The following is a 242,516-nucleotide window of genomic DNA, read 5'->3' as shown; positions in this document are numbered from 1 at the left end:
AGGCAGATCACAAAAACTGACTGGGTTGTTTAATTTCAGTTTCTAGGTTGGAAGGACCACCACAGAGCAGGTATCATTTGGGTGGGGGATCATTCTCAGTGCTTCAGTGACACTGATATAGTGTGTCATAAGTTAGTGTGTGTGGTGTTGGTATGAGTGGGTCAGGCACAGCAGTGCTGCTTGAGTTTTTAAACAGTGTGCCCATTCACTGTCCACTGTCCACCTACCTTGTTGGACCACCTTGTAGATGTAAAGTCTGAGAGAGTAGCTCATCTGTTACTGCACCGTTTGTGTTGGTCATCTTCTAATCCTACATCAGTGGACACAGGACGCCACACACATAATACGGTTGGCTAGATATTTTTGGATGGTGGACTACTGTCAGTCCAGCAGTGACAGTGGATTTAAAAACTCCTGATCCACTTGTACCTGCAGAGAATGATCTGAACAATCATACCAGTCTACAATATCAGTTGAGAATGATCTACCAACCAAATAATACCTGCTCTATTGTGATCAGGTGGTGGTCCTGACCATTGAAGAACAGAGTGAAATCAGTATAAGAAAGTATGCAGAGGAACAGATGGACTGCAGTCTGTAATTATAGAACTACAAAGTGCTCCTGTATGGTCAGTGGAGCAGATAAAATGGACAGTGAGTGTAGATACAAGGCTGGTGATTATTCCATGTATATGTCCCTGCAAACTCTATATTTATCTCTTTTTGCTAGCTTTCTTTCTTATCTTGCTCTCTGTTCATACCTCCGTCTCTCACTCTTGTCACTTTTTATCTCCTTCTTGTTGTCCCCTGTCTCTCTTGTCTCCAACTTTTGCTCTCTGTTCTCTCTCTCGCTCTCAGTCTAAATGCCCTCTATTCCTCTCAGGGCCAGTGGGGTGTCCAGCTGGCCTGCTTTTGGCATTGACCAGACAGGAACAGCTGCTAAGAGAAGAGAGTGATGGAGCGATGGGGATAAAACTCTGGAAATGTTGAACTTGTTTGAGTGGAGTAAGACACAAGAGAAAAGAAAAAGAGAGTTTAAGGGAAGAGAGCACTTTGAAAGGCTTTTTACAATGACACTATCAAGTAAGCCTACAGATAAAACATGCCAGAAGTAACTCTGTGAAGCTGAGTGGATTTGGAAGGAAAATCCTTCAGGCTAAATTGGCATTACACCTACTCTACATTTGCAAAGAATTACAAAAGCAAGGGATGATAAAGACAGTGCATTTTGAAGAGCAGACTTAGGTGTCTCTTCTGTTTTACAGTAATGACCTAGATGTGTCATGTCTTTTATTGAGACCAGACCACAATGAAGACAACTCTGGAGAATTTCTTCTCCATTACTTTAGCTTAGAGTGAAGTGATATAGAGTCCGATTTGCAGGTTTTAGTTAACCTTACTAAAAAAAAAAAATAAAGACCACCAAATGCCACACTGGCTTATTCTCCATGGCACTTATGGTTTCTGTGTGGCTTTACTGAACCCCAAATCCTTGTGTATTCTATGTTGTATCAGAGCTTAGAAATTTTTATTTTATTAGAGTGATGCTGATCCAGCTGCTCAGCACACCACATATCTTCCTGGAAAAATCATTCATGCAAATCCACTAGCCATGCTATGGGCAGCCGCTCACACTGTGACTAAGGAGGCCTCAATGTTTTTGCCATTATCAGCTGCATGAAGATATTACTAAGCCAAATGCTTGACAGTTATTGGACAATTTATTTTTTATCAGGTATCTGAGCATTTACTGGCACTTGTGGGATGTTTTCCAGGGATGCACTCCGGTGGGACTGTTTCAAGTTCTGAATATATTTTGTATGTTAAAAGTTTTTAATAGGTAACCTGTTTTCTGAAGTAAAAAAATTTAAACCACATGCTTCTGTAGGCATATGGCATGCTCTCCAGTGTTTTTCATGCATCAAGTGCTTTATTAGAATTGTAAACTTTATTGTGTTTTTGACCTTTCATTTGAAATCATGTTTTTTATGCCTGCTGACATGAAAAATATGATTATGTAATCAACTTTCAAGAATGTTTTTAAGGTGGTAGAATCATTTCAGTTTTATTGTATTAAGGGGAAAATGTATTTACTTTTATAATAGTCTATAATGAATCATGCTTAATACAAATGGATGTCAGCTGACAAGAGGGTTCATTTCAAGCTGGTCTTAAATCAGTTATAATATAGTGAGGGAACTTAACAAACCTGTAATGAAACAACGTATTAGTTGCCGTTCTGAAAAAAATAATCTTTATTAAAAAAACTTTATACATTTCTGTTTATGTGTCTATTGTGGTTATACTGACCTACTATTTTTACTGGCAAGAGCACACTTACTGCTGAGATAGGTTTGCCTAAGGTTTTGCATTTTGACTTTGTGTACTGATGTTGAGAAATACTGTTTGTCTTTTTAGTACTGCATTTTACCCATGCTTAACTCGATCGTTTTAATGTATGTTTTCATTATGATTTATACTAAGAGCAAAATCGTATAGCAAAGGTCTCACAGCCGGGGTTGAGGTGTGAGTTGTGAGGTAGGCGTTTTGTAGATACGGCGCCATCTTGATTTCTTGTTGTTTACTTCTTGTCGGAGTAATTCCTGGTTTGGACACTTTCCTCGACCTATTTTCTGAGAGCTGCTGAGCCACTTTTAGGTCTGAAAAGGTCAGTCGTGCGTTTGTGTGAATGCTGAATGAGTTCGGGTCGAGGAAGCTAATCAGACGGACAAGAAAATCAGCAGGTGTGATTATATTTAGCGCTTGAGTCACAGATATTAGCGCTCGCGCGGTCAATGTCAAAGCCACACATCATTTACAATACGGAGTGAGTCATGCAGGTGTGCGCGCGATGATACACAGCTGCGGGCCTCTCTCTCTCTCTCTCTCTCTCTCTCTCTCTCTCTGCAGCATCTTACTGCTACATCAATGTCACATCCGGAGAAATGAGTCAGTCTCCTCAACAGGTGGTGGGAGAAGGGCTGCCGAAGAAGGCTCTAAAAGCACATACAAACCTCTGACTTTGATCCGCAAATAATCGCAAAGGGGAAAAAAAGAAAAGAAAATGGCGCGACAAAAAAGAGTGGGAACTGACTTCCGCCTCGCGGGCTCTAAAAGCGAAGCGAAAATAACAGCATGACAAATTTCCTAATGTCCCGAGTCTTGATCTGGACAGGCGAAAGTGATGTGTCAAAGGCCTCTGTGACCTGTGTGTGTAAGGCCGTTTGTTTAGACGTGTAGGTCTTTTTGACGTATTATTACGTCAAATTTAAACGCCTTAAGACGACAGAAATAGCATGTTTTAACACTAATTTATGAGCTGTACGTTACAGATATATATAATTAGTGTACAATTATCACTAAATTAGGATATTGTGGCGTCGGCCACTATGTGGATTTGGTGGGCTACCTACAACGTCACTACCCATAAACACCCGGGTTGTAAATAGTCGTGTTTTATTGTAATAATTGTTTAAGTGTTTCAATTTATGTAGTGGTTTGTGTGGGTCTTGTGCATCGTTGTTTTAGCTTTCACTCTGTGTTGTTGCATATGGTTAATTTGATTAAATATATTCGTGTTGTGGTAATGTTTTGGTGTTGTCAGCCACTCTGTTTGTGTAAGGGAAGTTTTTATTCAGGTGGAATACGTGTTATGTTATTCACTTAAAGAGTAATAAACAACCGTTCTGTGTGTTCCTCGTCCGCCACACCACAATATCTTTAATCATTTAAATATAACTACTGTGAATGACATCACATTTACCTTTGAGTTTTATGGAAGCTTTTAGGTAATTACTGTCTGATTAAATTAAAGATATCACAAATTAAATTATGACTCATTGTGAAATAGAGATTTATTCATTAGTGACATGCTAAATTATATTACTATTATTTTGACATATCTGAAATTAAAGGTTCACTAGTGCAGATTTAATTGTAGATATTTTAAATGTAATTAATGATTATGTAAACCTAAGTTACGGATATCCAGTACTGTAATTTAGTGAGCGTCAAAGGAAGAGTGAAAATGCACAGCGATTACTGTTTAACTGTGCTCTTTATAATGCCCTAACAAGACTATGAGGGCTTGCTACTACCATCCAGTGACATTGTAGGGGTTTATTGCATGCAATGTCTATAATTAAATCTGAAAATGTAATTTTGACATGTTATCAATTTAATCAACTTAGACATATTAATTATAATTATGCTTGGTGCCTCAAATAACAAACCCAGTGATGTATTATGAGATATCTTAAAATGCATTTGATAACCAGACCAAAAGCATTTACTAAAACGTACCCCCTACGTTAAGGGGTGGGTATGTTGAAACCAACCAATAGCAAGAATGTCCTAAAGGTCCAGGCACCTTAAGATGTTCAAAAATGAGATGTTAATAGTGTATATTTTTCACCTTAAAGGATCCCAAACTAATTATCTATACAGTTCATACAGCAATCACCCAAAATCTAGCCCTCCCAAAAAAGAGTGTAGGTGGTTACCCCCTTCAATGATCGGGTACAACCAAAACACAGGCATTATTTAGATATACTGAGACATATTAGCATATGTAGAACAGGTATAAGTGGCTCATTCTGCCCACTAACTGTCTACTGTATTAGACGCACCTGCCTTGTTGGTCCACAGTGTAGATGTAAAATCAGAGACAATAGTTCAACTTTCACTGCACAGTTTGTGTTAGTCATTCTCTAGTAATTCATCAGTGGTCACAGTTTTCATCCACCACATCAGTGTCAATGCAGTGCTGAGAATGATCCATCACCCAAATAATTCCTGCTCTGTCCTGATCATTGAAAAATGTGGTGAAATTGGGCTAATAAAGTATGCAGAGCAACAGGGGGATAACTCTTATTGTAGAACTACAGAATGCACTTCTATAGTAAGACACATTCACTGGTGCCATTTCAGTAAAATGGCACTGAGATTCCTGGTTCATGTCACTATTCTAAAGGAAATGGGAAGTTTCTCTGCACTGTACCATTGGTGGAATTTTGCTTTTCAGTGTATACCTCCAAACGTCAGTGAAGGAATTTTTAGCAGAGATTTTTAATAGAGGTGTGATTATAGACAAGCTCAAAAGTTCAATTTGCTGTAGAGCCGTAACCTTTTGCTGAAGTCTGAAATGTCATGCCATCTGCTTCTCTGTACAGTGCTTCTGCAGTCATATGTCCTTAGATGCTGTAATGCGGCTTCGATTTTAAAATAATGACCTATCCAACCTATTAAATGTCCATGACAATGTCTTTTTCCTTTCAAGACATGATGTCTGGCGCTATTGCCGGACCTTAATGAAGTGCCTTCTGGAGTCTTTTCCATTACCATCACATCACTATTACAGCAGGTACACTTGTACCTGACAGAATCCTTCCTTCCTGAGATGGAGGGCATTATTCCAAGAGCACTTACCAAGGCTGAGTATTATCTGACCCAGAGCAGGAAAATCATGAAAGATTACTGGGGTCAGCCTCTTGAATAAATTAGAGGCCTACCTTCCTGCCTGTATTAAGAGTTGGTAAGAAGTAGTGAAGATGCTCATAGATATTAACGGGACATTTTCGGGAAGTTGTATGAGTTGATTTGCATTTCGGAGGATATCCAGGGTCAATTTCCTGAACATCTCTCCACCACACAGCCTTGCGTAGCTCCTAGTAATGCTCCACTACATATTTCATTTAAAGTTTAACCATGTCAGAATGACTCAGGTTATGTAGAAGCTGTAAAGCTGACCTTTGCACAAACGTCTCAAGGAAATTACACATCTACTGCACTCTTAGTGTACCTGAAAATATGCATTTAAAGTTGACCGAGCAGCTTTGATAATTGCCGTGTGCTATGAACCACAAGTGCACAGTGTTGCACCATAACACATGATCCCATCCCATTATGTGGGTCAGCGGGTTAGGCACCATGAGCTACATGAAGAATATTCACTTCGCTTCAGGACTCTGGTTTCCTTTTTCTTTTTTTCTCTAATTTTCCCCCATTTCAAACTTTCTGGCCACATATTTCATTCTGGGAAGTCTGGCTGCTTGCTTTGAAAAGACACTTAAATCTTCTAATATTACATGGAAATATAAGAGGAATAATTTAGAAATTTACATTTTGGTTTAATGAAAGGTAAAAAAAATACTGAGACTGGATGCAGACCCCTGTAGTTGTTGATGTACTTCTAAGAATAAATTACGCAATGCAAAAGCAGTTCTTTGCACCTCTGCTGTGATAGAACATTAAGGAAATGGTTTTCTAAGTTGTTGCAATTCTGTGAAATGACATGCCAAAAATTGACAAACCTCAGGCCTGAGAAATTTTTCCTTAGCAGTTTTTGTGATCTAAGTTTTGCCTGAGCTTGAGCATTAATCTGCTGGGCAGATAAAGCTTCTGTTTCCAAAAGTTAGAAGGCCATTTGAACTGGGGGGAGTTAATGGAGTCTGCTTGGCTTCCTACGTCTGTTGCTGAAAGGATGACAAATGTGGGAGCGCCTCTTCCTTGATCATCTTGTGGGTTTCACTAGCAGCCTGTCAGTCCCTTTGCAGGCCTTAACCTTCTGTGCTCTGTGTGAATTGGATGGTGTTAGCCATTATGTGCCTAGTTAAATCTCAAATGAAAAGTCAGCAGAGTACTAATTAACGGCCTTCTACAACCAAACTCATTACAGCAGCTCAGCAGAGGCTTCGGGGTGAAGTGTCTCTCCATTAAAGCTATCTGGCATCTCCTCTCATCCTACTCTTCTTCTTTTATCAGGAGAGAGTAAACCAACTCTGACCAACATCATGATCACACCAAAAACCTTTACAAGACCCTTATTTGGTGAAGCGCAGTGTGGCCCTTACGCCTGGCCCTTGTACTAATCCCCATAACAATCTGCAATGACAGTGGTGCAATGGGAAAGGCATGTCTGGCTGCTTCATATTCCTTGGGTGCAATTAAACTGAGTTTATAATGCTGTGAGTGTTGGAAGGAATTTTGAGAATGATGCGCATATAATCCTCCCATTACACTATGGCTTCAGTCATTGTGTTTAAACACGGTTTGTGGTAACTATGGTTCACACAATAGTAGCTTTTAGCTTGAAGGGAAATAGTTGTAATTGCTTTTCATTTTCTAATCCATGTTAACCAGTGTCCACATTCTTCCTAGGGTTCCCCTAATTAAGGCAATGGCTAGTTTATGTTTGCTTTGAGACATATAAATCCAGCATTTGTTTTTCTGGGAACTGCTGCTATAGCAACAATAATTGGACAGCTCAACACACTTAGAGGAGAACTGATTTCCCAAATCTGGTATGTCAAAGTTTTATTTATTTAATTGAATGAAATTAAGTCTAAGCATGACTTCTTAAACTTTTTAAAAATAAGTAAAAGTGATCATTTATTTATTATTTATTTATATATGTATAGGAAACAGTCATATTTAACAGCAGTTGCTCCTGTTTGCTAATGTCAACAAATAAATGTTGATAATAGCACATTTTATTTGACTATATTTAAAACATAACATTTATTATTTCTGACTTGAATATTGCATATTGTGCAGGCTTCTCATTTACAAACCTCACCCAGTTCTAAAGTGAGACTGACGAGGCCCTACCCAGACATAATGCTTAAAAGTGGTAGTTAAAGGAAGAAAGCCCAGGAAATCATCCATCTACTATCATTGTTTATGTCTCCCACTTCCTGTGCTCAGCCATCTGAGGTTTTATGTATGGCATCTGGCTGTTTATGAGTTCCTCACTCCTTGCTGCTGTGAACAATCACTTTAATCTCACTTTGTCTCTGGCACTGAAGAATTGTCTTTGCATCGTGCCATTTTGGGCAGTCACAGGTTGACTTAGTTTCCTTGACAACCGGGGTTTGGGACTAAGAGTGGACAAAATAACAGCACCTGTTGGGAGAGAAGTGTTGGGGAAGAGGTGGATAAGATCTCGTCAGGTATTCAGCAAGAATGAGCAGGCATGATGGATCTTCTGGAGGAAGGCATTCAAAGCAACAAGGATGGAAAAACGTTTCATTGTTGAGAGAGAGAGAGAGAGCACCACTCAATCACAGATCCCCTTGCTGTGCATGGCTGAAGGTATTATCCTGATGTGAATAAGGCACCTATGGGTTCGGGCTTTGGCAATTTGTGCTGGCATTTGGTGGGGTGACATCATTTGCGCATGATTCATAGCCATGCCCAGCCACTGTTGATATCTAGCTCCTGCAGAAGTGTGCTGCTCTCACACAGTCGGAGCGTTTCATTGCTGCCTGAGCCCAGCGAAGCATCCTGGCCTCTGTGTGTATCAGCTCTGGCCTTTTCTCCGGCGACCCCTCTGGATCTGCAGATTGACTTCCGCCGAGTCTCCCCAGGAGCCAGCCAACGTGGGCCCACCAACGTCCACACACCAGCAGAGGTGGAGGAGTGGCAGCATCATTCCCTTATTCATCAGTGCTCTCTAAGGTAATCATGATCTTCCTGCTCTGAATGTCAGGAGGCTTTATAGTTCACAGCACAAAGGAAGTTGTTAATTAAACTATGCCTGTCATTGCCTCACAAGCCTAGGAGAGATTACGTAGAATTAGTTGAGATGCACTAATAAGACTGTTTGATATTACGTCTGCCTTTGAGATTCCCTCATCAAACATGGTCCAAACCGAAGGAATTCTATTTTTCAGATAATTTGTCAGCATAAAACCACATAAAGGCTGTGCAAGCCCTTTGCGGTCCTCAGTCATTTGTAGTGTATCCATATACATTGCATTGCTGGATTCAGTCACTGCCCCCTCCAGGGTGTATTCCCGCCTTGCGCCCAATGATTCCAGGTAGGCTCTGGACCCACCGCGACCCTGAACTGGATAAGCGGTTACAGATAATGAATGAATGAATGATTCAGTCACTAATATGAAAGTAATAATCTTAGCGTTTTTAGTGGTGTACCACAAGGTTCAATTCAGTGGTCTTTTATCTCTATAATGTTACTTATCTGCAATGTAATAAGGAAACATGAGGTGATTTTAATTGTTATGTTGAATCTAAAAAATTCACGAGATTTCTACTGAGAAATATCTGAAACATAACTGACTGGTTGGTATTTCCCCTCATTTGTTTTTATAATGGAGCCTACCAACTCCCCACACTGAAATAAATCCCAGTTAGTATTTGTGATCTGCTGAAGTCTGAAAACATGGATTAAACAGGTTGTTCTGATCTTGTGCTGTGGCAGGCACTTCAGAATTGTCCTACCTCCTCATCAGAGTTTCTCCAATCACAGCGCAGGACCCATGTTTCTGTAACAGCACAACGATGAGGTGAATAAAGAGAACTAAGCAAAAATGACAAAAAAATGTGTTTCTTCTTCTTGCACCTCACTCCTGGGCTCTTTGCTTTTGGAGTAAACAGAGGCTTATGCTCATGAAGAGGTGCTAAAACTGTTTGGGGCTGGTTAGACAGGGTAACAAAAGTTCTGTGTTCTTGGTTCTTGTAGTGAAATGTATTGTTTGTGCACATATTTAAAGAGACCTCTACTGTTTATTGGGAACATCCATGGAATCCAGAGAGCTCTCTCTAATAGTGAACAATGAGTGTAACACCTGTGTTGACCTATGATGTTGCAATTTAGGCTGAAGAAATTCTGAAGGTTTTGGAAACTGCACAGGTACTTTATCAGAGGGTTTTTTTTTTCAAATTACTATACAGGACCTCCTCTGGAGAAATTAATTCTGTTCAATAATTGCTTGAGTAGCTGTAAAATGTCAGCTTAAGGAGTACTCAGGCATATTATTATGCTTTGCAGATATACAGCATGCTGGTGCATAGACAGTGATCTTGCAGTGGAATGTGTGTACACAGATAGTAATGAAGATGGCAGTTCTGTGACTCATAGTGACAAGGAGCATATGGGAAAAGGCACCTTTACTTCTCAGTGCAGATGTAGCCAGGGGTCCTCTGAGGCCCACCGGCTGAGTGCTTCTTCTCTCTCTCTCTCTCTCTCTCTCTCTCTCTCTCTCTCTCTCTCTCTCACTCACTCACTCACTCACTCACTCACACACACACACACACACACATGCGCGCTATACTCTGAATATGAACTGAATGAAGCCAGAAGACCATAAAAATGCAGCAGACCCTTGTATCGTCATTTAAGAACAGATCTGGGAAGTATATTTCCATGCACTCAGATTGAATTTAAAGTTTTTATGTTAAAAGGGGCCCTGTGAAGGACTGGCGCCCCCTCCAGGGTGTATTGCTGCCTTGCGCCCAATGATTCCAGGTAGGCTCTGGACCCACCGCGACCCTGAACTGGATAAGGGTTACAGATAATGAATGAATGAATGAATGTTAAAAGAGGAATCATTCGTTTCTTCTATCAAAAATGCATTCAACAATTTTATGGAAGTCATTATTCACCAATGTGTATTGATTTTCTGTTAAGTGCCAATAATATGAGATGCCCATTAAAAAAATGCAGGCATTATTACACACCTCCAAATTTCAGTTCTAAGAAACTGGTTGTATTTTCTGCTTCTCACTATCCAAGTAAATCAAAACACAATCAGCTGATATTCTTCTCGACAGCTCCTTTTACATCCAGCATACACACTGTTAATCTTGTCTGCCAACGGTAAGTGATTTATGGAGTAAGGCTTGTAAATTGCTGTGTGATTTGTTAGCAAGATCTCTGCTTCATGTCAGGCTGTCATGTGTTTTCTCATTATTGAAGCTTGATGGGACACTAGATTCTCTTTTTCTTTTCACATTCATCAATGCCACTGTTGGAGCAGCAGTCAGTATTAAAAACTGCTTCCAAAGTCTGAGAGTCTGAGATCAATTTAAGAGTGCAAAAACATACTCTTACATCAAGAGTTGGCGTGGTCAAATTAAAATGATCAGTAGAAATGGTCCAAAAACATTTGCTACATGTCCAAAAGTCTCCAGACAGTCTTTATTATTGACGGCAGCCACTCTAAGACAGTCATTAGACAGCCTTGCTCAACAGTCATCCATGGCTGAAGTGCCCTTGAGCAAGGCACTAAACCCACAACTGCTCCCGAGGCAATGGGGATGGCTGCCCACCACTCTGGGTGTGTCCACAGCCCTTAGTTCACTAGTGTGTGTGTGTTCACTGCCACAGATGGGTTAAATGCGGAAGACACATTTCGTTGTATGTTGTACAAAAACAAGTAATTGCACATTAAACTATTATAATCTTCAAAAACCTTGACCGATAGAATGAGCTTCTCTGGAGCAGCCACACATGAGCAATGCCAAATGTCAGCTAAAGTGCTTTAAATCCTAAATTCTCCAGAGCGTTTGAAATCCATAGAGTATCTCTGGGATGAGTTGGAGTGGGGTTTGTGATCCAGAACCCATCGTCCAGCTTGAACTGTACTTGATCTCACTATTGATCTTGGGACTGAAAGCAATCAACTCCTCACAGCAATGATCCAGTATCTCATGTAGTGCTTTTCTAAATGAGTAACATCTGTTACTGCTGCAAAGGTGAGACCAACTCTTTATTTATTATTTCTTCTGAAGCTCATTTATTGATTGAACTGGTGAACATATAGTGTTCATAGAGGTTAATAAGTTACCATTTCAGAGAAAATAGGTTTTGACACTATGCAATTACAAATATCCTATTTATTTATTACAACAGAATTTTGCCTCAATGTCAGCAGGATAGTGGGAAAAGTGACATTATTAGAGGATTTTAATGGACTGGGATCTGTCATAGGGCTGAGCACATAATGTGACACAAACGTCTTTCATAAGCTGTGATTACTGATCAAACATCAACTTCTCATGCAATTTACATTGCAGTAATCTTACTTTTACTGTGTCCTGTGGACAACCCTATATTGACATTCAGCTCTGCTGACAGACTATAGATTTGACCTGACATCTTGTGTTTGATACTGATAGTTCAACAGGGGGCAGCAAGGACAAGAAGCCAAGGGCTATGACAGGAGAACCTCGAGCACTCTGTTTTCCACTCAACCCACCACTTCAGCGCAGTGCAGTCGCAACCATATTATTCCACTTCAGTGCTTTGTTGAAAGGCCTCCACTCTCCTAATTGGTTCCTTTTGTTTTCAGTAAGAGCTGTAACTGAGAGTATGCTGGGGTATCATTTAAATGCTAATTCTCATCTTAAATTCAGCAGGAATTCTTTTTATTACCATATATCAATGTATTTTAATTAACTACCAATACTACACCATGATCCATTCCCCAGAGACAATACAACCTCTGCCTAACCTCGCTAATGTCCAATATTAGTATTAGGCTAAAGTATTGATTTAAAGGAAAGCACATTTTGGACTAGCACCATTGCTATAATGCCCTGGAGTCCTGAGAGCCAGAAATAGAATGATATCTCATTGATCCAGTAGCCGAGCCCCTCAAGTGGAATGCATCCATCTGAGTTAAGAGGAGGACTGTCTGTAGCACAGCAAACAGCTCTTTGAAAAGAAGGTGAAATTGCAGATGGAAATGGTCCCAAGAGGAAATGTTCATATACTATCACCCACATCACGAAAAGCACAACCACTTGATGATATTTGTCCTTCTCGCATGTTGGGCTTTATATATTCTGGTTTTAAACTCTGGTTTGGCTCTTCAAAACTCAACTGTATGTACAACAACTTTTCATTAAATTGAGACTATAGTAATAAAACACTTATAATCTGCTTTGACTGAAAGCCTAGAATATCAACTCCTGAGATAATGTCAAAGTACAGAGTGCTTTTGTAATCATTGTTGATAACTGGAAAACAAAGTCAGGTATATACTTCTTCACAGATCCACGTAAACATCTCTGCATTAAAATAGAGAATGGAATTATTGGTAAATGTAGCATGAAGAGGCTTGCAGACAAATTGCTGTGCCCCATTCTAGAACCTCAACTATGTGTCATGTGGCTCGGTGGAGCGGACTGGCTGTCTGGTAGCCATGGTCAAGAAAATAAAAAACCTAGACTTGAACAACCAAGACTAGCACAAAAATAATAGGGAGAAGTGTTAGGATTGTTACCAGAAATAATAAGGTGTTATAAGGATGCAGGTGATCCTCAATTAAAGTTAAACCTTGTATCCATGTAATCCATCTGTATTTTTTCCATTATTCTCTGCTTCTGTTCATTCTGTAAAACAGAGTATGAGACTTTCTTTTTGTTTCTCATTTTTGTAAATTACGGTTTGGATGTCCAGGGCTGCAGTAGGACCAGAGTCACGACACAATGAAGCAGTTACAGAGAATGAATGAATGGTTTGGATGCTGCCCCTAGTGACACTTTCACATTATGTTAAATCAGGTTGGCCGACACCTATGCAGAAGTCTGTATATGATGATCGCGTCACAAAGCAGAGACATTTACGTGGATCTTACGTGCACCATTTTTCAGGATGAAATATTTTCCAGTAGTAATTCACTAGAAATTCTTAATTTATTGTGGACATGTAATACCACAGAGACACATTAATGATAGCATAATTCTCTGTCTTTTGAGGACATTCCTGGAAAAGAGTGAGATGGCCCTTCCCCTCATAAAAGAAGAATCTCTGAAGAGACATACGCTGGATGAATTCACTTGATGAATGTACATTTGTGAGGAGGGTCTGTTGTTGAGTGTTGACATCTGTCGACACTTGATGTGAGAGTCACACAGTTCTTTTCCAGGTTCGCCAGAGCGAGGACACAATTGGAGGCCTTTTTCTCTCTAGAGTCTTGACGAAATAACCAGCAGTGAGGAATGCTTAAAATATATGCATGGTGTTACGCAGTCATTGGACTGGGATTGATGAGGCCTACTTGAGAAGACCTAAAATAGCAGAGTAGCAGAATCCAATAAACCATTCCTGAGAAATACTGTAAGCATCTCCTCTAGCTTGGGCCATATGTTTATCCCCACCACAATGTCCTCCTCACTAGTGAAAGGCTTGTGTTATGAAAAACATCCTGTAAAAGAGGGCATGTAGAATCTGTGCATCGTCCTTTCACTGCAGCTGTGGATCATGTGCCGTGCTGGAGAATAGAGTGTAAAAAATGAATCACGCTGGACGATGCACTGAGCGGCTTGGCCTGAGCGTTCATGCTTAAGAATTCCCCACAGAGTCTGCCCAGGGGAGAACTGGACCTCTGGTGGTCCTGTGATCAGAACAACTGGCCGTGTGTAATCGTGGGGTCATATGCTTCAGAACAGCATGTTTCCGGGGGCAACCAGGAGTATAATCTGTGTCATGATTTGAGGCTGTGGGGGATTGGTACAGTGACCTTCTGCCCCCTATGGAGCTCTGATACCTTTCTAGGACACTCCCCGCTGTCATGGTAACAGTGCACGTCTTCCTCACAGCACCATTGCAACCCTTTCTGGACTTACCAAGCAGCAACAAACAACTTCCTGTCTACTGCACCCAATGTCCATGTTATAAATGATGTAGAAATATTAGTTTTGAATTATTTCCACCACTCATACTCATCTTTAAGTTATATGAAAGAGGTAAATTACTCCAGATTACACAGGTTCACTATACCCCTCTAGACCTTGATGACCTTGATTTATCTAGGAGCTGGAGAAGACCTAGAATGATGTTATTCTCACAAATCCAGTCCAGCCCTTATCACACCATGATTGGTTCCATGTTCACTTACTAAGTAATCTAGCATGCAAGGCCTTCAGTACAACTCCTAAAGTCCTAACCATTTAGTATGGCTTATTACTGTCTTAGGCATTGTGAATGATGTACCCTTGTAAAGTTTTACCACTTATTATAACTAGTGATAAACGATTATTATTTAGTGACCTCCAGGAATGCTTCTGACCTAAAAGTCTTGCAAATGTATATTACGTGGGAAAGTTTACCTGGGAATGTGTGGGTTAAACCAATCTATTTTTTAATTATTTATAAGAAAATGTTTGGAAATTTTCTTATGACAGCCAGCAATATCTTGCTTGTTTCTTTTTCCACTCTGGCCTACCTCTACACCCATAGCACAACAATCACACTGAGCCTCATTCATCATACCAGGCAGGTTCTCTCTGTACTAAACTTCTGTCATTTGCATCTCATTAACATGCTCTGTCTTTGTGCTTTCATTACTAATGTCTCTTCTCTAATTCCTTTCCAGTCTAAAACCTGTGCCTGCCCCTGAGGGCCAGATACACAAATGACAAATGACCCTCTGTAGCCAGCCTTCACTTTTCTGTGCCCTTATGACCTCTGTGTTGATCTAGTATGCTACACGCCTGCAACCTGTCCATGTCTGACACGGCTGACCGCTGACCTCACATATTCATTTATCCCTGAGTACTCCTCTCTCATTTGTTGCAGATAGTTTCAACGGCATATAAACCCTCAGTTCACTGCCACATCTGTTAAGTTTCCTCTATCATTGTTATCAGCAGTTTGCAGCATCTATCTACTCTGAGGCTCACTGGGTTTGGCCCACAAGAGTATATGCTTTTTTAAGACACAGGGTTTTTGGTTTGTTTTTATTCTCTTTCTGCCTTTGAGGAATTCACTTGAGGGCTAACCTGCTTTCTGACTATATCTATTGTAAAAATAAAATGGTGTGCAAATAAATCTGCCTTCAAGACCAGCATCATTTTTCCTGAGGACTTCTCAGGCTGTGAAACTGAACATTCCTTTTACAGATTCATGTCAGCATTACAAAGTGACCCGCCACCTCTTTGACCAAACTGTAGGTTTTGTTGATTCTTTGTGAATGCAGATTGCACAAGGGTACATAAAGGTCCCTGGAAAATGCACATTACTATTTAAAAAAACGATTGTTTATCAAATTTCTATCATCAGCCCGTGTTTGCTGGGCTTTGCTTAAATGGAAAATATAAACATCTCTGAGTCTGATAACTTCTAGAACAACTGTAGCCCTCATTAATCAATGCTTCATGCCCAAGTCTTATCAGACACAGTTAAAAATGACCAGGCCATATAGATATGTGAGGTATAGGGGGTTTTGGCTGATGGATAGCCTCCCTACATGGACATTCTTTTGTGGTATCAAGCACATCTGAGAAGCTAATTCACAGTCAAGGCACACACACAGATTTTTAGAGCTTCACAAACTTTCTTCCTCCATTCACTTGGAAATTCACATATTAATAAGAGATACGACTGGCACCTGCTGTCACAACAGTCTGTCAGCCAAAAAGACTTCATTATGAGGGAAATAGGCTTGTATTTCAATCATTCATTTCCTCATTGAGTATTCTGCAATGACTACAGCAGAATTAATGAACTGCTAGGGCTGAGTAATTAAACCTTTTTATATTATACCTTCAATTGAAAGAGTGCAATTTTAAAACCTAAACAACTGCAATTTGAATTATACATTAACAATGTTTTCTCAAGTTTCAGGAGTGCAGATTTTGCCCAGCAACCAGCTGCAATGGAAAGTTTGACCAATCAGAAGCGAGTAAACACTCTCGGGACATGATGTAGTAAGTTCATGCTAAAAAATGAATATGCTGGTGTTCCAGGAAAAAGCCCTAGAGAAAAGATCTGTCCCTCAAAGTTGTGTTCTACTGACCAGTCACATGTACACATTTACCCCTAAGTGGGCACAGGGAATGAAGTGGGAATGAATGTGCATTCACATTTTTTTTTTTTTGTTCCCTCTGTCGAAGATGTTGTTTTTTTCCCCTCACAAATATTTTGCCTTCTCTTGCACATGTATTGTGTTTTCTTGATGTACTACACTTGCACTTTTTGTGCTTGCTGTATTTCAAAAGCTATGTGGTAGGTAACTGAGCTATGGAGCAGATCCTTGAATTTTACTTTGATTACAGTTTGAAATATAAAGCTAATGCCTTTTTCATCGTATTCACATACACACCGGTTAAATATGCACCAGTGTACAGGGATACCATGCTTCTGATCAATTCATATCTGAAATTTTGCAGAGCTATGTCGAAGATATTTAAGGCTGGGTTGGCAGCATAGTGCCTCTAGGTAATATTTAACAAATGTAAGTGATTCATTTAAAAACACAAAAATTATTTTATAACCTCAAGAAAATCACGGATTTTCCATTGTATACATATGGAGAAATAACACTGAAGTTCATCTTAAACTCTAAATGCCCATTTCACCCTAAATAGCTTTCAGTTCCATTCCCGCCCTTTAGGGTCTTTTTAAGGTGGGACAGATCATTCTGCCAAGCTGGCACCATTTCACAATAAGAAAATGTATGTATTCTGTTAAATGATAAAGTCATCCATGGTTAATAATTAGAGCATAAAGAGCCTAAAAGCATTCTAGTTATAATAACAGGAAAAAAATAAATAAGGCAGGGTAGACCTGTTGCTTGTCACATTGTCAGCACACACTGTTAACCAGTAGGTCTTATTTGTTTTTTCTTTTTTTCCATTTATCAGCCTTCATATCCATCCAATATAATTAAGGAGTGTATTTATTTTTATAACTGCTTATTAACGGTATTTTAAGGTGTGTATGTGTATGACCTCATTAATAAGTGTTTTATGAGGCCAGTGTTATGACAACTGCCTTAGTAATGCTAGAACAGTTGCAAGGGAATGAAAAACATTTGCATAGGAGCATATGTGCCACCAAGCTCAGGGCTAATTTATTTTTTAAAGAGGGATGGAAATGGAAAGTACTAGCATATCTAATAACAGTAGCTACATAGATAGCACTATGATAATGCTAAAGTGCGAATAATTATTAGCTTTCTAGATTTAAAGCAAATGACAAAGATTGTGGGGAAGCTCTGTTCTCTGGTTTGTTTATATTCAGAAGCTCCACATCTTTTAAGGTGGAAAAACATGGTTGAGGGAAAAAACAACAGTTGTTTGTACGTGGCTGATGACTATCTTTCCTGTAGGTTTTTGTTCAGTGTTTAAAAAACAGACCACAGAAACAGTTTTGTATCACTTGTATAATTCAATAAGCAGCCTCCTGTCAGTTCCATCTACTGCAAAGCATAAGTCAAAATTACACACATATGGAGCATGAATATAGCATTATCCTCATCTTGGTTAATGCTTTTCAATGTTTGGAGGTCTCTTTCTTGTCTAAAATCCTCCAAAATTATGTTTAACTGACATAAGCAGAGAGAGAGAGAGAAAGCCTGGCATACTAAACGAAGATACTTTGTTTTTTTTTTTATCCATTTACAGACACTGGGCTTCGTAAACACATTAGACCGGTATTGAGCACACAAACAGACTAGAGAGAAGCAAATGGTGAGGAAACATCCTCAGAATTTCATAAAGTGATTTTGATTAAAATCATGAGTGTCATCTTTAACACGTAACAACTGAAGGAGTGTTCATGTCTGGCTACTAGAGAATTTTTATTATTTATTTATATTAAAAGGCACAAGTAGAGATGGTGTAAATCTAGCAGGATACAACTGCCATGATAGTAAGTTTAATTCTTCCAACAACTGCATAATTTCATCAGATTTTCTTACTATAAAAAGATACCTTACTAGATACCTATGTGTGGTAGACAACTGATATTACTTAATACCACCAGTAGAAGCTTGCAGCTTAATTAAAAGCAAATGATCTCAATCACAACATTGGGAAGTTAATTTACAGTGATATATCCCCAGATAATTCAACCATATGTCTTCCTACCTCTCACTTTTGACTCCTTCAGTCCATATGACCATGTCTCCATTAGTCGACCTGTATCATGGGGTTATGCACAGTCTGTGAGGATTATCAAACTGCTGTAGGACTTGCTCAGCTGACAGATGAGATTTGGTGAGGTGTCTTTGCTTTCCTTTCCTATCTCAAACCCTAATTCACCACAAGGATGTTGTGACACTTGCAAGAGCCTGGTTACATAACATGAAAGCTGTGCACGTTGCCTCAAAAAAGGCACAGGGGATTTTCCAACTCAAAAGAAGCTCTTTTTTGCTGACGGAACCAGGCACTTGCACTGCAAGCAGCCCTTTTTATTCCAGTTGCAGGTAATCTCCTAGCAGAGCTCACATAATCTCCTAATGGAGCTACTGAGCACTGATCCTCGGGACTCTGGTTCATCATGAGGCTGGTTCCCAGGGGACCACCGGAGAGTAGGGAGTTTCTTGCAGCCGAAAGCAGGCTCCTGTTAGACAGAGTGGAGCTGTCTGGGTCTCTGTGGAGCATGACGGGACTATACCCACTTCCTCTTCCATTCATCCTTTTCCTCCTCCCTCATTCCTTCCTCTTCCTGCTCAGCAAGGACAGCTGTCACTGTGGCCTGATCTGTCCAGCAGGAGGCGGTGATTCAAAAAGACGGTAAGGGGGCAGCCTGTGGGCTGATGCTAACCAGGCCTGATGGTGCTGGTTGAAGAGAGAAAGACCTCACACGCATCAGTGCTGGCTGATGAAGTTCCACAGGCTGATGGAATGCTACAGCTTGAAGAAACTTAACAGGCAGTGTCACATGGATGAATTAGATTTCCCTTAATATTAGTATGAATGAATTTGTTGGGCTCTCCAACCTAAGAAAACATTTTTTGGAACATTAAGAAAACTGAATATTTATGGAGTTCACAATCCAAAATAAATGTTAGGAGAACCTTTGTAGAACAATAATTCTAGCTAGGTGGTTTCTCTCTCTCTCTCTCTCTCTCTCTCTCTCTCTCTCTCTCTCTTTCTTTCTCTCTCTCCTAGCAGCCACTGTGGGAGACTCTTAGCACACCCACTCAACACACAGCACACTAAACCGCATGTGACTCATGCCATTAGTGGCCCAGCAATAATAATGCAATCAGAGCCTCACACTGGCCGCGCTAGCGCTTGACGCAGTAGGAAGGAGTCAAGAGTCGCCGGTGTGAATTTGCATAGAGACAAGTGTGTGTGCAAGTTGATTATCTGTTACTGAAAGCCACCGCAAGTTGTAAGATGTGACGTTCAGTCCAAAGCATAATGAGACAGACTGCTTTGCTTAGCTGAAGTCACATTGTGAGTTCTTACCACCCAATGTTGGATATAGCCACAGTCAGTTCTTTCTCTGTGATTGAAAGGTAACAGGAAGGAATGAGCTTTGATGAGAAGCACAAGGCTGAGTTCTGTGGGGAGTGTTTTCCTGATTATCTTAATGCTTCTATTGCATTCTGAGAAAGTGGCCACATTCCCCACTCCCTGACCAGCCCCTTTTTCCCCGCAGAGTACTGGACATTTCTGACGTTATAGAGAAGCAGATAGTTGTAAACAAAGATTGTGTTTACGCAAGTGCACAAGATTCTTTCTGTTGCCAAGTAGTTAGGAAAGGGTGCAAAGGGCTTCTGAGGGCGGCTAGCAATCCACCAGTTTATACGGTTAAGACAGAGCTGTGTAAATTACCATGAGATTCAAACTGCAGAACCTGATAACAGTGCAGGATAGATGGTAACAGTTTGTCTTTTATATCTATTAGTTAATACCATGGCCAAACTCGAGTATCAGGTATTTAAAAAAATTGGGAAAAAAGGTTCTTAAGACGAAGTCCTTTGAATTATGCTATGTAATTTATGTAGTATGTAGTTTTATCGTTCTCTACTTCTGAGTGGTACGAGTAAAACTCGGTTATCACAATCATCAGAAAAACATTTTCCAATGAAAAGTTGGGAACAGGTAAAAAGTACATGTATATTGGTTCCACCCTGTTTTTCAGTGGTCAGGACCACCACAGACAGATATTATGGTGATGGATCTTTTTTTACCACTGCATCGACACTGATGTGGTGGTGACGTGTTAGTGTGTGTTCTGCTGGTACAAGTAGACCAGACAACAGCTTGAAGATGCAAATTCAGAGACGGAGGCCTTGAGCTTTAAAACTCTACAGCACTACTGTGTCTGACCTACTTGTATCTGAACAGCACACTTTAACGAAACATCAACATGTCAGTGTCACTTCAACGCTGAGATTAGTCCAACACCACCATCACCAACAAACACCTGCTCTGTGGTGGTGCTGACAGTTAAAGACCAACGGGAAAAGAGGCTTCCAAAGTATAAATAGCAACAAACATACTGCTGTCTGTAAACATAGAACTGCTTGGTGAACATAAATGCTATGGCTATGCGGCGCTAATAAAATTGACACTTAGAGTAGACATGTGGACAATTGTGGTGTTCTTAACAAAACAGAAGTGCAAATGTTTAATGTATAAATTGGTTTCATGCGTATGAATGTCTGTTAGATATTTGTGGAACTGTGCCAACATTACAAACTGTTTGTGTTGTTAGTGCAAGCTGATAATTTACTGATATTTCACTTGCTGCGAGAACTAGGACTTGCACTGAGGCTGTATCTGTTGCAGCTGATGGAGTGAGGCAGGCCAAAAGCTACACTAAAAGAAGGGCCTCTCGATTAATTTCTTATCAATTTCCACTCAGAAAACAATATGGCTTATAGTATCTGATTCACTCAGCTAAATGGGCCATTAGCCATTCAACTACACATGCTAACCATGCTGGATGTATCCTGTGCTCTCTGGGCTTGTTTGTTGCTACACATATAAGGTTACAGCAAGATGTATATATTTAGTAACAGATGTAATATATTCGTAGAACCAGCATATCACTCTACTACTCATACCAGTGTATAAAATGTAGTAAACCATAATAACACAAGATTTCCAGTCATCACTCAGAGACCAGCCACAGAGCTGCATCATCACACTTTATAAAATATCCTTCCCAGGAATACATGGGAAACATATTCAGGTTTAATGACCTGTGAAGCATGACTGCAACATGTCCCAATGCACCATTTTACACCGTCCATCAGTGTTTCTCACCAACACTTAAGCAGTCCCATGTGACGACTGTGTGCAACCTTTCCCTCTCAGGTTTTTAGTGTTTCTCTCTCCATGTTTTACTTCTGATGGCTTTTTTTATTCAGCTCTTCACTTGGCCTTGCTCTGCTGTACTCAAAAAGCCTGGAATTGAAAAAAAAAGCTCCAAGGTTAGTTAAATATCAAGTGTAGTGCAAAAGAGCTTTGTGATCTACGGTTCAGTAAGACGCACAAACAAATAGCTGCTTTTGCAACAAATAAATAGAAGGTCAGATTTGGGGTGGTGGGGGTGAACTTGTGTACAGTGGTATTACTGGAAGTACATGACCCCATGCATGAACTTGTTTGCTTCCTGACTTCACCAGATTTGACTCATTAACTTTGAAAACGCAGTGGACCATCACCAAAGGCTCGGAACCCCCTCGTATATCCAGCTCTATAAGAAGTGACCAAGTTCTCAAAACCGAATTATATTTTTTAGCATCAAATACAGATTCACGTTACAGTTTAACAAGTTATAGATGTTGTGTAATTGTAGACTAAAGGAAGAGCCTAAATTACGAAATCGTTAAGACCTTATAATTTTCCCAGAATCTTAGGAATGTGACAGATATTTCAGGGCACAACACTGTTAAAGATGTCCAAAAGGTTTCTTATTGAATGATGCTACAGAGCAGCATTTGTTTAAATAAATCAAGTAGAAAATGCTCTTCTTATTATAAATGTATTTTAATTAGCTCAGCAATGTCAAACCAACTACTTGCATGCAACAAAGCTGTTGATATCTTTTTTTCTTTCTGGAAAAACATACATTGCACACATTATTTAACAAATTATTCTCTTTTTTTTGTTAATGTGCTTGGGTCCCAGGTTAGCATCCACATTGTGGATTATAAAATATTTCATGGGCAAAAACAGTTAAAGGTCTTGACCAAGGACCCTTATTGGTGTAGTGTAATCAAACCCCATGCTATAAAGAAGGAATGGGTGTTAACCTTTATGCTATTCCAACAACTTGTTTTTCCAATCATTTTTGTATACCAGGCAATCAATTAATACTCTGTATGCATATATTCTATTAATCCTGCAGATTATTTTATAATGGTTGTAAGAAGTGCCACACTCTGAGGGAACACCAGCTCATTTTGATCATTAGTATTGCAGCAATAGCTAAAAAATTAATCTGTTGAGGGAAACTGAGCAGTGGGCTGTGCAAGACTAGATTCCAAAATATTAGTCCGTCACCCTACACCCTGGTTTTAGCCCAGAGTGATTTTTACCTGTTCCCAAGTTTAAGAACGGTCTCAGTGGAATGTGATTTTCTGTTGATTGTGTAAATGACCACCTGTAATTTTTTCAAGGAATTAAAAAGTTCATTGCTAGAACTAACATGTATAAAGTGTAATTAAACAGCAAAATAAAATTATAATAAATGTCAAATGTGTTTTACTTTATACATATACTGAGAAATGATTGAAAAACCTTCCTAAGTATGAGTGTGAAGCCTAGTCTATTTTCTTAAAGAAACTTTATGGAATGTTTAGGAATTTTCCTCATTTTCTGTGGAAGTTTAAAATTCTAATTTAATCAGTTGGGACATTAATATTTTACACACCACTTCAATATTAATTAATGCAATTTACTCATGTAATTGAGTTATTAATGTTGCACACACCATATCAATACCAGGGCCAATGACTTCATGCCCAGTTATGGACTATTTAATGTGTTAATATTCACTGTGATAGCATAGCTGTTAAAGAGAGTGTGTTCCTGTCCTTCTCCAGCTTGCAGAGCACTGGTTCATCCATGACTGGGTTCAATCTTTAAAACTGGGTGGAGGTAAATGAGCCAAATGGCCCGCTTTTGAGGATGAGTGAACCAGAACACGCACAAACATGTAGGAAATGACAGTGCAGAATGCATGCAAAACTGGATGTGTTATTTACTCATGATTTACTCAGTGTCGTGAGTGCCTATATCATTTTATGGAAATAAACAACAGCAGCAGCTTATTTACATAAACGTCCTAGCTGCAGATTTCATTTTAAGTTCATTGCATCTGCTTTGCTTCTGCTGAGTGCACAAACCCTGACCAGCATTCAGCTCGACTTCAGCTGGCTTTGTGGACAGCCTACACAATGTGGTCAGATATTTCAGAGTCTACCCTTATCTTGCTCACTGACTAAAGGTCAAAATGCTGTGTGGGACATTATTAGGGCTCTCCACCTTTGTCTTGGACATTTGCCCTGGACAAATTAAAGAAGACACTACAGGGGTATCAGCTATTTCTTTTTAAAAACATTACATATCACAACAATACCTAACACACACACACACATATGTTACAATGAGACATGCAAATTAGATGTTATACAACAAAAATTAGAAAATTCACTAATTTCATTTATGCATCTCTGCATAACACTCCTCTCTCTGACATCTGATTGGGATGATGGCCAATAATATAACATTAAAACATGAGCTAAACTCTAACTAACAACTAAATACTAAAGAAACCGTAAGTATTTTCTCATACAACTCCTTAAATGTTTGTACACAACGTATACAGCACCAAAAAGGGTTTCACCGACACGTCTTAGAACACTTTTTGTTAAAAGTGCATATTGTAGTAAATATGACAACAAATGTATTTATATTCACAATAACGTATAGATAATTGCAAACAATGGATAATGGACAAACTACACACAGCAGAACAGCATTTGTGTATGAATAAATATATGGCCATTTTGTTAACAATGGCCTTTTGATTAGCCAAGTGTATTTTCTCCACAGCCCTGAACCATTTATTGCACTGTTGATTGACTGATTGGGTAATGCGTGGATTGCTTTAAATCTGAGTGAGCTTTGGAATCCCACCCTCCAAAGGGTGTGGGGACAGGTGCCCAGCAACACATCACCATGGCAACAGCTGTTCTTTCAAGATGTTTTTTTTTTTTTCCGACCCTCTCTCTATACAGACATATGCCATCAAAATAATGTTCTCTACAGGTAGGATGTCTCCCTCATCTCCTTCACAGACAAATACCCCTGCAATATTATCGAGAATCTCAAAGCACATGTTTGTATTGTATCCTTTAGAAGGGTTTGTAGTGCAATTGGTTTGTTCTACTGGTTCTTCCAGGGTGATCTTGTAGCTTAGCAAAGCCATAATACATTTATAGGCTACAATAGACCACAACAGTAATTTTTTTTAAGCTTTGGTGGGATTAGCATACTTAATGGACACAAAGAGCAATTCAGTTTATGATGCAATCACTGAAAACACACCTCCTGTTGTTCAATTTCACTGAATGCTGGAGTTATTACAGTTGCCTAAGCAAAAATGTTCTTATCATATGCGAGACATTGTTGACATGTGAAATACATTATACTATGGCTGAAATGACTATGGCTGAGACAGGTTAATTTACTTCACTGCCTCAAGCCTATAGTAATATAAAGGCAATTTCTAATCTCTCTGCAGAGGTAGCTCACTCTGTGCTAGTATTGATCCAGTCTAATAGACAGTTGATTAATTTCCTGGTTGGTTTGAGAATATGTACTATGAGCCCTTGTCTACTGTTCTGCCCAGACTCACTCATTTTATCAAGAAGAGTAACTTTTCTAAAAAAAAAAAAAAAAAGAGAAAATCTCTACTAAATAAGATTTTTTAGTTCATAATATATTGAGATATGCAGAGGACATTACAGAATCTTTTATAATGAAAGCAATAATTATGTATATAATTATGTATCATATTTCGCGACCCTCCCAAGGCTTTCTGGCACTGTGTGTGACCAGGGGAGATTCACGGATGGATAGAAATGGAGACTTCAAATAATGGGATAGTAGCATGATCTCTGAAACATGTTTACTGAGATTGCCCACTTCTTTCTAAAGGGCGTATTAAAAAGACTACTGTTGTAATTTTACAGAGTGAGACAGAAGTAATTAGCAATGAGATTACTCATTTACTCAAACCGGAAAGTAATCTGTTAAAGAATCCCATTAAAAACCGAACATAGTAATTAGCCAAATGTAATGGATTACTACAACACTGCTCCCCCAAGGCTGACCCTGTGGCCTTTTTCACAAACCAGAGCTGATTAGTGGGGAGTCCTATGAATTACCTTAAAGAAGTACCTTATAGCGTGATGAGATCTTCACCATTAGCCTTGTAGGGAAGTCACCTGTGGCCTCGACACTACTGTGTTTCTGTAGCCCTGGACTGCATCAGTGCACATTAATGTGATCACTGCAAACACCTTTCAGGGCACTTCTGTCTCAATGGGAATGTTCAAAGTGCAACTCTGCACTTTCAAAGAGGCCCAGTGATCCCTGAGCCCCTTGCTTGCCATGTTATGTATTTTGAAGTCAAGTTGGATTTCATGCAAATCAGTCATGTTGTGTATGCAACAGAATAGCGGAATTAAATGTTCACAGACTTGCTCGCTTTCAAACATACACCCACACATACTGACCACAGGGTCATCCAAAATAAGTCATCCTGTCTTCTCATACAGCAGAACACATTAGTGTTTCACTGCTCAATGTAGTCTGATAAAGTGGATATGTTATAGACGGAGCTATTGTAGCCTTATAGGGCAGTAAAGTCTGCAGAATACCAGAAGGCAAGAAGCCCCAAGGGCAGACAAATGCTGTCTACTGATTTCATTTGGCTGCTCTGGCATTGGCTTTTAAGTTTCACAGAGTTTGCAGGCTCCCCAAGGAAAACTTCAGCAGCAGTGTGTAGCAGAGGCCATATTTTAGTAGAGAAAGGGCAAATGCATCTGTGTAAGAAGCCTTCATCATGTATTCAGCATGAGCAGGTTGGGTTGGGGGAAAAAAAGAATCATGCGTGGTCACAGTGTATGGGAAATAACAATTGGAAATTAAAATGTATCACAAATCAAATGCACCATGTTGTATTTTGTCTAGCGAAGAAGACCTCTACCTGAATGAATTGGTTGAAATGTTTGTTTTATGTAACACTAAGACTTCAGAGTTTCATGCTGTGATGAGACTGTTTTGATGATTTGGGCTCATTTTAATTTGTCTGCTTTGTGCCGTGTGCTCCCTGCCATGTTGATTGGGCCTGTCTTTCTTCATTTATGCGATTTAAATTTAAATTCCATAACAGGATGAACATAATTTAATTAGTGCTTATGACATGATAACTGTTTTGCCCACTGCTTTTATATTTAACCTTTGCAAATACCACAGTCGAGTTTACAGAACAAACTGGAATTTTCCCAGGTCTGAAACTTTATTCCAAAAATCACTGGCTGTAATTTGTCGACTACACCACCTGTTATCCCAGCGTATAATTAAACTTCAGCTCTAATTGCCTTTTCCATGGCACTTACATGTCAACATGCTGCACGATTCCGTGCCAGGCGAATGAGGGTGGACAGTCCCTAACACAGTGCAATATGTAAACATATTTAAATTTAGATTTAAAGTCTATTTTGACAGGCAGCCAAAAACATATCTAATTACCTTATGCTTATTTTTAAAAACACTTAAGTATTACGATGTGAACCCTTCCCATAAGCCTGCCCCCGTTCAGACAGCTGAGGGTCCTATGCCGGCAGACATTACGTATATTAGCATGGGAAAAAGTTGAAAAGCAAACCGAAATGCATGATTTATAATAGAGGAAGAGCTTTGAGAGCAATCATGTGGTTTACCATAGATGCTAGGTTTATTTGACAGAGCTTGGCTCGCCAAGCCTCATGTGTATTTAGTTGTGGAGGGCGCTAAACACAATATTTGAAAGCCACTGAAACATGTTTGCTTAGCGCCTGGCATATTAACTGGTTCCCCCAATCTATTTAGCACTGCTGCTATTTCAGGCTGGGTAAAAGGTCTGAGACAGTAGTGGGCAACCCATGCCAAGCCCCTCCCCACTCTCAGAGCTGGGCTATATTGTTCTCTTGGCAATCAAATTATGTTCCCTTCCCTGTTGCACCGCAGGACACCATGTAAATTCATGAACATTCCTTTCAGACCCGCAGCTTGTCACAGCCCCCATTGTTTTCCATCTATTTCCCCCTTTTATTCAAAGACAAACAAAAGAGCTTAGAACTTGGATGTTAGTGTTCAAGCCTGGCCTTTCAGACTGGATGCTAATAGGGTGGTGTGCCAAGCCCCTCCTCGAACAGAGTAATGCAAATTGGGCCTAAGTAGGGCCAGCCACATTGGACTGGTAGAGTCTTTGAAGTGAGATCCTTGACATCTAGGCTTGTCTCATCTCTCAGAAGATTAGGCACAGAACTGTGTAAGGATTTGCCCAAAGCCTTTATTGGAAATGTCAAGGTGTGTTGGCATATCTGTAGGTGGCTAGAATAGGGATTTCCTTGCCATCCCTCAAAGTGTATAATTGTCTTCAGAGCCTAGTCAAATTGGTCGAGTGGCATAACACAGCTGTGTAGGTAGAACAACAGCAATGAGGCCCATAACACAGAAGATCATGGGTGTGCAGTCAACCTTATCTTATCTTTGCTGAACCTCTTATATTGCTACTGATATTACTGACATGGTTCATGCATATACGTAGAGATATAATAAGGTAAATATCATTGCTGTCCAAAAAAAAAAGAAAAAAAAAATTAAATGTATCTTCAGAATGGTAGCTTTAGAGTAGAAGGCAAAATACTCTTAACTTTGAATTTTATTAATGTAAAACAAGGTTATTAAAAGAGGTTTTGGAGCATTTCTCTTGGTCCAGTCATCCTGAATTACATATACATTGTAAAGAGCAGCTGAAAGGTTAAAACAATGTAGAATGTACAGACAAAAACGGAGACACAGAATTTTCTCATACTTTTTAAAATACTTGACAAATAAATAAACAAAAAATATTTGAACATAAATATTCTTTGAGCTGAACTAAATTGAAAACAAAAGTCAAAATAAATAAATAAATAAAATCAATACTTCTCACTAGTGTGGGCGTCATGGACCACAGTGCTAAAGTCAGACCAAAGCAAGCATTAAAATATAGCTAAAACATATATCAGGGATTTAAGGATAGCTAAAATCAAGCATGGCTTGTTTCATCTCTCCGAAGATTTGGCACAGAACAGTTTAAGGATTTACCCAAAGCCTCCACAGGAAATGTCAAGTTGTGGTGGCATATCTGTAGGTGGCTAGGATAGGGCTTTTCCTACCATTCCTCAGAGTGCATTGCCCACAGTGCTAAAGTTAGTGAGCAGCACAAGTGGATGACTCCTGTAGATCAAATAAAGGTATTTAAGGATAGCTAAAATAAAGTAAGGAAAAAAATCCTCAACTCTAGCCGTTTTCTGCCAATAGCATTTGAAGTCGTTGTGAGCAGCCAGGACCTGTAGGGTTACAAATAATTTAAGAAATAACTGACAGCTCTCATACCCTGACAGACCTCTAAACACCAGTTTGGCATCATCATTGTCAGTGTGCTGTAACTCTGGACTGTTTCCAAGATTGAGTGGTTCCAAACATGAACTCTAACTTCACATAACAGTCTTTTCAAGAGCTTTCCTTTGACAAACACTCTCCACTTCGCTCTTTTCACCACAATAAGGGAGCTGAACGTTTTGCGGATGACTGGCATGTACATAACCCTGCATCAGTGACATTTGCCTGAATGGACTATGAATAGCAATGCCTCCTGGGCCTGTAATACATTAGAGGTGCTTTTTGTTTCCTGCCTGGCAGCAGTAGAGGCTTGCAGCGTGTATGGAGGATATAGACCAAGTCAGGGAGGGGCTTACATTTACCACTAAACCTACACCTCCTACCTGGTCTAGAGGATACCTTCCAGCAAGGTCTTTTTCACCATTTATCCTCTTTCTCATCTAAACAAAACCATGGGGAAGTCTGATGGATGAGATGGTTTGTGAGCAATCCAAAGGTTAATAGCATACATTCTGCTGCGTAGGGTATAGTCTTACCTCAGTTTGGACTAGCCACTTTTCTCAAGACTTTTATGGCCAAAGGCCAGCATGTGGTCAATTGCATCTTCGCTCAGCTCCAACGCAAATGGCCAATAGTAGAGGCAGATGAAGGGTAGATTGAGAGAGGTGTGAAGAATGAATGTGTCCACTCCTGTGGAGTTAGAGTGTGTGGTCATCGTACTGTACTTTCTTTTGTTTTGCACAATCGTGTCCAGAAGAATACAACTGTGAGTTATGAAATGTCATTTGTCCACATCCACCTACACCACACAGATGGTATTTTAATGAGAGTCCAGTGAGAGCAATCTCAAAGGGTCTAAAACCGTGCTGCGAGCGTGCTGTGGGGAATCCATTTCAGGGAACTCACAGCCCTCTGAGCACCAACAACACACTAGTTAATCACATGCAAAATGTGGGATCAGGTTTTTTGCTCAGTTCTGGTCCATGTCTAGCCCCAGAAAGGATATCCTGCAATTCCAAGAAAATGATTGCCTCTAAGTATGAAAATATTTGTCCAACTGGTAGAAAGAAGAGACAAAGTAGGAGATGTAATAGAAGAAGCTTTGTAATGGTAGAGCGAGTGCATGATTAAACTTGAAAAGAGAGCTGAGAAAACCATCCAGGGAGATTGAATAAGGAGGCATTGTGCATTTGCAGCAATGGAAGGTTTTGCTTGAGCCATTACTAAGTATCATCCACATTCCTGTCAGGGTTAACTGGTGGCTGCTTCTTCCATCATGGTGTGTGTGCATTAGGGCCAAGTGTGGGTGAGCAGAATGGATTATGTGAATATCAGGGATAATACACCCTTGGGATTTACACGGGCAATCCAGTCCATCATGTAGAACGAATGCCAGTATCTGTTACCAGCTGAGACACCGTGCAGTTTGCAGACCCCTGAGTGACATACATGGACTCAGATCAATTATTCGATAGTGTTTACATTCCGCCCAGCCATGATTTAATTCCTTTCCCGCCATCTGCACTTGGCCAGTTCAAACAAACAGGCCCCCGTGTGTCCTTAGCCACCGTGCTCCCATTTTCCACATGGTTGCAGTTGGTCTGCATACAGGCAGTAGGAGTTTGGGTTGCCCTCTGTATCCCCCGCAGACTGAGGCCAGGATGTCTGATCTTTCTCGTCAGCCAGTTTACTCTCAGACAGGAAAGCTCCATTTGTCACTGCTGTACGGGAGCTACAGAGCCACTAGCCTATATCCGTGAGTCCCTCATTCACAGACACTTTCTCTAAAGCCCTCTCTGCCAAACTGTATAAAAAATGTGACAGATTTAAAAATTAGACCTCTTAGTTACATTACTGCAATATAGGCCTTGGTTTGCAGGAGCAGTGTGGTGTGGTTTGGAATGACCTTCTTGTGAACGTTTACATGCACACAATAATCTGATTCTCATAGAAAATCAGATTTCAACTATAATTTGTTCAACACATTTAAGAAGCACTTGGATAATCTGATAATCTGTGAAGTCTGGGTCTACATGAGTCTCTCAATAATCAGATTTCTTTCTATATACACAACGTGTGAGAACCTTAACCTCTCTTGTTGCTAAGCAACTTGACACTAAGCTAGCCAAAGAAGCAGGTGACGTAAAATTGAAATGTCTTGTGACAATTTTCTGTCACAATTTTAACAGGGTCCATTATCTTATAAAGATCTTCCAAATGAGGATTTGTAGCTATTTTAGCATGTACGTATACAGGGACATATTGTATGTATCTGCTTTTGTTTACACACATGGAGAACAGGTGAAACCACCAAATTCACAGTACACATGCTCTGAAAACATGGAATTGCTGAGCTTATATAATACATCTATTATTTATTAATCCTTTTTTTTCTAGCAACAGTTTTAGTCCCATCTAAAAAATTGGATTTTTTAATTTTATGCATGTGATGTCCATATTAATCCATATATACCTTGATTGCTGTAAATTAAGAACAAGCACTGGGTCACCGGATATTACATTTTGCCTCACCTGTATTTCTGGGGGAAATAGGGTGAATGGAGGTGGTGCAGTGGATCAGGTAACACAAACACATTTTAATTAGGATATGAGGTGTAAAGTCACTACAGTCTATGCTTGATCTCAAATAAATCTTGGAGAATATGAGAAATACTGCAAATTGATCAAAGATAAACAGCAAGTTATATGTGTACTCAAAAGTTAAAATTAATTCTAGTTCATTAGAGTAAAACATATTAAATACTAAAAACTTTATTTAGTGATGTCAGTAGCAGAGCATTCCTAGTGGTACTGTGGCTGAAAGTTGTTACCCATAAGGAGCATAAAATGTAAGATTCCTCTGTTTCACCCGTGTTTAGATATTCTACATGCATCACCATATGACTGTTCCAAGGTCATCTCATATTTGGCAAAGCAAGAGGTGGCTCTTTCTGATTTAATGATGTCAAGTGGGGCATAATTTAGGGGGCATATATTGTCCTCTAGCTCCATTTCAGGTCACATGGTGTCATTAGTTTAGGATCTCGGCCAAGTGCCTGTCATTCTGTTTCAGTTCATGGTTGTGTGTACCAATGCATTAAGGATCCCTTTAAAAGTACTCACTCAGGCCAACAGCAGATCTATTGTTATGGACAGGGCTCAAATTATTACCTTGTACTCATGGTGTACAGAGTCTTTCTGTAATTTGTGTCCCCCTACATATCCTCAATTGACATGCTGCTCTATAAGAGTCATGATTTCATGGACAGCTCTTAAAGCCTTACCACACTCTTTCTTTCCCAATCTCACCAAGCCCATTTTCTGCAACACTTAAGAGCATTTGTGTACTGATAAACAGTGCATTTTATGGTCCACTGCTGTACTTTAAACTTCTACACTTTGATATTGAACTACATGCTGCCTCTAATATAAGATGAAGGAGTAATGAAAGGTTATGACGCCAAAGCAGCGTTCCGTTCAGGGCTGAGACATTTTAGTAGACATTATCAAAAAACACCTCTTGATAAAAACCATCTACTTGAAGTTATTGCTTTTTTATCAGGTCGTCTTTGAATCATGGCAGCCTTTATTTTTTGGTCTGCCTCCACTTGAATGTGAATGTAATGCAACTTCCTGTAAATCTCTGGGCACTTGTTATATCAGCGTTGTTGTTTATCGGGCCCCAATGCTCATGAATGACACTCAGTTAACTCAGCAGAGCAAAACACATTGTGTCCCAGATCATATCGCTGATAACCATCTGTGTGGCTTAGCAAACCAAACCTCCTCTATTGTGACACATTTTGGCATGAAGATGTACTTAAATACTCTTAGTTATCTGTGCCTGAAGTCCATTCTGTTAGCTAAATCCACCCAGATAGCAGAAAGAGTTGTGCAAAATCAGTGCCACTTTTAGGCATTTACAGCTCAGTTATTGTACTGGCAAGTGTTGTGTGGGCTACACATTTGCCTAAAGTTGATTTGCCATGAATTTGGTCCACAACACAGCTGATATCTAGTCAATATAAGGGAACTGTTGCTGAGTTGAGGCAGCCAGACTCACCCAGTTAACGCTGTCATTCAAGGCCTAATGTGGACAATAATAGAACTGCAGAAGTATCATTATAGTATAACTTTCCATTTAGGTAAATACAACCAAACAAGTTCTCTATTGAATATCACTTCAGGAGCTAACCCAAAGGCTTAATTTGGTACAGTATCCACAAGGATAATCAGGAAGTGACAGGTTTTGATTTCCAATAGCCCATCTTGTTTCGATTTTCAGTAAATGAGACCGATTTTGTGAAAAAAATGCCACTTTTAATTTTCCAATTGCTTAGATACATTTTTAGCATGAGTGAAAGCCTGAACAATGGAGACTTCTATTTTAATCTATAAAAGCCAGAAACTGTTCATTTGCTGTAGCGCTAATACTTAGATACTTAGCATCACATAGTGGTGCTAACACAATTTAGCATTACTGTAGAAGCTTTTATATATATTACCTGAACTGAATGGTTATACCTGGTTATTGTTTGCTTTTGCAGGTAGGTGATATGCTTGTTGTTAGATAAATGTATCATCTTATAATCAACCATTTTCTAAATTATTTTAAAAGGCTATATATTTAATAATGCTTAATGATTATGGGCAAAACATGACATAGCAAAATGGGCTTTCCTTTTATTGAGATTAAAAAGAAAATATATTTACATAGTAGTATAAGCACATCCAAAATCTCTTTGGCTAATAATGTAATCACACTTGAAGAGCTCACAGTCCTCATAAACAGTAGGCATTTTTACAGTTCTTAGTCATTCTCACAAGGCTACGTATTTGATCTAATTGTGTTTTCAGCATTGTTGCCCACAATGTGTATCTGCCAATGAAATTACTATGGGAACACACGCTTTTTTTTTTTAACATTTTGCAGAGGCATCAACAACATAAAACTGTTATGACAAGCATTAATAATTACTGACAAAATGTGACCACTGTTGTTAGATTGTCTATCAACATAAAGAACTAAGACCTATTAACATGAATTATATGTAAAGTCACGAATAAGCTGTAATATCACTAATAAAAAGCCTACAAAATTACATGACCATCACACAAAATTGCAAACAGATTGTGAACATCTGCTCATCCCACATTTCTCCTTAAATTAATATTATTATTTGTAGGAAGTTTTCCTTGCTTTCTGCAGTAATTGCCTCTACTTTGCTGGGAAGACCTTATGTTAGACATTGGAACAGTGCTGTGAGGATCTGGTTGCATTTAGCCATGTGAACGTTAGTGAGGTCAGATACTGATGTTGGATAAATAGGTCTGAATCATGAAATCCTCCCCAGCTCAACATAAATGTATTAGATGGTGCTCAATCTCTCCAGGTAATGCTGTTCCCCTGCTACACAGCCTAATGCTGAGTATCTATTTAGGTCATACTTGGCACTGGGCATAATGATCTTAAGCTCATGAGCAGCTGCTCTAGAGAGTCCCATTTTCTTCAATTTCACTTTTATTTCATGTTTCTCCAACTGTGTCCATAACTAGTACACATTATTCATTAATTCATTATTTGTAACTGCTTATCCAGTTCAGGGTCGCGGTGGGTCCAGAGCCTACCTGGAATCACTGGGCACATGGCAGGAATACACCCTGGAGGGGGCACCAGTCCTTCACAGGGCAACAAACACACACGGACACTTTTTAGTCACCAATCCACCTACCAACGTGTGTTTTTGGGAGGAAACTAGAGCACCCGGAGGAAACCCACACAGACAGAGGGAGAATACACCACACTCCTCACAGACAGTCTCCTGGAGCGGGACTCGAACCCACAACTTCCAGGTCCCTGGAGCTGTGTGACTGTGACCTTACCTGCTGTATATCCTATATATAGGACACAGAGTGTATGCCAGGAAGGGTTTACTCATACTTTAGAAGTGCAATGCTGGCAGGAGTTTATCTGCAAGATATTAATGAATCTGCTGGATATCAAGCTACACTGCACGGGTCCAGTGAAACGACATCTCTAATAAGCTCAGATCAGTCTCTCACTTTCTACTGCATTGATTAGTGCTAAAATATTTATACAGATATTTAACACAGTGGCTTGTTTTCACAAATACTCTTTCTGGCAGCAGAGTGTGCGTGTGGAGTGCTGTGTAATGTTTCTTCTTGTTTTGTTATCACGTCTGTGTTTCTGTCACCTGTGGTAAGTGAATAGCTAACATTACCCATCGTCAGGCACACCCCAGGCTCACTGTCAATCATTCCACCTGCCTGATACAAATCAAATGCACTCAAGAGTTAGAAGTAGTTGGCACAGGAGTGTACTGCTTTCTCTTGGCAGTTGATTGCTTTCTATGAGAGCTAATTTGAACTGGGCATGTACCCACCACAGGATGTTGAGGACTGGTGTAAAGTTAACACCAGTGTGATGCTGCCCATGCTAAAAGTTAATTAACAATATTAACAGCAACGGTAATACTGTTATTTGTTTACAAGGTTTAAGAATAAAAATATCTTGATCCAGGGTCTTCTGAGTGATTTGCCATAAGCCACTGATGAAAACTGTAGTTACTGTCATTCTCATATTATGAGTTGGATGTCTTTATGACAGAAATGAATGGGCTTTTTGAAAATGGATGCCTTATGGGAAACCAAACTTTTTTTAAACCAGATATTTTTCTCCTTAATGCAAGACAAGGGAAGGCAAGTTTATTTCTAGAGCACCTTTCATATAAAAGCAATTCAAAGTGCTTTACAGAAGAAACAGTTAAATTAATATCATAGGTTCCTCAGAATTACAAGGTTGCTTAGAACATGAGAAACATTACTTCATCCATGCTAAAAGGAAGCTAACACTATTTCACCTGGGAATGACATTGCACAAATAGAAATCTATTAATAAAGTTAAGGCAGGTGTGGATTGTGTCGCATCACGATAACGGCATTCACAGAAATCACAATGAATGAATAAATATCTGATGAAAAATTTTAATTCAGTGGTGTTGAAGTGTGTGATGTGACAGATCTGATGCACGTGTGACTAAAGACAGGTTGCAGAAATTTTGGGTCAAAATTTCACAGCGTGACTGCTGCTGAAATGCATGTCTAAAAACAGCCAAAAGGCAGGGACTTTATACTGGAAATGCAAGAACAACGTAATAGACAAAACCAGCCTACTTACCTCAAACTCACCCTGAGGAATGGGCATTCCATGTTGCCCTCTTTTCCCCAGTCACGAACAGCTCCACACATTCACATTCTTTCAGAGGTCTTGTTTGCATGAACCTCCTTCCTGTTATATATTTATTTATTTATTTTTAAACCCTCAATACAAAAGGCACATGTACAGTAGCTGACACAAACAAAACATCATCATTTTCCCATATCATGGGTATATTGCCAGAAATTCTTTATTGTATTATCTGACTTCAGCTCACATGAAGTATCTGTATGCTACAGAATTTGACTGAGATTTCTGCATCTTGTGCAGTGGGACATGCAATAGTTCTGTCAACACACAATGTATATCAAGCTTTAATAACTGTTGTATAACAGCCACTCTAAATGTACCAGAAAGACTTAACGACTACACTTGACCATGTTTTTTTTATGGCCATTTTCTTTGCCAGTATTAAACTGTGAATTCAGTGCAGGGCAGTGTTTAATTGTTTGTTGCAACATTAGTATTCTTCATAATTCATAATGACCTTGAAGTTCAGAGAATCTAATGTAATTCAGGGAAAATAATGTCTACAGCATAAGGTATTGGGTTTTGAACCTCTATTGTTACAGGGTACGGCAGCTACCTATTTTCCAAAATCCTATTTTATTTCTCCTATTAAATCCTGTGTAATATGGGTATGATACAGATTGTTGACGGACAGTATAACTTCAGTGATTTATTTTGACTGGATTAGTCTGCCCTGTAGTCAGGTTATGAACAGGTATCTTCTTTTTCTACCTGTTTTCCTTGATTTTGTCTGGTAAGAAAGCTATGGACTCTGACAGAGCTGACTGCTGTGTGGATTCACAAAGCTGCCAGATCAGTAAAGAATGTTCAGTAAAGAATCTCTCTTTCACCTCGCCGTATCACCTCGCTGTATCATAGACAACAGAGTTAAGCTTTTTAATTGATAAATAGAATATTTATATTTATTTATATAAATAAAATGTCCAACACCATTTATTGGACACCATTTAGGAATTATCTCTTCCTAAAACTATGGTTTTCCAAGAAAAATCTAAAAAACTATAATAATATGCCATTGCAGTCCAATCAAAAACAATTATCTCCATTTTTGTCAATTTTTAGTTTACTGCATCATTTAAACACAGCAGCTGTCCTTCACACTGTGTGAGAATTACATGAGGAATAGTCTGATAGAAATGCTCCAAAATGGAATACATGGAATAAAATAATTTTACATTGACTTCCATTGAAATTTGCTATTTTGGAGATATATGTTTTTGATTGGACAGCGTTGGTAAGATGAGGCTCACCTAGGCTTTAGATTTACTGCTCTGTCAGTTTTAATGCCAGGTCCCATGCAATCTAAGGGTTTTTGTGGGGTTTAATGTAATACCACACAGTTATGTTTTCATCACCTTACCAACTAAAAAGGCTAGCCACATTTGCAAATATGGAACGCTGCCTGTGGCTGAGTGAAAAATACCAGTAAGTGCGGAGAATCGGCCAGTGGATGAGTGAAACATGCCAGTGGCTAAGATAAATCTGCCAGTAACTGAGTGATATGTGCCAGTAACTGAGTTAAATCTGCCAGTGGAATATCCATTTTCAAACTGGGCTTAGAGCAAAATATCAATCAAAATATAATAGGTTTTTTTTTAAAACACAATACCATCTAGAAAGTGTGGGAAAAGATTTTGTCTTTATTCTTTTGTATAGCATTCTTCTAGTTCATCTAAAATACACATTACCTTATGATGTAACCCAAACACTAACCCTAATTGATCTCACAGTGGTATGATTTAGATTCACCATCTCTATAAACACAGAGGACAGTTCTAGTTACCCATCCTAAAATATCTCTTTGGTGAGATTGATATGAGGGTTCTGAGGTAAATTCAGTCAATTGTTGTAATATAAATAGCAGGTTCTTTGTTTGATTTATAAATGTGGTTCATTTTGTCTGCTTTTCTATTTAGCAGCCCCTGACAGCGCCATTTCTTTAAGACCCATAGCACTGAGTTGTCTCCTCACAGTGGAAAGATAGACAGAAACTCCTGTGGATTTTTCCAGATCAGAAGCAAATGTGGGACTTGGTATTCTTTTCTGGATGAAATATTTATGAACTGTTTATCTGTCAGTTTTGGTGGTCTACACAGCCTTGTTTTTAATAAAACCTCTATTTTTCATTTTTTAACTTTAGCAGGTCAAGATAGATTTCCTCCTTAGAATCCCCCTTAGAATCCCCAGTGGGATATACTGGTCCTGTCCTTGGTGTGATCCTGCCTTGTGCCCAGTGATTCTGGGTAGGTTTCAAACCCATTGACGCCTTGATAAGGATGAAGCAGTTACAGAAAAAGAAAGAAAGAAAGAATTAATTAATGAATAAATTAGTAATCTCCTCAGAAATATCTCCTAAATCAACTTTTAGCCAGTAGACTATTAAGGAAATATGGCTAAGTTGGCAGAGGTTGAAGTAAGGAAAATCTGTACCAATTTAAAATGTATAAATGTTTATGAATGGTTATGAATTATGCTTTAAGCACATTAAAAGCCATTAAAATAATTTAATATAAAATTTTACTTTTAAAAATAACACAGACAGAAACAGTAACTGTGATCTTTTGTTTGCCAAATATACATATTTATATTTATTAATGAGATTAACCATTCAACAACCTAATCAGTTAACTACTGACAGAATGCATATGATGATAATGAGGTGCATCTTAACGTATAAAATGACTCAATTCACACTCTGAGGTCTTTTTTCTCTGAAGTTTTTTTCTCTCAAGGTTCTTTACCTTGACATTGTTGGTCACTGTTATCCTTTCTATCTCTGTGTTAAAAATGATTATTAATGACTTTTTAAATGATTACAACCTAATAATTAACCACATCTTTTTTTTAAATATTTGTAAACATTTATAAGTGTAGTCTTATTTTAATGTGGTACTAGACAATCAGCAATTATTTGATCATAATACTATTTTGTCATCATTTTACAAACTATTATAGTACCTAATAGCTCACTGAAAAAAGGCCTTAAATGAGCAATCTCCTAAAAATCATCTGAGTGACATCCTGTCTGCATGTGCATGTTTGAAGTTAAATATATATGTGATGTGTCTGTCTCTCCTGACTTATACTTTCTTTATACAGTAGGTATTTCCTGTTTCCATGGAGTTGCATAGTGTCTAAATAAAGAGCGTGTGGCGTTTATGTAAATCATTACATCTTTAACTTTAATTACAGCCAAACTCCCTCTGTTTGTCAACAGTGCGACAACTAGGATATTTCCGCTTCACTGGGTGTTTCATTTGTGTATGACTGTGTGAAAAGGTAGCCAATTGCCCCACATTCAAAGCCTTCTTGATATGTTTAATAATCCTACTTATTAGTTAGACCAGAGGAAAAAGTCAGCAGAGAGTCTGACCCCATATCAGCCACATGCTGTACATGCAGAAAAATCAATTTGGATCAAACGTCTGAACAAAACTGCTATGCGTGGGTGGGCTCAGAAGCGTGCGCATTTGTTTTGTGGACAGACACTTTTTTTTTTTTTTGTGCCTTCCTTTTGATGTTGATCAGCTTGCTCTAGGAGAGGCAGGATTCAGCTGGGCCTGGCATCAGTAGGGTGCAGCTTAAAGGCCAAAATGCCAGACTAAGGCATGGCTGTGAACTTCAGAAAAAAAATTATGATCAAAGCCCAGCATTCGCAGACACAGCAAATGTTCGTAAACACTCATGATATCACAGTCTTTGTGCCAGACATCTGTGTGCATCCCTGGAAATTGATTTTTTTTTTTTTTTTTGCTTGCTTGATTATCAAATTCGTAAATCAGCATCCTGTGAATCCATATAAAATATATATTTGTTATATACAAAATAGAACTAATGACAGTATTGTTATTTATCATCTACCAGTTGAGTGTGCATATTTATATATGGCAAAAAACTATGATGCCAATGACATGCTGTATGCATGTTTTTAGCTGGAAGTACCACTTTTACCATTCACAACTATTTTTACAGTGAATTTCCTTAATCCACAGTTCCACCTGCATTTCAGTGGGTCTCAGAGAAACAGACTTTGTGTAAAGTAAATTTGTATCTACAGACTACAGGGTATAACCTTTGGAAACACACTTAATTCCTCTGGGCCCACTAAACCTCCAAGGTTCAGTACTCCAAGTGTTGGCAGTCATGTTCTCTGAGATGTTTGCCAGGTGTGGGTAATAAAGCTGCTGGGCAGAAGGGCCAGCAAAGAGCGAAGCAACATCTTGGACCAGCAACCGCCCAGGTTGCTTTTCTTACTCTCTCCCCCTCCCAACTTATCCCGCTGTCCCTGGAAGATCACTAACTCTGCTCAAGCCTGATAAATCACAGGCCTCTCTGATTGTATTCAGCTGGGGATTTGAGCTCCCTGACCTCCTGGCTTCCAGACCAATCCTGGCTGAAGCAGCCCAATGTGCAGTGAAAACAGGGAGAGTGTAGGATCCAGTCAGTATCATTGACTCTAACTCAACACCTCAGAAGAAGATGTGGGTCAAGTAATGAATGGTATATGGGGGCTGCAGGCCTTCACAATATGGCAGTCATTACAAAGCCAATTAGGATGAATCTGCTGGAGGAAGGGTTCTGTCTATGATACACATTAACTGGAAGGCCACAGACACAGGTTCTGAACCTAAACTAATTAAGACTACCTCTCGGAGCAATATGATCCAGCCAGACAGAAAAGAATTGACCAGGCAAAAGCATTAAGTGAATGTCCAGCTGGCTGCTCTTTCAGGCTGCTTTTACCTGGTGGCTCAATGTATGACCACTTTGGTACTTTTCACTCACATTTTCAAAAGGCATCTAAAGGGCTCATTAATAGTATTAATTAAACATACTTCATGGCTCCCCAAAAATAGACGCATGCCTAATCATGAAAGATGCATGGCTAACATTTGCTGATGTTTCACTTGTGCACTGGGCCCTACACTGTTCAGAAAAAAATGGTAGTGTAGAGGTACTTATTTGTTCATATGTATCTTCAAAAGAGAAGGAAAAGAAACCTTCTTCATTTTAAGAATAAAAGGTAAAGGTAAAAAGATTTTTTTCTTAGTCATTTTGGAGCATTTCTCTTCATTCATTCATCATGATATTGTCACAGTATGGTTGTGTTCAAATGATATAGGTGGATAAGTTGTTAGGTGGATTGGCTGCTCAAAAAAATGTCCGTAGGTGTGAGTGTGTGTCGCCCTGTGAAGGACTGGTGCCCCCTCCAGGGTGTGTTCCTGCCTGCGCCCAGTGATTCTGGGTAGGCTCTGGACTCACCCCGACCCTGAACTGGAAAAGCAGTTACAGACAATGAATGGAGATACGTGTTACGAGATACGTATATATATATAATTTCACAAGTCACTGTAACTGAATTATGGATTTTATAAGTTACTTTAACTGAATTATGTTCCCTAATTAATGGTACTGAAGACATACCCTCGAGGGCATCACTCCAATGACAATTTTTTTTCTGAGAGTGGTCCTGTGCTCACAAAGGACTCAATGGCCTATTTAAGGAAAAAACGGTGGTCCATGCCTATTCCTCTACTGCCAAGGTGTAGAATGTCAAGGAAAGTGTCTTGAGGGTGATCGTTTTCAGCGGTGCTGTCATGTCAGTGGGTGGAGTGGAAGTGAGATTTCACAGGGACGGTGAAGGTGGCTGAGGTCTGGCTCTGCGGCTGCAGCAGCAGCAGACGAAGACGTGCTCCTGTGAACGTTCGGTAGGGTGAGAGAGTTCACCACGCACAAGGCACTCCATACTGTCACGCGAATGACAGGTAGCAAGAGAGAGGCTGAGACAATGTAACACTGGAGTAGAAGGCTTCTTCAACGGTGGCACCTAATCAAAAGCTCCACTACTATGAGCCACAGGGCAACCATCGGACAGCTGGAGGTAACTCCTGCAGCTGCTCTAGGCTGCTTTCTTTGTAGATTCTTTGCAGTTTCTTCATGGTCAGATGGTGATGGAAAACAACAGCTGCAGTCATGTCACGTTTTTGCAGTGGAAAATGACTCTGGACGGCTTGAATAGAGAGGACTCCCTGAAAGCAGTGTTGAGGTTCACCTCAGAGTCATCACTGTCAGCAGGGAGACAAGAGCAGCACAAGGAATGACATGGAGAAAAAAAGAACATTATGTCACTGGGTACAACCTTTAGAGCAATATTGCATCTTTGTCCTTAGGAAAGAAAATATTTATGTCAAAGCACTAGTGGTTCAGTGGCCTAAAAGGCCATTCAGGCAGTAATTGCTACTACTACATCAGCTCTAGAGCATACTTATAGCCCCTTAATCAAGAATTTGTTTCGCTCAAATAGATCTAAAGTCTGACGAAATTTGGAGCTACAGTGATTAGCCTTTGAATCAACTCTGATTGTTGTGCACTAAACTGCCATAAAGTTGGGCGTGGAAAAAGATTTCAGAAGTGATATCAGTTTGCATTACTGTTGCAGGACACATTTAAAGTGTTGCAGAAAGTCTTTCTGTTTCATTTTATGTAGATAGTGTATATCCTCAATAAAGACAGCATGAAAGAGCAAAACATAACTTTGTGGCATGCTCTATTACGGTGATTGATACTCAGTCCATTCACTTTTGAATGTAGACCAAGGCCCTGCAGAGACAGGAAATGAAACTCCATCTCCACTCAGACAGTTTGACCACTTCACTTCTTCCCTCTTTCTGCCTCATCCAGTCCAACCCAAAATGCTGCAAGAGTTCCAGGGACAAGATGAAATATTTATGTCTGAATTGAAAGTGTTTCGCCGACAAAGGTAACTGTTAGGATTTCCTGCGCGGAACATCGATCACTGTGTTAAGGGGTGAGATGGAAATATAACATATCACACATTACTTAAGAAGCAGCTTAAAGAGCCAGTGTTCATAAATCCAAAAATCTCTCAATGATGACTAATGTACTGGCATTGCATTAATAACAAGGTGGCCAGGTTAAGAAAAATATATGGTGATCTGTGGAAACAAAATAAAACAATTATTGAGTGATGGAGAATGCTGGAGTGAACAAGTCCATAGACTGCAGTAATAATATTTCATGCTGCATTAAAATGTAATAAATAAACACATAATGTGTATGAGCCATTGAAATTTTAGGAATGTGTAGTATGCTCCACTTTAATTACATTCTCTGTGCCTCTGCTGAGCTTCTTCCAAACTGACAATGTGTTAGGGTGCAGTTATCCAAGCAAATTAGAGAGCAATTTGCTTCATCAAGCTTGACCAAGATGGTAAGAACAAGATGTTTACAAAATCTCAGTGGTCCAGTATGTTAGAGCTGGGCTATGTGACAATCTTCATCCTTGTTAAAATTCATCAATTATATGTTTCCTTTTTGTTGTGAATATTGTTCGTACTTAAGGAACATAGACCAGCTGCATAATTAGAGCTGGTTTACTGGATTCTATGCAGCAGAATATGTGAAACAAAAATCATTTTTTGTTATGATTCCCAATCATCAATTTATAACAGCTCAGGAATCTTCATTTTTTCTGTATTTTTTTTTCCCTTAATGAGCAGCAATTGTTTTGTTATCCTGGTCTTATTCCTGTAGACTCAGTAAGGGATAACATTGTGAACTTTACTCTGAGCTGTGAAGGTGCTCTGATGGCTAACACACTAAAACAGCTGTACAAACATCCAATAAAGCATGAGATTTATTATCACAATGTCAGACTGCAAAGTGACTTTAAGAAAACAGATCTGCTTTATATATCAGAAAAAACAGTTGCAACATTTGTCACTATGTAGTATTTCACACAAATAGTGTTGTGTGTTAAATATTATGTTACTGAACATTGAAAAACAATGTGTGATATCACCCATCCCTAGATTATATTTACTTGGTATAATGAAAAATTATGAAGTATTCTGGATGCCTGAAAAGATCTCTACAATGCATTAACATTATATCAAAATGCCCTCAATAATATATCTCAGTCAGCATACCCATATGAAAACAAATTGTGTAGCCCAACTGGGTACTGGCATGTTTTGTCTAGGGGTTAAATGTTGGCCCAAAATATGGATGCCCTCCAAGGTCAGTGATGGGACCAGAATGGTTTAAACATACTGCCAATATGGGCATTACACCTTAAAACATAAAATCTCCTATAATGAGATTTAATGAGAGTTAATGGGCTGCCCACAATGATCTGATATAAGAATAACCAGTGTAACCACCTACCAAGAGCCCATGTCTTCTTGAAACTACTTATCCCAGTTTAACCCATGTAGGCCCCACTAAGATGTCCTGAGTGTGTGTTGGGTGTGTGTCACATACAGCCTGCTTGGATTCATTGTATTTAATAATATAAATTGACTGACAGTAACAATATTAAATAGCTAAATCTTAAATAGTTGCCACAGGCTAAGATGCCACGTACAAGTATTTATTTCATTAAAACTATTTCTCCAATGTGGTTAAAAACCGAAAATATATGAGGGTTTCACACAGAAAACAGAAAGTGTAAAAGTGAATGCGCATCCATAATTAATAGCAGGTCGCGTCTTGGATGTGGAGGAATGCGTGGCTCGGTGAAGTCAGCGGTTGAGCGGAGGTTGTGCGGCGGGGGGCGGGGCTTTATCTTCAGTTTGGCGGTTGCCGGTGTAAACGCCGCGCGCTGCGTCTGCTCCGCTGGTTGGTCTGGAGAGTCGCGCGCTGTTTGGGGTGGTTTTCGCTCTCGCGCTGCTGAAACGCAAGGAAACTCTTCCCATCTCAGGCGCCGACAGCCGTCCGTTTCTCGGTGAAAAAAGTTGCTTGATTCCGCGCTCGGTCACCTTCCCTTGTGAGGATGTGATTCCCAGATCGAGTGTTCGGAGCCGCGCCATGGTGTTGACCCAGAGACTCCTCGTGGAAACGGTGAGAGATGGGTTCCCTCATTTCTTTTACCTCCGCATTTATCTTATTTTATTTCATTAATTCACACAGAAATTGTGTTTCGGGGTTGAATTAAACCTGAGTTGTCCTGTTTGTACATGCTTTTGCCTTGTTTTGTTAATCCTCTCTGAAAGGTATTTACTTCATTCAAACATAAAGCTAATGTATTCCTTGTTAATAAAATACTTTATACGTCATTATAAAACAGTTCTCACCAAAAGTAAATACAACGGAGGACAGTACTCGTGTTGGTTCAATGTACTTCATTCATGTGGAAAGAAACATATACTTTAAAATGAATGCACAGCAGTTTTTACAGCGCGAATGTGTTGTCCATTTTGTGTTGTTAAAAGCTTCTGCTTTTTTAAACTAAGGAATGTGTCTTGCCATGTTATAGATTGAAAACAGCAGAATGATATATATTTTACGTCAAGCGTTTCAGACTGAAGTGTTGATTTGTTTTTGTAAATTGCTTTGAGAAGAAAATAGGCGAATCTACGTCATAGAGAGAGCTCCGTGTCTGAAGACCCTGAATGTCACTGCATGTCTTTTTACACTGTTTCTATTTTGATTTATCCTCAGGTGTATTTTTGTCTGGGTCATTCTAAATTAAACTGAATTACAACTTAAGAAGTGAGAGTAAAATACTCCACTCTGATTTAAACAAAGGTCAGGAGCCTTCTTGATTCAAATAAACCGCTCTAGAAAAGAAATGTCAAAGCCTGGTTTAGAAAGATCTGTTTTAAAACCTTATAATGATATCTACTGCTGTTTTAAAATGTGTGATTTTCAAAATGTACCTTTTACAAAGTGTGATAGAGTGCGAGTGGTGCTTCTTTTAATTTTGTGTCTATTGCCTGTTTAGTGTCAGAGTTTAGATAGATATATGACACATTTGCACAGTGTTATGTAATTTCCCAGAAAGTACAGTATATCTTTTAGGGCAGCTTAAGGTAATGATCCTTGTTCAAAGGTTCAAGATCCACATAAAGTGTCTCAAGATAAAGTTGCGCCCAAATGCATGAATGACTTCAGCGCAGTGGCTTTTGCTGAAGGCTAAATCAAGACGGAATAAACATGCCTGTGTTCAAATATGCTTGTTTTTCTCAATCTGTGACCTATAGCACAACCTAAATATTTGTTTGTTATTTTTGACATTGAGAAATTATACAGCATGCTGCTTTCAAATATCACACAGAGTGCTCAGAGTGGTATAGAGTTTCCAATGATTTTTCAATCACATTTTTTCAAAATGTCTGCTAAATTAATTTCTGTAATAGGAACATTTATTTTCAGATTTCAATGCATACAGCCACAGTTTGGGTCAAAATTATTGGGGAAGGTTGGGTTTTGGTGTGGTCTTTCATCTCTCAGCACTTGAATAAAAGGGCCTGGAACCCTCGCCTGTGTTGATGTAGCAGAGCTAACCACCAGAGAAGTTCATCACAGCCAAAGAGATAGGATTTGTGCTTATGTGTTAGTGCGTGTGGTGGTCAATAGCATCATGCCAGGCATGGAAAGGATGTGTTTTGATAGATAACACAGCATGCAGCATTAGCCAGTGGATCAATTCTCAGACTCTCACTTCACATTAGAGTTGTATGTGTCTGGCTAAAGCTAAAGGTGAAACCCGAGAGCCACCAGGATGCAAGCATGCAGTTCTGCTACAAGTATCAGTACTTTTTTTTTTATACATCCGCTTTGTATGAGCTATTTGCCGTTAACCACTTGTTGTCAAGTCTTGATTAAAAATATGATAAGAAACCCTTTGCTTGCATTGCTCAATGATGGTCACATGACCTGTCACATGTTGAGCTGTCCATCCAAATAAACAACAGATATTTACTTTGCTCACACACTTCCACACAATACAAATTCCACACCTCTAACGGTTGATAGCATTATATTAATATATATTTTATGCATTCCTGGCTGACATTTCTGCTTATTGCTGTTTAAACTGGAGTCCCTCTATTATGAAATGCTGAGCTTGTTTAAACAACACTCAAGTATTAGGATTAAAGGCTAAAGCGTTTTACTCACTGCAGTGAGATTAGTTTTATGGTCCCTTGTGTCTCTTGTCAATCGGCAGAATCAGTTTGTTAAGGAAAGCCCATCCTCCAGTCCACTTCCTTTTCCCAGCTGTGCTGAGGTCAACCACAGCATTAATTTTTTATACCATGCAGTTAATAGTCACCTCATCCTGTTGGGAATGTGAATTTGTATTATCCCCTCCTTGGTGCGAGCTAGAATGTTCTCCAAAGAGCTGCCTCTGGCCTCGGCGCATGTTATGACTTAAAGTTTTAAAGCGAGCTGACTTGAACACAATGGCTTCCAGTTTGCTGAGGGGAGATCTGGGCTCTCAACCTGCCTCTGCCTCGCTTTTCTAAATATGGGCACTGGACCCAGACATGAACAGCACCATGAATGCCATTTGTACCATTTCCCACCTCATTTGACCCAAGATATTACAATTTTCAGTGCAAATCTAGTTGTATTGTGATTGCGGCTATTAACTGGTATCATGCAGTGGACTGAGCTGGTGGATATTAGTTTAATTACAACAAGATGGGGATTAAGGTCAGGATAAGTACCCCATTAAATGGCAGTATTTTTAGGAAATATTTTTCCAGGAGCTTTCCAAGTGGGCATCAGTCTTTGTGACATATCACATTTCAGAGAGTATTAGGCTTATTACAGCACAGATTGTTCATTACATAACGGGATTCTGCCTCATAGACGTGGCATTGTTGAGTGTTTTGTGAAGCAAAATTAAATGTATTTCAATGTCATTTGGTCAGTATATTTGGAAACAGGTTTTTAATTGTAATGATACAGAAAATACATAATTGGATGCTCTGCAGTGCCACGTAGATACTGCAAAAAATTTGAAGTGCCTGAAAAGGTTTCTTTTGCTAACATGTTAATGTTTCTGTTTTGTTTATTGGAGAATTCACCATTATAAATATACATTAAAATGTCAGGCTGATGAAGGTATATTTTTGTTGCCTTTCCATATTGCATTCAGTGGTTTGTTTGTATTATATGACATAGTCTGATATTTTGTATTATTATACTTCAGTATAATACATATACATATGTGTACAAATTTATATATTAATTGTGCTTTTTGTTTTTTTAAGTACAACCCATTTAGTAGTTACTTCCAATGTTGTGGAAGGTGAGAATTTGCTAATTATATATATATATATATATATATATATATATATAAAATTCACCACACCAAATTTTTTTTTACCTTTTTGGAAAGTAGAAATATACCATGTATCGAATACCATGAGAATGGAAACCAGAAAGAAGTTAGGTTTATTTTGTGAGCTTATTAAATCATTTTAGATTTGACCAAAATGACACTTTTTACAGCATGCATACATTTCCAGTTTTAGGACCGGCCATGTTCGTTACCCTCTTGTTAGGAAAGCTAACACTGCCCTCCATGCCCTTGTTTTCAGTGCCCTTTAGGCTAGAATTGGTACACATACACAAACCCAAATCCCTAATGAAAATCATTCTCTGTAGTCTAATAAGGGTGTCACAATGGGATGTGCTGAAGGAGTGAATCTGGCATATCTCACTCAATTCCCCCTCATTAGTTTTGTTGTGGCCCAGCAGCATTACAGTGCATCAGGGAGAAGATCATAGCAGCTGGTGGACAGCAGCGCTGTGTCTGGAGTGGAGAAAGTACTGCTATTTTGTGCATGGTACTGTTCATTTAGTGTGGCCAAAATGAAACAAGGTGGTCTTTCAATGAAAAGACACATACATACTCTGAGCATTTTGCAGTGGTACACTCACAGATCAGAGCCTGAACAGTAGTGCACCATAAACGTTTATGCTTTATTTACTTTTTTTTTATTTGAGAATGCGCTTTATAGTTTTAATTTTATTATTAATTTCCTATATACAGTTTCTTGTGCATTTATAGCATAATGTGATTAAAATGGTGGATTTATTAAATTAAATTTATGACTATATATTCTGTAAAGGTTTGGTGTTTCTGTCCAAGAAATTGAAATCAATGAAACAAACATGAAACCAGCTTGTTGAGATTGTGATATTGATTTTTCTTGGGAGGTGTTCTTTAAATACAACAGGTTTAGGAGCTTTGAGCATGTTTTTGTGTTGCTTGGCAAAGCACTTCAGGAATATACTTAAACAGGCGTGCTTGAGTCACCCCCTTCCCAATTTAGCTTTGTTTATAGCCAAAAACATTAAAAAAGCATCCACGGGGGTCTGCATACCCGTCCTCTTCAACTGTGAGATGGCAGGAGCTTGCTGCAGTATTTCACACTGTCCATGACACAAGACTATGAGATAAAATAATAATAATAATAATAATAATATATAAAAGCAAGGAGCTGCTCCCAGTTTTCAATGGACAGAAACAAACCTAGGAATGGAGTGCTTTTGAGGGTCTGCATAAATGCAGGGGACCTTACTGTTGATTTATTCCCCTGTTGCCTGTAAAGGCAAGTTTGAAGAAATCTACAGTTAATAAGTGTGTTCTGGAATGGTTCTTATTTTACAAGACAGATCCGTTTGTCTAGTGCTGGCCAGTGGGAAGGTAGATCTGTCTCATATTTTGTGGACAAGGCAGAGGCTTGTGGAACATTCTGGCAGTTGTGGTTGCTCGCTGAAACATGGAGGTGGAATGATGACAGTGAAGGGGATATATGTGTTATACCCATCATATCTCCATTAATAAGCTTTGTTTATATTGCTTTTGCTTTGGTGGGTAAAATGATGTAAACCCTGGTGATAACAGATATTTTCTAGAAACATCTAGAATTTTCTGTTGGTCTGATTTTTCCCTGGATATCTTTAATATGCTTTACAGGTTTACATGCTTAGGAATGTTAGGAACATTTAGTGTAATATATATGCGAAATAATCTATAAAATATAAAGTTTTCATGGCAGAATATATACTATTTCCATTTCCTCATAGGTGAGAAAAAGTGGTTCAGATGACTTCTAATATTCATTCATCTGTTGCTGAGAAAAAAAAAATATTTACCACACTGTAAAGCAATGCATTGAAAGATTATGTCAATCTCTTCTACAGATTCTGGAAGGGCAGATGCCTTTAATTTGAATGTGATATGTTAATCTATGCCACTGGGTGTTTGAGATGAGGGTGCAGAAGCTGCCTGCTACTTGGTTGATAGATACACTACACTGGTTCTCTCTCTCTCTCTCTCTCTCTCTCTCTCTCTCTCTCTCTCTTTCTCTCCCCTCTCTCTCTCTCTCTGCCCTCTCCCCTTTCTCTCCCATTTGCCATGCCGCTGATGGACCACAGGTGCAATATAAAACAGTGCAACTAGAATCCCAGCTTTGTATGGGTGGAAGACACTGGTTCTAACAGTGACAAAGACAAAACTATCTCCAAAGTCCAGCCGTCCAAGTCGCCAAGGTCTCTTCTGCTTATTTGTGCTTACTACAACTTTGCTCACAGTCTGAATACCTTTGGAAGGCGAAATCCGAAGGCCCCTCATGTGACACTCAGTCTAAGACTGCATGAAACTCAGACAGCACACTGTGAACTATTTACTCTGAAGAAAAGAACGTGAGAATCTTCGTACTTTATCCTGGCCGGGTTGCACCAGCACTTTATTAGCCTTGTACGAGATGCTACGTTATCCTCATCACAGACTCCACAGCATGTTGACAAATAAACATTTAGCCCTAGCTAAACATCTTTGATTCCTTCCAGCCTCATTTTAAAAGAAATTCCACACAGAACTTTATAATTCCTGTTGCATGAAGTTGTTTTATTCTCATAATAAATATCAATCTGTTTTCCAGAGTAAACCTTCCAAACCTTCAGAGTTATTTTAAAAATAGTATATATTATATTATATATTTGCTAATCACTGCCCTTATTGCCAAACTTCTGAAGCTGCAATGAGGTCTGGATGTGTTCATAAATTTTATCCTGATACATTTGTTTCTTTTGGTTGATATGATATAATTCTGCTATCAATATAAACACACAATATAAAAGGATGCATAAACCTCTTGGCTTCATCAGTATTAATAGTTTTAAACTAAATATAAAATTGAGTGCAATGAACTGAGAGCAGCTCCCTGTCATGAACGTTAGTCATTTAATATTGCAATATGGTGCGGTTTGTTTTATGAACACAGTCTGAACAAAGGGGCATCTAAACAAACCAAACGCAGGACGTGAAGTCACAAGATGCAACACTGAGCGTGCCGTGAGAGAACAGAGTTGAAATAAACTCTGAGTTGAGGGAAAGCCAGGAATGAGAAATTTCTGGCTTTCCTTTATCCAATTTACCGCCTCTTGCTGTGTTTCCAGTTGGTAAAAATATCACCAGTTACTCTCAATCCTGATAAGTGCATTAAGCCCAGCGTGGTGCATTGTTCTGATGACTGGCTCGTAAAATATACTTCATGTGTGGCTTTTTCTGTATCCAGTGTACATTTGTTACAGCTGGGCACCATTTTGACAGCTAGTCTCCCTTAAACAATAGAAGCTGTATGAAAGATGATGACTTGATGCAGTGAATACTGAAAAATTGCTAGGTGTGACTTTTGTATCATGTTGTGCTCCAAAACTCTCCAAAATTTGTACTTAATGGTAGTTTTGACTGGAAATTGAAATTAATGGCAGTCCCTGATTTTGGCTCAATACAGTTACTATGTAATTATATATATATATATGATATTAATATTCTACAATAAATAATACTTTTGTTAAATTATTTTTGCCTACCTACACTGATCAGCCATAACATTAAAGCCACCTGCCCAGATCTTTCACAGATCCCCCCAGTGATGCCAAAACAACTCTTGACTTTTCATGTCATAGACTCCACAAAACCACTGAAGGTGTCCTGTGGTATCTGGCAACAAGATATTAGCAGCAACCTCTTTTAACACCTGCACGTTGTGAGGAGGGGCCTTTATAGATTGGGCTTGCTTTTCTGGCACATCCCAAAAATGGTCGATTAGATTCATGTCTGGGAATTGGAGGCCAATTTAAGACCTTGAACTTTTGCCCTGAAATCCTCAGATCGTTCACAAAATGTATTTTTAGTTGGCCACTGCCATAAGAGAGTACCACTGCCATGAAGGGATGTAATTGGTCTGCAAAATATCTTAGGTAAGTGGTACATGTCAAAGTTCAGTTCACATTAATGACCCAAGGTTAACAAGCAAAACATTGACCCAAGTATTACACTGCATCTGATGGCTTTCTTTCTTTCCATAGTGCTACCTAGGGCTGGATGTTATATCCAGAATTTATATATCCTGTAATGTACATTAATTTGTGACAAATGCTATAATATGAATATATATTCATTCATTATCTGTAACCCTTATCCAGTTCAGGGTCGCGGTGGGTCCAGAGCCTACCTGGAATCATTGGGATCAAGGCGGAAATACACCCTGGAGGGGGCACCAGTCCTTCACAGGGCAACAAACACACACACACACACACACACACATTCACTCACACACTCACACCTACAGACACTTTTGAGTCACCAATCCACCTACCAATGTGTGTTTTTGGACTGTGGGAGGAAACCGGAGCACCCGGAGGAAACTCCTCACAGACAGTCACCCGGAGCGGGAATCAAACCCACAACCTCCAGGTCCCTGGAGCTGTGTGACTGTGACACTGCGACACTACCTGCCAAATGTATCCATCCATCCATCCATTATCTGTAACCGCTTATCCAATTTAGGGTCGCGGGGGGTCCAGAGCCTACCTGGAATCATTGGACGTAAGGCAGGAATACACCCTGGAGGGGACGCCAGTCCTTCACAGGGCAACACAGACACACACACATTCCAACAAATGTATATAAATATATAATTTTAACACCTATATACTGTTCAGCCCTAGGGCAAACTGGTGCCATCCCCAGGTAAGCAACGCATAATTCCATAACTCCTTGCTGTCAACATGAAGAAAACATGATTCATCAGACCTGACCACTTCGTTGCATTGTTCCGTCTATGTCCAGCTCTAATACTCACAGCCCCACAGTAGCTGTTTTCTATAGTAGAATGGGGTCAGATTCGCCATTCTTACTGGTCTGTGGCTGCACAGCCCATACATATTAATGTAGTGTTCTCAAACCATTCTGTCATAGCCAACATTAACTTTGTAGAGTTCTGTGGGATTGAGCTACACGCGCTAGACTTCACTTTCCATACGCATCAATTAGCCTTGGACACCCATGACCCTGTTGCTGGAACATCAGTTGCCTGCCTTATGACCACTTTTTGGCACACATTAACAACAGCTCACAGGAAATGCCCCACAGATCCTTAAGACTGTCCATTTGTACTACTTCCAACACATCAACCTCAAGGCCTGAATATTTACTTGTTGTCTAATATACACCAGTGGTCGAATGACATTGAAACAAGAGAATTGGTATTATACACCTCATCTGTCAGTGGTTTTAATGTTGTGACTGATTGGTGTGGAGATTTGCTTCTGATTTTTTTAAACTCTATTATGCAGTTACTGCTCAACATTAGGCAGGATACTCTTCTGCCTAATGCTGTCCCTCATTTGCGCTACACTAAAAGTGTCTGGCTGATTTTAGAAGAGGGAGACAGAGAAATGGAAATCTCTTGTCCTCTTGCCCTCTTGTCTCTCAGAATTAAATAAACCAAGGTTAACTTGTTAAGCCCTGTGAACCAGGCCTTTGGTCCTTTATAAACAGTTTGTTTAAGGACAGACAGAAAGTACATAAGTATGCAAATAATGTTTTGGAAAAGTGTGAGTCAGTATAATTTCTGGATAAATATTTTGGATTTGGTTTCCACAGACTAAAGTGGTCATGTTTTATGGAAAATACCGCTGATTAATTTTTAATTAGTATTATGATAAATATTGTGTGCTTTGGAGAATGTAGCTATGTCAATATTGTTACCTCAGGTTATACAGTCAACAAATTAAAAAACAATCATATTCTTTAATCTTTAGTACACTTAGCAGAAATATAAAAACCTGTCTACAGGGAATTGTAAGCGGTTGCATTACACTCTTATTTGTGCTTCACACTTAAACATTCAAAACACACCTTGCTTGAGCTTTGGTATAGTTTATCCTGCTCACCATAAACCGTTATACTGTGCCGTCAATGATACATTCACATTTCTTTAGTATGTTGATTTTATTAATGTGCCACCTACTAAAGTGAGGTAAGGTCAACACTGTAAGCTCGCTCAACTATATTATATTACAGTAACTCTGATTTAAATATCAATTACCTGAAGAGAAAATAAAGTTCAGAAGTTTGAGTTTTGGTACAGTTGATTGACTCGATGGGTGCAAGGGCACTTTGCATTGACTTCTTTCAGATGAGTGAGCTAATAGGCTGTTGAGTTTAATGGGAAGAAACAAGGTAATATCTTTTGCTATTTCAGGATGCCTTTGCATGGGCTTCTAAGGGCAGGGACACAGTCCCTTTCATTTAAAATGCGTTGAAGAGCCATGCTTTCAAGATGACTCTTCGCCGTCAGAGATTAATAATTCATCAGCCCGAGCGGACCCAAGAGAACTCCCCGTTGTGTTGTTGATTTCTCTCGACGTTGTTATTATGTGCATATGATTGAAGCCCTGTGCGGTCAGGGAGTCCGTGTTTGATTAGCCTATTGGCTAAAGTGGAGTGAGTGAATATGCCCTGAGGACCACCGTGCAGGAGTAAACTCGCCTGAGCATGTGAGGCCTTGGAATCCACTCCAAGCTGTACATACAGAGAGGAACCCACACCGGCAGTGATGCGCTATAAAACTGTGGGGGTTGTTAAGGTCGTAAAAATATGCCATCCTCTATTGCGGTAGATATGGACACAGGAGACTGCATTGTTCTCAGGAAAGCAAGTTGTAAACTCTGGCGCATGTAAAGGCTATTTACAAGACATGTTACCTCACTAGAATTACAACCCATTGCGGTGTTAAGTCACCATTATTTTAGTTAATTTATCGAGACCACCTCAGTATGCATGTCTGATAGTGGTTTATGGGAGTCTGGGATTTTCACTCCATTATGGATTACTGGGAGAACAGACCAGCACAATCAACAATCACTGGCTGATGGGTGAAATTATCTAGACAGTGAAAACACAGAGCCCGAGGTGATACCCCGATTTGCATATCTGTCAGGATTTCTATACGGAACTGTTTTTATTATACAAGGCTGTGAGTTTCTGTTTGTATTGAGAGTTATTCTTGAGGTCTGACCCAAGAGTGTTTTTACGTTCCTGTTTTTACGCACATTTGCCAGAAAGCTATTTATGTTCCATTAGACATTTCACAGACTGCTGAAATTTATTTACATGCTGTTCATTTTTATTTATTACTTATATTTAATTTCAGAAAGAATTCTTATTACAGTAGCATTTTATGACACCATAAATGCTTCCATCAATCAAATGTATTCTCTCATTTATCCCCAAAGTACTGTTGAATTTATGTTGCACTCTTCAAACATATTGTGCTTAAACTCTTATTCAGACTCTTATTCAAACTCTTAAGTGTGCTTTTATTCCATTCTGGGATCTCAGTCTAAAAATCGGAACTTTTTTATTGGTCTTTTCAGGTACTCTATAAACATCATGAATCATCCAAGTCCAGCAGTAAAAGCCCAGTAGTATGACCGAGGCAGTATCTGCTTATTACCACACCGAGGGCTTCAAAATGAAAATCCTGTCAGTAGAGTAGGCTGATATTCTTCTTCAGAGTGAGTGGCAGCTGCTGGAGTTTATTTCGAGAGCATTAGGTTTCTACTTGATGCTACTCTGAGAAATGCACTCTGGCTTATTAAGTTGCTCCATTAATTACAGCTGCTGATAAATTTCCATAATATTTCCAGATATTATGTAACCACTTGAGGTAACAGATGCCTGTATAGGGAAGCAAAATGTTATGGCAATGATTAATCTATACAATACGTTTAGTGTCACTGTAGTACATAAACAGTATTTTAGTTTAATTTGTTTGGGCAGTGCTGTTCGTTGCTATGTGCTCCTTCTTTATATAGCAGGTATATATCCCATTCATCTATAAGAAAAATGTTTTGTTAATTACATATATTTATGACCAAGCAGCATGCCTTACAAGGCACAAGAACTGCTCCTAGCTATGTAATACCAGAATAAATATGGTTGCTTGGCTGAAAAGCATTTCATGGTGTGCATTATTAATAGGGTGGTAAATTAGTGTGGAGTGCTCAGCTGCCCTCATCTTCAGGCAAAGCAGAAAGCACCACTGACAAACGTAGGCCCTCTCTAAATACCACACAGTGAGCCATCAGACGCACACGTTCAGGCATTAGGTTCCTTGAGATCATCATTAAAGCCAACATTTGCATTTAAATGAAATATGAAGTCCACAGGGGTGCTGTGAGTTTCTTTGCGAAGTATGCTGCTTATTGAAGAGGCTCGTTTTAGATGAACAACTTCCGACTGCTTTGATTACTTTCTCCATTACTCTGCAAGGGCAACAGGCCCGTACCTGGCAAGGTAAGATGCTCAACATGCCTGAAGAGCCTCAGGTGTGTGCACTTTGACAGAAACCCACTCCAGACTGAGTAGCAGCCTCCATTGTTAACTCAATCCGCCAGTTAGAAACAACAGACTCAGCAGTCTCAGTTTTATTGAGAAGGAGCTGGTGCCTGAACTCATGGATCCCAACATGAGTTTACCATGAAGAGTAATGTATAACGATAACGATTCTCTTTTCCACTATAAGCTTCAGTTTCAGTTTATGAGATGTTTCTTTATCAACCAAGTTCTCTTTCCTCCTTTTTGTCTTATTTATAAAGAGAAACTGTCTTTTATTTAGTTCTAATGAATAAAACATCAAAACCTTTTTAGAAAGAATGTGAATCTCAAACTTGAAACTGAGATTTATATTGGTCAGCATCACACTGATCCTCATCCTCATCTTTAAACATAGGACATCGATCATAAACTGGAAATAATATGCAATGATACTCTTTTCCTGTATCAAATAACAGTGAGCAGGATCCTTTTCAGAAGGACACCAGAAATCCAGCATGTACCCTTTAAAGCAGGGAACAAGTTGGGGAGAAGTACTTACTGTAAAATATGATTACAGTTGTAGACCTGCTTATTTGGCTAAGGGGTCAAGACATTTCCTGGTTTAAGGATTGAACAATGCCAGTTAGTTATGTGTCATCTACACACCACATGGTTGTTAATTGCTTTTGATTGACCTTAGTCATTTACAAGCAATTCATCACTACCATTGCATTATTGTGGTGGGGCCGAATATGGGAGGGGCTTAGGAACTCAGCATGCTCAATGGCCATCTTTTTGTTAATTTACAAACTGTTTAAGGGGTTAATATTGTTAATTTGATTTTTGCTGTGTGTGTTTGGACATGTTAGCGAGATGTGTGGGTGTTGGGAACAATGCAGAAAGGTGTCTGCCTGCGTGTAGTGTCCCTGCATCTCACTACACAAGAGGACCTGAATTACTGCTCGTTTACTTGTGCCCATTTAAGGGTTCAATAAAGGTTGCTAAAAAGGCAGTAATGGCTCAGTCTGTTTACCCCACCTCAGATTATGTTACACTTCCCTGCAGAAAATACTAGACTGTGCAGGTCATACAAGCTGTTACAAAATGGCAAATTTTTGAGCAGAATTTTGCAAACATTTCAAATGTATATATTTTTAATAGAAAAAGGTTTAAACTTCCAGCCCCAGTTCTGTAAGTACATGACGACCTCCCTGCATAAACAGAGGGATTGGATTGTATAGCATACGCTGGTTTTGAGATCTGTAATACTTAGAGTCTTTAAAATGTTTGTGAGGACTTATTGAGTGATTTATTTATTGCTTGTTGTGATGCAAGGGCCGAAAGTCTCTCATGGGCCAGGCACATTAAGCAAGACTTCAGCTCTCATAAACATCAAGTTTATTATTTTCACTCTGAATTGTAAATGGGCTTTTGCAGTTCCTTAGAAACAAGCTGATCAAGAGTGTGGGCTGATTGGAGGAGGGCAAAACTGTAACTGTGTTCCATGATAGATGTGTTGATATGAATAGAAGTGGACAAGCTGCTTTGGGCGTGGTGTTTTGTCATTTCTTAGAGTATGCTTTCTCTTATAATGTTATTTCAAGCTTGAGGTATTCAGTGCTTTGCTGTGTCCTGCTGTCTCAGGACTTTTGTTACTGAAAGTGGCCTATCTGATGTTGAACAGGGATTGTCCGAGTGACATAATGTAGTTGTTGGTTTTGTATATGTGTTACTGTGTGTGTGTGCGTGTCACATTTAAGTGTGTCTGGAGGCCATCTGGAAGAAGTCCGACCTGTCTGGAGTATCTGGGCTCCCCGCTGGTGGGCTGCTGCAGAAATTCTCTCCCTTGAGTGGTTTGGGAATGATGAGAATTCTACTGGAGCAGACATGTAGCAAACTTCATGTTCTCTCTCTCTCTCTCTCTCTCTCTCTCTCTCTCTCTCTCTCTCTCTCTCTTCTTCTTCTTCTTCTTCTTCTTCAGGCAGTGGTCAGGCTTCTGAAATTAAGCTGTGCTATTGTGCCACTCTGGATTTATATGTTTCCATGCTGACCTAAACATTTATTGCAGTTGCAAATCTCTTTGGCTTTAAATCTAAATGAAAACATGGGGCATTTAATATGAGGATGAGCTACAGACTCCTCTCTGAATCAAGCAGTTGTCCTGCTATATATCTGGTCTGTGGCTTGGGTAAAACAGATTTGTACAGTTTTATAAAAGCAGCCAGGGACTTTGTTTGTTTGTTTCAGTTTGTTTCAGTTCATTGATTTCAATCCACAAAAGTGTAAAGAAGAAAATATGAAGATTCGGTTCAAAAAGCTAATTAATTCATTTTTATTGACAAAAGGCACCATAACCTGGGGTCAACCTTTGCTATTGTTCGAAGCCCATGGCATTATCATTCCTTAGTCCACAAAAAATACAAAGACTGTTGTCCAAGGGGCCACTTAGTTTGAAGGGATTTTAAAATGTATTGTAACAAATCACAAGACCAGTTTATTATACATACAACCTCAAATAAGCACTATCAATACTGAAACAAATACTTTCACTATGTTCCTGTCTGAGAGCCATGACCTGATTTTTTTGCACACAAAGCCAATTACATCAAATCTGATTTTGTCTGAATCCTTCAAACCTATCCACTGCAAGATTCGCCTAAGCTAAATAAATGTCTAATTTGAGCATGCCTTCATTGCCTGCTGGGATGGCAGATTTACTAAAATATGGGTTGATGATCAGCAATGATAAATTAAATTAAACAACAATAACAACAACAAAAATTAGAAGCTGCATGGTTGAAATTGTGGCTGGATAATTTTCAGAAATATGTAATATTCTATGACCAGTTTCCTACACACTAGAGTAACTGGGAGAAACCAATTCAAGAATCACAATATTCAGAAAGAAATATAGCTGCAGCTTTCAACATGAGTGCTGTTACAGCTCTATGATCTACAACAATCCAGTACAAACCAGATGCCAGATTGATCAAAGTTTTATGAAGAGAGTTAAATGTATTAAATTATAAAGATTTTAATATGGCTTTTTATAGCTTTTAAAGGTGACTGTCTTTTGGTACTTTAGCATAACTGTTGTAAGTACAACAGATATATATCAGTATATATTCAAAATTCTAGCAACACATTCTTCATTTTTGCCACAAATCACTGGCTTGGTGGCGTGAGTTGCCATTGCAAAAACTGATATCCTCCTACCCCTGTCATAATCAAACACCAATTAATCAAATGTAAACTGCAATTGTATTTTTTTATCTTAGAGACTGGCTTCATATTCTCTGACACTGTATAATTTAATTTTAATTTTAATGAGCGTTATTTGTTTAGGATGCGACCCAGGTTCTTTTGTTTTCTGAGATTTTGGTAATAGAATAGAGCTTTGTGGGCTGCTTTAATGATGGCCTTCAGCCTCTCACAAGTATTAGTCATTGCATTTAATTATTTTTTTCTTGCTTTAATATGACAGGCTCATTTGCAGAAGCTCTTTTTTCTATGTACACCCACTGTTCAGTGCCATGCTTTAGTTAATGTATCACATACATCATTCAACATGCATTTCTCTCTTTTAATCCACCCTTTGTGTACAGTCTTCTGTATGATGTCTCGAGGATTTATCAAGACAACAAATAATTAATTTTATCCTTAGTAAAAGGAACTATTGTCTGTGTTTTAGATCAATAATGTGTAGAAAGAGGAAGAAATACATACTCTGTGGTAATCACCCTGCCACGGTAACCTCAGGCTGTCCTTGCTTTAGCTTAACCCCTGTCTGTCCTTGTTTTACAGAGACGCTGTGCTTCTATGGGTACATGAATCTGAGTTCCACTGGCCAGATGCCTGTGATGGAGGAAGTTGATACCAATGAGAGGTTAGAGTACTATTATTAGTCTTCTTCTCAATCAGTATTTTACTGTGCAAATATCAGAGACCACTCTTCAATTATTGAATTTTCTGTCAGGGCACTGTTCTTTATTTTTTATAAAGAAATATAGGAGATATTCCTAAGGCAATACTGTACTTGCATAAAGTAGAATACAAGTAGAGCTGGACCCAAATTTTCAGCTATTCATAAATTCATTTTGTTGTTCAGGTATTTACTTTTTAGATTCAGATATTTCATTTTTGGTTCTTTTTTTTTATATATTTTTTTGTTGTTGCTCTGGGAATCCCACCCATATTCCGGCTGGTCATAATTAAAATCCTTGTACAAATTATTATCAAGAAAGACAATTATTATCAAGGCTGAAGCTCGTAAGCCCTTAATATGATATTCAGGGTAGCTCTAAAAATAAGTAATAAACAATCAGAAATTTCCAAAATTAGAAATTAAACCTTTCATCTTAAAAATTTCATCTTTGAGAAACAAGAAAAAAATTGAGCTTCATTCTTCATTCAGGATTTTAAAAATCTACAATTGTTCCTATAATTTTCTGGTCTCTAGATTTTATGTGATTCTATTACATGCTATATATCTGATCCCAAGGTCTCATAACAACTTGGAAATGCTCTTATTGTATGATTCATTTTACGTGTTAAAGTACATGGCCACTCCAGACCTTTACTCATGTTCCTTATCTTTGACAGAGCAGTGATATACTACTGTGTGCTTACCTCAGTGACTTGATAAATTGAAACATTTCCTGGATTAGGTGGAGATAATATGTCCGGGCTGTCTTTCTTCTGAAGTAAAGGAATGTGATGATGAGCGAGAGTGATTTGGGCACTGGCTCTGATGGCACCAAAACATGGTCACAGGATAAGTGGTGGCTTGACTGGTCAGCAAAGCAGAGGAAGCATGAACTTCCTCTCCTGGCATCGTTTTTCTCTGATGTATCTGCTTACCTCTCGTTCAAAATCTGTTTAAGGATCTTGTGACAATCCCAGTTCTCTGTTGCACCACACAATAAATGAAGATAAAAATAGCAGCAAACAGCCACAAAAGTGACCTTTAACACTTATTACACTTGAATCAACTTGAATCCTTTTCTGTGTTTTACACTGGTCTAATGTTGTCAGCATGACAGTCTATCAAAGCTCCAATGCTTTTGTTGTTTTGGTGGCGATGGCTAGCATTGGAGGCATATAAAGGCATATATTTCATTCTCTGAAAGGATGTTCATTCAGGTATTGTCAGTGAAAGCTCATTGTGGTGAAAGCCCATTGCGAGCTGTTCATTTCCTTATGAATCAGTATTATAGCGTATGTCTAACAAAGCTGTCAAAATCCCCATTGATATAATGTGGGCACCCTGAGCTCAACTCATGATAATCATCTCAGACAGCTCCAGCAGTCTTGGGATGTGCTTTTTTATTTCCACCAGACGTCCCCATTCATACCTCTGAGCATTACTTATGGCATCACCACATGAACCACATGTGGTACCACATGTTCTCCTGTCAGTGTTTCCTCTTCTCCCAGCTTTATCAAGAAGGACACACTGCTCTCTCTCTCTCTCTCTCTCTCTCTCTCTCTCTCTCTCTCTGGAGTACAGTACTCTCTCTGCTTGTGTGGTTGTAGTTCAGAATAGGATTGCAGGATAGGTTCTGCTGAAGGCGAACATCAACAGTGGTGAGACTTGGCCTGGACTGTACTTGTTGTACAGAGAGTTTTTCAAACGCTTTAATATTTGAATAAAAGCTGCACTCATAACACTTTAAATGAAGGGACAATGTTTTCACATCAAAACTTGTTTGATACGCCACAAGGGATTTTGTGTAGATGATAAAACTGCCCATACTTCAGAGAGGTCCTGATCTGAAGTTTACTGTTGAGCAGTCTGTGATTTAGCCCAGGTGGTAGAAATGTAGCCCAGTATGCTGAATGAGGTCTAAGAGATGCTGCTACGTGGAAAATCTGCTCATTGACATGATGAAAAACCAGGAAGAAGGTGTATGTGTGTGTGTGTGGGGGGGGAGGGTGATTGATCTCTCTTTCTCTTTCTGTCTGGTTCTGCTGGAATGTGTACAGAAGAGTTATTTTTGATTATTTAAGCCTTTCCAAGGCTTTCCAGCCAAGGCAGCCTGCACTGATTTTACCTTAACTGGATAGTGCTGCTGTAAGTTTATTATATTAGTTATAGAGTAATTAGGGATCATATATTTTACAGTTCTTTGCAGAACCATATATTTCAAAGGTCGCAACCAGATACATAGCCTTTAAAAGATTCTGAAAAAAAATTTATGTACAAATATAAAATAAGGAAGATTGTAAAAGATTGCATCAAATTAAATAATTACATAAAATAAACATTCCAACCCATTAATATTTCTCAGTTATACCGAAGGAACACCTGTGTATTTTTTAAGAAAACAAGTTTGGAGCTTTAATTCTCCTGTCTTGAAAACTTAAATACTGTTTGTTAGATGGGTGGCGCAGCAGGTAGTGTTGCAGTCACACAGCTCCAGGGACCTGGATGTTGTAGGTTCGAGTGCTGCTCTGGGTGACTGTCTGTGAGGAGTTTGGTGTGTTCTCCCCTTGTCTGTGTGGGTTTCCTCCCTCCCACAGTCCAATGCCCTGTGAAGGACTGGTGCCCCCTTCAGGGTGTGTTCCCACCTTGTGCCCAATAATCCCAGGTAGGCTCCGGACCCACCGCTAACCTGTAGTGGGTAAGCAGTTACTGACGATAAATGAATGTTTGTTAGATGGTGATAGTCATGGTGGTCTGGCAGGTCTGTGGATTTCTATGATTCAGATTTTCCTTGGATTTTTCACTGTGCTAGTAGACTGCATTATATATTTTTACTAATCAGAAATATTATTTTTCTACTACTCATTATATTATTTTATATTTTGAAAAATATCTCTCATCTAATCATAAATATCAGATGAAACCATTTTGACTACATGTTAAATAAATTAAGCATGCTGCTTATGTGTGACAAGAAATGCACAAATGAGTGTTTCAGGAGCTTTTGACTGTTACTGTAAGAGAGGGCAGCAGGACAGTTTGAAATGTTCATTATTTTCATGCAGATTGTGAACACGTTATTGCTAATTCCCTCAGAAAATACATCATTACAGTTAAAAATTCCTGTTTTTTCTAGGTTTCTTTTCATGCTGCTCTTTTTACATTCTGTAGTCCATACCTTGAACCTTGGTGTAATTAATGAGTGGCTGTTTCAGCTATGTGTGTGTGCATGTGTGTGTGTGTGTGTGTGTGTGTGCTGAGACAGCAATAAAGTCCTTTGGTACACCTGAGTGTGATCTGGATGATCTCCAGCTATGACTTTTTCCTGGCTGAGGGCAGATCTCTGGGGATTTCAAGGCCCTGTGGAGGCCAGACCTAAACTAGCTTTAAAAGATTACTCTTTGGAACTTCTCCATAACAGTAGATCCTCCTGTGTTTTTTACTGTGCTATTTCTTTCTCTGACAATGATGAAATGGGGCAGGTTATTAGAAATCAGGTAAGTTAATATCTAGTGTTTGTTCAGAGTGTTGAGATAAAGTGTTTTCTAGTGGTAAACACTTATTATGACTTCCTTATAGCTCCAATATGGGAGAGTCATTCCTAGGGTGGGATGGTATAATGGTAATACCGTATACTGTGGTATTTATTTTTCACAATGAATATAGTATTTATGACGTATGTATGGTGTGTCAAATTTCTGTTCTGTGTCTTTAAGTACAAGGCTAAAAGGCTCATTCATGTGTATTTAAGAGAGCCACAGAGAGGGGGTGCTTTGGGAACTCACTGACTGGTGATGTCACACTCCGAATATGGGTGGGGAAAAACAGAAGTTCAGTAGCTCACAACAGTTATGACTTTAGCACTGAATTTGGGTGAAAAGAGAGAGGAAAGGAGCTGAAAACAGACAAAATATTCAGAAGACGCTTCACTCAACTTTTATGCTTACAGGTACGAGGCTTTATCTTCTAGACATGTGAGTTTTGAGCCTCATTTCCCTGGAAAGCCCATATGCTGTGGTGTGCTGTTAGCTGGCCAGCTATGTTTCTGAATTTTGCTCTCTTAGAAATAAGTCTTTTTTATTTTCAACCTGTGTGTTGGTGTGCACTGTTGGGCTGTGCTGAGTTGAACTGCACACTGCTGAAAACCCTTCACTTGACCCACACTTACAGATATGAGGTTGCACCCCCACCCCCACCCCCATGGTAATACCCCTCTCCATGGTAATAATCATAATACAATATTCCGTGTTAATATTTTGAGAGGCAAGACAGTATGGAAAATACTGGATATTGCCCATCCCTAATCATAACATTTATCTATAGCTGATTAGTAGAAGAACATGGCTTGAGAATCAGTAGCTGAAGACAGATAGTCCCAACGCCTTGATGTTTCCAGGCAACAGAGGCCTATCTCATATCAGCCGCCCCTGCAGTGCTATCACCCTTAAATGATAAGAGGGAAAAAATTAGGAAGTTTGATGTTTTTTAAACATCAGATATTCACAGTGCCACAGAGAAAATTACTCCCACAGTAAGTGCAACTTCAAGGCTTACTTAATGCTACTAACAGGTGCCAGACTTGTTAAAGTGATTGTAGTAAGCTATGAAAAGTGATTGCTGTAAGCAACGTAAGTGCTATAGTAGAGATTTATTGTTACTAATGACTAATTTGTTCTCAGTGGTTTATCGTGTATAATGGGTATATGGCACTATAGATAGGAAAGTTGGATTATGCTTACTGCACTTAATATAAAGATTACATGATACAAATACTTAATGTTCACACACATTCATTCATCTTATGTGACCTCTTTATCTTGTTCAGGTTTGTTCAGAGCCTGCTCAGAGGCAGGAACACACCCCAGACAGGGCTTTTGTCCATCACAGGGCATCACACTTACTCAGTCACCCACACCATGGGCAATTTTACTCAGCGTATCCACGCATCAACAATTGTTTTTGGGCTGTGGCAGTAAATCTGAGCACCTGGAGGAAACCCCCATAGACACAGGGAGAACACAACAAACCATTCACAGACAGGGACCTGAGGTGGGGATTGAACCCAAATCCTGGGACCCTGTAGCTGTGGCACTACCTCACACACATGAACATACTTACTTCATTTGATTGACATCAACATGTCAGAATGACAAAAAGTGTGACATGTTTCATCATCAAGAGGATGTTTAATCTTAGACGGTATGGAAATAACAGCTGCAAATGCCCTTCAAAAAGTCAGAATTTTGAAGCGCTAAATGAGTCACATTTAGATCCTTGCCAATCATCCACAGAAGCTGCAATGATCTAGATTCACCCTAAAAGACCCCTTTGTCATCTGGGACAGAGGAGACGCATGTGCCTTCAGAGTATCCAGGCAACCCGATCCATCCCCAGGTGCAAGTTATTATCAGATTTCCCATTAATTATCATCAATCTGTGGAGCAGGATGAGGCAGATACGTGATTGATAATTGTCAGGAAATGGATTTATCAATCAGGGCCCACTGGATGAGCCTGAAAAAGTTCAATTCAATTGACCCACCATATTCTGTTTCAGGAAAGCTCTCAAATGTTCTTGAGCAAATGAAACTAGGAATTAAAGACCATCTCTGCGGTCGTGTGTGAACCAGTGTTTCTGAGCTTTGCAGAAAGTTTATTGAAAGAATTTAATTCAGGAAATACAGGAAATCAGCAAACATCTACAGTGCTGTGTGGAAGCCAGTAATTAAAATTTCTGACGCATCCATTTCAGCATTTTTATTATTGATCTAACTTGGTGTTTATAGTAGTTAATTGTATGTGTTTAAATCCCTGACCTCATCTAATTCATTTAATTAAACCTCTCTTAAATAAATGAATCGGTGCATAATGAAAATTCACAATTGAGCACAGCCGGATTTAGGTTTTTGCTTCATTCATTTTCTTTCACCATTTATCCACCTGGAGTCACTGGGCACAACGTAAAAACAGTCGATCACAGGGCACCACGTACATATTCAGTCACACATTCAGAAATATGGACACTTTTGAATAGACAGTCCACGTACAAACATGTGTTTGGACTGTTGGAGCACCCGGAGGAAACCCACACACACACGGGAAGAGCTATTATTATGTAAAGTTATGTTTACATGAGTTTTTCTTTCACACAAATATGGTCCCATGCTTCATTGAATATTATGTAACAAATTTCAGCATTTTATATAACAATAACTATAATACACCCACAGGACTACCACCAAGCAGTCATGTTTTGGGTGGTAGATCTTTCTCAGCACTGCACTGTTACTGAGGTGGTGGTGCTGTGTAAGTGTGCTTTGGGCTGGTACAAGTGGATCAGACACAGCAGGGCTGTTGTTTTTTTTTTTTTTTTACTATTGTGTCCACTCACAGTCTACTCTTCTATCATGTTGTCCCTTGTAGATGTAAATACAGAGACAGTAGCTCATCTTTTGTGTTACAGGTTGTGTTTGCAATCCTCTAGTCCTCCATCAGTTGGTGCTGGCTGCTGTTGGATGGATAGTCAGTATGTGAATGGTCAGATATCAGTCCAGCAGTGACACTGAGGGCTTTCAAAACTTCTGCAGAGCTTCTGTGTTTGATCCGCTCATACCGGCACAACACCACATCAGTGTCACTGCAGCACTGAGGATTACCCATGGCCCAAATCATACCTGCTCTGTAGTGGTCCTGACCATTTAAGATCAGGGTGAAATGGGGCAAACAAAGTGTGCCCCAAAGTGTGTAATTGTAGAATTACAAAGTGCTCCTGCATGGACAGTGGAGCTGAGAAAAAGGACAGTAAGTACAAAAGCAAGGAGGTGGTCGTATAGCATATCCTTATATCACTCCTAATTTTTACACCCCTGGTTAATATATGTTGATTTCTTTATACCTACAGTGTGTAGTATGAGAAGAAATACCTAAAATACCATAATATCTTCTTGCACTTCTAAGTTTCAAAGAGGAACTGGATCCAAAGCTCACTGACGTATATTTCCTAATGCACCATTTTAGTCCTGTCCACTGAGAGACGAAGATTACACAGGTTAACAAAGTGGAACATTATGGATAATTGGTTTGCCATTGTGATTTCCTTTTTGCAATAAGTTGAATTTCTTGTTGGGTTTGGATGGCTCATGCCAGATTGCCTAAAGGAAATTTCCACTAACCACAAAGACTTGGAATCTGTCTTTAAAAACCCTGCTGTCTGTGTGAGTAATTGCAGCAAAATATCAGGATGACTTGTTGGATGTAGTTTATGTTTTAAGAGAGAGAACTCACTGTCTGTGAAAGCTTCGTGAGACTGATCAACTTTAGCACTTTTGCTGTGTTTCATAGCATTGCTTTTTTTCAGTTGGGTATATCAGTAAGTCATTTTCCCACATTCTTTCCTGGAATGTCAGATTTCATAACTGAGAAAATTAGAATGCATTATGCATTTGAAGTTTCAATATGGAGTGAACAAAACCATGGGAGTGCATAATTTACTGAAATCTCCATATGACCGATTCATAAATGCAGTTGATTTAAATTACTGACACGTTTCGTAAACTTGTATTCTGATTTTTATGAAGGTACATTTCTGGCTGATTATGAATCATACAGTCTTTTCCACAGTTACCAACAAGAATTGCAAATGGACATGTGTATAATGGCAAATTGTGCATTGATTCTTTTTAAATGCATTCGGTGCCCTTTGCTCCCTAATCAACACATTTATGCTTTTTAAGCATGCAGCTGATCTAGAAAGTTGAGATGCAAATTTTAATAGAAATAATTAATGATAATAAAGGACCTCATTTCAGTCCAAGATTGTCAACAGCTCGACACTATGATGATTTCAGAGTAATTGAGGTCAAGTTTCCTCTCACCTTAAGTGGCTAACTATTGAATTATGGCAAGGAGGAGAGCAGCAAGGTGCCAAAGACTGTCTGGGGCAACTTGCCAGGTTACACAAACCACATCACCCGGCAATTCAGTGCTGCTCATGTGTCAAATAATAAGTTTACTCTCCAGTTTCTTCATTAACAACTTGAACATGGAATTCAATGTGAAATGTTCAGCCACTACACTGTTAATTTTCATTATGGAGTTGTAAAAAAAATTCATTTTATTTCATCAAATAATATTCATTTTTTATAGAATCTCAGTATCTAGGCATAGTAATAAGGATGAAAGTTTGAATAGCATTTCAGTGTAGGGTACATTTTCATCCATTGTATTTATTCATGCCACTGTAATTATTCATTTTGTAAATCATTACAACCTGAGCATGCAGTTTATTTGTTTTTTTATTTGTCACAAATAGACATTACCAACAAACTCTTTCAATGCTTTCAGGTTAATAAACATATTCATTAACACCTTGTAATAATTATGTTTAACTTTTAAGTTAAAGTCAGATTTTATCTGTGTCTGGAAGATAATTGGAGATGTGAGTGGACTGATGATAAACATGTCACTCACTGTGTCCCTAAACAGTCTGGGCTAGGTTCACCTTTCAGCCAGAGTTAGCAGTGGAACCTTTCATTCAGTTCTTTCCATGAAAAAAGATAAATAAGCAAAGCTGGAATACCATTCGCTGTCCCGTCCCAATTTACTTTCAACTTTCGCTGTGGCCCTAATTACATGACATCATGTTACAGGTAAACCACTTAACCCTAAATAAAGTCTCAAATCAAATGCATCTGGCAGACTGCACATGTGAGTCGCCTTTTAGCCATTAACAAAGCAGTCAAAGTCACAAAAAAATGTTTGTAAACCTTTTTACTATCACTGTATGATTTACTGTGTAGTTAAGTAGGCCACTCTGAACTTCAGCCACTGATTTGAAAAGTATGTTGTGTAAATGTAGCACAGAGAAAGAAGTTGGGGGCTGTTACGTCAGTATCATAAAGTATCAGGGCATTTATAGTGTAGGAACATTAATCATTTACTTGTTAATAAAAACAACCCACCATGTAGAAAATATAGTTGTTAGGTTAATAAATGTTATTTATATTATTTGTGTTATTATGTTATTTATTATTGATGCCTTTTTTGATAGTGTAGCTAAAATACATAATTCAGAATTTGCAACATGATTTATATTATTTATGTACTTATTTAACCAAATATTTTTTAGTGCAGCCTATTCCACTTTATCATTTTTAACAGAGCAGACTGTGTGCTGATTGATACTCCTGTGTAAACAGCTGAGATTAAGAATCCATAAGGTTTTTGTTTGTTTGTCCCAGCCTCAGATGGCTTTGGTGTAGTGGGGGAATATTTGGATCATATGCTGCGACCTGAGAGGAAAGAGTCTTAATCATTCTCTGGGACATTCCTACTGAGATGAACAAGTAATTCAATTTTCTTCCTCTGACAGCAGTTGTTTTCTTGGCATGATTATTATATAAATAGACAACACAGTTCACTCTAAACCATTGTGCTCACTGGTCCTTAGAATATAAGATCATATTTCAGTACAAAAACAACATTATTTTCATTAGATGCTATGTTGTCCTTGTTTCTGATTTGTATCAAATTAAGACTTTGTTTTAATCAAAAGTGTGTTTGCTTGTGTTCTCAGGAAGTTTTCCCTCCTTCCTCATATTTAGTTTGCTCATTATCTTTGACTAAAATGCTCTGTAAATTTTAAACATGCAGCTCAGTGCTTTCACAGTGAACCCGACATGACCGAAACAAAAGCTGCTAATTGATTAAAATGAGAAATGAGTGTACTTTCCAGCCCGCTGTCTGGAGCCAACAATGGAGTTGGTGTACTGCTGTCCGGAGGGCAGTTCACTTAGTGCTTAGATTGAGCTGCTCTGTGCTGATTGCACCCTCGGTTCAATTACACACTCGGGGTCAAAGGTTTTACAAGTCATCACACTGGCATGACCAGGTCTGCAGCGGCTGTCCTCGTGCACCAGTCACGTCTGTCTGCGAGATCTCCGCCTCAGCACTGTCACTGTCAAACCCTGGAGTGGAATGTGACAGAAAGGATTCCGTTTACTCAAACTTTTAATTGAACTTTCTAACTCAACCACATCGTCATGAGTGATTTTGAGCGAGTTAAGACAAGTGGTTCAGATTAAGATGAACTGTTGTATATTTTTACTAGACTGAAATGATTTTCATGACCTAAGTGCTGTACCGTGCTGATGAGAGAAAAACAGAGTTCTTCGCTGCCTTCAAAGTTTCTGTTTTGTTTGGTCAAGAATCTGCGTCTTCATTTTCTCTGATAGACTTATTCTTTCCTCTTCATGCCATGTACATTCAGTTCATGCTGATGATCATTGAAAACCAAGTGTTTTGGGCAAGGATTTTATTTAGTCAGATTTGATGTTTTATAATAACTCTGTAGTGGCAGAATTAACATACAAATCTTTGAATTTATACTTACGGCATGGTGCAGCTCTGGTCAAAAAATGCGTTTGTACTGTTGACGCCTGCCAGTGTACTGTGTAAATAAGCAATTAAATATATTAATGTATTCATTTTAGCAATAAACATTTAAATTATTTTTTTTCACATTATGTATCATCTAAATATTACTTACAAGTTTTCATAATTCATTGCATTTGCGTTTTTTTTTTCCGTATTTAATGTGTTCATGCTTTGCTTTTGTTATGGTCTTCCATTTAATTGTTTATATAAAAATACAGGGATACCTTCCATGCTTCTGAACACATTCAGTGTTCACCTTCAGTGGTCTAAGAATTATTATTTTTTTGTTTGTTTATTTTCTTTTCTCAGTAATTGTTTTTTTCAGCGACAGATCCTTTCAGTTCCAAAACTTTATCTTCTCACAGCGGAAAAATGGAGACAAAGACAATTTAGATCTAAAGCAAGTGTGGATATGATTGCCTCTCAAAGAGCTTTGTGAGATGACAGTTTGGTCATCTAAAGGTCTTGCATAGCCGAGACACATTTTTTATATATATCTTTTTTTTTTCTGGTTTTATAACTCATTTTCATTACTTATTTTTCATTACTTTGATTTATCTAACCTCCTCTGAATAAGTTCCTAAAACTAATAACTTGTATTTAATAGCTAATTTTATAGGAAATTATAAAGATAAAAAAGTGGTCTTTGACATTTGCACAGAGCTGTACAGTATCCTTCACTGAAACTCTTCTAAATGGAGTTTTAAAATGTAAATATTCCAAGAATTATAGTAAATAATTACAGTTGTCAAACACTCAAAATATGGGATGTGCTGCTTGTGTAGGAGGGATTTGTGCTACCTGTGTTGAGGTAAGATCCTTGAAGGAAATTAGCCTGCTTTTCTGGCCGCACTGTGTGTTCTCCTTGATTCTATTCTTGGCTGGTGCCCACACAGAGATGTTACCATGGGAATCCAAGAAGCAGATTTTTTTTCTAATCCTGACTTTTTACATTTAGCAAGTGCAAAAGTGATTATACTGTCCATGCTTACACAGAACATTTTTATTGCCCTAATTTGCAGACAAGCTAAGCATTTTACACCTAATTTATGTTGTGATAAAAGGACTGGTTTATTTGCTGTTCCATTTAATTTCTGCTGAACCATGAAATATCAGTCAGTTCATGACAACTGTCTTTCTAATCAGTCATTAGTCTGTGCCATGCAACTGATTGCTGTAGAATAAGTCCTTATCATCTCTCTGTTTCCACAGCAATGGCATGGCGAAGAGGGTTGCTCTCATCAGCTTCTTGTCACTGGTCATGCTCATGAGCGTCCTGGGAAACCTGCTGGTCATGGTGGCTGTCTGCAAGGACCGGCAGCTCAGGTCAGAGTCATGCCTATTCTTACAGTGCTTTTATCATCGCTGCCACATTCCAAACTCATAACCCTTTACTTGTTTTTCATTATTTGAAAGCACCATCTGCTCTTTACATTGTGGGAATATTTAATGACAGCTATATCACTGAAAATCATTCTGCTTTAAATGATCATTTGGAGACGCAACCTTAAATTATCACAGCTGTGATATGCTTCATCTCACAGAAAAAAGCACTACGATTAAGCTTTTAATTTATACAGAACTGAATTAGCAGTGGATTCGCTCCGTAAGAGACCATATAAAACTAAAAGAAACATTAATTTTTATGTTATGAAATACTAGGTACACATTAGGCCTCACAAAGAAGAGCCAGAAATTACATTGTGTTGTTTGATGTCCTCTTTTTAAAATAAATCAATCATTAAATCATACTCACTAAAGTATACTCATGTTGAAAAATGCAAACACTAGCAAAGTAATGTAGCTACTAAACATTTGACATGGCTGATGAATAGTTTTAATTGGAAGATCTCAATTACACACAATACTGTACCTTGTGGGCTGACCTGTCACCATCAGAAGAGATGTAGCTTCAATCTTACACTAGATCTGGGGCAGTTTACAGCTGTTGGTGTCCATCCTTCCTTTGTGAGGAGGCAAATCCATGCCACAATTCTGAATGAATGTGTAGCTCTCAAGGAACTGTAAACGAGAAAAGGAAATAGATACAAAAGATGAGGAGGTTTTATGTGAAGCACAAAATGTCTCTGAGTTTTGTGCAATACTTTATGTGCTTATACAATGAGGCATTGCATATATCATAAATGTTTTGTTAAATTTTATGACCAAACACTAGCCTCCACATTTTTATTTCTTTGTTCTTTCCTGTAGTAAAGTAGACGTGACTGTGTGTTTTAGGCACCAGTAAATGATTTCCTGATTGCTTCTGCAGTGGTTAAACTCCTGAGTGCAGCATTCCTTTATTTCATATCAGTGTTTGATTAGCAGCTGGTTAATTACTCCTCCAGAGGGCTACTCTGAAGTGAGTTCTTAGAGAAATATGCAGCAGCATTTTTCTTGCTGAAATGAAAGCAGCTGCTTGAATGGAGTCTCTCAGGATTAGACCCTTTGAGTACATTATCAACAAAAATACAGTAGTGTGTGTGTGGTGACATTGTTTTCTAGAGCAAAGGAGCTTTATATGAATATTGAGTCACTTTGCACCACCATCAACTCTCTCTCTCTCCCCGTCAGTCCTTTAGGGATAAGACCCTTAAGCCCTATCCAAATGATATATCATCATCTAATATAATGGCACATTATCCAAACTGTGCACATTCTTAAAGCTCTGTCAGGGGAGTATCAGCGTGTGAATGACTGGCTAGTCAGACCGTTGCTGCTCAAGGTCACCTCTGTGCATTCTCCTGGGATTTAATAAATGGGTCTACCCATGTGGTGCTGCTTCCCTCTTCCTTAATATGAAGAAAAAGCCTCAGTTTTTCACACAGAGTACAGATAAGGGAATTTTTTGCCCTCAGCTCTGTGCAGCAAATGACGGGCTCAGAAGTGGCTTTCAGAGAGTTGTTAACCTCGTGGTTCCCCATCTCTCAGGCTCGTCCATTCAGAAAGTGGAATTGCATGTCGTATCTGTTGAAAATGTATGTCACCGTGTGAAAAACCACACATCTTTCACAAACACATTCTACTCTCCTTTTCATGTGCTTCTTCATGATTTATGATGATGTGCCCTTTTTCTGTCCTGCCTTTAAGGGGTTTTCAATCACATTTCAGCATCCTGCTCATCACAACCAGTGCCATATTAAAGTCAACATTCACAAAACTTTGTCATGTCTGCCATGCATAATAGAAGTGCAGTGCTTTTAAATTACAGTAAGAGGTTTTATCTTTGAGGTGTGTTTAAAAATATAAAAAGCTGTTTTGTCTTAGGACAATAATGTAAATGTAAAATGCGAAGACATTTTTAGATGTCATTGGAATTCGTTAGATTCATTACATTTTAAATGATTAATTATTAATTTAATTGATAGTAATTTTATAGGAGAATGATAAATAATTCAGACCTATGATTTTAATTTTGTTATGTTATGTAGTATTCTGCAGCATGGCATTATATCCCTCAAACTTACTGGTTTCTTACTTTATGATTTTGTTAATCTGTGTTTCCCACTACAGTATCCAACATGAATTATGCAAAATATCATTATTTGAGTCCCTGGAGTGTCACCCAATCCTGCCTGCTAGCATAGCCACTGATCTATAGGCTAATAAATGCAACCAAGCAAGCATTAGCAGAACTCTTACCCCAGTTGTGGAAGAATGAGAACAGCAAATCTATCTTTATTCGTCTCAAAGGGGATTTTTTAAACCCTTTCAGTCCGTGAAAAACAGACACATTTTAGGATTTTTTGTTATTTTATATTTTACTTGTTTCTCTCCTAATCTGACATTTCAGTAGTTTTTGAACTGATTTTATTTTATTTCGATTTTCTATAATAATATAGGGACATTTACTAAAGTGATATGTTTGCAGTAGCATATCTGGCTTCTCGGCTGTAAAATTAGCCATTTGCTTCCATTCCAACAACACACCCAGCATTAAATATTTATGTGAGTTATGAGATTTTGTTGTAACAGAATGGATTTGTTAATGTTCAATTTTCAATTCAATCCTTAAGGCCCCACAGCTGCACTGCATTTCTGATCTGTTCCAGCAGTCCTGAGCCAGGTAAACAGCATTGTGCAGGCTTTGATTACTTTGGCTCAGCTCTGTTGGGAACTGGAACAGAACCAAAATATTGACTGGCTAGATGTCTACTTGGAAAACTTTCTCTGGTTCACATAAGGTCAGAATCATATTTAAAATAATCCATAAACATATCATATATTGACATGTGACCTGCCAAGCAGTGCATAATTGAGATGTTAAAAAATTCTGATCAAAATGCCTGATCAGAATTCATCTGTCTCTGGGTCGTACAGGCCATCTGGCAGCGTTACACTTTAATGATAAAGCTTTTTATAAGCACTGGTATATAATCTGATGGCATAATTATCTGTCACAGTGACATCAAATTCGCTGTAAGAAAAAGTTGCCAATGCCTAAGCCTTCTTTCTTCCACAGATATGTATTGTTAGCAGACAGCTGGAGAATGTTTTGATGCCATGTTTTTGCATACAAGTTGGAGTGATTTGAATCATTTTAGAGGTTCTCTATTGGCTATATATAGCACTGTTTTTTCAGTGCCTTTCCAAGCCCTTGCTGTAACCAGAGTTTTATTAGTCATTAATGGAGTTCCAGAGGGTCTGGTCTTTCTCAGGCACTGTGGAACAGGGTATAACATCCTATCAGGAGATTACCCCCCCCCCCCACACACACACACACACACACACACACATACACACACACGCACACACATGCCCTCTTTTCATAGCTTAATTCTGCAGCCTACATTTAATTTATTCATTCAAATATGTAGAGGTTTGAAGGAGGATATGAGTTTCCTCATATTAATGGGCACCTATTTCATTTATGTGGCCTCCTAATATTTCAGCTATTTTAACATAGCTATATTATTATTATTATTATTTTAATCTATATTCAAGTAAATGATTGATATAATTCAGTTTGTTATTTTTATATATTTGTACTCAGATTTAAATGTGGGAATTTTGTCTACTTTAATTTATGTTATAAATTAGTAATATTTATTATATGAACAATATTTAAATTAATCCATAGATTAGATTCATTTTTTTAATTATTTATAATCGATATAGTTTTGTTATTTATGGTTTCTACTAATTATTATTAGATTTGATGTTTATGAAATATACTTGCATGTTTAAGTGCTTATGTTTACAATTACAGTACAGTGCAATAATCAGAGACCACCCTTTATCACTAAATGGATTACTGGGTTTGTTGGAGGAAAAAAATCTTTGAAAAAATAGATTTTTTCAAAGTCTACCAAAATAACTGGAAGCTATAATTACACTAAAATTTGAAAATTACTATATTTAGATGTTAAGGTTGGTATTGAATTTTATACAGTACTGAATATTCATCACACCATGCATTTCAATGTGTAAATGCCCTAACATCAAATGCAAATGATAAATAACCTTGAACTTGAACTATTGCCTGTTATTGAGTTTTTCATTGACCTTTGCAGCCATAAGCATAAGATAAAATCATCACTAACCAATTATAGCTGTTTCTAAAAAAAAAAACTCAGAATAGCAGAAAAATAACATTTACTTTCTGTATCTTTAGGAAAATTAAGACCAATTACTTCATCGTATCACTGGCCTTTGCTGACCTGCTGGTGTCAGTGTTGGTGATGCCATTTGGGGCCATCGAGTTGATTCATCAGAACTGGATCTATGGTGAGACCTTCTGCCTGGTCCGTACCTCACTTGATGTGCTGCTGACCACTGCCTCCATCCTGCACCTCTGCTGCATATCTTTGGACAGGTGGGGAAACACACATACATATCAGGCAGAAACCAAGGAATGCTCAGCTGTGCAAAATTCAATTGCTGTTTTTTGTTTTCTTCCAACTTGTGCTCACAGCATACGACGAGATTTCAGTAATAAGCTGCCGTCTTGTCAGTCACGCGGCATTTAGCCTTAAAAGCGCCAACAAATCAGAGTTTAATTTTGCTTGTGAATTGAATGCGTACTGTGTGATGTTGCAGTTTCCATGGTAACTTTAGTGTTGCCTTGCGACATGTTCACTTGCTAAATTGTACCCAACACTGTGATTACGAAGCTAATTAGGTGCCACATGATACTTTTAGTATAATCAACAGGCGAGCAGTCATCGCAGCCCCAAACCTGTGCATGGTAAAGTCTGTAAGTAATTGGGTGGTGACACACTTTTATTCTCATTGTTTGGTACTCCAGTACACTGGCATTTGAAAAGAAAAAATGATGCAGAAAGCATCAATTCACAGAGCTGTATTGTGTTCATTATACAGGATTTCAGTGCCCTTTTTACCTTCCCCCACGTATCTTCACAGTCATAGTCCAACAAGGAAAATAGACACACAGATTAAGCTATGAATGAAGTAAATCTGCAGTTTCTGTAGGCAGAATCTATAATCCTAATCATAATCATAATCATAATCATATATCATAATCATATATCATAAATCCAGAGCACATCACACTCTGTGAATCTGTGAAAAAGTATGTGCAGTCATGTATGCAGCAAATAGAATTAGCACAGAGTTCTTACTAATTATAAGAGCATGAAATGGAAGGATATATGAATATTTTAGCTGCACAAATCCAAACAGATTTCTCAGAAATTGGTGGATGGCAATTTACCTTGCAGCAGGAAAATGACCCAGAGCATATTACTATTGATAGCAGCTATGGGGTGTTTCAGGGCCAGAAAGTGGAATGTTCTTGACAGGCAAAGTCAGTCACCTGACCTGAACCCCGCTGAGTGTGCATTTAATTTATTGAAGACAAGACTAAAGGCAAGCATCTCTTGAAATGAACATGAACTGAACATGACTGCTTTATAAGGCTGGCTGAGCATCCCTGTGGAAGAAAACCACACATAGTGTGGTACATACAGATTTAAAACAACAATAGCAAATGATTAATCAATGTTATGTTCATTTTTCTTGGTACTTACAGTCCTTAATTTTATGTTTCTGTTTAATATGTGTATAACGTGTTTTATATAGCTTTACAAACACAGGTATGAATACTCTGAAATTCAACATCCTAAATTGTATATATATTTTTTGTCATAAAGACCATTTGGCAGAATTTTTTTTTCTGTGGTGAGGTGGGGTGAAATGCGGTCCTGGTGATTTAGTTATGTCTGAATTTGTCATGTTGGTTAGTGCACTCATTTGAGAGTTCTGTGCCTTTAACCAGCTATAAATCTAAGTGTCCAAATAGCCCCAGGTTATAATAATCCAATGTGAAATGTTGTGGCTGTTAATATTCCATCATATCCTGAGATAATGGAATTTCCACTTTTTTCTTTCCGTAAGCATGGATGCATCCAAAAAGACTAAGAACAAGAATAATAAAAAATGATATGAATAAGTATTGATACTTTATTAAATACATTTGGGAAACTGAGTAAGTGCATTTAACCCATCTGTTGTAGCAAACACACACACCTAGTAGGGGCAGTGAGCAGCCCACACCTGAAGCAGTTGGGGTTAGACAGCACTGAGGTAATTGAGATGTGGATATCGAGGTAGAAGAAAGCACAACTCCTTCAGTCTCCCCTCCCTTATTTTCCCTGCTTGGGATTAAATCTTTAGGTGCTAGGAAGTAAATAATTTGCTTAGGTGATGCAAATAAGGCTAACAGGTCCTTTTACAAGTGTACATTTACAAACATTAAATCCTATAAAATGACTGAACATGTTTACTAGTATCTTTCCATCTAATAGCTAGTATTTTGGAGCCCCAAGTCCAACTATTTCTGACTACACTGTTTGACGAGACCCTGCTCTGTCTTGATGTTGAAGTACACACATCACATACAACATACACCCACCCACCCACACATGCACACATACAGCCCACACAGAGCTCTTGATCATGTTCAGCAGCAGAAACATTGTGCGGCCTGTTTTAGCTTCTCAAGTGTTAAATCAGAACATTCCTTGCTTAATGGTTGGGTCTTGAAAAAGAGTGTTCAACCTACATATAATTGATGTTGCATTTGCTAGCTGTTTCTACGGCCTAATGGTGTTTTTCTCATTTGGTCCAAGGAGATAGGCTTATGTACCAATGAGTAATTAAATTGATGAACATTTAATATTCAATGCTTTACATTCCATCAACATGGGCAAAGCAGGATGCTTTTAAAAAATTACTGTAATCACTGTAAAGACTTTTAAAAAATCAAAGTCAGCCGGATAGTGGCTGTCTTTGCCCAAATGCACACTGTTCTTTAATGTTTCCTTTGGCGGAAGAGTGTATCTTTGTGTGTGCAGGTCTGTTGAAACAATTTGTCTAAACTCACAAAGTGCGCATTCATCTGTCATCCATTACAGCCTTTGACATTTAATCTAGCAGCCTTTCTTCATTAGAAATAAACAGTCTGGCATGAATGATAAAGAGTGGGGGATTCACACAGTCCTCTGGAATGCAAGCCTCTTATATGACAGACACTTTGTAAAGTCTCTCCGCAGACCATAAACCTCAGGTTGTCCTACATTACAGCTTTACCAATTGAGTGGTGGACTGGTGTTTGAGACGGGGTGCAGGGAGCTTCCAAAGGAAATACATGAGAAGATATATGTAAGACTGTTTGCCTGACCTGCATCATTCCAAACCTGCAGTTACAGAGGTGGCCACGCTTTTAACGCTCGCTTGTAACTAGGGTCACAGGAAAAAGAAGGAGAGGTGGGCATTAATTTTGGACTGTCACAATGTGCCTGACCCTGTTTCTGATTCTCTCTAATTCTTTTTCTTTCTCTCTCATTTGCTCACTTTTTCTCTCTCTCCTTCTTTCTGTTTCTCTTCCTCCCTCTCTGATTTTCTTTTTGGAATGTGTGTGGGTGTGTGTGTGTGTGTGAGAGAGAAAGAGAGAGAGAGAGAGAGAGACATTTTTTAAGATTAGCCTACTGGTGGCTCATGAATGAAAATGACAGTACAGCAGATGGTCTTTTATAAACCTCCACTCTGAGTGTTTTGTGCTCTCCTCCTATGCCCTCAACAGCAGTCATTTTAGAAAGAAAAGCCACTGAAAGCTTCTGATGGCAAAACAAATTCAGAGACCTAAACTCTGTATATGTGACAGTTCCTCCCCTCTTTCCTTGTGTTCATCACTTTACCCCACTTTGTGCATTTTTACAACAACAGGGTCTTAAGTGTTCTGTGTCCTTGCACACTTTTTGCAATAGGAGTTATGTTTGCCTGCGTCAGGAGGAACGAGAGAAGTTCCTGGAAGCTCTGATGCTAGCAGCTGGTTATTAATACCATGAATCTTGAAGGAGGGGAGCAGACACTGTTTTGGCTATTTTACAAGTTAGATGCCAAAATGAGTCTGGACAATGAGGGATTTGAACATGCCACAGTATGTCTCCTGGCTGACTGTTCTTCGGGCAGTCATTTAGCACGCACTGCCATATTCACCATGTCATTTTGTGTTAGTGCGTATGAAACATGTGCCACCTCCTTAGAAGCAGCTTACTTTAATTCACCCATGGCCCTCAAGCCAATATATGCTTTCATGCCTCGCTTAAGTCTCACTCAGGGTAGGATGTGTTTCAGGGCACTACTGAATGGCTTCTTGGCTGTTTTTTCAGGAGACTAGGAATAAAATAAGTGAAGGCTCTTGTTGCTTACTTTTTCACAGTACTGTAAATTTCTTTTAATTAATGTATATGTGGGCGGCGCAATGGCGCAGCAGGTAGTGTCGTAGTCACACAGCTTTAGGGATCTGGAGGTTGTGGGCTCAAGTCCCGCTCCAGATGACTGTCTGTGCGGAGTTTGGTGTGATCTCCCCGTGTCCCCGTGTTCTTGCCTACCGCCCAGTGATTCAGGGTTAGCTGCGAGCCCATCGTGACCCTGAACTTTACAGACAATGAATGAATAATGTATGTGTGTATATTAGAATGCTCAGTGTGCTAAATGAAAAACCACAGTAGTGCTAATAAATTAATCTGAGCAAGAAAATGGTCTGAACACACTAAATGAAATACTGGTAAAAAAAAAACATGTATGCCTTTAATAGGCTTCAAAGTGTTGATGTAGTAGATGAGATTAAAAATCACTAAATGAAACAAAGGAATGTAGAGCCTTTGTATACCTTGCATTTGAGAGTAATCTTTATTTTTATGTTTAAATAAGCAGTGTTTGATGTGAATGAACACAGTATAAACACAACATGTCATGACTTTAAGATTCTCACCAAGGAAGAGCTGTGATCACTAAACACATTTATTTATTCTCAGAAGAGGCCCAAGGACTGGCAGAAACACACAGACTTGATAACAGACTATGTTTAGAAATGTCATTAACTTCTTATTCAGAGCTCTTTTACTGAAAGAGAAAATGGTCAGTTCTGCTCTTAAATGTAATGATTGAAGTTTAAACTGCAAAATATGAGGCTTGATAGTTTAATATAGACATGCTTTCATAGGCTCCTTTAAATCATTTGTCAGCATTTAACCTGTTCTTTTTTTTAAAAAGTGTTTATTTTTTTTTGTACAGTAAGAATTAAGACCATGGGCCACGAGGATCATGTTATTGTAAAAATTGACTTTGACTAATGCCACATGAAGTCCATTAGGTTAATGGTGAGCTTAATTAGGCCTATCTGGCAGTATAAGCCACTTATGGGCCCACTATTGATTTTCAGTGTCATTATTTGTACACTGCAGTACGTCCTGGATAAGCCTTGTTCTCTAGTGGAAAAGCACAGTGTTTTTCGAGAGGTCCTTTTTTTCTCAGGACTGATTGTAGTGTTTTTGTCCAAAGGAGTTTGGGGACTTGTCAGTAATTACAAGAGGCTATTGTGCTAAGGGAGGTTAAGTATGTTAAGCATGTCCTTGTGTGGATAGGTGAGAGACAAAGAGTTGGATTTTTTGTAGTTGTTGCAGTTGTTTTGTACAACTGGAAAATACTCTCAGTTCTTCTGCATAATGTATCTCTAAAGGATACAGCTCATATGACCTTTATATGGAATTATAGCATTCCTCCAGGCATGTATCTTACAGACCGTAAATGCCTACCTGAGACATTATGTTGTTTCCCCCAAGGACTTCCCTGCATGCATTCTATAGGGAGGGGACATTAAATTTATATCTATGCTGCCATCTCGGCTTTAGTCTGATGCATGAAGAAGTCAAGGAGAGTTTGCACTTTTGAATGCTGAGGCAGGTTGCTCCACACTTAAATGAAATGAAAACACTTAATGAATGAAAACTCACTCAAAATAGCTGCACTCACAACCAAGAAAACCTCCAATCAATGTCCAGCGCTGCTAGCACATATCAGTGAATCTGCTGCTTTACAGAAGCCTAAAGGCAAAGGGACAGGTGAACAGAAACACGTTCCTAAGAGCTTTATTTTTAGAAGAGCCTGAATGGAGCATGACATACATTATGCCTCTCTGCGCCTATATGCCCCCTTCAGCTGTATAGCTCACAGGCCGTCATTAAAGCTTCCAGTTTCCCTCCACAGCCCAGACGTCTGCTTTTCATTTCATTAAAGAAACATTTCTCCACAGTGAGCACTTGTCTAATGCCAGTCAGTGTTGGCCCTGGCTTTTTAATGCAGCCTCTCATGACGCCATTTCCTCTCACCCATTCACTCAGAATTTACAGGAATGTTTCTAGCTTTTTTTTTTTTTTTTTACTGTTTTGTTACTGATATACATTATTTTATGTGAAGCACTTTGTAGCTTTGTCTTAGAAAAGTGTTAATCAAATAGAAATGACTTACTTACAGCTTTCTGAATAATTCAATTAAACTGTAAACAAGGTCAGAAAGAATGGTTTTCAGTACCAAAAAATAAAATATATAATGTATATGTTCTTTTATATTTGATGATGACATTTATGCACAAGATGAAGAGCAGGTTATATTTTCAAATTCATTTATTCCTTTATTTCACCTCGCTATATATATATATATATATATATATATATATATATATATATATATATATATATGTATCAGCTTTACAGATTTAATCTTGCTGTCGCTCAGGTAATGATTGATATGTTCTGAAATCCATTTCTCTTTCCGAAGCTGGCCCTGGAAACCCAGAGCATTACCCGACCCCATCAATCACTAGCACTGTAATTATCATTTAAGTGCTGCTGCCCTGTCTGTTTTCTGTTGCGTTTGTATTTAGCGCTGTCTGATAGTGGTCTGCATGTGCCACTGTGACAGTAAAATAAGCCAGGAGAGCAGGTGGAGAGAGCTGGCCCTCCTGACAGCTCGGACGCCTGCCTTTGCTCTGGGAGCTCTGTCAGGCTCCAAATAACACAACACTACTACCCAGACTACTTTAGCACACGTAGAGTGACTAATGCGCGGGTCGTGTTTCTGAATGTAGCTTAGAGCCCCTGAACACAAACATAGCTGCGGGGTTTGTTTTTTGTTCTGTCAGTCCTCAGCTGTGCACATCAATTAGCTGAGTGGCTGGGCTTGGATCCTCATGGCCGTTTAATGGAAGACACTGCACCAGTTCTTTGGAATTTCTAAAATTGATTCACCTGGATGTTGCTTCTTGCAGAGGAACTTCAAGGCCTAGTGCACCTGGAGGTTTAGAGGCCCCAGTGATGAGGTGTGAATGGTCATGGTTTACAGTAGAGCTCAGACCTCTCTGCCAGTGCTAAATGTGCTGTAATGAATACATGCCAGGAATGTCACATTGAGTGGTGAACAGATAAACAGGAACCCAGCACAAGCAGGCCACAGTGCTGACAGAACTGGGTCAGAGAGAGTTAGAGGTGGAGAAATCCTCCACATTTTGTGCTGAAACAATTTGGAAAGCCTGATACCTCAAGACTCATTGGCCAACACTGCTGACACTTATATCCTCCTCTCTCAGGGTTAGCAGAGCTGACCAGCCGTACTTTCAATAGCCACAGGCTACTCAGGTTTCACCAGCCTCAGAGAGGGCCCAGAGCAACAGGCAGGGCAGTGGGTACCTGAGGGCAGTGGGTACCTGAGGGCAGTTTGGATCCAAAAAAAATAATGGATCTCAAAAAATATATTTATGTTTTCAGCAGATGATGACAACTTAGGATCAGTTTTACAATATCAATTTAAGTGGAAAAAACAACTCTTTAACAGATGTTGAAGTTTTGGATTTGTCTTTTCAGAAACTTGCATTTTGTAAACCTTAAACCGTTATCTGTTCTTAGGATGAGTGTTATTACTTCAAGTATGTTTCATAACTGGTGTATGACCTAAGCCATTTACCACTATCAGTAAAGTAACCCTGATAAGAGTGAAGAAGTCTTGCTGTTGTATTGCACTCTCTCTGGTGCGGATCCAGAGTTATTTTTACTGACGGGTCTGGTTGGTTCGGCCCCATTGCACCAAGACATCTGTGCTATTATATCAGCGGCGTTCCTCTACTCTCACACTGTCATATGCCTTTGTTCCACAAAATGGGAGCACCATTCATTCATCAACAACTTCCTACGCATCACCATGTAGAGTTGTTTTTCTTCACATTAATGTGGATTTATTTTCTGTTTCCGTTTTACAAAAGACAACACCAAAACTTGCTTAAAGCCTGTCATTATTCTTTTTTTCATCACAACTTTAATAGGCCTTCATGCCTATATTTCAAACATTCATCATGGCAGGCTTTACGTCACTTGCACAGTGCAGTTGTATGGATGAATTACGCACACTTGTGTTACTACGCTCTTGTTTCCATAGAAAGTTGACTTCCTTTTCAGTCCTTTGGGGTTGATACCATGGGTTATTTAAAGAGGGCCATTGAAAAATCTATTCTGGCAGATCAAAAAGGTTATAAAGCAGAGGGTCAAAGGTCTCAGTTTTATTGCTGAAAATGTTTTCATTTTTCAACAAAGAGAGCTTGCCACGTCCTTCTTTGATTTTAATCACATTATTTTCATTTGTATTTAGTATTTATGCAACATTTGCTGTGGTGTGAATTTATTTAATGAGTATGTCCATTTTCCTGGTAATTATACTCAGATCAGCCATAAGATTCGGTCCACCTAATTCTTTCTACACACACTGTCCATACAGGAGCATTTTGTAATTCTACAATTACAGACTGTAGTCTTTTTTTTTCATGTTATTTGCCCCATTCACTCTGTTCTTCAATGGTCAGGACCCCTACAAGACCACTGCAGTGTTGAATCCATTTGCATCTGCACAACACACACCAACACACCATCACCAACACCACAATATCAGTGTCACTCCAGCACTGTAAATGATCCACCAGCCAAATTATGCCTGTTTTGTGGTGGTCCTGTGGGGGTCTGGACCATTAAACAACAGGATGAAAGAGGCAAATAAAGTATGCAGAGCAACAGATGAACACCTACCTGAGACTGTAGGACTGCAAAGTCCCATATGGACATTGGAGCTGAGAGAATGGACATTGAGTGTAGAAACAAGGAGGTGGTCATAATATTTTGGCTAATTTGTGTAAATGTTATAAATGCTGATAGTGTATCAGCTTTAAATAATAATTACTTTAAATCATAAAATGCCTTTTCGTTTTTTATTGCAGGTACTATGCCATCTGTTGTCAGCCTCTGGTCTACAGGAATAAGATGACACCACTGAGAGTGGCTCTTATGATAGGAGGATGTTGGATTATCCCAACAGTTATATCCTTCTTACCAATAATGCAAGGCTGGAACAGTATTGGAATAAATCATTTGGTGAGTCATATCCGTCAGATGTCACAGATAGTCCTGTGTTAATGATGCTTTAAAATGCACAAGGCTGTGAATTTTTTAATGATAATTTTTCTTTCTCTCTCATCTTCACTGGAATCAGGACAAGTATGTAAACAAGCTTAGATTATTCAAAGGTCCTAGTAGAAGACTGTGAAAGTGATTCGCTGAACTAATTATCTTAGTAAAACATGTAAATCAGGTAATGTTTTGTTACATTAGAGATTATTTTCTAACCCTATATATGTTTCTCTTTGATTTTGTGCCCCATTTGGTATTCAGTTTAAACATTATATGTTTAAACACAATGCTCAGAATTGCTGTATACTTCATTTCCTCAGGTTGTATTTACGCAGACAGTAGCTATGAGCAAGAGGGGTATAAAAACCTCCCACTCAGTGCTATGATTGAGTACAAATGAAGTGTCATGATACGCAAGTGTAGCTTCGAATTTGTCACACAACAAAAAACATATACAAATGGACCTGAGTAAAGATTTATATACTGTAATTAAAGTCATCCAGAGACAGGAAATAGTGTTTGAATTGCATCCCGAGTGTTTGTTACCTTCAAGGATCAATGTGTACCCATTGATTCAGCTGAGAGGTGTTCCATACCAGAGAGGTTTCATAAACAGTTTGTGACATTGTTTTATTCTGAGTAAAGTAATAATGTCATATTATCTTTTTGTACATAATCATTTGTATTTCGTCGTTGATACAAATAAAAATTATGTGCATAAACTCCAGGCAAATGAATGGTGATTAGGCGATAGCGCTCCCTTGTTTGTAGTATCCACAGCATACTAAAACTGTGCTAATGGAGATCTGTTTCGAACAGCTATTTACCAACCTGTTTCATAGTAGAAATATCAGGAACTCTGCCAGACCTCAAAGGAACAATTAGTGGTTTATATCAAGTATCCATAAAGCCCAAGGTCGTATTCCAGCCTAGTTAATAAGAATTCTTTTTCTTTTGTTAATGAAAGAAAATACATATTGTGTGTATCTATCGATCAGTTCCTGTGATGGTGCAGACAGAGCCCCTGTTGGACAATGACTAATGCTTTTCTTTCTGACACTTCCGCCACCGGATCCTCAACACACCCCAATCGATGCCTCAAAGCCTATACATGTACAGTACTGTGCAAAAGCTAGAGACCAGTCTTCATTAAACACAAATTAGCCATTTTCTAGAATCAGGAACAGATAAGGAATATTTAACAGGAAATGACATGGAAGTATGGAGTCAAAAAAGGCTCAAAAAGATTTTGAATACACACCGCAAGTGCAAAAAGAGATTCACACAAGCAGCAGAGAAGGTGAATGTGTGGATTTTTTTCCACCACATTGAAAAACTCCCACTGTTACATTTGGAACCTCAAAAATATTTGCTCTTACACATTTTAGTCCATTTGTGAAGTACTGATTCACACATTCACAACATTTGATTTACAATTGAATATCTTTTCTACACATTTAAAAATGTTTTTCTATACATTACAAATATTTTTTTCCACATTTGTGAATTTAAATTATTATTAATGCTGATGTTTTAAATTTGAGCATTCCAAAACATTTGTGGATTTGAATTTTACATGCGTGTAGTTGGTTAAACATAGTCACAAATTCCATGAATTCTAAATCTTTTGACCCTTTTTTGATGCCGAATGGAAGCCTCAATGCCTGTTTTCAAAATGACCAGTATTTAAAATGTTTACCCCTGTTGCAGCTTCCTTTTTTATATGATACTTGCATTCAGGTTTTCAAAATGGAATCTATGTTTCCATGCCTCTAAGTTCTTAGTCGTAGAAGTTGCTTCTTATAGTAGGTAATCAAAACACTTTCAGTAGTGCTGAGGTCTGAGCCCTCTTTTAGCAACAGCTTCTTGATAGCTGTACTTCTGCAGACCAGTAGCATTGAGTTGTCTTCTGAGCTGTTGTTTAATTACTGGAGACAGTTTTGATGGACTACCAGGTCTTAATTGGATTAAATATTCTTGTAATATTAAGTCAGGTTTTGAAAAAAGCAGTTTGTGTATTCACTTTTGACTTCCTCCTCTTTTATGTAGGTGGATTAGGTTAACCTTTGTCATCTGAAAAATCTCTTTTGAAAGGGCATGTTTTTACTGGAAATGAAAAGTGGTCTGACATTACAAAATATAATAAACATATGACATATGAATGTTGCCTTCAAAATACTGAAGCTAATCACACAAAGCAGAGAGGAGCAATATTTATTTCTTCCATTTCTTGTACGTCTGGTTTTTCAAGTATTCTTTTATCAGTATGTCAAGAATGGAACAATTAAGAGCACTTCATGAAAGTTTTGAGACAACAAACCCATTGCTTTATGTCAAACATGCTGAGCTGCAGGTCTTTTCATAACAATTTAAAAGGTCAAGACTGTGGTTAAAGTGCCTTTCTGGAAGATGTTTTTAAAGAATGCTGTCTAGGTAAGAGCTCCTCACCTTCCTGCTTGACGAGATTTAAATGTGGTAAGTTTCCATGTTCATTCTTGACCACTGACAAATTGACAGTTACCTCAGGGCACACAGACTGGAATACAAATGAAGTGTCAGGAAAAGAAAATCTCAGCAAAAGACACTAAAAGAATGTGTGACATTGGGATGTATGGTTGCAGCGAAAATTGCTATTTTCCTGAATTGGAAGTCCCCTTCTTCACATGGTCACTGTCAGAGATGTTCCATGATATTACAGTAGAGCAGTTGTGTAGTTGAGAAATATTTTAAGATGGTTTGACCTGGCATTGTTGATGTTTTGTATTGTGATTGCATTGATATTTAAAAAACTTTAAAAGAGAAAACACATTACTTAAAGCAAATGTCAATGTCATATGTGTGAGCTGTAAACATTCCTCCCTCCCTCGGCAGATAGAAGCCCGGAAGTTCAGTGGAAACTCCACGGTGTGTGTATTCATGGTGAATAAGCCATACGCACTCACCTGCTCTGTGGTGGCCTTCTACATCCCACTGGGACTGATGGTCTTGGCCTACCAGCGCATTTATGTGACTGCACGCGAGCATGCACGCCAGATCAATGTCCTACAGCGAGCGGGGGGAGCAGGGAACGCTGCCTCAGACAGCGCGGACCACCAGCGCAACCACCGCATGCGCACTGAGACCAAGGCGGCCAAGACTCTGTGCATCATCATGGGCTGCTTTTGCCTTTGTTGGGCCCCTTTCTTCATCACAAACGTGGTGGATCCCTTCATAGACTACACAGTGCCCGAGCAGCTGTGGGCTGCTTGCCTGTGGCTGGGCTACATTAACTCCATGCTCAACCCCATCCTCTATGCCTTCCTCAACAAGTCTTTCCGGCGTGCCTTCCTCATCATTCTCTGCTGTGGACACAAGCGCTACAGACGGCCCTCCATCCTGGCCCCCGGAGCCCCCTGCACAGCCACAACAATCAATGGCTCGACACACGTACTAAAGTAGGTGAACCAATTTTGACCTTACCACTTCCTCTCTGCATCTATATATTTACTCAAGTGCCTTTTATAGTGTTGGGCCAAGGATTGTCCATTCCAGTGTTAGAAGGAATAGTACCCTTCCAGGCCTGAGTGAGGGGAATTTCCTTCCTCTGGCTACAATTAACTCAGGGTTTGAACTCTCAACTTTTGTGGTATTACTGATAACACAGAGGAAATTATGCGATAAATCGAATTAACCTCTCCATTGCTCTGTTCATTTGCAAGTGTAACAACAAAAAAGAGAACTACATCATTAAATTGTGACTATTCGCATTGCAAATACGATTTGAATTTGATAAGGCACTCCAGATTATTTATGTACTTTAAAACAGTCATGTTATGCAATGATTTAGAAAAATTCAGAACATTTGCTGTAAAGAAAACACCTTGCCTAGCAAACATAGTGTGCAAAAGTCTTAGGCACCAAGATTATTATTATCATTTTAAAAAATATATATTGTCAATAAGGGTTAAACCAATACATTCAGACAGAGAAAATCACTTACTTACTGTATTAATATTGTTTGTTTTCATTCTAATATTGGGGGAGTTGTTTGTTTTGCTTCCCAGATCTTCACAGGTGCTTAAAATTTTTTGCACAGTACTGTAAATAGGGCTTTTTGTCATTTATGTTGTCACAGTGTGTTTGCATATGACAGCAAAATTTTTTTCTTTGTACATTCATTTCACTGTCAGATGTCATGTTGTCTCTCCTCCTGATTGATTGCATTTGACCTTTCAGAGGTTCTGTTTGTTGACCTAACAGCGCTAGAACTGCTACTGACAAGTGCACCTGAGGGATGGGGATAGTTTAAACGAGGGCAGTTAACTAAACCTTTATTCACATACTGCCTCACGTTAAAAAACCTCAACACTGTCACGACTTGTCATAATTTTGCATTCCTTATTTGTTCTTCAGCTGCTGTGTATATTTCTTGCACTAGGAAACGTGGAGGGTAGTTAATATGGAGTTACTGTTTTATGCTGCACGTTGTTCTCGGCTGAGTGCAGACTATCCCGTCAGACTTTAGTAGAAAAGAGACGAAAAGAGAGCAGCTCTAAACAGCCTCTTCCACACACCTCTCTTTTCGACAAGCTCCCAGTCTATTACTGATACATTTTACATTCATTCTGTCCAGATTGCCTCCACCTGATCAAATATTGTAGCACTGAGCTGTTCTGTTTAGTAGCTGTTGTAAATCTGCTATGTCATGGAGTGCTATATACTGCTGCAGGCTGGAAGGTTTGTGGAGGGCTTAAGAGTTCCTTCTCTGTGCATATCTCCTTTACTCGAAGGTCAGAGTGATGCTCCCTCAGGCTTTGACCAAAGGGTAGCTTGCTATTTCAGATAGAGATTAAAGCTGGAGTTTAGCCAGCTGGAATATTTGAACTGAAATCTCCTCCCCCAAGAGAAATAACATTACACATAAATGGCTATTAATATATCATAGAAATATGGGTTCTGTAAATCGTGACTGTGAAGCTGCATGTCAATGAGTGATGATTTTATTAAAGAAATAATGCTATAAGGCTGTATTGTTGTTGTATGCCTAAAACTCAAGCAAAGGCATAAATCAACCCAATTCAAAGCCCAATGAGCAAATAATAAATCCCTTCTATTAATAATTGATGATGGATTTATTTTTTGAATAATTTATTGCAGCGGCCTGCCAGAGTTTGTTTTAATAACTATGCTTTTATGCATGGTTTGCTGGAGACATTTTGTGATATGTATGGTGGAAAGAGGAAGGAAGCTTTCACAGGGGGCAGATATAAATAATCTGATGTCATCACCTTGCCCTCGCATTCTCTCAGAGACAAGCCTTTCGCATGGCTATTTGTCATCCCAAATATAAAGCTCCAGTTTTGTATTTACTCGTTTGGTGCACTCTTAACCCTTCTTATCTGTTTCAGAAACCAAACCAACAGGAACAGTATTAATGATAGTACAAAGAGACGGACAGTTTGAAAACTGTAGAGACTCCTTGAAAGGGTCAGAAACAAACTTTCCTATCGACTTATTATATTCCTGAAATGAACCACAGAAGCTATAATTTTAACTTAAGCCCCTGGGCAAAATTTTTCATACAACATACTGTAATGATTGAGGGATATTAGTTACCCAACTGTGGCTTTTAAATTTCATCATATGTTGAGTAATGTCTTTGCCCAAAGACACTAACCATCTATTTGCCACATTAGCGCCATTGTGAAACCTAATCAAAACATCTGCTTTGTTTCCATGGAGACACTGCAGAACTACAATGAAAGATTCATTAAAATTCTGTGAGTATACAGACATTGTCCTTGGACAGTGTTTCAGCGTAGGCTAGTTAAGACTAATGAAGTCACAAAGCATTGATTTATCAGTTTAAGAAGTAGTTTTACATTCAGAGTTAAACCCAAACTTAACTGGAAAAACCTGGAAATCCTGGCCAGATGTGTGGGCTGTAGTTCTAGATGCTGATTATTATGTTTGATGTGGTATATTGACATGCTGTGACAGTGTCATTAGTGTCATGCTCAGCTTCCTCTGTGTGCTGTGACTGGTTGCGGCCACTCAAATCAAATAACACAAAACGTTAATGACACAGTACAGCTTGCAGTGTTACGTTACGGATCATGTTTGGTAATGACCTTAAACGGCTGCTGTTATGTGTTAGAAATGACACAACAGTGAGGTTTTACATATGAAAAAATCTTGTGTTCTTTTGAATACCACTCCCAGCATTCTCCAATTTTACCCAAACAAAACTGACAAATTTGTTTCTGGAAAAGTGGTTTAGACGTTTTTGAAGTAGCATGGTGTAATGGGCCTTAAAATAAATAGTGAACAATGGCGCAGGAATGCTTCTAGCCCCAGCCTCGAAGTGAACTGATCGAGTTGACATCCACCATAGATTAAAGGTCTTAGTGTCAGCCTGAAGCAGAATTTCATTTCTCACTGTTATTGGCAATATTGTCAGTCAGGACACTGGACAACGCCGCTTCACAGATGTATTCACTAATCATTTTTCTTTCTTTCAAAGTTCCTTTTGTCACAGCAATTGTTGTCTAAACAGACTCCAGTGAAAAAGTTGTCCAGACTGGACTGCCCAGCCGCCCGTGAGCACTTATTGTAACGTCCTGCCACACTTTGTTTTCCGCAGCACTTGGAAATGTGCCGCAGACATAAATCATGGGAAGGTTTCCAAACGGCAAAGCTGTCAACATGTTAATCTGGCCGATAAACAGAGCGGTGAAGTATGCAGGAACCTCAGAGCAGCTGCTTTCCAAAGCCTCCGCTCTGATACACTGTGCTGAGAGCTCAGGGACAGTCAAACAAGCTTAAAGAGTTCCAGCCCCATTAAAGCCAATGACACTGATCTAAACATGTGGCTGGCACCCTCCATCTTAATTATTTAACCTTTAGCTCTTGCTACACCACTGGCACAGTGTTCTGCTGGGACTGAAGTGCAAGCAAAATGCTGCATCTTGTGGGTCAATACTTCCACTGGGCTGTCGGGACTGGAGTGCATTGTAAAGGGCAGTGCCGCTCGTTTCATCTTCCACTGGATACAATTCTAATGTCCCTTAGATATAAATCCTGTAAGGGTAGTAACTTCTAGGGGAAAATTAGCATCTTACGGTACTATTATTAGATGCTAGCTTGACTTTCTTTGATTTAAGAACTGTTTGAGGGTAAAGAGTATAGCATGTGATTCAACATGTGGCCTGCGTTTGTAGTCATAACTACAAGGTTTGTTGGACATTTTTCACAGTTTATTGGTATTTGCTCAGAGGGAGACTACCTGTAAGCCAAATTTGGTCTGACACTGGAGCAAGTGCTTCTGTTTAGTTTACTGATCTGATTTCACAGGGAACGTTTCTTCATGGATGGATTTCACAGGAATTTTCTTGGTATTTTGTGTCTTTTGGCTTACGTGTTGTACTTCATCTGGGCCCACCAATGTAGAATATTTGGTTACAAATGGGCTGAATACAAATGGTCTACTGTTTTAACCAGTGCTCTGCTGTGGGCAAAACACTTACCATTTTTCAGTGGTCACTGCCTTTACTTACTAAATTGCATGATTCATTTGTGGTTTTTTTTGCCGTTATCATCTCTGCAACTAGGGTGTAATCTGAGGGACGAAAAGTTGCACAGCAGTGCACTGTTAATTTTCAGCCTTTTGTTTGGCTGAGTTAATGCGTTGCCACTGTAGTGTAAAATTAGCATTTGGTGTAAAGACAACCATCAGAGTTCATTCTCAATCTTATATTCCCTCTGCTTCTTTCCCCAATGGGTCTTTTATCAGCCCTCTATCTTAGGGTCATTAATAGCTTTTCTGTCAAAAGAAATAAAAATAAATAAAATCTGGGGCTAGGAAATGCCACCCTGATAACTTAATGATCAGTCCAGTATGGGTGCCCCTTCATGTCTGGGTTGTTTCACACTCTGTTACAGCAAACATCTGTTCATGAATGGTTTTTGTCATTTTCTCTGACATCTGCAATTAATCATACTCCTACTGTAATCTCCTTATCTCGATATATGAGATTTTTACTAAAGCCTGACTTTGTCACATATGAGCGTCAGTGAAAACGGTACAGTACAGTTCACTGACAGCTGATAAATATAGCCAGGCTTATGATTAAAACAAGAATCAAGTGAGGAGTAATATTCAATGAATTAGTATTGACATAATATGCCTTAGGAGCCTCTTTAAAGAGAAATGGTTAGCGTACTCCACAGTCTGTCTTTTTCACTACAATGAAAAGGCTTTCTGAAATATGCACACCCTGCGGGCGGATTTAGGAAAGAGTACAGTAATGGAGACGTTTTAATAACAGAAATGCGCAACCCCAAGGCCCTTGATTTAATCTCTGCACTCTATTTGATTTATTACCCTCTTAATTTTTTCCTAAGCATGACTAATAACATGCTCCCATGGGCGTATTATGAGGATTCTGTTTTAGCACCTCATATTCCCCTAGACTATGTCAGAGTCACATGGGTCAGGCCTAATGTATAGACAGCTCTCAGGAAAATATGTGTTTCTCTGCTAAAAGCTCAGGGAGCCAACTGAGGGCAGACAGAATGCTCAGCGTAATGCTTGTCACCCTGAAAACCGCTGCTTTTGTTGAGCTTTAGGCTCTGGCTACTTTGGCTTTTTGCTTCCCCAATTTATTATGTCTATTTAAGATTTATACATGAAGGCCCATATGATGTAAGCTGATAAACACATGAGGCATTTATGACTGAACATTAGTTGAGATAAAATGAGATGAGGGATGACACCATTTGTCACAATACCATACAGTACCATCTAAAATGTACCACATTTTTTAACTGCCCAAGCTAATACATTTAATAGTGAATAATCAAACAAAACAAAAACAAACACTTGTTTTTAACTTTTGAATTTGATCTTTCAAGCTATTTTGGTTATAAAACCAGATTGCATTATATTTTTTTCCACTATATATTTTCTAAGACAATATTATTTGGTAGCCATTGGCCTGAACGGGGCCATTTTGTCTTGTCTATTTTATATATATTTTAGAAAAAACCCTTAACCCATTTGAAATGTGAAATCCTTGGAGGTATAACACTTTGACACTGCACAGTAGTCTCTGAGGCTTCTTTGCTGCAGTTGATATATTCCATTGACATCCCTTGCTCATAAACATACGATAGGGCACAGCAGAGAGACTAGACCCACACATGTGAACTCTAGCCAGCGGATGACATTGCCGATTCCGCGGCCCCGGTGGAGGAGGCCATCTCCCTCACAGACATGTCCTGTTCTCACCCTAATGAGTGTGGAAAGGAAAAAGGCATTCCTTGAAGTTCAATTGTGCACTGTGAGAGGATGAAAGCCTGTGCTGTGATTGCAGAGAAGATTTACTCTGTGGAAATGTGAGCACAGGCGAGGTATGTGAAAAGGAGGTTGGCTACATAACACCCGGGTGGCACTCTTTAAACCAACAGGAGTTTTAAACATTAGCTGTACAGGGGCTGCTGTGATATATGAGCCTGGATGTTTGTCTATGTGTGTGTGTGTGTGTATGTGTGTGTGCACGAGGGCCTGTATGCGTAAGGGGTGATCCAGTCTGTTTCAATGTCTCACCCCACACACAGAGCCACAGTGATGACAGCTGGCCTTCCAGCAAGCCATCCGCTGAGCAACAGCAGTGTGTGTAACATTGTAAAGCCAACAGACTGTCTAATAGAGCGTGTCTCTTCCATCAGGGCCCTTCAAAATGCATCACCTCTTCATAGTGAAGAGCTTATAGACTTTGGCTCTGGAACACTGAAAACTTTGGCTTAACCAATATTTTTGAGACTGATACCCATTTAAACCTGAGTAAAGCATGTTACATCTCACAGTTGAAGGTTTTAAGCAGTGTTTATCTGATGTTGATAGTTTGAGTGTTCTAATGGGTTTTGCCTCTGGAAAGAAGAATGAACTGTGCTTAATTTTGAGTGTAAATATATGAATGAATTTTCTGCTTATTAATATTAAATGCAATCTTGTTAAGAGGCCAGAGACAGTTGTTTCAGTAGAACTAATAGTTTTACTGCTTGATATAATTGTCAGCTGATAGCATTATAGTCAAATATGATTAATAGTTCTTCTCATTATTTTTAAATTCTGATGAACATCAAGAACTTCAAAACTTAACAAATAAACACGCTATAGCATAGAGGATGGAGTTGCTAAAAGGTTTGTTATTTTAGGCTTAAGATGTTTTCTTTACATTTTGCATCGTAACACAAGATGAGCCCATAAATATTGCGGGCTTATCATCAATACTTTTTCCAGTACAATTGTTTCTATGTGAGATGTAAATTTTGACTGTTATTATCTATCTACTGACCATTGCCCTAGTCAAATCTTTGTATTCTCTCTCTCTCTCTTTTTAATACAGAAGTCCTTTAAATAGGAGAAATTCCGTTTTCTATTTGATTTTCATCATCTTCCCAAGATTATAGTTCAGCACATCGCCTTAATATCTTGGCGACACTGAGAAGATCAGCTTATCCTCAGGTCATTGTATTGGTTCAGTTTTGATGAAGTGCATGGGACTCTGTAAACTTGGCTTGGAATTTGATGATAAGCACATGTAATCCGTATCCGATGTAGTCTCATTGCTCCCCGTGTCACTCAGCGCCGGATGTTTGTCTGTTGTGGACTCGGTTTGAAACAATGGCGCACATGTGTCAGTCCTTAAGAGTGAATGGAGCAAAGCTGTGTGCCCTGATTGATTTGATCTTTGATAAACTTTCCCAAAATGAAACAAGGATTTGATGGCATGGATCAAAGGAAGCAACCAGCACAGATGGATAGAAAAAACATACATGAAAACAAATACTTATGCACCACAGTCCAGAGTCACTGCTTTCATCTGTTTAGTTATATACAAGCAGTGTCAACATGAAATTGTTTTCCATAATGGAATTTGATTTATTTCATGCCATTACTGAAAAAGAATGTAATGATTCAACAGCCCCCCACTGTTAAAATCTATAAAATGCCTGTGATGCTTTATGCATTCCTGACCAGATTTACAATTAAACATAGATCAAACAGGTTAATTATGATCAGGGTCTGTTGAAGGGAGACTTTCAAAGGTTTTTAAGAGCATGCAGCTTGATTAATCTGTCGAAAAGTACCGTGGGGCTACGTTAGCAGAATTTAAATGCTGCAATGTACATGTGCATGCGAAGACTGAGGTTGTGGGATGTCATGATGTTAAGCTCTACATTACAAAGAACTCTCTGGTCATGTGTTCCACACAGGGAACAGATGCCACAATATCCCAGACAAGCCTCACTATAAACAAACCGAACAAGTCAAAACATTTCAACATCTTGTATTGTATTCACAAAAGCTAATTTGATTCAGCTGTTAGCAGCTGGTACTGCTGCCTATCGGAGCAAATCTTTTCTTATAGAATTGAGATTTATAGAAGTACAAGGACATGCACTTGGCATTGGGCTCTTGCGCATGGCGTCATGGATCTTTCTGTTCTTTGAAAACAATAACCTCTGTGTGAAAAGAAAAAAAAGTGAGTCATGGCAGTTGTTCTTGTGTCATTTAGTATTCGCTGTATTTGTGCAGCACTTCGAAGCCATTTCAGCACCGTTATTAGCAATGACCTTTATGAGCAATTTGTGCTGTGAGTCTGTTATGAAAGCGACAAATGAGGGGCCCTAGTCAGGGTGTATTTTAAGTGACCGTATTCAAAGCCAGGAAAAAGATCTGTGTTTACTTATCAAATGAAAGGCAATTTGTCAGAATTCAAGCAATAAATTATCATATTGATTTAGTGTTATTAATAAAACACAACGCTGGATAAATGATATTTGTAAAGCTAAGCTGTCATGGATGGATTGTTATTATGAGTAATATAGTGTAGATGGAATTACATATTGTATATATTTGTTAGAAAAAATTAAATGTGTTACAGTTCACTGCCAGTGTTCCCAGTTAACACTGCTTATGCTTTGCTTGATTCAGTTATTCATTCATTCATTGGTTGGTTGATTTATTGATTGGTTTGTTGATTAAATATTTTATTAATTACCTGATATATAAATATCATATATATATATATATATATATATATATATATATATATATATATATATATATATATATATATATACTTTAATAACTTTACAACAAAATTCAACAATGTTTGTTATTACTTTTCAGTGCAGGTTAAATGAACAAACATGATAACACATTTTCATATTTTCTGTGACATGCATTTAGTAATAACATATTATAATTAACATAGTAATAACATTTACAATATTAATGGAAATTAAACAGGAATTTTTACATTTTTAACTAACAAACATTAATTGTTGGCTTAATGATTATTATAAAAATAAAATTCTACTTTGCATGTTTTTGACAATTGTCTCTTTAGCAGAGTGAATCCTGCACATTTATAATACAAAATTTAGATATAGGTGTAGCAACAGCATTCAAATGTATTGCGAGTACACTGGCTTATTTTATTTACTTTTTCACAAATGACAGTTGTGCATTTGGAGCAAATATGTGCTTATTCCATTTGTGATTGACTAACTGTTATTGAAAATTTAAACTCCTGACCGTACAGACACCCCCCTTCTTAGTTAAAATATCTGTGTCCTCAACTTATTAATAGATAAGAATAAAATCCTAAAGCATGGCCACTATGTGTAAGGTGTATGTAGAAGTGTGTTAGCTGGCCTTAACCTTCTTGTGGTCACTCATTAGTTTAATTCTGAAGGAGTGGCAGCTATGCAATCTGCAAAAATGCAAATGATTATCTTTTCTCCTTTTTCTGCCCACACACTGGCACAGGGTAACACATGTGAGTGCAGATTTAGCTTGGGGGGAGTTTATTAACCTGCTTTTGCTCTTTTTCTCTTTCATTTCCCTTTTCCTCTCCTCTCCTCTTGTCCCTTGCCTCTGTAACTCTCTGCTGCCCCCTGTTCTGCTCTGCTCCAGTGGCTGCTCCTCTGCCTCCAAACTCCTGCTCTGGTTCTGCAACACTAGACCTGTTCCTGTCTAGATCTGTGTGAGGAGCTCGCAAGTGAGTCTTTCACACACACACACATACACACACACACACACACACGCACGCGCACACACACACACACACACACACACACACACACACTTAAACTTTTATGTCCTGTCTGCAACCTCTACTTCCAGTTCTGTCCTCGTCACTGTCACTTTTGGGGTCAATGAGGTTTCTAATTATAATTTAATACTGCATTTATTATGTATGTCTATAAGTTTTTTACTTGTATGATATGTACACAGAGGTCTCACTTTCTGTTCTCAGAAAACCATTGGTTCATTTGGTGACTCATTGTGGTTAATTTTATGCTCTGATGATCTTTAAAGATATACAACTCCTTGCCCTTTCACAGTCTTTTGTTCTGTGCTACCTCAGTGAGTAACAACTTGACAGGCCAAGTGTGCTTGTAACCATAGATTATAGTCTCTGGGGCTATAAACCGGATTTCATTATCAGATACTTGATGTAGCATACACACAATCTTAAAAAGGCTCATGTTCATCACAGTAAATATGTAATTAAATTAATCAAAGCAGAGTCATCGTCCTAGATCATCAGTATGGGTTTCATGCATTATGCAGCTGCAGTTCCAGATGGCGTTCACTGTGCTATATAACCAGCTGTATGCCAAAAAATTATTTGGAAAACCAATGGTAAATTTGTGCATTTTTACTGAAAGTTAGCAAGATTACAAGAAATTATCTAAATTTTTTATGTATGTATTCATCATGACTATTTCCACATAAATAAATGGTACAAAAAAAGGTTAAAGTGCAACAAAACTGAAGATGCAAGATTTTTTTTTCCCAACAGTGAGTATCCATCTTTACTGTTTCACTTTTGAGCGGTACCAGTCATAATTAGCATATGGAGTTGCAAATGATGCTTACACTTGAAATACTATTCTTTTGAGAAATCTTCATGAAGTGAATGTGAATTTCCTTGAAGAAGTTTGCTCGAGGCACCTTTCTTTGAAACAGGCTGCTTGCTCAATCAGCATTAAGAAGATACACTAGGTGTATTCACCACTCCATATCTACTTTTCTCTTACCCCTCTCTGTCTCTTACTCTCTCTCTCTCTCTCTCACCCAACTCTTTTTCTGGTCTTCTGATTTGTCAGTGATAATTGGAGTTTTACTTAACTTTTCACTTCCTCTTTTTATTGTTATAGTGCTATATCAGATCATGTAGTTATTTGTGAAGTTGTATGTTTGAGCTGTTCCTTTGCCATAGTGTTGTGCACCTGTTTAAATTGTTATATAGATATGAACGTAAAGCATTATTTTATGTTATAGGAGTAACAAATCATTGTGAAATTCTAATGTTCTAATTACGGTGTATCCCGCCTTGCTCCCAGTGTTTCCGGATGGGTTCTGGTGGGCTCTGGACCCACTGTGACCCTGAACTAGATAAGCACTTACAGACAATGAAGTGTCTGTAAATTATACCAAATTATACCATTAAATCATAGTTAAAAGTGGTGTATGTCAGTGTTCTCAAAGCTGTACTTGAAAACTTTTATGAGGTGGAGAATTTGTTTTGGTTTGAATAAATTATACATTGGATGAAAAATTACATTTTAATAGCACAATGAAAGATCAGAAGGTGTGGATGTAAATTATTACACTGCCAATTGTAACTTTGTGATGTGATCTGATATCAGCTAAAAGCAGTATCGGTTATCCGTTTTGTAGGCTGGAGTCAGGTTGCCCTTTGAGCTTCTGGACTGTGTGTGAGTGGATTGCATTACTGTAACGTCAAGCTATCATTGATAACCTTTTGAAAATGATTATTCCATTACAGCTTTCAATAGCAGAAACACAGTTCTCACTAGATGAAATGGTTGAAAGTGGAGAAGCTATTGAGGAGCAGCCAATTAAGTGCTGGTTTGTGAGAAAATTACAGTCCAGCGTTCAAGTCTTAAAGATCTTGCTGCTGTGGCCAGAGAGATGTCTTTGTTTAGTGTACACACACACACACATATACACACCTACCCACTACTTTGGACCTCCCATCGTTGTGTACCACCATCTATAACACTCAAAACCCAGCCACTCATTGTATTGTGTGTACAGATGTATAAAATGCTTCTAAAAATGGAGCTGCTGTAGGACGAGAGTGCTTGTTCATTTAAGACAGTGCAATCACAGTCAATCAATCGTCACTTCTCAGTGGAAACAAAGAACGTGAATATACCCTGAGCCGCTCAGATCGCTGCCTGGTTTAAATTTAGCCATACAGATGTTGTGTTGGAGGCTGTGAGTGTTAGGGGGGGAACTGTCATTGTTGTGTTATCTGGGGACAGATGTATGTGTGTTTGTGTGTATGTCAGACAGGAGGAGAGCAAAGGGTCATGATCTTGGAACTGACAACATCACTGACTTTCACTGAGAGCCGCTTTATCGATTCCAATCAGCCCTTGACAAGGGATGCCTGGTCTATATCAAAGCCTAAAGCTGAAGTTAAGAAAAAATGACACTGCTGACCATTCTCTCTGAACTGCAGTGCTCCAGGATCTACCGGCATTTCTAGATACCCCTGTTTTGAAAACATGATAACACGCATGCCTAATAATACTACCACTATTATTATTACTATAATCCACACTAATAATAATAATAATGTTATTTACATAGGAATTTTTAAACATAATAATATAGCTCAAGGGCAGCACGGTGGCACAACAAGTAATGTCGCAGTCACACAGCTCCAGGGACCTGGAAGTTCTGGGTTTGAGTCCTGCTCCAGGTGACTGTCTGTGACACAGTCTCAAAAGCACACGTTGCTATGTGGATTGGTGACTCAAAATGTGTCCATAGGTGTGAGTGTGTGAGTGAATGTGTGTATTTGTAGGACTGGCGCCCCCTCCAGGGTGTGTTCCTGCATTGTGCCCAATTATTCCAGGTTGACACAAACCCATCATAACCTTGAAATAGATAAGTGATTACAGATAATAAATGAATGTACCTCAAGATGCTTCCCATCATATTTAATGAAGACACTAGCATAAATTACTATTTTAGTCCCGTCATTCTTTTTAAGTTTCATAAAGTGTCAATATGTACAGTACTGTGCAAAAGTTTTAGGCATCAGAGATTATGAGATTTTAAAAGTTATTTATCTGAGCAGTATTACAAATGTGTATTTGCTAAAAACAAACACACAAACAAACAAATAACAAATAAGACCTAACAATAGAGTAAAACCAAATAACATTATTCCAGTGAGTGTGATATGCTGTGTGTGAATGTGTTGGTTTAACTCTCCTTGTGGCAGTCTGTATTATTTGAGGTTATTATCCAATACCTAGTTTTAGCCGTTAATAAATAATGATTTTAAATAATGTGTGCTGCTGATTTAACAAATTCATGCAAATCAAGGAGAATCTGAACAAAACAAAAACTATGTTCAAATTCACTCACACCCACTACTTTATAGAAAGAAAAATTACCTTTATTTTTTTTTTGTTTTATATTATTATTTTTTGTATTTAATGTTATTATATATAACTTTATACAAGCACCACACTTAATTAGAAAACATTAGTTTAAATATATATAATTATCTTAGGTGCTTAAGACTTCTGCGCAGTAATGTATGTTACAAAAGCTTGATTTAATAATGATTTAATAATGACAACTTTAACATAAATGGTGCAGGGTTTCTGCAGTGTCACTGGATAAAGTAGTTCTGAGTCTGACTGATTGTTTACTCAACCCAGCTTTTCTCAGCATCCAGTATTTAAAGTGTCAGTTACAGGAATACCCATAATGTATAATTTGTATAATTTTACAGGCTCCTAACCATATTCTTATGACTTATGAATGTCTGCATAAATTGGTTATAATAACAAAAGTATGAAGACTTAATTATTAGGTTATTAAATATTAAGGTAAGGTTTAAATAGCCTTTTCTCCGGAGAGAGAATATGTTTGGTTTTGTTTTTCTGAATGTAAACATAGGTACTTTAAACTCTATGACAGTTCATCTTTTACTGGGTATCTTAAAATCAAAACAAAACATGGAGGAAACACATGCCCCATGTTCAATGCACTCTGTCCAATCAAGATAATGTATCTCAAAAATAGCAACTTTACAAAAGAAGGGAAAAAATATCTTACATTTCAATGGAAGTCAATGCAAAAATAATTTTAATCCAAGTAATTTTGGAGCATATCTATTGGTCCATTCATCATGACATGTTCACACGATGTGAAGGTGCTGTGTTCTGTTGATGTAGTAAACAAAGAATTTATCAAAATGGAGATATGTTTGTCATTGATATGTAGCATGCCTAATTCTAACTTTGCAGAGAAGTTCAAATACATTAAGAAAGTAAAGAAAGAGGAATTTTGTTTTAGGTGTTAGCTGACTTGCCTGTTAGTTCTTTTAATGCACACATGCTTCAGATGACATTGTAAATATAAAGCAAAAGGAGGCAAATTTTCAAGAAGTGTGCCCCAAATCATACATTTCTTATACTATACAGCACTAGGATGTTGGTGGATCTGAACCAATGATGAAAAATAATTTGAAGTGTAATCAGCAAAATGTTGTAATCAACAGTACTTTCACCTGAAAACCTGTTTTAATCTTGCTTTTCTCTTTCAACTCGAACTGTAGAAAAAGGGTGTCATATACATATGTTTTACAATTGTTTAGCTATTCCACCATTATTTAAAGTGGTGCTATATGAGATATTCCTCAGAACATGCTCAGTAGCTGCTTTGTAAGATAATTGTATTTGTCTTGTGCAAATATACACAGTCAAATGAACACAAAATGATCTTTCATCATTTAGTTTCTTTTCATACAGATTAAATCAGAATCCAAATTACATTTGTTCATTTCTCTACAAAATGCTGGGTTCAATCAGACTCAACAAAGAAATGGAGTGGGTGTACAAGTATATTTAGTGTGTAAGGAAATTTCTGCATGGCTCCTTTTATCCTGATGCTTCATTATCCTTGCTGTGGCACAAGGAGCTTTCATTATACTTTGATTTTATTTGAAGTGAATGAGAAAATACTACTGTTGCATTTATAATCTTTTTCTTCTTGACTGCTCCTCCATGTATGGAATGCCTAAGTGGCAGGAAAACCCAACAAAGGCCAGTAAAGGAGTCGAAATGTGTGGTGCAGATAGCAGCGCCATTTACAGAGCTATAAGCATCTTGGTTGTCATAGCTCTTTGAATGGTACTGCCATATGTACTGAACTACCACCAGCACGGCCCACTTTGATGAAGTTTGCAGCTTTATTTTTACATTGCATGTACATTTCTGAGTATACAGGGTAAGTATTGAGGCTACATGATATGGACGTAGAAGTGATGTGCAATAAAGTTGCAGAATATAACAATGATGATATAAGATGTGAAAGCAAATTAACAGAGTATGGATTTTTTTTAAAGCAGATCAGTAACTGTAACCACTCCTTGAAATGACAATATTATATTTTGTGAGACTGCAAGAATAAAATTAGCATTCTTTGCTCATATGTGTAGGCCTACAAAATAAAATAAAAAGTTTTTAAAAGTTTCCTGTGACAGTAGCCACAATTTCTGAACACATTTTATGCTTAACCTTTCTCTGGAATACCCATCATGTTAAATAGCACTGGTTACCAAACTTAAATGTAAGGCTGGGCAAAAACTTTCACATTTAATCTGAAGTGCAGTTTCAGTAATAGAGCACAGTGTGCATCAGTATACTTTTAACATGGAACTATAGTGTATTTTACATGGAAATATAGAGTGTAAGTCAGCAAGAGATCAATGCTGTCCCTGCTGTAAGGAGTTTTATTGCAGTGGGAAGGAAAGATCTCACACAATGCTCTAAAACTACTGAAGGGCTGAAAAACTTCTATCAGCAAATTAACTAAAATCTCTCTCTCTTTTTTTTTTTTGTTTTGGTCTAAACTAAATTGGGAAATTTGTAAAGTCTGATATGTGACAAACAACAAAACAACACAGACATTATTGACATTATACTGAAAAAGTTATTCACATAAAGTAAACAATGTGTAACTAAGTAAAATGGAGATTAATTAACTTCCTATTGTACTTGAATAGAGATAAAAGTATCACAATTTGACAATACTCAAATTCAAAATACAAATTCAATTTCCCAAACTGTTTGAGTAAATGTAGCTGGTTACATTTACGACATCTCCACTGATGAATACCAGTTTGACGTGAAGAGTTGATCATACATAGGGTTTGAGATTTTTTGTTCTCCATTCTCAAGTTTACTCTCAACCCCCTGTGCAAATAGATTAGTGGCTTAGAGCAATGGATCGATAGAAGAAATGTCGAGATGACTCGCAGCAAGCAGTCTAAAGTGCCCTGAAGTGTCTTAAGTTTAAAAAGAGAAATAAACCATATAAAAACACTTTAGCTTCAGCTGACTGCATTGAAATCTGACTTGCCAGGCCAAGTCAAATGTTCTTGAAATTTATTGCCATTTGTGTCAGCATTATTTCTTTTTTACCAGCCTGTAAAGTGAGACCTGGAAGCTAGGTCTATTATTAGCTACATCATGCTATGGAAGGGCAATCATTGCATAAAAAAATGGGCACTTTAAACAATCCTACCCAGGATGTCTAAGATGGATCTTTTTCCAACATTATGTTCAGTTCTCTGGGTGACTTTGACTCTAACTTTTAAGTGGTCTTATTTATTGATTGTTGATTTTAATAGGAGACTGCACTCCCTTGAGCCTAGACATTGCCTTTCATAAAAAGTGCCGTTTGCCCTTATTAACTCAGTAGTAGGGGTGCTAGCATTTGGCATCTTTGCACAAAGCAATGCTTTCAACATTTTACCCTTTCCTTGTGTGAACTAACAGAGCTTTAGAGCACAGATGTGGCATATCAGCTTTCAAACACAAAAGTGTTTATGTTGAGAGAAGTTTGTGGTCTTGCCGTGTTGTAATATGCCGCTGTGTGGTCAGTCGTTGGTATGTGCTCTTTCCACTCTCATACATGCAGTACGATGCAGCTGCAAGCACTGGACTGAGCAGGACTAAAAGGACGTGGATCCAGCCACAAACCCAAATGAAAACCAAACCCTCAGAAAAACTGATCAATATAGTATTAGAATGGCACTAAAACATTGAGTTTTGAAAGAATGATTTATTGTTTATAGCTCACTTCTTGGTTGTTCTTTGTTGTGCAGCATGATAATAGTTAATTACAATGTGTGTTTATCTCCTGTAATTAAACATGTGTGTATTGTCAGAGGATTTAGAAGATTTTCACACCAGTCTGTTCAGGCTATGCTGATGCTAATTTCTGCTTGTTTTCTCTCCATTGGCCTAATGGAATATAAACCGCATATTGATGGCAAGCTATATGTCACCTGATGTTTATAAGCTCAGCCAATATCACTGAAATTAATTTTAAAGGCAGACTTAAAACAAAAAAAAAACACTTCTGCCTCTCTAATTGGATGATTTTATAGTCACCCTTGATCTTGTTTTTCTATCTCTTCTAAAACAAAGACAACATAGATTGATTGTGTTAACTGTGTGAAGCAAAGCATGTGCAGAATACATTTTTCTGGAATAAATATATAGAAAATATGTTGAGTGTTGAAGGACTGACGCCCCCTGCAGGGCTTCTTCCTGCCTTGCGCAAAGTGATTTCAGGTAGGCTCCGGACCGACCGCGACCCTGGACTGGATAAGCGCTTACAGACAATGAATGAATAAATGAATGTGTGTTCAGTGTTTCAGATTACAGAAAGAAGCAAAATAAATGAACCAGATATGACTTCCTCCAAAAATAAAAATCTTTAACATAATTTATATTTTATAAGCTGAACTTGATTTCCTGCTTGTCAAGAGCTTTAAAGGGGACATATTATTCATTCATTGTCTGTAACTGCTTATCCAGTTCAAGTTCAGAGCCTACCCAGAATCACTTTGCCCAAGGCAGGAACACACCCTGGAGGGGGCACCAGTCCTTTACAAGGCAACACAAACTCACACCTATGGACAATTTGAGTCGGCAATCCACCTACCAACGTGTGGGAGGAAGCCGGAGCACCCGGAGGAAACCCACGCAGACAAAGAGAAAACACACTCCTCACAGACAGTAACCCGGAGCGGGACTCGAACACCCTGGAGCTGTGTGACAGCGACACTACCTGCTGCGCCACCACGCCGTCCTAGGGGACATATTATAATGTATATTATATAACATATTAGGGATTGGGTTTTACCAACCCACAAAGTGTGAAATTAAACAAACCAGTCAGTTTTTTTTGTACGGCGTGTCTAAGTAAGAAAACATGGGCTAAATCAAAATTATTATTTTGTGCTGCTTCTCATATAAAGTGCAGAGACTTAGAGTTGCACCGCGTCCTCATCTGAATCTCTCCGATCACAGTGCTGGACTCATATTGAGCTCAAAGTCAGAACAGACACAATGAGCACTGAGAAATACGATTATTGATTCAATATGGTGAAAATTAGGACAAGGAAGAAGGAGAAACCAAGAGAAAATGGTTAAAGAGCTTCTGTTCACTCCTGTTCACTCCTGGGCTCTCACGCTGAACTGAGCTGTGGCACATTCTCATTAAAAGGCACTGAAACCAGTCGTTGTGAACAGGGCTGTTTAGACAGGATAAGAATGGTGCTGGGTTGTTTGGTTCTTAAGGTATTTTAACCAAAGCATCTAACAGATGTTTCATTAAGACCCCAGGGAACTGTGTTAACTTGTGGAAAAGGTGTGTAATATGTCCATTTAAGTATTGTTTATCTGGTGTAAGAGTTTGGTGGTCTTCCAGGTTTTTCATGGTTGTTAGGGCTTTAGTAAATTTAATTTGCCTTTCCCTTTCTTATGTAAGTGGAATGAAGGATAGTACATTTTACAGAGCACTGTACATAAATATTAAAAGCTTTATGATAAGAAAGAACACAATATATGTAATTTCAATCATATGTTTGTCTGATTGCCACTGTGTTATTGACAGACCCAAGACACTTTAGTTTACAAAGAAGTAATTGAACCGATGATTAGCTGCATTAGGTCTAAATTTCAGTGTGGAATGCTTTAGATGTAAGTTCTTTGCAAATGTAATACGTTTTAAAGTACACCTAATGAGATTCAGCCTCACCTTTAAGGCACATAGCAGCAGATTCTGAGAGAGTTCAGAATCACTGCATATTCACTAAATGGAAAGTCAATGGCTGGTATTCAAGTGTGAGAGCTCCTGCTTTTACTCTGTAAAAATACCTCGGTATGTCATGAAAATGAGTCTGTAGCTCAGTGGTTCAAGAAAAACAGCAGGTCTAAGTACAGAAACACAGGAGCCCTGCTGGTTAAGTGTGTTTCTGCCTCTTTATGGAAGCAACCACATGCGTGAAAATATGGGAACTTGAACAAATAAAACAGACATTTATTTTATTCTGTGAATACAGGGATCTGTGCAATGCAATGTTTGTTTGAGGTGCAGAAATGAAGCAGTAGAAATAGTGTTGTACATCCATTAGCAGCTTTGTACTGTGTGAATGACAGAGACAATATGCTTCCATTATTTGTGGACCCATTTATCACAATTACTGCACAGTGTAATGTTGTCAGATTGTGTAAATGTTAAGAGTATAAAAACATCATGAAAGCAAGGCTGATTTTTTTTCATTTACATGTCCAAACATTATATAATTGTTGTAAAGTATATTAACAGTAATTCTGTTAAATCAGGAGCTGCGGATACATCACAAACTAATGCTCATATGCTGCCTTATGCATTATAAACATTGGCTGGGTCACATGAGGCAGTGTGCAGGTATTCTCAGGTAAACACCAGCTGCTTGACTGCACTCTGTGCTGCTCTGATGCCAAGAAGGCAAGAGGAGTGTGCATATTATCTTTTTCTTTTCCTAATTTTTTCCTCAAAGAGTGGCCTCTTTACATTCTCAGAGAAAATCTTTTAATGGAAATATTATTCACTCCTGTTTCCCTCTTACATCAAATGCCTAGATGTTTGGTGTTTGCTGCTTTAGATTTGCACTGTAGTCGCAAAGTTAATATGGATATCAAGTAATGAATATCCTTGTTACACAAATATCTGGGTGAGAGATTTCCATTACATTATCCTTATAGCTCCTGTGTAAAAATAAAGCAAACCTCAGCACCAAACATGTTTTGGCTAATCAGTTTCAATACTGAATTATAATGGTTCTTTGCAGTGATGCTACAAAGGATCAATTTCCGGTTCAAATTTATGTTCCAGAGGCTTTATTGCTTTCAAAAACTGAGATGTCCATATGTGAAGAAGTTTTTATTTTATTTTATTTTTTTCTAGGAACATCTTTAAAAGTGCTAAAGAACATTTGTTATTTAAGCCTTTATTAGATCTTCTCCCTTATATCATTTTCAAATGTTTATATATATATTTTTTCCCTGAAGCCAATGGACACAAAGGACCATTGGAGTTCATTGAACTAAATGTGGGGGGCATGGTAGGGCAACAGGGTTTGCCTTGGGGTTCTGGGCTCGATCCTGTGCCTTGGGCCACTGTCTGGGAGGAGTTTGGTTTGATTTGTTCAGGATGGAGGAGTTACAGAAGATGATGAATGAATTACACTGTTGATCTTGGAAGAAATGTATTTGCTATCAAATTTGCTAACACACAGCAAATTCTCCAGTGTTAAATGAACGCTATTAGTGTTAACTTAACACTGAGAGTGTCTAATTATTACACTAACAGTGTTAATTTAACACTAATAGTGTTGATTTAACACTGGCGAATTTGCTGTGTAATGATATAATGTCCAGTGATTCCAAGTAGGCTCCGTACCTTTGATCTTGAACAGGATGAAGAGGTTATGGATAATTAAGGAATTAATGAACTGATTGTGAATAACAATTTTAAGTTTCTTTGGTTCTTTGAGTAAAAATATGATGGAAGGTGAAACATTTAATATAGAATGTTTTGGATTTATTACAAATTTTTAAAAACATTTTGAAGAACCATTTGTATAATTTTGTTTTTATAAAAATGATAAATGGTTCTTCTATGACATTACACAGAAGAATCCCATTGTGACAGCTTTATTTAAAAAAATTTACCTACGTTTTCTTTCGAGTCTGGTGAGCTGTGTACATGTCTGCTTATCAGGAGACGTTTATCAGCTCTCTGCCATGTGTTGGGCTATTTTTGGCTTGTTGAGTGATAGAAGAAAACCCCCCTGCTGCTGCTGTCCATGTTTTAACCATGGGTCTGCATTTGGCCAGAAGGGAGGCATGTAAACATTTATTACAGATTTCAGTCAGGTTTATGTACTAGAGAAATGAATCACCCAAACAGACTTCTCTCTTTTCCTGTTCTCGATTTCTTTTTCTGATCACTCACACGTTGACATGCATGTCAGCATCGACAAGGACGCTCACTTTCAATAAAGTGTGCATCTCATAGGTAAACACAGTCACTCTGCTTTCCTCTCAGGGCCTCTCTGAACTTTTCCTCTTCCATTCTGATCTCATTCTCTTTTCGGTTCTGTCCTCATATCCCCTTCTTCCACTTGAAAATCTGCTCTTCATTTTGGATGGCAAAGCCATCCAAAGTCAGTTCATGAACGCTCCACTTATGCTGTCACTCAGCTCGTAAGCAATCAAACCTTTTATCTTTGAACACATGTGTGTGTCTGGAACCTCATCCGGTTCTGGGTAAGAGTTGTTTGAAGATATACACAGATGGCACCATGGAGTGAGCCAGCTGGGTTCACAGTGTTCTCGGACACTCAAGGCAGTTGAGCCCTGGTCTGATTATGTGGCTACCTGTTGAGGGATATGTTGTCGAAGATGTGTTGGTTGCTGTTGAGAAGATTCGCTCAGTGCTGAACAATAGGAAACACCTTATGTATCCTTACATTGGATTTCACACAGTACCTATGTGGGTTTGACTGCGTTCATAATAATAAACATTAGCTTTAAATATTCATATTGCATCCAATAATTGAGGAAGGTGCATGTATCTTTAATGTATTGATGTGGAGCAGCAAATACATTCTCACATAATTTAGATTTGTTTAAATATGTTTGCCCTTCTTCAACTAAGATAATTGATTCACTCGTTTATTTTTATATGCATCTGCATAATTTATGCATTAAAGCCTAAGGACATATCTTAACAGCTTTCTTAAATGGCTGTTTTTTTCTCGACCACTTTTGAAGATGTGCTCTAAAAATATTTTATATAACAGCTTGCTACACATACCTGTCCAAAAGGTCTGGCCTGGTTTCCATGCCGGCTGAACAAATGTTCTCACGCAACAGTACTTCACTAATAAAATGAATACAAAACACACTGGGCATTCAGGGATTCACTTGATGTGCCGATACGGTTGCTTTTTCAGCTTTATTTATTTGGTTCGATTGTAATTACCATGAAAATTGTACGGTGATACAGTAAGGTGCTTGTTTTAATGGTCAGCATCTTTTTCTCAACTATGGTTTTGTGTTGTTTGGTGATGCTGATGTTTGTCAGCATGATACAAATTAAAGTTGAGAATGTGAATAATGGTTAATTGTCCATAATGGAGCTTCTCAGAGCTGTGTTTGCAAGATAAATGCTTATTGTAAAATATTCCACCTTTCTATAAACATTTCCCATACTTTCCAAAGCTTTGATTAATATGATTAGGTGTTTCATTTAATGTGAATGATGCCCACAGTGCTGCTCTTAAGGAGAAATATTTTGCATTTGTCTTTCATCTGAGAAAAGGCCAGAAAGCGTTTTGTTGACCTGTTTGTTTCAGCCTCAGTGCTGATTTCTCTTCAGTAAACAAATGCCCAAGGACTTGATTTCATAAAGGGAACATGAGTGTGGGGGCAGCTGAATTTGGATGCACTATCTGTTCCACATTTTGGTCCCCTGCCCTTTTCAAAGTCAAGTTAGTCCCATGGTGATGTGTAGTGATTGTACTGCAAAATTAGCATTTTGCCCTTACTGTGAAGCCCTGTTTGAATGAGAGCTTCGGTGGTGTAAGTGAAGGAGAATATTATGCTTGAGATGCTGCTGAAATGAGACTGCTTTCACTGTCTCTGGCCCTCTCTCTTGTGCCCCTGTGTGAACTGGAACATGTCTAAGTAGATGAGCTTGTAATAGATTGCCTACCCTCTCCTCCCACTAAGTAAGCCTGAAATTGCAGATGGTATCATACTGTGGAGTAAGTTATCTTGGTTTGCCTTGTCTTGGCTAATCCCAGCCTTCTGCAGCAAGAGAGAATTTTCCCTCTGTTTCTCCAGCTTAGATTGCGTTTCTACTCTCTCTGAAATCAGAGGGCTGGTTGCAAACGGCATCACAAGGCAATCCTGTGGACAGATAAGAAAACCTTATAAATGAAGTTTAGTGTCTCCTTGCCTTTAACAGACCACACTGTGTTATTTTTTAACTTCTCATTGTGCTGTTTTATGTCCACAGTGCAACATCTGTAATGTATCTCACTTGGAGTAGTAACCTTACTTGAAATCATTGACTCTATAAAGCTTTGACATTTGTGGGTTTAGTTCAGTGGATTTATGCTTTTGTTTTTTTTTAAACCATCCATGTGTCAGGTGACAGACGAGTGTTGTTTTTGTTATCTAAGTCTGTAAAAGACACGGAGGAAACTGATCATCCTCCAGTTTTTTGCTTGTCCTAGTTTGGCCTTTTTCATGGTTTTTTAGATTTTATTCACAGCTGAACTTGCTTTTAGTGCTTCTTAAATCACTTGGCCAAAAAACAATGAAAATAAAGTGTATTATAAATGCACTCTGTTCTGTACACGTACTATACAACATTCGTATTTGTTTGCTATAAAATATATATTTGGCCATAAGCTGGTAAGATGCCACATTCAGTAAGTTAACATCATTGGCCAACAGAGTATTTGAGTTTTTATAGGTAGTATAGATAGTTTAATTTTTAATTAACGCAAGAGAAAAGGTGAGGCAGAGGTGGGAGCAAGTTTGTCCACTGCAGAAATGACATGAGTTTGGAGGGTATATAGGGCTTTGGGTGTGGTCCTTCTGCCAAAAGTTTTTTATTATGTACTCCAGTTATTATCTGCAAACACATGTCAGTTTAATTTCACTTGGAAAATCAACAAAATGTCATTGGACAGGGGATGTCCAGACTTTTCTCAGCCTAATCAGTTTAACCTGCCAGCTTGCACTGTAGATAAAAGGAGTGTTTGTGTGTGTTCAGACAATATAGGGCCGCAAATCAGACATCAGAACATACACAACTGAAATATAGGATATGGGTGGTTTATGTGGTTACCATACTGACAGTTTCACTTTCTTTATACTGAATCTTTATGTTTTGTATGAATAGCCATACACAATGTTCATCAACTGGCTGCTTATTTATGAAGACTTAAGCTACGCCATACTGAAATGACTGTGAAATTTGGGCTCAATTCACATGAACAGGGTAAATGTCTTGAAAGCTATTTCCACCTTTTCGTAGTAAGGGAAGCCCCCCAGAGAGAGGTTGATGTAGTCTGTGCTGTGTTGCACTACAGATGGCCTTCCATGGACAGTTGGAACAGTAACTGGTGGACTTGAAAAGAGTGACTGGACTTTAATGATGTCAGTGAGGAAAGAGTGAAAACAAACACACTATCTCTTTCTTTCTCTCTCTCTCTCTTTCTTCCTCTCTCTCTCTCTCTTTCTCTCTCTCTCTCTCTCTCTCTCTCTCTCTCTCTCTCTCTCTCTCTCTCTATCCCCTCTTTCTCTCACTCATTCTCGTGCCCTCTTTCTCCTTTGCATCTCACATGCTGACTTTACTCTGTGGGGTTCAGGGACACACAGCTAACACAATCCACAGAAGCAGAGACAGCACAAATGCTGACACTGTTTATGTGTCTGCCACAGAGGCCCCTAGATATTCAGCTTTAAAGACCGATGTTTTTAATTAAATTCAGTGCTGCACAGACTCTTTCTTAAGAACACTCATATGTTCACATGCTTGTTTGCTGACTGGGGCACCGAGGGATTCAGACAATTTATCAGCTAATGTTCAGAGTGAGTAGAAAGGCTAGTTAAAGCACCATTACTTTAAAATACATTTTAGACATTCACTACTGTGCAGACAACAGAGACACTAATTCTTGATCTCAGAAGATGTTCATTATAGGACAATCCATTTGCATCAGGAAGGGAAAGTTAACGAAAAAATAAGTGTAACAAATGTGAGTTTTAAACAGATTTTTTCAAAATCTTAATGAAGTGAATGAAAATTGAATGAGTAATGAGTGGTGTCTGACTTTTTCACAGTACTGTACAAACATAAATAAAAATTAAAATAGCATAAGAAAAATAAAGATACATATAAAGCCTAGGCTCAGAGTCGGAAAAATAATAATAATGCTGACTTGGAAATTCAACACGTTTACAGCAGTTCTTTATTGTACTGGAAAATCTGACATTTCAGTTGACATTCATTGTAAAAGACTTCAGAACGGCCTGGCGTTTTCCCAGTGTGCAGTTTTGTGCAGACGTGACTGTGTAGATCAGGACCTCTACAAACAGTACATTGTTGAATAAGAGAGCGGCAATGTGGCAACAATTCTGCTTTCTGCTTCACTGAAGAGCTGCAGCACGTTTCCTTTCTGAATCCCGGAACATTAGAGATTTTTGAGGGGGTGAAGGGTTTCAAGGTAAATTTCATGCCCAATTTCTCAACAGGAATTGCCTTCGGTTTGCTTGTTTATCAGAAGAGTTTGTAATGATTTTTTCGAGTGCTGCTTCTAGAAAGAGAGAGAAAGAGAGAAAGGGGGGTAAAAGGGCATTCCATAAACTTCATATTTTGGCTCAGAGGACACCTCAGCCTCAAGAAGTGCTCGGACTGGGCTGCACATAGGCCTTACTTTGGATAGAAGCCTTTTATTAATTCTTATCACAGACTTTATTTCCTGACTGTTCCAGCTCAAATGAAAGGGTTATCATCATGTCAGGGGTATTGAAATCTGCAAATGGCCTTCAGGTTGCTAGGAGAGACATTGATTCATTCCGTTTTTTAGTAATTAGCCCATTACTTGCTAAAGAATTTTCCTCTTCTGTCTGATTCAGGGTTAAAGGAATCATTGAAAGGTCAGATTTTTTGCATTAAAATAGCTTGAATATGCTGTAACAATGTCTTATACCTGAAGGAATTAATATTGTAGATTAAAAATGTAGGTTATTTTATATCAGCTCCTCCATCATTCCTCTTGCTCTATAACGATCAGCATATATTTTATATTTAGTGCTGTATAATAGGATGCATTATCTGTGAAGCATTAAGGAAACACATAATGGACACTGGCACGGCTTTTACAGATTTACATGTGTACACATCAGCTTCATCAGGTTATCAGTATTCATCCTTGATTCCTTGGAATGTACTTGCCATGTCATTGGCAGCATGCAAACCATCTGCAGTTTTATAAATATGCAACATCCTTGGATTCCCTGGTGAAAGTCATGTATGTTTTTTATGTTTAACCATAAAAATGACTATTGCCAACTAACTGAAAAATTATGAATAAGACATTAGAGATTTTTTGTGATTTTTGTTGAACTACTTGTTTTATTCAGAAACTGTTTTTCTTTTTCTTTTTCTTTGAGATCTTACTACAGCCATGTGAGTATTCTTAGATGAAATGAGTAAAGGGTTTAGAAATAATCCTGTAAATTCACATTTAAAAGATCTGGGTAAATATTGAGTTCTTCAAATACAGAGTGATTTGTTTATGATTACAGGCTACAGAATGTCCCTCAAGGGGAAGTCCTCTATTTTCACTATTTCTGCATAATTAAATGGTTCAGATGTAAACAAATGGATTAGTTGTATTCTGATGTGAAATATGCCATCATAGAGAAACGTACAGAGTTGGAACTGGTCTAAAACTTCTACTGCCACATCACAGAACATACATCTCAGAAATAAATGTATGTAGTATGAAACTATTGAACTTTAACTGTGAAAAAGGGCTTTGCAACTGAAGTTTACTTACTCTCTTTGTGACTTCGCTCTCTCTCTGATTCAGGATTGGTTCCCTACAGCCTCCCATTTCGTTTCCAAATCTCAACAACAACTGTCCAAGAATATGTTGAGTGCAGCTCAAAGCTAGAGGTGCTGCTGAAATGTACCATAGCACTACAACTGATGTACTTTTCTCCCCTTTTACTTCTTAGGTACTCAGTTCTTAACAATGGAAACCACATTGAACAGGAAAAACTGTCAGTGCAGAATGACACAGAGTCACAGGAATCCTGCTTCTAACCCCGGCTTCCACTTCCATTAGGACCAAGACTGGAAGGTGCCATCCCAGCACATGCTACCAGGCCTGAATGACGTCCTCACATAGGACAATCCAGGAACAAATTACTGGGAGGTGGACTAAGACATTTAATTCAAATTCAAAAAGTGAACAATGTTGCCAAAGGTATTTGATTTTTATTTTTTATCTTTTTTTGGATGTAATTATTTCTAATGTATAGGAGTGGTGGTACAGTGATCTGGTATGTTAAGGATATTCTTCGGCTCCCCTACAACTGCTTCTTGGGAATTATGTGGCTAAAACCAAAACATCTATATTTAAAATTTGTAACATTTGTGAGGAACTTTAAAAAAAATGGTTAGTTAAATGTACAACCAGCACAACAGTTCTGCTCCGAACAAGACACTCTGCTAAAATGTAGGGCATTGGTTTTAAACTGATATAAACATTAGTAACAGTTATTTGAACAGTACAACTCTAAGTGTGATTTAAAAACATACATTTTCTAAATCCCATCCACTTAATATTTAGCAATTATTTTATTGACTTATTTCAAAATTTTAAATCCACTCTAACAGGCATCTAGGTGTTTGTTTAGATATCACTGAAAATGTGCCTTTTGATAAATAGATTCCATAAAGGTGGATACTAAAATGAGAGGTAATTCTACCAGAAAAATTAAGTTGAATAAAACTGAAGCGTTCTCTTCAGTGTCCCTAATTTCTCTGGCTCAATTGGAGCTTTTGTTGTTAATATTGTAACTCCCAAAAAAGGTCTAAATGAACACTTAAAAACAGTGTTTTTTTTAGCATTTGTATTGCGACAGGTCATACAACCTTCATAATACCTTCATAGGCCAGCTCTGGTTAGAGCATTTCTCAAACAGTCTTGGAGCACAACAGTCCAGCTAAAAGCTGAAGACATACAGTATAGTGACTATATTAACTTGGTCCAGGCTCTGCTTTGTTTACTTCACCAGGCCGTTATTACAACAATCATTTCCATTCAATGCATCTTGCTAAGTTTAATTTATTACAGTAAACCCTGCAGTAAGCTCAAGTGCCATCACTTCAAGATGAGAACGGGAATGGCTTTTATGACCAATGCCACAAGACTGATTCCCACATATTATTGGCTATTGTAAGCATCTTTGAGTTCTTGAAAAGCACTATATAAAATATAATGTATTATTATTATTGTTGTTGTTTTTATTGCTGTCAGAATAAAACCTTAAATCTTTCATTTTTGACATAATTTGGAAATATAAGCTACCCTTTAGATTATAAAAAAATCATGATGAATTATACAAAATTAATTGTTATTAATAAAATTGCATTCAATAAAATATTTTTGTTAACTTGCTTTAATAGTTAATATTATTGATTAATTCTCCTGTAAAGTCAGTTAACATGCTTGGGAAACAAGGTTTTGTTCTTACAGCAATGATTTCCACCTTTTGAATTGGTACAGGACAAACCCACATACAATGGCTCCAAACTTTAGGATGATCTAAATAAATCAGTGTTCACATATTTGAGCAGAACTAAAATTCTATCAAAGGAATAATGAATTGCAGTCCTTCACCAGGAGTTAGTGATGTCACTGAATGCCTCATTAGATCTTATCTGTTCCTCTAGCACACCAGCTCAGCCAACACCTACCCCCCCATTTCTGCCCTAACCACAGCAGCATATGTACCAGAGGTGTTCTCACAATTCAACTGTGCCTCTCCATAAAGCAAACGAGGGATTCCTTTTCAAATGTATGGTTTCAGTTTATTTAAAGAATGTAAGAATGTAAATATCAAGAAGTCTGTAACAGTAAAGCGTGTTAAGCATCAGCTAATTACAGCAGAGGAAATATTTTCAAGTTATTGTAATTTTACAGGGAAGCATTGACACAGTGTTGTCAGAGCATTATATACAGTAGACTATAAATATCAAGCCAGTAGAAATTAGTGCTATCCTCATGCTTTTGTTTTCAGTTCTGAATGATGACCTCTTCTGCAATTAAAGCACTTATAGCACTTTTTATAATACATTGATTATTTCATAGATCAGTATTCTGGCTGCCAATATTTTATTAAAGACCAAATCTATGGTATGGGGATCTGAATTAAGAAAACTGGTAGAGAAAACACTTGTGACTGGTTTCCTTAATGTGATAAATGTTTGGAAACTTTAGTTGATGTGTTACATGTGCAGGTGTGATGATTTGACAAAGAAAAAAACACTAATGGAAAGAGGGAGTTTCATGGGTACAGCTAGATTCTGGGTTACTCCCTCTCAACTTCTACCAGAGAAGCTACTCTGGTGGACAAAACGGTGATTAATTTGTGATTTTAAAATGTATCAAATGGAGATCTTTATAGGCTAAAGGTCTGAGCTTAGCATTTACGTCTGTTCTGATTTCATTGTAAATAGGAATATTTTTTTATGCAAGAATCTGATGATGGTTTGTGTGATTCTTTATATGTGCTTCGGTCAGAGGCAATGCGTCATTCTTCCAGCATAGTTTCAATGGGTTGCACATTTTCATACACAGCAATGTCTTACAGAGCTGTTCGATGGGCTTCTCATGTAATGATGTTCATAAAAAACATGTACATGGCCGTGCCTTCACAACCAACTTGTACTTGTGCAGGTTTGTATATTTTTCAAAAGATACTGTCACAGCTGAACAAAATTCCATCCTTCTGTTTTTAGGTAAAGGGTGGTCACAGCAATTTGCACTTGGCTCATAAAACCAAGCAAGCATTTGCGAACTGACACTCCACAACATAAAATGTGAAATAATATCCAAAACATTGAAAAAGATTAAATTATTGCAGTTCAAGATATGTTTACTAGGGGCAACATCAACCTTGAAATTTCCCAGGCGAGTGCGCCAACTGTATATTCTGAAATGCTATTTGAGGAATATTAATTATCCACAGCCAATCTGGAGAGTTATTTTTGATACTCCCATTCCTCTCTGACACTTCAAGCTTTCAATTATGTAGCACCCTTTGACCACAAGTCACTGAGCACTCAGCAATTTTAGTAGCAGAGGCAATCAAGGTAGAAATCATCTGCATAATTTCACTATTGTCAGGCTGTCAGGCTGTTTAAGCTAGGATGGAGTTTATTGATGACTGAAGCTTGATGAGAATGCAGTTGACTGCCAGTACGCTGGAGGTTTGAGACTCTGTTGATGTAGATATTGAGTATATGCTACATCAACAGAGCCCAAACCGGGGATAAATACAGCTCTCGGTTTACTGGGATGCATAATAAATTAGAGGTGCTGTACCACACATCACTGGTGTTTACATAAAGCTATCTCTTAGAAAACAGTTATAATTATCATTTTGCCTTTATGTGCAAATTGCATAATAACATTTAAAAATTACACAGAGATTTGCATAATTAACTACATTTAAAGTCATTTTAAAGTTTACATTTCTGAGGCTTTATCCTATTTTTTCAGTGTTAAGCAATGTTTAAAATAATACTAAGCCGGAATCTTTTATTAAACAATAAAATATGCCCTACTCTACGTGCAAACATAGTGTGGGGTCAGACGAAAGTTTAGAATCTACATATTCAATTCTATGCTTAATGCAGTGAGCTACAGGTGACAAATAATTGACATTTAATTGCACTATGCTTTTGTCATCAGCAGTGATAAATGTGACTTCTAAGAGTTAGCAGTGAGAGGTGGATGCGTCTTTACAGTGTTGTGCTTCACAGTTCTTTCACTCTTATCTGACCAGCAGTGATGTATTGCCTCAAAAGATTATGACAAAACATTGTTCAGCATAAGCCTCCAATTTATCCATGCCTGGAGAGATCAATCTCTTTATCCCTCTGTTTCACACACACACACACACACACACACACACACACACATGCATAAAAACACAGTAACAGACAAACACCACTGTGTAACACCTCTGAACCCCGAAGGCATGAATGTGTTGTAAATCGCCCCATAAGTTGTAGAAGAACTTTTGTAAACTCAGTATTTATTTTGGTGGATTTAAAGATTGATATTTTCATGTAAGGCTTCTCTTTCAGGGAGCTATGTGTATTATTTTTTCTGTTGCTATGTGACAGCTCTAATAAATGATAATTAAAGATAATGGGATATAATGAACTTTTGTGTGCCATGTGTTTTGTCTTACGTCTTTAATGGCTGAGTCTCTGAAAAAAAACCATTCAAAATAGTGCACAGTTGGAATGAGGAATGATCAACTGGTACCTTCAAGGATGGAAGATAATACTTCTACAGTGCAGTTTCTTCATATACTCAGTTTTGACTCCAGGCTTTTATTTTCGTTTCCTATTTAAAATCATTTTTGAAAATGTCCAAATATGCCTCTTTCCCTGGAAACACACTTTACCACCATCATCAGGACAACAATGGGGGAATAGCTTTTCATCCCATACCTCAGTCATAGCAATTTTAGATTCTATTCCACGGTTCATGGAAGGATCTCTTACTTTTATGCGTTTTCCTTATTTTGTCATCTGTGTGTAGCTCTAAAGGCTTACAGACCTCGTAAGTACTATGAAGATATTTTCAATCAAGTGGACAAGGTTAGCCTTCAAGAATTCTTGCAACATTTATTTTTAATTTATCATTATTATTTTTTTATATTTTATTTTTTTATTTTTTTTTTAATTGGGGATGCATTCTTCAGACATGATTGCGAGTGCTAGCAGAGCAAACATATCCTCCATATGGTTCCACTTTGTGTTTGCAGACACTGATGGACATGAAGCACACAGCTTGTTTCCCATACATCAGACTAAATACGAGAGCATGATGAGGAGGGAAATTCTACTGGAATCAAAAATAGGATGCAGCTGAAAAAGCTGAATTTTTCACCTCTTTATTAAAAAAAAAAGTCACTTCAGCATCATTGTCATGGCCTTTCCCTCCATTCATCTTCGATATGATCTTTCCATTGCCACCTTTAGTTATTAGCTATTTTTCTTTCATCTCCCTACTTTTTAATGTGGTTTACATTGTCAAAATGTCAAAATGCTTAGACATGTCAAGAATGTAGCATCATATTGATAAAAACAGCAGAATGAGAGAGGAAGGGTGTAGCTCAGGTCTCAGAAGGTTATGTAGTTCACTATTTGCCTTTGGCAGTGCCATGGTGCATTTTCAGTGCTACTGAATCTGAATGACCATTGCCACAGTCCCTGATGTCTAGAGCTGATCAAAAGGACTCCTCTTTCCACCCTTTGGCTATTTCTTGGCTCTGTAAACTTCAAATATATCTGGCCACTTTAGCAAATACGCAACAGACAGTTTGAATTAATGAAAATATCTTTGATTAATGAACAAAACCGTGCAGATTATTGCCTTTATTTCTTTTAACTGCCATTTGCCATCTACACTATGCATACACAGATCAGCCATCCGCTTGTTTCTACATTCACTGTCCTTTCTCTCAACTCCACCGACCATACAGGAGCATGTTGTAGTTCTACAATTACACACTGGAGTCCATTTGTTGCCATTCCCCCTTTCACCCTGTTCTTCAACGGTAATGACCCCAACAGGACCGCCACAGAGCAGGTATGATTTGGGTTATGGATCATTCTCAGCGCTGCAGTGACACTGACATTGTGGTGTTGTTTTATTGTGAGTTGTGATGGCATGAGTGGATCAGACACAACAGTGCTATTGGAGTTGTTAAACACAATATAGTGTCACTGCTGAGCTAAAAATAGTCCAAAACCTGAAAATATCCAGCCAACAGTGTGCTGTGGGAGGTGTCCTGTGTCCACTGCTAAAAGACTAGAAGACTACCAACACAAACTGCAGCAACAGATGAGCTACTGTCCCTGACTTTACAATAAGGTAGGTGTATCTAACAGAGTGGATAGTGAGTGGATACAACAACACTGCTGTGTCTGATCGACTCGTACCAGAAGAACACACACTGACACAACACCACCACAAAATCAGTGTCACTTCCGTGCTGATCCACCACCATACTCCTACAAAGTGCTGCTGTGGTCAGTAGAGCTGAAAGAATGGACAGTGAATGTAGAAATGAGGATGTGTTATGATTGATGCTTGATTGGTGTATATTCATAGATCAGCCATAATATAACTACTGTCCATTCTCCCAGCTCCATTGACTATGAATGAGTATTTTGTAATTCTACAGTTACAGACTGTAGTCCATCTGCTGCTCTGCATATTTTTTGCTCCCTTTCACATTGTTCTTCAATGGCCAGGATCCCAACAAGACCACCCCAGAACAGGTATGATTTGGGTGGTGGATCATTCTTATTGCTATAGTGACAATGACTTGTTTGTTGTGCGTTAATATGTGTATCCTGCAAATAGTGGATCAGACACAGCTGTGCTGCTGGAGTTTTTAAACATTCTGTCCACTTCATTAGACACACCTAGTTTGTTGGTCCACCTTGTAGATGTAAAGTCAGAAACAGTAGCTCATCTGTTGCTTCACAGTGTGTGTTTGATTAAATAGAGTTCAAACTTATAAAGTTTTTTGGAGGTAAAATACACACAATTAGTTTAAGCAGTTTTTTTAAGCCAGATATATGCAGTTCCTATAGTGCTGTGAGCATCAACAGTGTCTCACTTGGCATTATCACTCCTGATTGATCATGTCTCAGGTTCTCAGTTCTTCACAGGTGCTGAGCTGTAGAGCTGCAGTCATCTGAAGGAGCTGAAGAATGTCTTTTCCCTGATTGCATTTTGGAGTGACTTGCTGAGTTAAGTGCTCGCTCATCAGCCCCTCGATGAAAGACTGGGTGTTTTTTTCGCCTTGAAAAGTCAGAAAGCTTAATTTCCCCAATTTGAAATGTCAAGTACCATAATGGGCTTTGTACTTAGTATGATCCCTCCTAATTATGACACTGAGCAGTTCCTCTTTTTGACCATAAGGGAATCCAATATTGCAATTATCAGCATCTTTTCTAGCAGAACATGCTGCTCATTAAGAAAGTACTCTTTGGAAAATTTAAAGAGCAGTGAAAAATGAATTTACTTCTTTTCCTTTTTTGCCTCTCGTTAGATTTTATGCACTTCCTAGAACTTGCTTAAAACGGACAGGCTCGTGTTTATCAGGCTAAACAATCTCCACAAGGGGGCACCATCAGTAGCAAAAGGACAGTCAGTCAAAGCTTTAATTGAGCCTCAAATTATATTCCAAACCTGAATACAGCACAAGCCACAGCAATGTGTTTGGACAAAATTCTGTCTGAACCCAGTCTGACCCAAATCACTTTAAGGTTTTGACCCATCTTTTCCCAAGCAGATTTTGTGATGTTTGTTTATTTTCTTTGTTTGTAAACAGCACCTCCAAGTTTTTTTTTTTCTGGAAAAGGGTCTGATTTAGCAAGGCAACCTTAATCAATACTTTATACAAATATTTCAATCTCTGCTTTGTACTCTTTTCAGTTATTGTAATGAAGTGATCTAGAGAGATGGAATCGTTTATATACATAACAGAAAGAACAGTTAAGTAAAGTAGAACAAATACGAACCTTAGCTGAACTCATTGATCTGTCATTCTTTCTCCTAAGAACAAGAGCTCAATAATAAGTAGCCATTTCTCTGTAGAACATACAGGGCAACCAGTCCCTCTGAGCCACATCTAAACAAATAGCCTGCAGCCTTTGTTGCAGTCATTTGATTAGCCATTCAATGATAAATTATTTCAAAGCTAAGTATTGTTAGAGAGCCTCTATTCTCTGTCTTATCAATCGCTTCTGCTGCCATGGCACCGAGGCAGTGGAATCTGCCCAGGAACCCATTATCTCCAACAGAGGTTTATAACTTTGACCTGAGCTGGAGAGAGAAGCCTGCGAGCAAATTTATGACTCACTGCTGGTATTTCCACACCATGCTTCCACTGTTTTAACGTCTCCTGTTTAATAAATCAAACATGTCACTAATCTAAATCTGTTTATTTTTCAACAGAACAGCCAACTGACCATTACTGTTTCATATTTCCCTAGGGACCAGATTAGTTTGTTTGTTTATTTATTTAATCATTTATTTATTTATACACTAGAAATCAAACAGAACAGTATGTCATATGTTGACATTAGGCGACTGCTTCTGATAAATGTGTTTATATGGTCTGTTCACTTAAAAAGGCAAACCACAACAAAGATATTCCAAAACAAACAACAAACAAAACAAATACCAAAAAAAAAAAAAAAAAAAGAACAATAAGCTGCACAGATCATTAAATTAATTTCAGGCAGAGTTTAAAAGCCATTAATATCCTGCATGCTACACTGAAAAATGTGTGGAGAGGAAAAATAAAGTAGCTATAAATGGTCTGTGAACAGTAGTAACGATTGTGTGGGAGACACTGCCCTTAAATCATTTAACAAGGAAACAGGTGTCACTGCCCTTATAAAGAGCAACAACTACCTGACTGCTAATGGCGCCCTCCTCTGGAGAATTTTACACTTGCTGAATATGAGTGAGTGAGTCTGTGAATCAGCGAGTGAGTCAGTGATTGAGTGTATGTATGCGTGAGTGTATTTCAAGCACAGTATGTAAGTTCACATAAAAGTTATTTTAAAAATATCTGCATATTGCTGATGAACAATACCAGAATTTTTGCTTAGAACATTGTGGGGTTTTCATAGCAACCACTGACAAAACAATATGAAATCAAACAAACAATAACTCAAATTATTAAATCGTCTGCTTTACAGTCAGTCTATGGTGTCTGGGATTTTTATATCCACTACAGTCCGTTACATATTGCTTTGCTTTTTGGAATATTTTTCCCTCTTTTAAGTGAAGAGACACGATATATGCACAAATGTCTTATGTTCAGATATCATGAAAACAACAACAACAACAACAAAAAAAGAATAACAAACAAACAAAAAACCAAAACGACTGTTTAAACTCTTGACTGAAAATCTTAGAGGAAAAACATATTTCTGTGTATGAAACACTCAAATTATTCTGATGATAAGGTCTTTCTCCATGATGAAGTTTGATTACGTGACCCTTTGCTTTTTTTTTTTATCTAAGTAAACATTATTTATTTGTCAATCCCCTGTGTTGTGTTCCTTGCCCTATGACTGAAGTGCTCGCCTGCCCTCTGCTGCTTAATACTGTCATTACACGTAAAACAGTGGAAAAGCAGACTTTCCATTTTTGATTTTCTTCACACCCAAATCACTCGAGACAACCTTCCCTCAAAACCCAGGAAGGTAGTCTGATATTCAGATTCCTCATTGTTTAATAACCCAAAATAGGGACGCTTTTTTTTTTTTTTTTTTTACCAATTTTTCCTATTTCAGTGCCCTTCACTTGCAGTTGACACACACTTTCCTTGTGTTTAGTGACATATCGCTGTGTTTTCTTCTGTTTTTAAAATGACCTTGTGTATGAGATAGAAAATATTATTATTAACACACACAAGACAACATCCAACAACTCATAATATAGAGGGGACAGGGCAATGTAAATATAGAGGTAAATATATGAGTCCCGCACATGATTATTAATAGCATCCGGAGACGGCTCTGGTAATATCTATAATTCAACAGTTTCAGGCGACAATAATAGGTAAATTAAACAGCTAAAAATGCACAAATCATATACATTATAATACAGAAAAGCAAACGAACAGTAAAATATATATATAAAAAGAGTAATGTAAAATAAAGAAAAGAATATCACCGGTGCGCTAGGTGTCAGTGTGCTCCTGTAGGACAGAATAATCCCGACTGGGCGGAAGTGTGTGTGCTGTTTCGCTGTGTCGTAGTGAGCCTAGTTGGGTATTCGCGCTGTGAGGAGATATATCAGCAGAAACAGGTCAGTACTGAGGAAATATACCCGCTACTGGTGTGGATTTTGTCCGGAATTACGAGTGAAAGCCTGGCTGTGTAGAGTGTGTGAGTGAACCCGAGCCGCGCTGTAACCCCTTCACAGCCAGCGACTGTTACAGACTCCGGCCGTTCGCCATTTTAGGAGCTGAAATCCTGCTCGTGTGTTATTATTATCAGAGATAATATTTAGTACTGTAGTCGTTTCTGTGTCATATGTTTAGCAAATCAGACTCCCTTAGAAGCAAATACAGCAAAATCTTGACCAGTGGGTTTGTGTTTTTATGTGCCCAAACTAAAGGATTTGAGAAGTTGCTTGATGAAAATTACAAGTCTGGCACTGAATAAAACCCTAAAATCAAATCTCTAATAAAATGGGCATATTCGGAAACTGTCCCCTAACCTCCTTTTTCACCACATACCAGTCTTCCACTTGCCTGCAGATCAAAGTTAAAAAGACCTAACTCTCATAATGAAAGGATTTGTTGCTAAATTTTGTGACATGAAATTGTGGTTGTCTGAATCCACCTGCTAGAGATTCTTTGGATCACTGCGATTTCAAAGAGGAAATTAAGTTTGACATCTTGATACAACTTCTAGCATAAAAATAACACCACTTGTACATGTTAAGAAGGTGTTCCAAAAAAAAAACTGTTTAACTGCTCTGCACATCCTTAAGAAGCTTTAAAACAACAGCCATTTCCAGTGCCCATCAACACCATTGTACTTGATGCTCTTTGACCTTCCTCTCTCATTCCTGTCTTCTTTCTGTTCATCTGTACAGTTTGTACCTTATGACTGGTGAAATAGATCCTTGATTGAATTACAGCTGTCCCTGCACTTTGGGCTTTGATCATTTCAAACTTGCCCATTACATTGAATACGCGTGAATCTACACAAAATGTAATCAGACTTGTTGTTAATCACTTTTATTGGTGTATCTCAGAAAAATTTTGCTTGTAAAAAAAAAAAAAAAAGTAATCTTTAAGTATCTACTCACATTTTGGAGTACTGTGTGACTTTGCCATACTTACAAAGTCAAAGACCATTAGGGCTGATCTTGATTTATTGAAAAATGTGCGTTCATAAGAAAAGACAATGGGTCAAATCTGATGCTAGTGCACACTTTGCATTTTTTTTTGTTTCTGTGTTTTTTTTTTTCTGTAATGACAGGAACACTCACACTTTACACTCCTATTATTAACTTTGTTTTACTTTTAGCTGAAGAGAAAATGTCTTGTCGAGTATCGATCTGATGAAGTAATTCCATGTGCTTTTTCACATGCTTACTACTGATTCTAAATCATCATCCAACTAAGGGCTATCCTGTGGTTTGAAGGCTATTTCTTTGAAATATAAGGACATCTCCTGGAATTATAAATGTAGTCTATTTGTTCTTTTTCTTCTGACATATTTCTGCCCAACTGAGATACCCATTGTTTATTGTCTCTGTTCTAGTTTTCTGTCTTTTTTAAAATATGAAAATCAAGAACCCGAAGTCTCCATGGTTTTCTGTCCTGACTACAATGTTTAATGCTTGCTTTCTTTCCTGGCCAATTTAAGGATGTACAAAGTTCTAAATCTTAACATCTCTCTTCTTAGCTGTATTACACATCCCTATAAGATAATTCAAGTTCTCTTTCCTGTTAATCTTAATACCACTGGGCATGTTACAGTTGGGCAGTTTATTATATTGTCAGTTTATGCTTCTTTTCATTGTCTAAATTTGTAAAGTTCACTGACTTGCTTTCCTGTGGCACTGCTGAACAATTGAAGGCATGCTAGAAATCATTGCTCCATTGTCTTTCTGCAGACTTGTTTCACACTACATAGAAGAGGCACACATTGTTTCATACTTCAGAGAAGAGGAACTGTCCTTTCTCCACATTGTCTTTAACACTTGGATGTTTAATCCACGGACTGTCCTTCTTGGGACTCTCTGATTGATTCTTTTCTTTTATATCTATCTAAACGGAAACGATTTTGAAGACATGTCCCAGAAGATCACATCTGATGGTGCTCAGAAAGGCTTTGCTGTTGGCCGTGGGCTCTTGGCCGCCGCCGAAACCTTAAATTATAGCATGAGTGATTCTCACTCTGATTCCTATGGCTCCTCCTCCCAACAACTTGGTGGAATAGTGGGCGGAGGGGATGGAAAAGACCACGAATCTCAGCTGCCCCGCCGAGTGGGAACCCACCTTAGCAATACCATGAAGTTGTTTGCTAGCCTTGGTCTCTCACCTACTGACCTAGATGTGCTGGCACAGGTCCCAGAGGAAAATATCAGTGTGGAGACACTGCCCCATCTTATTATGCAGCTTAAGAATCGTAAGGTGGAGGGTAGTCGGCATCTGACTGGAGACCTGCCTTCGCTCCCCTCAGACACCTCATACAGAGGAGGCCGTGATGACTGGGGAGACTTGCAGGCAGGGAGAGTGGACCGTTCCATGAGGCAGAGTCAGAGTCGTACTTCCCAGGGTGATTTTGGCTACAGTTCCATTCAAGATATCCCTTCTCGTGGGTATGATATGCTAGATTATGGCAGCAGCAGCAGCAGCAGAGACCGCCAGTATTCTGAGCTTTCCACAGACCGCTATAGTAGCCTTGGCATGGGCTCATCTTCAACATCAGATGATCTCTTTATGCAGCAAAGAATTGGAGCTCCTTCTCAGGGGAAAATCCAGGATTTCTTGGGAGTCATGCCACAAATGTTTCCTCATGTGTGCTCCCTTTGTGATTTTGATGTGCATTCTACCATGGTGAGTAGACCATAACACTACTTTCTTGAACACACACATTTATTTCCATGAACAGGCTTATGGCGAAGAAATCCTATGTTAAAAACAAATTTATTAAATAAAAATTGGTCATCAGTGCATGTCAATGTGTGTCCATTGAATGTAAGGATATTAACATATTAGCATGTAGGATTAATTATTAGTATTCTTCTTCGGCATGTATTCTTCTTTTTAAAGGAATTATTCAGTATCTAGATCTTAACAAATGTCCTCTTGGCTTAGATACTGATGGTAATGTTCTCTTTAGATTGTTCAGACCTTCAGATGTGAGATCTTTTTCTATTTTAAACAAGTAATTAATAGCTATCTGGTGTATCTTTACAGGAATGGAGTCAACACACATCTGGAATGCGGCATGCAGAAAACAGGAGGGTTCTCCTGCAATTGTATGTTCACTAGAAAGATTTTCCAGAATGTTCACCCTAAATGGCTTGTTAATGTGTAAATGTGTTTCGGTCACTCTTATGACCTGTACTTTTTACACAATTGCCTAAAATGTCTAGATACTCATGAAGTTATTATTTATCTATGCATTACTATTATTTTATATATATAATTTATTTATTTTTCTCTCTCCCCTCCTTCAAATATTATCCTAATGATTGTCTGCTTATTTTGTAGATATCCGGATTGGGATCCTCATATGCCCTCTGGGAGAATGTACGTAAATCACAACAGTCTTGATGAATTAGATTAGATGTAGGTAGAAAATGTACACTGATTCTTTTAAATAAAAATAATTATATAATTATTTTTGTTTGATTTTTCAGCTCTGGGTCCCTGGAGACACAGGTGCGATCAGAAGGATTGCTGGGGTCTGCTCCATCTGGTGGTATGAGACAGAGAGCAGGGATGAGTTCAAATTGGGGTAAGAATGGCTATGTTATCTCGTTTAAAGTGTCATTAGGTTCAAGGTTAGATTTTTATGTAATGAATACATGAACATGGTAGAGCTTAAGTACATAATTTGAGGGAATTACATGCTAACTGATTACTCTTTTTAAGGATCTGAATCTGGCATGGGAATGATGAGCAAAACGCAGCCATATTCCATGACGCCAAAGGTAAAATATCTTGAAAGCCTGTTATGCCACACTTTTTTTTCGTGAAAAAGCTACTATCTGGTTCCTTAAGGAGCATGTTCTGTGTTTTGTCTTTAAACTGTTAAGATGATGCTGTCAGTATGGTCATTAATAATTTGTAATTAGGGATCCACCAATTCAATATTAGGATTGAATATCTGTTCAATATTTACAAAATTAGCTGGACTGGTTATTGGATTAATAGGCCGATCCATAGGATCAGGCCATGTACAAAATAAGAGGGCTTTTAATTGTGATACATTCACAGGACTATCATCACTCTCTCTCTTGGCACCAGACAAATGGCTCTGAGCATTTTTACACATGTCCGTCTGTCGTTCACATGTTCGCTCTCTCTGACTCACTCTCAATGAACTTGACACTGAGATTATTGAGAAGTTTGAATTCCTGTTTTCATTTTGAATTTGAATGCTGTGCCATGGTCCTATACAATATTATTATTTTTTATTAATTAATTTTTTTGAAGTGAATAGCAATTCAGCACATATGTGTGTGTGTGTGTGTGTGTGTGTTAGATTTATATTTTGTTTTTCCCACATGGTGGGATAATTTTTGTATAGGTATCGGACTTGAACATTTGGATCGATGAATTTGCATGATTATTGTGTTGCATGTGTTGTGTTGTGTAACACTCTTTCAGATAAGAAGCAGGGTAGTTGTGATAAAATATGATCGGAAGCCGGTATTATCCAACTTGTTTGCTTTGGCCAGACCGTTTGGCACCGTCCTTGAACACCTTGTACTCAAAAACAAGGTAAAACTCAATGTTTGTTATCTTTCCATTAAAGGTGTTTACGGTTTACTTATCACAAATAATAGAGGCAAGCACTGTGTTTTTTGTTTTTTAGGCTTTTCTGGAGCTTCAGACTCACGAGGAGGCTTTGGCAATGTCTACTTATTACCATAAGAAGCCTGCCACTTTGCATGGAAAAGAAGTGCATGTTTATATCTCCAAGGAACTATTGGTGATTGAGGTAAGACCACAGAGAGCCCTTTTTTTAACAAATGAACTCTGGTTCTATAACCAGTTCCTTTCAGTATTCTTGGAACCTTGGCCCAAGATTGAGAACAGCAGAGAAAAGTAGCTTAAAAGAGAACATCCCTAGAAATCGTACATATGGAGCATTTTCTTGTTTTTATTTTCTTATTTCCAGTTTCCTTGTTTCATTTCAATTTTCCATTTCAAAATGAAAAGGTAAACGGACAGAATAACAAACTGGAAATCATCCAGCTCCACTGCTCAGTAATGCTTTGAGGATCTGTGCTCTTTCTGGAGCTATTTTAGTTACACATGCCCATAGTCATTTTCACAGTTTGTGCCAAAGAACCTAATATTCATTTGGTTCTAGCTGGGAATTAACATTTTTTGGTTTCAGAAACAATTTATGTTGGTGAAAATGCACCAAACATTTCCAAATTACCCCACCCAAAACAGCTAAGAGACAGAAAAGGAAAAAGTGTTAATTTAATTCATTTTAAACTGTTTATGAATGTCACTCATGAAATTTAGTGGTTTAAATTTTTAAGACCTTTAGACATAACAGCCATATTGGACCCAAAAGTTTCAAGTGGTATCTGTACTTTATGTTGAAACATTAGCACTCCTACACATTTACATAAAATGATAGTAAAAAAAATATTGTCTCTTGTAATGTTTTATTACAGAAAGGTGACAGAACAGAGAGAGACAGTAGGGCTGTGAAACCGGGAGTCAGCCCAGTGGTGTTTTTTTCCAATTTGCCAAGGGAGACGGAAAAGAAAATGGAGTTACTTACAATATCTCGCAGATTTGGCACTGTTGTAAAGCATCTTTTCCTGAATGATGAGGTAATTGGTCATTTTTTAGGATGTTATTTACATTTGTTGGAATAATATTATGTGCACATTAGTGATTGTTTCTTTGTGTTTAATGGAACTGGTAGTTTTCTTCTCTTCACAGGCATTTGTGCAAATGAGCAGTGCAGTGGATGCAGAGATGTTAGTGAAGTACTACACTGTTAATCAATTGACTGTTGGTCGTAGACCAATTCGTCTAAACATCTGCACCAAGTACAAGACCTTAACGTGAGTTAAACATGATCTACGGAATTTCTTATCTTTGTTTAATCTGGAAGAAATGTTATATGTATGTACATTTTGTTTTAGGGTTCCACCAGGCAAGGGAGATCAACCAAGACAGGACAGAGATGAATCCAGCAGGAGAAGAAGCAGCAGTGGTAGCAGAACAGGTTACAAAATCTCATCTAAGTCTCTGAAATCCTCAAGCTCCAAATCAAAAGAGTACTCCTCTGAAAAGACAGAAGAACCAAATCTTGAGCTGGAAGACAGTGACATCCTTGCAAAAGGATCTGATGATGAAGGAGAAGGTGTGGTAGAGGCTCATGATGAAGAGGAAGAGCCCTTTGATGAAGGACCAGGTGAAGAGGAAACCGACTTTATAGCTGGGGCAGCAAGTAAAGAGCAGCCAGATCCAAAAGTCCGCCTAGAGTGTGAGGATTCAGCAGTGGAGCCAGTAGAAGATGAATTGCATGATGCTGAGGGACATGCAATGCCTGAGGAGGGAGGCCAGGAATCGAAGCTTCAATCAGTGGAGCCCTCTGGACCTGAGACAGAGCAGGAGAACACCACAGAGGAACCCAGAGACACAGATGGTCAGGATGACATGGAACAAGCTGAGGGTGATAATGACAATGCTCCAGAAGACATGAGTGAACTTGTAAGAAAACTATGCAGTTTGTGAACTAAGCCTAATTTTAAACGGATTTATGGCACTTTTCCAAAGCATAGAACCTATACGACTCTACTTGACTCGGCACGGCTCTTTCCTTTTCCGCTGGCCAAAACTGTTCCGTTGAACTGGGTAGGTTTTCAGTCCCATATCCCCTGGGGTACCAACCGTGCCGAATAGGTACTGCATGGTGATGTGTAGACCCTGCAGAGCGCTGATTGGCCAGAGCCATGTCAATCACCATGAAATGCAGAGCTCATTCAAATCGAGCACAAACTCACTGCTTGTAAAATCTCTTAAATTACAGCAGCTTTCACATTTATCTTTTATCGGACTCACAACGGCAGCTTGTAACTTTACTTCGTGTTTTGAAGAGGTTTATATGCTCCTTGGGTCGGTGGCCGACAAACATTTCCAGTAAAAGCTGAACATACAACAAGTAAAAAAACAAAAGCAACACATGAGTACATGATGAGTAAACAGCATGTAACTCTTCAGCTGCCATTGTTGACGTTTTTGAAAAGCCAGCGAGTCAAGTTAGAGACGGGATTTTGCTACGTCACCGGGTTCATTTCGCGGGGGAGCCCCCCATTGGAAAAGCGACATGAGTGCCGACCCATGTAGAGTCGAGTCGATTAGAGCCGGACCCATGCTGTGGAAAAGTGACATTAGTGTCACTCTACCTGTTTTTATGTAGTAATGCACTAAAATAATAGTTTAATTTAAGAAAAACTGTATTGTCTATAAATTAAGATGCTGCTAGTCATTTGCACTGAAATTAGATATTTCTACTTGAAATTTTAATTTGTGTTTACAGGAAGAATTTGAAGAATCTGAATTTCCTGAAAACATGGATGAGTTTGTGACTCTGGATGAGCTAGCAGAGGATGAAGAGGCTGAAAGGCATGACTCAAAATCTAGAGATAAATCTTATTCAGGTTAATGTGTTTTTATTTATTTATTTTTTTAATCATCTGATGTAGTGCAATAACAAAAGATGGGTTGTATAGGTTAATTGCTATTTACAACAGGAATAAAACCTTTTGTCTATTGATTTGTTGATCAAATACATTTATGTAAGGACAGCAGGACTGTTTATCCCATATGCCTAAATTCTTTTTTATTTTTTTTTTTTATGTTTAGGTAGAACAAGGGAAAGTGGAGTAAGTAAATTTTCATCACACATATATTATGGGTTATTTGTTATCGTGTTGTGCAAATACCTTGGAAATCCAAACTTTATTAAGTTCACTTAACTATGCACCAGCCAGTTTATCAGTAACTGTAACAATACTTAGTTTTTTGTTCATTGAAGTTTGTCAACCAACCTCTTCCCTGTTTATCAACACAAAAATTCCACTATAATGCAATTGCTAACCACATATTGTTTGGGTGCCTAATACAGATTATGCATGGAAAAAACACTGAAGTGTGTCTGAAAAACTGGCCAGTAAATGTACAAAGCCTTTAGATACCCCAGCAATGCCTTGGCACCCAATACAACACACATTAATGGTGTACTCGCACTTGGCCTGGTTGACCCCCGCTCCACTCTACTGCTGGCTTGAGCTCACACTGTTTCATGTTCAGGGCCCAAGCTTGCTTACATCATCAGACTATTTTTATTTGGAATATATTTTGCAAAGCACAGTGGAGTTTATAATTGTATTTGTGGCAGTGACTCTGCATTCTTGCATTCCTTATAGATTCATCAGTTATGCAGTGTAGCCTTTTTGCTTTTAATCATACAGCATGTATAAAAATATTTCGACAGATGCAAATTTTACCAAATATCTGAGTAGACTTGCAGCAAACAGACCAGAGTGCTGCTTGTGTGTTTAGTCAAACAAACTGAACTTTCGGGAGCAAACGTGCACAGGTACGTTGCAGATTGCCTAGTGTGAGTACACCCTTACTAAATCGGACATCTCATTTAATTGTTTGTGGTTAGGGTATAATGTGGCCTGTAATCAGAGCAGTATGTGGTCTGTAGTCACAAGTTGTATATTTACCAAGTTTACGTGATAAAATGACCAGTCTGTGTAGGTACAAGGTATGTGCAACTAATAAACTAGTAAATCTATGTTGATTGTGATATATGTAAAGGGTTTGTCTTGACAGTACAATAATTGAATTCTATTTTTTTCTGGAAGGAAAATAAATATTTAATAAATTCATTTACAGGGCTTGAGAGTGGTCAATGTGGTTGGATTTAAGCGTGGCTATGGTTATCTTGATGAGATCATGTCTCTGGCCAAGCCCTTTGGTAAAGTGGTGCGAAGCCTGGTCCTCAACGTGAGGCCCGAGGTAGGTTCTTTTATCCAGCTGATAAAGTACTCTCTCTTTACTGATAAAAATCTGTAAATGTTTGTCCCATTTTTCAGAGGTCTAATGGTTTTTTTTTTTTTAAACCTCTCACACCCAGAATATTAACAGTTTCCTAATACAATGGTTTTTTGCTTTAAGGCCTTTTTGGAACTTTCCAATGAACAAGAAGCTAGAGCAATGGTTCGTTTCTACAATGGAAATGTCATTCCATCTGTATGTGGAAAAGCAGTGAAAATTTATCATTCACAGATCTACCCAACCATCCAGGTGGGAAGCAGTATTCTACTGCACTTTGAAATTATGCCTTGAATTAGTGAAAGATCTTAACTATATGTTTCTTTTCTACTTTTACAGAATGGGAAGGTTGTTTACATTGGACATGTTCCACCCTTTAAAACACCAGATTCATCCTTTCTGAAAATTGCAGAGCCATATGGGAAAATTAGACGCTACTTTATGAACAAGTCACGCAATGAGGTAAAGATCTCCTCTCAGGTGTCTTCTACATCCATCTTTCTGCCTCTGTAGATGGTAATAATATTGAAATCGTTTGTTTCCCCAGTGTTTCATTGAGTTTGAAAGGGGTGAGGATGCTGAGAAATTTGTTGAGATCTCCAGGGAAAACCCACCCAAGTTTCAAGGAAAACGTCTGGTTGTCTACATTAGCAGGAAATACAAACAGCTCAAACATGGGTTTGTTTTATAGTTTTATTTGTTTAACCAGTGACTTTGCAGTATTGCTTTAATGTCCTTGGTCCAGTTTTCTAAAATAGTGTTGGTGTCTTTGTACTGCTTCACTTTCCAAACTGACAGACACAGACCTCCAGCCCCAGAGACAGAAGACAAACGGCCATCCAAGCGGGAGCGCTCTGAGGAAGGAGAGGAGGCCCCTGAAAGCTCCCCTGTTAAAACTAGCATCAAAAAGGAAGATGAGCCCCCAACCAAAAAGGTCAAAGAGGAGACAACAAGTACAGAAATAGCTGACTCTGTACCAATGAAAGATGAAGAGGAAAAGCAAAAAGAGAAAGAATTCCAAGCTGTATCCAGTGAGACTGCACCTGAAGTCCAGAAAGAAAAAACACTGGAGGAAATCGCAGATACATCAGAAACTCAGAACATGGAAATCAAACCAGTCAGTTGCTTTTTCAGTTATTTTCTCCCCACTGCGCAGTGTAAATAGTTTGAGTGTCTGTTTTGATTTACATACATTCTTGTTACTTAAGTGTTAAAAAGAAATTGATCTGATGAGGGAATTAGCAGTTGCTTCTTTATTTTATTTATTTATTTTTTACAGATTTACATTCTTTTCTTGCAGTGTGATATGTAAACGGAGGTGTCTTTTATTTATGTAGCATCTAATTTATTATTCCCCATTGAGCAGACATCTGAAAATGAAGATTCTGCCGCTCCTCCTGCTGTGACTTGTGCCGCAGTGCCTCAGAAGAGTGAGGAGACTAATGAAGCCCCTGCCATTACTGCACAAACTGTGAAAAAGCCTGAAAGCACTACAGCTACTCTGGGGCCATATGAACCAAATGTCCCTGTGGGTAAGTCAGCATTTATATTACCAAGACAAAATCTGGTAAAATCATTTACTGTTATCCAAGATGTGTGTGTTTGTTTTACAATGTAGCTGTTGCAGATTTCTCAACATTTTAAGCTTTATGATTATTATTATTGCAGGTGTGGAGTTTGTAAAAATGGGATACTACTGCAGAGTGTGTTTCCTATTTTACTCCAATGAAGATACAGCTAAAAAGGTTCACTGCAGCAGCCAGGCACACTATGACAAACTTAAGGTACTTTCATACAACTTGCATTTTTTGGTAGTGGTTTTTTAGTTATCTTTTGCTCTTTTCTTCAGAAACTTGCTGTTTTGTTCATACATACATTTGCTTCACACAGAACTGATAGAGTGGGACATTACTGGTCTATATTAATCTTTGAAAGGTGATAGTAGAGCCTTTTTTATTTATTTATTTATTTATTTTTTTTATTCAAGAGCTACAGTGCCTTGCGAAAATATTCGGCCCCCTTTAACTTTTCAACCTTTTGCCACATTTCAGGCTTCAAACAAAGATATAAAATTTTAATATTTTGTGAAGAATCAACAACAAGTGGGACACAATCATGAAGTGGAATGAAATTTATTGGATGTATCAAACTTTTAACAAATAAAAAACTGAAAAGTTGGGCATGCAACATTATTCGGCCCCCTTACTTCCAGCGTAGCAAACTCAATCCAGAAGTTCAGTGAGGATCTCTGAATGATCTAATGTTGTCCTAAATGACTGATGATGATAAATAGAATCCACCTGTGTGTAATCAAGTCTCCGTATAAATGCACCTGCTCTGTGATAGTCTCAGGGTTTTATTCAAAGCGCAGAGAGCATCATAAAGACCAAGGAACACACCAGGCAGGTCTGAGATACTGTTGTGGAGAAGTTTAAAGCCGGATTTGGATACAAAAATATTTCCCAAGCTTTAAACTTCCCAAGGAGCGCTGTGCAAGCAATCATATTGAAATGGAAGGAGTATCAGACCAGTGCAAATCTACCAAGACCCAGCCGTCCCTCTAAACTTTCATCTCGAACAAGGAGAAGACTGATCAGAGATGCAGCCAAGAGGCCCAAGATCACTCTGGATGAACTGCAGAGATCTATAGCTGAGGTGGGAGAGTCTGTCCAAAGGACAACAATCAGTCGTACACTGCATAAATCTGGCCTTTATGGAAGAGTGGCAAGAAGAAAGCCATTTCTCAAAGATATCCATAAAAAGTCTCATTTAAAGTTTGCCACAGGCCACCTGGGAGACACACCAAACATGTGGAAGAAGGTGCTCTGGTCAGATGAAACCAAAATCGAACTGTTTGGCCACAATGCAAAACGATATGTTTGGTGTAAAAGCAACACACCTGATCACCCTGAACACACCAACCCCACTGTCAAACCTGGTGGTGGAAGCATCATGGTTTGGGCCTGCTTTTTGTCAGCAGGGACAGGAAAGATGGTCAAGATGGATAGGGCCAAATACAGGACCGTTCTGGAAGAAAACCTGCAAGTGACCTGAGACTGGGATGAAGATTTATCTTCCAAGACAATGATCCAAAACATAAAGCCAAATCTACAATGGAATGGTTCACAAACGTATCCAGGTGTTGGAATGGCCAAGTCAAAGTCCAGACCTGAATCCAATTGAGAATCTGTGGAAAGAGCTGAAGACTGCTGTTCACAAACGCTCTCCATCCAACCTCACTGAGCTCGAGCTGTTTTGCAAGGAAGAATGGGCAAGAATTTCAGTCTCTCAATGTGCCAAACAGATAAAGACATACCCCAAGCGACTTGCAGCTGCAATTGCAGCAAAAGGTGGCGCTACAAAGTATTAATGCAAGGGGGCCGAATAATATTGCATGCCCCACTTTTCAGTTTTTTATTTGTTAAAGTTTGACACATCCAATAAATTTCATTCCACTTCACGATTGTGTCCCACTTGTTGATTCCTCAAAAAAAATATTTGTTTGAAGCCTGAAATATGGCAAAAGGTTAAAAAGTTCAAAGGAGCTGAATACTTTCGCAAGGCACTGTAAGTGCTTTTACATTTTACTAATTTGTCTGTAGTGCTGTTTGAGCCCAGTATAAGCTGTTAACACCAAACCCATTTTAACTCATCCTTGTATTGACCAAAAACTCCTAGTTGCTTAGACACAGTTTGGTTGTAGAGGTAATGTCAGAGAAAATATTATTATAAATTCTGTCACCTGCAAATGTTTTACGATATTTTTGCTTGGCAAAATATCTGTTTAATTGTTTTCTAAGTATATTTTATATTTGGGTAAATCGCACAATTGAATAACATGCTAGCTTTTAGGACTTGTGGTGAAAGCAGCTGTGTACAGATGACGGTGAATAAAAACACTAAGTGATACTTTTAAATCTTCATAAGATTATAATCTGACATTTATTTTACATAATGAACATAACTGAATTTATGGAGTATATAATGCAGTATCATGTCAGTGCATGGGAGCATGCCTTTGAGTCATTGATGCAGGGAGCGAAGCCAAGATAATGTTTTTGCCTCATAACTTGTTTTATTATGCTGTCCCTGTAATCTAATGGAAACACTTTGATTTTCATTTTTCTAGAAACACTTGGAAAAGGATAATGCCAAAGCACAGAAACATGGAGGGAAGAACTGAGTTATGTGGAAGATTTGGTACTGTACAGTATTTGATCATGCATGAGCCATTGTCATATATTCAGTTTATTGAATATTGTTTTTGGAATTGACTATTAGGTTGATCCATTTATCATTTTGATTTTTAAAAAAACTTTGGTTTTAAGTGTTGTGTTTAAAAAAAAAAAGTCTACAGTTTCATTGGCTTAATATGGATCCTAAACCGCTTTGTCCTATTTGCTGTTAGTTTCTATTTTTTGTTAGACGTTTGTTGCTACATTTAAAGCATTCCTATGTGATTGATAAAGTTATACAGCTGAAACTGACAATAAAGCATTGTTTTTACAACAATCTTTCGTTTTCATTTATATAATACTTAATATTACTCAATAAGTAATATATTGTTGTTACAGGAAATATTCTTCAGAAACCCTGCTCCTACATTCATTGCATTACACTAGGTTTGTGAAACTGAAAATATATGTTAGTGTTACCCACTGGCCTATTTTTTTGGAGGTCAAATTTCTGTACATCCCTTAAATTAACTACTACTAGGCACATATTCTTTTGACATGCTCTGGAACTAAGAAGCACTTCTTTTTCATCCCACAACCACATATACTGTCATCTTATTTAGCAGGACTGAAGCCAGGCTGAAAAGCTGTGACACTGCATTAAGAAGCCTCTTTTCTCGATGGCAGAGAGGACAACTCCGCTTATGGCTCTGTCAGTGTTTAATTTCTAAAGGCTAGTATCTTTCCTAAAGTCAGATATTTGCTGTCAAATTGACTCTGTTTCAATGAACTTGCATTCCAAAATCATCTCTCCTTGACAATGCAGGTGTGGTCAAACAACACAATTGGCACTTTTCACTTTATGGACTTGAGATAAACTTTAAACTTTATTCCACAATTTTTTTTTTTAACTTTACCTGGTACCTAGTCCCAACCACACATTCCCTGCCCACAAGTTGGCAGAGAGTCTGAAACTTTCAATGTGTTAAGTTGGCCTCACTGTCAGGATTCTGCCAGGTGCCTTCTCATTTGCAGTCTCCCACGCATCATGCCAAATTAGCCGATGTGTGATTGGTCTTTTGCATGTCAAATACCCCTTCCTGCAATAGTAGGTGGTTCTTGGCCATGATAAGTGGTGAAGGGTACCAGACACTCTGGCAATGTGAGACTATCCAGTACCGGTAACTTTTTAGTACCTGCTTGCTTCTGGTACCAAGCAAGCTGACTCTGGCATTATTAAACCGTGATGTGTAATATCAATAGACATGTCGCAATAAAATCTGCCAAAAACCAACCATATTTTGTGTATGTGTATATTATTGCTTGATTTCTGAGCTTTATCCAGCTCACAATGGCAGTTCATAAAATTACTTAAAGAGGTACAAATGTTTCTTGAAATGGTATTTGGCAAACAAGTATTTACTGGATGGCACATAAGAAAAAAAACTGACGTCTGAACTGATGCAAGGTGATGAGTAAATATTTGTTACTGCTACTGGAGAGGTTTCAAAGTTCCAGTTCTGTACCATGCAGTGGAAAAGTGCCATTTGTTTTCCATTTACAGAGCCAGGGCTGAGAAACGTTAGACCTCTTCCCAGCACACAAGTAGACACAGCTGTATTGAGAGGAAACATTTGCTGAATTTTACAAGACATTTACTGGACTGAAATCTTAACACAGCTCCTATGTGTAGACAATATAGAAAACGCTCATGAAAATATACACACAAATCTTTAATTTAAAACACTGTTTTAGAACAAAGTGTGAAAAAACATACACGTGAATAGTTAAAAAGAAAATTAACCCCGGGTCACCACTACAGATGATTCCCACCACAGAAAAGCTCACCCATTAAGTACGCATGCGCATCGTACGCCACCCCAGGAGAGCCACACACAGCGAGCCACAGGAACAGAGCTTCAGCGCAGTTACCCGCTCATAGCGTCACGACGGGTCGCGGAAGGAGTCCGTTTCCCGTTTCCTTGCCTAACAGTTAACTCGTACAGCTTCATTTCAACAGAAAGGTATGATCCCTCTTTTTCTGCATTAAAATCGTTGAAATTGTATCGTTGATTTAATAACTGAGACATACGATCGTTTGTAAAACTATTCTCTACATCTGTTTTAAAAGGGGCGACACAAAAACGGGACTTATCAGCGCTGCTTTTTCTGTTTTCTATAGCTGCATGTAATGTTTATGTCGACAGGGTATACTGATAACTACTGTGGTAGCACATTAACATGTGCTACATTGTCCGAGATTAAATATGTTTATGAAGCTTTGGTTCTTTCTAAAGGAAATGGGGCTGAATTTGGGATCCTGTTCAGGCCCTGTTTACCAGCTTCTCGATTAAACTTTGCGTTCCACCTTAAATGGTGCCTCAGATAAACTGTGAGGGATGGAAACCTGTAAGGGTTTAATCTCTTACTGGCAGCAGAACGTACCTGTCAGTGGCAGCCCCCAGTCAGTCAGTTGCAGCTGCAAGTCGACAGGTGTCTGCAGACACCGGGATCTGTCTGTCAAATGCATTCTTCTCACGTAGTTTTCAATACATTTTATAACCCAGTCAATTATGGTGTAACTTTAAATGTGTAGTAACTTGATAAAATGGTTGGCTGCCCACTGCTCTAGTTTTGTGTTTACTGTCCCAGTGTGTGTTAATAATTACTTGTTTTCATTACCATGGAAGAATAAACTGCAGTGAATCTATTTATAAAACTCTATTTTCTTCTTGTTCACTGCAATCACTATACTATCAAATTATCTTACCACATTTAAACCACGAAAATGTCCCAATCACAAGCAAAATTCATTTCTGCCTGATATTGGTGGAACCCCTCCAGCTGTTTAAAGATTAGGATAGTGGCCTTGTAGTAGGAGCAAATAACTGAGAGCTGAATAACTAAGAAACTAACTTAGTTGCAACTGATTCCATAACATATTGCGTCTGGTGAGATGACATTAAGCACGAAAGAGACATTTCTCAGTTCACTCTTGTCAAGTTTTAAAATTGCAAATGCCTTCTTGATAATAGCAGTAATCTATAAGATATATTTGGAAAAAAAAAAGTACATTAGATTGTTCTCCCCCAAAAACAGAAAAACACTATCAACACCTGCAGACAGACTTTTGGAGTTGTTCGAGATATAGAGATGAGGCACGTCTCTACCATTTGAATGTAAGAAATCGAGCCTAAACACTGGTGGATTTGAATAGCTGAAGATGTTGGCATTCTAATCCTGGGTTACAACTTTCCATCCCTATTCCCATATAGTCTCTGCATAATGGCCAAGGACTGGGACAGAATGGACTTGCAAATAGGAATAGCAACCCTAGGTCCATAGGCATCGTTTGGGGTGACAAAAATCCCTCTTTTGTCATCTATGCACATGACTGGCTGGCCCTCCTTAACATGTTGCTGAGCTTCATGATGCTTCAAATTCGACCTGTTACTGAATGTCCTGCCATTAGCACAGAAGGAAGGAATTGTGAATTAACTATAAAGACATATAAAGTGACAATATATTTTAGCTGAATGAGACAAATGTGTGTACATTTCATGTGCTCTCATTGAATAAAAGGAAAGAACAAAGACACTTCTGCAATACAATGACATTTACAAAAAAGAAAAATACATAAATATACTTACTATATTGCACTATACTGCTATTATACTCAAAATATACTGCATACTTTAGGTGCCTTGTGTCAAGATGGTCACGAGATGCTTTAAATGCATTCTTACAAATGGGCAGATAAGGTCACCTCTCAATGAATAAAGTTCCTCCTCTCCTGCAAACTCAAAAGCAACACCTGCACAGTCACCTATTAAACACAGTCGTGTGCTTGGCAAACAACATATAGATGTAGAATATAGAATAAATCATCAATTTCACTTTTCTGGGTAACAAACTAAAATCATGCCATATTGCTACAAGAGTTTTAATAACTCATTACTGGTCAGTTCATAGAGCTACATCACATAAATGTATGCCTCCTAAAAATGAAAGGTTTTTAACACTACCATAAGTGTAAAATCTCATGCCCAATGCAACTTTATTGGTTAGTCTGAAACCTTTAGACAATGCATGCTTAGAATTTAAAAAATAAAAAAGTAATGGCTTACAGTTTAGCATATTCTTACTTGCCATGCTGATGAGAGAAAAAAGGAGTATTCTGCGACTCACAACTGGATGCTGTCACTGGCAGCTCCATCCTAATACCACTAACAATTGCCGGCAGCCACTGACAGCTCTTTCCTGCTGCCAATTAGGGATTGAACCCCTTCTCATGGAAAATTGATTAAACTACTGAGACACAGCCTGTGTTTATTTAAGGTGGAATGTGTGGGTGTGATGATCTCACTTCACACGGTCCATAAAGCAACCGAATTGTGTAGTGCCACTACAAAAATAAATTGTAAACTGAAATGTTTTGTTGTTTGTGTATATTGCTATAAAGCTCTTTCTTTTTTAGTTAGCTGTCTGTGAACTATCCAGACAAACCGTTTCATAGTTAAAGAAGAACTCTAGCTTAAAACCAGCATTCATTAAGTTATTTGATTATTGTGCAGCACAAGGCACACTACGATACCTATCATGGATTGAATAAGTGCATGTAGTCTTATATAGAAATGTAGCTGCTCAAATTAAGATTCTAGCAACATAGGCAAAAGTAATATTACTTGTTATTGGCTCCTGTAGTCTTATTGTTTTACAAAAGTTTGTCCTGAAGGTGTTTTTCAATTAAGCCAGTAAATCTTATTCTAGTGATTACTGTGCCAGCGTAGGTGAGTATGAGTTTCCACAAGTGATTTTTTAATTAGACTGGAGATCCCCTTTGACATTACAGACTTTTAAAGCACTTTGTCCCCCTTACTGGGCTGTAGTCAAGAACATAATTCTGGTCGCTGTTACATTGAGCACGTTTTCCTTTTGTGTGTCAATGTGAATTTCATGTCTCAAATGTAACACGACTTTCTGTTGTCAGAAATTCTTTAATCTTTCCTTAAACAACAGATGAGGACATCTGGGTTTGTTTTCCAAACGCAATTTGCATCTTCCCAGCTGAATTCATACTTTGAAGTATTGCATGTAGTCTAGCTTTGTCTAACTACAAAAACACAATCGAGGTTTATCAAATGGTGTTACAGACACAAATGATGTACAACAGAATAAGCCATTGTCTCTTACTGATGTGTGAAGGTAAGTGCTATTTAGTTGATTCTTGCTTGGACAAACACGAGAGGGCTCGATTGTGCATATATATGGATCCTTATCTTCAACCTTTATTGACAGGTGGACGACAATCTTCTACTCGTCGTGTGTGGGCTTCATCTCTACCTTGAAAACTGCACCATTAATCTGATTCATCTGTTTTCTCATTGAAAATATTTTACTGTGTATACTTGCTGGCATGTCTCACAACTACTCCTACAGAAGCTCAAAAGATGATTATAGATCTCGTCAAGACATGGATTCAGATTCATACCAGCGAGAATCTGATTTTTATAGACAGAGGTCTAAATCATCATCTCAGGAGCTAATGCACTCTGCTGCATCTTCCAGCAAAGCTGTGGACACTCCTGTTCTCATGTCTGGAAAAGTTCTGTCCTTCCTCCAAAGCTGTGGACTGGATGCAAGTGACCTCTCTCTGCTTGCAGAAATTCCAGACCATCTCATCACAGTAGAAACACTTCCCAAACAACTTTTACAGATCAAAGAAAGAAAATTGTCCAGCACTTCTTCATCCAGGTCCAGCACAACTACAACTCAGCCTTCAACCGCAACTCATACTTGGAAGGGTGGCAACCATATTAACCCTGTTGAGTCCCCTTTAGATAGGCTTGCACATCCAAATGATCCCCTACCTCCAGAACATGTCGAAAGCTGGCAAGACCGCTGGGGGAATGTTCGAAAAACTGGCTCTGAGATTAACACAAGCATTAGCACTACCAGTAAAGCAAGCACCGTGGTGGACTACAGCCACTCCAGTGGTGGAAAATCATATTATGATAAAGAGTCTTACACCTCTATGGCATCAGACAGTTTATCATCAACTTTTTCTCACACTTATGATGATTACAACAAACGACAAGAGCCTTTGCCTCTTGTTTCATCTGACACTCTTTTTGAGGTGCCTTCCAGAAAGGAGGCATCAGACTTCCATGGCATACTTCCACCAGTATTTCCTTATGCATGTGTTCTCTGCAACAGTACAGCCTTTCATGATAAGGTAAGTAGTGTCTTCTCTTATCACTGAAGCAGCAATACTACCTTTTCACTAAACTTAACTGTAAAGACGTAAATTAACAACGATTTTCACAAACAAGGTAGGTTTAGTGCAAATACCAATGCTACGAGTTGCAATATCTCATAGAATTTACCAAAGTGTTTTTCATGAGAAGTGTGAATTAAGATTTCAGTCTTAGACCAACATGACTCATGAAATTATGAATTAAGAATTCAGTCTTTAGTTGAATTACACTGCAGGTTAAAACTGGATTTCTGCCGAATGCGGACTCATTTTCTTTTCTGTTGTAGGATTGGTCAGTGCACCTTAGAAGTACTCAGCATTCTCACAATAAGTTTGAACTTGTAAAAAGGTATGTCATCTTGATTAAACTTTTTACATAATGTGATTGCACGTCTTGTGATATTTTGATAACTAGCGTGAAGAGACAAAATGAAAAATTAATCTGCTTCTTGGCAGAGTTATTTTAATTTGAATATGTTGGAGGGTTTTCTATCATGACCTGCCTTTTTAAGGTCTTGGCACAGAATCTAAATGGATTTCAAGAATATCCATCCATCCATTATCTGTAACCGCTTATCCAATTTAGGGTCGCGGGGGGTCCAGAGCCTACCTGGAATCATCGGGTGCAAGGCGGGAATACACCCTGGAGGGGGCGCCAGTCCTTCACAGGGCAACACAGACACACACACACATTCACTCACACACTCACACCTATGGACACTTTCGAGTCACCAATCCACCTGCAACGTGTGTTTTTGGACTGTGGGAGGAAACCGGAGTACCCGGAGGAAACCCACGCGGACACGGGGAGAACACCACAACCTCCAGGTCCCTGGAGCTGTGTGACTGCGATACTACCTGCTGCGCCACCGTGCCGCCCGATAGCAGAATATATGATTTCATAAGTTATGAAAAGTCGCCCAGGCCATGACAATCAAAGAACCATGTTTGACTGGCTTCAAATCTGGTGGTTTTAAGCTGGTAACCAAAGCTGGTTTTAATATGATTATAAAAGCTTCTGATATTTTTAGGTATCCACAGTGGGATCAGAATCTTGAATCTGCTAAGCGGTAAGTAATTGTTAAAAATTTTAAACACAAAATTCCAGTCGTTTTATTGAACCTTTTTTTCACATATTCAATATTTAATTAGGAATGAGTCCCATTCAACACTACAGCCCAAATCCAAAAAGAATAGAAGTAAGTCAGCTTCTTTTTGTAAGCCTTTTAAAAGTTGAGTTCACTTAGTATATTACTGTGCTGAACCTCTGTTAAAGGGGATCTAAACATTTTGTTTCAACAGGTCCATATATCGAAAATGTTCCTAGTTGGAAGGAGGCAGCACACTTTCAAGGCAGAATTCCTCCAGTATTTCCATATATGTGTGTTCTTTGTGACATTACAATCCGTTCTGCAAGGGTAAGCAGTGTCTTCACCATTATACTAGAATTGTTACCTTCTCCCAAAATGTTTATATACCAATGTAAATTTAAGTGACCCTCTGTTCATTGATTAAACCTCTAAAAACTTTTATCTACTTGTCAAAAATAATGGTTTAGAAAATATCTCAAAGAGATAATGCCCAATATCTTAAAAGGCGCTTAGATATAACACTGAATCTTTTGCTTAGGTTTATAAATATGCATTTAGTTGCCACCTTTATGTCCATTTACTCATCCTGCGCTTGTTTTTAACTCAAAAGACCAGATTAGACAGGATAGATTCCTTAGGTTTATAAATTTTAAATACCCCAGGTGTCTGAATCTGTCCAACTGAGACTGTCATTGGGACCCAGCAATTTTCAAATTGTTTCAGGGAAAATTATGTTTAATGCTGATATGTACTTTCAGATGTTATATTTAATAATTCAGTGGATTAAGCCTTGATTTTCCTGCCAAATTAATTTTATATTTATTGAGGCTAAACGTATTAATTTCATTTTTAAAGCATTTCTGTAATTCTGCCAGATGTGGATTAACTGTCTCTTCCTTTTTTTTAGGATTGGTCAGTGCATATTGAGAGTGGTTTGCATGCTAGACGCCAGCAGAGGCTTTTGCAAATGTAGGTTATTTAAAAAAAAAAACAGTTAACTAATTTGCTGATTAGATTTTCTTTATATTATTTGAACTCAGTTGTGCTTTGGAGAATGGTTTATGTTTATTAATAGATTGCTTATAAAACTGCAATCATGAACAGCATGTCCTGTTACTGATCCTGCCTGACTTAACCTTAACCAATGAATTTTAGAAAATCTATAGTTATATCAGAACAACAATATTGTTCGTTATGCAGGTAGATAATGACTGTTAAGACATATTTTATTGTAATACAGAATAAGTCACAATTAATTTTTTTTTCAATAGGTACCCAGAGTGGGATCAAACCATTGCATCTACTCGAAGGTATTTAAAAGTTTTTTGGGGAGAATTGTAACATTTTTCAGCCATTATATGTTTCACTTGGTCAGTTTTTAACATTATTTTATTAGGGATGAAAGCCAAGTGACAACACAGAAAAAGTACCTTGAGAAAACAGGTAAAAAATTTATTTATTTATTTATTTATTTAATGTTAAATTTATAACATAATTACATTGAAATAATTGTTGTGATTATTGTATGTTATTGTAGATACACTTCATAGGGTTCCTACCAGGAAGGAGGCCTCAGACTTCTATGGCAAAGTTCCTCCAGTATTTCCGTATTCCTGTGCTCTCTGTGACATTACCGTCTTGTCTAAAAAGGTAAGTATTTTGTTTTATATATGTATATAATTTTTATTGTTTTTTTTTTTTAGAACATTTTATATCATTGTGGTATTATTTTGCCTGCTGCCCTTCACATTGCATCAGTATGTTATTAAGAATGTATTTATATTAAAAGACAATTTACTGCATCTATTTACACCCCCCCCCCCACACCCCCTCAGGACTGGTCATTGCACACTACAGGTGCTCAGCATGCCAACAGTCAGCTCATGCTTGTGGAAAAGTAAGTCATTTTGATTACCTCAGGTATTAATGATATTTACCATTGAGTTGTAACTGTTCATCTAGGTCGTCACATGGAGTTTGTGAAGAAATTTTTCACTGATTGTTATGCTGCTGTAAAATTGTAAATCTGTATTGATTATGAAGTTTATATTAACATTCTCTTAGCGATGGCAAGAATAAACTTTTATAGTTAAGTATTGATCACACCCAATATACTGCACCATTTAAAATCAGTAACGAGACACAACATACACCAACCCGCCCCCCCTATTTTTCTACACACAGAACATAAAAAATATATATTGTAATGGTTATGAAATAATTTCTAATGGATATGAAACCTAATTTTGTAGGTATCCAGAGTGGGATCAACTCATTAAATCAGCAAGAAGGTAAATAACAACCCAAGAACTAATTAGAATGTTGTATTGTTTCTATGTTTGTAATTTGTTTTGTAATGTTTGTTTTTAATGTAATCAGGAATGAATGCTATGTGACGCAGCAGACAGAGTCAAGGGGTAAGTTTTCTTGTGAATATGAACGTCAAAAATTTAGTTATTTATACTTTTATTCTTTTTAAATATATGTGATTGTGCTGCATCTCTTATAAGGTGGAATGGAGGACAACAAAAGGAAAACTTCAAACAAGAAAAAAATCTCCAGCACAAAGACCAGTATTAAAAATCATGTAGGTTGTATACTGGAATTTCTTTAATCTGCAATGATTATTAGTGATTCAGTTAATTCACATATAATTCAAAATTGTTTAAATATATAGAAGAATGGTCTGTGTTAAGTTTGAATCCTGTATAATGGAAAGACGCCTGAAAAATTGCTTAAACATTTGTTAAAGTCGTGATGTTGCCTACAGTACCACCTAATTAGTGTTTTTGTGTGTGTGTGTGTGTGTGTGTCTTTCTTTTTTTTTTTTTTTTTTTCAAAACAGTTTTCCCGAGTTGTGAGCTTCTGCCCATTACCTGCAGGAGAGGGCACAACTTCTGAGTTGATTGCCATTGCTAAACGCTTTGGATGTGTCAAAAACTCTTTGTTCCTCCCAAGTCGGGTACAGACGAAATTAAATAAGATTCAGCAATTGATAATATTTCAAAGCATATATATAAATACCGATAAAGATTCCAGGGTACAAAATTAAAATAGTTATTTTAGTAAATAGCTCTTTTACAGCAACATATTTGGGTGAAGTACTTAATTTTACCCTGAATTCATTTAAATTAAGCTGGTACCAAATTATATCTTAGCAGTTTATTATCTGTGGTATAATATTCTTTTACCTTAAACTGTTTATGCCTTTCTTATAACAGGGCTATGTGGAAATGACTGATTTAGCTGACGCAAAAAAATTGGTACAATACTATTCCTCTAAGCTCCTCAAATTAAAAAGGAAAGCAATTCAAGTTACGTTCTCCACTGAATATGACACATTAAAGTAAGCACTTAACATTTCTTCTTTGTTGATAATTATATTATTGTCTTCTGTATAGTGATGAATGTTTTTGTGTAGCACCTTAAAACATTATACTGTATGATTTCTTTTTACCGTTCAGAGAGACACAAGTTAATGAGAAACCAGAAGCTCTGAAATCTTACCCACAGAGAACATCTAGCCCAAGAAGACACAGTGCACAAACGGACAGTCCTAGCCCCAAGAGAAGATGCTCTGAGGAGAGGAGCTGCTCTTCTAGGAGCTCTAGATCAAAAGAGCGAGATGACAGGCAACAATCTCAGGAAAGATCAAATGATTGGTCAAAAAAGCCACAAGTTTCTTCACATTCTTCTCCTAAGAATGAAACTACAAAGTCACAAAGTGAGGAAAATGAGGATGTTGCTACCATGGATTCAGATTGTGACCTTGAAGGGCTAGAGGTTATAGGAGATGATGAAGAATATTTGCTGCATGATGATGATGAGCCTGAAGATGATCAAACAGTGCACCAAGAGCAGAAGACATGTGAAGAAACAACAAAGCTGAATGATCAGTCCAGTGCCTCAGCAGCCATCTCTGAACACAATGAATCTTCTGGTGGAGAGGAAGCTAAGAATTTGACTGATCAAAGCCAAGATTCAGGCAAAGTGCACGTTCCAAATGTTCATTCCAAAGCACAAGAAAAGACTTTAGTGGATGCTTCAAATGCTGATATCTTAATTACATCAGATAGTTTAAAGGACCAAAATCCTGAGGAACAGAAAGACGAAGTGCTGGAGACAGATGAGGTACTTCAACAGAAATTGTGATGTAAAATGAAAACACTATTTTATTTTATTATTTTTTATTTTACAACATATACTTGTGTTTGTCTGTCTTTTGGATTATAATAGGACGATACTGACTTTCCAGAAGGTTTTGAGAACTTCATCACATTAGATGAACTTGTGGAAGATACAAATTATAAAGGTATTCCTGTCACAAGAGTCTTTATTTTGTTTTGTTTTGTTTTGTTTTTAGTTGTAAGGCTTTCAATAAGATCTGTAAGTAATTGTTGTTGTATATTTCAGAATCCAGTGAAGAAAGTTCTTCAAAGGAGAAAACTGAGGTTAGTCTACTTTCAGAGCTTGTTCTTTATTTTGCTACTTAAAGGGAACGTCTGTGATTGAGGGTAATTGCAGTTTTCACTGGCTTGTTTATGTTCAGTAGCTCTGCATCTTTTATAGTGGAACGGTATGTTTGAGGGGGAAAAATTTTACTTTTTTTTGTACGTGGCTGAAGGCTCTTTTGTAACTCGGATTGTTTAGTTTTGTAATATTTTTGGTCCGTTTATGTTCATAAAGATAGTGGTCTCCAAACTTTTGAGAAATATTTACCTTAAGTAATCTAAAACATTAAAAATAGTTCAATATTACCCACCTATGGAGCAGGAATAGAACAATATCATTATTTTGGTTTGTGGTTTTCAAAGTTTGGAGTTCACTATGTTGTCTAAAAACTCCAGATGTCTTTTCGATGCTGTGAGCAGTGAGAGGGAGAAAGCCTAGCATACAGAAAAAACACACTTTGTTTTTTATCCATTAACTGATACCGGGGTTTCATGAAGACATTAGATCCATTTCGAACACAAATGGTGAGGAAACAACATGTACATTTTTTTGAACGTTGCCTTTAAGATGTGATTATACTGACAAAAACTGATAAATGATTAAAATGTAATAGCCAGATAATAATTACTGTAATAGGTTTTCCAAACTTAACATGTTTCTGCAATAGTGGCCAATAATATTCTGTGCTATGAATTACTGAGTAGGTTTAAAATTTTGTTGTAAAAATGTTTTGAACTGTTGCAGGATAAACTGGACGAAACAAACGTAATAATAAATGGCCAGATTCCATTATCCTGTGAGGTTTCTGAAGGAAACAAAAAACAAATAGAATCATCTAAAGAAGAAAACACTGAGAGTCCAACTGCTGAGACTCTGAGCTCAGAAGAGGATTTATTAAAAAATGCATTTCCACAGTCCGTAGAACTACAGGATCAAGAGAATAACACACCTATTGAACAGTGCACAGAACAACATGATGGAGAGAAGGACATAAAAGGAATTCAGGTAAGTCTAATAAATCCTATAATAACTCTTTTAATACTTTATAGCTTCATAAAGAAATGAAGCACCAGCACTAGCACAGATTCTTAGAAATATTCTTTGCATGTCAGGTATCATCCAAAGCAGACCTAAATATCTTGCACAGCCTCATATAACCCCCTTTCTCTTGCAGTTCAGCATGCTTAGGCCTTTTCCTTGAAAATAAGATAAGACATGGAAATGCTGTTATTCTGTGCATGATGTATCGCAGTGTATCGTTGGGCCAATTTTGATATTTGTTTTTAGAGCACAGATTGTTAGCCTCAACAAAAAACATGGGAATATTTCTACATTGTTTTAAATGTTTGTATATAAATGTTTGTGTAATTGTCAAATAAATTCAATAACATCATACACTTATATACATCAAGTCCAAATGCTTATTTGTGCTGTGCAGTTGTATTCAGAAAGGATAAAAATAGTTAAAAGTACTGGAACAAATGTGTAATGTTATAATATTGCCATTGTTTCAGGAGTCCACTGATGATAAGATTGTTGCTGAAACTTCACCTTCAGTAGAACCAAAAAAAAGAGAGGAGCCAGTTGGTAAGAATTTGCTATAGTAAACGTTTCCATAATGTCCACTGGGTTTTTATTAAAGGTTGTTAAAACTTGTTAAACAGGTTGTTTTCTGTTCCAGAAAATGTTTATAAATATGGAATGTTGTGAAATGTAAATGCATGTAGCACATGTTTTTGTCCACAGGCACAGAGTTTGTCCGTCCTGTGGTGGGCTATTTCTGCAACCTCTGCAATGTCATTTACAGCAGTGAAGAAGAGGCAAAAGATGAGCACTGTAGGACCCCATCACATCATGAGAAATTCAGGGTAAACATCTTTTTTTTTGTTTTGTTTTGTTTTCCAAAGTTTGCTCTGCCTTCTGCAAATCTGGTCTCTTATGTTCTTCATTTATTTTTCTAGGAGCACATGGAGAAGATTGCCTCATCATGAAGATTTTGGCACACTGTGGAAATAAATCTTATTTACATAAACACCATATACAGGGGTGGGACAATGAAACTGAAACACCTGTCATTTTAGAAAACAATAATTTATTAGTATGGCCTCCTTTTGCGGCCAATACAGTGTCAATTCAGGAATTGGGAATGACATATAAAAGTCCTGCACAGTGGTCAGAGGGATTTTAAGCCATTCTTCTTGCAGGATAGTGGCCAGGTCACTACGTGATGCTGGTGGAGGAAAATGTTTCCTGACTCGCTTCTCCAAAACACCCCAAAGTGACTCAATAATATTTAGATCTGGTGACTGTGCAGGCCATGGGAGATGTTCAACTTCATTTTCATGTTCATCAAACCAATCTTTCACCAGTCTTGCTGTGTGTATTGGTGCATTGTCATCTTGATACACGGCACCGCCTTCAGGATACAATGTTTGAACCACTGGATGCACTGGTGCAATGTGCAATTAATGAAGATTGGACACAAGGCTGGTCCAATTTAGCCATGAAACCTCCCACACTAAAATGACAGGTGTTTCAGTTTCATTGTCCAACCCCTGTACATTGAAGGCATACTCTGTTGTTTCCTCAACTTAGACTGTTAGTTTGCTGCAAGAATTCACCTCTTCTAACTTAGTGTGGATAAAATGGACAAATTTTCCCTTATGTCAGCCTGTCTTCATTATCATGTTCTTTTTGATATTAACTTTATTCCCGCTTTTACTGTTTTGTTTCAATAAATGACTCATTGCATTTTGATTTTTTTTTCTTTACATGTTTAAGTTCAAACGGTGGTATTCATATTTATGAATGAAAATTTTAGGACATAATGAGTGTCATGTCGTGTTATATGTTGGATATTTCGTTGTAGGCTATTACAGATTTTTTTATAGCCATGCAAACAAACATTACAGGCCTAATTAAAAAAAATTAAGCAAGTCTTTCTGGCAATAAAATAGTCCTCAGACTCTACAATGACTCTTGTACCAATGTTTTCATGTGGGAAAACGGCATGTAACTGACATGTAGCTTTGAATACTAACGGGATCTTCTGTTTCTCCAGTTACATGTAAGACATCATTCACAGAGGTCTTCAGTGAATGATGCTTGATGAATAAAATTTTTTATTAATATTATAACTTTGAAGTGTGTTTTCACCTGCCTCCCCATTGTATTTTTAGTGTATAATAATAGACATTACGCATCAATATAAAGTTTTGTAACTCAAGCTGTAAATCTTTCAGAAATATTTGTTTTCTTCCAGAAATATATGATAATATATTTGATAAAACTGGAGAGTCGTTTACGGTATACATAGCATAAACTTTATAATCTAAGGTTCTGCACAAATGCATCTCATTTGTGCTAGTCTTTTAGGGTCCACACACTCTGCTCTGTATTCTTCCGGAGCGCCCTCTAGCGCCAGACCAGTCGATAGCGAGTACTCTCTACTGATTGGACCGCTGTCAGATCAGACTTTGTTAAGAGAATTCTGATTGGCAACGAAAACTATGTCATTTGGGTGAATACTGATTGGCTCACGGTCACGTGTCTGTTCAGCGAATTTTGCTTGGACCCGCGGTTAATGTCCCGCCCCGAGATGACGCCGTCTCCATGGTATCCAATATGGCAGCGCGCGGTAAGAAAACAGCTCACAGCGCCACGCAGCTTCATCGTAATCTTTTAGCTTTTTTCTGTCTTTATTATACATATTCAAATATCGTAAAATGCGTTTCTGATCCTGTATACCATTCTTATCATGATTACAGTAGGTGCCTAATATTAGAAAGGTAAATAACGCTAGCGTTATCGTTACCAGAATTTCACAGTTCAGGTAGAGGATATAAAGTTTACTATTTTCAGGGTGTGTGGGGGTATGTAATAAACAAAGAGAGAAGGAAAGGAAAAGCTGTTCCAATCCTATCCCGTACACGCACTGGTAGCGTCATCAGGTTCAGAAATATCAGACCGCCAACCCATACCCCGAACCTTTACTTTAGGAACCTAACGTTACTCAAATGGTCTGTATTTGCTGTAGTTGTTTTCTATATTTAATGTGGTATGGTGATATTTTACACGTTTGTAACTAAAGGTTTGTTTTTTCTTTTACAGGCAGACACCCCATTGTATCCTTTCATTGTAAAATTAACTCTTTCCTGTAGTAATTCTTTCCCAGATGAATTTATACCATTATATGATGCCATATTATATTTGCCTCCTTAACAAAATGTCTCAGTTATCCTCTACACCCCTGCAGGTCCTCTTTTATTTGAATAGCTGGTATTTTGCTGCCTTCTTCATTGCTGAGATTTTAATGTTTGTTTATAAAGGTAAAGTGCAATAAGATGAGTTGTACTTTGTCATCTTTATATTAAATACAAAAAGTTCACAGAGAATGTATGATATTTTTTACTTATGTTAGGAGTTTTGCTTCCATATCCTCAATCAAATCTTATCCTGGACATTGTCCTTTTGCTTCTCTACCTTGGCCTTGAAATCCTCAGACTCTTTTACGGTCAGTGTACCATATTCATCCTTTTACTTTTTTCAGGTTCCTGGTTTTAATGAATGAATGTCGTTTTAATGCTGTGTGTTTTTTTAGGCTGGAAAGGAAACCTGTGTGAACGCTCTCTGACACTTTCCGTTAGTGTTTTTGTTTTGGTTCCCTGCACAGTGCTGTGTGTCTACTATCTATTGCTGCAGACTTTTATTCTTCGCCTTGAATTCATTCTCAGCATTGTATTGCTCTGCTTCTATGGCTTGGAACTGATCCTGGCTCTAATGACCATCTCAGCTTTTTCCAGGTAAAGTATTGGTTTTGTTTGAGATTTTGAATGAATCGTGAACAAACAAGGTTTTTATTAAAATACCAAAACATGTTTGACAGCTGTTCTGTTGGATTAGGCTATTTTAAACCATTCTCTTAGTATACGAAATATATCATAGATATAGATATGTTATTTTGTCACATCCAGAAGAACAGCACCTTCACGTAACTTTTTATTAGCACAAGCTGTTGTACTAGAGAACATACCTAACTCAGTCACATGTTTGGAGCAAAACTAAATTTTAATTGTAAAATTACATTTCTGGTAAATTCTGATCTTAGATGTATATCATGGTAGTGTGCTTTATGTGCAGGAGCGATATATTCGCTCTTGTTATGTTTGCGCTTAGTAATTGTTCAGAATTGTATTTCTAAACCAAGAATATGTTTATTGTGTCTTTTGAATATCTGCTCATTCATATTTTTATTCTTTCAGGGCTACTGTTTACTAAGCATGCATCTGAGGTCAAGGAACTATTTGTTACTTGGACGTTATCTACATTTTACGTGGCATTATTACTCATCTACATTTCACAACATGATGATTTAAAGATTATTAGGGTCTTTGCCATTTACTCTACATTTCAACTCAGAAAATGTCATTACTTTCTTATATGTCATGCTTCAAATGCATATTAGAGTAATGACTGAAATATATGAATATGTTATATATTCATTCATTCATTGTCTGTAACTGCTTATCCAGTTCAGGGTCACGGTGGGTCTGGAGCCTACCCTGAATCACTGGGCGCAAGGCAGGAACACACCCTGGAGGGGGAACCAGTCCTTCACAGAGCAAAACACACACACACACACACACACACACTTACCAATGTGTTTTATTGTTGAAACCAGAGTGGAGGGAAACCAGAGCACCCGGAGGAAACCCACATGGACACGGGGAGAACACACCAAACTCTGTATGTTATATATGAATATGTTAAATATTTGACTTTTGAACTCAGTAGTCTTTTATTTAGTATCAATTTTTGTATTTAAAAATGTTCTGTACATTTCACAGGAGTTAATGTCTTGTTTAATTTAATTAATTATTTTTTTACCCCTGTCATTTCCCTCCACGACTCCTTTTTTAACCTTGCATTGTGACTGAAGCTAAATGGAGAAATTTTTGTAAGAATTAATGAAATTAACTGAATTAATTTTAATTAATATTAATATCTGAATATTAATATTAATATACATATATTTTTACTTCTAAAGTAAATATTTTTGTGTAAAGCATGTATTTTGAACTCAACTACATTTTATTCTGATTTGTGCACTGACATTGGAGCTAAAGCACTTTGCTTTAGACATAATTAAAAATCAGAAGAATAAAAGTTTTTTGAATTTCTATTCCTGTGCTGATTGATTGTTGGGTATACAAACCATGTTGCTATGAAATTTGGAATTTTCTGTAAATCCAGTTGTATCAAGAATCTGGGATTTGTTCATTCTTTAGTACCTTTCTTTAAGTAAAATTACAAACAAAAATATTTCAAATGTTTTCAATGGCCGTCTTGGACTTATTTTGTAAATATGAACAAATTCGATGTTGGCAACCCTCAAAAAAAAAAAAAAGTGATTAACATTGTGTTGCATCATTGTTCCTTTCACATACACATTTAAATATAGAAGCTGGTGTTACTAATTATTGTGTTTTTGCCAGCGGAAGTTTTGCCTGATAGAAGACAGATAAAAGCCATCAGTGTGATTATTCTCTTTGAAAGAGACAGATCAGCGGCCACTCACACACACACCGTGTTTGAGAATCCACAGCTATGTGCAAAATGAGGCCTGGTATTGTCTTACTGAAACATCCATGAAATCCCTATTTATGCATCTACATCATTGGTACCATCAACACACTGATGCATCCTCATACTATTCCATTGGCTTTAGCACTGTTTGTTGATAAAGAGCTGGATGTCATCTTTGGCACTGAGAATTCTATGAGTCTTTTCCTGAAATCAAGCTAAACTGTTAGTCCAACTGACCACAGTCAGTTTTTCTTTTGGATCATCAGGGATGAGCTCATGCCCAGAGATCCCAGCCTTGTTTCTGCATTTAATTGATTATGCTTTCTCTTTGCATAACAGATTTTCAGGTTACAATTCTTGATTCATCAAAAGATTTTCTTGTGTAACAATGGTTTTCAAAATGAGCCCATGTGGCTATTTTTATACAAATAGCTTGAAACATTCTCATGCAATGCTGTCTGAGTGTTTAAAGTTCATGTCCATTGAACAGTGCTGTGTGGAGTGAATTTCCTAAATGTTTTCACATGTATGTGTAAGGTATGTAGGATCTTTGCCATCCTATATTGAGAAAGATTCTTTTTTTTTAATTGTTTGACAATTCTGTCATGAAGTTTGGCGAAATGGTCTTGAGCTCTAATACATATTTGCTTACAAAGATACTAGCATTTAGTGGAGTCTGGTTTTATAACTTTTTAAATTCACTTGATTGTTGTGGAATTATTCAAAATGCTGTGAATTGATCATTATGTAAACTTTTCTCATATTTTGCCTATGAACAAACTTATCATTGCGTGTTGCAGGCATCAAATTCTACATGTTTCTGTATTTACAACATGAACACATGTTGGTCAGAAGAAATATTGGAAATCTGTTCTTGTTAAATTTACCAATCAGAGTGTCGTTTTATTGCATTTTACAAAATTCCTGTATGCAAGATTTGTATTAAGTCCTGGAAATTAATCGTTATTTAAATAGGTTTTTTTGAGTTGCTACTTTTGTATTTCAATTCAGAATATTTTTTCAGTCATTCTTCAATACAATTACAAATGAGAAATAGAAACGCCTCTACAGGCGTTTTTCTACCCGTTTTCCGCCATGCCCCGCCTCTTGTTTTATGATTGGTTGGCGTTCCCTTATTAATCTGCGCAAGACAACGGCGCGGTGGGAGTTTGTAGAGCTCGGTCAGCCAATCGCTACGCAGGAGTAGGTGCTCGTTGGAGAACGGGTGTGGAAAACGCCGAGGATGGGAATGTAGTGGAGGCTGCGCGTTGTGCGGACGGTGAGGGAGTAGAGAAGAGTCTCGCAGTCTCACTGGCGCTGCTGACTGCCAAAGGGCTATGGATGCGAGTCAGTTACCTACAGGTAAATATCATTAGCACGCATTTAATCTCCTTTCATTGACCTTTTTATGTTCTAGGAGAGCATATTGTACTGGTAGTGAAGACTCTATTGTGCGGTAACACCTTGCTCATCTATCTCTCCTCAGTGGTCATGGAGGCCAGTGGAGAGGAGGGAGAGGCTGACAGAGTGAAAACCGAGGTAAGAAATGCTTAGACTGGGATTTATAAATTCACTGTAGCCCAATTGTAAATAAATTCCTCGGGCTTTAACACACAGAAGCCACCGTTCAGCTTAATGTCGAGTTTTTAAGGCTTTAGCTCCCCGCTGAGTGAAAGCTAACCGGCATTTTGATTTAGTGAGAGCTCGGTGACACCCTTCTGCAGCTGACCAGGGGTTTGTACAGCACATTGTTTCACATTACAGATGTAGGCTGTGTTTCTGTGTATTTTTAATTATGCGTTTACATTGATACGAAGCTAAAATATACCTTCGTTATCTGTAAAATATAGATAGATATATATATTTGAGGCATATTGTGCTAATGTAGCTCTGGCAGATTTTTTTTTCCTGCTGAAAGACGGCCTAGTGAACTTACCTCCCCTCACTGTAAAGCAAAGCCCTAATAGTGGCTCAGTTGATCAGGTGCTGAATAATGATACAAACACCTCTTTACAGCTGAAGGAAATAAACTTGAAAAGCAGACAGCAATGTTGGCACAAATGGGCCTTCACACCCTACGGATATAGAAGAGGATTTTTTGTTATTTATTTTTTTATTTTATTTATTTATTTGTTTTTTACTTTTAATTTTTTAGGCTGTTTCATTTTATCTCAGATCATTTTATAGTCTATTTCCTCAAATATATTATTGATAGAAAACTAAACATTTTTTTATATGTAACTCAAATGGAAACATGAAATGACACATGTATTCCTTAATTGCTGTTTAAATTATTTACATATTTTAGAAATTCTCTGATCATATCTCTTCTCAATGACATCCTCAATGGCAATGCAAAGCAATTCTAATGTACATTGTTTGGAGGGATTTTTAAATACCCTAAATGTCTGCTTTTCTATAGAAAATAAATATGTTCTCTGACAAATAATGCTAACCATACTCTGGAAGACTTTAAAAAGACTCTGCAAACCCTGTTGAAAGACTAAAGTCTGACACTCTGAAGTTTAGTAACAGACTGTTGTTTTTTTTTTTTTTTTTTTTAAATGCCTAGTATCTTGCAGGGTCACAGTTTACGTGAGCCAAGACTAAAAGCTAAAGTGAATATAAAACATGGTTAAATATATCAGAATGTCAACAAGAGACATACTTATTATATAAAAGCTGACTGGTATCCTGACTATCTTATACAAAACTATCAAGATGACAGGACTGTGTGCTGCGGACTTTTGAAAAATGTTCAGAATTTGAGTGAATGCGTTGATCTGTAATTTGGTCCCACATTTTGATAAGGAGATAAAATAATGTGTTATTACCTTTTGGCAAGTTAACCTATACGGGCATTCATCTATTTTATTTGAAAGCCTTTATATAACTATATATATTTTTGCTTCAAATCTGTGTTACAACAGCAGTTTGAGAAGATGAGTGACACTAGGTTATACTGACACCTAACTGAAATATAGACAGTGACTGAAACTCCTGCCTCCTGCATGAGTTCTGAAAACAAATGTAAGTCGTAAGATGTATGTTTTCAAAAGGTTTATTTATTTTTTTATATGCCACAGTGCCTGAGGCTCACTGAAGAAAGAGATGAAGCTGAAAGGCAGCTGAAGCACATTAAGAGAGGTAACATCATATACATACTCATTTATATGACTGGTTAAATATATATGTAATAGCAAGAATTGAAAATTTCTTTTAATACCTGGCAATTTAAAAAGTTGTCCACCACAGGTTTTCAGTATCCTTTTTCCATTTCGAAAAACTACGTTTCTTCATATTTTATTTTCCTCAGCCATTTTAAAAGCAGGGGCGGCATAGTTACTCTGCCTATGGTGTCACTGTCACACAGCTCCATGGTACAGGGGTTGTGGGTTCAAACCCTGCCTCTTGTCACTGTGAGGAATTTGGCTTGTTCTCCTTGTGTCAGCATGTGTTTCCTCCAGGTGATCTGGTTTCCTTCCACAATCCCAAAATCCCCTACATGTTGTTAGGTGGATTGGCTATTCAATCCATAGATGTCATTAGGTGATGATATACTTAATTATATGACTTCAGTGTGTCACATGGTATTTGGTTCATTGTTGAAATGGCTTTAGCTCCATCTCCATTGCTCCACACCTTTCAGAACTTTTGCAGACTTGGATAGTGAGGTTAATTGACAATCCTCATGCACTTCAGCAATACTCAGCAAGTATTTAGGTGTCATACCATTTAGGTATACCTAGAAGGAGCCACAAAAAACAATCACCTTATTAGATTTGTACGATTAATCTAACACTTCATGACTTGCTTCGTGTCACCTCCTCCCTAACCCATCTCATTATCACCCTGCCTCCAAGCTGTCCTCTGAATGAGCCCTTATTCCCAGGTGTAAAACACTATCCCAGTCCCCATGGCTACTTGGAACCAATCCTAGAGATGTTTTTTGTTTAGCTGAGGTGTCGTAATTCTGCTTAGTGCCAGTGTAAGGAAGGTTTGACTCCTCTACAGACAGACGTGCTGTTACTCACAGTATAAGAATTATTGCCTAGGATTGGCTCTAGACTCAGGTAAGATGGTTTTGATTCTTGCATTAAATTTAATATTTAATCTGACTAAGTTTACAGTGCTGTAGCTGTTTTTACACCCAGTTTTAATGTATATTATAGCATCTGAAATCTGTAGAAGTTGTTGAATAATATGTTTAAGGCTATATAGGACATATGTAAGATTACATTGTTAAAAAAGCCTCATTTACTCAATCTAAAAATAATTTATGTAGTCACAGTTGCATTAACTGTTTTAGGATACTGATTGTTTAATTTAAAGCCTTTTTTTGCGCATGATAAAACCAGTGCAGGCTGGAGACAGTGTTGACTAGTAGTGGAGCTCCATTTTATCTTTGTCAGAATGAGGTTGCATCTCACATTTAGTTCACACACTGTTCCTCAGTGTTATCTCAGACATTGCAGCATTTTCTACTTGAATGTGCTCATGTTGTAAATTAAGTCTCTGCTACTAGAAGGTGATCATAAAATAAATTGCTGTTAAATTGAGTTATACAAGAGCATAAAGCTATAAATTGTATTAGCTATAAATACCAGTGAAAAGTGTTATTGTATTGTTTGAATAATGTTCTTTTAGTAAACTTACATTTGCCTAGGAATGTTTTACTACATATACTACATTGGCTTAGTAGGATGTTTATTATAGGTTAATAGATCTCAAGTCTCTGTCAGGTGATGCTCCACACTCTATCTTAAACAATCAATGCATCCTCCTGAAATTTTCATCATCCCCCAGAGGAGGATTAATAGATTATGACGAATACTGTACTCATCTTTGCTCTTAGTTTTCTTTTCTTGTAATTATTTAAATATCCAATGATTAATCATTCACTATTGGAAACTAAATGGAAGTTTGTGTATCTATTGTCATTTTATCTCTGTCTGGATAAATGGAATTAGAAACATGAGGTTTGATGTTGAAAATGAATTTTAACTGTTATACATTGTCCTGATGGGGATGTACTCAGAATTATTATTAATAATAGTATAATTATTTAATATGCATTCTCTGTGAATCCTTGATAAGCATATGCAGTAGATCAGATCATTGGCCACTACAGTTCTCTGCAGTGTCTAACATGACTCTGCAAATGCCAGTGTAGTTTGTCCCAGTTGCAGACATACAGGACAATGGTCCTGTGTTGGTTGCACATGATTGGTCGGAGAGCTATTTGATGATTGGCTGCTGTGGGGAAACTGCTGCTGAGTATCTGGGAGGCACAGGATCTGCGTCTGGCAAAACAGCTGCTTCCCACCTCCCTCCTTGGGATGCCTCAATGAGCCTTAGTTTTAGATCCTTTAATACTCATGTAGTGAAGTAGCATGCTCTCCATTTGTCTGTTTTGTTAAAGAAAAGAAATGAACTGTTTTGTGTGTTTTGCTGAGTCTAAGCTGATTGGAGAAGAGAGATGTCTTAGAATAGAATAAAGAGCGTTAGTGTGCAGTACAATTAAGGCTCCACTTCCAAGCACAACTACACAGTGATTAACAAGATAATGTTCTGATTTATCAGCTCAACATAATTGCTGTAATTGAAAAGGGGACCTAATATTAGCTTAACACATCTTCAGTGACAAAGATGCTATATTAAGAGTCTGTGTGAAGCACAGTGAATTTTGCCTGAGAAGAGTAATGCTGTGCCTAATTTTTGTTTGAGTTTTGTTAGTTATAAATATATGTATTTTGCTCATACAGCATAAAAACCATTGCTGACCTAGAATCTCTCCACTGTAGCTTGGCCTAGAGCTCAGCTCCCTAGTCAGTCATTAGGGAGTTAAATGAGCAGAACCAATTTCCAGGGAGGCTTTGTTAGGGCACAGAGCTCCACCATTTTCATTGGGTGCAGCGTCAGTCCAGCTGGATCTGTTTTTGGCAGCAGGTGCAACTCATCTTACTCATTCTGCAGGACTTGACCAATGGTCAGACTTGCTTAAGGGTTAAATGGATTGATAGTACTATAAAATTGACATTTTATTATGCTCAGCAGAGACAGTTAAATATTTTACTGCAAACACAATGAATACGTTTAATAAGAACATCCATACATGCATATTCTAAGCTATATTCCCATTGCAGGCTTAAAAACCTCTGTGAACCATTCTTATCTTATTTGTGTTGGTGCAGAATTGTATATGTTCTTAGACTTATGGTCTTGTCTTAGCTGCTTTAAGCTTTTTCAATAAAAAAAATTGAAAAAACACTACTGTACCAAATGTGCAAATCACGGATGGCACCTTTATTTATTTATTTATTTATTTATATGAAAGTTGGTTAGTGTAGAATAAATGTTATGTTTCATCCTAATGCCCAGTAATTATGGTTTCGTTGGCTGAAGCCAGGGTATCCCTTCCGATTGTCTGACTGTGTTTGTGTGCAGCCATGACAGCTGACTGCAAACACAAATGAGTTGTAGCAAATGAATGGAGCCAGACATGCTGGAGGAAATGCCTTTTCCTTAGAGACTGCTGCTTTACTAATGGCTTTCTGGATGTCTGTTCTCTGATTTCAAGGTACAATGTCTCATCAGAACTATTGTAGAGGTTTTTATTTTGCGGGGAAAACATGAGGGTGAGCAAGCATTAGCTTCAGCTTTCACTCAGCTTATCCAGAAATTGGGCATTTGTTCTCACTGCAAGAGGGAAACAGCCACATTCTGTGGTGCAGTGCAGCTGTCCACTCTGCATATTTCATAGAGAATAATGTAGTTACGAGATCACATCATTCTAAATGCCTCTGCTGTACTGATGCATGAGCACTGGGTAGTTGCCTGTTTTCTGGTACCTATTAATATCAAAATCATGTTATAGAGAACTCATTTTTTCACAGCTTTTTATACTCATCTTCTGCGTGGTAAAACATACTGCTATCTCAGCAGTATGCTTGACGTGTTTCATTTTATGCAGAAATCCTGAATAAATGATTGTTTAAACCACATCCCATTATCCTCATCCTTTCAAATCTTTATAAATGCTGCTTGCTTGCTCATGATGTGCATGCTTGTTGTATTAAAAGAAGTGTAAAAAATGTTTGTCAGAAGAAATTATAAAAAGAAATGTATTCAGCAGCCAGGTCTGCAAGCAGGCTGATGATGTATTCCAGTCTGGCTGCATGCTGAGAAGTGCATCCTTCATGCATTATTCAGCAGATGCTTTGTGAAGAAACTGATGACTTAGAGCTCCTTTCATCTTCATTCACTCCCATTGAAAGCTGAGCCTGAATCACTCACTGACCAAAGCATCACCCACTAACACACTGTAACACATCCTCACCCTTCTGGGAGGACCTTTATATGACATGTGGTTGAACCAGTGGTTTCTTTTATTTTATATCAGTAATTTCTCTCATGTATTTTATTGTGGGTGGAAAACTTTTAATCAAAAACAGATTATTTTTTGTAGGTAGGTTTTTTACTTTAATGCAGGGCTATACTTGTGCATTTGGAGGAATGCAAATTAAAACGTCCCTTATATTTTGCTATATATATTGCCACAGTTTATAATAAATCCTGCTTTAAAATAACTGGAATCTTAATCTTTTTTTTATTAAATTTTTGTATTTTGCAATTAATAATGTAAAAATAGAATTAAAATACTATATAAACACCTTGTCTACTAGGGACAAAAACAGAAGATTTACACAGGGAATGGTAAGCTCATGACAGACTGAAGCAAGACTGGACCCCTACTGAGCAGGCACTTGTACTTTGTACTTGTACTCTGACTGGCATTGCTATGACACTTGATCCCTCGCTGCGAGCTCTTTATGGGGTGTAGAGTTGCCATAGTAGGATTCTGTGACAGCAGGAGTATTAATGCTCTCAAAAATTTTAAAAGGCCAGCCATTGTGAAGTTGTAACAGATAACCTTGTAGGTGGTTTCTGCTTATGTGGCCCTAAAAATCTAGCCTTTAATATTTCTTAATATTATACACCTCATATGTTATCACATCTAATTTTCATGTTTTCCGAGCAGTCTTCTAATCATGTTGATGCAGGGGTATTGTGTATCATTATCCTTCCCTTCACTTTATATAGAAACATGATGACAAATGCTGTACTTATGCTGACAAAAAGAACGTAAGACCACATTTGGAGTTATATAGTGCAGTCAGTGACCAATGGTCATGTATCAGAAATATTCACTTTTTTCTTCTAGTATCCCAAATGGTGATTGAGGAGGTGAGTGTGCTGCAGACACAGCTGGAGATTGAGAAATCATGTCGGGAGAATGCTGAGGCTCTGGCTACTAAGGTATAGCAGCCAGAATTTACTCATCACATAAAAGATATCAGAGAAAAGCTTTATATGTTGGTAATATATTTTTTGAGAATATATTACAGACTATAAATGCACTGTCAGTAACAGAATAATACATTTTGAATTTCAAAACTGAATTAGTGTTGCCACACAGCAGTTGTTGTAGCTTTGTTTCTTCATATTTTTGACCATGTAATTTTATTCTGTATGCCTGCAGCTGAACAGTGAGAACAGGAAGCTAAAGTATCTGAGCCTCACATCTCGGCCATGTCTGGACGAGCTACTGCCCAGCATCTCAGACTGTATCTCCCTGGAGGAGGAGGCAGACCCACAAGAACACAGCCCAGACCCCTATACCCAGTATCAACAACAGGTCAAAGGTACACTATCTCTTTGCCAAAGACTGCTTGAAAATGTGAGCATGGAACTTGACGTTAATATAGTAATCGTCTAGGGTAAAATGGTAGGGTCCAAAAAAATGAGAATTTTGATAACGTTTAATATCATATCAAAACTCTGATCGACCCTCTTCCACATCATTCAGCATACAGCTAAACAGTGTATGCTCTTGTAAACTGATGTACTCTCCACGGTCTTTCAGGTGTGCTGATTTGTACAGTTATGTTGGATTAGCGACAGTGTGAAATGTGGTTGGCTTGTACACCAGTCTGTATCTGAATTTGTGTATTTGTTCCTGGAGTAGAAGTTATCCAGTAATGAATCAAGTATTAACTAAGTTATTAATTCTAGTTACATGCCTATCATTATCTGTTTCATTTCAGATTCACGTTTGCATATGTAAACTAGTGCAAATATAAATGCTTGATGCATTAGCTTAGAACATTGCAAACAAAAGGCTGAAATGATACTGAGAACCATTGCTTTACATTTTCCACAGATCTTCAGGAAACTGTGAACACTTTGCTAGAGGAAAAAAAGCAGTTAACCTGTCAGGTACAGGAGCAGCAGAGACAGATCGAGGAACTGACAGCCCTTGTAAGTGGTGTTCCGTTTATACTTTTGTCACTGTAGGAGCTCACTCTTGTTATACAGGGCTATGTAGTGAGGCTTTGGTGTTCTCTACATCCATGAACCTTTTTAGCAATGAATGAGCTGGTAATTAAGGCACATAATAATATAGAATTTATCTGCTCAAATGTTATGAGTAAGTTAGTAGACTGTAAAATGTGTTTTTCCTTTTTTTAGTTGACCAGACCTGTTTCTACCATGTTTTGGAAGCAATCTGTTTAAACAAACGTTTACTGTTTTATAGACTGAAAAAGAGCAAGCAGAGATTAAGGACCTTCAAAAAACCATTGAGCAACAAAGCAAGACACTCAAGAGATTCAACAGAGGTGTGGGCTATGCTTGCATTTGATTATAAAACATAGTGGCTACTGATTATCTCTTGATGAATCCTAATGATTATCAGTGATTAATATGATGAAATAATTTTGATTCATTATGTGGTCGGCTTATATTGTGTTTATTCACATTCCTGCTACAGTCTGTGTATGACATCATCCTGTAAGAGTTACTACACATCTGGCATTTGCCTGTGAAGAGAATAATTTCCTCTCAGCCCACTCACTCCTGGCCTCCATTAAAACGCCCTGACTATATTAACCAAAGGAGATGGTCCAGGAATTCCCTCAGCTGTGTTTGGGGAGATTCGCTTTAATTTGTTCTCCATTTAAACCCCTCCCCCCATAGCTGTGTTCACATTGACTGTGATGGCTATGCTGAAAACAGGGCAGCTCTCACATGCCAGGTGTTTTGCTTAAAAGTAAACCCCTCTCCATTCAGTATGTAGCTGTCATTTCCTAAAGACCAAGTGTCTTAATAAGACTGTGTGTCTCTGCTTAGTGTCCATGATGGCTGCACATGAATATGAGGGGTTGAAGGATCAGCTGGATCTGGAGCAGAGCCTGAGGCAGAAAGCAGAGACCTATGCACATGAGGTATGACATGAGCCCAAAAAACATACAGACAAATATGATTACAGTCCTTTATGAGTTATAAAATCTTAAATTTCACTGCAGCTCAGGTGAAGGTTATTTAAAACAAAAAGAATGAATTTTTAATAACTTTATAATTGATTTTTAACAAAATATAACAGGCTAAAGTGCAGTCACTACATTTATATGAATGCATTGATGCATTTTTAACACCGCTAATATGACATTATTATTTCTTCGGGTTAATTAAATCACCTTTTCACTTACTTTTATTTCATTTTATTTCATTTATGCATTTACAGAATGAATTTTAAGCCAAAACTTTATCTAATCAAGTATCAGAAAACATATCCTAAACATTTCATGTAATCATGTTTTGCTTTTAGAAGCTTTAAACACTTTCAACATTTACATCAGTGTGAACCATTCACACTCTGTAAGTTCCTATTTCACATAAAAACCTTTGAAGATTTTGTTTCCAATTTTTAAACAAGATAACATAGAAATGTTGAAAAACATTAGAATTGCCCTTTAATGTATCAGCTTTCAAATACTGTAGGTCATTTATGGTAATATTGAATCTGTTCTCTTGAGCAGCGTTTGTCTAATTATCCTGGACCAGCTGACTTCAAAATCTTTTTCCAGCCAAAATGCAATAAATAATGGAAATGACATTAGAGTGTTAAACCAACCAAAGCACTATTCCTCTAAATGTAAGTGGTTTCTGGATTTTGAGATGATTCCGAGTGTGTAAGTAATGGTCCTTTTTATCTTTTAGATGCTGGTGAAGCAAAAAGAGGCCAACCGGCAGAGTATGATTCTCCTGCAGCAGGCAGACCCCAGTATTCAGCTGCTCAAGGCTCTGGAGGATGTAGCTAATGTAACCAAAACACTGGAACAGGAACGACTGCAGCACCAAGAGAAGGTAGACAGAAAACTCTTATACCTTGAATTTTCATGTTAATATTAGATTTACATAATACCTGCTTATAGATTAATGGGATTTTTAAATTTCGCATTTTCCACTAATTTCCCAGTTTTAAATTATAGCTCTTATACCAAAGAGAAAGCTGAAGAAGTACTTGAAAATAAATTAAAACTCAACAAAATCTCAACAAGCCAACAATACAGTAGTGATAATCTAGTACTGTGCATTGAGAAACAAGCTGCTCTGCATTTGCAGCCTCAGCAGATAGTTAATTTCCTTAAGGAACCACAACAAATTAGAGGATGTAGAGGGTACAGAAGGCTGGCTGTGCCCCCACACCAGCTATGTGTTAATTATAAACCTCGGATCAGAGGAGAAGTCAGGGGGCTTGACAGAACTCAAGACAGCAATCTTTCAACCACATTTCCAGATGCCACGTCATGACTTGTTTCACATTGTGTTTTTTTGAAAAATGTTTTAGACATTAGTTAGCGCTGATAACTTAGCAGGAAAATAAAAGAAACAGCTGTTTTAGAGGGTAGCATTCATGCAGTGCAAAGATGCTGACAGTAGCTCAGCCTGCAACCCTACTTAGAGAAAGCACTGCTTGGAGCAGGGCTTGTGGGCCATCAATTAATGAATAGATCTGCAGTTACTCAGGACTTAGAAGCTAACTTTGGGCCAACATTAAGTAAATATCCATATGCTGCGTCTCTGAAACTATTTACAGTACACCACTTAGAGGAAGACATCCATGATATTTGCCGATAAACTTTGAGTGTTTTGACTGTGAACTTTGCAATTTTCCTTTATCATAAATGGTTTATGTGCTACAGGAACCGTGTAAAGTGAAACTTCAGTTATGAGCTCAGCTGTCAAGGTGCCAGAGTATTCCTTTCTACTCAATGAAAATCGAGATAGAAAACTCTAGCTGCATTAAAACAATGATAAACATGGTTGGGTTTGTTTTGCCATGGTCTATCTTGCTGTGGTTTTATGTCATTGCATACACGCATTTAATTTACAAAGCTTTAATTTACATGCAACATTTTTTGACTACTACAGTAAATGCATCCCATTCTTGCTCCCTGTAGGTAAAAGCCCTGGAGACCGAGCTGGATCAGTGTGCCTTGCGGAAGCAGCTAGCACAGCTGCAGAAACAGCTGGAGATTCTGGAAGAAGAGAAAAAAGACACAGAGGAGCGCTTGCAAGAGGAGGCGAAGAAGCGCAGCAGCTTGGAATGCAGAGGTGAGCTCACATCCTGCAGCATAGACAAAACAGCCTGTTTCACTGGTAATGTAGGGAACGGCATTGTATTCTACATTCTAAAATTAAGACTATACTATTCAAAACAATACGGTCCTAATTAGCTGAATTATTTTTACTTTAAGTCACTGGTGATTTATTTGTAGCTTGCTAAAATGTAAATTGAATGGTATTCTGAAGTAAATAAACTCTAAATCATCGGAAACTGGAGCTTTCTCAGTTATAGTGTTAAATATGTATATTTTTCTATACAGTCGTTTTGAAATTATGTAAAATGTATTCATAATATCAATTCTATCCATATCAGACTTCTGTCCACATCATACATTCAGTCCTTCCCCTCCTGTTTTTCTAAATAAATTGGTTAATTCAGAGAGAGTTAATGTGAATCAGAAATTCTGATTTTTTTTTTAATATGTGAAAGTGAATGGGAAATCTTTTGTGCAACTGAACCTAGTGGGGGTTGTCAAAAATAAAATACGTTATTATTGGTTAAGATTATTGGTTTTTATTGTTGGTTATTATTGGTTCCAGACCACTGATGTAGTATGACAGATATAATCTAAATATTGTGGTTGATCATTAGGGGCAAGTTTTTTCCTTTAAATTCTGACAAATCGTGATTAAGATTCAGAGCGTAATGAACCAGCACTGTATGTGTGAATAAATAAATAAATAGTTAATTTCAGTTTGAATTTCAGGCTTTCTGTAAAACAGTAATTTTAACTAACGACAAGATAAAGTAAATAATATGTTAATGGGATATCTGTTACATATTATTTTAAACATCCAGCCTGAAAAAGCTTAAAAGGTAAATGAAGGCAAACTAATGCTTGGAAATAAAGAAACATTATCATGCAAGGCTTTTTGTAACTGCAATGACTTCTCCATGTCTCCACAGTGAATGAGCTTCAGGAGTCTCAGAAGAGCTGTGTCCCAGCCTCGGGTCCATCTCCTGGGATTGCACCTCCCCCTGCTCCTCCTCCTCAGCCTCCTCCACCTCCCCCACCACCTCCTCCTCCTCCACCCCCACCCCCTCCCTCTCGCTGCAACCCTCTTAGGTACTGCTCCACTTATGCTCCAAAGCCATGCCATACACAGTTTGTACTCTCAGCCTTTATTGATATTTTCACATTTTATGGCTAATGTCCTATACATATTGTAGTGTTTTTCATTAAATATTAATGTTCTGCAGTAGATTGTTTTTTTTTTTGTTTGTTTTTTTTTTTGACAGATATTTCTCCAATTAATAATTAATAATTCTGATATTCTGGATAGACATTACACCGTACATTTGCTTTTCCCTAACTGTTCTTATTCATTTTGTAAACAGCTCCCTCATTGCAATCATGAGGAAATCTTCCAAAGGTGGAAAAGGCTCACCAAAATTAGAGTCTGCTCCAGGTGACTTTGCCTTTGGCTTCATGCAGTTCAAACAGCATATTTGTCTGTGTTGTCCTTATCTGCCTCCGGTTTTGACCTTACTTGACAAATACTGGCTCTTCTCTTTGCAGTGAATGAAGGGGTGGATGATGTAAAAGTGAAGGCTGTCAATGAAATGATGGAAAGGATCAAACATGGGGTGGTGCTCCGACCTGTGAAAAGCCAGGAGACAAAGGTGAAGCACAATGTGGATTATATATATTTTTAATTAAACTGTTACCTTGTTCTTTTTCATTTTAATTGTGTTAAAAGTCAGTAGAAACTACTTTAATTTTCTTTTAGCTTTCAGATATGATTGATTAATATAATATCTTAGCATTTTACAAAACAAATTGTCATTATACATTCAGTTTACATTCTGTTTTGACAATCTTTTGCCTTTGTTCAGTGTCAGAAACATAGAATATAAGAATATAAAGGTTTTTATATGTTTAAAGTGTTTTCTTTTTACAATGCAAGGCTGTATTCACAGAACTACCAAACTGAAATCTATTACTGTGTATCCCAGATATACAGTATTTCTTGGACTGTAACAATACTGAATAAAATAATTATTACATATAAATATGTTATAATATACCTTTTACTAGTGCTACCTTATAAAATAATTTCTCTATATTTTGACCAATGATTTATAATGTTGTATCTTTTTCACATTGCATGTGACCTGCTAAACTGATCCGGGCTTATGCAGAGATTTGGCACAAAGGTAATACTGACAGTTTATCATTGACATACTGGTGTAAAAAATGTACATGTAATACATTATTATGGAGTTCATTTTAACAATTAGATGCCAAGTTCCTTTGATGGCAATCTTGATAAAACAAGAAATATTTTCGGCTGTCTCCATACTATGAATGTTTTGTCAGCAAAGTATGCTATGTCTAAAGTATCATTTACGCCAGTAATTCAGTCTGATTCATGTATAAATCAATGAACAGCAAACTCATAAAAGACATATCAAAGTGGAAACACACTGCTACCCTTAAAATAATGTATAACAGTAGAAAAGCAAGGAGGCTCACCGTCATGAAGGAGTTAGAATATGCAGCCAATGTTACAAAACTGTTTTTAATATGTAGAAAATGATGTTCAGATTCTTGTGAGAGCTGGATTCACAAAATAAGCAAATAGTAAGCAAATAATAACAAATTATTAAACAAATAGTGTAATTTGCTATTATTATTTAAGTTGTTAGCACTACGTTAAATGCACCATATTAGAGCAAAAGACTATAATAATTATCATGAATTACAAAATGTAGTGTGTGTGAAATATAGTTATGGACTTTCGCTTTTTAATTGGTAAAATACTAATGACAATACTATATGAGCGCAAAGGGTCATTGGTCATTATCTCTGAGGGCTGGTCTAGTTATTAAGGCCCTGTTGTATGTGGACATGTCATAGGGAGACAGAGTAAATTGATTGCGTTTAAAGCATTGATTGACTGAGCAACCGTGACAACAGTCAGACTCACTGGGGCTGTAGGAGTTAAAATCAATAGCTCAGACTAGTGGTCAGAGTTTTAATAGCTACCATATGTGCTCTGTTTCAGTGCCAGAGCCCTTTTTCTGTATCATCCAAGTATCACAAATAAAAAGCAGCTTGAGAAAAAAAAAGCTGTTGAACTGGGGAAAGATGCTTCATGCTGCTCTTTGTGACAATGCAGCGTTGTTTTGGAAAAGTGCAATTCAGCATTATCTTTACTGTCCTTCTGTACAGCCGCAAAGTCCAGCTACTGAGGAGAAACAGCAAGAGAGCGCAATGGAGGAGCTGAAAGGCATTCTGGTAATTCACCTTTTTTCATTCAATTTCTACTTATATGGGCTTTTATTCTACTCACATTTTGCTCTTTATGAAGATCCTTAAATCTGTTTTAATTCTGTGCATTCATTAATGAATTAATTCTTGCTCACTTAATATAAAATCAGAGGAGTACATTTCTCATTTTTCCTCTTTGTCATCTCAGGACACAGTGAAGAAGAGTCCTAGTCGTGGATTCCAGGAAACATTGCCTGTTAAAAAGGACAGTGAACTGGAAGTGATTCTGAGGAGAAGACGCAAACAGGCCTGTGATCCAGCTGCAGGTCAGAAAAAATAGATTCTTAAAGTAACAGAACAGTGGTCTGTCGGGGATGCAGAGCTGACATGAAATAATCTTTGCATTATTATCTGGGGCAGCATGGTGTCACAACAGGTAGTGTCACTGTCACACGGCTCCAGGGTCCTGGGGTTATGAGTTAAACCCCTCCCTGTCTACGTGGGTTTTCTCCAAGTGGTTGGGTTTTCTCCAAGTGGTCTGGTTTCCTCCCACAGTCCAAAAACACATGGTGGTGGGTGGATTGGTTGTTGGAAAAAAAAAGCCCCTTGGTGTGAGGTAAGGTTTGACTGCCGCCCTATGCCCATGCTCAGATACTGCTTTAACATTTAGGGTTAAAATATACTCCTTATTATATTTATGGTCACATTGAAAGAAATGAGGGCTATATATATATTTGGCTGTATTTTGGTATATATAAAAGATGTTGTATAATATGTAAACCTAATTTACTCATTAAGATCTCAACTCAGAGTAGTTCGCTGTGAAAATGTGAAATTTTAGAGAAAGTGACAGAGACACAGTTGATGACACAGAGGTACCACCTCAGTACCAGACATCTGGATGTTTCTAAAAAAAAGGGAATGGAGGAGGTGGTTTTTTTAATATATTTATGACATAGAGGTGAATGTGGGGTAGAGTAAGCCAAAACAGAAACAGAATATAACTTATTTATTACTTTACGCTATTTTGCCATTATTTATGTTACAAAAATAAAAAAATATTTTGTCTCCTAGTTTCTTTAAACTGAATTGTAAAGAATTTGTGCACTGTTTCTCATCAAAGACTATATTTATAACTTTATGTTTGAATTATGCAGAAATTTCAAAAAACAATTTTACAGTGCTTAATAAAAGCACTCTGTTTAATGTCATTGATTCCTTGATGGGGAGTCCCATTTTCTTGTCTTCATAAACACACACTTAAAAGGTAGGCTATTTAAATCAAGGTTATTTAGTACCTAAATTATTTAGTAACCACACTGATAATAATATGTAGTTAAGAAACTACATAAAAATGAAAAATGAAAGCTAGATTTAAAGGGTCAATACCCTTAAGCCTAATGCCAGAACCACAAAGATTATATAACAACCTTTCTCTGCAATAGCATTTTAGTTCCTCTCGGCTTGATTTCAAGCGGCTTAATTATCACCATGACCTGCGTTAGGAAATCATGGCCAAAATTTGAGTTCTTGATATACTTTTCTGTGCAGGTGAGATGGATGGTCAGCTCAGTAAGGTCTCCTCGTCTGATAGCCTGAATGGTCGTCACAGTTCTGACTCGGGTAAAGATACGGATGGGCCGGGCAGCAGCTCTCTCTCAGGCAGTGAGGCCGGCTCCAGGAGCAGCTCCGATTCAGGCAAAGAGACCATCACAGCCCGCAGGAGCTCAGACTCAGGAGCAGAGCCTAGCACAACCAAACAAAGAGCTGCCGTTCACAGATCTTTCTCTGAGAAAAGGCCTTCAGAATCCTGTATTAGGTAAAGTTACCACAGTCATTATTAATCAGTGTAAAATTACAGTCACATTAACCCAGTACATATTTGGAGTTTCCTGGTGAAAATGCTGAATTTTACTGTTAACAATTAATGGAAACTTATAGCTTCGTTTTTCCTCATTCTCAAGCCCGTTTTTCTTATTCATCACACATTTGCCCATCTTTATCAGACTGACTAATTTCAAACATGGCAATGATGAAAGACAATTTTTACGTATTTCTATAGTGGGATTTTAATACTGAAATTTTCATTATAAACACAGATTTTTTTCAGTAACCTGATATATTTATGACATATATAATGATATATAGTTTTTATTTGTGCTGGGAACTGCAACATTTTTGATAATGGAAATATTAAAGGAAACCAACATAATATTTTTACTTTAAATTTACAACTTTAAAATAATTGTGATTCTTCAATGATCAGTTATAGGGCATTCCATTAATGCTCTTGGCTCAGCACTGCAAAAACTACCCTTTTTAACTTATGGGGGAGGGTAGGAAACAAGCTCAGTACTGTGGAAATTGCTGTGGCTAGAATTTTAGTTGATGGATCAGGGCAAGTTTACGACACCATGTTTATCAAAAGTAGAGTCATAAATGCTAATCATAAGCTTATGGCCTGTTTAAGTGTTGTTGGTTCTTTTTGAACTCTTAAATCTTTATGTCATTGATCTTGTCATATGACACTACAGAGCTCAGAAATTAAAACTGTCTCGTGGTTTCTTACAGAGCACAAAATAATGGAGAGCAAGATAAGCGTGGGCAGTCCAATGGGTTCAGCCACCACACACAGAGTGAAGACATGCAGGCGTCTCTCAGCTCCTCAGCAGACGACAATGATGCAAATGGCAGCATGGATGCTGAGTGTTAACAGCAAGTCTCACTAGCAGGACAGCTGAAGCATTTGCACAGAATCTTGTTTTCATTTTTCAATTTGTTTATTCCGTAATTCACACAGTACAATTCTAGGTATTCAGTACACAATCTGTCTGATGGTGTGGGTTTGTATCCACTAATGCAAAACATGGTATTTGAATTTTCTTTCAGAAACATCCTACATTTTGAGAACTAGAAGTGAATTCCTTCATTACCTCTTCGAACATGATTCTTTGATCTTATGCACATTTTCTTTAAAAATCTTGATTTGGCCGGAATAACTCTTGAGATTTAATGTGCAACAAAATACAGCTCATGTGAATACATATGATTCCTTTATTGTGATGTTACAGTAATTTGTCATGGCTGTAAGTCACCCAGCCACAGTTTTTATATACAGTATTTCCATTAGTGATTAATGTGGCCTAAAAGTGACATCATGAATATTTGACTACAGTGATCTTTATCAAGATATGCACTATAGAGTTCATTAAAAAGTCTAGTAACACATGAACTTCACAGAACACAAGATACTGACATGTTGTTACTGTCGAAAAGTTTTTTTTTTTTATGTAGAGAACGTCCTTTCTATGAAAAGAGAAAAACTACATTTAAATTACAATAATAGCTTAGTTACTATAAAACATCAATTTGGTCACCAACACATTTAGCTTTGAAGTGCTTGGAGAGTTTTAAGGCCTGTAAACTTTGCTTAAAAGCCTTGCTTGCAGAAATTAGGTCAGTATCGTGCAGGAAGGCCACATAAGAATACTAGGACAAAGTTTTAGGGTCACTGCATTGAAAAAAGATCAAAATAAATAAAAATTCAGAAAATAAGTCAGAATTCTGAGAATAATGTCAGAATAATTCTGAGAAGGGTGGGACGGTGGAAAAGCAGGTAGTGTTGCAGTCACACAGCTCCAGGATCCTGGGGTTGTGGGTACAAGCCCCGCACCAGGTGATTGTTTATGAGGAGTTTGGTGTGTTCTCCCTGTGTCCGCGTGGGATTCCTCCAGGTGCTAGTTGTGTGTGTGTGCGTAGGTGTGAGTGTGTGAGTGAATGTGTGTGTGTGTGTGTGTCTGTGTTGCCCTGTGAAGGACTGGCGCCCCCTCCAGGGTGTATTCCCGCCTTGCACCCAATGATTCCAGGTAGGCTCTGGACCCACCGCGACCCTGAACTGGATAAGGGTTACAGACAATGAATGAATAATTCTGAGAATAATGTTGGAATAACTCTTACAATAAACTAAAGCTGTATGCATTGCAGTCAGGGGCTGTGCTGATGGAGTTAGTCGTCATTGTGTGGAAGCGTTTAATAAATAAGTCTGTTCATTTCACTGACTGCTTCTTTCACAAATCACTCTATGTTGCACAGACTGTGAGTCTGTCTGTCTGAATATTATAATAAATAATAACCCAAAGAGTGTTATTCTGACTTTATTTTTGGAATTTTACTGAGTTTTATTCTCAGAATTATTCCAACATTATTCTCAGAATTCTGACTTTATTCTCTGAATCTTTTTTACAATGTATTATTTATTTTTTTCCAATGCTGTGGCCCTAAAACTCGTAGAATACAGCTTTTAACATGTTTAAATATTGGGCATGTCTGACAGGTAATTTCATATTGCAATAACAAATGCTATATATCATTACATTGTCCAAAAAAGTGAACTCTATGGTAAAGATCATTGTTTGCAATACAAACACTCAATCCTGTGTCCGTCTGAGAACAATACTGCTCACCAAGGTTGTTATATCTGAGGCTCTGACCTCTTAAGATGCAAATATAAGCCATGCAAGTGCTCTGATCAATATGGATAATGATGAAGGAGATAGATGAGGGTCTATTCAGTCTACCTCCTCCTATATATACTCACATCCTAGCTATCTTTAAGTGTACAGGTTCCTTACGTCATATATAGGTGAACACCCTTAAGGAGTGACATGTTATCCTCCACTGTCTTCCACCAGATTCCCAATTTTATTGCACTGCGGTGAATTCACTGCTTGAGGATTGTATGGTGTTTGCTTTGTTTGACAGTATGTAATAATTTTGAAGTAGAGCTAGGTGAGGTTTGAGGCTTTTTATATCCTCCCCAAAAAATGAAATGTCATCTGCTAAATGTAATGGTGTGTAGGACACAGGACACCTAATGCAGATGATCACTACTTTAACATAGAGATACTTTATCAGCTAGAAGAAAATTTGACTGTTCTTTTTTATTATATTTGTTTAATTACTGCACCCACTGAGATCTGAATACTAATGTAATGGCACATTAAAAACTATAACATTTTGAGGTAACTATTTTAGGAAAACTCAATTTGAACTGATCCAGATCAGAAACTTTGGGATGTTTACTTGCCTTACTGTAACACTGTTTAGTACCTTTCTGCCTGCTTGCCATCCAGGCTTTCCTCTGTAAGATGTTAAGGACACTTTCGGGACATTATCTGATAGTTGTGATCTTTAAATGTGTGTGCGTGTGTGTGTGTGTTTTGAAGCTACAAACAAATGAGTGCACCTTTTTATTTAAAAATCATGATATTCTCCTGCATTGTACCTTTTAAACTGAACTGAATAAACATGAAAATACAAAAAATATATGGTTTTTTTTTTTTTTTTGGGCGAAGGGGCACACTAATGACCACATGGCCTGATCATTAAAACAATGCCCAGACTCACCCCAATTGATTTTAATATTCTTTTCAGGGAATTGTAAAGCTAATAGCTACATCTAATAAATCTATAGAAGTTAAAGATTAATACACTGAACAAATGTGAATAATTTGTGTGTTACTTCATACCTTCTGAGAAATTATTGAACAAGCCAAATGTATTCAGATACCAAAGACATTTCTGATGTCTGTACTTTCTAAGTATTTCTAAAGAAAGGAGGCTACGATTATAAGTCTCATCTCACTATTTTAGGTGCCATTGACTTGCAATACATTTATCCTCACTGACCTTGCACAATCTAAAAACTAATCAAAACACATTCTCTGTCTAATTAATATCTTTTGATTTAAGGGGGGAGGGGGGCGCAGCAGGTAGTGTCGCAGTCACACAGCTCCAGGGACCTGGAGGTTGTGGGTTCGATTCCCGCTCCTGGTGACTGTCTGTGAGGAGTTGGTGTGTTCTCCCCGTGTTCGCGTGGGTTTCCTCCCACAGTCCGTTGGTAGGTGGATTGGCGACTCAAAAGTGTCCGTGTGTGTGTGTATGTTGCTCTGTGAAGCACTGGCGCCCCCTCCAGGGTGTATTCCCGCCTTGCGCCCAATGATTCCAGGTAGGCTCTGGACCCACCGCGACCCTGAACTGGATAAGCGGTTACAGATAATGAATGAATGATTTAAGGGGAAAGTTAGGATAACCCCAAACAATTTATTTAACCAGGTGTGAATATTTAGCATTCAGTACTAACTTTAAGTTTCACTGAGTAATTCTTGACATGTTTTCTGCAATGTATTTACATATGTGTAAATCATGCATCTATGTTTGTAGCCCATTGTACTACTGCCATTTTTCCACAGAGCTAATATTTCATTTAATAAATTAATTGGTAAAGTTTATCTGTTTAAAATACATTCCTGGTAAAAAAAAAAAAAAAGTTTTACATGATGAATCAATGTCTTCAAATAAATATTTTTTGCCTGTAATATGTGCTTTTAACGATCAAAAGGAACCATGTTTTACCTGCTGATATTCCATGTTCTAGACACCTGTACTGACACTAGGAGGCAGGCCTGTATCAGAGATTGTATACTAAACCTCCTGTAATGGCTGCCTTTGTATGGGGAGACCACTTCCATGAATATGTGGTTCATTCAGGGACTGCAAACAGTTTTCACGTATGCAGCATTTCTATAAATGTAAAGTTTATTCGTAATTATATTTAATAATATTGTTAAGTATAGATTTGGTAGTAAAAAAGCAGCTTCTCCCAAACAGCAGGCGGCGCATTAGTGAAGTTTTTGTCGAACACACCCGGCGCAAATAAACACGAAGCACTCACAAACATGGCGTCCTCCTACTATCATGAAATGCAGGACAATTTCAGAAACAACAACAAAAGTCGCGAGTTTCCCGCTCACAGCGCTAAGGTTCACTCGGTTGCCTGGAGCTGTGATGGAAAGCGACTAGCTTCGGGCTCATTTGACAAAACAGCCAGCGTATTTGTTCTCGAAAAAGATCGTCTGGTAAGACCCTGTAGTCACTGAATAGTAATGATTTGTAATTAGCTTCTCGGTCGAATGTTCATTTCCATCTTAAATGCTGTTGCATTTCCATGGTGTCTGTACAGCGCTGTACCATCTGCGCAGGCGCAATAACGATTTAAGGTGGAAATAGAACGAGAACTGGTTTCTGCTTGTGTACTCAAATTTTTTTTTTTTTTGTGATTATTGTTAATTCTGTTTTTAGTACCTGACAAGAGTAGTGCGACTGTGGCACACAATTTAATTTCTCATTACGTATGGATTTATTATATTTCTCGATAAAGAAATACACCCTAAAAGTAATCTGTTCATCAGAATTACGTTATTAAATTGGTTTAGATGTAACTATATATTCAGTAAACGCGGATCTATTAATATGAAATTAGTCTATATCAATTTCTCTATCTGCCACTGGCCTGCAGCTCGAGAGCCCCACCCCGCAAATCTACCAGATTTGTTCTTTAGGTTTATGACATATACTCTGGCGGGTTTTGCTTGTGGTTGGTCATTTATTGTTTTCACTGGAGGTTTTCCTGATGTTAGCACAAGTTTTGGCAGTGTAACTTTAGGTATTTTACACTCCAACCTATTTGTACTAGCTGGAACACAAGCTCCAACTCAACGCAAAGCACTTTTGTGAATGTCTGCTAGGTGCTATAAATGTGTATTATTATTTTTTTTTAAATAAGGGGAAACCTAACCCTTGCATAACAAGAAACTATACATCAGCTACAAAAGATTTGTGGTGATTGGAGACACCAGGCCTGAATGTGTATGCTTGTGTAAGATCTTAAAAAGAAAAAAAAAAGCTGGAGTATGATAATATCATATTGTAATACGAATATATGTAGAGCTGTGCCAAGAGAACGAAGAGAGATTTTTGTGCCACAGACTTACAGGGAGTTCCACAATAGAGTAATGCTATATTTAATGTTTTATCCAATCTATAGGTTAAAGAGAATAACTACCGAGGTCATGGAGACAGCGTTGATCAGCTCTGCTGGCACCCAACCAACCCAGACCTGTTCGTCACTGCATCAGGAGACAAGACTATACGCATCTGGGATGTGCGAACTACTAAATGTATGGCAACAGTCAGCACTAAAGGTGAGCATGACCTTACATAAACGTTTGTAAAATTTCTAAAGTTAATTTAGCATTAAGTGTAGCCTTCTTGAGACAGATTTTTTCAGATTTGTTTAATTTGTAATTGTTTCATTTCCCAGCCCATGCATTTTTCCTGTGATCTTTTCAGTGGGAAACGTTTTACTCACTTAGTCTTTGTAAGTAAGTGGAAGATATGTAACAAATGAATACTTTTACTGTTATTGTGAAATTAAACTTTGCTTGTTTTAATTGTTTTTTTAGGAGAGAATATCAATATATGTTGGAGTCCTGATGGTCAGACCATTGCTGTTGGGAACAAAGACGATGTGGTTACTTTTATCGATGCCAAGACTCATCGTCCACGTGCTGAAGAGCAGTTCAAATTTGAAGTGAACGAGATTTCCTGGAACAATGACAATGACATGTTTTTCTTGACAAATGGCAACGGCTGCATCAACATTTTAAGGTAAAGAGCTCTATTACATTGCTTTTTTTTCTAGTAATATATTTCTTGCTTAAAAAGTAGAAGTATGCCCAATTTTAAAAATGTTTATAGAACTCAGTGTCTGAGAAAATAATATTTAGAGTAATGGTTCTAGGAACCAATGTTTGCAAAGTAAATATCGTCATGTGATTCGTATTAAAAGTCACCAGTGAAGCTACATGTGTCTTTGGAGTTTTTTTTTTTATTATTATTTAATTGTAAATGATAATAAAGTGGTAAAAAACAAGTTCCTTGCAATGCCCTACTTGTACGTCTCTTAGATTTAATAGGTTTTATGAATAATGTTAAAGCCGAAAAATTCTCAAATCATTTGTTTAAAAAAAAAAAAAGCCTTAGTACATCTGGCAATTAATTCAAAATAATATAATTTAAAAGCATTTTGTAAGTTAGTTTTTACTATAGCATCTTGTCATTATCATAATCACTGGGAACAATTCCTACTCAGTAAGTTTCAGTACGTTTTTGTTTGTGATTATGCAAAATGTGAAAGTCTCTTATGCTTCACAAAAGACTTGTGTTGATTTAGAAGTAGTATAATTATCACGTTTGGATTCACAACTGCTTTCATTTGACTTCCCTTCCAGTTACCCTGACCTAAAGCTCATTCAGTCAATCAATGCTCATCCGTCCAACTGCATCTGCATTAAATTTGACCCCACTGGCAAATATTTCGCTACTGGAAGTGCAGATGCTCTGGTGAGTCTGTGGGATGTTGAAGAGCTGGTGTGTGTTCGCTGTTTCTCAAGGTAAGAAATTGAAATAAACTTTAACTATGAACATGTTCAATATAAAAAATGTCCCAGGCTTCTCTTAACGTGAAAACTGTATGTAGTGTATACTACATGGCAAGTTAAATTAAGTTAATGTAATGGTAGCTGTTGTCCTTCAGGTAATTCAAATACTAGAACAAATCTAGATATTTATAAACAAATGAACTTTCAAATTAAAATGTGCCTAATTTTTCTGTTTTGGATACATAGTGGCCTGTTTATTGAAAGCAATGATTTGGCGTTTATGACTTATGAAAATCACAAGTCAGCCAAAAGCCTCTCTAGATTCGGATATTGGACTCTTCTAACTGCTTAATGCCTTTGTTGCCTTTGTTCTTTTTTCTTTTTGTCAAATGAACAAATCACGTATTTAAAAAAAATAAACCCATTTCTTTTTACCTAATCAACCTTGTGCTTTTCATATTGAAGCTGTTGTCTGCAAGCTTATATTTATATAAGTTTTCCAGCTGAGTTTATTTCTGACTCAGTGATGCACAAAAATAGTACTTAAGTGCTATTATGGTCATTTGTTGGAGTTGACACTTTCAAAGTATTATCTTAAGGCTACAATGTATATTTGAGCAACATTTTCACTGAAAATGTACATGCAACCCTGCTGAAGCTGATTTAATGTCCTTCAGGCTAGACTGGCCAGTGCGAACTCTGAGTTTCAGTCACGATGGGAAAATGTTGGCTTCAGCCTCTGAGGATCACTTCATTGACATTGCTGAGGTGGAGACAGGTAAATGGTGCATGTTGAACCCTTGATCATACTTAACATAGAAAAGAAGCACTCATTGCTTTCATGTAAATGAGAGGATTTTAAATAGTCCTAATGTTTTTATTTTTAGGGGAGAAGCTTTGGGAGATCCAGTGCGAGTCTCCGACGTTCACTGTAGCTTGGCATCCAAAGAGGCCACTGTTGGCATATGCCTGTGATGATAAGGAAGGGAAGTATGACAGTAACCGGGAGGCAGGGACTGTCAAGCTTTTTGGACTCCCTAATGACTCTTGAAGAATGATGTGGAATGCTGAGGAATGACTCTTGAGAAAATGGAGCTGTCCATTAACACCTAATTCAGAAGTAGTTGGCCTAAGACACCCTCTGTAAACACGGGAAGAGATCATCATCCCTTAATCAGCTGCCGTTAGAATTTTTTTTTGTATTCTTTTTTTTCCCCCCTCTTTTTTCTATTTGGTGAAGGCTACTTGGATTTTTAATTCTGACTTTTGCGAGATGGATTATCATTTGAAAACACAAACATTTGTCAAAACAGGACCATAGCATGGATTCAGGTGTTTTAGTGATGTTGCACTTGCTGTCTGTCATCTGTAAACAGGGTGTAAAGAAAAAGAGGCTTGCGGGGGAAAAAAAAGGATTTCAACTCCAATCCTGATATTTCAGATATTTGTGGAATCTAAATAAGCTCACAAGGACCTTTTTATATATGTATATCTGAGATTAGTCCCTAAACTGGGGTTGAGAACCTTTGCCTATAACCCAAAATAATTTCTTATGCGTATAAACCTTATGGCCACTAGAGGGCAGACTATTTCTGAAAGGGTGTTCAATTGCCTGCAGGAATTCCAGTTTTTTTCCATTTTGTATGGTGTTTTAGAAAATAAACAATGTTTTATAATATGTTGGTTTATTTGCATATTTTATGTTGCCAGTGTATCAGGTAATATAGACTTATGGTCTGTCTGTTTCCACCACAACACAGTGAAAGCAGTAAAGCATTTGTGTGTTAAATTGTTCACAGTAGGCCCCATATTTGTAGCCTATTCAAAGATTATTCCAAATTTGTTAATATCTGCATAAATCTGTTTCTGAATTTAATCAGTCATTCAGAATGTTTTGATGTGAAGTGATTTTATGTAAAGAAGATTTGGGCCTACTGTCTGTAGGAAAATGTGTCAGAATGCTCCTGTGTGTATGACAGAAGTTTTGACAGGTAGTTGGCATAAAATAATAGAGCAGTAAATGATATAAAAGCTAAATGTCAACTCTCAGCAGGAGAGGGTACTGTAAGATTTTATCATATATTTAAATAATTTTATCAGTGGCATGAGGGCATTTCCATTCATTTCTGAGCTTTATACGTTTGTCTCTCAACTATATGCAAGATCTGCTGCTGAGGCCTAATTGATGCACTAGAAAGCAAAGTGGCGCATAGAAATTGGGGCCTTTTTCCACCAAAAAGCGCCCACACTTTCAGAGATTAAAGGTTAAATGTGCATTTGAGGGGGGGCACGGTGGTGCAGCAGGTTAGTGTCGCAGTCACACAGCTCCAGGTGTCCACGTGGGTTTCCTCCGGGTGACTGTCTGTGAGGAGTGTGGTGTGTTCTCCCTGTGTCCGCGTGGGTTTCCTCCGGGTGACTGTCTGTGAGGAGTGTGGTGTGCTCTCCCTGTGTCCACGTGGGTTTCCTCCGGGTGACTGTCTGTGAGGAGTGTGGTGTGCTCTCCCTGTGTCCACGTGGGTTTCCTCCCACAGTCCAAAAACACACATTGGTAGGTGGATTGGCGATTCAAAAGTGTCCGTAGGTGTGAATGAATGTGTGTGTTACCCTGTGAATGACTGGTGTCCCCTCCAGGGTGTGTTCCTGCCTTGCGCCCAATGGTTCCAGTAGGCTCTGGACCCACCACGACCCTGAACTGGATAAGCACTTACAGATAATGAATGAATGACATTTGAGGAATTAAAGGAACATTCAGGCAGAAAGATTAGCTAACTAGGACCTGGTCATTAATACCGTTTCTTTATTTCAATGTGTGGCTCTGTTGATGTGGGGAAATAAAGACATCCTTGGCACTTGGTGGTCCTGGTATTGCAGTGTTTTCTCTGTTCTTGTCATAGCTTGTTATTACATTCTGAGGTCAACAGTTGCCAGGATTTGATTCGTACCATGTATTTAAAAGAACAGAGCTTCATAGGGCCACCATTTATTAAAGAAGAAAAAAAAAAACACCCAGCAGCTTTCTATTAGGGAATAAATGAATGAGTGAAATTGTACATGGTTTTTATGCTCTATATGGTGGATTCCCCCATATGGAGGCTGCCATGATTAAATAGGTTTAATACAAGCCACTAGATGTCAGTATCAAGACTTCCAAAGCATGAAAAGAAATCACTGAAAGAAACAGCAGATTGCTCCTTTGAAATAATGTACATGGTATGATGTGCATGCCAAATGGGATTAAAAAAAAGCACTCCAGAAAATGGCAAAATCCCTATTCTAGTTGCCCCTGTCACATGGAGTTGTTAGGGTTCCAGTGAAAAATGAGACAAATGTGGTTTTTTTTTTGTTGTTTGTTTTTTCCCTTCATTGATGTCACTGTTAAATGGCTTACTGTTGGCTTTGTTCTTGCCTCGACCTGAAACATATTAGCAATAGTTCATAAGAGAAATTCAGAGTACATTGGTGGATCTTATTGCGAATAGAAAAGCCTGCCCTGCAGGTTACAGTAACCCAGAGTTTAGTGTTCTTATGTTAACACAAAACAAGGTAGAGTTATCTCACTACCACAATTTTGTTATGTTTATCTTAATTGTATATCTTAGGATTAATAAAATGTGTCGTATCAAACAGTAAATGGTACAAAAAATAAATAAATAAACATTTTGGTGGAGGGGTATTTATTGAATAATGCACTGGGGAAAATCAGTTATCAGATTTGACTGAAATTGTCGTTCCTAGACATATAAGCAGTTACTTAATTCCACAAAAAATGATGACAAAATTTTGTTTTTTTATAAGCCTTTTGCTTGGATTTCGTAGCATGTCTTAACAGTACTGGGCATATAGAGCACATTGAGGCTTAGCGTGTGGGTTCTGTAATCTTCTTTAGTGGTGACAGACTTGGCCAGTGTGGGTGTTCCGTGTCCACCTGAGGAGCAGAGAGTCCGGCTGCTGGCCTGACCTCAACTCTGCAGGCTCCAGGATGCTTCACTTCAGCACTTCCTACACACCAACAGGGAGCAACAAGCACCCTCCCAATTCTCCTTAAATCCATTTAATTTAGCAAGAGCCGTATCTCTCTCATGTCCAGGCGCTGGTGGGGGGGGGACTGGCAAACACCCCCCTCCTCTAATGTTCTTCTGTTCTTGCTCTCTGACTAATTAAACACCATTTGGTTCATGGTCAGACGATACAGATAGCTCATATTTTTCTTTTCACACTCAATGGCAAAGCAAGCTATTTGTGCTGAGCAGCATTTTAAAAGCTGCCAGTTTAGAACTGCCACATTTTGTAGTTTTGTGGTAACAAAGCAAATTATATCTGAGTTTCTTACATAAGGAATGATGCACAAACCCACACAGTGTGAAGAAATGCACTGAAACAACCAACGACTTGTGTCACAGAAAAAGATACATTTATAATGAATGCCAGTTGTCATTTTTAGTCTTTCAGGATTTCAAAAATATCATTAATTATAACAGGACATAAAAAATATATTAATTTAAAATTAACCCAAGGCCAATATTGATGAGTAGAACTATAAAATGGTTCATTTAAATACATAGTGTCTGAATTTGTCTTATTAATATTATTATTATATGTACTAAAATATAACTGCATTTTTTTTCTTCTGACGAGAAGGATGAACCTGGATATTATACCCTTCGGGCTGCTTCTCTTTAATAAGGTGTTTGAAACCTTTCCTGCTGTTTATAATGGTAATAAATCTGGGGTTTTATACTCTTTGTGCTGAAGCAGGCATTATGTGCTTAGGAACATTATGAAAAGAAGATGCAAGGTGTACTCTCCTCATTTCTCCATTCAGGACTGTTTCGGTACAATGAATGGATCATTCCTCACTGTTTATCCCTAGAACGAGAACACATTCATCCCCATGTTTTCATATCAGCTGCCATGGAAAGCTTTATATGCTCCAAAATATTTGCAAAATGAAATAAAGAGTCCCTCTATACTTCTATAGAAACCAGGGCTATACTAAATGTGGGGATTTTCAGAGTTATGTAAGGTTCAAAAATATAGGCCAGTGCTTAGATACTGCCAGTGTTCATGCTGGAAAAGGAAGAAAATGGCTTGGAGAAATTCAAGGGCATTTGAGTGTAACCATACACAGAAACTCAATACAAAAATGTTCTCCATTTGTCTCCCCCACACCCCACTTTGCCACTTTATGCACTCTGAATTTGCGTTCCTGTAGGGTGTTGGAGGCTGGTATCTTTGAGTGATATTCTGTTACAGAGCTGTGCCATTATCTAATACAATCTGTAAGCATCTCGGTGTTATTCCATATCTGATATAAATGCTTCTGAAGGATCAGCAGGAAGGGCACAGTGTCCAGCTCGGTTCAGGTAGAAGGTGAGCACTTGAATTCTCAGCTGCTTGTTTGGAGAATTATATTTTCTCTTTTTCTGTCTCACACGGGTAAATAGATACAAAACCTTCCATTTTCTACCGTGGTCATGATGCTGAGTATTTAATGGCTGCTTTTAGAAAATGATGCCATTGTTGCTGCAAAATACAGTTTGATTGGTTTGAGAGTTTTTCTCTTATTTGTAGCACTTTGTTTTGCCTTGCTCTAGCTCTGAGGCACACGTTCCTTTGTCACATTTCTTACAGCGGTAGAATCTAGATCACAAGTGTTAAAAGCAAAGAGAAACTCTTGAAGAAAAGTTGACATTGTAGAAAAAGCGATTTCTCTTATTAAAAAACTGGAAAGGACTCAAGGGAAACATTTTGTTAAATGTGACCAAGTGAGTGACAGTGTGTGAAGCCAAGTACTTCCCATCTATAAATAGGTTCTCCAAAGTTTTTTCAGTGAAAACCATGAACCATTTGAATGCTTCAGTGGTTCATAGTAGTTAAGGAAATGGTTCTTCTTAGTGTGTGTGGTTCTAATCAGGAAAAATAAGCGATACATCACAACAACTGACTTTAAGATGTATAACACTCATAGCACTGCACAGCCTTTCTTTAAACTGATCTTCCCAGGTCAATAACTTGACCAGGTTCATGGTACTACCCCCACTTTAATGAAGTATACATTGTGTACAGCTGTTGTCACACTGCTCATTTAAGAACAAAGGAATGACCCAAATAGAACCAAAAGAACTCATGGTCCTAGTTCTATTTCATTTGCTCCACTTTGAGCGACAGCTGGACCATTAATAAAGGGTGTTTGAGGAGCCATTTTTATAAGAACATCAAAATGAATAAAACAACAAAAATGCAGATGCAAGGTTTTGCTTCTAGTCTTGAAGTCTTCTGTACAAAAGAAAGCCTTTCTGTTCATGGTGGTGGATAGATGTGATCTGACAGTTGTGATAAGAGTGATCTCATATGAGCAAAGCAAGAATAGCTCCGCCTGTGCAGCTATAACAGAATTCATCTTTCTCATAAAGGTCTTCTGCTGCTAATCTAAATGGAATCTCTGGCTTGCAGAAAACAAATAGTGGGTCGTTTCGCATTGGCATACTTTCTAGGCACCAGTCGGCCAGATACAACCTCATATACTCTCAGCGAGATGAGGATGAAAATATAATATAAACACTTTTTCAGAACTGTATCGGATACTGGCCAGAAAGTGTTATGAGAAATTACTTGCTGTTTTTAAATATCAAAACCAAGATTTATTTAAAATGGGCTGTTTTTTTTTATTTTGCTTTATATATATATATATATATATATATATATATATATATATATATATATATATATATATATATATATATATATATATATATATAAACTGTAATAGAGTGCAGCCATATTTAAAATGTTTAGTGCAGTATCTCTGATACATCCAGACCAGTGTCAGTATAAAGGCAGTTTCTTTATCAGAAAATTCAGAGAATATGACTGACTGACTTCCTTTAATGGGCACATTGTACACTGACTGTACACAAAGGGAAATTATAGTATAAATATGAATCATATTTAATGTCCTGCTCTATCTTTGTTGTAGCATGAGCAGTAAATTGTTCAAAAGCTTGTATCTCCATTGTCTGGTCTTTACATAATGTGAACATTTTATGGACCAGTCAAAATGGTCCATTATTATTTTATAACTCTGGATGAAATGATTACAGAAAATGAATAAATGAACTCACCACTTCAGAGATTGTAGAGTTCTGTTTTGACAGCTATAAATGTTTTTAAATTATGTTGCAAACATTGTAACCACCCCCTATAATTAGCAAATTCAGCTACTTATGGGGCACACATTTTGGACACAAATGGAACGGGATGCTCTTGAGCAGTTGCACACGAGCCCAAAATGATCATGCTCAATGCCTGTATATACATTATATCATTATACATTATATATATTTTGGACCATAGAAGGAAACTGGAGCACCTGACATGGTGGCGCAGCAGGACTCTGGGTGACTGTCCCTCAGGTGCTACAGTTTCCTTCTATGGTCCAAAATCACACATTGGTACGTGGATTGGTGACTTAAATGTGAATGAATGTGTGTGTGTGTGTGTGTGTGTATGTCGCCCTGTAAAGTACTGGCGCCCTCTCCAGGGTGTATTCCTGCCTTGCCTCTTGGTAGGCTCCAGACCCACCATGACCTGGAACTGGATAAGTTCTTACAGCTAACGAATGAATGAAAGTTTTGGCTGTGGGGCAGTAGAACCATGTGATGAAGCCTCCATCTAAATGTTCTTGTGATTTAATACCAACAATTCTTTACAGTACATAGTTTAAAGCCTTCCCAGAAGAGTAGAGATGGCTGCTGCAGCAAAGCGGAACAACGTATTACTTGTTGTCTGAGCTGGTGTCAAAAATCTTTAGGTCATTTATTGTTGGACACTATCTTAAACTAACAAAGACTGAACAGTCTCGAAATGTAAAGAACGACTACTACTTCTAAATCAGGTCTGCTTCTGAAAATAATCCCACTACCATCTGCTACGTCTCAGTCATTTCCACTTCACACTTATTTCTGCAAAGAGCTCTTACTTCTCTTTCTCCTGAAGGGGACAATGTCGGTGAATGTCAGAGTGGCTCTCAGTCCCTTAGGTGTTTATCTGTTAATTTCTCTTTCAGCCTCATCTCCCCAAGCATCCCAACTGCTTGTCTTTTGTCCTTTATTCTGGTAATTTATGGTGCTCCCTTTGAAACAAACCTCTTTTGACACGTAATTTATTAAAACTCACATCTAGTAACCTTTTTGTCCTTCAGTATTTCTCCAGAAAGCACCTGATTAGTGAAGTCTACATGTTATTCTTTCCAGACCTTTAAGAGAAACATTTTTTTTACATCTGGCTTTTAGAATTGGATGTAACAAATCATTAGTGTCCTCCAAAACAAAGAAGCTCCTAAATGAAATAAAGGTATTTGGGTAAAGTGTGACAGATCATTTTGAACATCTGTATATACTCTTAATAATGTCCTGCAGAGGTAACTTTTATAAATACAAATCTATCATAATATTAAAGCCTTCTTGTTTCTACACTCACTGTCCCTTATAGCAGCTCCACTTACCATATTGATAGGCAACTCTGACCTAAACGTTACAGAAGCTGGCTTGGGGCCTGAAGGTCACCGATTCGATCCCTTCAACCAGTGGGATAATTAGGGCAGGGGAGTGAAGGACCAACAACCACAGTTTAAGTGCCCTTGATCATTGAACCTAGCTTCCACCTGCTCATGGGCACTGAGGTGGCTGCCAACTTTTTTTTTTTTGCTGCCTTTCACACGGCTCATAAATGAGCAGGCCCTGCAGACCAACAGCAGAGCAGGTATGATTTGGGTGGGGTATCATTATCACTCACTGACGTGGTGGTGGTGGTGGTGGTGTGTTATTGTGTGCTGTACTGGAATGAGTAGATCAGATACAGCATTTTTAAACCCCTCAGTGTCACTGCTGGAATGAAAAGTCCACCAACCCAAATATATCCAGCCAACAGCATCCTGTGGGCAACATCTAGAGGATGACAAACACAAACTGTGCCGCAACAGATGAGCTTCTGTCTCAGTATTTTTACATCTACGAGGTATCTACAAGGAATTATTTTATTTAGAAGTATATTCAATGCTGCAAAATCAAACTGTGCCTTTCTACAAACACTTTAAGCGATAAAACAACACAGAAATGTTTTTAGAAACAAATTTATTTGTGTATGATATTTCCAAAATGCTGAATTTTAGAATTAATTTTTATTGATGAGTTTTTACAGTGATTTGGTTTGACAGGTAAGTGTAATTTGTGACATGCAATAAAAAGAGATATATTCCATCTGAGCTTGAACTATACATTCTCTAAACCACACACATACCCTGCATCAGAAGAGACTGAATGAGTCCTGTCTTCTCTTTTTTTAATCATAGGTATACACCTTTCAACTTTATCATAGTCACATCCTGTAAAGAGAAGTCAGTAGAGAACAGGACAGCATTCAGGCAAGAGGAAGGAGAGTATGTTAACAGACTTTATTCATAAGTTCAACATGTTCATCTAGAAAAAAATGGAATGAGTTTATTTGTTTGATTATTAGGACTGAGTAAGGAAGCAGTTATTTTGCAGATGTGCTTAACCGATGTATCCATAATTGGATTTGTTTTTTTCCTCCCTAGTGAGCCTTGGACGCATTAACTAGTTGTACACGAGCGATATTTACTGACGTATAACAGAACTCGTGGCATGGTTACTTTAAGTTGTTTCTTATTATCCACAACCATTAAAAAGTGTAAACATTTCCAACCTTTTAGAAGATCAATATACACTTTTAAAGGGTATTTATACATGCATAAAATACACTGGTGCCTTATACAAGAATAATGCATTTTTAATCGATAATAAAACATCCCTGTCTGACATGATAAAGTTGAAAGGTTTGCTATATATTTCAAACTGAAGAATGCATTATTATACTGATCCCACCAGTAATACCCTTTAAGTCCATGACAAAATCAACATTAAGCAGTAAACATTAACACATGGATTCTACTCACACATGTCCAGTTACATTTTTGAAAATCAAGGTTTTTCGTCTGTGTCAGAAGTGCAGTGAGAAATAACGTCATTTCCCTGATTGAACTGAACCTCACAGGTCCCTGGCAACGGAACCTGATTCAAGTGTCCAACATGGAGTTTCAGTCCATCCAGAAATCACTCTCAACACCTCAGCAGACAACAACAGATCAGCAGAGGATGTTTGTGTATTCTCTCAGTATTCTCTAAGCACACTGCAAAAATGGGACCCTGCATGAACCTAGTCAATGCATGTAATACGAACTCTTCACACAAGAGGACAGTGGCTGTGTTTCGATGAGCTGAAAAATGGAGATGCTTTGTGTTTGGACAGTGATCTATACACTGACGAGACATAACATTATGACCACCTCCTTGTATCTACACTCCCTATCCATTCACCCAGCTCCACTGATCTCACAAGAGCATTTGGTAGTTCTTAAATTGTAGTGCTCTGTGGTGGTCCTGGAGTGAAAGCTGGAGTTTAAGAGGGTGAATAAAATATGCAGAGCCACAGGCAAACAACTGTCTGTAATTGGAGAGCTACAAAGTTCTCCTGTTTGGTCAGTGGAGCTGAGAGGGTGGAGAGTGAGTGTAGAAACAAGGTGGTGATCATAATGCTATGGTTGATCCATGTGGACAAGATTTATGATGATTTCGCTGGATGTAAAGTGGTTGAACATTAAAGAATATTATGGTTCCTGTGGAATATGATTGATTGGAGAGATATAGTATCTCTAATATGGTATCTGATGTCAGAAGCAGTGTGGGTGTGTGTGTGGATAACAGCAGTTAGAAAAAGAGCAGCTATGGCCTGGAGTTAAAAAGACTCCTTAAACTGTCCCAATTTGTGTTAATCTGGAATGTATTGGTTTAGTTAGGCCTGGCTGCTTTCTGCAGATGTTAATGAACATTGTGGTGAGGCAAATAGATGTAAAGAGCAGATTCATTCTTTTAGTGGACGCTCCACCCACAACTAATTGAAGGATTCATTATTTATTTTACAGAGGGAGAAAACACACAGTCAGGGAATTGAGACATATGTTTAACACCCCTCCCTACACCACTTCCTATGCACAGTCTCTCAGTCTATTTCTCTTCTGCAGAATGAAGTAGTTAGCGAATGTATCAACAACTCACTGTGGCTCATTGGAAATGGAACATTTTCCCCTGTGGAAATGTGCTGATTATAGCCCTTAGCACAGGCACATCCTACAGTGTTTGCCTTGAAACACGACAGAGAGGAGAGCCATCACACACTCACGGTTTTGTACAAGGGCAGATGTGTGTATTAAAGTTATTTGACCTTGAACAGTCCAGCAATGAAAGGGCTACCAGTGCTATACACAGCACTGCGCTAAAATTAGAGACCACTCCTCATTTATTTAATTTCCGGAAAAAATCATCTGTTAAATACAAGTTATTCAAATTTCAGGGGAAAATTATGAAGTGATGAAAACAGAATACCAGAAAACAATCTACATTTCACAAACCTATTGAAATGTATCAAGAAAATGCATGCACATGCCACACAGAGCAGACCACTAAATCTGTCACTACACCGAAAGATTCCATCTGTACCATTCTTTCATTTAATGTGAAAACATAATCTGAAAACTAGAGGTCTGAAATGATGTTTTGATATTGAGAAACCACAACTGAAGAAAGGACCTAGAAAAAAAAAAAAAAACATTTGCCAATTACAGAAAGAAGCCTCCTGTGTTCTCAGAACAATGAATGTCCCCAAAACCCCAAATTACCACATCACTGAACATGTTGGGGATTACTATGTTTGTAAGAAGCAACAAAAAAGATGCAAACAACTTCGAAGATGAACTACAGATTTCTCAGATTTAATGGGAGAACAGAAAGCAAGTCTCCTGAAAAGAAAGGAAGCTGTAATAAAATAAACGTGGTGATTGCAAAGTGGCTGTTCTGACTGGAAATGAATTATATGAAGAGTGGTCTCTAATTTGCACCTTGTTTGGTATGGTGTATATTGTTTTCTGTGCATTTGCATTCTATAAGGCCTGAAATGCCTTTGCAATGCTGGAGCATCTTTGCTGTTGAATATTAATTATCAAAGCTGCTAATCAATGAAAATAATGCAACAGTAATTGCTTGCAGCAAATCAACAGGTTTTAGGTGCCCACTGAGTCCTGTAGAACACACAAGTTCATATATTAATCAGAATTCAGGACAAATCTCTGAAGATAGGAACAGATGCAAAGATTGATCCGTCACAGCCCTCTGACCCCATTGTTTAGCAAATGTGATTAATATGGAAACACGTCACAAATGGTGTGTGAAATATTCAGTGTGTTCCTGTGTTCTGTCATTTCAGTCTGAATGCAAAGTGTAGGAAGGTTATGGACCTCATTCTGCAGCAAGAATATAGAGGTGGGCAGTATGACCTTTGTTAAGCATTCATGTTTGTCAAGCTTTGTTATATTTACCACAATATTTACATTATTTCATAATAGATTTTGTAATACACTATATCCACAATATTTTAGTAGAAATTATTAATGCAGCAAATTCCCCTTTAATGTTGGATGTGTATGTATCATGTATTGAAAATATCGTTTTGCATATTGCCCACCCCTACCTAAAAGCTTATAAGGGGTCATATATTTGAGGCTATAAAATACACTTTAAAATATATAAAACCAAGTTCATCTATGACCACAATGTTTGAAAAAATATGTAGATTTAGATGTTTTTATTCAGGAAGTTCACAAGCCCTGCTGTCCTCAGGAATGTTTGTTGTAACATTATAATTTCTATGAAGATTCATTCATAACAATGGAAAATGAGCCTTCAGTCCAGTGGGCAGCTTCTGTTGCAGGGACAATGATTGGGAAAACACAAAAAACTGAAGCCCATACGAAGAGTTTTGGTATCAGACTGCATGCATGTCGGATGTTGGGAGGCGGCCAATCAGAGCACGCCGGCCCTGTGACGATGAGAACATCAGAACATTATGAAACATTGTGAAACAGCCACAGACTCAGAGTACATGAAGTACCGCCATGTTTTACATTTACCAACAAGCACAGACATGGACACACTTACACAACTCGTACTACACACACAGGACATTAACAATGGCTTTTTTCATACGATTTCTTCTTAGAAATGTTTATGTGTATATACCCCAGTATATCCACAGTTTCATACATAAGATGGAAGAGAATAAAGACAAGTAACGTAAGCTAGGTAGATAGGATTCACGCTCCTCTACACCTTCACAGGAAAAACGAATGCATGACTAATAGGTGAATTACCTAGTTATTATTTTTCCATGTATTATTGCAGTCTAAACAATATGGCTTTAACTAGTGAAAAACTCTCAGCACTAGAAAAAAAGTTAACATTGTCAACTATATCATTCTATTGGATATAGAAAACTCCCCTGGTGTATTTGACCTAAAACTATAGCTAACTTTTCAATATTCTTATGGTTGTCATGTATTTTGATGCACAAACAAAGCCAATTTAAGTGTAAATTAATTGTCTCCATTAATTCTTTACACCTACATAATACCTAATAACACCTATCACCTTTTCATTGTTGTCTAGAGATAAAGGGTGTATACATTGTCCATCATGCATCACTAAACCCAGGATTTTCTGACCTGATTAATTATTTTTTCCATTTTAAATTATTTTTTCCACATGTAAATATACCCCTCAACCCTATGTTATTATACACTAAGATAGAACTTAAATTACACAGTAATATGTGTCAAAGGACCAGAAAAAAATTACATTTTCAGACTTTGACACATTTCCAGCCACATTCATCAGATCTGACCAACTCTTAAACCAAAGACTTCACCATGCTCAAAACTGAGTCATATTTCATCATCATCATCATCCTGATCCTCATCTATTTTCAATTTAATCCATTTCATTTTATCATAGATTTTACATAGTAGTTAAAGGAGGAGATAAAATATTTCAGAGATCAGATTTTGAACGGAAAGCAGTAACACTTAAGAACAGCATTCGTAAGGCTACACAACAACTACATAAACTGATTACGAGAACATATATAAATCATCACAGGTGTGTCAACTGTCATATCTCTTGCTGAAGTGAAATGACAGCAGTATTAATTAACAGACTTCAAAAACATCTATGATGATTTCTTTTGCTTATCTTATGTAGGTGTCATGCAGTTTTATGAACACAGCCCTACAGTCCTTTTACTGAAAATCATTTTTTGGACAGGTCAGCTGTTGTAGATCTTTACAAAATCTAGAACCTCATATTAAGATAAATCCTCTTAACAAAGTGCCATATATTCGTACATATCGAGATCTGATCCTGACAGTGGTGTAAAACTAGATTGTGGGATGTTATCTCATTTTAATTTGAAGGATGTAGTTCCAATGTTTCATTTTTTTTTCATCTTTATCTGGTGGCTAATATGAAAAGCTAGGCTCTGCCAGTTCTCTGGTACATTTTATGACAAACAGCAAAACTGACAACCTAGACATTTTCAAATAAATGAGATTTTATCACTCTTTTCTTTGGTCTATTGGTTTTCTAAAGCAAACTGAAACAATTTATTGTTCCTAATATCAACTGTTATCAATGGTCAGGAAATATGAGCCTGATCAGGGCCAAGAGAACTGAAAGAAAACTTGAAAAAGACCTGATAAAAAAGGAAGAAGTGTTTACAGTGGCAGTGGCACCTGCGAAGGCACACGCATAGAGCCTTTTCTTAAAAATTTGTACATATTAAAAACAGGCCAATTGCAGACAGTATAACACTGTTAAATAGCCCCTGGTTCATATAAGATAAGGGGATCCCAAGTGAATGAAGAAAGTGTCTTGTCATTGGTCCCTGTGAGTGTGTGTGTGTGTCTGTAATGTAATATATATACACCTCTGTTGTGTCCACCGACTGTATCCATGCATTTGGTAGTTCTACAATTACAGTCTGCAGACTGCAGTCCATCTGCTGTTCTGCCCTCTGTTCTTCAATGGCCAGGACCCCAACAGAACCACCACAGAGCAATTATTATTATTTTGGTTGATGACAGTTCTGGTTCTCATTTCAGAAGCACTTTCTGATCCATTCATACCTGCACAACTAACACACAATCTCCACCACATCATTTTCACTACAGCGCTGAGAATGAGCCACCATAAAAATCATACCTGCTCTTTTGGGGACCTGACCACTGAAACACAGAGTGAACAGAGGCATAAAATGAATTTGTAGCAACAGATGGACTACACTCTGTAATTGCAGAAATACAAAGTGCAATTATACGGTCAATAGAGACAGATAAGTGAGTGGAGAAACAAGGTGATCAGATCAGATCAGGTGTTCATTTTCTTTGGGGCAAGGAAAAAAATATGAACAGCTTTCTAGCTCTCTTCTGTGCATTGATCTGTACTCTAATGTTGTGTTCTGAGAAAAGTCCTTCTGTAGAAGTGGCCCTCTTAATCATTTGTAAAATGTGGCAGTAGATATTCTGTTAGGTTAAAGTGGCAAGTTTTTTTTTCTGTTTGGTTTCTTTTTTTTGTTTTTTTTTTCTGTTTTTTTTGTTTAACCCAATGCAAGCACAGACAGTATGCTTTCTGAAAAATCCTCTGCTGGCAGGACTAATGCTAATATGATCAAATTCTCTTTCATACAGAAACAATTTAAAAAGATCAGTGTTTCCAAAAAAAGAGGACAGGTATACAGCAATATTCACAAAGAAATGCAAACTGTCAGACTGCATACAGTTTTAGCATTCACGTTGTCTGCATTGGCATTACAGAGACAATCATCTCATCCCTCAGGACTGTTATATGAGCAGTGAATCATTTTCAGCTAAACACCAAAGTCACTGTTTTGTAGAGGTGTTTTTCACCTCTCCAGTGTGACCTCTTGCATTCCACTGAGATATATTTTCAGTCTTTTTTTTCTTTTTTCAGAAAATAAAAAGAAACCAAAAACTTCCCCATGTAGGAAGTCATTGGAAGGCAACATGCTAAAATTGCTGTTGTAAATTGCCCTCATTGAAGCTCATCATGTGTCGGAGGGACCTGCTCTCAGTGCCAGACTTCCATAGTGTCAACTGCATGGAATGTGTTCCCTTTATCATCGAGGCCTGACCACTGAATACTGATGGCCCCTGACTCACCTACAAAAAGTATGAGGCCATGGTTGTGCATATAAGTTACTACAGAACTAATATAAAGACCATCAAAGTGTAAACAATTTTGAACCTGAATGGCAGTGAAAAGACCAAACCTTACAGGGATATGAACTGTTTTCATCTCTAAAAAGAATAACTCTCCTCAAGGCAGTGAAAAGCCCTCCACAGTTTGGCAAAATACCCAGAAACCCCTGCTCCCGAATTACATGTACTCTCTTTCCCTCTGACGCCACTAAAAACAAAGAAAGCAAAATAAATAAATAAACCACACCCACCATCCCCAGGACAGTCTTGTGTCCATTACTTTTTAAACATGTCCTGCAGAGGTCCTGGCAGGAATTTGAGAACCGTGTCTAAAATACTCTCCTCGTCCTCGTCGTCATCGTCCCCACACCCTGCAGGGATGGCCTTTTTGGGGCGAGTCAGTGAGCCCTCGCATGCCTGCTCCATTGCTGCTTTTTCTTCAGCCTCCTTCTCCTCTTTCTTCTTCAGTCCATACTACACAACACAGGATTCACAGCACAAGCAAAACCTCTTTATAAATTTGGCATTGTAAAATATGCACTGGACACTGTTATTTTTCAAAATAAAGTAAATAATTTATTTACATATTCCTGGATGTTGCTTTGATGTAGTATGTGATAACAAACATATTTGTAAAGTGAGTTTAACATAAAGCTTAGGTTTTCCTTTTATTCTTTTTATTTATTTATTTTAACCATTCATTCATATATTGTTCATCTTCTGTAACCTCTTCATCCTGATCAGGATAAACAGAGACTGCCAAAATGTGCCAAAAAAAAGAGAGAACCATATAAATTTTTTTATTTTGGATGTCATGCTGTCTTATCTTTGTAGAGAAAATCAACAATAGAACTATTTAAAATATCATTTGTCCAGGGGTGTTCAAACGTAGGCAAATGACTGTTCATTTAAAAAAGGAACACGTGGTGCACATAAAATAATAAAATGAATAAAAGAAGTACACTGTTGAGCTACAGAAATTAAATAGACTAAAAGTCCAGACAATTATGCAAATTATTCATGGCAGAAAACAGGGATACTCCCTGATTTACTTCTTAAGAAGTCTGAAGTGATGGGAATTTGTAGCTGAATTTGATATTAATGCACAATTGATCAAGGCTGAGGTTAACTGCTCACTAAATCTTTGAACTTTACAATGTGATTTGCATGGGTTTTGTGATAGCGTGATTAACCGGATTGGGTAACATGGGAAACTCACCTTATCTCTGATGGACTGTCTGACCTTTTCCCTCTCTGCCTCCATGCGAGCATGCTTAGCCTTCCTCTCCTCCTCCTGTTGCCTAAGTGCCTCCTGTCTCTCCTCTTCCTTTTTCTGGGCATCTGGGTCTTTCTCCTCTTCTCCACCCAACATCTTCCCCATGTCTTTGGTGGCCCCTTTAAAAGGAAGCAAGGCTCCAGTTTATCATGAAGTGTCTTTGTAATAATGGTACATTTTTCTGCAGACCCATGAAAAAAGTTGTTTTCATTTTTTCCTGTGTTAGCATATGCATGAAACTGTATTTACATATACATAGATTTATTTATTTAAACTGCATATTTATCATTGCAAAATTGTTGAAGTTCTTTATTGATAGAAGCCTTTACAGCGTGAACATTTCATGGGGAATGGACTAAAATCATGTTACATTAAAAACATTACCATGGAGATAAGAGGTTTTATAACATCATTCATAATGAGCTTGTGAAATGCAATGACCACGTCGGCTTTACAATTGTTTTTCAACTAATAAAATGGTTTATTTATCTGCACAAGAATTAATTATTAAAAAAAATGTGTTCCCTTTACTGATGTATAATCTTAAGTATTAACCCATACCAGGTGCTGAGCAAATAATACTATAAGCCACATAGTTTTTTCTTAATCTTGAAAGTACTTTAACAGTTTATTTTGATATATTCTGTTTGTGGTGTTCAGCCCCATGAGACAGTGTTTCATGCATTTGTCCACATGCTCTAAAACTGCAAACAACTGAACAGCAATGAACATTACTCAGTATGGCTGACACCAACCAGATCTAGCTTTAGTAAACCATGTAAAGCAAGCGCCACTTGTATTTCACCAAACATGTTGGCCTTTTTTTTATTTTATCCTGCACAACTGAGAACATATCCCACTTTTCAGAGATTTGAGAGAAATACGTTTTTCTAATACAGTCTATGTATTTTCCTAATGGCTGTTTCGACTGGAAATCAAGTGAAGGGTGGTCTCTGTCTCTGACAGAGTACAAAGAGTTTGACAGTTTAGGAGTCAAATCAATTGCACCTCAAAGTCACTGCCTTTGGTTTTTATGTCACTGCATTACAGCTGTCATGTTTATAAGCTGGAAGAGGGAGTGCCTCTACTGTGTCTTTGAAATATGAATATTCATTGTTAATCACAGGACTGTATTACTTACAACTACACATCTGAAATCCATCCTGAATGTTAATGCTCCTTCTTCACCTGAGTTTAATTACTTTCATATGCCTCCCAGGGTAGTCGGGCAAAAGACTGCGAGTGGATGCTTTAATTGGCAAACGGGAGATTGTGGGACACCTTGGGCTGACAGATTAGCACTCAGCTGAGGTCTAACTGCAGGTAACTCTGCAGCCTGGAGAGAATCAGTGGCGGAAGGTCAATCTGAATCTTGCTCCTGGGCCACTCCCCCATCATTCCTAATAGATAATTAACTAGCAAGCTCAGGGCTCCACTTTTTTGTGAATTGGATTTGTAGGCCTGAGCCATTTTGATGTTACATATGAACTCAAAGTTATTATTATTGCCTCTTCATGCTTAGTATGTTTGTCATATTAATTGTAATCATGTATATATTTTTTTAATATCGAGATTAAATTATTTTTTAATATCACTGATAAACTGAAAGATAATTATATTCCTAAGTATATGTTTATTGTTAGTAGTGATAAGCAAATGTGTTTTAGTGTTTTTTGAGCAGTACAAATAAGAATGGTGAAAGTATTGAAAAAATGTTTGCATCTACATTCAATTGAATAACAGTGTAATATATAGTCTGAGGCCTCAGTAGATAGCCATTGGACCAGATTAAACACCAAGATTTCATATGAAAATTTGAACATACTTCATTTTGTTACCTGTTTTTTATTCAGCTGTGTTACATAAACTCTTCTTCAAAAACAATGCTTTCACTGAGTTTACAAAAATATGTCTGCTGTTTCATGTATTCAAGTCATTTTTAAAGCCATACAGAGATTAGTGAACATGAGAAAGGAAGCGCTTTCCTGCTTTATCAGATTCTGCATGGCTTTACATCAAAGCAGTGCAGGAATAACAGACTTCGCTGGTGGATGGGCACCAAATCCCCATGATTTATCGTACAGTGTTTGGAGCTATATTTATGTATCTGAGAAGTCCCCATTTCTTGTCGATATGCAAATCACCAGGGCTCCCTAAATTAACATGTTAATTAGGTTCTTAGTATTCTTTGATAAAAGACTAATAAAATAGGTCACTTCCTATTATCATCACTGCAGTAAGTGTCTGTATAAAAGTCTTGGACTTTAAAACAGTACTTTTTTATAGATGTCATTCACTTCAGCAGATCATAGGAACCTGATTGTCCAACAATGTCAGTTTATTTGTGAGTAGTTTGCTGTCACACACATGAAACATGACAGTATAATATACCTTAAAAAAGGTAATTTTGAGTAAACAATTTCATACATATTTCATACATGGTGTGCTGCTGACTCCAAAACAGCTGCTGAAATAGTATATTCTCCTGAATAATTTGTTAAGGATGTGGAAGTTTGATGAGTAGAAATGTTTTGAATAATGAATGACCTTCATGGATAAATCATGCTCCTGCACCATTAAAGGTGAACAGAAGTGCAGACATACTTGCTCAAGGAACATATCAAACATGGTGACAAAGGCATCGGATTTTCAACAAGCCCAGTGTTTAGCATAAGTTCTGATAAGAGGTCAGATTTTACAGTGCACTGATGCGTCTTGGTCACTTGACTTACTTTTGCATTACAAGATGTTTGTAATGAAACTTATGCTGTTTTTATCTTTATCTGATTTTTATATATTCTTAAATCATTGACATTGTTTTTAACATTATCATTTCTTCGTCTCTATTTATCCTTTAGAGTAAAGCTGATTGCTTTCAATATTGTTCCTTTCAGACTGTCACACACACACACACACATATATATATATATATATATATATATATATATATATATATTATTAATTTCTCTTCTTAAATTAATTAGGTTCTCCATGACACTGAAACATCTTGGAAACAATACAAATTACATTTTGCTATATTTTGAATGCAAAATTCTGTAAGGCAATTCCTAAGTCTAAGCTTAAATGTGTTAAAATATTAAACTCCCTTGGATATTTTAGCTGAACCTCATCTGTACCACTGTAAAACACAAAATATTAAGGTCATCACGCGGTCAGAATGGCTCTCAAGAACCTGCCACATCTGGTCCATTGGTGGCAGGTGGGGAACACATGATCTATGGTCAATCTGCTGATGAATCCAAATATAGATATTGATCTGAGACTCAATGACCTTTGAACAAAACCTGTCCTCTGAAATCAGAAAATCTATAGTTCATACATATACACACATCTGCTATCAGAACCTGTTTAAATCCCAGTCAATATGACAGTCAATATCCATTAAAATATATAACTGTGTAGGTTTTTAGTTGTGGATATGTGTCAGAACATAATGAAAACAGCACTTGTTATATACACTGTGTCAGAAATGGATCAATGTAAATAGTCTTAAATTTCTCCAAAAAGAAAAAAAGACAATTGTTAAATCCCATTACATTGAAAGTTAGGAATATTCCTTCTTCTGAAATGGTGCTTGCTTGGAAATACAGAAATTTGCTCTGACACTGAATTTATCACTAATTAGTGGAGCAGCAGAATTGCATCATCTGGGTAATGGAGCTTTATATATATATATACAGTCTTTTTTTATTTTTTATTTTTTATTTTTATATATAATATTATTCTGGTAAATTCAGGTTACATAAAGCAGCAACCACCTCATTTGATAAAATCATATTTTTGTTCTTATATCCTTCTCATAAAATATATTGAAGTATTAGTCCACAGACCACAAATCTACTCAGTTACAGAGTGACTCAATCACCGGAAATGCGGTCACCCACAGGAATATGATGAATTATTCTGATTACTCTATACAGACAGTATATCACTGTGTATGATTATGGTCAGAGAATCTGTCTGTTCATTTAAAGGTCTTATCCAATTTGTAATAAAACAGAATCAGGAATCTTCCTGTTATTTAAACAAAATAATACCTGACAATCTGTTTGTAAGGTTGTTCATTTGGGTGTCTCAGTGTGTTCACATTGTTGTAGCTTACATGTCATTTGCAAAGTCTTATACATACCTCCCAATGCCTGCTTCATTACAAAATCCATGCTGACGTTTGATATCTGTTCTTCTTAAAGCTAGAGAGAATGGAGCATGTAGTCTCTCTGTGGTCCAAACGATGTTAATCCACCACAGCGTTTTTACCCTCTGTTTGACAATGAAGCTTTCACGTCTGTTGGGGAAAAAAATAAAACGGGGAGAAAATATAAAGAGTTGGTAAAATGGAGCAAAAAGGGAATTACCTCTCTATTAAAACTTGGATTAAGAATAAATGTTGGATTAGCAGGTGTCCATGAACATAAGACCAATGCAGATGTTATGTTCAGTGCAGTGTAAAAGACTGTACAATCTTAGTGCCTGAGCAGAGAGAAGCACATGAATGTAAAAATATGGGATAATACATCCAGCCCGGCCTATAAGAGGCATTATCACTTACTGACTGACTCCTAATGTTGAAATGTGTGTGTAGAAAGTTTATTTCACATTCTGCTGTTAGTTCAGCCATATTTCACATAGCGCTTTTAGACCAACAAGGAAACAAAACAGTTCCTGCTTGTGAACTAAATTTGGAACCATTCGACATGTTTCCATCAAAATAAAATGGTTCGAGAACCAGCAGAAATCATTCCCACATGGAACCAAAGAATAGTAGGTTCTTCAGCACGAACCATGGCTTTGTCTGTGGGTGTGTCGAGGTTCAGTAACTCAGGAAAGAGCTCGGAGCCTCAAATACCCAGTGGAGCTGGATGAGGTAATTTACAAAGTTTCATATAAATAAAAAATAGTAAATAAAACAAGAACACGCTCCGTTTGTGTGCAATTCCTGGGACTGTGTTTGGCTCTGCGTTAGTTATGTTTCTCCGCTGTTCACAAGCTCAGCAGGATGGCTATTTCACGTGAGTGTGTGTCTTTGTGGTGGGGAGACATTTTGTGGCGTTAGTGTGTTTTTAAAAGTCTATATTGCTGTGCACAACCACATTAAATTTCACGTGTTTTACTGTAACCTGTTACATTGAATAAAAAAGTAATTGTAATTCTTAAAATCCACAAAATGTTCTTGGTCTTCTTTTTGGTCTGGTGTTAGATCACCTAGTATTTATTTTTAAATAAAATCAACAAGAAAAATACGCCGGTGTTATATTTTATTAACAAATCTTAGTGCTCCTTTTTTCATTTCTGCATTTATTACCTGCCCTCCATTTTTTTCTGTACAACACAACCACATAATAAAACCACATGTAAACAAAGACATTAATACAAAGCTCCAAAGCTTCTCCAGATTTTCCATCAGAAAACAATGCTGAAACAGGCCTGTTTACATCTAAACTATATCACACTTGCTGAGAGTGATGGGTTACTACACTTGCACAAATCATGCATGAACTTTTAGTCTAAGATTATGGTAATGGACTGTAATGCAAACAGCTGGAGCATTGCTGGGTTTCTATGTAGGGTCTGTTGTTTGGGATCAATCCATTATGTTTTTAGTGGTGTGCTTAGTGCTCCATTATCATTATGCTTATTAAGCAAACTCCAGCTCTACAGGGTGCTCCTGGAGAGTTGGTGATTTGGCGCCTTGGGTTCCCTAGCAGCAAGACATGTTTTGGAAAAGGCAGTTGCAGGAAGTGATTCTCCTAGGAGCCTTCTGTTGAAAATAATGGGCAGAAATTATATTTATAAATGATTGTCCACTTCACTGTAACTTAGAAAGTGTTTACAGTAACATACAGCAGTGTACACACATTATAATGCATCACAGATAACACTTGATAATGTGCAGAACTATGAAGTTTGACCTCTGGTGCTACATTAAATACTGCAAAGATTTAGCTCAGTCATAGTCTTACAAATGAGCTTGCTTTGACTGTGTAGAATGTCCTGACAGAGATAACTCAACACCCACTCCATATCTAGCCCATCCAAGAGCTTAATCAATAATTTCAGCTTCAAATACCACCCCCCCCCCACCCCACCAGGAACCTCCCTTTACACAAGCCCTTTATTCCCTTCATTAGACAATATTGGAATTTGCACATATCAGCTTCCCTTACCTAAATGGAGCATTTTGGTATTCATCTCAAACACAAAACAACATATAGCATCCGCCTGGGTGATGCGACGACAGCCAGTCAGCACCAGTACACTCAACACACATCAGCTACTTGGTAGAAAGGCAACAGCGCAAGGCAGGAAGCAGCATATTCTGGACAGGGTGCCAATCCATTGGACATCACACACTCAACCACAAACATAAGCCTGTGGGAAGGAATTGGAGCACCCAAAGCAATCCCACGCAGACTCAGGGATGAACACACCAAACCTCTCATAAAGAAGGTTGGACATTGAAGTCCATAATAAAGCATAAGGCCATAGGATACCATGATATATCCATGGAAAGCTTATAAATGAATACATTTAATTATTATTTCTATTATTATTATCATTATTAATTATATCTATTGCCATTATAATATTATGCTTGTGTAGTCATTTTTGCCATAGTGCGGAGCAATGGCTTGTGAGGCATGTGGAGCAGCTTGCATCAACAGATGTCTGATAAAGCACCGCTAACCTGGATTCTCTCTTGCTTTCTCTTTCTGGTGTGTGAGGCCAAAACACTGTTGTTTCCTGCTCTCAGACAAGTCTTCCTCAGATAGTGGGCTGTGAATAACGTATAATGCCTTTGTCAATCCTCTTTACATCTCTGTTGTGTTGCATGACTGCTTGCTTGTTATATCAACACATACCAAGGGAACTATTAAGCCACTTTGGTTGGGAATGACTTTGTTGAATTGCCACAGATTATCAAAGATGGGCCCTACATCTCTTCCATTTCCAAACATTCAGTACCATTGTCTTTGTAAATGAAGCATCTAAGAGGCACAAGCCTAATCTTGGCTGGAACATTACTAATATCAATGGCGCAAAAGGGGAACCCTGCCAATCAGAGCATGACCAAGCGGGACTCTTGTGGAGAGCGTATGGCAATGCTGGGACTTGTTGGAACTGGCGTCCCAGCAGGTGGCTGTTTTTATGTTAGAAATACACAATTGTGAATATCATCTTTCATTCCAACACTGAACAGTGTAAAAAGGCAAAAGTTCCTTGCTGAATGTGTAAAAGGCTGAATTTTTAGATTTTATAAACTGTATCATACCATATTTAAGATTAAAATCATTCAGAGTGATTTGATGTGCATTGATGTCAATGGTGGATTGTACAGAACCATACTCTAATTACTTTACAGTGGTGGAAACAGGAACCGGGGCTCATGTTTTCAAGCAAATACGACACTTTGAGTTAATATCCAAACAGACCTTACTATCTAAGGGAACTTGTTTTGTGAGCTGATAAGTGTAAAGTAATAATAAATCAGGAACTAGGGTTCTGTTTCCTTATAGCATCCTCCATATGTTTTAAGCCAATACTCATATGCAAATGATTATAAAACCATGTCTCAGACATCAGGCAGTGTCTCTGGAGTTACGCTATGTAAAAAAAGAGTTTAGGTACAACAACCTTCAGACAAATCAAACACTTCATATGGACAGACATCTAAATATAAAAGCTGAAGTATGTGTGTCATATGGTTTAAGCCTATGTTTACGTTCACCAAAGAAGTGTAAGGCATTACATAGGGCTTTTCCTGAAATGTACTGTACCTCTAAAATATCATTGACTTATATCTTAGAAAGAATACAAACTTGAAAGTTGTTTGTTGAGCTACACAGAACAAAGGCAGCACTATTAGCTATTAGTGAATTTTGATCCTTATATAAATTCAATTTCAGAGCCAAACTGCTCAACTTTAGTAGAACACTCTGGGGAATCCAGTTACACATTATGAATAAACAAATATAATATACATACAGAGTGGGGCAGCAGGTAGTGTCGCAGTCACACAGCTCCAGGGACCTGGAGGTTGTGGTTTCTAGTCCCGCTCCGGGTGACTGTCTGTGAGGAGTTTGGTGTGTTCTCCCTGTGTCTGCGTGGGTTTCCTCCGGGTGCTCTGGTTTCCTCCCATGGTCCAAAAACACATGTTAGTAGGTGGTTTGGCAACTCAAAACTGTCCATAGGTGTGAGTGGGAGAGTGAATGTGTGTGTGTGTAGATGTGTTGCCCTGTGAAGGACTGGTGACCCCTCCAGGGTGTGTTCCTGCCTTGTGCCCAGTGATTCCGGATGGATAATGAATTTTGGAAGAATTCAGTTGATGTGCCAGTCACTAAACCCAACAGCATTAAACACATTCATACTGTGTTTTCATGTTTTTCTTGTACATTTTTACATTAACATTTGTGTCATGAACTTATAACTTATATATCATTCACTCAATGTCTGTAACTGCTTTTCCACTTCAGGTGCAATAAATGCAATTAAAATTGGTAAAATATTTTTTACCAAAATTCCATTTCTCACATAGGCTCTGCTACCTTTATCTAAAAGAATGTTGTTACATTGCACTGTAATGTATGAAGCTTAAAAGCAGTTGCAGTAAAGAGGCAATAACTTTCCAGTAAATTAAAATGGACAGTTCCTGGAGCTGAATCCTGCATCCAGTAGCATAACCTAGAGCAATCATAGACTTTTTATAAAGAGAACTATGTTTTCCCCTTGCACAGCCCTCATATTGCATTTTCCTGGACATGCTGATCCACACACAGTGGATTTACTCAAAGGAATTAAAAACTGCACAAAGCACCGTGTATATGCTTCTTAGATTATATTACTTGGCCAAAATAAAACCAGAATTCAGGACACTACTGAAACATGAACATGATTATAAATGCTCCTTATATATGTTGGGTCCAGCTCTGGAGACTGAAGTCCTTCCATTCTTTCCATGAGGAAATATTTCAGGTATAAACATGTAAGAAGTAAATTATTGTAGTCATTGTGTAGATTCTGTAATCCTGTTGCAATATACCGTTTTCTGAAACCACTAATGGCTTTGGCTATGGAGGCCAGGTGGTAGAAAAATCAGAGGACATGGGTGGATTCCTAACTTACTACCCAGCAGCTGTCAGAAAGACACAAAATACAATTTGCCATTTGGCCCAAGCAGATGCTTCCATTCAAAGAACCTTAAGGAACAATCCAGACATTTAGTTCACTTTTTACATACTTATACTATAACACAATTAGCATTTCACAAAACAAATCCCCTTCAGTCTCCATCCACAGCTAGCCAGTCCACAGGCCAAGCTAATGTATCCCAGTGGCTGTATGGTGATCAATTATAGTAGCAGGTTTTGCTAGAGGGTAAGGTGGCCTGGTTCCATTAATTTTTTATAACAAAATGATACATACACCATCTTAGAGGCCTATAGCAAATTAGCATGACTCAAGTCGTTTTTACTCTATAGCCTGTGAATAGCTTCTAAAAAAAGCCATCTCATTTTCCATAGCAAAACAGATATCTCACAGCAAATTAATTTTAAGTTTAGTACTAGACATGTAGAGATTCTCTTGTCATAAAATAGATGCCTGGTAATACTCCATAATCATAATCTCCAAATGTTCAGCTTATTCACACACAATCCTTTGGGTTATTGTTCTAGATTTGCAGTGGGTATCTTGATCAAAGACAGTGAAAGACAGACACAGCTCATCACTAATGGCTATTACTACATATTAGAAGTCACACCAGTGCAAAGTGTGAATTCTGATGTGTACATATGAAGCAAGGAACCAGGAAGTCCACATAAATGCGGCACCATAATGTGAAATGTAGCAGTGTCCATGAACATTTCAGACGTATTCTGAGTGTTTTTAGTGGAAAAAAAACTAGGCAGTTCATGTAATATTTAGTGCAGTCCTCATTAGGTTTCAACCAAATGTATGCTTCAAATTAAGTGGCAGTAGACCTATCCACTCTGCCCCAGAAATGTGCTCGGTAATGTGTGAAGTTTAGCAGTCGATAAACTGTATTGTGTTTTTTGTCAAATTATCTACATTCAGAATTATAGCCATACTCAAAGTGATTTTTTTCTGTAGTAGGTGAAAATAGCAATATAGTCTCTGTACTAGCATTGCTCACATGGTTGTTCGATGTCAAATAGAAACCAAAATAGCACATATTGCTAACAATATAATATAAAATGTATGCATGATATGTACTACCCTTTTCAATTAGATTAAAAGGAACTTGACCTGAGGTTGTCCTGTTTGCTACCAAAGAACACACTTGTCAATTGACAGAGCAGTTCCAATTTTGGTGTGAAAATGACTTTGACTATAACAGTTATGACTAGCCCTCCCCTGGCCCTTTACCTCATGTACATAAAGAGGGGGGTAATGGAAGCGTTATTAACCTCAAATGTCATACCCTACATCATTTCTAGAGCTGGGCCAGACAGTGTGAAGGCAGATGGGATATATCCATTGTCCATTTGCTCTGTGCATGCTTCATTCTGACTGCTAATTTTGCTCTGTCTCCACCTGATCTGATAAGTTGCACAGTGAACAGAGATGTGGAATATATTACATCAAGTCTGCTCATTAGTGAAGCTCTGCCTTGACTCTGCCATTTACATGTGCTGGCGTTACACATGGTTCATCAGTTTAAAAAGGTACAAAGTGAGAATTCTGATTGGCTTAGAAGATCCTGGTTAATTACAACTATCTATTCTCCTAACTGTTCTAATCATGCTTTTAAGAAATTAAATATATTTCAGACATACCCTCAAGAATATGCACTGAATATGTATTGCTAGGCAGATATATATATATATATATATATATATTTTTTTTGCAGTGAATGTAAATATGGGCAAAAAATTTCATGTCGTTTTTTTAAGTTATATACAACTAAATAGTTCATTACAGTGGTGCAGTCTTGTACCGTGTTGTACCGTGTCTTACAGTGGCTAATTTCAGTCCAAGGTCAGGAATAGGGGTTAAGTGTTAAACAAAACTGAACAAAGACTATGCATTTATTACTAAAATGTAACTATGGCATGTAACTACAGCCACTGCCACACTAAACACGGAAATATCAGAAAATGTTTATATTCAGTTAAAAACAAATGTTGTCTTAAAATAAAATGAGTAATAACGATAAAAATAATCAGTGTTTATTTGCATCCAGCTGGACTTAACACAGTGAATTTAACACTTTATTTTTACTGTATTTTACTGTGTTAGGTTTGTGCAGAAATTACTGCCAAAGCATTTTCCATTTGAGATTATATTTTCAAACATCTCATTATGTGTTATGTCTGCCTTTGATTTCCTTGACAATTATCATGAATTAGCCAGTACAACCAAGTATTAGTGAAGTCTTATAGCAATGTTATGTGCAGCAGCACACATTTTCATGGTAGATTTACTGCTATGGTTCATAAAAGTAAAAGGCCCCTAGCCTTTATTGAAACAATGGAGGTGTTTGCCTCTGGTATTTTAATTTACTTTTACAACAAAATAAAGAGAAATTCTATTTCATTGCAAAAATCAGCTGCCGAGGCCTAAACCGGTCTACAGCTCAGATGCAGCCTTTAATGGTCTATAATTGCGAACACAAATCACACAAATCAGATACATGAGATACATGGTGCAAAATTAAGAGCATGCAGAGTTGTTTATAGACAATTTCTAAAAAAATAGAAAAAACAACATTTGAGTTTCGCAACAGCAGATTCAAAAAGCTAAACACACAACCAAGGAAAACAAAAGAATGTATTTGTAAGAAAATGTTCTAGAGTTAGGGCGGCACAGTGGCACAGCAGGTAATGTCACAGTCACACAGCTCCAGGGACCTGGAGGTTGTGGGCTCAAGTCCTGCTCCGGGTGACTGTCTGTGAGGAGTTGGTGTGTTCTCCTTGTGTCCGCGTGGGTTTCCTCCGGGTGCTCCGGTTTCCTCCCACAGTCCAAAAACCACACGTTGGTAGGTGGATTGGCGACTCAAAAGTGTAAATGTGTGTGTGTCTGGTGTTGCCCTGTGAAGGACTGGCGCCCCCTCCAGGGTGTATTCCTGCCTTGCGCCCAATGATTCCAGGTAGGTTCTGAACCCACCGTGACCCTGAACTGGATAAGCACTTACAGATAATGAATGAATGTTCTAGAGTGTAACTTTCATTGCACAAACTCACATAATGTTACCCAAATTTTTCCATGGCTTCACATTTTTTGAAATGAGTATATAAATAAATAAAACCATATTCACCTACACAAATGAAAATCCCAGCATATGATTAAAAAAATAATGAAATTGCGTGTAGAATTGAATTTGTGCACCTGCAATAAGGACTTTATTAAAGCATTACTCTTATGTTGTTTTTGTGAGAGAGAAGAAAAAAATAAATCTACAAGTTTGCAACTCTTTTCCTGCGACTGCCAATTTACTGATACATGACTATTTTCTCCAACTACTCTACCATCACAGGTGCTTAGTCATTTTGCCAAATAATACTGTCTAAAATATACTTAACACATATTCAGTTGGATACTAATATTACAACTAATATTGCAGGATATGCTGCGTTTTTTCACTGTCAGAATAAAACCTGGTGGATTCAAAATAAATTTACAGGAGGAGAATAAAACGATTTAACGTTCAGTAAAATGTAACTAGATTTCAGTTGTTTTAAATCATCATTATTGGTCTGTCTGTTGTGACATTTAAACACTGTAAGGATAGCTGCCGCTATCACATTTAGTCAAAAATTTACATTCAAGGTTTTGTTCTGTTATTATGTTCCATGTAACTTGCAAAAAGAATAAATATTCATACTTGCTTTTACCGGATTCAAATGCATATGCTGGTCTCACATTAATAAAAAAACGATCTGCACAAATGCTGTCTTTTGCTGACTTCTATTAGCAGTAACGGTGTCTATGTATTATACTTTATTTATGTGAAATAGATGTACATATTTGAATCAAGCAAATCCAAAGAACTAATTTCAGCTCATTCTGTAGCATCACTCCATTGCTTCATGTTAACAAGCTGAAAAAGGGTTTGAAGTGTTGGGAATGTTCTGTGGGAAGGTTCTGGCCCCAAAGATAAAGAGACTGAGATGCTTCCCACACAAGAAAGGAGTGGGAGTTGCAGGGAGGGGATACTGGAAGTCAGGGCATGAAGGGTAATTAGGTTAAACTGTATGTTGCTCTGCTTGGTTTACAAAGTGAATCTGACAGCAAAGCACCATTGATGATAAGATTAAATATGGGGCATGCAGCCAGGACAGAACGCAGCACAGATCCAGCACACATGGGACGGAAATGAGACCGTTTTCTTCTCCCTCCTCGCCAGAATACATCATGCCACTGATGTCCTCTAATCAAATGGTATTTTTTATAGAACATTTATTTCATTTACAACAATCTAGCTTTTAGCCTTTAAACATTTTTTTTAAACTGTGCCTTCAAGACTTGTGTATAAGTGACTTCTGATTGGCTGCGCCTTACTGTCTCATGGAAGTAAACTGAAGATGGGCTTCATCTTTCGGGAAAGGTGTGAGTCTCTCGGGGTGATCTCTGTTCTTACTGAAAGTATTACGCAGCTGTCTGAGGGCTTACTTTATTTCACTCTTCACTCATGCCTGCTATGTCATTAATTAACTTTGGCCTCTCCTTTGTCTGCTTCATGACATGCTTGACTGAACAATAATTCACGTGTTTTATGATGAGTGACGGCGCTTCTCCAGCCACTATGTGTGTGGATGACCTTTCCCTGGCTTTTCACATGCACACTATTATTCCTTTGAATTTTAAGTACATTGGTGGAGGTGATAGTGAAGTACGTAGCGGTTCCCCTAGGGTTTAGAGCATTCAAAGAGTGACTAATCTATATTAAGAGCGATGCAACAGCTAATAGAGAAGAGAGGCCGCTTAGATTTCTCCACGCTGAGCATGTATTTATGTATTCTCTAAGGTCCCCCCTGAGAGTCCCTCATAAATTGGCTGGGGCAAATGAAGTGGCATTATAGACTCAGGTGAGAAGAGTTGTTACCAGGGCAACAGCTTCTGGTGTAAAAGCATCAGCTGGCAGTTGAGTATGATAAGGCCTAGAGAAGAGCCAGGGACTTGGGCACATCAGTTCTTCATTACCCATCACTGTCTGCACCCTACGCCTGTCCACACATTGAGTTGGACCCGGGACGAGGGAAGTGGAGTTTGCGGTGGCAGGTGGTGGGATTTCTGCTGATTTCTGTCAAGGTCTTGTGTCAGTTCTCTCTATACATATCATCAACTTATTTTTCTCCCAAAAGTTCATCATTTTCTGTAAAAACATCTTATTGTGCTGGCACTACTTATTCTTTCAGTGCTGGGCATATTCTTGAGATTCACTTGTAGAAGTCATGGGTACACTATATGAGAGAGTTCAGCAACTTTAAAGGGCACACATTGTCAAAAAAGACATTCAATTGCTTGAATAATCTACATTAAAAAGCATGAAATAAATAGCCCACTCTGGAACATGTACATCTGGAATCTATATATCATCATGTCTAATACCATGTGTCAGTTAGATAGGTGTAAAACCCCCAAAACACTGAGCTGTGGCGACATAGAACTGTTCTCTGGAGCCAGGGAGCTACATTCAACACATTATGCATAAGTCGGAGTGATTTCTGATACATAATCAATAAACCAGCAACATTTTAACCACACTACCTATCATTAAAAAAGCTTTATGGCTTATTACGATTCTGAAATACTCTTCCCACATAGCTCTTTTAGAAAAAAAATGTATAGATACCATGTTTGTATGAAGATTTTATAACATTTTGAAAAGTGTTGTTTTGTTCAAGAAAAGCCTCCAACATTTCGGACACATTTTCAGGGTGTTTTATGTAACTCAAACGAATGGAAAAACACTCTGAAAAATTACGTACAGAATGGAAATTAAATGTAAATGTAATTAACTGCAGAATCACTGTTTAATTTAATGAAATTAAATGTATTTACATAATGACTACTGAATGAGACAGTAAAGCTGGAGTAACACTCTCTTAGAGCTCAAAACAAGTTCTGATATTATGCATTGACAGTGCTGAGTGCAGTTTCATGAAACTGACATTTTACTGTGGTATATATTGACTCAGTATCGACCCACTTAGGCCAACATATGAATTTCTACCTACTGCAGAGTTGGAGCAGTCGGGGACCCTTGCTTTCAGGGAGGGGGTCTTCATTCAGTTCTTCTGACCCCTTGCCAAGTAAGTGTCAAAGTATATCAGTGGCACAGGAGGTCATGGGAAAGCCATTCTCCAGTGGGGGCCAATTAGCCTCTGTCACAATGCAGTATGTATGTCTGCTGAACACAGTCACAGCATTTGCTGACTTCAGTGTGTAATCCACAATACAAACATCTCATGTACAGTTTTAAAGAATAAGTATCTTTTGGCACACGTTAATATGTGAGGAGCTGAACAAGCTAAATTTGAAGGCCTTAAAGTTTATGGATAAATTCAAATTAAACAGGCAGCATATTCTGTAGCATGCAAAATCCATTTTTCTATATAGAAAGAGCTACCAATCCATTACAAGGCATAGCCTTCTCCAATTATTTTGGAATAGCATGTTTACAAAGACATCTGCTTATTAAATAGATAGCAGCTCAGTGTCCTGTTAAGGCAAGAACACGAGCACTGAGCTACACAGACATGTCTTACTTCTACCAAAAGCAAAAGATTTGATTTTCTCTGTTATAAAGAGGAATTGATCTTCATCTTGCAGAGCTAACGAGCTCAACAGCTGAAAGACATCCTTAATATAGTCATTTAACCTAAATTAGCACTTGTGCACATCCTTCCCTATTTATTTTATTTTAGATCTCACTCTTTTATTTATGGATGTGTTGTCCTATTTTAACTCTTTTTCCATTTAAATGTTTTCCTCTTTTTTCTATTTTTTAATCTGTGCTAAGCCCTACTTTAAATATCAGGCCTGCAGAAAAAGCCTAATTAACGTCTGTTGTTTTGTCATCTTCTGAGTCTGAAACCCTGGGAATAGAAGCAGGCATTAATACGGATTGCAGAAAATAAACAAATGAACAAACAGGTTTGCTACATCTGTCCTGTAAGATTTTCCCCTGAAAGGCTGACAGTTCGCAAACACCACATGCAGCTTTTAAGGTGAGTAAAATATGTTCATCCATCTGTGCAATGGCAGTGTATATGGTTTACTTTTTAAAGTGTATGTGTGGTGTTGCTCTGTAGACAAAACGGCCAAATACATAATCAACATTACTTAATAATACCGATAGGTATTGGCTGAAATTCATAGATTTTTCTAGCCTTTTAGATTCCTGTAAATTGGGAAAAAAAAATTACTATATATATAGACGGGCTATGGGTTTGAAATACCATATCTGCAAAGGATAGATTATTTATTATTTTCTGATTTTACAAATAATTAGATAATTACTAATAATTTTAAAAATAATTACTTGTCCTTTAGTATTGATTGGTCTATCATCAAATAAAATTATTAAATTATTAAAAAGAAAGAAAAGGTGAAATTTGTAAAGGTTTTTAGAAAATAATTACTCAACTGAACTTTTAAATATTTTTATCCTTTTAAATCAACAGTCATACACTCTACTGAATTGAACAATATGATTCACCTCACTCAAATCTTGGGGAAAATATTAAGCTACTGAGAGTTAAATCTAAAACCAGAACAAAATATTAAATTCAAAACCTGACATTAGTTACAGAATATAAATATTCACATTTGAAATTACTGACTGGACTGAAATTAATATGCGCACACACAAAAAATAAAAACATGTTGCAGGCCTTTCTCAGGTAATGGGGAAATCTTATTCAGAGGACCCACAGAACTTTCCCGTCGCTGTGGAGTCTATCTAACCTGTCTCTGGGGTTTCCTTGGTTCCATCAAATTACCATCTCCTACGTTCATTTACCGTAATAGCATGAGTATACGCGCCTGAGTGCGCGCAGCTGGCTGTGCTAACCAGGAATAGAAATTAGGGTTTATTGCGCTCTATTACCCAAAGCTTATCATCGTTATCGAGCAAAAATTAATCACGAAACAAATCGAGATCGTTTTATCACCCAGCACCACAGCAGTGAAAAGCTGTTCTTAACATCCTACTACACCCTAACTCAAAGAGAGAAGGATTAAAAGCACTGAATCTTTAATTTGCTCTACTTTTTTTTATTACTTTAGCAACTTTTCACCATTTCGCTCTCCTCATTGTTGTCATCTTCTCTAATCAGGAGAATAATTGATTAACTTACCATAATGTAAATACCCCAATACTACAGGGAACTGCGTTAACTTGTGGAAAAGGGGTATATGTCCGCCTCAAGGTCTTGTTTGACATGGAAAACCAGTCACAGCAAATGTAAGATTATGTCTAGTAATGATTAAGAAATCATTTGTTTAAAAAAAAAATAGTTATACAAACTGAAAAATATTTGCGAGCAAACAGTGGACTTGCCATCCAGTATCTTGAATCTGAAATCTGATGACCTCTACTTTTGCTACATTTCAACAGCTGAAGCATCTTTTGTGTGTTTGAAGAGTGCTCTGTGTCCATGTGCGTCTGCCCAGGAGCTAGCCACTTAGAAGAAGGAAGAATCTGGGGACGGGAGATAAGCTCTCATTTGAAATACTTGCCTGGAGCAGGCCATCCAAAAGAGCATTATCTCTGTACAATTTTGCTAGATTAAAGGTCTTTTCAATTACAGCCAACTTCCCTAACATCTCACCACAGTCAGAGACGGTGTCACTGGCATCCATTTCTTAAAAAATCTTTAGAGAATCAAGTCCACAGAGAAGACGCTGAGGCACAATCAGAGGCCAAGCATGAAATCTTGTTCAAAGCAACAGCACTGCCAGTTTCTCTCTCTCTCTTTTGCGTAGAATGTCCAGAAAACAAATTTACTGTACACTGCCAAATTTCACACTTACAGGATTATCTCAAGTGGCCAAGCTAATGAAATAAAATGTCTGAAAATACCAAACACTCAGTCGCCAGAAGCGCTAATCTGCAGCAGGCCAGCAGCCGAAAGAGAAGTGCACACGCCAGAAAAGAGACAAAAGGCATTTTTAAAAGTGCTCCTGCTGACCTGTCACTGCCACACACCTGTTGAGTTCCTTTAAGCTCCTTAGCCTCCCGGCCACTTTCTGCCACACTGACAAGTTTAAGGCATTTCCACCAAAAGAAATGTCACTGTAGCCTTCTGGAAAAAATGGAAACCTAAAAAAGCTTTTTTTTTTCCTGCAGATATAAATAATTTAGCACTGGATTTCTCTCCCTGCTGCTGGGCCAGAGCTGATGACTTTCTGAAAAAAAAACACAGACATAAAAGGCCTTGCAACCTGCCATTCCTCACCTGCCATGTCCAACACATTAGCTGCATGTCGATAACACTGTTCTGTCTCTTTGATCTGCTATGTGGTCATGAATCATGTCTTTAAACCTAGGTATATTGTGAGTATATATATATATATATATATATATATATATATATATATATATGTGTGTGTATGTATATATATATATAAATTAGATTGACACTCATTTATAAAGCAATATCTCTTTCGCTCTCTCTTTTTGAGCTTGCGCTTGTCTTGTCAAGACCAGGGTTGAAGTGTGTCAGGAACCTTCTTAGGATCATTAGACACAGGATGTGAATGCACCCTGGACATGGCTCCAGTCCACTGCAGCGCATTAGACACTCACCAACTTGCACTCTTAATGTGGATGATTGTAAAACCAGTTCACCTACCAACATGTGATTTTGTTTTTTCAGGAGGAAACCATAGCATCCAGAGGAAGCCCAAGCCAACACAGGGAGAACGGAACTAACGCTCCTAGGAATCCAAGACGCTGTAGCGGTGTGGCTTTGATAAGACCAGTTGCCCCAACATGCTGCCCTCTTTACTACCTTTAAGGCTATTTTGGCATGGTCTAGGTGTGTATGTGTGATAAAATAAGGATTCTTAAACTTTTTCTCCTCAAAGCCCAACTGTTTCCTACAAATGAATATGAATGTCTGCAATTTTCAACACAGTGATGTTTATGTGCCAGTCTCTGGGAAGCAGATGATTAAAACATCAGGGGGTGTATTTTGTTTTAAGAGATAAGTGGAAAAAAGTAGATGAAGATGATTTGTGTCCCACTGCCGCAGTGCTTATGTTGTATATTGCCATTTGCAGACAGGTCATATTTCATTCTTAGTATTAAGTCAATAATTTTATTGATTTTCTGACATAGTGCAATCACCAGCTCACTGAAGCTACCGGCTTACCCTCCGGCCTGAGGCTTGGTGCCCACTTGTGAGCTCTGGCCCATTGTTTGAGAAACTGTGATAAAAATTTGTTTTATATTTTTATGTTTTAATAAATTTCAGCCATTTTTTTCTTGCCCTCATGAACAGCTCTTAGCAGTTTAATGGTCCTTTAAGCTTTTTAGTAGCAGTTATTTTAGTAGTACAACACCACCTAAGATTGCCACTGCTCCTGAAGTGATATGTTTCCATTAATTACGATTTCTCATAACAATAGAACATGATTTTGACAACTTTGATTCAAATTGCTGTATTAATGCAGTTCCAGTGAACAGCTCAACATGCTTGGAGAAAAATAATGCCCTACTCTGTTAGCTATCAAATGTCTGCGTTGGCTAGCATTATGCTGAGTGATGTGAGAGAGGAGAGGGGGGGGGGGCAACCTACCCACCCACAGAAAATGGAAAGCCAGTTCCTGGCCGCAGCCCCTGAACACCATTTCTTCTCACTATTTTATTGTCCTCAGGAGTGGTGGCCTCGATGCTCCAGGCATGTGTTTAGTGACTAAACATTCACAAGTTTTAGTGGAACTGAAAGTTTTTCACTTTCCATCTTTTCCAAATCTTGACAAATGGCTCGTGGAAATGACACCATTCTTTCAGCACATACTTCTTATTCTTGACTTGACACAGGAGTGTTTAGCCTGCTGCTTTCAAATGCTTTCAATTTTTTACCTATTTATGAGACGTAGACTGACACACTGCATTATTGATTGCTAACATTTTCTTAAAGGCACTGCTTTTGTTTTTTTCTTTCTGTCAGGCTTAATTTTCCTGATTAGCTTTTAGGGTTTGAGTGCTAATTATTGCGTGGCCATTTGGCCTGTGATGAATGTGAATGTGGTGTATGTCCTGGCTAACCTTGATGGAATGAACAGTACACATGAGCGCATGCTGAGGCGTAGCTCACATTAATCACAGCTTTAGTGTGTGTTTTTTTTCCCTTTCTGACTCAGTTACAGCCATGACAGCATGCTGGCCCTCTTGGAGAAAGCACATGAGGAATGGACCAAGGCTATGCATGATTCTTTCCCTTGCCCCAGGAGTGAGTGCTGTAGAACACTAATGTGCATTTGGGGCATTCAGTGTCCAGAACCCAATTGGAAACTTGTGCTGCCGCATTGGGAAGTCATGCCTTACTCTCTCTTTAACCTCTGTATATTCTTCTGTCCTAGAAAGTAGGAACAGGTAATGCAGTGGGAATAGCCCAATAATCAAATATGTTTTCATCATTCATTCATTCATTGTCAGTAACCAATTATAAATTCAGGGTCGCGGTGGGTCTGGAGCCTACCTGGAATCACTGGGTGCAAGGCAGGAACACACCCTGAAGGGGGTGCCAGTCCTTCACAGGACGACACACCCTCACACATTCACTCACAGCTATGGATACTTTCGAGTTTCCAATCCACCTACCAATGTGTGTGTTTTTGGACTGTGGGAGGAAACTGGAGCACCCAGAAAACCCACGCAGACACAGGGAGAACACACCACACTCCTCACAGACAGACTTGAGCCCCCAACCTTGGTCAGAAAATTTGTCACTTTTTTTCTGAGAGTGACAAAGCCTGCTAATTTTGATTTCCATTTCTCATGCTTCACATTCATCAACAAATATATATATATATAACAATAAGTAATATTTCCAAGCCTTTACACTTTAAAACAATTCGCTATCTATGAAAATGAACCGTCAAGTTAACATACAGCTCAAATGTGCAAATTGACCAAATGCTGGCAGGAGCGGCAAAGTTGCACAGTGCTTGCGGCCCAGGACATTAGCAGGAGACAACCACGCTGAGAAGCTTTCTAAAACCAGACTGTTTGACCACGCTAAATGGTAGCAAATCCTTAGCAATGCAACTGCCTGGGTTAGGTCGTTGTAGCACTTGTACGATGGGAATACACCCTGGAGGGGGCGCCAGTCCTTCACAGGGCAACACACACACTCACACATTCACACCTACGGTCACTTTTGAGTCGCCAATCAACCTACCAACGTGTGTTTTTGGTCGGGATGGTTATCCTGCTGTTTACATGGGACAGTATACTGATCTAAAAAAATAATAATAATAAATAATGTGTAAAATGATTAGCTGTCGATGTGCCACTCATAGCACATTCCATTATGAAGGGATCTAACAGCCTGTTTAAGAGCCAGGGTTGGAGCACGTTTGGGGTGTGTTAATAATGTCACACGTCGCATATTAGTTATGTGATTTCCTGAAGGTTCGTATTTAAGTGAAAACTTAGACGTTCAAATTTTCTGGTATTTGATGTCTATCGTGAAACATATTGTTACTGTTTTAACACCTAGGCCTCATGCAGGCTTTTACATATTAGCAATTTTATATGTGCTAAAAATCTATAATGATTATTAGATATTGGGGTTTTGGGAGAGAAAACATATCAGATTCATGCATCCAGAGAAATCATTCAGTATTGTTACTGGTGTCAGAAGGTAAGAATTTAAAAGAAACACCTGGATTACAGACATTACACTGAAATGTAAGATTATTGCCAGTTAGAAACAAATAAAAATGGCCTAGAAATATCATTTTTAAAGCAATTTTCTTCTAATATTGACATGATGTAGACAGCATTGTGGATGGGCATTACTGAGTGTTTCCTGTTTTTTGTTTATTTTATTTTTTTCGTTATACTTTTTTTTTTTTTTACCCCAGTCAAATTATTCACACTGTGCCGTTTTGTCCTCTACTACACACCCTATCACAGAAATCTTATTAAAAGTATGATGTCCAAACTTCACGTGACATTATGGACTAAGTAAATATACTTAAATTAAAAACACAAGGATTAACCCAGAGTCGAAATAAATAATAAATAAATAATAAACAAACACAGTGCCTATGTCAACCTGTTCGAAAAGGCACGTGACATTTCTTTATGCATAAGTCTTACTACAACACACACAAACACACGAGGTAGGGGCAGTTATTTAAGACGTGACAGCCTACATAAAAGCTTGATTTAAAGGCAGCCCTCGGGAAGCGGAGAATAAGAGCCAGTGAGAGGAAGCCCTCAGTAAACACACCAGCGTTATTCCGGCTGCACAAGGAAATTAACAACCGCCTCGTCCCCACACACACCTTCAGCGCCGCTGCACCTGCACGTTCCGTCCTCTTCCCCGCGAGGACATCACTTCCTCCCGTTCCCTGCCCCTCCAGCACGCCAGCAGACACCCACGAACCAGCACCTGTTATTTTTTTCCCTTTCTTTTCACATCTCGCAATATGGAGCTGAAAGTGGCAGATCACGCCTTACCCCGCATGCCCAACCCTCCGCATCCATCCGCGTGTTTGCACCACTGCAGCAGCTCGAGCAGCGAGCACCCGCCACAGCCGCGAGTATACAGGCGGCCCTCTCGCGCTCCGTGGAGCTGCCGCCGCGGCTGTGGTGGTTTTAAAGCGCGCTGTGGATCAAAAAGAGCATGCGAGGATGGAACATGTACAAACCTCCGCTCGCGGCTCCAGGCTTCTCACTGTGTGTGGCTCGAGAGACTGCTCCTCTACTGTACAGTCTCCAAACTCCCCCTCCCCCTCTTATTCCTTCCTCCCTCCCTCCTCCCTTCCCTCCTTCCCTCTCTCCCTCCTCCTTTCAGCTTCTCTCCCTGAGAGTTGACTCCTGCTTATTTACTTACTTTTGCTTCGTTTTTCCTAATTTTCCACATATACCACATTAAATGGTGTAGTATTTAAGGTGGAACAGAAAATGCAACTTCACATAAATTCAACTTAATCTCTCTCTCTCTCTCTCTCTCTCTCTCTCTCTCTATCTATGAATCAGAACTGTTCCATCTTAAATTGTGCAAAATTTAAGGCTGCCTACAAAATTGTAACCATAACACTGGCAAATAGAAAGTCATCTTCAGCTTCATCCTCCCTCCCTCCTCCCCCCTCACCTTTCTTTCTGTCAAACCATTCCTCCTCCCTCCTCTCCATCCCTTTCTTCCCTCCCTTCTTTTCTCCAACTACGTATCTCTATCCAACTCTTCCCCTCTTTTCCCCTCCCTCTCTTGCTTATTTTACATATCTCTGTCCCACCCTCCACCTCTCCATCTGTACATCTTCCCCACTGCCCTTTCTAGCCCTTTCTAGTCTTCTCTTCTCCTTCTTTCTATCCCTCCCTTCCATCTCCCTTCTGCTCTCCACCCCATTTCTCCCTCCCTTCACTCCATCCATTTCTCTTTTTCTCTCCTCCCTCCCTCTATGCCTTCTACTCTTTATTTCCTGCTTGGATGTTTCTCTCCCACCTCTCAGCCTACTTGCCTTCATCCTCTCCATCTCTCCCTCTAACTTTCTAGTATTTATGTGAAATGTTTGATATATAAAAGAAACTGAATATTTTGAGTCTATGATCCTTCATCAGCACATGGTCTCAGTTACATTACCTTTATTTTGTCCAGTGTTTTTTCAGATAGTGATGCCATCAATCCACAGCTTAATATTAACTTACACTTTAGTGTATGGGAGTGGTTTAGCTTTGGGTTACTTGGAGTGGGGGGTGGGGATGTGGTTGTAAAGGTGTTGTGCTCATCTGTCATTATCTGCTCTGTTCATCAGACCCAAGCAAACAATACTGACAGCTGCGAGGCCTGCACTGTGCTCAGAGTTAAACAAGGCCAACACAAAGCAGAACATAATGTCTTTTAACATATTAGAATAGGTGACGATGTAGATATTGTTTTGTAACACTAAGTATAAATATAAAATGAAGCCACATTCTTGCTTCAGATGTTAAATAATAGAAAGTTGTTTGTCTATTCTTCCACAGTGGGAAACATGGCCCTAAATGACATCCGGCTACCATCCCAGCGCTAAAGCTACATGAGAAAGATCGTAGGCTGTTGTTTACCTTAAACCATTCCACTAGAGTCAAAACATAATGTAGACATAATGCCTACACAAAATATCTGAGCACTTTTGCAGTGGTCATCCAATACATTTTGTGTTAGCCATTTCATAAATTTACTGTTAGCTTACTCAGAGAATAGTTACCCAGTAAATATTTTTTGACCTTCAGCTCTTTCAGGGTGTAATGGACTGTACTCTCTTCAACTTTATTGTATGTGATTGTAATGACTTGGGATAGTAAGAAGCAGAAAATGCAGCCTCCGCATAAGACTGAACCTTAATGATTTGGAAGAATATGCCCGTAAAATATTTATAGAACTGTTTTTGATATATTTAGTTTTTGAAGTTTCTGTTTTTCTTATTCATATCAAATAATGCCATAATACTATTATTATTAAAGCAATTAATGACATAATTTTCTAGATGAAAGTACACACTTTTGACTAGGCACTAAGACAAGGCAATCCACATGACAGAACTCTGGCTCAATATAAGGTCAGGTCAAAATAAAATGTATACAGTATTTCCAAACATTTGTAGACATTCATTCATCATTTGTAAGTGCTTATACAGTTCAGGGTCACGGTGTGTCCAGAGCCTACCTGGAATCTTTCGGCACAAGGCAGGAATACACCCTGGAGGGGGCGCCAGTCCTTCACAGGGCAACACACACACTCACTTTTGAGTCGCCAATCAAAATACCAACATGTGTTTTTGGACTGTGGGAGGAAACCAGCACACCCGGAGGAAACCCACGCAGACACAGGGAGAACACACCACACTCCTCACAGACAGTCACCTGGAGCGGGAATCGAACCCACAACCTCCAGGTCCCTGGAGCTGTGTGACTGCGCCACTACCTGCTGCACCACCGTGCCACCATATGTAGACATCACTTATAATAATTCAATTCAGTTAGTATGGCCTCCATAGAATAAGATGAAATGAAATGTTCTGGACCAGCCCTGCGTGATCCTAAGGTCACCATTCTCATTGCCAATCACTGGTTAGAAGGGTAGGAGGACCCCCTTTACTGAGTTGTGAACCAGTGAAATTGCATTCTCTGGAAGGTGGGGCTTTTGAGAAGATTTTGAGTGTCATTTTCAGTCCAAAACAAATCATGCAACATCAGGACATAAACTTACTCTCGTGGCTGAATGCCATCAAATCCTCACAGCATTGTTTCATCATCTAGAGTAAGTTCTCTGGATTACCAATCATAGAAATGAAAACATTTAAAAATGGACACAGATATATTTGGACATACAAATATTGAGTTATTAGACATGTAAACATTTAAATTTCTAGTGTATTTAATATCGAATCTAAAATCAAATGCAATGTAAAGATCAAGAGTGTTGACTCCACTGTTTGCGGGTCTTTGTGAAGAGGCATACGGCAGTGCCAGAATCACATCATAATGCAATTGAATTAGGCATGCATTAGATGCATTTGAATGTCCTCAGAGGAAAGCCATGTCTTGTTTGGACTGATTAGTGTCTTGTGTGCACTTTTTGGCGTCTGTTTGCTTCTCCAGTGCAACACTGTAACAGCCAGTGGCTCTGTATCAAGAGCAAAAACTGATACCTATACTTATCAAGTAAATAGTTCAAGCATCAACAGGAAGATAATGTTTAATATAACACTGCTTTATCATAAATAAAGCAGGTTTAGGACTAGAAAGTCACTGGTTCAATCCCCATGACCAGCAGGAAATTAGGGGGCAGGTGGAGAGAAGGAACAGCACTTGTCCATGGTTGAAGTGCCCTCAAGCAAGGCACCTAACCCATAACTGTTCCCCAGGCACTGAGGATGGCTGTTTGCTGCCCTGTGTATGTGTTCACTGCCACAGATTAAATACGGAACATGGTTAAATATGGAACACAAATTTCTATGTAAATTGTGCAATAACAAATAAATGCATGTGTGCACATCTGTGTTTTGAAATTGGTGTATATATTGATGATGATGCTTTACCAAAGTTATTCCAGGTCCTTATATATGTTCATTTACATGTTCTTAGAGCCCATACCTAAAACGATTGTAACTTTACAGGAGAAGAAAAAAGTTCCCTGCTTTTTTTCTAAGCATTTCAATTGGTTCATATTCTTAACCACGAAAATGCAAACATGTAATGGTCCATTCAGTGTATAGCAGTGGCAAATTCACATTTTCATATTATGTAGGAGCCGGGTTGTAGCTTTGAGGGGCTGAGTAGAAAGTATCCCAAAGACATCATTACATTAAAAATGACTGCAACCCACTAGCCTATTGCTTTATCGCTTCAGTAACCAAAGAGAGAGAGAAAATGTAAATACAACACATTGCTGACCTTGCATTTGACTGTCTAATTACTATAACAGCACACTACCGAGTATTTAACCTCCTTTTACAACATTATGCAGATATGCCTAAGCAAATTATTAAAGACTGATGTGTTTTTCTTAAGTTTTTGCAGCAACTGTACTAACAAGCTAGATATGTTGGGTATGCTAGGAACCAGCATAGACAGAGTCAAAGTCCCACAACTGAAAGAAGAAGCTGAATAGTGTAATGCTGGATGTACATGATGCCACTGAAAAAAAACAATTCTTAGCTTATTGCAAAGCTGTTGAAAAAATTTGCAGCAGTTGGCTACACATCTGAGGGTAGCATTTAGCCATGTAAACACTGCCAAGGCAGCAGCAGCTGCTGAAACTTGACAATTAAATGTCCATTTATATATATAAAGTGGAGCTAAGAGTAGAGAATCCAAAAACTCAGCTTATTTAGTATATTAGAAGATCAGTCAGAAATCCAAGTTGTTGACCAAGCGCCTCCAGGCCCCATATAGCTGTGGACCTTGTTTATACCTTGTTTTTTTTTAGACATCGGAGGTGTCTGAGATGCGGATATTGCCCTATTCATGCTTCATAGAATATTGACTTATATTTGCTGTTTCAAAGCGCTTAAGGTGGAAATGTCTTCAAATTTGTCTAACAGCATTATGGTCAAGTATTACAAAACTAAACAACTCAAATTACAAATGAGTTTCTGTGGTAATTGAAACAGTGAATAAAAACTTACAGACAAATTAAACTGTAGCCATGTGCAGACAAGTCGTTTTGAGCTTTTGAACATAAACCAACAAAAAAGAACAGAATTTCCCCACAATTCCATGGGATTTGGAAAGTTCCAGAATAGTCGGTTAATTTTTGTGTATAAAACTACACATATTTTAGTGAATTTCAGAAAATACATAGAATTAATAAATTATTAATGCATCAAATACATATAATAAAATACAAGAAACATGCAGAATATTTGAATGTATTCTAAGACAGCCATCACAATTATATTTCAGGATAAAAATGATAGTTTGTGAGCCACATCTTTTCATTTTAGGATGCGGGGATATGGTGAAGAGTAAGACCTAGTCAGGCCAAAGGCTGGTTATTATGTTATTCTCCTCTCATGTTTGCTTTCTGTGGGGAAGCACTCTCAGGGGGGTTTATATTACCAACCAGGAACAGCAGCTGGTGCGGAACTTTCTCTATCCTGACAATAAAAGAGCAATAAACCTTTTTCATGTCAACCTTGGACAAGCAGAGGTAACCCAATCACAACATCTCTCCAGAGAAAGTAACATTGAAGCGGGTGAATTACAGCGTACACGCTACAACATGCTAACAGTTAGTGCGCAATTAGTCTGAAGCACAGCGTAAAATTGTATGATTTTAATGGTCAACTTGGTTTTACCTTAACATCTTATTTACCATTTTATGAAAATCAATATACACTATAAAAACAATAAAATGTTATTAAACATATGTTCCACTTTGAGAGGAATATTAGATGAATGAGAGCCATTCATAAACTTTATTTTCACTGTTACAGTACCTTAATTTTTACAATAATTAAACATACACTTGATATTCTGTGTATTTTTTGCATCCTTTTAATAAATCTGCTGCCACATTGCACTGTAATTCAGTAGTAATCTGCTGGATTCAGTAGCTGCTAGACATTTTGCCATTTTTAAAAATTATTTAATATCTCTTTATAGATGAAATGAGGACAAATGTGTTTACATTTTCTTGATGTATCTGATGCAGTAATATTTGTCTTTTATTTTCTTGGAGGACACAGTGTCATTTTAGGCCCGTGATTTCTTTAACTCTGTGTATGGTAGTTTCCTGGAAGCTCAGTAAAGGCCTGACAGACATGTGGTGGACACCCATCCATCTCTATGAAGAGTTTACGAGTGCTCTGAGGCTTCGGCTTAGTACGATGTAAACCTCCACCCTCCATTTTAATCCTGTGGAAGGGATCAATGATCAGAGTGGCTCTTCTCATTTTCATAATGCTCCCAGGGCCTAAACTGGACCCTTTCTGCATATATATCTACAGTTTCGGAATATTGTTATGATTACATTATTCTCTTTTTTCCTACATTTATAAATCAATGCAGTATTCCATTCTAGGAGATACTGTACCTAAAAAAGGAGATCTAGTCTCTGGCTTTTAGTTGGTGAAGATGCAATCCGTTTTGAACGGTGCAGGCTTATTGGTGTATTGATCACAAGCTGCTTAACTGATCAATGGCTCTAGGATTAATTGGATTGTGTTTGTTCAGAATCATTTCTCAGATAAAGGAGACATCATCCCTTTAGCTTCTTTTGTAAAGAGTATTGTTTGGCGTAATTTATGATTTGATGCCAATAACCAATTATCTCTAGTTTCATTTAAAAGAAAACAGCTGTTGCTATCTGAAAGTATATTTAAGGTAAAGTGTTTATTTTGGGGTGTATATTTGTATTTTAAAGCCATTAAATTATCCAGTGAGGCATTCCAATAGTCCATTTTTCCTGATAATTTTAGCATAGCCATTATCAGATTCTATAAATTTATTGTCACTGGCCAATAAACAAATATCTCCAAAATGGCAGATGCTTATTAATTTTAATCATCATCATGAAATCATTACATTTCATGTGAGCATGTGATGTACAAAAATGAAAACTGGACAGAAAAAAAGAAAAACAACATCTAAGATAATGAACTGATTAAAAAAATACATCAATGACCAAAAATTGAGTGTAGTAATAAGAGGCGATTGGCAAATTAGTGTATACGTTTTTATATGATTGAAATGTTCATATGGTAAGTGCAGGCTAATTATATAAACACAATTATAAATCTACTAGTAAACATATACAGGAACAGTGCAGTCTCTCTGCAGTATTGTCAGGGCCTGATGAAGTCTAGCTTTATGTGGTCTGGATAATGACTTTTGGAGGAGATCAGTAGTGAGTGGAGGAAGGGCTGCTGTAATAAAGCAATAAAGCGTGTGCGCGCACACACACACACACACACACACACACACACACAGAAAGAGAGAAAGAGAGAGAGAGGCTAGTGGTTTAAAGCCTGTGGTCTCAGCTGTTTCCCTTTAAAACTCATCTGCCACTCCACTGACCACTGAGAAAAGAAGGCAATTGTAAATATAGCCTTTCTGGAGCAGTATTTTATCATCAGGTCTAAAGAGCTGTAATGACAGCAAGCAAAGTCCTCTGATGGAAGGCAGTTTTTGCTTGTTGCCTGGAACAAAATATATATTTTAGAAGATTAGCCTAAAAACATCTTTGAAAACTTTCCTGGCTTTCACATGCACGTCCCTTACTCTCACTCCGGTTTTTGCAGTTACACAAAGAGTTATTGTCTCTTCAGATTCACCGTTCAGCCACACATTTTAAACAATTGATGCGTAAAGTGAAAAACTCTGTTTTGATTATCTTATTACGTTAACACCTGTGGAGGGGTGGCATGTATTATGCAGCAAAACAGATCTCCACAACAGCGGATCATGTGGATGTTTCTGTTATGTGGTGGCTAGTACCTACCAAAACATTTCCAAGGATGTACAACCCTTGAACAGGTCACAGGGCCATGGGCACCAAAGGCTCATTGATGCTTAATGGGAGTGAAGGCTAGCTCAAGTGTTCCAGTCACACAATAGATATGCTATAGCACAAAAGAAATAGCTTTCTGTGTATGTAGCTTCAACCCATGCTGACCCTTTCATTCCCTCAGGAATCTTATGTTTTATATAAGAGTTTATATGTATATGTGTACAGAAAATATGATTTAAACACAATTTATATATGTGACTTCTACACAGGATTGTGTTCCTGCCCAAGCTGGGAATTTAACCCTAGTTTGTCATATTAAGAGCAGCACTGATTACTCACAGCATTATAAAACATCTTCAGACATTCACATACACATTCTTATGTATAAAATGATTCTTTTACATTCCAGGACATTAGGAACCTAAAAGGGTTTTTTTCTATGGCATTGCTCCATATAACTCTGTTATGCATTTATCTTTCTTACAATTTAAGTAGTTAAAAGTACACTGTTGACCTCTAGTGTTGGAAAATGCAACTACCAATTGGATATAACAATTGTGTAGTTCTAGGAGCAACTGCGTCCCCTAGTGGATAGCTGTATTCTTTGCCCAGGGCACAATCCCTGACGCAGTACTTACAAAATTGAGTGGTGCTGTGGAAGAAGCCCAAACTTTACCCTCACTGACTTTAATACTCGCTAATGTGACTACATTAAAAGATGCAGAGCTTCTGAATGTAGCTGACCTGAGAACAGCGTTTCCCCACAATAGTAGACATTGTCTTTAACAGTGTAAAATCTAATTTCTGCCCATTCCACGTTACTATGAAGCCCCCATAGAGGGTTCAGTTCTGTTATAACCCAAGAACATCTCTTGTAAGGGTCCTTGAACAAAGCATTAAAAGAGCAGCCGTCTTCCCTAATGATTTTTTTCTTATTATATCACAGCCAGTGTGCGGAGACTCAGTGGCCTGGATGTATCAAAGATTCTTTCTTATATATTATATATAAACCACCATGCAGCAGGCTTGATCTACGGAGCATAAAGCAATTGTGAGTTTTCTTTTGCTTATAAGAAACAGACACGGAATATCTACATTTACTCAAACAACACAAGCTTACCACACTGACACTGTGGCACCAGCACTGGGTGCACAAAGCTGCTAATGTTGGGACAAGGCTGGTGATTATGCAAGTTTGTCCCTGTGCCTGACATGCTTTTGTTCTGGAGTTGTTTTTATGTAAGTTTGGATTATATAAATAATTTGACTTTTGATCGATAAAGGCATTTGAACTCCAAATTTAGAAAACAGCACAATCAATGATTAACCGCATTTTGTTGGTTTCATGTTTTTCAAAACCTTAAATCCATAATCAATGTTACAATGTCCATTCCTTTTTGTATAACAGGCAAGATTTTCTCTACAAAACAAGCTTTATCTGTGTAGGTACTGCAGCTAAGAGATCAGGAAAAGGCTTTTGGCTTAAATGAAGTAACCACAAAAAAAGCTATGTATCATTTTAACTGACTGAAAAGCACCAATGCCATGAGTTTAGATAAACGCAGTTTATTAAGTTTACATATTTGCAACATATTGACAATATAAATATCTCATGTTTGAATCTTGATATCTACAAATGATAAAATCATGCAAGGAACTCTAAGACGTGTTAACTGTTGACTCACAATGATCACTACCTTCAAGGGAGTATTAATATTTATAATGAAGCTTATAATGAATTCACGCAACCAAAAGTAAAATATCAACTCTGTATATACATATATTAAAATGTTCTAGCAAAAGCAAACTTAAAACCTGTAAATAAAATCCCATTCAATGGGATTCTTTCTTAATATAAGAAATATGTGAAATGTAACTGATACTGTATTAACGTATCAACAACTAACTAACATTGGTAAACAGTAAATTAGTGGATGGATATTATCCGTATGAAAAACTAATCAGTCTCTTTGTTAATAGGAAGGTTGTTACCGGCTTCGAAAATATTTGAGGGAAAGTTCATAGCCAAGGAACATTGTAGCACTCATGGGAAATCCTCTAACAGCATTCACTGTGGCACCACGGAAGAACACCTGGATGAAGGAACAATATATTCAAACGTTAAAATCAGTTAAATTCATCATTTCAAATGTTCAAAAATCAAAATTGTAAAATTTCCCTGAATGTTTAAGTATAAAGTCTTCTATGTATTAGTTTATGTATAAAACCATAAAAATAAATAGCAACGACGACTGTTATATATATATATATATATATATATACATGACTTATGAGTAATTCAAATTCAGATATAGTGAATATATTGGTTTCATAGAAAAACAACGAACAAATGAGCAAATATTAATTAAGTCCTAAATATTAAAGTAAATTCATTTTTTTTTAAATCACCATTTGACTGTACATGTGTGACTGTGTGTGCATAGCACTCGCTCCCGATTCTCCACCCACTGACAGGATGAAGCCATGTGTATAGTTTCAAATCAGTAATGGTGATTTCAGCAAAGTATTATCAAAAACGCTGTGATGCTACCCAAATGTAATGCAAATAATACATTTTCTTAGTCTCAAATGCAAACCAAAGAAAAAAAAAAGACATTTTGTCTTTGTAAAATTTTCAAATAAATAAAAGGTTTAAATGATTTGCACACCATTGCGTTGCTTTTTTGTGAGCAAAGAATTCATATAAACTGTAGACTTAAGTTTGGGCTTTATATAAAGTACACAAAAGAACTCAAAAATTTGAAATGGAAATGCATTGGTCTTGTCTGGTATCCTGCATGACCTCATGAATCTCAGCCAGTTTGGCATTTACACCAGTAAAGATAGATCAGTATCTCTCCTATTTATCCAAAGTGAACATTTTGTTACTGATTATTTTATTGAGCAACAGTACCATTATAGGTCATTTCCTGTCTAGGCCTATAATACAATCCTCTCAAAAAGAATGTGCCTTCAGTGGTAATCTTTTTGAACATCATGCTGTGATGACATGACATTAAGGTTTATGCCTTTAGTTTGGTGAACTTACATGTAGCCCTTCTGTTTTGTAACTCTGTATGATGCAATGTACAACTCCTTTATATTTCCTGTCATACATGGCGTCTGCCTGCAGTCGACTCTTGACCACATCAGCCGGCGTTGCTGTAACCCAGGATATGGATCCTGCAGAAAATTGGCATCATTAAGAAAGCAGCATTAAGAAAATTTAGGAGTTAGGAGATGGCTTCATAATCTTTATAATCACAATCAACCACTGGGTATTACTATATCAAAGAAAATGTCAGTGTTACAGTCTTGTACTCTGGCCTCTATATTATTTTTGAGAAAATATTTCTGTACCATATGTTTTAGGCTCAGATGTCCTAACTATGGTCTGTCTGATTTATAAAAACAACAAAAAATCTAATAAACAGTGAACCAACACGCTGAACCAATTTAATCTAAACACATGCCAAAACGACAACATTGGGGACAAGCATGTGTGTACCTGCTAATCCTCCAGCAAGCCATATGGAGCAGAGGTGAGGGGAGCTGTCGCCTTTAGGGTTTAACCAGTCACAAAACAGTGTATATGGGATGAAGTAAAGGGCATAACCGGGCACATCCCGCAGCACCATGGCTCCTGCTCCTCTGTACAGCCCTTGGATTCCCTCTGTCTGCAGAATGCTGCTGATGCAGTGAAGGGGTCCTCTGTAGACAGGTTGAGTACGAAGTCCTACTGATCTAAAAGGAACGCTGCCATTGCCAGCAAGTGTGACGTTTTCTGTTAACACAGACCACATATTAAATGTTGTGAAGGAAACACAGGTGAAAACCTGCTTTGTAGAATACAGATATTGAAACTTGGAGTACCAGGCAATGCTAAGCTATTTTTAGATGCAAAATAAGTCATCAACCCCTGCAAATGTTCCTTCACTCACTCACCTATGATTTTTGCCACATTCTCCACAAGGGACACTGTTCAGTGCTTCATATCATAAACATTGTGTGTCCTGGCTTCTTTCAAAACTATGCAGGCTTACAATGATCTACTTTAACTGACACTCTTAAGAATCTAAAATTAGGCTTTAATGATTCAAATATTCAAAAGCTCTATTACCCCACAGTAAGATACCTAGCTAACATCATCAATCTCACACTGTGATTTTTACATTGTGAGATTGTGTTTACATTGTGAACAGCTGGATTCCTCTCTGATTTCCAAATGTAGCATGATATAAGTGCATTACTGATACCAACATTTTGGCATAACAGACTGTTAAAGGAGAATCTTTAAAGGAGAAGAGTAAATAACGCTCAGAATAACTGTCAGAAATGTCTGATTTCACTACAACTAGGCTTACCTTGACTTGATTTGAATTTCAGACCTACCTGCAAGAACGGGTTGTGTTTGCATTTGCAGCCTGATTTTGACCAGGTCCACGGGGGCTCCCAGGCCTACTGAAACCAGACCTGTCATCATACTGGCCACAGTCAAGTCCAACATTCCAGATGGGTGCCTCCCATCACCATGAAGAAGTCTGCTAATAAACCTTTGCGAGTTGCTGAAGAAACCAAACACCATAGAGTTGTAGAGTGTGATGCTAGCCAGTGGAAAGGAGAGACCTTTAAAAAATCCTGCAACCTAACAGAAATCAGAGGCATGTGTGACAGATCCTGATGAATGGTACTGCATTAACATACCTCCAGGCACATTCCGGAAACAGGTATGTAGTACATATGAAAAGAAGGGCAGTAGCTGTGTACTTACAGTCTCTTTTTTGTAGATGGTAATAATACAATGGAGACTGTTCTTGTATCCTTTGCCTGCCTGTAAACGTGTCTGTTAAGTATACAAATAGAAATTACATTTTAAACAGGTAAAACCCAACAACTCTTAGATCACAGAAGTGCATACGTGTCAAAGTCTAGAGGCAATAACCATAAAACTCACAGCCTCCAAACTGAAACCATTCAATGATGCTCATATTTCTAGCATTAGGCTCATTATCCACAACATTTCATCCATTCATTCATTTAATTATTCATTGTCTGTAACCGCTCATCCAGTTTCAGGGTCGCGGTGGGTCCGACTCGGAAGCACTGGGAGCAAGGCGGGATCACACACCGGAGGGGGCACCAGTCCTTCACAGGGCAACACATTCACTCACATACTCACAGCTATGGACACTTTTGAGTCTACCAACATTGAACCATTGGAGGAAACTGGAGCACCGGGAGGAAACCCACGCAAACATGGGGAGAACACACTCTTCAGTCACCCGGAGCGGGAATTGAACCCACAACCTCCAGGTCCCTGGATCTGCGCCACCGTGCCACCCCTTTTATCCAGTTTTTACATGAATTAATTTTATATACTTATATGTTTGTTTAAATTTGGACTCTCACAACTGTAATTCACAAATACACAGTATGTATAACTTCATAAGCATTTATACAATATTTATTCCTACACTCCCAATACACTACCTCTAATTTACTCATGTTAACTTATTTTAAAGACACAAAAGTTTTCTAATATTTTTAGAATTATGTATTTTTTTACAGGTAAATCATAGGGAAGGACACCTATATAAATGTCTTTTATAGTTGATCATTTTTATTTTTACACATGAAACGGGATCTTTGCTCATTTTTCTGTTATAAAGAGGACTTGGGATACCTTAACTGTGTCAAGTGGATGTCCAACAATCACACTGGAGGCACCTGAAACCACAGAAAGAGGCATTGTGTTTGTGGAAAATAACCTGCTGAATTATTTTAAGCAGGACACCACATGCTATTGGAGAGGACGAGCAGTTTTTTATGACAGCATTGTGGGTGGACGTCCCACCAACGGACTCATGAATACCACTTTGTCCTCTTTGATGAATACCATACATTGTGTGTTTTAGGGTGAATGCACAGGCACATAACAAGTCTGAAAGATTGCCATAAAGCCAACAAGCTCACTTGGACACTACTTCAGGAGGGATTTTTAGGGTAGCTGGCCATAGGCCGGTATAGCCCCCCTGGATGCCTAGTCCCCCCCCTCCAAATAAGCCCACAGTGCAAACAAACTTGAAACTCTGCCACTTCTGTAGTCCTGTGTACAGGCTTTTCAAAGTGAAAGGGGCTTACTTTATCTGCATAAATACACCATTGATTGTATTCTACTGGATTCAAAAGAATAGTTTCCACATGAATTAAATTTACAGCACTGTAATGACAGTCCATCTGGCCTATCTTGGCAAGCACTCGTGTAATATATATCTGCACATACCACACCAGTGCACATATATCATCATGTACATTCCAAGCAACTGTTTTTACTGTAATGGGCGGTTTGCGAAAAAAAAAAAAAAAAAAAAAAAAATACAGAAAAACGCAAGTAAACAAGGTGCAGCAACGCCCCTCAAGGCTCGAATACTTCTGTGATTTCTATTTCCAGACTTTCCTTTAAAAATAAAAAAGTTTGGAGCCTTTTATTCAGAGGAAAAGATCATCATACTAAGCCGTGCCTTTCATTCGCTGTTGTTAATTTAAGCTGGTGAAGGATCAGTTTTCTAAGATAAAGCAGTTTGTATTCAGCATATACAGGTTTAAACATATGGCATGGTCAAACGTGTAGTTTGTGGTGTGTTTCTTGCGAAATCAGACTTCGTTTTTTGTTTAATTTCTGTTTATTCTCAAGTTCGCCGGTTTCATGCCCCAAAGCAACCGAGTCTAAAGACTACCTGAAATAACTACGCTTAAAAACCTCACCTCCAATCCATCCCGCCAGAAAATCATCCAGCTGAAAGAAAGTCATCTTACTCGACGACACTTTAGTCTGAGGTAAACACTGTGTTCATTCGGCTTCAGGACAGATGCTCCTTAAACGTTCAGCGACATTACAGACCTACCCCCTCTTGCTACGTCCCCACACTGAAGGACCTGAAGCTCAGAGCACAACTTTCCCTCAGATGTGTGCATTTTGGGGGCGTTGTTTCAGACACAGCCTCCAGAGCCTGTGCTCCAATAGCATCGCGAGAAAACCTGAGTGGCGTTATCAGGATCAAAACATATACCATAAGAGCAACATTGCTACTTCCAAGAGTTCGCGTTGTTTTCTGCTCTCCATTCGATCCTTTCTAACCCATAATGTCTGGAAAAGCGCCGCAGTGCAAAACACTTGGTCTCAAACCCATTTTCACCGTTCTTAACGCGCCAGGAACCTCAGTGAATTTTAAAATAAGGCAGGTATAATACGGGTGGTGGATCATTCTCAGCGCTGCAGTGACTTAAAGAGTGGATCAGACACAGAGTTGGTGGAGTTTTTAAGCACTGCGTGCACTCACTGTCCACTCTTTTAGGCAAATCTGTTGGTCTAGCTTGTAGATGTCAAATCAGACATTTTTTAACGGTTTTTCTGTTGTTGCCGTTTGTGTTGGTCGTCATCTGGTACTTCGTCAGTTGTCCTGCACACAGGATACTATTGGCTGGATATTTATGTATGGTGAAGTATTCCCAGTCTAGCGCTGAGATCATCATTTTGATTTGCCAGCTAATCATTTTGAAAAATCGCATTTATGACTTGCTACCTGATATAAATTACACCCTGTTCTGTCTGCCATATATAATGATAATTATGAGAAATGTTATCATCTTTATAACGTAATAAAAGGTGGAAAAATTTTCCCACAGTGAAGTCTGCTGCCTCAAACAATCTGCTATGAACTTTCATTGACCCCAAATCTCTGGATAATGCTTGGTCTACAAATGAACACACCAAGCTATTCACAGAGGTGGTAACAGAAACCAGATACCTCAATAGTTATATATTTCTTGCATGATGTAAAGTTGTAGGATAGCTGGGAGCTGTATTTTTCAGCAGAAAACCCTGTTCTTAAAATATATTCATTACAGAGAGGGGTAACACTTTACAATACGGGTGCACAAATAAGCATATATTAATACGTCATGAATTATCTCTTCATAGTATATTAATACATACATTAATGCTTAATATATCAGGAACTAACAAAGGATATGCATTAATGACCACATTACTCATACATAAATCGCCATTAGCAAGGGTAAATATTAAGTATCAACATCTTGTTAATTCAATCTCTTAATTAACACTATGACTTGCCTTATTAATTAACACCCATTACATATTGGATGTATTTGGATACTGTGTGTTACATATCTTTGTGCATTGATGTAGGCAAAATTATAGGCAGGGACATTGCGATTAAGTGATTATTATGAGTTTATTACAAGTTTTGTAATTACTTATATAAAGTCACTTGACTTTAGGGTTGTTATTGGCCACAATAATTAATTAAATAATTAGATTAACCCACAAAGTGTTAATTAATAAGGCAAGTCATAGTGTTAATTAAGAGATTGAATTAACAAGATGTTGATACTTAATGTTTACCCTTGCTAATGGCGATTTGTGTATGAGTAATGTGGTCATTAATGCATATCCTTTGTTAGTTCCTGATATATTAAGCATTAATGTATGTATTAATATACTATGAGGAGATCATTCATGACGTATTAATATATGCTTATTTGTGCACCCGTATTGTAAAGTGTTACCCAGAGGGGTGTGTGCAAAGAAAAACATTCCACGCTAAAGATATATGCTGTAGACTTGTGAGCCCAGATTTCAATTACATTATTGAAAAAATATATACAAGTCCTAAATTTATCTTCAAAAATGTACCTAAACTTTTTAAAAATAAAACCACCCTGAGTGGTCTGAATTCAGTAAATTCAATGTCTGTTAACATATAGACATGGCATGTTTGATTATCTCTTTAAGACAGCCCTAAAGAAGTGTCTGCTCTAGATAAAAATAGACATACATGAGATCTTGATAACTTCACAGAGAAATAACCAAAACAACTTTAGTAGAAATGTCCCCGTGACAATAAACCTGGGTGAGATATACAATCCTTCGAAACAGACTTGCTTCTCTACAGGTGTCAGATTTCCCCTGTCAGCATATTGGCACTAAATGAATGGACAGACTTGAGGTATGAAATATCAGAACTTGTCTCTATTTTCTGTCACTGCCAGACTGTTACATCTTCTACAGTAATTATGAAAAGCCCTATGGGTGGGTCTCTTTTGCAGATGTTTACAGCATGGTCACATGTGTGAGAGGCAGATAACACAGTTTTTTTTCCACATAACCCCCTTATGCAGTGGTAATTAAGTCATCAAGCTCTGACTTATTCACTGACAGAGTGGGTTTGGCAGTTGACTACACCATGATCAGTTATAGCCCATATTTTTAGTACGGTGGCTAATTATGCAACCATTCAGTGGATCATTCCTGCAAAAAAGATTTTTGTAAATGTTCATGTAGAAAACATGGAAGTTAGAACTTGTTGGAAAGTTTAAACCTTCAGAGTTCCAGGCTTATTACATATTCACCAATCACGTTAACGTTTTTAACCTTGAGAACCATTATTCTTAAATGTTTTCTGTATGCACCTATGCAGCCTTTTACAGAGTGGTGAACCTCTTCACATCTTTACTTTTTTCCATATTTAAGTATATGATTTAAAATAATTTGATTTTGCATTTTTTACTTTAGTTATTTTCTTTTTGTGAAATTTTGTCTAAATATTGCTGTAAATGGGGCATGCATAAGTAACGGGCCGAAGCCTAGACCTGTTGTTAGACTAGGTTGGTGGGCAATATGTCAGAAATATACACTTAAAAATGTACCGGATACAGAACATGATATTTTGACAGAGACATAATGCACTACATCATTTTACACAGACTAGGGAACTGGGCAAGACTTTCTGGAACAGTTTTCAGTTGGTTGAAATCATATCTGGAGGATAGAAATGACTTTATTGCTATTAGTAACTACGGACCAAAATCAAACTGACCTGCGGTGACCCACTATGATCCTTTCTTGGGCCTCTACTGTTTAAACATTACATGTTACCACTTGGGCAAATCCTTAAAAGTAATTAAATAGCCTATAATATTTTGTAGTTGACACTCAGATCTATTTAGCTCTGCTACCCGATGAATATAGTCCCACTGACACTCTTTGCTATTGCCAGGAGTCAGTGAATAACTGAAGTTTCCTTCAGCCAAACAAAGAAAAGGCATGTGATTATGTTTGTCAGTAAGAAGCAAAGACTTGAGGTAACTGCTAAGCACGTGTTGGTGTAATACTGGACTCAGAACTGAACTTTAATGAGAAAATTAAGTCAGTAACAAAACCTGCCTTGTACCATCTCAAGAACAGTTCAAAGGTTATGTGTCATGTCCAGATTCCAGCAGGCTGGACTACTGCAATGGTCCCTTTACTGGACTTCCCAAGTCCACTTGAGTTAGGCAGCTGCAGACTTCTTACCAGAACAATGAGAACCCACCACATCACTGCTGTTCAGGTCACAGCACTGGTTACTGATAAAACACAGGATTGATTGTACTATTAATTGTTAATAAATCGGCCTTTGACCAAAATATATATATTTTTAGATCTCTTGGAAGTGTTTGAACCCAATAGGTCCCTCAGATCACTCGAGACTGGTCAGATGGTAGTGCTCTGGATCAGAACTACACAGGGGAGGCAGCTTTCAGTCACTATGCTGCCTGCATATGGAACAGACTCAGACTTGCCCTTGCCTTGCCTAGAAGTTCCATTTCACAGTAGTTATTGAAAAATATACACTCTCAGAAAAACTGTGATTATACCCTCAAGTGTTCATATGTTCATATTCTTATGTATTAGTAAGGTAGTATATTTGAACCATATTCTATATTAATTGTAGATTTATAAGTTGCACTGATGTCAAACAACCCACTTTATTTCAGGATTTATATTGTGTGGTTTTATTTTACAAAGTTTAATGAAACCTCTCATTCCAGAGAAGGGAATGTACCTTCAGGGAACACAAACTGACATTCAAAACACGGTTAAAGGTACATTTCCACTGTTTGTTCCTTTAAGTGGGCAATAATTTACTACATCAAAGAACTACATGTACTTCTATCGTCAGTGGATCTGATATAATGGAAAATACCTTTGAACATGGCGTTGACTTTACTGTTATAATGTTTATAAAAATCAATGCAATTTTTGCAACAATAATGAATTCTTTACAAAACAGGTTAAGTGTTCTCCTATAATTATTTTATGTAATCTCACTTAGTTTGTACCATAAGCATTTATTCTTGTATTTTTTAATGGATCTTCTTTGTGCTAGATGCATTCATTAGTCATATCAATCCAGGCAAACCTTCATGATGACTGAAAGAATTTGTACTCCTTCCCTAAATATAGCATTGACCTGAATCTGAGACAGATGAAATACAACCTACAGCAGTCGTTCATTTCAACCACACCTTTAGGTCAATACATATAGGAGACTATCCTTCAGTTATTTATTTTATAGCCAAATCTACCAATAAATATTTCATTTATGTTTCACCATCAGAAAAAAGCATAAATTACATTTAACAGACAATTTCATGATGACAAGAACACAATATTTTTATTCATTCATTCATTCATTGTCTGTAAGCGCTTATCCAGTTCAGGGTTGCGGTGGGTCCAGAGCCTACCTGGAATCATTGGGCACAAGGCGGGAATGCACTCTGGAGGGGGCGCCAGTCCTTCACAGGGCAACACACACACACACTCACACCTACGGTCACTTTTGAGTTGCCAATCCACCTACCAACGTGTGTTTTTGGACTGTGGGAGGAAACTGGAGCACCCAGAGGAAACCTACGCAGACACAGGGAGAACACACCAAACACTATTTATATACTTTTTGCAATTTAGCATATTCACAGCTTTTATTAGAGCTTTCACTCTTTTAGGGACACTTGCTTTAATTTTTTTCAAAGAAATCTGCAGTGGCAGTTTAAAAAGTCTTAAAATCTAAATATAACAAAACAGGAAGATGGAGAGGAACACTTCTTTTTGAAGCAAAGTTACAGTTTTAGTGTTTTTTGTTTTTTAATCTAATAGAGGCAGGTTTGGTTGGTTGGTTGTAAGTCTTGCCATTCTTGACACTGTTCCAGTTATCTATCTACATCTATAATTAAGAATTGTACTTATTCTTTATTTGACATCCTTCTTATGTACTCTTAGTGGATCATCTCCTGTGAAATGTAACAAGACAAAAAACTCTGAAATTGTGGTTTAGATTGCATGTTTATGACTTTGTGTATTTTTTTTCTGGTAAGTTTTACGGCACTGTTTCATGGTTAAATGACGGTTAAAAGCAACATTGGTTAAATCTTGCTTATTCAGTCATG

The 242,516-nt window shown here is 37.9% G+C and overlaps 8 protein-coding genes across 11 annotated transcripts; 6 read left to right on the top strand and 2 right to left on the bottom strand.

Moving 5' to 3' along the window:
- The first annotated feature begins 45,165 nt into the window (after nucleotides 1–45,165).
- htr4 (5-hydroxytryptamine receptor 4) lies at nucleotides 45,166–116,270 on the top strand. The gene is made up of 7 exons (XM_066649785.1): nucleotides 45,166–45,286; nucleotides 60,663–60,744; nucleotides 72,429–72,542; nucleotides 76,831–77,031; nucleotides 85,777–85,930; nucleotides 88,838–89,400; nucleotides 116,183–116,270. Exons 2-7 carry the CDS (start codon nucleotides 60,686–60,688, stop codon nucleotides 116,268–116,270), a joined length of 1,179 nt encoding a protein of 392 aa, XP_066505882.1. The 5' UTR covers nucleotides 45,166–45,286; nucleotides 60,663–60,685.
- Nucleotides 116,271–125,965: 9,695 nt separating this feature from the next.
- On the top strand, nucleotides 125,966–139,580 carry matr3l1.2 (matrin 3-like 1.2). The gene is made up of 21 exons (XM_066649236.1): nucleotides 125,966–126,093; nucleotides 127,918–128,863; nucleotides 129,227–129,288; nucleotides 129,524–129,562; nucleotides 129,673–129,770; nucleotides 129,908–129,966; nucleotides 130,646–130,759; nucleotides 130,854–130,979; nucleotides 131,671–131,832; nucleotides 131,945–132,069; nucleotides 132,151–132,721; nucleotides 133,551–133,671; nucleotides 133,877–133,896; nucleotides 134,918–135,040; nucleotides 135,200–135,328; nucleotides 135,416–135,538; nucleotides 135,624–135,754; nucleotides 135,875–136,193; nucleotides 136,443–136,608; nucleotides 136,745–136,860; nucleotides 139,206–139,580. Exons 2-21 carry the CDS (start codon nucleotides 128,096–128,098, stop codon nucleotides 139,257–139,259), a joined length of 3,426 nt encoding a protein of 1,141 aa, XP_066505333.1. The 5' UTR covers nucleotides 125,966–126,093; nucleotides 127,918–128,095; the 3' UTR covers nucleotides 139,260–139,580.
- Nucleotides 139,581–141,231: 1,651 nt separating this feature from the next.
- On the top strand, nucleotides 141,232–154,118 carry matr3l1.1 (matrin 3-like 1.1). Its single transcript, XM_066649168.1, has 23 exons — nucleotides 141,232–141,275; nucleotides 144,550–145,486; nucleotides 145,795–145,856; nucleotides 146,539–146,577; nucleotides 146,660–146,706; nucleotides 146,810–146,925; nucleotides 147,506–147,567; nucleotides 147,870–147,908; nucleotides 147,995–148,041; nucleotides 148,136–148,248; nucleotides 148,434–148,495; nucleotides 148,851–148,889; nucleotides 148,978–149,015; nucleotides 149,109–149,185; nucleotides 149,444–149,560; nucleotides 149,820–149,944; nucleotides 150,063–150,729; nucleotides 150,835–150,910; nucleotides 151,012–151,049; nucleotides 151,795–152,055; nucleotides 152,565–152,637; nucleotides 152,797–152,918; nucleotides 153,012–154,118. Exons 2-23 carry the CDS (start codon nucleotides 144,668–144,670, stop codon nucleotides 153,039–153,041), a joined length of 3,069 nt encoding a protein of 1,022 aa, XP_066505265.1. The 5' UTR covers nucleotides 141,232–141,275; nucleotides 144,550–144,667; the 3' UTR covers nucleotides 153,042–154,118.
- Nucleotides 154,119–154,572: 454 nt separating this feature from the next.
- tmem216 (transmembrane protein 216) lies at nucleotides 154,573–157,428 on the top strand. Of its 3 annotated transcripts, none has more exons than XM_066649690.1 (6): nucleotides 154,573–154,687; nucleotides 155,161–155,174; nucleotides 155,285–155,378; nucleotides 155,471–155,563; nucleotides 155,651–155,852; nucleotides 156,312–157,428. In XM_066649690.1, the coding sequence occupies exons 1-6, from the start codon at nucleotides 154,663–154,665 to the stop codon at nucleotides 156,325–156,327; spliced, it is 444 nt and encodes a 147-aa protein (XP_066505787.1). In that variant the 5' UTR covers nucleotides 154,573–154,662; the 3' UTR covers nucleotides 156,328–157,428. The 3 variants fall into 3 exon arrangements, with proteins under 3 accessions (XP_066505787.1, XP_066505788.1, XP_066505786.1); XM_066649691.1 differs by lacking the exon at nucleotides 154,573–154,687 and adding an exon at nucleotides 154,718–155,069; XM_066649689.1 differs by lacking the exons at nucleotides 154,573–154,687; nucleotides 155,161–155,174 and having other exon boundaries at nucleotides 155,243–155,378.
- A 1,438-nt stretch (nucleotides 157,429–158,866) lies between these two features.
- shtn3 (shootin 3) lies at nucleotides 158,867–178,581 on the top strand. Its single transcript, XM_066649368.1, has 18 exons — nucleotides 158,867–158,997; nucleotides 159,122–159,174; nucleotides 160,722–160,782; nucleotides 165,860–165,954; nucleotides 166,178–166,340; nucleotides 166,859–166,956; nucleotides 167,234–167,315; nucleotides 167,827–167,921; nucleotides 168,697–168,843; nucleotides 169,941–170,094; nucleotides 171,014–171,173; nucleotides 171,446–171,516; nucleotides 171,627–171,730; nucleotides 172,250–172,264; nucleotides 173,283–173,348; nucleotides 173,530–173,647; nucleotides 174,873–175,140; nucleotides 175,893–178,581. The coding sequence occupies exons 1-18, from the start codon at nucleotides 158,973–158,975 to the stop codon at nucleotides 176,032–176,034; spliced, it is 1,917 nt and encodes a 638-aa protein (XP_066505465.1). The 5' UTR covers nucleotides 158,867–158,972; the 3' UTR covers nucleotides 176,035–178,581.
- A 1,404-nt stretch (nucleotides 178,582–179,985) lies between these two features.
- thoc3 (THO complex 3) lies at nucleotides 179,986–184,278 on the top strand. The gene is made up of 6 exons (XM_066649377.1): nucleotides 179,986–180,238; nucleotides 181,207–181,363; nucleotides 181,625–181,829; nucleotides 182,453–182,614; nucleotides 183,280–183,380; nucleotides 183,490–184,278. The coding sequence occupies exons 1-6, from the start codon at nucleotides 180,059–180,061 to the stop codon at nucleotides 183,651–183,653; spliced, it is 969 nt and encodes a 322-aa protein (XP_066505474.1). The 5' UTR covers nucleotides 179,986–180,058; the 3' UTR covers nucleotides 183,654–184,278.
- Nucleotides 184,279–191,743: 7,465 nt separating this feature from the next.
- On the bottom strand, nucleotides 191,744–223,041 carry cplx2b (complexin 2b). 2 transcript variants are annotated; one of them, XM_066649453.1, is made up of 4 exons: nucleotides 222,934–223,041; nucleotides 204,209–204,364; nucleotides 200,002–200,177; nucleotides 191,744–199,256 (listed from the first exon to the last, which is right to left on the bottom strand). In XM_066649453.1, exons 2-4 carry the CDS (start codon nucleotides 204,237–204,239, stop codon nucleotides 199,059–199,061), a joined length of 405 nt encoding a protein of 134 aa, XP_066505550.1. In that variant the 5' UTR covers nucleotides 204,240–204,364; nucleotides 222,934–223,041; the 3' UTR covers nucleotides 191,744–199,058. The 2 variants fall into 2 exon arrangements, with proteins under 2 accessions (XP_066505550.1, XP_066505551.1); XM_066649454.1 differs by lacking the exon at nucleotides 222,934–223,041 and adding an exon at nucleotides 222,568–222,638.
- An 8,748-nt stretch (nucleotides 223,042–231,789) lies between these two features.
- slc25a48 (solute carrier family 25 member 48) lies at nucleotides 231,790–237,409 on the bottom strand. Its single transcript, XM_066649686.1, has 7 exons — nucleotides 236,988–237,409; nucleotides 235,906–235,949; nucleotides 234,994–235,065; nucleotides 234,615–234,867; nucleotides 233,731–234,006; nucleotides 233,272–233,405; nucleotides 231,790–232,315 (listed from the first exon to the last, which is right to left on the bottom strand). The coding sequence occupies exons 1-7, from the start codon at nucleotides 237,031–237,033 to the stop codon at nucleotides 232,211–232,213; spliced, it is 930 nt and encodes a 309-aa protein (XP_066505783.1). The 5' UTR covers nucleotides 237,034–237,409; the 3' UTR covers nucleotides 231,790–232,210.
- Between the last annotated feature and the right edge of the window lie 5,107 nt (nucleotides 237,410–242,516).

This window comes from Hoplias malabaricus, chromosome 17 (genome assembly GCF_029633855.1).
Source record: "Hoplias malabaricus isolate fHopMal1 chromosome 17, fHopMal1.hap1, whole genome shotgun sequence".
NCBI classification, from domain to species: domain Eukaryota; kingdom Metazoa; phylum Chordata; class Actinopteri; order Characiformes; family Erythrinidae; genus Hoplias; species Hoplias malabaricus.
This window is presented reverse-complemented; position numbering and strand designations above follow the sequence as displayed.

What these genes read in the sequence shown, in the direction of transcription:
- htr4 (XM_066649785.1), top strand. Translation starts at nt 60,686, where the DNA reads ATGAATCTGAGTTCCACTGGCCAGATGCCTGTGATGGAGGAAGTTGAT. An exon ending in GAAGTTGATACCAATGAGAG is followed by an intron (nt 60,745 to 72,428) that starts GTTAGAGTACTA and finishes CTGTTTCCACAG; the next exon opens with CAATGGCATGGCGAAGAGGG. An exon ending in TGCTGCATATCTTTGGACAG is followed by an intron (nt 77,032 to 85,776) that starts GTGGGGAAACAC and finishes TTTTTATTGCAG; the next exon opens with GTACTATGCCATCTGTTGTC.
- matr3l1.2 (XM_066649236.1), top strand. Translation starts at nt 128,096, where the DNA reads ATGTCCCAGAAGATCACATCTGATGGTGCTCAGAAAGGCTTTGCTGTT. An exon ending in AGGGATGAGTTCAAATTGGG is followed by an intron (nt 129,771 to 129,907) that starts GTAAGAATGGCT and finishes ACTCTTTTTAAG; the next exon opens with GATCTGAATCTGGCATGGGA. An exon ending in CACACTATGACAAACTTAAG is followed by an intron (nt 136,861 to 139,205) that starts GTACTTTCATAC and finishes TCATTTTTCTAG; the next exon opens with AAACACTTGGAAAAGGATAA.
- matr3l1.1 (XM_066649168.1), top strand. Translation starts at nt 144,668, where the DNA reads ATGTCTCACAACTACTCCTACAGAAGCTCAAAAGATGATTATAGATCT. An exon ending in TTACCGTCTTGTCTAAAAAG is followed by an intron (nt 148,249 to 148,433) that starts GTAAGTATTTTG and finishes ACACCCCCTCAG; the next exon opens with GACTGGTCATTGCACACTAC. An exon ending in AGACCAGTATTAAAAATCAT is followed by an intron (nt 149,186 to 149,443) that starts GTAGGTTGTATA and finishes TTTTCAAAACAG; the next exon opens with TTTTCCCGAGTTGTGAGCTT.
- tmem216 (XM_066649689.1), top strand. Translation starts at nt 155,243, where the DNA reads ATGATGCCATATTATATTTGCCTCCTTAACAAAATGTCTCAGTTATCC. An exon ending in TTTAATGTTTGTTTATAAAG is followed by an intron (nt 155,379 to 155,470) that starts GTAAAGTGCAAT and finishes TACTTATGTTAG; the next exon opens with GAGTTTTGCTTCCATATCCT. An exon ending in AATCCTCAGACTCTTTTACG is followed by an intron (nt 155,564 to 155,650) that starts GTCAGTGTACCA and finishes GTGTTTTTTTAG; the next exon opens with GCTGGAAAGGAAACCTGTGT.
- shtn3 (XM_066649368.1), top strand. Translation starts at nt 158,973, where the DNA reads ATGGATGCGAGTCAGTTACCTACAG. An exon ending in CAGAGACCTATGCACATGAG is followed by an intron (nt 167,922 to 168,696) that starts GTATGACATGAG and finishes TTTATCTTTTAG; the next exon opens with ATGCTGGTGAAGCAAAAAGA. An exon ending in TCTCGCTGCAACCCTCTTAG is followed by an intron (nt 171,174 to 171,445) that starts GTACTGCTCCAC and finishes TTTTGTAAACAG; the next exon opens with CTCCCTCATTGCAATCATGA.
- thoc3 (XM_066649377.1), top strand. Translation starts at nt 180,059, where the DNA reads ATGGCGTCCTCCTACTATCATGAAATGCAGGACAATTTCAGAAACAAC. An exon ending in GGCAACAGTCAGCACTAAAG is followed by an intron (nt 181,364 to 181,624) that starts GTGAGCATGACC and finishes TTGTTTTTTTAG; the next exon opens with GAGAGAATATCAATATATGT. An exon ending in GGCTGCATCAACATTTTAAG is followed by an intron (nt 181,830 to 182,452) that starts GTAAAGAGCTCT and finishes CTTCCCTTCCAG; the next exon opens with TTACCCTGACCTAAAGCTCA.
- cplx2b (XM_066649453.1), bottom strand. Translation starts at nt 204,239, where the DNA reads ATGGATTTTGTAATGAAGCAGGCATTGGGAG. An exon ending in AATGAAGCAGGCATTGGGAG is followed by an intron (nt 200,178 to 204,208) that starts GTATGTATAAGA and finishes TTCCTTTTAAAG; the next exon opens with GGGCCACCAAAGACATGGGG. An exon ending in GACAGTCCATCAGAGATAAG is followed by an intron (nt 199,257 to 200,001) that starts GTGAGTTTCCCA and finishes TGTGTTGTGTAG; the next exon opens with TATGGACTGAAGAAGAAAGA.
- slc25a48 (XM_066649686.1), bottom strand. Translation starts at nt 237,033, where the DNA reads ATGACTTTCTTTCAGCTGGATGATTTTCTGGCGGGATGGATTGGAG. An exon ending in AACACAACCCGTTCTTGCAG is followed by an intron (nt 234,007 to 234,614) that starts GTAGGTCTGAAA and finishes CTGTGTTAACAG; the next exon opens with AAAACGTCACACTTGCTGGC. An exon ending in GCTTGCTGGAGGATTAGCAG is followed by an intron (nt 233,406 to 233,730) that starts GTACACACATGC and finishes AATTTTCTGCAG; the next exon opens with GATCCATATCCTGGGTTACA.